We start from the raw sequence: 213812 nt of genomic DNA, 5'->3' as shown, positions 1-213812 counted from the left end.
CCCCCATTCCTGCGGGGGTCCTGTGTGGGTACCAGCACCCCACGCACCTCATCCATCCCAATTTTGGGCCCGAGAGGGGGTGTCCCCGCTGTCCCTCAAGCGGCACAACCGGGACACCCGCCCGGCCCCAAAAATGGGGGGAACAGGCAGAACCTGCCCACCACCCACCCCCAATCTGCACCCACATCCCACTCTGCCTCCATCACCTGACGCCGCACGCGTCCCTCCATCCCATTGGCAGAACCGGGAGGTTTTTCCTTCCTCCCCCTTCTCTCCCAGCTCCTTGGATATCTATTTTTCCCCCTTTTTTTTTTTTTTTTTTTTTTCTCCTCTCCCTCCTCTGGAGGGTGTTTGCTATTTCCGAGCTGGCTGGGAGGATCCCAGTCGCATCAGCCGCAGGCAGCGACGCGGCATCGCCGGGTACCACCGCGATCCCTCCGGCATCCTCCGTCCTTCCCGCTTGGCTCAGCCCCGCCGGGGCTCTCTGTCCTGCCCTCCCTTCCCTCCTCCTGCCCTGCCGCTCCACCGGCATCCCCGCGCCTCCCGGCAGCCCTCCGGCACGGCCAGGTAAGGGCCTCACCGGCACCGTGACACCGGAGAAGCCACCAGATCCCGGTGGCATTGGGGCGACACGCCGGCGGCACCGCTGAGGGATGCTCGGGGAGCGGGGGGACGCGGGGGGCACGGCTCAGGGCTCTTAGGGGACGTGAGGTGCTGGGGACACGGGGACACGGTGACACGATCCAGCTGGAACAATCCCGGTGCAGAATTCCTGCGCCACCGCCGGGCACGGGAATGGGGCAGCGAGGTGGCACCTTGTCCCCAGCGCCGTGACCTTCTGCCGTGCCCGAGGGCTTTGGCGGCGGGGACGCGCGGGGTGACAGCGGCTTTGGGGTGCCTGGGGGTGCAGGGAAGGGGGGCTGGGGGTCTGCGCAGATGGGGGGGACACGTGGCCGTGGGTGGCCGTGGGTGCCGAGTGACAGGGACACTGAGCCCGGCGTGGGTGGCCGTGGGCACGCGGTGGGGGGCGGCACGTTGGCAGCCCCGCGGTGCCACGGCTGCCCCCGCACAAACCCGGGGTGAAGGGTGGGGGGCACCGTCGCCTCCAGCCCCCCTCGGAGCACACCCCCATTCCCGTGCCGTGGATATGACACCGTGTCCCCCTTCCGCGGGCATCGCCCACCCCCAGAGCGCCTTCCTGGGGCGCAGGGAAACTGAGGCACGGGCCGGGGCAAAGGCGGATCCAGCTTTTCCAGTGCCCGCGTCCAACCCTCCCCTCTCCCAGCAACTCCCTCGGCTCTCCCCTTGTTTTTCTTTCCCCACCCGGTGTTGAGCAAACCCCGAAACGCCCGCTGGCGTCGCGCCGGGGCCCCGCGGCACCCGGGGGAGCGGCCGGGGCCCCCGCACCCGACCGGGCTTGTTCCCGGCGTCCCGCTGCCTGCTCCTGCCTGCGCTGCCTATTCCTGGCTCCCGGCCGCTTTTCCACCCCGGTGCCATCTGCTCCGCCGCGGGCGGCCTTGGCAGCTGCCGACGTGGGCAGCGAGAGGGGGCTCGGCACCCCCAAACCCCGCGCTGTGCCCGCAGGAGCTCAGCCCCTCCGGCCATGGAGCTGCTCTCCACCCCCAAAAACATCGAGATCAACAACATCACCTGCGATTCCTTCCGCATCTCCTGGGCTATGGAGAAGGGGGACTTGGAGAGGGTCACCCACTACTTCATCGACCTCAACAAGAAGGAGAACAAGAATTCCAACAAGTTCAAGCACCGGGTGAGCCGGGGGAGGACGCGGGACCCCCTGCCCGGGGAGAGGAGACGCGGCTGGGAGGGAGGACCTGGCTCTTAGCCCTCTCTCGTGCTGAATTTGGATCATTCCCCTCACGGGACACGCTGGCGGAGGGGACTGGGATGGGAATCGGGGGGTGGCGGACCCCGCTGAGCCCCCGCGGGGGAGCTGAGCTGCTCCTGCTCCCCCTCCCCGTGCTGCGAGTCACTAATTCGGGCCGTTTTTAGCAGCGCCGTTGCCACGGTGATGCTATTTAATGTTTAACATTATTTTTTTTCTCTCCTCCCCAATAATAAGGGGTGGGGGGGTGGGGGGTGGGATATTTTTTTCCCCTCTATCTCCCGACTTCAGCATCCGCCGTTGCCACAGAAACGGCTCTGCACTGCGGAGCTGCTCCGTGGCCTATTGACACCGCGAGATGCCACCGGGAGCGGGGGGTCCCCGAGACCACCCCAACCTTGGGGACCCTGTGCCCCCATCGCAGCAGGGACAGGGGGACAGGGACAGGGGAGCACTGCAAGGGGCGGGGGGGGCAGCCTGAGACGTGTCAGCGCGGTGTTTTGGGGGGTCTCGGTGGATATTTTGGGGCGTGTGGTACCGGCAGCATCCCCGCGGCGCGGGGCAGGGCGGGGGGATGGGATGCTGTCCCTCCTGACCCTCAGCACTCGGCGCAGGATGTCCCCACCAAGCTGGTGGCCAAGGCGGTGCCGCTGCCCATGACGGTGCGGGGCCACTGGTTCCTGAGCCCCCGCACCGAGTACAGCGTGGCCGTGCAGACGGCGGTCAAACAGAGCGACGGCGAGTACCTGGTGTCCGGCTGGAGCGAGACCGTGGAATTCTGCACCGGGGGTGAGCGGGACCGGGGCGGCCCGGAGCCGGGAGGGACGATGGGGGCGTTCCCGGGAGCCCGGAGGGAGGATGGGGGCGATCCCAGGAGCTGGGAGGAGGACGGGGGCGATGCTGGGAGCCGGGAGGGAGGACAAGATTTGATGCCTGGAGTCAGGAGCTGGGACGGGGGATGGGGACGATCCCAGGAGCCGGGAGGAGGATGGAGGCGATCCTGGGAGCCGGGAGGATGAGGAGGACAGGGGCAATGCCCAGAAGCTGGGAGCCAGCAGGGAGGATGGGGTTGATGCCTGGAGCTGGGAGGTGGAAGGGGGACGAGAACGATGCCTGGAGCTGAGAGGGAGGACGCGGGGGATGCCTGGAGTTGGGAGCAGGGAGGGAGAACAGAGGCGACTTCAGGAGCTGGGAGCAAGTGGGGGTCAGTGCTGGGAGCCACGAGGGAGCTCGGGGGTGATGCCGGGAGCCACGAGCCGGGAGAGAGGATGGGGCTAGTTCCGGGAAGATGGGGGAAATGCTGGGAGCTGGGAGCCCGGAGGAGGACGGGGGCGATGCCGGGAGCTGGCACAAGCCGGGCCGGTTGGAGCGGCAGCTGATGAGTGGGAGGCAGAAGGTGCGGGGAGCTGCGGGCAGGGATGGGCTGCTGGAGGGGGATGGAGACGCCCTGATGTCCCCGTGCCTGTCCCCAGACTACGCCAAGGAGCACCTGGCCCAGCTGCAGGAGAAAGCGGAGCTGATCGCCGGCCGCATGCTGCGCTTCTCCGTCTTCTACCGCAACCAGCACAAGGAGTATTTCCAGCACGTCAGGTACCCCCAGCCCCATTCCCCACGCTCCCCGCTCCCAGAGCGCATTCCCTGACCCTGCCTGTGCCTGTCTGTGTGTCCCTCCTCCTCCTCCTCGTGGCAGGATGCACTGCGGGAACGTGATGAAGCCGTCGCTGAAGGACAACAGCGGCAGCCACGGCTCGCCCACCAGCGGGATGCTGCACGGCATCTTCTTCAGCTGCAACACCGAGTTCAACACCGGGCAGCCCCCGCAGGACTCGCCCTACGGCCGGTACCGCTTCCAAATCCCGGCCCAGCGCCTCTTCAACCCCAACACCAACCTCTACTTCGCGGACTTCTACTGCATGTACACCGCCTACCACTACGTCGTGCTGGTCCTGGCGCCCAAGGGATCCTCCGGGGATCTCTTCTGCCGGGAGCGCCTTCCCCAGCTGGACATTTCCTCCAACAAGTTCCTGACGTGCTGCGTGGAGGAGGGCGAGCTGGTGTACCGCCACGCCCAGGACAGCATCCTGGAGGTCATTTACACGGAGCCGGTGGACCTGAGCCTCGGCGTGCTGGGGGAGATCAGCGGCCACCAGCTCATGAGCCTCTCCACCGCCAACGCCAAAAAGGACCCCAGCTGCAAGACGTGCAACATCAGCGTGGGGCGTTAAGGGGAGAAGGCGGGCAGGGCCGGGCAGGGGGACGGGCGCTCGCCGCGGGGGCTTCTCCCACGGACGCTGGTGGGTGGAGGGCACCGGTGGGCCCGGGGGATCCGGGCGGTGCCCCGAGGAAGGAGCTGGCGGAACGCTGGCCCATCAAGGAGGCAGAGCCCGCGCCGCTGTGCGCCCCGAGGGAGGAAGCCTTCATCTCCTGGACTGGCCGACCAGCAGCATCCTCGCTGGCGTGAGCCCCGCGCTCTGCCCCGCTCCGCGCAGCCGCTGCGGGACCCCCTTCCCCTCCGGTGTTCCCCTCATCCCCCCGCCCCAGGTTCGCGCAGCTCCCAGGGAGCCCCGGCCCTGCCAGCCGGGACTGGGGCTCCCCGGCCACTCCAGGGGGTTCAGGGAGATGTTGGAAGCACCCCCCGGTTTTGAACTGCTCCCGGGGACGGGGGGTGCTCAGACAGGGACCCCCGCTCCCGCCGGCGCGGGGCTGCAGCGGTGTGGGGGACCCTGGGCGTGCCCCCGTGTCCTGTCCCGCTCTGCTCGAATGCGCGGCCCCGGAGGCAGCCGGAGGAGCCGGGGAAGGGGAGAACGGATCTGAACCCCCCGTCCCCGTGTCCCCCAACCCGCCGCCCCCCGCATGAGCCGTCGGCAGCATGGCGCTTGCGTGCGGCCCCCCCGGGGTGCCCGCCCCCCGTCTCTGTGTCCCCCCTGCACGCTGTACAACAACCGGCTCCCCGTCCCTGAGCATCCCTGTGCTGTGCTGGAGGTGTTTCAATAAACTCTGTGCGGTCGCCACCGGCCGTGTCACCGCGCCTCTGTCCCCCACGGGACCCCAAGAAGTGGCTCAGAATCCCCCCACCCCACCCCCGATCCAGCTCATGGGAAGGGGAATGGGACTGGGAGGAGACAGGGTGGCTCTCGCCAGCTCTCAGAAAAGTTCAGGTTGGAAGGTCCCTCCTGGAGATCGCCAGGTCCATCCCACCTGCCCAGGCAGGGTCACCTGGATCAGGTGACATAGGAGCACATCCAAGTGGGTTTGGAATGTCGCCAGAGAGGGAGACTCCACCCTTCTCTGGGGCTGTCCCAGTGCTCTGCCACCCTTCATGGAAAGAATTTCCTCCTCATGTTGAGGTGGAACTCATGTTTTCGTTTGCGGCCATTGCTCCTCGTCCTGTCACTGAAAAGTTCCCTGAACCCCGCACCTCCTTTTCACCATGGAGACTGAAAACCCTTCTGGACAAAAACCCCCGGTGCCCATCCCGGTTCTGTCCAGGCACAGCCCCTGTGGAGCATCCCAGGCCTGGCACAAACAGGGAAGAGGAGCCTCCCGACGGCATCAGCAGCGAGCACGGGATGCAGGAGGGGTCGAGGCACGCGGGAGCACGCGGTGGGCGCGGGGGCCGTGTCACAGCCCACCCGCCATCTGCCACCGCTGGCGCGGGGACGCGCTGGAGCACACGGTGGGCGCAGCACGTGGCACCCACCCACCCCACAGCGGGTGCTCTTCTGGCTCAGACACCTCAAAATAAAGGTGTGGGGAGAGAACCCACCTGCAGAGTCCTGGGGGGGCAGAGGGCTCTGAGGCCACCACCCACTGTCCCCGGGAGATGGAATGGCTGCTCCTTCGTTGGAGTTCCTGGCTCTGCTCCGTCAGAACCCCAAGGATGGGGGTCTTCCCTTAGGATTGGGGTCCGTGCAAGGTCCTGGGTGCTTTTCCCCCCAGTCCAGCCCCATTTCGGAAGCTGTTTTGCTGGGCTGGAAGCAAAGAGGCCGGGGCTGCCCCTGCTCCAAGTACAAGGGTATTTATTTCATGGGTACAAGAGAGAGACAGCACCTTGTGTGTGTTGGGCTCTTCCCGGTTACTGGTTTGTACATTCAGAGCTTTGGGGCAGGGGAGGGCAGCGGGTCCTGCTCGGCCCCCCCAGCACCAGGGTGGGCTGCTGCCAGCGGGGACCCCTCCCCTGTGCCCCCGTGCCGTGGGCGCCCGAGCCCCGGGGCCCCGTGCGAGCGTGTCTTGAGTGCTGAGGTTGGCTGTGTGCTCCTCCTCCGTGCAGTCTGTGCGGGGCAGCCCTCCCCGCCGTCCTCCCTGCCCTCCTCCTCCTCTTTCTGCTCCTCCTCCTCCCCTGCCCGCGGCGGGGCCGGGACCCCCGGCTCTCATTTCCTCGTGTGCAGCGTGTCCTGGAACTTGGTGCTGGTGTAGCGAAGGTGGAAACCCTTCTTGTTGATGGTGTCGTCCGAGTGGAAGCGGATCATCACCGAGTCTCCAGCCGAGTAGACCTCCTCAGGGGGCTGTGGGGGTGAGGCAGGGGGTGCTCAGATCCACGAGCATCCCCAGGGTGAGTCCGCATTGCAGCTGGGAATATTTGCAGCGTGGAGGGTGGGAATCATCGCACCCGACCAAATTCTCGTGGGGATTTCTCTGTGCTGCTCTGGCCTCATCCATCACCCTGCACCCTCGCTCCTCACCCACCACCCCAACCCACCCCACGTCCCCCTGCGCCCCAAGCTCACCCCGGAGCCGCAGAAGCGGCCGAGGCGCGGGGCCGTCCCGTCGTAGCCGTCGAAGAGCTCCATGTAGTCGTATCCGCAGTCGGCCTCCTCCTCGATCTCAAAGGTCTGGAAGATGAGCTCCACACCAAAGCCCTCCTCAGCCATGATCACCCACTCGCAGTCCGAGCCCCCCGGGTAGTTGTTGTCCCCAAATTGTGCATGGGAATACAAGTCCTTGGTCTTCACCTCAGCACGCACCTGGCCACCACACACTGCAAGAGAAGCTGGGGTTTAGGGGCACCCACGCTGTCCCCCCACCCCATAACCCGGGTATAGGGACACCCACATTGTTCCCCCACCCCATAACCCGGGTATAGGGACACCCACATTGTTCCCCCACCCCATAACCCGGGTATAGGGGCACCCACATTGTTCCCCCACCCCATAACCCGGGTATAGGGACACCCACATTGTTCCCCCACCCCATAAACCGGGTATAGGGGCACCCACATTGTTCCCCCACCCCATAACCCGGGTTTAGGGGCACCCACATTGTCCCTCCACCCCATGATGCGGGTTTAGGGGCACCCACGCTGTCCCCCCACCCCATAACCCGGGTTTAGGGGCACCCACGCTGTCCCCCCACCCCATAACCCGGGTTTAGGGGCACCCACGCTGTCCCCCCACCCCATAACCCCATTTCCCAGCCTCACAGAGGTACCTGTGCTGTGGGTGGCCTCAAATCCCTTCTTCTGGATGGAGTTATCAGACACAAACTTGAGGAACATCTTGTTGCCTGAGGAGATGATGGGCTCGGGCTCCTTGGCCCCACAGAAGCGGCCGAGTGCCGGGGCCTTGGCGTCCTTCCCATCAAAGATCTCCAGGTGATCGTAGGTACATTCCTGCTGTGCCTCCACATCCAGCTCTGAGAAGGTCTGTGGAGGTCCTGGGTGAGGTGGAGGCTCGGCAGAGGGGTTGACACCCCAGTGCCACCCTCCCCCAAACCCCTACCAGCTTGATGCGGTGTCCTGGTGTGGTGCTGATGGCCCAGGTGCACTCCTTCTTACTGGGGTATTTATCAGGCCAGTTGGGGCTGGTGATGGTCCCCGAGACCGATGTCACCTTGTGGTCACAGCCAGCTGCCAGGACAGTGAGGAGGGTCAGGGCAGCATGGATGGGGGGCTCCCATGGGAAAGGGGGGCCGGATGGACCCACCTTCCTTGCAGTCGTGTTTGTTGTCGTGCAGCACGAAGCCGCTGCGGCACTGGCACTCGTAGCTGCCGAAGGAGTTGAGGCACTCGTGCTGGCAGCCCCCGTTGTTCTTGGAGCACTCATCCTTGTCTGGGAGAGAGCAGAGGGATGGCTGAGTGGGCTGAAAAAGCCTGGAATGGTGCATTTCCATCCCAACGCAGCCCCTGGCCCCCAGCCCCGCTGCCCTCCAGCCAAGCAAGCGCCCCCGGCCAGCAGCAAGCAGCTCCAGCATCCCGCTTCCAGCTCCAGCCCCCGCGGGGGGACGGGGCGGCTCCTCCTCTCCCGTGGGCTCACCCATGGGTGCCACCATTACCTGCTGCCGGGACGGACGGGGGAGGCAGAAAAACACACAGTGACAACCAAGGATGCACAAGAAAGACCAGGACGCGGGAGTCCCTCTTTACTCATCGATAGGAAATGTCACAGACACGGTAAAAATTGAGGGGGAAGGAAAAAAAACAAAAACAAACCCCACAAGGTCAGCTGGTCAAGGACAAAACCAAGGGGGTGGGGTGCTTAGAACCAAAAAGGAAAAAAAAAAAAAAAAAAAAAGTTAAAAAAAAATAATAAAAGTTTTAAAAAAAAAATAAAATAAGGTCAACAACCAGTTCTGTCAAGCAAAAGGCTGCCGGGGCCGGCAGCACGGCTCGGCTCGGTCCCACCGTGCTCCCGCACGGCTCCGGGGCCGCGGCGTTCCTGAGAAAGACGGAGAGGATGGAGAGGCTCAGGAGGGGCCCCGCGGCCGCTTCTGCATGCGGAACTTCAGGCCGGGCGGGCGAGATTTCGGGGGCTGCAGCTGCTGCTTCTTCTCTGCAAAGAGAGAGGGAGAGAAGGGGGGGAGCGATGGGGGGGCGGGGGGCGGCGGGGGCAGCGGGGGCATGCGGAGCGGCAGCCGGGGAAGCAGCAGCGAAGGGACCCCCGGGAGCCCCTCTGCGGCTGGGGCGAGCGCTTCTGCGGGGAAGAAGAGGAGGAGGAGGAGGAGGAGGAGGAGGAGGAGGAGGAGGAGGAGGAGGAGGAGGAGGGGGCACCGGGCTGGGTCCGGAAGGATGAGGATGTGCTTTGGGTGGGTTCCTAGGGATGTCCAGCCTAAGAATGGCAGTGGCGGGGTTTGGGATCACCCCGAGCTGGCCGGACTTACATCCCACCACCTGCCCGAGCTCCCTACCGCCGGTGTCGGGGCTCGCCAGCCGCTCCCCGAGCCCCCCCCCCCCACCAAAGACCCCTCCACGTCCCATCGCTCCCCCTGCCCACGGGGCGGTGTTTTGGGGGGTGGGCCGCGGCGGGGGGAAGCCAGGAGCAAGCGGGCACCAGTCCCCCCAGCGTCCCGCTCCGAGCTCACAGCGATGCCGGAGAGGAGCCGGGATCCCTCCAGGAAGCAGCGGCGAGGGGGGTCCTGCCCCGGCCCCCCGGCCCCGCGGCCGCCTCTCAAGCGGAGGCTGTAACCTGACGTCTCCTCGGTGTGAGGGAGGAGGAAGCGAGGCGGAAAGGCCCGTTTGGGGATGGGAAGGGGCTTCTGTGCTCAGAGCAGCTCCAGCACCGCGGGGGGAGCTGGCGGGACGGAGGGAGCCTGGGCGGGCGAGACAAGAGCAGGAAAGAGTTGGCAGCGGAAAGAAGCCCACCGGGTCGGTGTCTTTAGCAATCCTTTATTCCAACCAGCTTGCTCGCCGCCACCCGGCATCGCCGTGCGCTCACCGTTCTCCCCCGCGGGCATCCGACGGCTCCGGGCTGCTCATCGCCCCGCAGCCCCCGGCAGAGCCTCTCCCCCCGCTGCGGACCCCCCAGCGCCGGGCGGGGCTCGGCGGAGAGCCGGGGGGACCTACCTGCATGCCGAAACGGGGGCGGATTCCCGGGAGGAAGGCACATCCTTACGCGCGAGCCGACGGAGCCCCGGCCCGCGAGGAGGAGGAGGAGGAGGAGAAGGAGGAGGAGGAGGAGGAGGAAGGGGTCACGTCTTCACCGGGAATAAACGGGCGCCCAGACTTGCAGGCTGCCCGAGGCACCGAGGGACGGGGACCCTCCGCGGCCAAAAAGGGGCCGCACGGGAGAGGTTTTTGCCCAGGGAGCAACCCCGGGGGCACCAGAGGAGGGACCCCGCTGTGGCCAAGTCCTCCAGGGTGGTCCTGCTGCCGGGAAAGCCCGAGACCTGAGCAGGGAAACGTGGAGGAGAGCGTTCGGTGGTCTACGGTCACCGCACATCCCAGTAGGATGAGGGAAAAGAGGGAAAAAGGGAGAGGGAAGGAGCCCGAAGCACTTTGGGGGGAGACTCACCCGGCTGCCCCGTGGTCCCGCTCGGCCGCCGGGCTTCCCCGAGGAATCACTTTGTGGAGGGTGCCGGCTCACGATGGCTGGGCCCCCTGGGCCGCCCTACTCGCCTTGGTTTTAATTAAACAAATAAAGCAAAGACACTCGAACCTCGGCCCCGCGGGGCTCTGCCGCTCCGGGAAATCCCGGGGGGCTCCTGGGGACGCCGGTCCCGCTGCTCCTGCAGCCTCGCTGCCCCTCAAAAATGTCCTCGACGGAGCCAAAACGCAGCGGGAGGCTCACGGTGGGGTCCGGGAGGCACTGCGAGTCTCTCACAGCCGGGATGGTGTCCGGGGCACTGTGCCACAGCGAGGGTCCCGTGGCAGCCCCCAGCCCAGGGTCCAGCCCCGGCTGCCTCCAGCATTTCGCTCCGTGTCCCCATCCCTACCCACGAGACCCGTCCGAAGGTGACACCGTGTCCTGGTGTGGCCCGGGAGAGGAGAGCGGACCGTGGGGCAGACAGGGAGGGGCGGGTGATGGTTTTTTGGGAGGAGGGGTAGCTCCGAGGAGCTCAGGCGTGGCCGGATGCTGACGCCGGGATGCGGAGCGCCCTGCCCGGGAAGCGGAGGGAGCCGGTGCCGTGCAGCAGAGCGGGAAGCAGCAGCAGCAGAGCGGGGTGTCACCGTCCTCCCACCCTGGGAATGCCACCCGAGGGGTGCAGCAGCCGCGCCCGAGCACATCCCTGTGCCCAGCTGGATCCCCTGGTCATTTGAGGACCCCCTGAGAGCAACCCTACCTCTGAAGTAGGAGCAAATTGTCCCCCAAAAGAGGAGAAAACCTCCCAAAATGTGCTGCCAGCTGGGCTGCCTGTGGCTGCAGGGTTTTGGGACCGGGGGCTGCACCCCCGGTGCGGGCAAGGGGAGCGTTAGCAGCGGTTTGGGGGCGCGGGGGGCTGGGCTGGGTGAGGGAGGGCAGGGGACGCCCATTCTGGGGGCGGGCAGCTCTACCTGAGAAGAAATGGGCTTTGAAGCCCTTTTTGGAGACGGTGTTGTCGGACTTGAACTCGATCCTCATGTTGTTGTACTGGGAGGTGATGACGTCGGGCTTCTCGGCTCCGCAGAACTTCCCGTGCAGCTTGGAGTCGGCTGTGAGCCCGCTGCGCACCTCCACAAAGTCGTATTTGCACACCTGGGGGGGTGACACGGGGCTGGGCATGCGGCGGTGCCACCCCGGGGGCCACCAGCGGCAGAGAGGGGCTGCTCCCCGCGACTCACATCGTTGCCCTCGGTCTCAAAAAAGTCGAACTGGAGGGAGATGCGGTACTGGGTGGGGGCCACCAGCTGCCAGATGCAGTTCTTGTTCGGGGGGTACTCCTTGGGCCAGCCCGGGCTGGTGATGGAGCCGTTGAGCTTGGTGAGGAAACCTCCGCAGGCGGCTGCAGGGCGGGACCACCCAGTCACCTCCACAGGGCTGGGGACACCGCAAGGGCCGCTGGGGGGTGGTTTGGGAGGTCTCAGGGGACACTCACCCTCGCAGCGGCGCTTGTCGGACGCCAGCTCGTAGCCAGGGTCGCAGGCACACTTGTAGCTGCCCAGGGTGTTGACGCAGCGCTGCTCGCAGCCGCCGTTGTTGGGCCGGGAGCACTCGTCCATCTCTGGGCAGGGCACGGGGGGTGAGCGGCCAGGGGGCTGCGACCACCCCCAGCACCCCCCGGAGCAGCCCCCAAACCTTTGAAGAAGTTGACGGCGAAGCCGGCCTTGTTGATGGAGCCGTCGGAGACAAATTTCATCCAGAGCTTGTTGGAGGTGCTCTTGATGTCGTCGGGTTTGTCGTAGCCGCAGTAGCGGCCGATGAGGCTGCTCGAGTCGCTGCTCCCATCCCGGATCTCCAGGTAGTCGTAGGCGCAGCTGTCGTGACGCTCGATCTGGTGGGGGGTGGTAGAACAGGGGCAGCTTTGTCCTGGCACCCCCAAACCCTTCCTGCCCCTGTGTGTGGGGAAACTGAGGCACGGAGGCGGTGTGGAGGGATGCAGCAGCCCCAAGCCCATCTTGGGGGAACCCTGGGATAAGGAGACGACCCCTCCCCATCCTCGGGGGGACACGGACCCACCTCGAAGGACTGGAAGGTCAATCCCACGTGGTAGCCCTCGGACACGGTGATTTTCCAGACGCACACCTTGCTGGGCCGATAATCATCGGGGTAATTTGGGGACTGGATGTGGCCGTTGTCCTTCTTCACGTCCCCCCCGCAGATGGCTGGAAGGGAGGAGCAGCAGCCTGAGCCCCCCCAGGCCCCCCGCCGACCCCTGGGCCCCACTGCTCCCCCCTACCTTCGTAGACGGCGAAGAAACCTTTGCCCACCCAGTTGCTGCTGCTCCGAAACTCCACCCAGAGGCGGCTGTCGGTGGAGATGATGGGCTCGGGCAGCTTGTTCCCACAGAACCTGCCTGGGGAGGAAGGCGTGCTGGGCTGCCGTGCTGGAACCCTCCTCTTCCTCACCGCCATCTCTTCTTCCTCACCACCCCCTCCTCTTCCTCACCACCCCCTCCTCTTCCTCATCATCACCTCTTCCTCCTTACCACCACCTCCTCTTCCTCACCACCACCTCCTCTTCCTCACTGTCACCTCCTCTTCCTCACCAACCCTACCCCTTCCTCCTCACCACCCCCTCCTCTTCCTCACCACCCCCTCCTCTTCCTCATCGCCACCTCTTCCTCCTTACCACCACCTCCTCTTCCTCACTGCCACCTCCTCTTCCTCACCAACCCCTCCTCTCCCTGCTCACCACCTTCTCTTCTTCCTCACCACCCCCTCTTCCTCCTCACCATCACCTCTTCTTCCTCACTGACACCTCCTCTTCCTCACCATCACCACCTCTCCATCACTGCCACCTCATCTTCCTCCTCACCACCTCTTCCTCCTCACCACCGCATCCTCTTCTTCCTCACCACCTCTTCTTCCTCACGGCCACCTCCTCTCCCTGCTGCTCACCACCTTCTCTTCTTCCTCACTGCCATCTCCTCTTTCTCACACCGCCTCCTCTTCCTCCTCACCACCTCCTCTTCCTCACAGCCACCTCCTCCTGGTGCCCCCCGATGCCCCTTTCCAGCCTAGAGCCAAAGGCCGCTTCTCCCTGATTGTCCCCCCCATCTCCTCCGGCTTTTCTGGCTGATTCACTTAAACTGCTGATTCCAGGCCCAGCTGGGATTTGGGGAACATCCAGTTCATGGGGATGGGCCTGGGATCCTGGAATCTCCCTGGGGAACATCCAGCTCCTCGGGGTGGGACCAGGACACTGGAATCTCTTGGGGAACATCACAGGGATGGGATGAGGACGCTGGAATCTCCCTGGGGAACATCCAGCTCCTCGGGGGGGAGCGGGACCCTGGCACTCCCTGGGGAGAGACGTGCCAGCCAGCTGGATCATCCAGACTGGTTTCACTGGTGTGGGCCAAACTGGGAGCTCCATTCACCCCAATAACCCCTCTGGGGTGTATTTCCCCCCTCCCCAGGACTTTGGAATATCAGGCAGGAAGGGAGAGAGGCAGAGGGAATCCCCCGGCCCCGCTGCCGGCCCCGGTGGGCAGGAGGAGCGGGCAGGAGGCCCCGGGTTGTTACCTCGCAGCGTGGCCTTTCTCCAGAACCCGTCTCTCACCTCCACGTAGTCGTACCAGCACAGCCGGCTTCGGTACAGGTCCAGAGTGGTGAAATTCAGGATGATCTAAGGTTGGGAAGGAGCAGGAAGAGCGTGGGGTGAGCTCTCCCCACACCACATCTGCCGGGAGCCGGGGGAAGCTGGTGGAACCCAGACCCGTTCTGCCCGGAGGATCCCACCCCGTAACGGGATGCTGGGATTCGGGACACCCCAAAACAAGGCTGGGAGGAGGGAGAGGAGGGCTGGGAGGGGGCGGGAACCTTTGGCCCAGCAGTCAGTACCTTCTCTCCGGGAGTGACGGAGATCCTCCAGACGCAGTGCATGTGGGCAGAGTATCCATTGGGGAATTCCGGGGAGGAGAAGTTGCCCTGGCTGTCCTGGAGCGTCTCCCCACAGGCTACGAAGGAAGAAAAGCGGGGTTCAGACCCCTCAGGGAAACCCCAAGCAGCGGGAATGGCATCGCTGCCTTCACCCCGCCAAGCCTTGATTCCTTTTGCCCATCCAAATTCCCAGCCCTGAGGACCAAAAAAAACCGCATCACCGCTATTCCCAATCCTCCCTGGAGCGGCTCCCGGCTCCGTGGAACCCCTCCAACACCGTGGCCGGGGGGCAGGAGCGCTGCCGGCCCCCCCGTGCCGTGCCACGCCGCGGGGCCCGGCTCGCCGCCCGCGCTCCGGGCAGGTTTCGGCAGCCTCGGCTGGAGCTGGCCCAGCGCTGCCATCTGGAAGCCACATGACGCCGTGGCCGCGGCACACGGAGCTCCGCTGCCGCTGTCGGGGGGCCAAGGCGGCCGCCCCGCTCCCCAGCCTCCCGCTCGGAGCAGGGGGGCACGAGATGAAAGGTGAAACGGTGCAAAAAAGGCCGTTTGAAACCTGGGCTCGCTGCCTTTTTTCCCCTCCTTGCTTTAGAGTGGAAACAAAAAAGGGAAAGTTGTGATCCAGAGAGGCTTTTTTGGGGTGGTGTGGGGGCTTCTCCTTTCTTTCTTTTATTTTTTTTGTTTTTCCTTGCTCCAAACTAATCACTTTTCCTGCTCCCCGAAGGCGGCACTGCCGTGGGGCCCCTCACAAAGGCGTCCCTCTTCCAGGCTGCTAATTAGTTTCTGGAATTAAGCAGGAGCGTGCGGGAGCCAAACTCCTTGCAGATGTTGCCAGCGCAGCCCTGGAGCACGTGCCCGCTGTCGGGGGACTCGTGCCAGCCACCCCGGGCCTGGGACAATGCCACCACCACCGTCCCAGAGCCCTTCCAGGTGACAACATCTGCTCACGATCCGCTCCAGCCCCAGCGGGATCTGGTGGAATGTCCCGTCCCACCTCATCCAAACCCCTGCGAGCGCACAGGAAGCTCTTGGAGGATGCTCCGAGGAGGCTTCGCTCTCCAAGGATGTTTTGGGGTCAGGGGATGCTCTCGGGGGATGCTCTGCTCTCGGAGGGTGCTCCTGGGGAATGGTCTTTGGAGGATTTATCAGGGGGATGCTCTTGGAAGATCCTCTGGGGGATGCTCTTCTCATGAAGGATTCTTTTGTAGGAATCCTCTGGGGACACGCTCTTTGAAGAATTTTTTTTGGGGAGATGTTTTTTGGGAGATGCTGTTTAGAGGATGCTCTTTGGAGGATATTTTTGGGGGAATGTTCTTGGATGATGCTCTGTGGGGGATTTTTGGGGGGGATGCTCTTTGGGGGATTTCTTTGGGGGATGATTTTTGGGGAATGTTTTTGGAGGATGCCCTTTGGGAATTTCTTTGGGGGTTATTTTTGGGAATGCTTCTGGTGAATGCTCTTTTGAGGGCTGCTCCTAGAAGATGCTCCAGAGAGGATTTTTTGGGATAACACCCTGGGGGGGGGATGCTCTTTTCTTGGAGGAGTGGGAAGAGAGGACAGCCGAGGACACCCTCACACAGATTCTTCTCACGACTCCCAAAATTCCATGGATGGAGGAAGGCACCCTGAGTGCTCTTTAGTGAATCCCACAGCACGGAGGACCCCAAATCCCCTGGAAACAGGGAATTCACCTAGGATGACGCCGCTTTTGCCAAGATTTGGGGCAAAACCGAGTGTTTCCTGGGAAATACAGCCCCGGGGGTGCTCGGGGCAGCGACACTACCTGGGCAGCGGTAGAGCTTGCGGGCCTGGGCGATGTCCCCTTTGCTGAGCCGTGTCCTCTGGCCGATGGCGGGACGGACGCCGTTCACGTCGTATTTGGGCAGGATGGTGTCCAGGAAGATGCCCCTGGGGCAGGAAAGGGATGAGCCGGGTGGGAATCACCGGCCTTGCGGTGCCGCTGCCACCGGGGGAAGGATGCTAAAAACAGCCTGGCTAATTAAAAGCAGCCCGGCTAATTAAAGCCTGCAGGCCGGTGAGTCAGCGGGGACGTGTCCCCAGTGGAGGTGACCACGGGGACAGCAATTCCCTGCTCTGGGAAGGGATGCTGAGGGGTTTCATCCCGCCCTACAAACCCAGGGGAGCCCTTTCCGAGGGAATTTATCCTGTGCACAGCTGGAAATCGTCCCCGGGGTTGGGGACACTGCACCGCTGTCCCCAGGGTGTGAGGGGACACAAGGGGACACCCCGGGCTGTACCTGGAGAAGGTGTTCCTGGCGTAGTGCATGATGCTGTCAAAGTCATAGGTCTCCCCCAGCGACTCCACCTCCTCTGGCTCCATCTTCAGGAAGTTGTATTCCTGCCCTGTGGAGGACAGGATGGGGACACTGCCAGGGAAAGCTCAACTTCAGCAGCACCCCACCGCGGGGATGAAGAGGAGGAGGAAGAGGAGGAGGAAGAGGAGGGAAGCTCATCCCCACCTGGCTGGATGTTCTCCCGGATGATGGAGACATGGTCATCCCGGTCGGGGCGCGTGTGCTCGTGCCAGAAGCCGATGACGTGGCCCAGCTCGTGCACCACGATGCCGAATTTATCACAGTTTTTGCCGATGGAGATGGCCTGGGGTCCCCCTCCTCGGCGCCCCACATAGGAACAGCACCTGGAGGGGAGGGACCAGGTGATTCCCGGCTCTCTGGGGGGTGCTGTGGACATCCTGGTGTTCCCCAGCCAGGAGAATCAGGGCGGGGGTCCCACAAAGCACGCGGGAATCATCCCCGATGCAGGAACTTCAGGCATCCTGCCCAGGTGAGGAACTTGAGCCTCAGCTCTGCCTGGAAACTGGGAGAGCTCAGCTGCTGGCATGGGATGGCACAGCACGGCGTGGCACTGCTGCACCGGCCCCAGATCCCGCAGTCTTGCTCCCGTGGGTGCCCATCCCGCTCCCAGGAGCCATCCTTGCCCCTGCCCTGCAGCTGAGCCGCTCCAGCCGCGTGCTCTGGACCCGGCCTCGGGGTTTGCGCCCACGCAGGGGCTCCCATTCCAGGGGAAATCCTTCTCCTAACCACCGTGTACTTGGCCAGGGCCGTGCCCTGACGCGTGAAGACGCTGAGCTCGTCCAAACCCCTGTTTCCCTTGGCGTCAGCCCCGCTGCAAGCCCGGGCCGATGCCGCGCCACCGACCTCATCCCCCGGCGGCGAGAGCCGAGCTCCGGCACCTCCTGGACCCCAAACGGACACGTCCCCCCACAAAACCGAGCCCCAAACGCCCGGGACAGGCGGTGGAGCAGCCCTGCACGTACCCGCAGGGGCGGTAGGTGAACACGATGTAGCTGTCCTCGTCATTGCGCTCCAGGAAGGTGACACAAGTGTGCTTCTCCCAGTGCCGCATCGCCTGCCGGAAGATGGCTCGCTGGCTGCCTGCGGAGGGGCGGCGGTGGGGGGGTCAGCCCGGCGGGGAAACTGAGGCACGGCGGGGCCGGACACCCCTCGGCTGGCTGTCACTCACCGCTGAAGTTGCCGCTGATGACGTAGGGGATGACCCCGTCCGGCCACACTCGCTCCGGCCGGGACGTGGCTGCGCGGCGGCTCCGGGCCCGCTGCCGGCCCCGGCTGCGCCGAGCGTGGCCCGGCCGGGGGCTGCTGGTGGCGTTGCTGCCTGTGGGGACGGGGGGTCAGCAGGGGCGGCCCCCGGGGATGCAGGCGGGCAGGGGCAGAGGGGGCACAGCGGTACCTGAGGAGTTGGAGGGCAGGCGGGTGATGGTGTGACGTGCCAGGTCCACCACCCGGTCCACCTGGAACAGCTGCAGGTCCTCCTCGTCCAGGGCTATGTCACCCAGGAAGGCGGCTGGGAGGGGAAGAGGAGGTGTGAACCCTCCTTTGTGGATCCCAAACCCCGTGGGGTGACTCTCCCCAGCCCCTCCACACCTGGCAAGCACGGAAAATGAAGGACAACCCTTCCTCCATCCTCCTCCTCCTCCTCTCTCTCTCCTTCAACTGAACGTGGTGCTGGCCGGGTTCCCCCCACTCCCCAGCAGCTGGAGCCAGCCCTGCTCTCACATCTGGATCGCATAAAACCCATCCATCACTTTTTAAGCTTTCTATTATTATTTGTGTTGCAAAACTGCCTTTTTTACCCCCCCAATTTTTATTTTTTTTTTTAGGACCCCCTTCCTGCCCGGCTCCTGCCCCCCAGCCCGGAGCGAGCTCCGACAGCCCCAGGATGCTCCAAGCCGCGACCTCTGAGTCATCTCCCAGCGCGGAGCGGAGCCATATGGGCCGGGAAGCTCCCGCTGCGCCCAGCGCCCGCAGGAACGGAGCCGGCCGTCTGCCGGGGCCGGGACCCCCCTCCAGCACCGGGGACATAACCCCGCACAGAGCCCTTCCTCCTCCTCTCTGTCCTCCGTTCCACGGCCCCTCCGTGACTCAGGGCCGCGGGACGCGCGCGGCTTGGCCGGCCCCGAGCCCGGGGACGCGGCTGCTCCCGGGGAAACGCCGGGGCCGGCCGAGGTCAGGCTGCGGCTCCGGAGGTGGCCGCAGTGGGGTGGAGTGGGAGCGGGGTTCCTCGTCGGTTTTGGGGGGAGCTGGGGAGAGCAGAGGGTGCCTGAAACCCCCTGGACTCGCCGTCCCTTGGGAAGGGCAGTGGTCGGGAGCGGGGTGGCCGGAGCAGCTCAGGGGATGAGGGCGAGCGGAGCCAAGGTCGCGCTCCAAGCATTTAGCGAATGGATCCCAAAGGAGCCACTAATTATGAAGGCGAGGCGGGACAATTAGGATAACCCTGAGAGGTCCAGAAAGCCGGCACGGGGTGGGAGGAACAGCCATGGGATCAGAGGAGCAGACTGGATCCCATCCCTTTCCATGGCGCCTAGCCCAAACCTCGCTCCAGCGGTGGTGTGGAGCGCTTTGGGGTGAAAGAGCCACGTTTTGGGGCTGTCCCCAGCATTGACCGGTGGGTGAATCCCATCGGGGGAAGCTCCGGGGTGGAGAGCAGACCTATGGCAGCGCCGAGGGAAGAGCAAACAAGCCGGGGCCGGCACCTCCCCTGGCAGCGACCCGCGGCTGGCACGGCCAGGCTGCAATTTGAGGGCAGAGCAGAGGCAGGAACGGCCCCGGCCTCCCCACACCCTCCCCGGGACCGGGAGAGACGTGTCCGAACGGGCAGCGCGGGGGAGGACCAGGGCAGGGGAGAAGGACCAGCATCCCGTGCCAAGAGCTGCATGGAAAGACAAGGGAAAGTAAGCTCGCTTACAGCCGAGCAAGAGCCGGCGGAGCCAAGTGATATAGAAACCATATGTGAGGGATTTGGGAGACGTGAGAGAGCCGGGCAGGCCAGCCCGGGGATGGGGGGCTGCTTTTCCTGGAGGTTTCAGTCAGCTGGGCTCCCTCAGAAGCCCGCAGCCCACGGGGGGCGGTGGGTGGGGGCTCCCGGAGGGGTCGGCGGGGCCATGGGGGGCCCCGGCAGCGATCCCTGCACGGACACGTCAGGGCCAAGCCCAGAGTGTCGGATTGAGAAACTTCCAGGTTGGTTCGGGCTCCGGTCACGTCCTCCTCCCAGTCACTCGCTGTGCAGCAGAGGTGACATGTGGGGTAGTTTGTGGGGGCGGGGGGGGGGGGTCTCTGCTCACCAGAAGCCCCCAAACACTGTTAAACTCCCCCAGGGGCTTCACTGGGGACACTGCCACGCTGCTGCCACCTGTCCCTTCCCTGTTCATGTGAGAGAGGTGGAGGGGACACCCTGCAAGTGAGGGGACACCCTGCAAGTGAGGGGCACCTCCTGCAAGTGAGGGGCACCTCCTGCAAGTGAGGGGCACCCCCTGAAAGTGAGGGGGACCCTCTGCAAACTTTGGGGTCTCTTGTCAGGAAAGGTCCCAGTCCCAGCGCAGCTTGGAGCAGGGGGACACAACCCCCGAGGGGTCACACCCGCAGCACCTGCAGCACATCCCCTCACCCCGCCAGGGTGCGGTGCCCAAGAGACCCCAAAGCACGGGACACAGGTCCCCAGACACCCCCGGAGGTGTCCTGGTGTCCCTGAGCCCGGGACACCGCGGGCTGTGCCTCAGGGGCTGCTCCCTGCTCCGCCACAGAGGCTCTGGGGGCAAGGTCCGAGCCGTGCTGGTGCCAGAGGGGGGGGATGCGGTGCCAGAGGGGGAGGATGCGGTGCCAGAGGGGGGGATGCGGTGCCAGAGGGGGGGGATGCGGTGCCAGAGGGGAGGATGCGGTGCCAGAGGGGGGGATGCGGTGCCAGAGGGGGGGGATGCGGTGCCAGAGGGGGGGATGCGGTGCCAGAGGGGGGGGATGCGGTGCCAGAGGGGGGGATGCGGTGCCAGAGGGGGGGATGCTGTGCCAGAGGGGGGGATGCGGTGCCAGAGGGGGGGGATGCGGTGCCAGAGGGGGGGATGCGGTGCCAGAGGGGGGGGATGCGGTGCCAGAGGGGGGGGATGCGGTGCCAGAGGGGAGGATGCGGTGCCAGAGGGGAGGATGCGGTGCCAGAGGAGGGGGATGCGGTGCCAGAGGAGGGGGATGCGGTGCCAGAGGGGAGGATGCGGTGCCAGAGGGGAGGATGCGGTGCCAGAGGGGGGGGATGCGGTGCCAGAGGGGGGGATGCGGTGCCAGAGGGGGGGATGCGGTGCCAGAGGGGGGGATGCGGTGCCAGAGGGGGGGATGCGGTGCCAGAGGGACGCCAGCTCCAAGGCCAGGCGTGGGGCACGGAGCAGTCGGGAGTGAAGAAGGGGAGAGGGGAATCATCTCAGTTCCATCCCTGCACATCCCTCCCACCCCCCAGAACACAACCAGCCCTTTGGGAGCTGCTCCCACGGAGCTCTTCCCTCCCCCCCCGCAGCCGGGAGATAGCTCAGCCCTCCTCTGTTGTTTGACTTTTTGTGCAGTGTTTTCTTTCGGCTTCTTGGAACGGTGACGTAACGCCGGGGCTGAAGCTTTAGACAAACAAGGTTTTTCATTCGGACCCGGGCCAAACCCCTCAGCACCCCCATCCCGATCCTACAGGCGCCTCCTGGCCGCTGATGGCTCTGTGGGTCCCCTGTAGGGTCCCTGTCCCCCCTGCCCGGGATGCAGGAGCTCAGCATCCCTCACCCCCCGGGTAAGGTGAGCAGGGGGCAGCCACGGCCTGAGCTCTCCGGCGTCGCTGGGATTTTGGGATGAGCCTGACCTCGGGCCCCACCAAGGTTGGGAACGGTGTTGCAGGGAAAGCTCAACAAAACGAGCGGTGGGAAGGGGCGTGAACGCGATGTTCTGGTGAGCCGGGAAAAGCAAACAGAGCCGTGGGGAAGCCTTGGCAGAGCGGGCTGCAGATAAACAGGACGGGATCAGATTCCAGGTCAGTCTGGGGCAGAGGAGGCTCCGTGCATGGTGCAGGGCTGGAGGGACCCTCAGCTGGGAAGGATCCTCATCCTCCTGTGGGTCTCAGCAGCCCTTGAAGGACACTGGGCAGGGAGGACCCTTAGCCCTGTGAAGATCCCACCAAAGGGAGAGACCCTCACCCTTTTGAGGTCCCACGAGTGCTGGAAATGCCCTGAGCAGGAGGGATTTTAATCCCTGCGGGGGTCCCAGGAGCCCTCAAGGGGCACCGCGCAGGATGGGAAGCACCCGCCCAGCCCCGCATTCCCTCAGCGACTCAGCAGCTCCGTCCCCTCATTCCAAGTCCTCTTAGGAGTCCCGAGCATCACTCCCGGTGCAGGCAGGGTTTGGGATGTGCAAGGAAGCAAGGATTGAACTGCTCCTAGTCGGGTGCGGGATGAAAGCGAGATTTTAAATAGGTGTACCCGGGCCTCAGCCGGGCTGTGGAGCCGCGGAGCCACCGGAGCAGCATCCCACTGGCTCTCAGAGCCCTTAAATATGTGAGGAATGCTCCTCGCACCGCCCCTCGCCCCCGCACGCCGGCCCAGCTGCGCTGCAAAACACGCCGGGGCCGCGGCCCGACCAGAGGGGACCCCTCTGCACTGGGGGGTCCCTCCGGCCCCGGGGGTCTGCCCTGCCCACAGAGCTCGGCGTGGGGCAGGTGGAAGGATGCGGAGCATCCCGGGATTTTAGGGGTGGGGGGGAGCAGCCGGGTCCCCGCAGTGGCCCTGGGAGACCCCCAGAGCCCCTCTCCTGTCCCCTGGTACCGGCGCTGCCCCTCTCCTGGTGCCCCTCGCCGGCGGCAGGAGAGAGGGAGCAGCCAGCCTGTAAAGACCGGGGCGAGGAATATTTGCTTTCCCAGAGCACCTTCCGAGCAGCACAGCGGGCACAAAGCTGGAATTCAAACCTCGGAGGCCAGGCTGGGAGCCAGGCCAGATCACGGCCCCCATGCAGCCAGTGGGGAAACTGAGGCACGGGGGGATAGAGCCAGCCAGCAGCACGGGGTTCCCCCCCAAGAGCCAGTGCTGTGATCTCTGTCACTGCCATCCCCCACCTTCTGCTTCCCTGCTGGAGCATCCTTATCCCAGCTGGTGTTTTTGGGAGGCCCAGGGCTGCTCCAGCACCTGGCACTGGGCAGCTGGGGAAGACAGAGAGGCTCAAGCACAGCATCCAAGGTGGAGGGATGATCCCAATCCCGAACTCCCGCTGGTGCAAGGCACATCCTCTCCACCAACGCTTCCCTGAGCACCCAGAGCCGAATTCCCTCCCCAGCCCTGGGCACTGGCATTCAGGCTCCGAGCCCTTTCCTGCTCCAGACCATGAAATAAGCACCTTGGAGCCTCTAATAAACATCCCGGACAGCGAACAAATTCCAGGGGCAGGCAGCGTCCATCCGGGGGCAGGTTGGGAGTAGGAGGGATGCTTGGATCACTCCAGGGGAGAGTTTTCCTTCTGCTCCTCTTCCGTGACAGCAAAAGGAGGAAAAGCCTCCTCCAGGGCTCTGTGTGGAGGATGCCAAAGCTGAGGCGTGCCAGAGCCCCGCAATGGAAGAAGCTGTGTGCAGGGAGTGAGGTCTCCCCGCATCCCCTCTCCAAAGCCAGGTCACCGAGGAAAACACATCCCGGGCCAACAGCACCCGTCCCTGTGAAAGGGAGAGCTGCTGGAAAGGAAAATATTTGGGAACTGCACTGCCAAGGAGATGTCGGGGGGGTTGTTGTCACTTTGGAGAGGAGCCTGGAAGCAGCGGGAACAGGGAATGGAGATGAGGACGGGCCCTGACACCCAATTCCACACTCGTGGGGCATCCCAGGCTCTCCTGTCCCTGTCTCCGGCTCTGCCAAAGGACACCGGCTCCCAAGGGCTCCCCGAGCTCTGGGGGTCCTCCCCAGGGCTCTGGCTGCAAACGTCCCCCCTCTCGGCACACCTTATCCCCTTCCCAGCTCCCTGATGAACCCTCCCGCGGCTCGGGATGCTCCCACTGCCTTCCCCCCTGTGTGGAGCGCGGTTTGCCACTCAAATTCCGCCCTCAGTGACCTCCTGCAGCCCTGGGCCAGGTGACAAGCTGGACCTCGGCTTCCCAGGGCTCTGCGGGATGCAGCGTTTTCTCTCCAGAGACCTCCAAGAATCCTCAGCAAAGCCACGGGCAAGCAGGAGGACGCGTTGTTGCCCGGAAAATATCCTTCCCCGGGAAAAAAAAATTCTGGGGAAACCCCACGGCGAGCCATTCTCCGTCCTCTCCCCGCATCCCCTCCCGGCCGCTTTGTTCTCCCCGGGTCTCCCCGGGGCCGCCCCGTCCCTCCCGGCCATGTGTTTCCCAGCCCCGGCTCGGCGGTGGATAAAGCCTCAGGAAGAGCCGTCTCCCCCCTGGGCACGACGTGAATCAGCAGCCGAGGCTTTTCCCAGGAGCCAGGAAAGGGAGGGCAGCGAGGAATGAGCCCCCCCGGCCTCGCCGTGGCACCCCGGGCCCCGCCGGAGGATGCCGCCGCTCCGAACGGGTGATTACACAAAGATAAAGCAGATCCCGGGATCGGCCTGAGATTTCCAAGGTTTGCCGAGCCCTGAACCGCAGGCCTCCCGCCGGCCCCGGCTCCGCGGGTGGATTTTTTACCCTGCATGAATAAGTGACATATAACGGCTGGAAAATATTTTTGGGCAGCTTGACAAGTGTGACTGCAACCAGTAGCCTGGGCTGGCTACGCCTGGAAAGTGTAATCTAGGTGAAATCCCGGCGGCTGGAGAAGTCCAGGCACTGCTGGGAAGCTCCTACGCCCCGGAAAGGGGGCTCAGACCCCCAGCCCCATCCATGTGTCCCGTGGTTCTGCTGTGCAGGTGATGCTGAGCTCCCCAGGGGAGTTTGGGAGAGAAGATCCCCCCCAAACACCCGCTTAGGGGGGGCTGTGTGAACCCTCAGGGGCTCTGCACCCCCGTGTGCCTCTCCCCATGGAGTGGGGGGATGGAATGGGGGGTTTCAGCCCCCCAGTTTAGCCAAGCACCCCAAAATGTGGATGTGGAGTTGACCCGGGGTGCAAGATGGGTTCCACCCCACTGCTCCGGGTGCTAGGGGAACCCAAGGGGTCCCGGCCCCCATCGCAGTGGGTGATTTGCTCAGCGAACCCCCTGGCTCGGCCGGGATGAGGCAGAGCGAGCCCTGGGGCCGCTGTCCCAGCACAGCTGGGGGTGCTGGGAGCGATTCCAGCCGCCTTTCCCAACCGGAGATCCGACCCGGATCTGACCCGGCGGCTGCTCCGGCCACCGAGACCTGGCTGTGTGAAGGGTGAAGGGAAACCGGGGCCGATTCTTTCCTCCCCGGGGGCTGCTCCAAGGGCTGGATTCTCCCAGCGCTCTCCCGTTTTGGCATCCTTGGAAGCGACGCGGCTGCACGGGAGGCTCTTCCCCTTCCGCTGGCACCGGGTGGCATCACCGGGGTGGCCGGCGAGCCGCGGGCAGCCGATGGCCTCAGGATACCTCTGGCATGAGGAGCACAAATCCCTCTCCCGGTGCTTTCCCTTCCCGGAGCCACGGCGGTGGCAAAATTTCGGTGCTTGGCTGTTTCTGGCACTGCCCAGAGCTCGAGAGGGGGGGTTCAACACCCCAAAACTGAACCAAACCCTCGCATGGGGTGCCGGGGGGAAAGCGGGGGGGCAGGGGGAAGCCACGGGGAAGGTCAGGAGGATTCCAGAGGGTTCCGGCTTCCCAGAAAACTGAATTTCATCATCTCGGTCCTGTGGAGCCAAAGGAGGGTGAATCCCCGGCGTGGCACGGCCTGATCCCCCCACCACCACCCCCACCCCGGCTCCACAGGAAGAGCTCCCGTCATTAAATCCCATCAGGATCCCATAAAGGCAGGACGGGAATGGGAAAGGGGGCAACAGCCGGCCCCGGGAGGTGAGGGGGGGTCTTGGGGTGCGGGGCGAGGAGAGGACAGCGCTCATTAATGCGGGTGAAGCCTCGTCTCCGCCGCTCAGGATGAGGAAGCGGGAGAGGAGGGAAGGCTCCAGCCGGCTCTGCCCGGACGGTTTTGCAAGCCTTGCTGTTTCAGCCCGGGAGGGCAGGAAGGGAAGGATTTTTGGCCAGAAAAAAGCCCTCGTGTAGACTGAGTTATATCAACAGCCGCCTCTCAGCGCAGACAATGCCAGTATAGAGAAACGTGATCCCCCGCCAGACCCCGGCCCTCGCGCCGGGCTCAGCCCTGCACGGCCCTCCCGTGCCTCAGTTTCCCCCCTCCCCAAATCCTTCCATCCGCTTTAGCTCGCGCTGGGAGACAGGGATTTCCCCCCGCAGCGCCCAGTTTGTTCCCAGCCCTTCCAAAACTGGGGAGCAGCTCCGGACCCGCTGTCCCGGCGCAGAGAGACCCCAAGCCCGGCGCGGGTGTCCCGGCTTTGGGACGAGCTTTGGCCGCGGGCTGCGGGAGAGGGAGAAAGCCCCGGGGTGCAGAGTGCGGGTTCGGGGATGGGGGGTGGGATGGGGGTGCAGGATGGGTCCGGCTCTGTGGTGGGATGGAATGGAGGGGGAGGTCTGGGATGGGGGGCTGGGGGCTCCCCGCCGCCTTTGACAGCTGCCGGTGCACCCGGAGCGGGAACAGAAAGCGGGGGCGCCGGGCCAGCCCCCCCTGCTCCTCACCCTAAGTACAACCAGATGCATCCCGGAGCGGGACCGGCCTCTGCTCCTCCCGTCCCCCATCCCGGGCGGCCAGGTCTCCCCGTCCCCGGGCGGCGGAGCCGAGTTCGGCCGTGCAGAGCCCCGAAGTGTGTGCGGGGGGCTCAGCCACGCTCGTTCCCGCACCCGCGGCCCCCCCGCGCTCCCCTTTGTCCGCCGCGCATCCCCCCAGAGCTCCTACCGGCTTTGCAGGGGTCCTTGTAGTCCAGGGGCTCCTCGTCCTCCTCCTCTTCCTCCAGCACGTAGGAATAGTCCGGGAAGCGCAGGGCCCGGGCCAGGAGCAGGCACAGGAGCAGCCCGAAGCTCCGCAGCCCGGCCATGGCTTCGGCCGGGGTTTCTTTTCCCTCTCTTCCCTCTTTCCTTCCCTTCTTCGCTTTTTTTTTTTTTTTTTTCCCTCTCGCTCTCTCTCCCTCTCTTTTTTTTTTTTTTTTTCCTCTCTCTCCTTTTTTTTTTTTTTTTTTTTTTTTTTTTTTTTAGGGAAATGAGATCTGGCGGGGGCGGGTTCAAGCGCGGAGCTCGGCCCCTGCAGCCCCGGGCGCAGGGCTGGGAGCGGGGCCAGCGCCGGGGGGGTGGCGGGGACGGGCTCTTGCGGGGACCTGGCCCGCAGCCCCCGTTCCTGCCCCTCCGCCGCCCCCGGGGCCGCTCCTGCACCCCCCGGGCCGGGGCTGTCCCGTCCCGTCCCGTCCTGCACACCCCGGGTCCCGTCTCGTGTTTCCCGGTACCGATCGTGCTCTCTTCGGTACCGTCCCACATCCCCCGGTACCGATCCTGCCCTCTCCAGTACTGCCCGACATCCCCCGGTACCGATCCTGCCCTCTCTGGTACCGCCCCACATCCCCCGGTACCGATCCTGCCCTCTCTGGTACCGTCCCACATCCCCGAATACCGATCCTGCCCTCTCCGGTGCCGCCCCACATCCCCCGGTACCGATCCTGCCCTTTCTGGTACCGTCCCACATCCCCCGGTACCGATCCTGCCCTTTCTGGTACCGTCCCACATCCCCCGGTACCGATCCTGCCCTCTCTGGTACCGTCCCACATCCCCCGGTACCGATCCTGCGCTCTCCGGTACCGATCCTGCCCTCTCCGGTACCGCCCCACATCCCCCGGTACCGATCCTGCTCTCCCCGGTACCGATCCTGCTCTCCCCGGTACCGCCCCACATCCCCCGGTACCGATCCTGCCCTCTGCCAGTCCCGTTCCGTTCTCCGCAGTCCAAATCCCACCCCCGCCCCCCAGAACCGATCCCACTCCCTGATATTTCTCCTGCCCCATCCGGTCCCTCTCGGTATTCCCAGGCCGATCCTCGTTCCCCACCCGCTCCCCTCCGGTGCCCCCGGCCGGTTCCTGCCACCCCTCGGTCCCTTCTGGTATTCCCCGGTACCAATCCCGGCCCCCCGATACTCCCAGGACACAAAATTCCACATCCTCCAGCACCGATCCGTCCCTTCGGTGCCATCCCGTGTCCCCAGCACCAACCCCACACCCCCACATTACCCCGGGTCCCGCTCCCCAAATTCCCACCCCACATCCCAGCTCCTGCAGTCCCCGCATTTCCCAGCCCCAAATCCCCTGGTCCGGGACTCCCGATCCTGCATCCCTGGTTCTTTACCCCTTATCCTGCACCCCAGGGACTGAACGAGCACCCCAGGAACTGGAAAAACACCCTGGGAATGGCAGGCAAGGGGCTCAGGAGCGGGATGAGCACCCCAAAAGTGGGTGGGCACCCCAAAAGTGGGATGGGCACCTCGGGGAGGGTGGGTGAGCACCTTGGGATCAGGATAAGCACCCCAAAAGTGGGACGAGCACCCCAGGAGCAGGATGAGGACCCCAAAAGTGGGACGAGCACCCCAGGAGCAGGATGAGGACCCCAAAAGTGGGACGAGCACCCCAGGAGCAGGATGTGCACCCCAAAAGCTGAGAAAGCACCCCAGGAGCAGGATGAGGACCCCAAAAGTGGGACGAGCACCCCAGGAGCAGGATGAGCACCTTGGGGAGGGTGGGTGAGCAGCCCGGGATGGGGATGAGCTGGGTCAGCCCCCCAGTGGGGAGCAGGGTGAGCCCCCCAGGGCGATCCGAGGGTGTCCGAGGATGCCGAGGCGCAGACGCAGCCCCGTCCCCTCGCAGTGTCCCTGCCTGGGACATTCCAGCCTGGGAATGCTGCAGTGGGAATGGGGCTGAGAGGATCTGGCTCATCCCATGCCGCTCCTACAAACTCATCCCCATCCTCTCACAGCGCTCCCAGAGCTTGTGGTAACTTCATTTTTTAACATTTTAAGTGTTTTAAGTGTTCCCTGTGTCCGATGAGCTGCACAGGGACACACTAGGTGACACCGGCATCCAGGCTCTGCTCCCTCCCCCAAATCCTCTTTCCCTTCACTTTTGGGGATCCCCTGCATCCAGGGCCTGGCTCGTTCCCACCAGGAGTGACGGAGTCTCCTTCACCCGTTATCTCTGCCGTTGTTTTCCTCCCCCATCAGAATCATCCCAGGATGTTTTCCTCCTTCTCCCTTATTGCAAAACCCACATCCAGTAAAACTTTCCTCCTCAAAGCAGATAAATAAACCCCGGAAAACGGGGCTGACTCTGCATCCCCGCTCTGCCCCCGGCCCTCACGTCACATCCCAGGGATGGGAATTTGGGGAGCAACCTCTGGAATCAACTCCAGCCCCGAGCCAGTCTCCCAAGAAAACAAACAAGCCAGGCTCTGGAATACTTTTTGTTTTCATCCTGGGAGGATGTTTGCGGGCTGAGTCCCTGGATGATGTAAATCCATGATCTCAGGATCCAGCCGTTGGTTTCCACCCTGAGATCGCCCCTTTCTCACGGAGCGCTCCGGGGAGCCGAGGCTCTCCGAGGAGGCTTTTCCCAGCCTGGCTTTCCCACGCCGGGCTCGGCTCCCGGGATCCAGCTCCCTCTCAGCCGTGCTGGTGGCCCTGGAGGTCACCGGCCACCAGCATTGCAACCTGGAAGAGGAGCTGAGCATCCCACCCAGCCTGAACATCAGTTTGGGAATGTCCTTATCCCAGGAGCCCTGGGTGGATGCCACCCACACGGATTCCAGTGCTCCCACCTTGGCCTGCCCGCCCTGCAGGGCTTCCTTGGCATCCTGGAGCAGCAGGTGGGCAATGCTGAGGCCTGGCACCGGCACAGCCGTGAGGCTGGGGGACACTGGGAGCTGCCAGGAGCGTTCCTGGATCCCATCCTCAGCTCTCCATGGTTTCCATCCCCAAAACCTCCACAGCAAAGAGCAGCCCAGGGTGTTCCCAAGATCTTTTCCCCCATGGAACCGGGACCAGTGGCCCCTTGGAGACCCCTGTGCAGTGAGTGACTGGCACTGGATTGTCCCCTGTGGCCACAGTGGCACCAGCCAGGGTGGCTGGAGGGTGGCACCTCCCCTTCCCAGGGGTGGGATCCCCCAACTCCAGCACCTCCCCTTCCCGGGGATGGGATCCCCCACTCCCAGCACCTTCCCAGGGATGGGATCCCCCACTCCCAGCACCTTCCCAGGGATGGGATCCCCCAATCGCAGCACCTTCCCAGGGATGGGATCCCCCAATCCCAGCACCTTCCTGGGGATGGGATCCCCCAATCCCAGCACTAACTGGGGGGTTTTACTCTGATTTCCCCTGCCAGGACCCCCGAGGTCCCCACTGTGCCGCAAACCTCTGGAAATCGGGATACTGGAATTGTTGCACAAGGACCTGGGGGTTCTGCCAACTTTCTGTCGCCTCCCCCATCTGCTCTGGCCTTCAGGAGGAGGCTGAGGGGGTCTGGGGGTCAGGGAGGGTTTGGGAGTGGACACCCCAGAGCTGCAGGAAGTCTTGGATGGATGTCCCACATCCCGGCCAGCTGCAGCTGCGATCTCCCGGCAGGAGCAGCTTCCCTGGTGCCAGGAGTGGGGAAAGGGGCTGGATCCAGGTGTAGGGGCTGGTGGTCCCCATTTTGGGGCTGGCATGATGCTGCTGTGGTGCTGGTGGGCTCCCATTCCTGGGGGATTGGATGGGCTGCTCCATGTTCCTCCTGTCAGCTCCAGGCCAATGTCCTGGTCCTGATAACTCCTGGTCCTAATAATGCCAGAATCCCATCCTAATAAAGCCTGATCCTACTAAAATCCTGCTCCTTGTAACACCTGATCCATATAGTGCCAGCATCTCAGGCCTAATAAAGTCTGATCCCAGTAACACCAGTATCCCAGTCCTAACACCCCCTGACCCTAATAACACCAACATCCTGATCCTAGTAATTCCTGATCCTAATACTACCAGCATTCCTCTCCTAATAACACCTGAGCTTAATAAAGCCCGAACCCAGCTGCAGCTCCTTCATCCCAAAAATCCTAATAACTCCCAGTTCTTGCAATGCCCGATCCTGATAACTCCTGATCCCAGCAGCATCCCTGTCCTAAATCATCCCAGTGCTAACGATCCCTGTCCTCGGGCAGCGGCTGGTGGCCGTGGCTGCTTTCGGCACAGCCCGGCTCCAGGAATAGCTCCCAGACCTGATTCCTGCCCTTCTCCTTTATTCCAGCCTGGCAGAGGACAGACCCATTTTTCAGGCCAGCCTGGCTCTGGCAGCAGGACGGGGCAGCTCAGGTCAGGCAGCCACGCTCGGGGGAGGCTCTCCCGTGAGCCCCCAGGCTGTGGCTGCAACAGAAATTCCCCCAAAATTCAAGCTCGGAGCCCTTCAAGGCATTTTTTAGGCAGGGGGAAGGCGGGAGCTGGCGGGAGCGAGGAACTGGAACGGAGAATTGTGTTTTCTTTAAATGTCATGTTTTTTTAAGCTCATTTTTGCACTTGGGTTTTGGCGAAGCTGAGAAGACTTAAGTGACAAACCAGCTGTCCCCCGGCGCAGCGCAGACACCCCCGCCCCGCCCCCGGCCCCGCGCCTGCGGCCCCTCCAGCGCCGTCCCCCTGACCCCTCCGAGCCCCCCGCACCCCAAAATCGGGGTGGGCGGCGCGGGGGCGGCCGCGGAGAAGTCGCCGACGCTCCCAGCGGGGCTGTTGGGGATGCTGCAAGGCAAAGCTGGTGCTGTGAGGGTGCTGCCGGGTGGGCGGGGGTCCCGCAGCCCCCCTGCCCACCCCGCGGGCTCTAAGCCCAGTAAACAGGGAGGAGGCTGCAGAGGATGCTCGCTGTGGTGCCCAGGAGGGAGCGGTCAGCCAGGGGCATGGAGATCTTGTCCTCAGCCTGGACAGGGACATTCTTCATCATTATCATCATCATCGCTCATCGCGGGGGACTCTGAGCCCCCCACGTGCCCCCTGCCCCAGCCGGGTCCTCACCTGCCGGCGCTGGAAGGTCTCGACCACGGTGTCCAGCCCCGGGATGTTGTCCTTGTCCACGCGGGTCACAAAGCAGGCGTGCTGCAGCCGGGGTCTGTAGCTCACCAGCAGCTGTCGGAAGCCAAACCCGGGTCAGCTCCATCCCATCTCCCCCTCCCCGTGTTCCCCAGAGACCCCCACTCACATTCCTGTAATCATAGATGACAGTGGCCGCCTTCCCGTCCCCGCTGTCCAGGTAGAAAGTGGCCGCGTCCTCTTCCCAGGCTGGCCCAGTCCACACCCCGCTCCGCAGGACCTGGGGGAGGACGAGGGGGGATCTCAGAGGCTCCGACAGCCCCTTCCCCCGGGCATCGGGGGGTCCCTTCTGCCGGCACCGGGGGTCCCCACTCACGGTGTCGGCGTGGCGCTGGTCAATGCTCAGCCGCATCAGCAGGGCGCCGGCGATGATGAGCACCAGCAGGACCACCACGACCACCGCGATGAGCAGGCAGCGCAGGCGGCCGCAGCCGCAGCTCAGGAGCTTGCGGGGCAGGGAACAGAGCAGCCGAGGGACGAAGCACAGGGACTTCTTGAGGCAGCCGGAGCAGCTGGCGCAGCTGGCGCAGCCGGCACAGCCGGGACACTTGGGACACTTGGGACACTGGCAGCACTTGGGCAGGCAGCAGCATTTGGCGCAGCACCAGCTGCATTTGGTGCAGCATTTGGCGCAGCACGTGGCGCAGGGCAAGCAGCAGCCTGGGCAGCAGCAGCCATTCCCCGAGTCCTGGGGGTGCGGGAAAGCGGGGGGAGATGTGGTCAGAGGGGTGGAGGTGGGAGCTGCGGGATGCAGGAGGGGTTGGGGGTGTCATCCTGCCACCCCCCGGCATCCCTCTTCCCCCAGGCACTGGGAATGCAGCATCCCATGGCCCAAACCCCCATCCCGGGAGCTGGTGCCTCGCTGGAGTAAACTGGGCAAAGCCCTGTGCTGAGCTGGCCGCAGGGACACCCCGGTGTGACAGAGACTCACCTCCTCTTCAAGCATCACCTGCTTCATGCTGCTCTCCATGGCTGCTGCTGCTGCCTCCTCCTCCTCCTCCTCCCATTCCCAGCCCAGCCTGGCCACCGGGACTGGGAGTTTTATACTGGGGCACTGGGGTGGGGACAGGAGCGGCCCCTGTGAAGGTTTGGTGGCCCCAGGGTGCAGTCGGGCTCTGGCATGTGACCCACTCCACCCGTGTTTGCTGAGCGCCCACTCCCAGCTGGATCCCCCTGGGAACCTGCTGCTCGAGGAGCTCCGAGGGCACTGGGTCAAGGACCCTTGTCCCCAGGCTTGGGGACTTCTCTGCTGCCCAGGAGCGAGGTGGCAGGGCCAAAGCAAACCCTCCAGGGTGGAGCATCCGGCCGTGGTGAGACCTGGCCCATGTCCCTTCGCCAGCTCGGGCACCTGGAGCTGCTTGATGTGGCAAGGAACAAACAGGACATTCAAGATTTCCTGTAATCTGCAGGGATGGGGTGGGAACGGGGTGAGGAAATGTCCCTGACCCTCATTCTGGGTCCCGAGGCCGCTCGGACACCACTGCTGGTGGCTTTTGGGGCTGGCAGAGGTGTCCACAGTGTGGATTTTTTTGGGGTGAGGGGGTCCCAGCTCTGACCTGTCCCCCTCAGGTGACAGGGGCACACTGCTGGACCTTGTTTTTGCCCATCCACAAGCCCCTTCTGCAACTGGGACCCCCTGGGCATACCTGAGGCCCCCAAAACCCACAGGCAGGTGTTGGGGAGTTGAATGCCGCCTGTTTTCCCAGGGTGTCAAGGGCCACAAGAGTCCCTCGAGTGGCTCCTGACTGTTCCCAGTCACTGTGGGAGCCCTTAGCACCTTTCCTGGCCCATGGCACCTTCTTGACCCAGCTCCTTATCACGGTCGAGGGTTTTTTGGGAAGCAGAGCCACTGGCTCCAAGTTGGCACATGGGAACGTGCCATGTCCCTCCTATTCCCAGAAAAGTGTCACCCCTTGGAGCTGTGACCCCCCCTTCCCTCCCACCCACGACAGTGATTTTGGGGACAGCATGGAGTTTGTAGCTCTGGAAAGATCAAATCAACTTCCAGGAGTCTCTTTTTCTCCTCCCAGGCACGCTGCTTCCCTGATTTTCGGTGCAGCACTTGGAAGTGGACCCAGAGCTGATGTGGGGCAAGAGAAGCTGGAATGGATGGGAAAAGGGAGAGGATGGGGATGGGGGGAGCTGGAGCAAGGGGATTGTGGTGTCCGTGGATAACCCAGGGCTTGGTTCCCACTGGGGACGTCACAGTCCCTCTGTCCCCATCTGCCCGGGAACTCTCCTGAAGGTCTGGAAGTGCAGAGGTTGCTCCTCACCCTCCATCCTCCAAACTGGGGGGGCACAGATGGGGACAATGGGGGTCACAGGTGGGGATAGTGGGAGGGCACAGATGGGGACAATGGAGGGCACAGATGGGGACAATGGGGGTCACAGGTGGGGACAATGGGAGCATGGTGTGCAATTGTGCTGCTGCGCCCCGTCTTTGATCCCTCCTGAACTCCTCTCACCCCAACATGAGGGATTCCTCTCCCCACCCTGCACCCCACAAAGGGACACCCCTGGGACACCGTGTCCCTGTCCCCAGCACCCAGGAAAGGCAAGAACACCACTTGGAGCCGGGGGCACAGGCTTTACTTTGTAGATAGAAGCAAATCCCAGAGCAAATCCCACTTTGTTTTTTATGGCGAGAGCAGTGGGAAAGCCGCGGTGCCAAGCGACAGTGGACGGAGCACCCTGTGGCGGGGTGACTGCCCCCGGGATGGGGACGAGGTGGAGGAGAGAGATTCCCGGGCATCCCGCCTGGAAGGCAGCGTGGGGGACAGTGACACCCCCATGTCCCATCCCACTGGGAGGCTCCTACAGCCAGAACACGGGGACGGTGCTGCAGAGGATGTTGATGGTGGTGCCCAGGATGGAGCGGTCAGCCAGGGGCGCGGCCTTGTCCCCAACGCCCTCATCCTGCGGGACAGAGAACGGAGCAGGGGCCGCCACCCTCGGCAGCCGCAGCGTCCCCTCCACAGGGGACCACCCCCCGCCCCACATTTCCCAGGATGCAGGGCTTGGGCTGCGCTGAGCCCGGAGCGGCTGCACCCCCGTCCCAGCGGGGTGGTCGCCACTCACCTGCCGGCGCTGGAAGCTCTCGGTGACCGCGTCCAGCCCCGGGAAGTTGTCCTTGTCCACGCGGGTGATGTAGCAGGCGCGGTGACGCCAGGACCTGTAGCCGACCAGCAGCTGTTTGCAGACAGAGCCGGCTCAGCTCAGCACCGTCCTGTCCCCATCGCGCCCGTCCCCAGGTCCCCTCGCACCTTGCTGTACTCGAACACCACCGTGGCCGAGGCGTTGAGCCCGTCCCGCACGGCGAACGTCCCGGTCCTTTCCTTCTTGCTCATGGCGAGCTGCTGGGGGGTCCCCTCGCCATCCAGCCCGTGGATGGTCATTCTCAACACCTGCCATGGGGGAGAAGGCTCAGGGAGCTCCGCGGGAGCCGAGCTCCGTCCCTACAGAGCTGCCGTGCTCCCGGAGCCGCTGGCACCGCGGTCCCCTCCTGCCCTCACCGTCTCGGCGTGTGACTCGCTGAGGTGCAGCCCCAGCAGGAGGAAGGTGATGTTGACCACCACGAGGGCCACCACCACGAGGGCCACCACCAGCAGGAGGCTCCTGAGCTCGTGGGGGATGCAGGGCAGGCGCGGGGACTCCGTGTACCTCTGTTGGGGACACAGGGGGACACCCGGCTGAGCCGCCGGGGGTGGCAGCGGGGCTCAGCCCCACGCCCAGGATGGGTGGTGGGTGCTCCTTACCGGAGGTGCCTCCTCCATCAGCGCCTCTTTGGAGCTGTCGTCCATCTCTCCGTGTGCTCCCGTCCCTTTGCCAGCCCGCAGCCGGGGGCATTTATAGGATCGCGGGTGGCCGGGGAAGGCTGGGCCCACTCCAGCTGCCGAAGTGCCACTTGTGCTGTTTGCTGAGCCCCGAGAAGAGCCAGGGAGGGGACACAAAACCTCCTAGGGCCCTTCCCTGGCATTTGTCCGGCAGCGGTGGGGGTGCCAAGGCAAACAGTGGGCAGTGCCCGCCCTCCACACCCAGCCCCGGGCTGTGGCAGGAGGGGCCCCAGCACCCCCAGCACGTTCCCGGGGCGGGGGGGCTGCACCCCTGGTTCTGCACGGGCAGCTGTGCGTGCCCCCCCCGGGGCGAGGAAGGAGCTGGCTGCACTCATTGTTCCCGGGGGCTCCGTGCCAGGGACGGCGCAGATGGCATGGGAGAGATGGGTGCCTGGGACGGACGGGTGCCCGGGGTGGCGTGGATGGGTGCCCAGGGTGGCGTGGATGGGTGCCCGGAGTGCTGCAGCCACGGCGGGCGCGGGCAGCGCTGCAGCGCCGAGGCGGGGGAGGCACTGCGGGGGTGTCACCCCTGCCCTGTACCCCCAGTTCTGCGCACCCCGAGAGCCGCCGGTGGAAGCGGAGTGGAAGCCCGGGTGTGCTCGCTGCCGGGGACACGCGCGCACGGACACGCGTGCACGGGGATGCTGGCGCTGTCACTCAGCCGCATCCCTCCTTCCCTCCCTCCCTCCCTCCCTCCGTCCCTCCCTCCCGCAGCACCGGGCATGCTGTGCTGCAGAGCCGCGGGTCAGGCGCCCGCAGCCTCCGCCGCTTCTCCTCCACACTGAGATCCCCAGGGAGAAAGAAATTTAAAAAAGGCTTTTCCACAGCTCCCGGGCACAGCGGCGCTGGGAGCAGCTCCCGGGATCAAACGGGGATAAGGCCAGGGCGCGATGGAGCTGCGGCGAGGGAGGAGGATGCTGAGGGACCAGCTCCCTGCTCGCCTCCTCCTCCTCCTCTTCGCCGTGGCCTGGCTCTGGCTGCCGGCGGAGGGGCGGCGGCCCCCCCGGCCTCCCCCTTGCCCCCCGACCTGCTCCTGCACCCGGGACACGGCTTTTTGCGTGGACTCCAAGGCTGTGCCCAAGAACCTTCCCCCGGAGGTCATCTCGCTGTGAGTACCGGGGGTGGGGACAGGGATGGGGACAGCGTCACATCCCAGGAGTGCGGGGCTGGCAGGGGCTGCTGGCTGTCCTGGAGGGGCAGGGACACCCCGGCTGTGCTGCACAGGGGGACAAACACGTGGCAGGGCGGGGTTCGGTCAGTGTGGGGGGCTCTGGGGCGAGGAGGAGGCTGCAGACAGCCCAGGACCTGTGTGTGTGTGTTCTGCGGCGCTGGCACACGCAGCCATCCATCAGTGCCAGGCAGAGCAGGGCTGCAGCCTGTCCCCGCTGCGACCTTGGGGACCAGAACCCCCAGGGGACACGGCTGTGACCTTGGGGACCAGAACCCCCAGGGGACACGGCTGTGACCTTGGGGATCACAGCCCCAGGGGGACACAACTTGGAGGGGTGGCCCTGATGGAGGGTCCCTGGGGACACAGCTGCTCCCCGGAGCCTGGCACAGGGGCGTGTGGCAGATGTGGGTGTTTACACCTGTTTGTATGTGCTTACACACCCGTTCTGTGTGTGTTACACCTGTGTGTATGTGCTTACACACCCGTTCTGTGTGTGTTACACCTGTGTGTATGTGCTTACACACCCGTTCTGTGTGTGTTACACCTGTTTGTATGTGCTTACACAACTCTTCTGTGTGTTACACCTGTTTGTATGTGCTTACACAACTGTTCTGTGTGTGTTACACCTGTGTATGTGCTTACACACCCGTTCTGTGTGTGTTACACCTGTTTGTATGTGCTTACACACCCGTTCTGTGTGTGTTACACCTGTTTGTATATGCTTACACAACTGTTCTGTGTGTGTTACACCTGTTTGTATGTGCTTACACAACTGTTCTGTTACACCTGTGTGTGTGTGCTTACACAACTCTTCTGTGTGTTACACCTGTATGTGTTACACCTGTTAGTATGTGCTTACACAACCGTTAGTGTGTGTTTACACCCGTGTGTAAGTTACACCTGTGTCTATGTGCTTACACACCCGTTCTGCGTGTGTTACACCCGTAAGTTACACCCATGTGTATGTGCTTACACACCTGTTAGTGTGTGGTTACACCTGTGTGTATGTGTTTACACACATTAGTGTGTGTTTACACCTGTGTGTAAGTTACACCCGTGTGTATGTGCACATGGCCCAGGGCCAGGGGCTGCAGCAGGCCGTGGGCAGCCTGCGGTGGGTGCCAGCCCCCTGCACCTCGTCCCCTCCGTGTCCCCACATGGGGCAGGGGCTGCCAGGGTCCCTGTGGACCCCTCGTGGGTTCCCCCGGCAGAGGACAGACCCCAGCCGGTGACCCAGAGCCGGTGCTGGGGGACACGGGGGTGGCAGTGGCAGAGGACAGACCCCAGCCGGTGACCCAGAGCCGGTGCTGGGGGACACGGGGGTGGCAGTGGCAGAGGACAGACCCCAGCCGGTGACCCAGAGCCGGTGCTGGGGGACACGGGGGTGGCAGTGGCAGAGGACAGACCCCAGCCGGTGACCCAGAGCCGGTGCTGGGGGACACGGGGGTGGCAGTGCTGCCATCCCCTCAGCTGAAGCTCCGTCTCTCCCGCAGGACGATGGTGAACGCGGCCTTCACGGAGATCCGCGAGGCAGCTTTCGCTCACATCCCGTCCCTGCAGTTCCTGTAGGTGTCCCATGCCCCCGGAGCTCCCCTCGTTGCCCCCAGCCCAGCTCTGACGCCTCCCCCCTCTCTCTCTGCAGCCTCCTCAACTCCAACAAGTTCACGCTGATCGGGGACAACGCCTTTGCCGGGCTCTCTCACCTGCAGTACCTGTGAGTGACACGGGGACACGGGAACAGGGAGGGCAGGGGGATCCTTGGGGTGGCCCTGTCACCATCTGCTCCCATTCCAGGTTCATTGAGAACAACGACATCCAGGCGCTTTCAAAGGCCACTTTCCGCGGCCTCAAGTCCCTGACGCACCTGTGAGCACCTGGGGGACACTGCGGGGGTGGCCCTGTCCCTTTGTCACCATCAGGGACATGTCACCTCCACAACCCTTCTTGTCCCCCAGGTCCTTGGCCAACAACAACCTGCAGACGCTGCCACGGGACCTCTTCAAGCCGCTGGACATCCTGAGTGACCTGTGAGACTGCCACAGCATCGGGGACTCCCGGGGACACCGGGCTGGGGACAGGGTGACATCCCAGGGGCTGGGGCAGCGTGCTGTGTGCTGGGGGTGACCCGGTGCTGGCAGGGGCCCCCAGGACACTGAGCTGGGGACAGGGTGACATCCCAGTGGGTGCTGGGGGTGACCCGGTGCCATCCCTGGCAGGGACCTCCGTGGCAACACGCTGGCCTGTGACTGCAAGATCAAGTGGCTGGTGGAGTGGCTGGAGAACACCAACACCACGGTCCCCGCCGTGTTCTGCAGCAGCCCCGGGCAGTTCGAGGGACAGCGGATCCGGGACCTGGCGCTCGGTGACTTCCAGTGCATCACCACGGGTAAGGCGCCACAGTCACCTGTCACACATCACCTCCCTCCTGGGTGTTCACACCCTCACTGCCGCCGCTCCCTGCTCCAGATTTCGTGATGCACCAGGTCCTGCCCTTCCAGGCGGTGTCGGCCGAGCCCTTCACCTACGCCAGTGACCTGTACGTGGCCCTGGCACAGCCAAGCGCCAGCAGCTGCTCCATCCTCAAGTGGGACTACGTGGAGCGCAAACTCCGTGACTTCGACCGCATCCCTGGTGAGGAATTGGGTTTGGAGTCCCCTCCTGGGCGGGCAGCCCGTTTGGGGTGACCCGGGGCAGGCACAGCCCCGGCGTGACGCGGTTTTGTCGCCAGCTCACTCGGCGGTGCACTGCAAGCCCATCGTGGCGCAGGAGCAGCTCTACGTGGTGGTGGCGCAGCTCTTCGGTGGCTCCTACATCTACCGCTGGGACACGGCCGTGGACAAGTTCATCAAGATCCAGGACATCGACAGCCAGAAGATCCGCAAGCCCAACGACATCGAGGCCTTCCAGATCGAGGGCGACTGGTACTTCGTCATCGCCGACAGCTCCAAGGCGGGCTCCACCAGCCTCTACCGCCTCAACCAGAACGGCTTTTACTCCCACCAAGCCCTCCACGCCTGGCACCGTGACACCGACGTGGAATACGTGGAGAACGACGGGAAACCCCGGCTGATCATCTCCAGCAGCTCCCAGGCCCCCGTCATCTACCAGTGGAGCCGGGCGCAGAAGCAGTTCGTGCCTCAGGGTGAGGTGGGCGAGATGCTGGACGTGCAGATGGTCAAGCACTTCAGGGCCAAACGGGACCAGTTCCTCTGCCTCAGCCGCTACATCGGCGACTCCAAGGTGGTGCGCTGGGAAGGGCAGCGCTTTGTGGAGGTGCAGACGCTGCCGTCCCGCGGCTCCATGGTGATGCAGCCCTTCGCCGTGGGGCAGCGGCAGTACCTGGCGCTGGGCAGCGACTTCTCCTTCACCCACGTGTACCTGTGGGAAGAAGAGAAGCAGAAGTTCGCCAAGTTCCAGGAGCTGTCGGTGCAGGCGCCGCGGGCGTTCCGGGCGGTGCCGGCGGCTGACGTGCAGCTGCTGCTGGCGCCCAGCTTCAAGGCCAACACGCTGGTGTACCGGCACGTGGTGGTGGACCTCAGCCTGTAGCCGGAGAGCCGCCGGACATGCATGTGCCCACCACCCCTTGCTTCCTCCCTGGGCACTCCCTGTCCCAGCCCTCCACCTTTACCCAGCCTCACGGTGCCTCAGTTTCCCCATGGTGCTCCTGGTTTCACCCTGTGGCACGCAGGGAGGGGGGGTGGGGATGGGTGGGGGGGGGGTCTTTGTCTGCTCAAGCCATGGGCTGGGAGCTGGTGGCAGGAAAGGAGGGGGGACGGCAGGCAGGGATGTGGCAGGAGGGATGGGGGGTTCCCAGGACCCTGAGGGACTTTGGGATGCTCCAAAGTGGATGGGATGGCCAAGGTGGGTGGGGTGGGATGCCCCAAGGATGATGGGATGCTCCAGGATGCTCTGAGGTGGATGCAGATGGGATGCTGAGGATGATGATGGATGCCCCAAGGATGATGGGATGCTCCAGGATGCTCCAGGATGCTCCGAGGCGGATGCAGATGGGATGCTGAGGATGATGATGATGGATGCTCCGAGGACGATGGGATGCTCCAGGATGCCCCGAGGAGGATGCAGATGGGATGCTGAGGATGATGATGGATGTCCCAAGGATGATGGGATGCTCCAGGATGCTCTGAGGTGGATGCAGATGGGATGCTGAGGATGATGATGAATGCCCCAAGGATGATGGGATGCTCCAGGATGCTCCAGGATGCTCTGAGGTGGATGCAGATGGGATGCTGAGGATGATGATGGAAGCTCCGAGGACAATGGATGCTCCGAGGTGGATGCTGATGTGATGCCCCGAGGACAGCACAATGCTCCAGGCCAGAAGCTCCTGCCCCTCTCCGTGCATGTCCAGCAGCTCCCCGTGCCCACGGCCCCGCTGCCAGGCAGGACCCAGCGTGCCCGGAGCGTCCGTGCCCACCAAACACCCCCCAATAAACACACTGTGACCCCCAGCCCTGCCCGTGTGTCCTTCCAGTCATGGCGTGCCCACCCTATCCTGCATTCTGCGGCACCAGCGAGCGGGAATTCCTCATTTCAGGATGCTCCAGGCCCCACACACTGGGTTTTTTCCAGCAGAAACCTCGGTCCACGGTGCGGGTGGGAAGCAGGAGGTGTTTCCTCAGGGAGGGGAGTCCCCGCTGGACTGGTTTTCCAAGGGGAGCTCTTCCCTGGCTCCCAGGTGTATAAATATGCATGTGAAAAACCACCAATTAAATATCAAATAAAGATCCTCTCGCAGGTAACAGGCACCTCCGGGGCACGGATGGGTTTGGGGAGCAGGATGGCTTCTCCCAGGGCATTGCCACGTGTCCCTGCCTCAGTTTCTCTGGCAGAAAAAAGCAGATTTGAAAGGACAGGGAAGGTTCTGGTGCTTCCATGGAGGCCATGACGGGGATGGGAAATTTGGGAAAGCCTGGATCAGTCTTTGGGCTACAGTGCCAAGGGGGAGGTGGCCCAGAGAGGCAATTCAAGCAGCTTTTGTTTTCCTCAGGACCATCTTTAAGGGCTCCACTGCGGTGGAGTGTTCTGCATCATCCATCAGAGCACCAAAAAAAATCGCGTCCCCTTCCAGACCAAAAAAATTATTCTTTAACATCAGTCAAAGAAGCTCTCCCATCCCTTCCCTACCTGTTAACTGCTTTTAAAATTGTATGTTTAAATATAGAAATATATATATATGAGAAATAACTTTTATGTCTTAGGGAATATTTAATATTTGTTTTATATCCATATACATGGTATTAACATATTAACATTCGATATATTAATATAGTACTATTCAATACATTAGGAGCATTTTAACCACTACATTTTTAGGTATGTTTAGGAAAGGCCATATTTATATTCAATATATTTAGGGAATTTTTAAAATGTTTTTATTTTATAAACATTTTATTTTATTTTTGTTGCGCGCCACATGCGGGTCACACTTTTAAGGGGCTCTGTTGCCCTTTTAAGGGCATTGCCCTTTTAAGCGGCTCTGTTGCCCTTTTAAGGGCATTGCCCCTTTAAGAGGCTGTGTTGCCCTTTTAAGCGCATTGCCCTTTTAAGAGCGGTTGGTGGGGCCCGTGCCGCGCCTGCGCGTTTCGGTTGCTGCAAGTTTCAAGTTTTCGGATTCCCTCCCTCGGGGTTCGGGGGAAATTTGGGGGGGGTTTGGAAGCTCCAGGGGGGCACAGCACCCACCCTCCCGCCCGGCACTGCCGGGGCCTTCAGCCCCGGCCGCACCATGGTGTCCTGGATCCTCAGCCGGGTGATTGAGTGAGTGGGGTCCGGGCGGTAACGGGGGAGGGGCTGCAGGGCCGGGGGGGGTGGGGGGGTGGGGCACAGGGACCCCCGATCCCCTGTCTCCCCTCCTGGGGTCCCGTTAATGGGGGTCCCCGTGCTGGGCCCGCAGCGGGGGCTCCTCGGAAAGGCCCCGGGCGGGGTTTGGGGGGTCGATCTCAGGTTTCTTGTATGGGGGTGACCAGCACCCCCTCCCCCCCAAACATGCTACCCCCCCGAAAATGGATCCGTGAGCAGCTGCTGGGGGGGTGAGCACGGCCTGGGGTCCCCCTGCATCCCCCATGGCCCTGGAGGAGCCCCTGTACCATCCCAGGGGGTCGCTGCTCAGAGGGTCCCCACATTGCCTGGGCTCGCAGGAGGTCACGGCGACACAAGGTTTGGGGCTGGTGGCACCTCACTCGGTGCCCGGGGACCGGACGGAGCCCACGGGGACCGGACCGAACCCACGGGGACCGGACCGAGCCCGCAGGGACCGAGCCCGTGCCCTGCCACCGCCCCCTGCCCTGCCCCGACAGGTCGGGCCGGTCCCGTGGACGTGGGAGTGACACTGTGCTCATGGCTGAGCCTCCCCGGAGAATCCCGGAGCCTTTTCCCGGCCTCTCCGGGCTCGGGATGGTGCTGGAGGGGGTCAAGGCCAGGGTCCGGCGCTGGGGCCGGCAGCTGTGCTGGTCCCTGTTCCTGCTGCTGTACGCGGGGTGGCCGCGCTGCCTCACCCCCCCTCTGCCTTACAGGCTGCTCTTCGGGATGCTCTACCCGGCCTACGCCTCCTACAAGGCTGTGAAGACAAAAAACATCCGGGAATACGTGAGTCAAGTGCCTGGGGAGCCCTTCCCCGGGGCCCCAATCCCCTCCTTCCCCAGGGCCCCAATCCCCTCCTTCCCCAGGGCCCCAATCCCCTCCTCCCCCAGGGTCCTGTCCCCTCCTTCCCCAGGGTCCTGTCCCCTCCTTCCCCAGGGTCCCGTCCCCTCCTTCCCCAGGGTGCTGTCCCCACCTTCCCCAGGGCCCTGTCCCCTCCTTCCCCAGGTCCCCAATCCCCTCCTTCCCCAGGGTCCCGTCCCCCCCTTCCCCAGGGCCCCAATCCCCTCCTTCCCCAGGGTGCTGTCCCCTCCTTCCCCAGGGTCCTGTCCCCTCCTTTCCCAGTCCTGTCCTTTCCCAGTCTCCAGTCCCTTTTTCTGGGGTTCAGGCACCCTTTTCCCAGTCTCCAGTCCGCTCTGATGGCCCCCCATGGCTCCCCAGGTCCGATGGATGATGTACTGGATCGTCTTCGCTCTCTTCATGACCACAGAGACCTTCACTGACCTCCTCATTTCCTGGTGAGGCTGGCGTGGGACTCTGGGTGTCCCCATGTCCCCAGAGTTGATGGGGGGGGGGAACAGGAGGTGCCTTTGGACTCCCCCCCATCTCCTGCCCCTCTTGGCCAGGTTCCCCTTCTACTACGAGGTGAAGATGGCCTTTGTCATCTGGCTGCTGTCCCCGTACACGCGGGGGGCCAGCCTGCTCTACCGCCGCTTCGTGCACCCCACGCTGGCCCGCAGGGAGAAGGTACAAAATTCCCGGGATTTGGGGGGTCCTCCCTGCCCAGCCTGGGGGGTTCAGCCCTCCGAGTTGGGATGGTGATGCCTCAGGGAGGTGACAGTGCACTGGGAGGTGACAACACCCAGGGATATGGTGATGTCCTGGGGGGTGACACTGTCCTGTGCCTTGGTGATGTCCTTGGGGGTGACAGTGCCTGGGGATGTGGTGATGTCCTGGGGGGTGACAGTGTCCTGTGCCGTGGTGATGTCCTGGGGGTGACAGTCCCCAGGGATGTGGTGATGTCCTGGGGGGTGACAGTGTCCTGTGCCGTGGTGATGTCCTGGGGGGTGACAGTGCCCAGGGATGTGGTGATGTCCTGGGGGGTGACAGTGCCCGGGGATGTGGTGATGTCCTGGGAGGTGACAGTGCCTGGGGATGTGGTGATGTCCTGGGAGGTGACACTGTCCTGTGCCTTGGTGATGTCCTGGGGGGTGACAGTGTCCAGGGATGTGGTGATGTCCTGGGGGGTGACAGTGTCCTGTGCTGTGGTGATGTCCTGGGGGGTGACAGTGCCTGGGGATGTGGTGATGTTCTGGGGGGTGACAGTGCCTGGGGATGTGGTGATGTCCTGGGAGGTGACAGTGCCCAGGGATGTGGTGATGTTCTGGGGGGTGACAGTGCCTGGGGATGTGGTGATGTCCTGGGGGGTGACAGTGCCCAGGGATGTGGTGATGTTCTGGGGGGTGACAGTGCCCGGGGATGTGGTGATGTCCTGGGGGGTGACAGTGCCCAGGGACGTTGCAGTGCCCTGGAGGTGACAGTGCCCTGTAACATGGTGATGCATTGTGAAGGTGACAGTGCCCAGGGATGTGGTGATGTCCTGGGGAGTGACAGTGCCCAGGGATGTGGTGATGTCCTGGGGAGTGACAGTGTCCTGTGCTGTGGTGATGTCCTGGGGAGTGACAGTGTCCAGGGATGTGGTGATGTCCTGGGGGGTGACAGTGCCCAGGGACATTGCAGTGCCCCAGGATGGTGATGATGCCCAGGCTTGTTGTGATGTCCCTGGGGGTGACAATGCCCAGGGACTTGGTGATGCCTCAGGATCACTAAGTGATTAGTGATTTCCTGGGGAGGTGACAATGCCCTGGGAAATGACCATGCCCAGGGACACTGGGGGAGGTGACAGTGCTCCAGGCCAGCACACTGCACTCCCAGCACCACCCCCTTGTCTCTCTCTCAGGACATCGATGCGTTCCTGGTCCAGGCGCGTGAGCGTGGCTACGAGACCATGGTGCGCTTTGGCAAGAGGGGCCTCAACCTGGCGGCCACCGCCGCTGTCCAGGCGGCCACCAAGGTACCCGGGGAGGAAACCCCACCCGAGCAGGGTGACAGGAGAGGGAGATGTCCCCTGGATTGGGGTCTGACCATCCTGTCCGCTCTGTGTCCCCCACTGCAGAGCCAGGGCGCGCTGGCCGGGCGGCTCCGCAGCTTCAGCATGCAGGACCTGCACTCGCTGCCCGAGCAGGTCCCCGTGCACTTCCAGGACCCGCTGTACCTGGAGGAGCAGGAGAGCCTCCAGCAGCCCCGGGGTGAGGAGCTGGGGGTCACAGCGAGGGGGGCCTGCAGCAAAGCCCACGGTGGCCATGCTGGAGCTGGCTTGTCCCCCCTGTCCCCAGCCTACGGCACCGGCCGCCGCTATGAGAGCGACACGGACGATGAGGAAATGTGGTCGGACTCACAGTTGTCCCCCCCAGCACCGCCACGCCGGGATCCCAAACCCCTGTCCCGCAGCCAGAGCCTGCGATCCCTGAGGAAGAACCCTGGAAAGGAGGTGCCGTGGGAGGGGGACACGAGGTGGGCGTGTGGGGCTGCGTGAGGGGGTCCTGACCTGTCCCTGTCCCTGTCCCTGCCCAGGGCTCCTCCCGGCTCCTGCGCAGCCGAGCCAAGAGAAAAGCGGCCCCGTCGGAGCAGGACAGCTAAAATCCCGGGAAACCTCTGCCAGGAGGCTGGAGAGGAATTTGCTGCTGCATCAGGAGGGAGCTGTGGCTCCTGTGTCCCTGGGGATCCTCACTCTGTAAATCCCTTCTGTGACCTCTGTGGTGCCTCGAGGAGGGGGGAGCAGCTCATCCCCCCTCCCCAGACCCCCCAGCTCGGCGCCGGCGCCTCTCAGGTGGGGTCTGGCCCCTCCTTTTCCCTCATCCTGTGAACACTACACGCTCCCCCCTTCTCCTGCTGCCATGGTGCCTTATTCCCAACATTCCCGTTGCCCTGGGAGCCAGGAGTGGATGTGCTTTGTCCCTCTGAAGCCAAAGGCATGACTCAGACACAGACTGACACCCGGAGCGCCGGGCAGCACACGGCTTTTAACATTCCCCTCTCCCAAAAAGGGGGTTTTGTACATGGAGAAATAAAGGTTGTTTCAGACTTTGGTGCTGTCCCCTTCCACAGGAAGCTTCCTGAGATGGTTTTTTTCTCTTGGAGGAAGATCTGGAATCCATCTGAGACTCCTCCAGGGCCTCTCCCGGAGTCTTTTCACCCCTGTTCCAGGATCCCAGGCAGCAGCCCCAGACTCCTCCAGGAAAGCTTCCTGAGCCTTTTTCCTTTGGAGGAAGCTGAACCCTCAGGGATCCATCCAAGGCTCCCTCCAGGCCTTTCCCCCATATTTGAGGTTCCAGAATCCGGATAACATCCCCAAACTCCTTCGGGGAAGCTTCCTGAAACGATTTCCTCATTTGGAAGGAACTCCATCCTTGGGAATCCACGCCGTGCTCCACACGGGCATCTCCCAGGGTCTTTTGCCACCCGTTTTATGTTCCCTGAGGCCGCCGGTGGCATTCCCAAACTTCCCGGGAGCCCTGCAGTAGCCACATCCCCCACGGCGTGGCAGCAGCAGCCTCGGCCCCTCCGGGACACCCGGGATGCAGCCGGACATCCCTGGCTCGTCCCCTCTCCCACCGGGAATCCCGATTCCTTCCCGGGGGGGCTCATCCCCCACCCGGCCGGGCGGCAGGGGGTGGCACAAGGCGACTGTCGCCTCCTCCTGCCGCCCGCGTGTCCCGCGGTGCCCCTGGCATCAATCCCCTCGCTCCCAATCCTCCCTGCCCTCGCCCCTGGGGCCAGCTGTATTTTTAGCCCTTGGCTGCCGCCCGATTTCGGGGGTCTTCCCAGGGCAGCAGCCCCGGCCCCTGGGCAGGCCGGGCTCGGCGGGGCGGCCCGGGGCAGGCAGGGGTGTTGGAGCAGATTAGGTGGAGGTGGCTGGATTAGCCCCGTAAAACTGCCTGCGAGACGATTACTTAAAGCAGCGGAGAAGGAAGGGCTGGGTGGGGACAGCGAGGGCCAGGGGGCTGCCTGTAATCCCCCTAAAGCCGCTTAGGCAGCGCGGTTCCTCCAAGGATACGGCCCAGGGAGGCTGCTGAGGCGAGCTGGGGGTCAAAGCGGGGGTTCTTCCGTCTTGGGGTGCTCCCAAGTGTGCTGAAAGAGGGGGGCAGCAGCGCTGGAGCCTCGGTGTTGTGTCCCCAGGGTGCGGGGTCAGGGATTCCCAGTTTGGGGAAACTGAGGCACGACCCCAGTACCTTCCAAAGGGGGAAAAGTGGGGTTCTGGGAAGGAACAATGAGTTTTGGTGTCCTGCTTTGGTAAATCCGTGCGTCCCTCAGGGGCTGAAACCCAAGGAGGGGGCAGGAGCCTGGCGGGGTGGCACAGCCCGTCCCCCCGGGGCCGAGGCAGCTCCGGCGGTGCCAGCGCTGATCCCAGCTGTGTCAGCGCACGGGCCAGTGCCAGGCTGCATCAGCAAAGCCCTAATCCCCCCCGGCTCGCCTGGCACCGCCCCAGCACCGCACTTTAAGCGCCTGACCTGAGCTCGCCCGCTGCCACGGTCCCCGCCGGGGAGGGGGTGCCAGGCTGAGCCGGGGCTGGCACCGCTGTGGGGACCCCCTGTGCCCCCCCGGGCAGGGGCTGGATCAGTGGGGTGGGGGGACGGTGGGGCTGGGGGGCTGTAGGAGGTGACAGAATGGACTCAGGCTCAGGGGCTGCATCCCCAGCGGGTTCAGGGAGGGGATTCTCCCTCTCTGCTCTGCTCAGGTCAGACCCCACCTGCAGCTCGGGGGTCCCCAGTATCAGAGGGAGCTGCTGGAGCAAGTCCAGAGGAGCCACGGGGATGCTCCGAGGCTGGAGCCCCTCTGGAGCCGGGCTGGGAGAGCTGGGAATGTTCACCTGGAGAGGAGAAGGATCCAGGGAGAGCTCAGAGCCCCTTGCAGGGCCTGAAGGGGCTCCAGGAGAGCTGGAGAGGGGCTGGGGACAAGGGATGGAGGGACAGGACACAGGGAATGGCTCCTTGCCTGCATCCTTGGGAGCTGGCAGGGGAGCTGGTGACACAGAGCTGCTCCCTCTGCCAGCGGACAGGGACGCGGCTGATGCTGCGATGCCAGCCCCGGGCCGTGGTGCCCCCGGGCCGGGCACTGCCCGTTCCTGGAGGGCAGCAGGAGCAGGAGCCGGTGCCCGGGGGTGCCAGGGCCGCCCCTGGGTCTCCCCCGGGCAGTGCGGGCTCAGGGAAGTTGGGGTCACTACTCCCGAATGGGATTTACCTTCTCCGGGGAGCTGCTGGGTGCTTGGGGTGCCACTCCTGCACCCCCAGCATCACCCCAACCCCCCCCCCCCCCCCCGTGCTGCTGTCGGGGCTGGGAGCAGACTGAGACCCCCCAAACCCATCCTGGTGACACCGAGTGACATCCACGCTCCTGCACCCCCCTTCCTTCCCTGCCCCACTCCCGGCTCATTTCACCCCTCTGCACCAACCCGCTGCGACCCTCCTGCCACGCCTGGGCTGCCCTCAGCAGCCTCAAAGCGGCTGTTTGGGGGTCCCAGGTGAGGCTGTGACCCCCCTGATCCCCACGGGGCTCCCCCCACGGCTGTCCGCTGCCTGAGTCAGCTGCTCGGGGCGGGAGCCATGTGAGGCCGCGCACACATGGCTCCCCGCGCGGCACCGCGCTGTATTTTTAGCAGACGGTATCAAAAGCATAATTATGTCTGTTGTTTAAACGCAGCCTCTTTTCTGGCAGCCCCGGGAGCTCTCAGCTGCCTCCCGCCGCAGAGGGCAGGGAGGGCGGCATGAGGAACCGCGGGCGGGGGGATGAGACTCTCCCCCCCCTCCCTCCCCAGCGCTGCCGTGCAGGTAAAACCTCCCCTCCTCCATCTGGGGGGGCTCCTGCTGCGCCCCCACACCGCGCCCTCAAGCGCGCACATGCCCCCGGGCTGCCGGTGAGCCGCTGGTGAGGATGAGGAGGAGGAGGAGGAGGAGGATGGCGAGGAAGAGGATGACGGGTGGGAAGCGTGGCGGTGGCGGGAGGGGTCGGGAAAAGGGCGTTCGAGGTGACGGGAGTGTGGGAGGACACGGCTGAAGGAACGCTGCTGCATCCCCCCGCTCCTCCCCGCAGCCGCCTGTCCCCCCGGGGACCCGTCTGTCCCCAGCCAGCCCGCGCTGGCACAGAGGAAGGCTCCGGCTCCGCGTCCCTGCTGTGACACCACGGGCGTCGGGCTTGAGGATTTTGAGGAGCGCAACCCCCAGGCTCGCGGGGAGCCGGGCATCACCTTCAGGGCGTGCTGGGGACCCCGCTCTGGGAACCGCGCAGCATCTCCGGCCACCGCGGGAAACTGAGGCAGAACATTTCCAGCCGCCAAGGGAAACTGAGGCAGCGAGCAGGGGCTGCCCATCTCTCCTGCCCCGAGTCCCTGCGCCGGGATCCGTGTCACCGCATCAGCCGCCCGTCACCACGCTCTCCGCCGGCGGGGCACCCCGGGAGGGACCCGGGCTGAGGACAGGAGCCCCCGGGCGCTGCCAGGTGGGTGCTGCCAGGAGCGCGGACGCTGCCAGCCCAGCCTGTGCCGCACGCAGGTGGCAGCGGGCTGCCCGTGTCCCTGGCTGCCGTCCTAAGCCCTTGGCCCCGGGGGCGAGCTTTTAATTACATCAAGGTATTTGATGCCGGTTCCTGGCGCTGGGTAAACAGGAGTCCCGGGCACGTGGAGGGGGGGCCGGGGGGTGGCACAGGACGGGCACCGTGCCCCGGCACCGGGGCTTGCCGGGACGGCTCGTCCTCCCCCGGGGCGGGAAGGAGAGATGCGGGGACGGCGGCATCCGGCAGCATCCATCACCTCCGGGTCGTCCCGCGGCCCCCCCGGCATTCCCCGGCCGCGCTCGGGGCTGGCACAGCGACATGGGGGACACCGGCAAAGGTGGGACACGGCTGCGACATCCCGCGGGGACCAGCCGCTCCTTCTGCTCGCTCCGTCCGTCCCAAGCTTCACCGTGAGGCACCGGGGAAGGGACGGCCCGGGCCGGGCAGGGCGCGCTGGAGATGCCGGGGGGCAGCCCCAGCCCCGGGAGGAGCGGTTCGTGTGCCCCCGGCAGCCAAGCGAGCGGGATTAGCGATGCTTACTCACCTCCCTGGGGAAAAGCGGGAGATTAGGGTCGGGAGAAGTGTCCGACCCTGCGGTGGCGGGGCCGGACGGGGCCGGTGAGGCTGTCCGGGATCGGCACCGGGACCGGGGAGGTTGCCCAGGCCCCGCCGCACCGGCAGCCAGGGCTGGAGGGGAGCGCAGGCTGCCAGAGCAGTTGGGCTGTGGCCCTAATTCCCAGAAAGCTGCTCGTGTGGGAGTGAGTGTCCTCCCGTGCCCTCCGCTCCGCCGCAGCCTCCAGACTCCTGAAGGTTTGACGTGGGGTTTTTTCCTTTTTTTTTTTTCTTCCTTTTTTTTTTTTTTTTTTTTTAAATATATATTTAAGCGCCGGGTGCAGATTAACAAAAGCTCTCGCGGCCATCGCGCCCGGTGCTGGGCACGGGGAGGGGGGGGAGGTTCGAGGCTGCTTCCTCTGCCTCAGCTTCCTCAGCTTCCTCAGCTTCCTCAGCTTCCTCAGCTTCCTCACCTGCGCCGCGGTGGAGGCAGGTAGGTGCGTGCCGGGCTCTGTGCCGGGGCTGGGAGGAGGAGGAAGGAGGAGGAGGAAGAGGAAGGGCTGAGGTTCGTGTCTGCGCTCCGGGCAAGCTGGAGCGGGGATCCATTTTGCATGAGGAAAAAGCTGGATTTTGGGTTTTTCCCCAGGCAGAGGCGGTTTGTGGGTCTGGAGGGGCTGGAGGTGCCCTGATCCAGGCAGGTGCTGTGGGACAGGGCTGGCAGGATCTTGCCAGGACATCAGCTGGGAGCTTCTGGAATACCCGGACCCTCATCCGCCCCCTCCCCCAGTGCTGGATCATCCTGGGAATCCCGTCCCGCGCGTGCCCCATGATCCCAGGGGACACGCTGGGGACACAGCCCCTCGGCCCCATGTTCCCACAGCGTCCCCCCCTGCCCTGGCGTGCAGCGGGCCAGGGGTGCCAGAGGTTCCAATTCGGCTGTTTCCGGGCTCCTGCAGCGGCGTTCTGGCCAGCGCTCGGTTCCTGGGTGTTGCCTCTGCTCGCCCTCTGATTTCAGGGAAAAACAAGGATTTCGGAACTCTGTGCCAAGCCAGCGAGGCAGAACACCCCCGGGAATTATCTCCCAGCTGGTGGAACGCAAACCCAGCCTGGACTCCCCCGGTTCACCCCTGGGAACCCTCTGTGGGTTGTGCTGGGACAGGCAGCGAGTGGAGGGACCCCAGGCAGGGGTCGGGGCTGTAGGAGCAGGCACGGATCCTGGCACGGGAGGGCAGCGGCTGAGCCCCACCAGAGGGTCCCACAGCTCCGCGGGGACAGCCCTGGCCCTGGGAAGGCTTCAGCAGGGCCTCAGGCTCTGAGGGCAGCGTGGCATGGGGAGGGGACAGCGGCCAAGGATGCTGCCCCAGTGCATGGTGGGAAATTCCCTGTTGTCCCTCCATCATCCCCCTGCTCCTTACCCCAGCGACGGCTGCCACGGACCCTCCTTGGGGCTTTCAGCGTGGTGATTCCATCCCTCTTCCCACCTGTCCCTTCCCTCGCGACATCCCCGGGCATCCCCAGAACCGCCAGGACACCGCAGACCCTTCCCTGGGGTCCCTGCCTGCTGCCAGCTCCGTCCCAGCCCTTCCGGATCCATCATTCCTGAGGAACAGAGGGAGGGAACGGGAAGAGTTCGTCTTTCAGCACCTTCTCATCGCAGGCAGGCGCGGGCTCTCCCTCGCCCCGAGCCCTGTCTGGGTCCCCTCCCTGTTCCCTGGCACCCACTGGGTGCAGCGAGCAGCGCCCGGGCGCCGCGGCCCCCCGAACCCCCCAAACTTTCCAAACCTTCCCCTCGTGGGCGAGCAGGGCTCCAGGGGGGTCCCGCTGTGGCTCGACCCTCGCTGGCCGCTGTCACCCCCTGGCACGGCCAAGTGATGCCGGTGACACGCGGTGCCCCGAGCCGTGGCCAGCAAGGGTTAACCCTCACTGCCAGCTCCCAGGGGGACCGGAGCGCAAGGAAGCCGCTGAGCCGGAGGCAGCCGGTGCTCGGCTCTTCGCTCCCGCGGGCCCTGGGCTGCCCTCAGCCCTCCTCCCGTGCCCCCAGCCCCGCTGCCGAGCCGTGCCGGGGGACGGGGTTTATGTAAGGCGGGCACGTCCCGGGGACACACGCGGGTTACATAAACTCGCACGGCGCTGCTGGCATCGGCAGCACCTCCCCAGGAGCCCAGCAATGGGGGGCCCACCTGGGAGACCCCCCTGGATCTGCTCCCTGCTCCCCAGGGCTTGTCTGCAGGAGCGGGCGGTGGGTGGCGGTGGGTTTGGGGTCGGGGTGTCCTTGGTGCTGGGGGTCCTGAGGCTTGGCGACAGTGAGGGGGCACCCACAAGGTCCCAGATCTTGCCTGGTGGGCTGGAGGGCACGGCTGGGATCTCTGATCCTGGTGGGAGCAGTTGGGATCTGTGTGATCCTGGTGGGTACAGCTGGGATCTGTGTGATCCTGGTGGGCACAGCTGGGATCTGTGTGATCCTGGTGGGCACAGCTGGGATCTGTGTGATCCTGGTGTTCACAGCTGGGATCTGTGTGATCTTGGTGGGCACAGCTGGGATCTGTGTGATCCTGGTGGGCACAGCTGGGATCTGTGTGATCTTGGTGGGCACAGCTGGGATCTCTGATCCTGGTGGGCACAGGTGGGATCTCTGATCCTGGTGGGCACAGCTGGGATCTGTGTGATCCTGGTGTTCACAGCTGGGATCTCTGATCCTGGTGGGCACAGCTGGGATCTGTGTGATCCTGGTGGGCACAGTGGTTATCTTTCTGTTCTATATCTGATCCTGGTGAGCTTCAGGGCAGGGATGAGTGGCCCCAGGCACTCTCTCCTCACCCCTGGCCAGGGTGGCACCATCACGATGCTGTCACAGCATCCCCGCGCTCCACAAGGCCCCTCTGCACCCCTTGGAGCACATCCTGCTCATGCCACCTGCCTGCTGTGGGGTCTGCAGGGAGGTAGAGGAGCTCTGCCTTCATCCCAGGCAGCTGGAGGAGGGATGGACTCGGCTCTGGACCGTGACTAGAGGCCAGATCCTCAACCTTTGGCCACAGCTGAAAGGCTTTGGGGTCCTGGGGACTCCCATGCCTTAGGATGGCCACACGCTCCATGCTGGACCTGCCCCCACCAGCTCCCCAGCACCAGGACAGGGACTTCTGGCCCATCCCAATGTTTCTCCCATTCCAGTTTCGCCCGGAGCGGGCGGCTGGAGCCTTTCATTGGTGACGGGGCAGCCTTGGCGAACAAAGGGCGCTTTCTTCACCCGCACGGGGCAGAGCACACCTGCCCGCCTTGGCACCGCCGCCGGTGCCCCCGGGGCTGGGCGGCACCTCCGGCACCGCGCCGATTCCCGGTTCCCGGGCGTCAGCAGCTCCAGCATCCCTCCCGTCCGCCCAGTCGCTGCCGGAGCCGGCGGAGGCTGCACGCTCGTGGGGAGCAGAGCCACTGCCACTGCCTCGTCCCGCCGGCAGCGCCCCAGGATGCTCAAGGCTGCCTAGAGCCGGGGGAAGGTCCCGCTCGTGCTGCCGCTGCTCCCCGGGTGTCCCTGTCCCCAAATCCCAGCCCGCCGGGACCCCCAGCTCGTGGGACGATAGGCAGGAGGAGCACGGAGCTTCCCAAGCCAATGGATCAAAAACTGCAGCTCCAGCACGAGGAGAAGAACATCCCCAGGGCCGCTCGGGCGGCTTTCTGCCTCCTCCAGATCCCGGAGCCGGACCCCTTCAGCCTGTGGGTTTAGGAGCTCCCGCCCGCCCGGCTCTGCCTCTCCGGGACCCGGTGTCACCGGCGGAGACCCCCGCTCGTCCTCGGCACCGGGGTCCCTGATGGACCCTTCAGGTAGCTGTGGGGCCGTGGGGATGCTCGCCGAGCAGCGGGACCAGCTTCGTGCGCTCCGGATGGGATGAAGGAGGGGGACAATGTCACCCTGGGGCGGCTGGGGGGCAAGGCGGGGATGGCAGGCGGCGGGGCAGCCTCGGGGCACCGGGGAGCTGTGCTGGAAGAACTTCTTGAAATGAGGCTGGATGGGAGAGCCTGGCTGGGTCCTGAGCTCTGGGTGGGTGTCCCCAGGGTGTCCCTGTGCCCCAGGGTGGCCCGCGATGCTTCCCCAGCAGCGTGGGAACGGCGGCTTTGCCCTCTCTGTGGATGTGATGGGAACAGGCGGCTCTGGGCACACACGCTCCTGTCGTCACCCTCCTCCTGTCCCCATCCCGGCCCTCGGGGCGGTTCTGTCCCACCCCGCAGCAGGGCCGGGAGCTGGGTGACCTCGGGTCTGTCCCCCTCGGCTGCTCCAGCCGCCGGACAGGGAGGGTTGGGGGACTCGGGGAAGGGATGAGACCGCCGGCGCTGCAAGGTCTGGCTCCGCACCCCGCGTCTGCGTGTGGCCCGGGTCCCGGAGGAGGGTTAATCCTGCAAATCCCCCCAGGCATTTCTCCCAGGAGGGGCCCCTGCGAGAGGGAAGCTCCCCCCTCGCTGGAAGCCCTCCCGAGAAGCGCAGCCCAGCCCTGGCCGGAGGCAAATACCTGCGCGGGGCACGGCCTCCCCACGCTGGGTGCCAGCGGCCGGGCGCGGGGCCAGGCTGGGTGCGGAGGGAATGGTGGGCGCGAGGTGCGTCCCGGCCGCCAGCCCCGCCGGGATGGGCGCACGAGGGACGGGGACACACGGCCCGGACACGTGTCCGCCCGGATCGCGCGTCCCCACGGATGCCGGGGGGCAGGAGAGCCGTGGATCCCCTCGCCGTGCCGGGGAACCTCCCCAAAAACACGGCAGGATGGAGCTGGGGGGTTGAAGGCAGCCCCCCCAGCAATACCCCCGAGCATCGCCGTGCCTCAGTTTCCCCGCAGCGCTGCCCGAGCAGGGGTGGCTGCGGTTCCTCACTGATGTCCCTGTCCCTGCCCGCAGGATCCGGCCTGCCCGGGACGGCGCTGAGCACCACATGAGCGTCGGAGCAGCATGGCCAGCGACGCGAGGATGGGGGAGACCCCGGCGCGGTGGAGAAGAGCCCCGGAGGCAGCGCAGGACTCCCGGGGGATGGAGAGCACCGGGATGCTTTTATCCCGAAGCGCCGCTGCCGAGCTGGGACTCCCGGGCTACCCGGAGCCCGGCAAGCTGAGCTACGGCATGGAGAAAGGATGTCCCTGGAGGGGCCCCGAGGGATGTTTGGGACCCGTCCGGGGCTGCCCCTACCCACCGGCCCCGCCGTGCCTGCGCGACGCCCTGTGCCGCCCCAAGGACGGAGCTGAGCTCCCCCCGCTGCTGCCCCCCCGGAACGGGCAGCCCAAGGCGGGCTGGGGGGAGCCCTGCAAGGAGCGCCCGGGGCCGCGCTGGGCCGAGGCCGTGCTGGCCCCGCTGGCCCTTTACAGCCACGCGTACCACCGCTACCCCCTGTCCGTGCCGGGGCTGGACACTCCGCGCCCCGGCACCGCCGGCAAGGCCCGCACCGCGGCGGGGGACACGGCCGGAGACCCCCCGGCTTTCCGCCACTGCCCCTTCCTCGTGGAGGCCAAGCACAGCCCCTTCCTGCTGTCCTCGCTGCTGCCCACCGGACCCCCGGCTGAGCCCCCGTTCGGCGGCGCGGGGACCGAGGGGCCGGGGCCGATGGGGGACGGGCGGTTCCCCGGCCCGGACTGGCGTTTGGGCTCCTACGCGCCCGCCTGGGGACAGCCCCTCTACCTGGGGGTCCCGCCGAGGTGCAAGGCGGCTCTGACCCCCTTCGACGACTATTCCAGCTCAGGGAACAAGGTAGGAAACCTCGGAAAGGCTGCGGAGAGAGGATGCTCGGGGGTCCCGGTGCACCCCGGACAGCGGGGTGACACCCCGGTGACAGCGGCTCCAGCCTTACCCGAACCCGGCTGGGAGCAGCGAAAGGCGATGCACCCGCAGCCGAGGCAGGGCCTGGCAGCACCCCCGAGGGGGCACAGACCCTCTGCTCCCCCCCACAGCTCGGCACGGGGGTTCCAGCCCCCCGAGCGCTGGGACAATGCTCCGCAGGGGTGATGCTGCGCTCCGCGGTGTCCCTGCGGGTGATGCCACCCCCGGGGCTGAGTCACGGCGAAGAGAGCCTCGGACGGGGGCGGCGGGAGGCAGCGCTCCAGCCCTGGGCGCGCCCGTCGCACCCCGTGCCGCTGAGGCTCCCCATTCCTTTCCCACGCTGGCAGCGGGGGGACACGGGCACCCCAAAACCCAGCACCGGGAAGCACCGGGGGGCTGCCCAGCCTGGCACGGGGGTGGAAACTGAGGCAGGGGGACGGAATGCTCCCCATCACCCCCTGGCAGGGATGTGGGTGACAGAAGAGGGACAGGGACCGACACTTGGGGTGACACCGGCCCCTCTGCTCCTTTCCAGGAGTTTTACGGCAAGAAAGAGCCCGGGTTCCACTCCTCGACCAAGAACCACGCGGCGTCGCAGCTGCTGGGCAAGAGCCAAGCAGGGCAGGACAGAGACGGGGAGGGGGAGCCGGCGCTGCCGGAGCTGCCGGGAGCCCCGTGGAGGGATGGCCGGGCGGGGGGCAGCTCGGCGGTGCCCGCTCCCCATCCCCGCACGCCTCCCCCCAGCGCCAGCCACCCCGTCCTCCTGCAGCGCGGCTCGGGGGGCTGCGGAGGGCCCTGGGTGGGCGCACGGCCCCACGGCGCCGATTTTTCCATGGACGCGGCGCCGGGCCGGCCCTCGGAGCCCAAAGATGAGCGCCTGGGCTACCAAAGCGCCCAGCCCGGCTCGCCCCCGGCATGCGGGGAGCCCAACCCCTCGCCTCTGCTGGCGGACGGGCACTACCCAGCGGCTCTGGCCAAGCCGGAGCCTCCCCCGGGCTGTCTGTGCCCCACCCCGGGCTGCGATGGGTGTCCGGGGGTGGGCTGCGGGGTGCCCAACCCCTTCGAGCCCACCCTGGGCATGGCCGGGGGGCGTTTTCCGTGCCCCCCCAGCAACCACACCAAGCTGAAGAAGACGTGGCTGACGCGGCACTCGGAGCAGTCTCTGCCTCGCTCCAAAGCTTCCCGGCGGGATGGGGGTCCCGAGCCCCCCGGGGAGGGCAAGCGCTCGGCCAAGCGCCCCCACGGCACCGCCGATGGTCCCTGCGAGGGCGCCGGGGCAGCCAAGAGGGGCATCAAGGCCACCGCGGGCCCGGGTGATGGCACGGAGAGCGCGGGGCACACCGAGGAGAGGAGGATGGAGCTGGGAGACGGAGGTGAGGATGCACAGGATGCGCAGCGGGACCGGGGAGAGGGCGGGGGCAGCACCCGATCCCCAGGGAATTTTGCATCCCGGTTCCCGGCGCCCACAACACGAGCCGGGAACACGTGTGGGCTGCGGAACCTGCTGTGCTGGGGTTTTTTCCTGGCTTGACGGGGTCTGGCAGCGATTGCCAGGGTGGGCAAGGATCGAAATGTCCTTTTGGGGCAGCCACGGGTGGGATTCCTGGGGGTTGGAAGCGCTGTGGCTGGGTCAGTGACTCCTCGGGGAGGTGCTGGCATCCCAGCCCTGACCTCTGCCGAGCTCCAGCCCTACTTTCCAGCCCTACTTTCTGGCCCAGTTTCCAGCCCCCGCCACAGCGTGCCAGTCACAGGATCCCAGAAATCCCTGGAATGGTTTGGGTTGGAAGGGACCTTAAAAAAACCCATCCGGTCCCACGGTTGCCATGGACAGGGACACCTTCCACCATCCCAGATTGCTCTGAGCCCCGTCCAACCTGGCCTTGGACACTTCCAGTCCCTCCCAGCTGGCGTGGATGGGGCTCCACAGTGTCCCCAAGCAGCTCCCGTGTCCCCAGAGCCGCCGAGGCACGCGGGAGAGCCGTGGTGCCTGCAGGGCCTGCCCTGCACCGCGCTGCCCCCGAGCATCCCCCGCTGCTGTGCCTGTGCCCTCCGCGCCGGGGGGGACCCCGAGGGCGAGGAGGATGAGGAGGAGCCCCCCGAGAACACCTGCAGGCTGATGCACTTCCGCAGGTGAGCCCAGGGTGAGCTCCAGGGTGGGGGAGTCCAGCAGGACATGTCAGGGGGCAATGGAGCATCCCCTTTGGAATATCCCTTTGGAACGTCCCCTTCTGTCACCCCATTTCAGAGGATTTCCTTCCTGTCGCTCCTCCCTTCACCCCACTTTGGAGCATCCCTTCCTGTCACCCCTCTTTGGGACATCCAGTCTCTGTCCCCCCACTTCAGAACACCCTCTCTTGTCACCCCGCTTCAGAGAATCCCCTCCCCTCACCCCACATTTTAGCATCCTTTCCTTGTCCTGCCGCTTTCCAGCGTCCTCTCCCACCACCCCAATTTTTTCACCCCATTTGGAGCACCCTCCCACGCCCCCAACTCTGTCCCCTCTCCCCGCAGGTTCGCCCTGGGTGACAACGGGGAGCTGAGCGTCGATGGCATCTGCACCCTGGGGGAGGCCGAGGGGGAGCTGGAGCTGGGGGGCAGGAACATGGGGAGCAGGAACATGGGGAGCAGGAACGTGGGGAGCAGGAACGTGGGGAGCAGGAACGTGGGGAGCAGCCTCTGCCTGGCCAAGTACCTGCTGCAGGTCCTGGGGGACCCTTTCTGCCACGCCGTGCGCAGGGACAGGGACACGTGGCCGGGAGCCCCCAGCGGGCCCGAGGGTAAGCAGGGACCAGGCTGGGGGTGACACTGGGGACACCGGGGACACGCGGAGGCTGAGGCTGTGTTTCCCGCAGGGGTGACGGGCTGGAGGCGGGGGGAAGGAGCCCCCCGGCTCTGTGACGCCTGCCAGCGTGGCTTCTTCAACTCCCACTGGAGCTGCGCCAGATGTGGCTTCCAGCTGTGCCCCGACTGCCACCGCAGCAGGAGGGAGGACGGTGGCCCTGGTACGGGGACAGGGAGGGGTGGAAAAGGGGGTGTCAGCCATGGGGCCTCAGAGGGGACAAACGCAGCCTCTCTCTGACACAGGGGGTCCGGTGATGCCACCCGAGTGCACCCCCGGGCGGGACCACCACGCGTCTTCCCTGGTCCCCACGCAGTTTGTCCCCACCTGTGGTGAGTGTGTCCCCCAGCCCCAGAACCCCCCTTTGGGCACTGCTGGAGGGTTGACAGCCCTGTCCCCATCTGTCCCCAGTCCTGACGCGCCTCTGGAAGCTCCTGCACGAGGTCAGGGTCAAGTTTGGCATCGAGTCCCACTGTCCCTGCAGGGAGGGGAGCCTGGCAGAGCCCCCGGGCAGGCAGGTAGGGAGGGGCTGTGGATGCTGGCGAAAATGGGGTGCAGATGCACCCCGAGTCCTGCACAGGGCACGTCTGGGGCGTGGGATGTGGCTCCCACCTGGATCTCCACCTGACCCGGGCTGTTTCAGGAGCCGCCGGGGGCCGCGGTGCCCACCCTGCCACCCCGCAGCCACGGCCCAGCCGACCCCGCCCGGCCCATCAAGGAAGGTAGGGCCGGCTGCGACCCCCTCGCCGCGGGCACGGCCCCGCTCCGGGGGGGTCAGGGATGCTGCACCCCCTCCCCTTTTGGGGTGCCGGGTATTAGGGGTGAGACGCAGAGGACGGCGTGGGCAACCCTGACCGAGTTCTCCCCCGAGCAGAGACCCCTGAGGGGGGGCCGCCGTCCCCGGGGCAGCCCCCGGCGCGGGGGGGGGCCGTGCAGACCACCACCCTCTGCGACCTCCTGGCCTCCACCGCCGTGAAGCTGTGCCTGGGGCAGGACGGGGTGCGCATGGCCTTCGCCCCCGTGGCACCTGCCCTGCCCAGCGTGAGTCCCGCGGCCACCGGGCCACCCCGGCCCCTGCTGCCCACCCCGCTCTGCTGAGGCCGGGGGTGGGGGGGTCAGCGTGGGCTGAGGGGCTCCCCAATTGCGTCCCCCCTCCCCCAGGATAATCGCCTGACCAGCATCCTGGACAGCATCATCGCCCGAGTGGTGGAGAAGAAGATCCAGGAGAGGCAGGCGGGGGCCGAGCTGAGCCCCCCCAGCTCCCCGGACCCCCCCGCGTCCCACTGCGTCCTGGCCCCCAGCGGGCTGCTCTGGCTGCACGACCCCGGCCACGCCAGCAGCTACAAAGTGTTCCAGGAGCACTGGCGGCAGGGCCAGGTGAGCCCCCCATCCCTGGGAGCCCCCCCAGCTTCCCCGACCCCGCTGAGCCCCGGCTGCCCCGGCAGCCTGTCCTGGTTTCAGGGCTGCAGAAGAGGCTGGAGGGGCGGCTCTGGGCGCCCGAATCCTTCCAGCCCTCGGGGGAGGAGGAGGAGGAGGTGGAGGCGGTGAACCTGCGGGCACCGCGGAGCCGAGTCCGCATGAGCAGCCGGCAGTTTTGGGATGGCTTTGCCGCCAGCACAGGTGAGGGGACGGGGAGTCTGCGGGTCCCCAGTGTGATTTAGGGGTGAAGGAGCCAGGCTGTGCACCCCGGCTCCATCCCTGGTGGGACATTGGGATCCCTCCCACAGCGTCCCCGGAGCAGGAGCAGAGCAGCGGGGACCTGCTGAAGCTGGAGAGCGGCTTTGGGGACACGGAGCTGAACCGGTAGGTGACAGCACAAGGTGGCATCACCCTGATGTCCCCTCCTCACGCCAGCTGGGCCAGCGGGGCTCAGTGGGGTTGAGGGGGCGTCCTGAGTGTCACCGCACCCCTCTGTGCCACAGGGCCACCAACCTGCGGGCCAGCCTGCCCCTGCCCGAGTACTGCGGGGCCAGCGGCCGCCTCAACCTGGCCACCTACCTGCGGGGCCAGCGGGGCCAGCGCTGGCTGCGCCCGCGACTCCGCATGGCCTACGGTGAGTGCGGTACCGGAGCTTTGGGGGGCACCCGGGCTCTCCCTGCCCACGCTGAGGCCCGACGCTCACCCCCCGCCGCAATTTCAGGAGTGCGTCCGCAGGAGCGGAACATCGGGACCAAAAACCTGACGGTGGAAGCGGCCGATTCCATCAGCGTCCTGGCCCACGCAGCGCCGGCAGCGCGGGGTACGGGGGGCAGAGCGGGGGTCCCCCCATCCCGACCCCCTGCCCAGGCCCCCCCTGACCCCTCTGTGCCCGCAGAGGTGCTCCTGCCAGGGGACACGGATGAGCTGGACGCGGCGCTGCGGGAGCGGCTGAGGGACAGCGGCCGGCCCGGGGCCCTGTGGCACATCTTCCGTGCCGAGGATGCCGGGCGGATCCGGGATTTCCTGCGGAAGGTGGGTGCCACCACCCCCGGCCCCGCTCCGGGCCCGGCTCCGCTCACCCCTGGCACCCCACAGGCATCCGAGGAGCCGGGCCAGGACGGCGAGGCCGCGGCGGAGCCCCCCGGCCGCTACCTGGACCCCGGCCTGCGGCGGCGGCTGCGGGACGAGTGCGGGGTGAACGGCTGGAGCCTCCTCCAGTTCCCGGGGGACGCCGTGCTGGTCCCTGCCGGGGCTCCCCACCAGGTAGGTGGCCCTGAACCCCTCCCCGAGAGGCTGTGCCAAGCCCCTCGGGGAAACTGAGGCACGCCGATGTGCGCGGGCAGGTGCAGAGCCTCAGCGGCACCATCAGCGTGGAGCAGCAATTCCTGTCCCCGGAGAGCGCCGTCCGCCTCCGCCACCTCGGCCCCGAGCCCGCGGGGACCCCGCCCCAGCTCCGCGCCCAGGTGCGTGTTCTGGGGGAAATTTGGGGAGTGCCAGGGTGGGGTGAGCGGTGCTGAGCCCCCTCTTTGCGCCTTGGCAGCTGGACGGGATGATCTTCGCCGCCGTGCGGGAGGCCCTGGGGGTCCTGCGGGGCTGCAATTGAGGCCACGGAGCGACGGGAGGACACCGGGAGCCTCGGTCACGGTCACGGCCACGGCCGGGACACCGCGGGGAGCCGGGACAGGGCGCCCTTGGCTCGGGCCTTTGCTCTGAGAGCTCCCGGGAGTGCTCGGGGCAGGAGGAATAAAGTGTCCAGAGCGTGGCGGGGCCGCTGGCACCACCAGCACCCACCTCGGCGTCTCACTTCATCACAGACCCAGGGTGGTCTCCCTTCATCCCCCTCTTCATCCCATCGGGGTCAGGGGTGGGCTCCCTTCATTCCCTCCATCCCATCATAGTCGGGGCTGGTTTCTCTTTATCCATCTCCATCCCATTGGGGTCAGGGATGCTCCAATGGCACCACCAGCGTCTGGCACAGGGTCTCCTTTCATCCCCCTCCATCCCATCGGGGTCAGGGGTGCTTTCCCTTCATCCCCTCCATCCCATCGGGGTCAGGGGTGCTTTTCCCTTCATCCCCTCCATCCCATCGGGGCCAGGGGTGCTTTCCCTTCATCCCCTCCATCCCATCGGACCGAGGCTGCTCCAGTGTCACCACCCCCATCCCCCACGCCATCCCACGGGGGTGAGGGGTGCTGCGGTGTCCCGGGGTGGGGTGAGGGGCAGAGCCGAGGGCTGGCAGCGTGGCACGGTCCCGTCCAGCGCTCGGCAGCTGGCGGAGGGCACCGGGGCTGTGAGTTTTATCCGGGCTCACGCACAGCTGGAACAGCTGGATGGCGCTGCCCAGAGGCTGGGGGGGGATCCAGGGTGCTGCTCCGTCCTGTCCGATGTAGGAAAACGACTGAACACCACCGGGGCAATTAGCACGGGGCAATTAATTAACACCGGGCAATGGGCATAGGGTAATTAATTAACACCGGGTAATGGGCACTGGGCAAAAGGCGCTGTGCAGTGGGCACCGTGCCATGAACAAGAGGCGCTGGGCACCACGCGACGACCCCCGTGGAATCAGCACCGCCTAATTTACCCCGCATAATTAACGCTGCGCCACACACTCTGCGCCACTCTCCCGCGCGGCCCCTTTAAGGCCAAGTCCCGCCCGACATGAGTGGCAGCAGGAGGAACCAATGAGCAGGGAGCTGCGCCGGCGGGACGGCCAATAGGCAGCGAGCAAGGGGGCGGGGCCGGCGCGGCGGAGCCCCGGCGCGGTGAGTGCGCGGCGCATGCGCGGGGCGGGGTGGGGGGGGGAGCGGGGGGGTGGTCCCGGAGCCCGCCCGGCGACCCCCGAGAGCCGCCCCGCTCCTGCCGCACCCCCCGAGCTTTACTGCGTCACCCCGAGGCTTCCTGCAGCCCCCCGACTCTTACTGCATCCTCCTGACGCTTCTTGCAGCCCCCTCATCCTTCCTGCATCCTCCCGATGCTTCTTGCAGCCCCTCACCCCTTCCTGCAGCCCCCCGACTCTTTCTGCATCCCACCCATCCTTAGTGCAGCCCCCCGACCCTTATTGCGCCCTCCGAGCCTTGCTGCAGACCCCCCAAAACCGTGCCCCCATTGCAGACCCCAAATCTTTACTGCAGCCTCCCTAGAGCACCCTGTGCCCCCCCAACCTTTCTTGCAGCCCCCCAACCCATTTTCTTCCTGCACCCTGTAGCCCCCCAAACCCTCCCCCTAAAGCCCCCCAAGCTCACCCTTACTTGCACCCTGTAATCCCCCCAAGCCCTCCCCTTACCGCAGCCCCCCAACCCTCATTGCAGCCCCCCAAACCCTCCCTTAATTGCTCCCAACAGCCCCCCCAGACCCATCCTGTAGCCCCCCAAGTCCCCCAGGCGCACCCCCAGCCCCCCCAGTGCACCCTGCAGCCCAGCTCGCCCCCGCTGCCCCCCGCCCCGTGCCCCCCGTGCCCCTCAGGCTGGGAGCAGCCCTGGGACCCCCAATCCCCCCCCAGCTCCAGCCCCCCCGGCACCCCCCAGCCCAGCGAGCTCTTCTACCCCAGCCCGGGCATCCCCCAGTCCAGCCGGCCCTATCCTCCCAGTGCCCCCCAGTCCAGCCAGCCCTTCCCCACCAGTATCTTCCAGTCCAGCCGGCCCATTCCTCCCAGTGCCCCCCAGTCTGGCCAGCCCTTTTCCCGCTATCTCTTCCAGTCCAGCCAGCCTTTTCCCCCCAGTATCTTCCAGTCCGGCCAGCCTTTTCCCCCCAGTAACCACCAGTCCAGCTACCCCTTTCCCCCCAGTAACCACCAGTCCAGCTACCCCTTTCCCCCCAGTATCCTCCAGTCCAGCCAGCCCTTCATGTCCTTCAGCTTCCCGTGCATCCTGCAGTCCAGCCAGCCCTTCTCGTACCGCAGCCCCCCGCGGCTCCCCAAATCCTGCCAGCTCTTCCCAGCCAGCCCCCTGTGCCCCCCTCAGTCCAGCCAGCCCTTCCCGTGCTGTGCCCCCCCATGTCTGCCCCAGTCCAGCCAGCCCCTGTCCTACCGCAGCGCCCCCCGGCTGCCCAGGCCTAGCGACCCCTTCCCCTTCCCCGCCTATTCCCCCCTGGGGGTCCCCCAGTCCAGCCGCCCCTTCCCCTTCTGCACCCCCCCCTGCATCGCCAAGGCCACCGAGCTCTTCCCCTGCTACGTCCCCCCCCAGCCCAGCAGACCCCTCCCCATTTACACCCCCCTGCACATTCCCCAGTCCAGCAGACCCTTCCCCTCCTCCAGCACCCCTCAGCCCCCCTCCCCGTGCACCCCACAATCCCTGGATCCCTTCCCTCACCACCCCCTGCAGCCCCCCCGGCGCCGCGGCTCTTTGTCCCCTCGCCTGCACGTCTGGGGGGTCCCCCCGCCGCCCCAAAACCCCGCCACGCCCTGAGCTGGCCCCGCTGCCGTCCCCAGCTGCCGCGGGACCCCCGCCCCCATGGGGGACGCGCCGGTGCCGGAGCTGGAGGCGGTGCTGGATGGAGGCGCTTGGGATGTGGGGACGACTTTCGAGGGGTCTCCTGCGCCCCCCGGGCCCGTCCGCCTGGGCAGGAACGTTTGCTACGTCGTGCTGGCCGTGCTCTTCAACCAGGAGGTGAGACAGCCCCCAGCCCCAGTGCCCCCCAGTCCAGGCAGGCCATTCCCCCAGCGCCCCCCAGTCCAGGCAGGCCATTCCCCCAGTGCCCCCCAGTCCAGGCAGGCCATTCCCCCAGCGCCCCCCAGTCCAGCCAGGTCATTCCCCCAGTGCCCCCCAGTCCAGCCAGGTCATTCCCCCAGTGCCCCCCAGTCCAGGCAGGCCATTCCCCCAGTGCCCCCCAGTCCAGCCAGGTCATTCCCCCAGTGCCCCCCAGTCCAGGCAGGCCATTCCCCCAGTGCCCCCCAGTCCAGCCACACTTTCCCCTCAAAACCCCCAGTCCAGCAACTCCAGTATCCCCCAGAACCTCCCAGTCCATCCATCCTTTTATTCCCAGTATATTCCAGTCCAATGATCCTTTTCTTCCTAGTACCCCCCAGTCCATCCATCTCTTTCCCCCCAGTACCCCCCAGTCCATCCATACCCTTACCCCCAGTACCCCCCAGTCCATCCATCCCTTTCCCCCCAGTACCCCCCAGTCCAGCCACCCTTTACCCCCAGTACCCCCCAGTCCATCCATCCCCTTACCCCCAGTACCCCCCAGTCCATCCATCTCTTTCCCCCCAGTACCCCCCAGTCCATCCATACCCTTACCCCCAGTACCCCCCAGTCCATCCATCCCTTTCCCCCCAGTACCCCCCAGTCCAGCCGCCCTTTGCCCCCAGTACCCCCCAGTTCCCCGCAGGACTCGCTGCTGCTGGTGCAGGAGGCCAAGCCCGAGTGCCGTGGCCGCTGGTACCTGCCTGCGGGCCGGATGGAGCCCGGCGAGGGCATCGTGGCTGCTCTGCAGAGGGAGGTGAAGGAGGAGTCGGGGCTGGAGTGCGAGCCCCTCACGCTGCTGGCGCTGGAGGAGAGGGGCCCGGCCTGGATCCGCTTCTCCTTCCTGGCACGGGCCACAGGTTTGTGTTCTTTGGTGCTCTGAGGGGCGCGGGGGCTTGGTGGGACCATCCCCATCTGGCCCCGTGATGGGAAGTGGCATCCCCGTGATGGGTTATCCCTGTGATGGGTTATCCCTGTGATGGGTTATCCCTGTGATGGGTTATCCCCGTGATGGGTTATCCCTGTGCCTGTGATGGGTTATCCCTGTCCCCGTGATGGGTTATCCCTGTGATGGGTTATCCCTGTGATGGGTTATCCCTGTGATGGGTTATCCCTGTCCCCGTGATGGGTTATCCCTGTGATGGGTTATCCCTGTGATGGGTTATCCCTGTCCCTGTGATGGGTTATCCCTGTGATGGGTTATCCCTGTGCCTGGGATGGGTTATCCCTGTCCCTGTGATGGGTTATCCCTGTGCCTGGGATGGGTTATCCCTGTGATGGGTTATCCCTGTGCCCATGATGGGTTATCCCTGGGATGGGTTATCCCTGTCCCCATGATGTGTTGTCCCTGTCCCTGTGATGGGTTATCCCTGTGCCCATGATTGGTTATCCCTGTGCCCATGATGGGTTATCCCTGTGCCTGGGATGGGTTATCCCTGTGATGGGTTATCCCTGTGCCCATGATGTGTTGTCCCTGTGCCCATGATGTGTTGTCCCTGTGCCCGTGATGGGTTATCCCTGTCCCTGTGATGGGTTATCCCTGTGCCTGTGATGGGTTATCCCTGTGCCCATGATGGGTTATCCCTGTCCCCATGATGTGTTATCCCTGTGCCTGTGATGGGTTATCCCTGTGCCCATGATGTGTTGTCCCTGTGCCCATGATGTGTTGTCCCTGTCCCCTGGCAGTTCCATGAAGTTTATCCCTGTCCCCTGCCAGTGCCGTGGTGGCTGTCCCTGTCCCCACCCCTGTGCCCACCCCTCAGTGTCCCCTGCCACCTTTGTGCCAGCTCACCTGTGCCCCCTGCAATCCCCGTGCTGGATTTTAGCATCTTTGTGCTGGGACATCGCTGTCCCCCACCGCCACCCCCCAAACCCCATCAGCGTCCCCTCAGTCGCACCTCGGGGGTCTCCACTCCCCACCAGCCCCTTCCCGCTGTCCCCCCATTCCGGGCCATCCCCTTGGGCGCAGGTGGGACCCTGAAGACCCTGCAGGAGGCCGATGCCGAGTCTCTCCAAGCCACGTGGTGGCCCGGGGACCCCCGTTCGCTGCCGCTGCGCTCTCTGGACATCCTGCCCGTGCTGGACCTGGCCGCCCGCTACCGCCGGAGCCCCGCGCACCCCGCTACGCTGCCGCGGGAGCTGCCCTGCTCCCCGCTCTGCCTCAGGCTCCTGCTGCCCTTCTCCAACGCCGCCGGCGACCTGTGGCTGCTGCTGGCCACCTCCGGCACCCCGCACCTGCCCGTGGTGGCCTGCGGCACTTCCCCCTCCGAGCTGCGAGCGGGGCTGCGCCCGCCGCTGCTGCGGCTGCTGCGGGACTGCCTGGCCTGGGAGCCCGAGCCCGCGGCTCTGGGGCTGCTGGGGCTGCAGCACCGGCCGGCCGGCTCTGGGGACACTGACGGCATCTGTTTTAACGTGGTGCTGAGCGTCCCCCCGGGGAGGCAGCGGGATGAGCCCCCCGAGCCCCGCGGGGCCGCGCTGCGCTGGTGGCCGGTGCGGGAGGAGCGGCTGCGGGGCCGCATCCTGCAGAGGATCCGGGCCACGGTGCCCGTCAGGAGTTAGGGCACAAAAAAGCTGGGTTTGGGAATAGGGTGGGGCTGAGAGGGACACGAGGGGTTGGGTGGTGGTCGCGGGGTGCTGAGAGCAGAAATAAAATAAACCTGGCTGCTGCTGCTGCTTCTTCCACGTCCCTGGCTGTGGTTAGAAGTGGGATATGGGGGGGAAATGGGGTTTTGGGGTGTCTGGAGAAAAATGGGGAGCGGGGTTTTGGGGTGCTTGGGGGAAATGGGGAACGGGGTTTTGGGGGAAATGGGGGAAATGGGGAGCGGGGTTTTGGGGGAAATGGGGAGCAGGGTTTTGGGGGAAATGGGGAGCGGGGTTTTGGGGTGCTTGGGGGAAATGGGGAGCGGGGTTTTGGGGTGCTTGAGGGAAATGGGGAGCGGGGTTTTGGGGTGCTTGGGGGAAATGGGGAGCGGGGTTTTGGGGGAAATGGGGGAAATGGGGAGAGAGGTTTGGGGGAAATGGGGAGAGAGGTTTGGGGGAAATGGGGAGCAGGGTTTTGGGGGAAATGGGGAGCAGGGTTTGGGGGAAATGGGGAGCGGGGTTTTGGGGGAAATGGGGGAAATGGGGAGCAGGGTTTTGGGGTGCTTGGGGGAAATGGGGAGCGGGGTTTTGGGGTGCTTGGGAAGAGGCACAGGAGGTGGTGCTGAGTCACAGCTTTATTGGAGCAGAGTCCCATCACCCTGGGGAGGGGCTAGGCAGGGTCTGGGGGGCACAGACCCCCACCAGACCACACACACATCACACACACGTCACACGTGTCACACTCCCCCTGCCACAACGCCAGGGCAGGGGACAATCGAGTCCTTGCAGCTGAGGGAGGGGCGCTGCCCCACACATCCCCCATTATTGCCTAAAAATTCCCTGCTGGAGCCTTGAGGGGCTCGGGGCAGCTCTGACAGCGCAGGGACGGAGCAGGAACCACCACCCAGGAGGAGCCACAGCAGCCACGGCTCCGTGCCCAGCACGGGCACCCGGCGTCACCTCGGGGCTGGCCAAGGCCACAACGAAGGACTCGGCTCCTCCTCGTCCTCCTGCGAGGTCCTTCCTGCAGTGCCACGGCCGCTCCTGGCTGTTGCAGGGCTACCAGAACGCGCGCTGGGCCATCCCCAGTGGCCACCACAGCCCGGCCGAACAGGGGGGGCTCAGGGTGGCCCCTCGGGTGGTCCCTTGACCAGGGCGATGGCAGCCAGCTCCTTGCAGAACTCCTCCAGCACCACCACCCCCTTGAACAGCACCGTGTGATCCATCCTGTGGAGACACGAGCCATGGCAGGGGCTCTGTGGGGTCCGGCCCCTCCCCAAAAGGGCATTTTGTCCCCTCCCCTCAGAACTCACTGCTCTCCCGGCACCAGCCCCAGGAGCTGCTGGCGCACCAGGAGCAGCTTGGCCCTGGAGTGGGGCACGCGCTGGAGCCGCTGCATCAGGTCCCCGATCACCTGGGGAGGGAGGAAAGAGTCACCCCCTGCCCAGGGGGTGTCCCCATGTCCCCACATCCCAACAGGTGACATCATTACCCTGACGAGGACAGAGAAGAGCGAGCGGCAGCCGGGGGCCAGGTTGAGGTAGGGGTCCAGCAGGTACTCATGGAGGTGGGGGTGGGGGAAGGCGGCCAGGTGAGACAGCACCGAGGTCACCTGCAGGTTCAGGCTGTAGGGCTGGGATGGGAACGGGGGGGGACGCTCAGGACCCGGTGTGGGGGTGACCCCCCAACATCCCCTCGTTCTGAGCCCATCCCCACCGAGCGCTGCCGATGCCTTTGGCCACTTTGTCCCCATCATGGGGGTCCTGGGGCTGGCACAGGGCAGAGCCCGCTGGGCACCCAGGTGTGTCCCTGGTACCTGATCCAGGATCCGGCTCAAACGGTCAAACAGCACCTTGAGGAAGTGTCCCTCGTAAAAAGCCACTGCAGGCTGACAGGAGTCCAGGGGCCGGGGGGACGAGGGCCACCCCCACGGGGCCGCGCTGGCACGGCACGCCTGGACCTGGCCGGGGGGGTGACAGCGGCTGAGAGCCAGAGCGGGGACAGCCCCCGGCCGGCTGGGGACCCCCCCAGGCACCCACCATTGCCAGGGCATCGTGCACGTAGGTGTCGTATCCGCCCTCCTCCATGCACGAGGAGGTCTTGGCCTCCTCGGGGACCAGGCAGAGGAAGCTGGAAGAGAGGGAGGAGAGGATGGGGAAGGGGATGCAGCCCCTCCATTCCAGCCCAGTCCTTCCGAACCCCTACCTGCTCACCACCTCGCTCGCTTGCCCCTTCCCCGATGGGGTCGATGCCGGGGAAGGAGTTTTTGTGGCCCCGAAGCCGTCTGGGAATCCGTCGGTGAAATAGGGATCCTCCTCCAGGTCCCTGAGCGGGGTCAGCGTTAGCGGGGTGGGCAGAGAGGGGCCGCCCCCCTCGCCCTGCCCCAGCCCCCCTCGCTCACAGCCCGTCCTCCTCGGGCTCCGTCTCGGGGGCCCCGCGCTCCTCGGGCCCGTGGGGGCCGCGCTGCAGGTAAGCCCTGGCCTCCAGGTTCCGCAGCACCAGGTTGTGAGCCACGTGCTCGTGAGGCTTCCGCAGGAGCTCCTCGAAGAGCCGCAGGCTGGCCAGGCTGATCTGGGCACGGCCGGCAGGGTGAGATCCCTGGCACGGCCAACACCTGGGGGTGCCACCCTCTGGCACTGCCACCCCCGGCACTGCTACCCCCGGCACTGCCATCCCCCAGCACTGCCACCCCCTGGTGGTGCCACCCCTTGTCACTGCCATCCCCCAGCACTGCCACCCCTGGCATTGCCACCCCCGGCACCGTCACCTCCTGGCACTGCCACCCCCCGGAACTGTCACCCCCTGGTGGTGCCACTCCCTGGTGGTGCCACCCCTTGTCACTGCCACACCTTGTCACTGCCACACCCTGGCACTGCCACCCCCTGGTGATGCCACCCCTTGTCACTGCCACCCCTTGTCACTGCCACACCCTGGCACTGCCACCCCTTGTCACTGCCACCCCCATCACTGCCACCCCCCAGCACTGCCACCCCTGGCACTGCCACCCCCTGGTGGTGCCACCCCTTGTCACTGCCATCCCCCAGCACTGCCACCCCTTGTCACTGCCACCCCCCAGCACTGCCACCCCTTGTCACTGCCACCCCCCAGCACTGCCATCCCCGGCACTGCCACCCCTGGCACTGCCACCCCCAGCACTGCCACCCCCAGCACTGCCACCCACGGCACTGCCATCCCCCAGCACTGCCACCCCTTGTCACTGCCATCCCCCAGCACTGCCATCCCCCAGCACTGCCACCCTTGGCACTGCCACCCCCAGCACTGCCACCCCCAGCACTGCCACCCCTTGTCACTGCCACCCCCAGCACTGCCACCCCCGGCACTGCCACCCCCATCACTGCCATCCCCCAGCACTGCCACCCCTGGCACTGCCACCCCTTGTCACTGCCACCCCCGGCACTGCCACCCGCGATGTCCCGGCCGGCCCAGCTGAGCTCACCTCATCGCACAGGTGGTCGCAGCGGTCGATGAGCTGGGCCCGCAGGGGGTGGGGGGTGTCCCCGGGGGTCTCGGGGTGCCGCTGGGGCCCCAGCAGGAAGAGGACGAGGCGGTGGAGCAGGGCAGGGGAGCGGAGCTGCCGCACCGTGCCCGTCAGCACGGCCGTGGTGCCCAGCACGGCCAGCTCTGACCTGCCGGGGGGACAGGGGGTGGGAATCCATGGAAAAAAGGGAACCCCCTGCTCCCGGCTCCCCGGAGGCTCCTGAGGAGCGGAACAGCCCGGCCAGACTCACTCACATCTGCAGGAGCTGCGGCTGCAGGATTCCCTGGAAAAACTTCTCCTCCACGGCCTCGGTGATGGCATCGGCCACGAGCTGCGGGGGAGGGAGGGGCTGAGAGTGGGGACCCCCCAGGACAAGAGGGCCCCGTCTTCAGGGAAGCTGAGGTTGGATTAGGTAGAATTTCTTCACGGAAACGGTGACTGGATGTTGGAATGGGGCTGCCCAGGGGAGCGGTGGATTCCCATCCCTGGAGGTGACGCGGCACTCAGCGCTCTGGGCTGCTGACAAGGGGGGGGATCGGGCACAAATTAATCCCAGGATTAATTAACCCCGCCATTCTCACCGGGTGGGCGCCCATCACCAGCTCATCCACGAAGTCCAGCCAGCTCAGGAACTCAGACAGGCTCTCCTTCCCGGGAAAAGCCCCGTCCCCGGCACCATCCCCCTGCGCCCTGCTCGGGACGGAGAACGCGGGGCTGTGACACGGCCTGGGGGGCACCCGGGACCCCCAGCCCGGCGCCCCCTCACCTCCAGCTGCCCCTGTCCATGGCGAGGACATCGGCGGGGTCGGTGCCAGCGGGCACGGCGCTGTAGAGGTCACAGAGGTGTCCCGCGAGCAGCTGGCACAGGGCACTGCCCCTCACCAGGCAGCTGGCAGCCGCCTCCTGCCGCAGCCCCGCCAGCAGCAGCAGGTTCTCCCGCGCCTTCAGCGCCAGCCGGCTCTTCTGCGAGGAACAGGACGGGGACACAGGGGTCATCACACGGCTGGCAGTGCCCGCTGGCCCTGAGGTGCCGCCCCTGCGGCCGCACCTTGCTCTGGCACAGCCCCAGCAGGCAGGTGACGAGGCTCCTGTCCCTGCGGGCCGGGGAGGGCTGCGCTGGAGGGGAGCTGGCAGCGGTGCCCGGGGGATGCTCCAAATCCTCCTCCCTGGGGCTGTCCGGAGGCTCCGGGGCTCTGCTCCCACCCAGGATGCTCTTTACCTGGAGAGGAATATGTTTTAATATATTATGTGTTATATATAAATTAATAAAGTATGTAAATTTAAACGTAAGTGTAGTAAAAATAGATGTTACATTTATTTTTTTTAATGTTATATTAATTTTTTTTAATGATTCCGGTTTTTTGAGTTTTGGTTTGGTTTTTTTTTACATTTTTTCTTGGAGGCACTCCTCCTGTGACAGCTGCTTACAGCACTGAAAACCTGTGTGGTTTATGGTGTGTATTGTAGGCAGCACCTTCCTCCTCCTCCTCATCCTCCTCCTCTTCTTCCTCCTCTCCCCTTCTCCTCCTCCTTCTCCTCATCCTCATCTTCCTCCTCCTCCTTCTCATCTTCCTCCTCCTGCTCTTCTTCCTTCTCCTTCTCCTTCTCCTTCTCCTTCTCCTTCTCCTTCTCCTTCTCCTTCTCCTTCTCCTTCTCCTTCTCCTTCTCCTTCTCCTTCTCCTTCTCCTTCTCCTTCTCCTTCTCCTTCTCCTCCTCCTCCTCCTCCTCCTCCTCCCCCCGCCCCCGAGGACCTTTCTGTCAGGGAAGAGGTTTCAAAACCCCAAACCCCCGGATCCCAACCCCCCGGGGGTCCCCCCACATTCCCACCTCCAGGATGTTGTGCAGCAGCCCGGGGTCCTGCTGGATTTTGGAGCAGAGCACGGCTGCGAGCTGCAGCTCCTCCTTGTCGGTGCCGGAGCCCAGGCGGTCCCCGCTGAGCTGGAGCAGTTTCTGGGGGGACAGGGCTGGGGATGTGGGGGGCTCGGGGGGTTCTGGAGCTGGAGCAGTTTCTGGGGGGACAGGGCTGGGGATGTGGGGGGCTCGGGGGGCTCTGGAGCAGTTTCTGGGGAGGCAGGGCTGGGGATGTGGGGGGCTCGGGGGGTTCTGGAGCAGTTTCTGGGGGGGCAGGGCTGGGGATGTGGGGGGCTCCGGGGGTTCTGGAGCAGTTTCTGGGGAGGCAGGGCTGGGGATGTGGGGGGCTCGGGGGGTTCTGGAGCTGGAGCAGTTTCTGGGGGGGCAGGGCTGGGGATGTGGGGGGCTCGGGGGGTTCTGCAGCTGGAGCAGTTTCTGGGGAGGCAGGGTTGGGGATGTGGGGGGCTCTGGGGGGTTCTGGAGCAGTTTCTGGGGAGGCAGGGCTGGGGATGTGGGGGGCTCGGGGGGTTCTGGAGCAGTTTCTGGGGGGGCAGGGCTGGGGATGTGGGGGGCTCCTGAGGGTTCTGGAGCAGTTTCTGGGGAGGCAGGGCTGGGGATGTGGGGGCTCGGGGGGTTCTGGAGCTGGAGCAGTTTCTGGGGGGGCAGGGCTGGGGATGTGGGGGGCTCGGGGGGTTCTGCAGCCCGTTGCCCACAGCTGGACACAGCTGGCAGCTCACCTGCACGGCCCGGTGCACGCTCAGGTAGTGCAGGAGCGGCTGCTGCAGCTGCCCCAGGACGCGGCTGAAGAAGAGCAGGACCTGCTGCCTCATCCCGGGGGGGTACTGGGACACGGGGACATCGATCACAGCCAGTCCCCAATTCCCAAATCCCACCCCAAACATCCCAAACCTTTCACCGGGATTGGCTCCATAAAAAAAAACCCAAAAAAAACCCCCAAAAAACCCCAAAAAACCTCAACAATTAATAATAAATAATTAATAAGATACATAAGAATAATAAATAAATAACAAATATTTCATAAATAAGAAATAAGAAATAAGAAATAATAATAAATAATATATAATATATAATAGATTATAGATGATATATAATTTAAAATTATATATAATAATTAATAATTTATAATTGATAAATAATAACTAATAACTAGTATAATAAATAACTAATAGCTTATCATCATCATAATCGTCATCATCATCATAGTCATAATCATCATCATAAAAATCATCACAATCATCATCATAATAATTAATTATTAATTTTAAATTAAATGGAATTCGTATTAAATAATTAAAAATTTAAATAATTAAAATTCAATTTTAATTTTTTTTAAATTTTAGAATGAATTAAAATTGAATTCTTATTAGAATAATTAAAATAAATCGAATTCTTATTAAAATAATTAAAATTAAATTGAATTCTTATTAAAATGATTCAAATTATTTTCCATTTTCCAGCATCACGGAGTTAAATTGATATAAATAATTAAATGATCAAATTTGAATTAAAATCGAATTCTTATTAAAATAATTAAAATTAATTGAACCCTTATTGAAATAACTAAAATGATTTCCCATTTCCCAGCATCACGCAGTTAATTATATTGATATAAATAATTAAATTTGAATTAAAATCGAATTCTTATTAAAATAACTAAAATGAAATTGAATTCTTATTAAAATAATTCAAATTATTTCCCATTTCCCAGCATCAGGGAGTTAAACCCCAGCACCCAAAAACCCCCAAATCCTCATGGGTGTGAAAAGAGCTGTGAGGTTCCACTTCTATTTCAATAAAAATCTATTTCTAGAGGCCTTGTTGCTATTTTTAGCAGCAAAAGGACGGCAGAATTGTTATATTTGTTATATATTTGGGCAATATTTACTTTTTTCTGTACCTGGCGCCTCATCCTGCAAAGCCAAGTGCCAAATTTTTAACCAAAAAAAGGAGTGTGTCAGATATTTTTAATAAAAACCCTTTTTTTGTAAGCAGGGATGTGCTGGGGTGCAAGATCCCAGAAAAGATCCCGGTGGGGAACTTGAGTGATCCAAGACATTCCCAAAAAATCCAAGTTTTCCCACACAAAAAGTCGATTTTCCCTAAAAAAAGCCAATTTTCCCCAAGAAAGTTAATTACCCTCCAAAAAAACCAATTTTTCCTCCAAAAAAGCCAATTTTCCCCCCAAAAAAGCCAATTTTCCCCCCAAAAAGTGAATTACCCTCCAAAAACCAATTTTCCCTCCTAGAAAAGCCCATTTTCCCCAAAAAAAAGCCAATTCCACCCCCCAAAAAAGTCAGTTTTCCCTAAAAAAAGACAATTGCCCCAAAAAAAGCCAATTTTCCCCCCAAAAAAGCCAATTACCATCAAAAAAAAGTCAATTTCCCCCCCAAAAAAGCCAATTTTCCCCCCCAAAAAGCCAATTTTCCCTGCAAAAAAGCCAATTACCATCAAAAAAAAGTGAATTCCCCCCAAAAAAGCCAATTTCCCACCAAAAAGCCAATTTTCCCCCCCCAAAAAAAGCCAATTACCATCCAAAAAAAGTCAATTTCCCCCAAAAAAGACAATTTCCCACCAAAAAGCCAATTTTCCCCCCCAAAAAAAAGCCAATTACCATCCAAAAAAAGTCAATTTCCCCCAAAAAAGACAATTTCCCACCAAAAAGCCAATTTTCCCCCCCAAAAAAGCCAATTCCTCCCCCAAAAAAAGCCGATTTTCCTCCAAAAAAGCCAATTTTCTGCAATAAAAGCCAATTTCCACCCCAATAAAAGCCCCAAGCCCCGTGAGCATCTCACGCTTCACCAACTCCCGTTCCCAATAAAAATGCTCCAAAATTCAGATTATTGGGGGGATCCACATAAAGCGGCTGGGAAAGGCCGTGGGTTCGGCCTTTCCCGAGGGATTTTCCCGGTTCCCCGCTCCCCTCGGCCTTTCCCGAGGGATTTTCCCGGTTCCCCGCTCACCTCGGCCTTTCCCAAGGTCGCCAGGGTTTCCAGCAGTTTGTGCTGGAGCAGGAATTCCAGGCACGGTCCCGGTTCTCCCGCCGGCCGCTGCCGCTCCTCGTACACCAGGATGTCCAAGAGCTGCCGGAGCCGCCACGGAATGTCCGTGCGGAGAGCTGGGGTGCTCTCATCTGCGGGGAGCAGCGGGATCCGGGGATTGGGGAAACTGGGATCTGGGGGTTCGGGATACTGGGGATCCAGGGATTTGGGGATCCGGGGATTCGGGATACTGGGATCTGGGGATCCAGGGATTCAGGATACTGGGATCTGGGGGTCCAGGGATATGGGGATCCAGGGATTCGGGATACTGGGATCTGGGGGTTCAGGGATTCGGGAAACTGGGATCTGGGGGTTCAGGGATCTGGGGGTTCAGGGATCTGGGGATCCAGGGATCTGGGGATCCAGGGATTCGGGATACTGGGATCTGGGGATACTGGGATCTGGGGATCCGGGGATTCGGGATCCAGGGATCTGGGGGTCCAGGGATCTGGGGATCCGGGGATTCGGGATACTGGGATCCGGGGGTTCAGGGATCTGGGGATCCGGGGATCTGGGGATCCAGGGATTCGAGATACTGGGATCTGGGGGTCCAGGGATCTGGGGATCCAGGGATCTGGGGATCCAGGGATTCGAGATACTGGGATCTGGGGGTTCAGGGATCTGGGGATACTGGGATCTGGGGGTCCAGGGATCTGGGGATCCAGGGATTCGGGAAACTGGGAATTGGGGGTTCAGGGATCTGGGGATCCAGGGATTCGGGATACTGGGATCTGGGGGTTCAGGGATCTGGGGATCCAGGGATACTGGGATCCGGGAATTTGGGGATTCAGGGATTCAGGGATATGGGAATTTGGGGATATGGGCATATGAGGATTCGGGATCCGGGAATTCGGGATCTGGGAATTTGGGGATCCAGGGATATGGGGATTCTGGGATTCAGGGATTCTGGGATTCAGGGATCCAAGGATTTGGGATCCAGGGATTCAGGGATATGGGGATTCTGGGATTTGGGGATCCAGGGATTCAGGGATAAGGGGTTTGGGGATTCTGGGATAGTGGGATTTGGGAACTCAGGGATACAGGGGTTCAGGGATACTGAATTTTGGGATTTGGGGATTCGAAGATCCTAGAATCTGAGAATTCAGGGATCCAGGGATTTGGGGATTCAGGGATCCCAGGACCCGTAGATTCATGGATTCAGGGATTCGGGGATTCAGGGATCCATGGACGGGGAGCTGCCGCAGGGATGCCCCGGTGCGGTGCCGGCCGTGCCGCTGAGGTTCTGCCGGGGCTTTTCCCTGCTCCGTCCCCAGATCCTGCTGCTCCTCCTCCGGAGCGGGAATGTCGCTAGATGGCAATGTGAGGATGGAGCAGCCGCTTCCGCTCCGGCCTAGGGCGCTGCCGGACATCCCGCTCCTCCCCCGGTGGGCACCGGAGACCCCCCGGCACGGCCCGGACCGAGGTCCCGCCGGGAATTGGGGCGGGGGGCTCTCCCAAGGCTGGTGTGGCAGCCTGTGGGGCGCTGCCGGCAGATCCCACCGCGGTGCCGGGGGGTCGGGGCTGGGCAGGGCACAGAGCTCCGCGTGGGGAAATGCTGCCAGCCTTTGGGAAGGGGCTGTGCCCGGTGCCAGGGCAGCCCTGGGCTCCTGTCCCAGGGCCCGGGGTCCCAACCCGGGCTGCAGGGGTTTGTCCCGGGACATGGGGTCCTGTCCTAGAACAAGGGGTCCTGTCCCGGGACAAGGGGTTCTGTCCCGGGACAAGAAAGAGATCCTGTCCCAGGACATGTCCCCTGAGCCTGCCCCTGGGTACAGGGATCTCATTCCCAGGCCGGGGACCCCGTTTTAGGACCCGGGACCCTCTCCCAGGACACGCGGTCCCCTCCCAGGATTATGGGATGGTGTCCCAGGGAATGGGGTCCCCTCCTAGAGCCCTGCACCCCCTTTCCTTGGGCACAGGGGCCCTATTCCCATTTGTAGGACACCCCGTTTTAGGGTACAAGGAGCTCTCCTAGGACAGGACAGCTCTGTCCCCACACTTTATTCCCACATGGCAGAGACCCCATTCCGGGAAACCGGGAAAAGTACCCCAAGGGACACGGAGACCCCACTCGCCTGTGGCCTCCAGGTAATAGCCGGTGATGCCCCTCCAGTGCTCGGTGAAGGCTTCCAGCAGGTCCACGCTGGGCTCCCGCTGCTCACACCGGGATCGGGGTCAGAGGGGCACGGAACCCCCCGCTCCCGCTCCCGGTCCCGGTCCCGGTCCCGCTCCCGGTCCTGTTCCTCCCTCGCCCCCTCCCGGCCCCGCTCACCGTCTCCACCGCCTGCTGCAGCAGCGCTCCCAGACGGCTCAGCATGGCTGGGACCCCCGGACCGGCACCGGCCCCGAGCCCGCAGCAGCTCCCGCTACCGGCCCCGAGCCCGCAGCAGCTCCCGGGACTGGCACCGGTACCGGCCCCGAGCCCGCAGCAGCTCCCGGTACCGGCACGGAGCCCGCAGCAGCTCCCGGTACCGGCACGGAGCCCGCAGCAGCTCCCGGTACCGGCCCCGAGCCCGCAGCAGCTCCCGGTGCCGCCCCCGCCGCTGGCACCGCCCCCGCCCGTCCCTCCCCCGGCGGCTCCGGGCGGCTCCGGGCGGCTCCGGGCGGCTCCGGGCGGGACGGGAGGGACGGGAGGGAGCGGAGGGAGCGGAGGGGAGGGCGGAGCGGCTGGGGAGGTGCCTTAGCCCTAAAAGTGCCCCGGGGAGGGGAGGGAGGGCAGTTCTGAATGGGGATGGACCCCGGGCACCTGGAGGGGAACAAACCCCCCGAGCACCAGGGTGGGGCAGCAACCCAGCCCGGATGGACCCCACGAATTCACACGGGTGAACTGACCCCACAAAGCCCATCCTGGGATTGAGATTGACCCCACAAAACCCATCCTGGGATTGAGATTGACCCCACAAAGCCCATCCTGGGATTGAGATTGACCCCACAAAACCCATCCTGGGATTGAGATTGACCCCACAAAGCCATTCCTGGGATTGAGATTGACCCCACAAAACCCATCCTGGGATTGAGATTGACCCCACAAAGCCATTCCTGGGATTGAGATTGACCCCACAAAACCCATCCTGGGATTGAGATTGACCCCACAAAGCCCATCCTGGGATTGAGATTGACCCCACAAACTCCTTCATGGGGATGGGCATTGACCCCACAAACTCCTTCATGGGATTGACCCCACAAACCCCTTCACTGGGATGCAGCCCACACTCACCAGGACCAGGACAAGGGCATCCCCCTTTCCCTTTCCCACAGCACAACCCAAGTTTTATGACAATTTTTTTTTTAATCCTTAAAAAAAATAACATTTCTCCAATTCAAACCAAGCCCTGCCAAGCTCAGCTGCTGGAAAAGCCCAGGGCCCAGCCCGGGTCCCGCTGACTCCAGGGAATGGACAATCGGATGCCTCCCAAATCTCTGCCCCCCACTCCTGCTGGATCCGGGGTTTATCCACACCCATCCCTGCAAATTTGGGGTACTGGGAGGGGGATTGGGGAACTGCTGATGGATTTGGGACAGAGCCAGCAGTTCCTGAATTACCCGGGAATTCTGTACCCCAAAAACGAGCTGCTGGGATGGGTGGGGATGCAGTGGGGACAGCCCACGGCTGCAGAGCTGATATGTGTGTATCGATATATCTGGATATAAAAATAGATGTGCGTAGTTGTAGCGTTGATAGTGATGGATAAAAGTCAAATTCCAGGCTGATTCCAGGCTGGTCCTGCACGATCCACGTGCGGCCCGATGTTCTCTGGGAGACTCTCGCTCCGTGCTCACATCGCGGATTTCATCTCCCACTCCTGGATGAATTTGGGGGGGTCAATCCCTCATTTCCCTGCACTCTGGGATGCCCTAAAGCCCTTCCCATTCCCCCGGATCCTAGAGTTACCTTTGTCTTCCTCATCACATTTCCCTTCCCCGCCATGAGCGGGGACGGGGGCGGCCTCAGGGCGCTCCTCGCTGATGTGCTGCGCTTCAGCAGCGGCCTGAGGAACGATCCCTGCGGGAAAAGCAGCGGGGAAAGGCTGGGGGGTGCCCTCCAAACCTCGCTCTCCCTGCATTTCAGCCCTTCTCCGGGCTCGCCCACCTCGGAGCCGGCCGAGCTGGCGGTGATGTGGCCCTTGAGTGACCTCCCGAGGGCCAGCAGGTTCATCTCGGAGCCGGCTTTCATCCTGCCCTTCCCAGGGCATCCCTTCTCCAGCTGTCCCACCTTCTCCTCCAGCTTGGGAAAAGCTCTTTTCCCTGCAAGGACAGCGGGAGCGCTGCCAAAGCCGAGCACCCCCCGGCTCTCCGGGCAGGACCCGGCCCCTCCGCGCTCCTACCGAGCCCATCCCACGGCCCCTTCCTCCCGGGCAGTGTCAGGGTGTGCTGGGACACGGAGCAATCCTCGCTCGGGAGCTTGGTGCTGTCCTTTGGCAGCTGGGCGCTGGCAGGCCGGGCCCGGAGAGCAGCCGGTGGCCCTGGGGACACAGGGGACAGCAGGGGACCGTCAGGAGGAAGGGCAGGGGAAGGGAGTTCAGGGAAAAGATGGTCAGGAGGAAGAGCAGAGAAAGGGTGATCAGGAGGAAGGGAAGAGGAGGAAGGGTCAGGAGGAAGAGGAGGAAGGGTCAGGGGGAAGAGGAGGAAGAGGAGGAAGGGTCAGGGGGAAGAGGAGGAAGGGTCAGGAGGAAGGGAAGAGGAGGAAGGATGATCAGGAGGAAGATGAGGAACGCTGGGGAGGAAGGGCAGGGGAAGGACACAGAAATCCCAGCTCTCGTGCACACCGCGGCCTCTATCGCAGCACCCGGAGCTGGGGAATGTGGGGAGACCCCGCTGGAGCCCCGGGGCGCTCAGCCCCTCTCACCTGGCTGCGGGGGCCGGGCAGGGCCCGGGGCGTGGCCGCAGGAGGGCAGGGCTGACACCGGCCTCCGGCGCTGCCCTTGCGCTGCCCGGTCCAGGCTCTGCTGCTGCGGAGGAAGGCCGGGAGAAGCCCGTGGGCAAGCGGGTGGTGAGGCCCGAGGGCGAGGGGACAGTGCGAGTGGATCCCCCCACGCTGAGGGTTGCGAGTGGGGGGCACAGAGCAGCAGCAGAGGTTACCAGCTGCTGCAGCCGCTCGGCGTTGGAGTAGAGCTGTCTGGGGGTCTCAGCTGGCGGGGGCTGCCCGAAGGGATCGTCCATGTAGGTGTTGGGGGTCGGGACACGGCGCAGCAGCAGCCCCCTGCCAGCACGAGGGGATCCCGTTATTTCCCACACCCCACAGCACAGCGGGAGGGCTGGGGGGGGCAGAGGCCTTACCCGGCAGCAGGGCGGCTGCTCGGCCTCGGGGGTCTCGGGGGGGGGCCGTCACCCTTCTTTGGCTCCAATCCTCCTCCCCTGGCCTGCAGGGTCTTCAGCCAGGCTTCTCTCTCCTCATCCGAACGGGCCTGGTGTGGGGCAGGGTCTGGGCTCAGGGGGGGCTCCCAAGGCAGGGTCTGGGCTCAGGGGGGGCTCCCAGGGCAGGGTCTGGGCTCAGGGGGGGCTCCCAGGGCAGGGTCTGGGCTCAGGGGGGGCTCCCAGGGCAGGGTCTGGGCTCAGGGGGGGCTCCCAGGGCAGGGTCTGGGCTCAGGGGGGGCTCCCAGGGCAGGGTCTGGGCTCAGGGGGGGCTCCCAGGGCAGGGTCTGGGCTCAGGGGGGGCTCCCTGGGCAGGGTCTGGGCTCAGGGGGGGCTCCCAGGGCAGGGTCTGGGCTCAGGGGGGGCTCCCAGGGCAGGGTCTGGGCTCAGGGGGGGCTCCCAGGGCAGGGTCTGGGCTCAGGGGGGGCTCCCAGGGCAGGGTCTGGGCTCAGGGGGGGCTCCCTGGGCAGGGTCAGAGGGTGACCCCAGGACAGGGCTCAGGGCCCAGGGGGTGACCCCAGGACAGGGCTCAGGGGATGACCCCAGGACAGGCTCCAGGCCCAGGGGGTGCCCCGGGAAGGACACGAGGGTACCCCAGCAGTCACTCACCTGCAGCAGGGCGAGCTCCCGGCCGCGCTGGGCGATGCGGATCCGGAGGTTTTGGGGGGAGCCGGCGGCTGCCCCCGGGGACACCTCGCAGCCATCCAGGCGCAGGGCACAGACGGGGCGCTGGGCAGTGCCGGGCTCCGGGAACATGCGCAGGGCTCCGTGCCGGACCGCGCACCACAGGCGCTGCCAGCGCCCGCGGAGCCTCACAGCCAGGAACCCTGCGGGCAGCCCCGTCAGCGGGCACGGGGGGCAGCACCCCCTGAACCCGCCCTTCAAACCCCCTGAGCCCGGCCCTTCAAACACCCTGAGCCCGGGGACACCTCACACCCCCTGAGCCCGGCCCTTCAAACCCCCTGAGCCTGGGGACACCTCACACCCCCTGAACCCACCCTTCAAACCCCCTGAACCCCGCCCTTCAAACCCCCTGAACCCGCCCTTCAAACCCCCTGAGCCTGGGGACACCTCACACCCCCTGAACCCGCCCTTCAAACACCCTGAGCCCGGGGACATCTCACACCCCCTGAACCCACCCTTCAAACCCCCTGAACCCCGCCCTTCAAACCCCCTGAACCCGCCCTTCAAACCCCCTGAGCCTGGGGACACCTCACACCCCCTGAACCCGCCCTTCAAACACCCTGAGCCTGGGGACACCTCACACCCCCTGAACCCACCCTTCAAACACCCTGAGCCCGGGGACATCTCACACCCCCTGAACCCACCCTTCAAACCCCCTGAACCCCGCCCTTCAAACCCCCTGAACCCGCCCTTCAAACCCCCTGAGCCTGGGGACACCTCACACCCCCTGAACCCACCCTTCAAAACCCCCTGAACCCCGCCCTTCAAACACCCAGAACCCCGCCCGTCAAACCCCCTGAGCCCGGGGACATCTCACACCCCCTGAACCCGCCCTTCAAACACCCTGAGCCTGGGGACATCTCACACCCCCTGAACCCACCCTTCAAACCCCCTGAGCCCGGCCCTTCAAACCCCCTGAGCCCGGGGACATCTCACACCCCCTGAGCCCGGCCCTTCAAACCCCCTGAGCCCGGCCCTTCAAACCCCCTGAGCCCGGGGACACCTCACACCCCCTGAACCCGCCCTTCAAACCCCCTGAACCCGGCCCTTCAAACACCCAGAACCCGCCCTTCAAAACCCCTGAGCCCGGGGACATCTCACACCCCCTGAACCCGCCCTTCAAACACCCTGAGCCTGGGGACCTCTCACACCCCCTGAACCCACCCTTCAAACCCCCTGAACCCCGCCCTTCAAACCCCCTGAGCCTGGGGACATCTCACACCCCCTGAACCCGGCCTTTCAAACCCCCTGAGCCTGGCCCCTCTCCCCGCCTGCCCCCGGCCCCTCTCACCCCCTGACCCCTCTCACCCCCTGACTCTGACCCCTCTCACCCCCTGACCCTGACCCTTCTCACCCCCTGACCCTGACCCCTCTCACCCCCTGACCCTGACCCCTCTCACCCCCTGACCCCCTCACCCCCTGACCCTGACCCTGACCCCTCTCACCCCCTCATCCCGGCCCCTCTCCCCCCCACCTCCTCTGGAATCCTCCCCGGGCCGCGGGCTGCGTGCAGGGCTCTGCCGGGAGCGATCCTCCTCCTCCTCCTCCTCTTCCTCCTTGCCGAGCTGGGATGCGGCAGGCGGAGGGTGGGGATGGGGAGAGACCCAGGGGGTTTTCAGCCCCAGCACCCTGAACCCTCCCCAAGGCGACAGGAGGACTCCGGGATATGGGACAGGGGCTATTCCTGACCCCTTTCTGGCTTTCCCGAGGGACAAACTCACCCCGCTGAGCCTCGAGGAAGGTGACGCTGGGACACCGAGGGCTGCCAGCCCGCTCGGGCCATCGCTGCTGACCTCCTCGATCACCTGCCGAGGGAAACGGGCAGCGCTGCGCCCCGGGCTCCAGCTGCCCGTCTAAAACAGCTCCACACGACCCCGAGAAGGGAACTGGGGACAGACAGGATCATCCGCAGCCCCCTCCCGGCTGTGCCCCCATTTCCCCCTGCCCACCCTGCTCCTGCCCGGCTGCAACACCTCCAAACCTTCCTCCAGTCCTCAGCCTGCTGCCGGCTCTGGAAGCCGATGACCAGCGCCTCTCCGGCCGTCCCTGTCACCTTCAGGGCGTGCGGCATCTTCTTGCCTCTCTTGTCCTTGTAGGTGACACGGCAGCCTCGCAGGTCCAGCTCCAGCACCGGCTGCAGGTCAGCGGCACACCTGAAACACTGGGGGGGCACGGGGGGGTCAGGGGGGCACCTGAAACACTGGGGGGGCACGGGGGGGTCAGGGGGGCACCTGAAACACTGGGGGGGCACAGGGGGGTCAGGGGGGCACCTGAAACACTGGGGGGGCACAGGGGGGTCGGGGGGCACAGGGGGTCAGGGGGGCACCTGAAACACTGGGGGGGCACAGGGGGCTTCAGGGGGGCACCTGAAACACTGGGGGGGCACAGGGGGTCAGGGGGGCACGGGGGGCTTCAGGGGGACACCTGAAACACTGGGGGGGCACAGGGGGTCAGGGGGGCACGGGGGGGTCAGGGGGGCACCTGAAACACTGGGGGGGCACAGGGGGTCAGGGGGGCACAGGGGGGTCAGGAGGGGCACGGGGGGATCAGGGGGGCACCTGAAACACTGGGGGGGCACGGGGGGGTCAGGGGGGCACCTGAAACACTGGGGGGGCACGGGGGGGTCAGGGGAGCACAGAGGGGTCAGAGGCGGCACAGAGGGGTCAGGGGAAGCTCGGAGCCTCTCTCCCACCCCCCATCCCTTTATCCATGCTCTTTCCAGCCCCTCACCAGCAGCGCGTGCTCCCGGACGATGAAGAGCTGCTTCGCCCACTGCCCGAGCCAGCGCTTCCTCCAGAGGAAGCCGCAGAGCTGAGCCTCGGGGCGCCCGGGGGGCTCGGCCTCGGCGCTGGTGGCCGATGGCCAGCGCAGGTAATGGGCTCGGTCCGTCACCCCCTCTTCCTCCTCCTCCTCCTCTCCGTACGACTCGTAGTGGCTGCTGTCGCTGTCGCCACCGCCTGGGAGCCGGGATGGGGTCAGGGAGGTTGGCCGGGGGAGCTCGGGGGAGCTGGGGAGGGGGCGCGGGGAGACCTCACCGGTTCTGCCCTGCCCGGGCGGATCGGCGTCTTCGTAGGAGTCGTCGGCTGGGGGAGACGGGGGGACAGCCGGCGCCTTGTTCTGGGGGTGCAAAGGGTGTTCCAAACCTCGCGGGGTCCCCAGGTCACTGCCGGGGGGCTGTGCCAGGAGCGGGTGGGCACCAAAAAAACTCCCTTGGACACCCCCCCGCCCCCCCCCGAGAGCAAGACTAGCCACCGGTGCCATCCCTGGCATGTCCGGGCCCCTCTCCCACCCCCTGAGCCGCTGTGTGAGCCCCCTGAGCCCCCCGGGCCCCGCCGCCCCCTCTCACCGCTCGGGGCGGGCTCGGGGCGCTGCCCGGGCGGCGCTCGCAGCCTCCCCCCGCATCCACCGTCCGGGATCCTGCGGGGAAAAGCAGGTCCGGCAGCGCCGGGGTGCTGAGGGCTCGGGGACCCCCCAAACCAGGCGTGGAGAAGGAGATGGGGGGTGGGTGGGAGCGTGGGACTCACCCGGGCTGGTCCGGCCCTGCGGGGTCCCCGGGGAGGGCGAGAGGCAGCGCATGATCATGTACTCTGCATCCTCTGCTGCGGGGGCAGCGCGGGGTCACGGCCCCGCTCCCCGAGCCTCCCCCGCCGCCCACCGGGCACCGGCCGGGGATCTCCCCCCGCCCCCAGACCCGCACTCACACGCCGGGCTCTGCAGCCGGGACAGGAGGTCGGACACGGATTTTTTCTTGGCCCGAGCTGCGGCGCTGAGGCTTTCGCGGTCCAGGATGAGCAGGAAGGAGCGCAGGTCCGACAGCAGCTTGTCCAGGTCTGCGGGGACAGCCACGTGCCAGCGCAGCCTCCAGAGCACGGGGTGCCAGGGGTCCCCATCCCTGACCCCGAACTGGGCAGGGCTGGGTGGGCCCCGCTGCCATGGGGGTGTCCCTGATCCCATGGGGGTGTCCCCGGTGCCATAGGAGTGTCCCCGCTGCCATGGGGTGTCCCCGCTGCCATGAGGGTGTCTCCAGTACCATGGGGTGTCCCCAGTGTCATGGGGGTGTCCCCGCTGCCATGGGGGTGTCCCCGATCCCATGGGGTGTCCCCAGTCCCATGGGGGTGTCCCCGCTGCCATGGGGGTGTCCCCAGTACCATGGGGGTGTCCTCAGTGCCATAGGGGTGTCCCCGCTGCCATGGGGTGTCCCCGATCCCATGGGGTTGTCCCCAGTGCCGTGCGGGGTGTCCCCGCTGCCATGGGGGTGTCCCCGATCCCATGGGGGTGTCCCTGATCCCATGGGGGTGTCCCCGATCCCTTGGGCGTGTCCCCAGTGCCATAGGGGTGTCCCTGATCCCATGGGGTGTCCCTGATCCCATGGGGTGTCCCCAGTACAATTGGGGTGTCCCCAGTTTCATGGCGGGTACGTGCCCGGTCCCACCGGCCCTGCCCTGCTCCAGCACCTGCCCCGGCTGGGCACAATCCGGCCATTGACGGGCTCGGGGGACCGGGGGAGGATGAGGAGGGGGGTCTGGGGGGATGAAGGCCCCTCTGTGCGCGCTCACAGAGCCGGTTTGTTCGCGGCTGCGCTGGTGCTGCTCCTCCACGTGCGGAGGAGGAGAAGGAGATTGAGGAGGAGGAAGAGGAGCCCTGGCAGCCTGGAGCAGCTGATGAAGGCTGAAACGCCGGGTGATCACCCACCGCCCCCTCGAGGGCAGGGACAGGAGTCGGGAAGGACAGGGAGGGACAAGGAGCCTCTCTGAGCTCAGCGGGGACAACAGGAGAGCCGGGACAGCACCGCCGCCACCCCCGAGAGACCCCGGGCACGGGGAGAGGCTCCCCCTGTCCCCTGTGGGGGCGGTTTGGGGTCCACGCGGGTGCTGCAGAGCAGGGCCAGGAACAGCCTCAGTGTCCCTGTCCCCTGTCCTCGCCCTGGGCACCTCCAGCTGCCACCGCAGGAGCGGGCGGATGTCCCCCAGAGCCCCGGGGTCCCTGCCCGGCTCCCCCCGGGCTCCTTCCTGCCGCACATCTGGAATTGCTTTGCCAGGCCCCGCTCCCGGCTCTGCTCGCTGCTCCCAGCTGGGATCGAACATTCCAGACCCGCTGAGGGGACCCAGCACCTCCTGGCCCGGGTCTGGCTGTGCCAGCTGTCTCCAGCTCGTCCTGAGTGTCCCTCGAGTGTCCCCCTGCCATTTCCCGGCTGGGGGGGACAGTCCCGGTGAAGCCGCCGCCAGCCGGGCCGCTCCTCCTGCAATGGCCCAGGTGACCGCGACCCTCCTCATCCTCCTCATCCTCCTCATCCTCCTCATCCCCGAATCCCGCATTTCTCTGGCTTAGCGGGGATGTGGCGCACCCCAAAAAGGAGGTGGCACCCCCTGGGCGAGGCGAGGGCAGGCGGGGGAAGGAGCCCCCGCCGCCAGGGGTTGGGGGTGAAGCCCCCCTCCCCCGGAGGTGCTGGCACGGGGGGGACCCCCGTCCCCTCCGCGGTGTCCCCGGCCGGGGAGCACACACCCTGCCCGGGGGAGAGGAAACATCTGGCAGCGCGGTCCGGCTGAGCAACGCCGGAGCTGGGCCCAAACATCTGGATTTCCCTGGAAACCGGGGAAGGGAAGGGGGGGAACATCTCCCTGCGGGAAAAGCGGGGTGGGGCTGGGGCAGGGGCTGGCTGAAGGGACCTGCGGGCGGTGTGGGGCACACGGGGACTGTCCCCCGCTGGCCAGCGGGGCCTGGCTCTTCCCCTCCCTCCCTTTCTCCTCTCCTCCGCCCAGGCCGAATTCCTCGGCAATGACATCTCCGTCCAGTCACCCTTTTGCCCTCTCCGCAGCCCCCCCGTGCTCCCCCCGGCCGCGGTGCCCCCTCTGGGGCAGCGAGCCGTGCCCAGCCGTGCCCAGCCGTGCCCAGCCGTGCCCGCAGCCGGTGCGGGGCGGGCAGGGGCTGCCCTCAGCCCTGGCGCGGTGCCCGCTGCCCTCTGCAGTGCCAAGGGAGAGCGGCCCCGATGGAAAACATCTGCCTCGGTCTCCAGGAAAACGCCCCCCAAACACACACAGAGCGTCTCCTAGCTCAGCTCCCCCCGCTCCCGAGGGACGTGTCCCGGCACGGCGGCATCCTCATCCTCGTGCCATCCTCGGGGGAGGAGGAGGAGGAGGAGGAAGGACGCTTCCCCGGAGATGCCATGGGAACGCGCAATGCCCGGGTGATGCCAGCGCGGGCCGCGATTCGGGCTCCACGCCGGGTTTTCCCCGTGCCGTGAGGTGTCCGAGGGCTGCGGGGGTGTGGAGGTGACCCGGGGGACCCCGGGGGTGGCTCTGGCCCAGCGCGGGATGACTCAGAGGAGGCTGCGGGGAGCTGCCCGCGGCCACAGCGTGACTCGTCATGTGCGGAGGCTCCAGGCCACGGCTGCAGGGTGGGGACGCTCCCCCCACGGCTGCTGCACCCCCAAACTGCCGCTGGGAGGGCGCTGTGTCCCCACCCCCCCCATGGCACCCCAATATCGGGGAGGGGGAACACCGCGTCCCTCCTTGTCCTCTCACCTTCATCCCTTCCCCTGCAGCCCCCCGCTCCTCCCAGCACCCCTTTTCCACCCTCTCCTCTTTTCCCGAACCCCCTTTTCCCTTCCACGCCCCCACGGGCACCCCAAACCCAGCCGCACCCGCGTGGGCACCCCCGCGCAGCCTCCCCCGCCCCCGGAACCCTCTTTTCCCCCTTTTCTGTAAAGTTTGTCCCCCCGAGCCTCGCATCCCTTCGGAGCCGCCGTACCTCGCTGCCGGGACATGGTGCGGGAGCGCTCACATCGCGCCGGGATCGGGATCGGGACCGGGATCGGGATCGGGATCGGGATCGGGATCGGGTCCGGGATCGGGTCCGGGATCGGGATCGGGTCCGGGATCGGGTCCGGGATCGGGATCGGGATCGGGATCGGGATCGGGTCCGGGATCGGGATCGGGATCGGGATCGGGTCCGGGATCGGGATGAGGATGGGGATCGGAATCGGGATCGGGATCGGGATCGGGATCGGGTCCGGGATCGGGATCGGGATCGGGATCGGGTCCGGGATCGGGACCGGGATCGGGATCGGGATCGGGATCGGGATCGGGATCGGGGTCGGGATCGGGATCGGGGTCGGGGTCGGGATCGGGATCGGGATCGGGTCCGGGATCGGGATGAGGATGGGGATCGGAATCGGGTCCGGGATCAGGGCAGCGCTGTCCCGGCCCGGCTCGGCTCGCACACGCCCTGCGGGCCCCCAGCACAGCCCGACCGGGGCGGGAGGAAGGCGGGGAAGGGCTCCGCATCCTCCTCGGAGCAGCACCGCCATCTGCAGGGACCGGGCTCGAGGACAAGCCCGGGGGCCGGAGGGAGTTTCTGGAGGAGGGGGAGGAAGCAAAGCTGCGGAGCCGGGCTGGATAAAGCCATTTCACCTTTAATTGTAAGCAAAAGTCACTCTCACGCGGGTTCTCCGACACCAGCAAATAAAATAAACTCTAACAAAAACAGAGAAAGTGAATCACTGTAGTCCAGTCCGAAAACAACCCATATTTATAGATATATTTATAGATATGTCGTTTGTAGCAGTGAAAGGCAAGTATGGGCCAGTGAATTCCCGATAAATTACATTCTTTACATCCCAACAAGGTCTAGCGGCTGGAAAGTGGCTGGAAACAAAACCCGGGGAGCGTGGAGGGGCCGGGGGGTGCGGGGAGAGAGGAGGGGTCCTGCCCAAATCGTGTGCCCGGAGAGGGGAGAGGAGGAGAAGGGAAAGTGCGGCCCGGGGCTGAGCCCTGTCGGGGAGGGGACAGGGACAGTGCCCAGCCCCTGGAGGGGACAGGGACAGTGCCCAGCCCCGGGACAGGGACAATGCCCAGACCCGGGAGGGGACAGGGACAGTGCCCAGCCCCGGGACAGGGACAGTGCCCAGCCCCGGGAGGGGACAGGGACAGTGCCCAGCCCCGGGACAGGGACAGTGCCCAGCCCCGGGAGGGGACAGGGACAGTGCCCAGCCCCGGGAGGGGACAGGGACAGTGCCCAGCCCCGGGACAGGGACAGTGCCCAGCCCTTGGAGGGGACAGGGACAGTGCCCAGCCCCGGGAGGGGACAGGGACAGTGCCCAGCCCCGGGAAGGGACAATGACCAGCCCCGGGACAGGGACAGTGCTCAGCCCCGGGAGGGGACAGGGACAATGCCCAGCCCCGGGACAGGGACAGTGCCCAGCCCCGGGACAGGGACAGTACCCAGCCCCGGGAGGGGACAGTGCTCAGCCCCGGGAGGGGACAGGGACAGTGCCCCGGCCCCAGTGAGTGGCCGCGGTGCCCACAGAGCCGTGCCCTGTTCCAAATCCATCGCCCCAGTTCATCATCCCAGTTCAACATCTCAGTTCAGTGCCCTCCTGTACCCCCAAATCATCGCCCCAGCGCCCCCCTGCACCCCCCAGCGCATTCCCCCGCATCCACAGCTGGAAATGCACCAGGAGCTGCTCCAGGGACCCCTCACCCCAAACCCCGCCACCCCCTGCCCAGCCCCAGGTGCTCCCCCTGCCCCTCTGCCCAGCCCGGGGCCGGGGGGGTTGGCAGTGTCCTTGGGCTCCTCGCTGCAGCACCTGGCACCGGAGGCAGCGGGGCTGAGGGTGGGGACAAACCTGGGGGGCTGCAGGGGGGTAGGGTGGGATTTGGCTCTGGCAGTGTTGGCCCCCAGGCTCTTCCCAAGCCTCAGGGTGGGGGACAGGGGCAGCTTGGGGGGCACAGGAGCGCCCCGGGGTGAGGGGCTGGGGGCAGCGGACCCCCAGGGAGGAGGGAACCCCCCCCCGGTGCCCCCCCAGTGGAGCCAGGCACATTCCAGGGGGGAAAGGGGGGGGCACAAAGCCCAGAGACCCCCCCAGACCTCTCCGTCCTGGCTGAACCGTGCCTGCTGCGGGCCAGGGGCTGCCCCAGCCCCGTCACCCCGCGGCCAGGCGGGCTCGAGCCCCCCAGCCCCGCTCCCTGCAGCAGGAACGAGCCGGGGGGCAGACCTGGGGGGCAGATCTGGGGGGCTGGGGGCGCAGGGAAAGGGGGGGAGACCCCAATAAAAACCGGCTGAGAGCCCTAAAGCGGTTACACGGCGCGACACGGACTGAGCTGGGGCCGAGGAGGGCTCAGAAGAGGAAGGCTTTCTTCTTCAGCTCGTTGCGCTTCCACAGGGCCAGCTTGCTGAACTCCTCCGGAGACATCTCGAACACCTTCAGGAAGTCCTCGGGGGACAGGTGTCGCTGCAGGGAGGGGACAGAGGGCGGTGACAGAGTGCACGGAGCCTCCCCGGAGCCCCCCGAGCCTCACGCAGCCCCCACCTCCAGCCTGGTCCTGTCCACGCCGGGCGGGAGCTTCACTCGGCCTCGGTTCGTCACCATCAGCATCTCATAGGGGTAGATCTGGGAAAGGGGAGGGGGCACGGGGCTGTGAGATCCCCCCCAGACCCCATCAAAGCCCCCTCGACCCCTCGCGAGCCTCAGCAAGGCCGCGCGAGCCCCCCAGCCCCGCTCACCTTCTGCTCCAACATGCTGGGCAGGGAGTTCCCTCTGTCCATGCGCCCGCGCTGGCCGTTCTGCGGGGACAAAGCCTGGGCTCAGCCCGGCCCCCACAAAAGGAGGGTTCCCCCCTTGGTGAGGGGCTCCAGACCCCCCCTCCCAGCCCCAGGGACGGTGCCAGGGCTGGCCCCGGTGCCCGTGTCCCCTCCCCCGTACATCACCCTCTCGCTGGGTCGCGGCGTCCGCAGCCAGGTGAGCTCTTACCTGCAGGGCTGGGTAAGGAGAGGAGCGAGGCTCAGTCTGGGGACCCCTCCCCAAATTTCTGCCAGGCCTGGGCTCGTCCCACCCCTCCCAGTCCCAGGAAACTCCCAGGACACCCCCACATCTTCCAGAACACCCTCAAATTCCTGGGGACATCCCCTGGGACACCTCCACTTCTCCAGGGTATCCCCACATCCTTCCAGGACACCCCCACACTCCCAGGGACACCCCCACATTCCCGGCATCACCCCCACATTCCCGGCGACACCCCGACATTCCCAGGAAACACCTCCACATCCCTCAAAACACTCCCAGATCCCTGCAGGACATTCCAGAATCCCCAGGACCCCCCCACCTCCCCCGGGACACCCCCACATTCCTGGGATCCCCCCATTCCATGCCCTGAGCCGCACCAGGACTGCCCTTCTCGCTCCCCGCTGAGCCAAACTCCGCCGACTGCAGCTGTGGGGGGACAGGACAGGGTCACAGGGGTGACCCCAAACCCCGGGCCGGGATCACAGGGGTGACCCCGGCAGGGTGAGGGGACAGGACAGGGTCACAGGGGTGACCCCAAACCCCGGGCCGGGATCACAGGGGTGACCCCGGCAGGGTGAGGGGACAGGACAGGGTCACAGGGGTGACCCCGGCAGGGTGGGGGACAGCTGGCACCCACTTACCCGGGTGAGGGTGCTCCGGCCAGAGGCTGGGAGGGAGGAGCTCTTGGAGCTCGTGTGCAGGGCTGGGGGAGAGGCAGAGACCGTCAGGGACATTTGGGGTCCTTTCAGGACCTTTGGGGTCTTTTAGGGACCTTTGGGGACCTTTGGGGACCTTTAGGGACCTTTGGGGACCTTTAGGGACCTCTGGAGATGGGTAGGGATGGGCAGGGATGGACTCGGATGAACTGGGACCATCAGGGATGGACTCGGACCTTTAGACAGGGGTGCAGGCAGGATTTAGGAGGTGCAGGTGGGATTTGGGATGTACAGGGGGGATTTGGGATGTACAGATGGGATTTGGGAGGTTCAGGCAGGATTTGGGATGTACAGGCGGGATTTGGGAGGCACAGATGGGATTTGGGATGTACAGGTGGGATTTGGGAGGCACAGATGGGATTTGGGATGTACAGGTGGGATTTGGGAGGTGCAGGTGGGATTTGGGAGGTGCAGGTGGGATTTGGGAGGTTCAGGCGGGATTTGGGAGGTGCAGGTGGGATTTGGGATGTACAGATAGGATTTGGGATGTACAGGTGGGATTTGGGAGGCACAGGTGGGATTTGGGATGTACAGATGGGATTTGGGATGTACAGATGGGATTTGGGAGGCACAGATGGGATTTGGGAGGTTCAGGCAGGATTTGGGAGGTGCAGGTGGGATTTGGGAGGTTCAGGCAGGATTTGGGAGGTGCAGGTGGGATTTGGGATGTACAGGCGGGATTTGGGAGGCACAGATGGGATTTGGGATGTACAGGTGGGATTTGGGATGTACAGGTGGGATTTGGGAGGTGCAGGTGGGATTTGGGAGGCACAGATGGGATTTGGGAGGCACAGGCAGGATTTGGGAGGCACAGGTGGGATTTGGGAGGTTCAGGTGGGATTTGGGATGTACAGGTGGGATTTGGGAGGCACAGATGGGATTTGGGAGGCACAGGTGGGATTTGGGAGGTTCAGGCAGGATTTGGGAGGCACAGGCGGGATTTGGGATGCACAGGCAGGATTTGGGGGACAGAGGGGGGTACAGACAGCCAGAGGTGAGGAAGGACAGGGCCGGCATTCCGGGAGAACCGTCCCACTCACACGTGTGAAAAGGCGTCCGGTCTGGCAGCGAGCGAGTTTTCCTGCGGATCGGGAGAGACTTCTCCATCTCCTCCTTCAGGATCAGCTTCCCGAGGTTGGAGGTGACCTTGGGGACGAGGGGACACAGGTTGGGATCGGTGCCAGCGCCTCCCCAGCCCTTCCCGAGCTGCGGCCCTGCCCCAACCTTGCTCAGCTCCTGCCGCTGGAGCTCCCGCAGGTTCTTCATCTCCTCCGTCAGATCCTCATCCTCCTCCTCGCCTCTCTTGGACGCCATCCGCCTCCTCCACTCCGTCTCTGCAGGAGAAATGGGAACGTTCCCGCCATTGCCAGCCTTTCCTGGGGTGCCCAGGAGGGAAAAGCCGCAGTTCCCACCTACCCACGACGGCCAGCGAGGGCGGGCAGGGCCAGTAGTCGGTCTCGATCTTGGCGGGCTGGTTGGGATCCGGAGGCTGCGCCGCCGGGAATTTGGAGGATTCGATGATCAAATCCTCTATGAGGTGCTTGCCGTGGTGGGCACTGGAATGGTGGTCTGGGGGGCACGGGGGGGTGAGACAGAATCCCGGGATAACCCATCCCAAGGGATTGACCCCCCCTTCAGACTCACCTTTCTGCCGGTAGATCGGGGGCTTCTTGTAAATGTTGAGCTCTGTCGTGTCGGTCTCTGGAGATAAAAATGGGTTTGGGGTTGGGAATCGGAATTTGTGGGATTGGGAGTTTGTGGGGTTGGGATTGGGAGTTTGTGGGGTTGGGAATGGGAGTTTGTGGGGTTGGGAATGGGAGTTTGTGGGGTTGGGAATGGGAGCTCAGGGGGTTGGGAATGGGAGTTTGTGGGGTTGGGAATGGGAGCTCATGGGGTTGGGAATGGGAGCTCATGAGGTTGGGAATGGGAGTTTGTGGGGTTGGGAATGGGAGTTTGTGGGGTTGGGAATGGGAGCTCAGGGGGTTGGGAATGGGAGTTTGTGGGGTTGGGAATGGGAGCTCATGGGGTTGGGAATGGGAGTTTGTGGGGTTGGGAATGGGAGCTCAGGGGGTTGGGAATGGGAGTTTGTGGGGTTGGGAATGGGAGTTTGTGGGGTTGGAATGGGAGCTCGTGGGGTTGGGAATGGGAGCTCATGGGGTTGGGAATGGGAGCTCATGGGGTTGGGAATGGGAGTTTGTGGGGTTGGGAACAGGAGCTCAGGGGGTTGGGAATGGGAGCTCATGGGGTTGGGAAGAGGCTCCAGGACACTCTGGGGGGCTCGGGCGGCTCTGGGGGTCCCGCTTTGGGGCCGGGGGGACGTTACCGGGTCGGTGGAAGTGCTGGACGCTGCTGCGGGTCGGGGCGGTGCCCTGGCGCGAGGGGGGCAGCGGGGTGCTGCTGGGGGGGCGGCTCTCCAGCCACTCCCGGATAACCTGCGGGAAAACGGGATCAGGGATCAGCCAGACCCCTCCCCAATTCAGCATCGCCCCCTCCTCCCCCAGCCCGGTACTCACCTCCGGAGACGGAGGAGGAGACATGGATTTGGGAGACAGGGAGCGCTGCAGAAGGCAAGGATTTAATTAATGTTAACGTTTTCAAAACGCATTTTAACCATTTTAATAACCTTCATGAGCTGTGCTATAAATTAGCACGAATTTTAATGAATTTTAAGTATTTTTATGATGGGATTTTTTTTTCCAGCAGCCCCAGCTCTGTGATCCTTCTATCCAGGTGGGATTCTCCCCCAAAATAAAGAGGGAATGTCCCTTCACCTCCCGGCTCCGGGGCAGCTCCACGTGCTCCATGAGCGAGTAGGTGAAATGAGGTTCGTAGATCATCAGGTCGGGGCGTTCGATGTCCAGGATCGCTTTGTCCTTGGGGATGGCAGCCAGGTCCTTGTAGCCCAGGACCTCGTTGTCCATTTTGGCCTGGGAGGAAGGGAAAACGCCCTCAGCTGGGGCCAGAAGGGGATTTTTGGGAATGGGGAGTGCCAGAGGGGTGGAGAGGGGCACGTCCCGACCCCGGGGATTGAGGGATGCGGTGGGAAGGTGGGAATGGATTGTTACCACGATGCTGGAGGGAGATCCGGGAACGCTGGATCCGCGAGAAGAACAGACGCTCCCAGGGGAGGTCAGTGGCTGCTGGACGGAAAAAGGGAGATTTTAGCCCAGGAAGAGACTCAGGGCATGGCAGGGGGGGCAGGGGACACCCCAATGGATCCCGGGCTCCCCGGGCGGGCGGGGCACAGCCGGGAGGTGACAGCGGCTTGGCCAGGACACGCTGCCACTAGATGGTGCTGCCAGGCCGGGCTGGAGGAGGAGGAAGAGGAAGGCAGGGTCCTGCTGACAGCAGCCCATGCCTGCCCCAGCCCTTGGCCACCAGCTCTGTGTGCCCTCCCTGCAGGGCTCCCCATCGTCCCGCACCCTGCCTGGACCCCAACACCTCCAGCGCTTTCCCTGGACCCCCAACAATCCTCCCCGGACCCCAAACACCCTCCCGGACCCCCAACACCCTCTCTGGACCCCAAACACCCTCTCTGGACCCCAAACACCCTCCCGGACCCCCAGCACCCTGTTCTGTACTCCCAGAACTTTTCCCGGACCACCAGCACCCTTCCCTGGAGCTCCAGACCCTTCTCTGGACCCCCAGCACCCTGTTCTGTATCCCATCACCCATCCCATCCCATCCTGGACCCCCACAAACTTGGTCGGTACCCCAACACCTTTCCCGAACCCCCAACATCTTTCCCGAACCCCCAACACCCTCCCTGCACCCCCAGCACCCTCCTCGGACCCCAAACACCCTCCCTGCACCCTCAGCACCCTCCTCGGACCCCAAACACCCTCCCTGCACCCTCAGCACCCTCCTCGGACCCCAAACACCCTCCCTGCACCCCCAGCACCCTCCTCGGACCCCAAAAACCCTCCCTGGACCCCCAACGCCTTTTCGGGACCCCCAGCACCGTCTCCAGACCCTCAGCACCCTCCCGGACCCCAAATACCCTCCCCGGACCCCCCAACACCTTTTCGGGACCCCCAGCCCCCCTTTACCTTTTGCAGTCTTTCCATTCAGCTGTGCCTGGCGGGGCTGTGTCAGTCACAGGGTCCTGCGGGCACAGCGGGCTTTGGGCACCGCCAGGGTGGGCACAGAGCCCCCCGGGCTGGGGGTCCCCTCTCCCACCGCCCTCCCGGCACGGAGCCCCGAACCCCCCCCACTCCGGGCACCGAGGTGGCGCGAGGCTCGCACGTCCCCGCTGCCCCGTATCGAGGTGCCACTGTCCCCCCGCCCCGGGCAGGGCACGGCCGGGGGACCCCCGCTCACCTCTGTGCCTCCACATCCCCCTGGGCTCCGCCACCGCGCTGGGGCTCCGATCTTCCCTCTGCAAGGACAGCACAGAGGGAACTGGTGAAGCCACCGCTTGTCCCCACGCTGTCCCCGCGGTCCCCCGTGCCCGCTGCCGCTGCCCGGGGGCTGCTGACGGTGCTGGCGAGCGGAGCGGCGGCGCTGACGCCCTTTTGTCCCGCGGCCTCGAGAAGGCTCCAGCGGCAGCGGGACGGGCTCGGCCCCCCACAGCCCCCGGGCCTGGCTGCGCTCTCAACCCACAAAGCCGCACACAAAGGGGAAAATTCCCCATTCTCCTCCAAACTTCTCCTTTCAGGAGGGAAAAGCTCGTGGCGGTGCCGGCGCCGGGAGCCCCGAGCCCGCGGGGGATGAGGGGGTGCCAGCGCCTCTGGGGACACCGACCCCGCTGTCCCCCAGCCCCGCGGCTCCCAAGAGCACAGAACTCGCTCCCGTGGGACGCAGAGATGGAGCAGGAGCGGATCGGAGAAATCCGGGAGCATCCTGGAGCAGAGAGCTCCGTGTCCCCTCCCTTCAGCCCCCCCGGCCACAAAGGACCCCCGGATTTGTCACCGGGACGGGGCTTAACGCTCTGAGCGCCACCGCCAGCACCTCCCCGCCCTCCCGGGGGGCGCACGGCTGGGACGGGCTCGGCACAAGGGTGACATTGTCCGGGAGGGCACAGCCCTGAGCTCACACTTTCCAGGGCCGGAGCCAGCCTTGCCCCGCGCCTCGGGACCCCGGTGGCAGCGAGCAGATGGATGCGGTGGCGGAGAACGGCAGCGGCGGGAGGGTGGGTGCGGGGTCGGCCGGGAAGGAAAACAAACCCGAGCCGGGGGTGCGGAGAGACGCCACAAAACCGGCGAGGGCTGCACAAGCAGCTCGGTCACGGTCCCCCCCCCGCCCCTCCCCGAGCTCTGGGGACGCGGGGACAGCTTATCAGGCTCAGGCAGGGAGCCACCGCCCCGATGGCAGCCGCGTTCCCCATGGCAACCTCCAATCTCCCCGCGGCTCCGCGGCCAGGACCCCGCGTGGGCCCAGATAAGGGCGGCTCGGCGTGTTTGGGATTTTCCTGGCCGGGAGGGCGAGGGGGAGCGGGGACAGGAGCGGGGAAAGCAGCGGGTCCCACTCTCGGGGCGATGCTGAGGGCGACCCACGGCGCGGGGAAGGAAAAGAGCCGGGCAGGAAGCGTGGGGAGAGGGAGAGGGAGGATGGATGGATGGATGGATGGATGGATGGATGGATGGATGGATGGATGGACGGATGGACACGACACGTGCGGGGCTCACCGGGATTCAGGGGTGCCGGTGCCCCCCCGTGCCGGTGGGGCCAGGAAGAGGCCGGTTCCCTCCTCCCCACCCCGAGGAAATCCGGATTTGACTTTTCGCAGCCGCCAAAGCCATCAGTGCCCGGCCCCGGGCCAGGGGCCAGGCCGTGAGAACCCCCCCGGCACCGCCCGGGGGGGAGCGGAAGGGGACCCCCAGCCTTCCTCCCATCGCTCTCCTCCTCAGCCTCCCTTCCCTGCCCGAACTGTGGCGCGGCTGGCGCGGCTCGCAGCCAGCAGTGAAAGGCGGGGGAACACCCGGGGTCACAAGTTCCCCGAACAGAAGGTTCCCGCCAGCCCTGGGAACGGTGTCCGGTGTTCCCAGCCCAGCCCAGCCCAGCCCCGGCCTCCTCCTCCTCCTGCTCCTCCTCCTCCCACCACAAGCTCCAAACAAACAGCGCAGGCCAGGGCCGGAGCATCCTCCCCGCTCACCGGGGAAACCGAGGCACCGCCACACGCGGGGCCCCACCGGCAACTTGATCGCGACAGCGACAGCCCCGGGGAGCACGCGGGTCCCCGAGCCGCGGCTCGCCGGTGTCCGGTTCCTCCTTTGTCCTGTTTGTTCCGCTCCCCGGGGCTATTGACAGCCCATCGCTTCCGAGCCGCCGCGTCCTGCCCGGGAACCTCGGTGGCCTCAAAAGCCACCAGCTGCCAGCCCCGGGCGTTTTTCCACGGCTGCGGTGGACGGTGCATCCTGCCGAGGGCGCAGGGATGCTCCGTGCCTCAGTTTCCCGGGATGGGAGGTGGATGGGGAGTGGGGGGAGTAGGAACAATCCGCCCACCGCATCCCGGAGCGGATGGAGGTGAAGGAGGCATTTCCACCTCCCCGGTTCCTCCCATCCGTGGAATCTGGGCCAACGCAGCTGCCCCCAGCCCTGCCAGGAGGCTCCGAGCCCCTCAGGTTTACAGGAGGGAGACGTGGCCTGAACCCCAAAACTCGGGGGGGGTTGTGGGGGATCTTTTCCCGGCCCCCCTGCCCCGATGGCCACCCCGCAGCCCGCTCTGGGCCGCGCCTCACGTGGCTCCTAATCTGGGATTAAAGCGGGATTAGCCTGCTCATCCCGCACGCGGAGGGACCCGCTGGGGATGTGTGAGGAGGCCGCGCCCCCCGGGGCTCCTGCTGGGGGTTTGGGGGTGTCCCCGCGCCCCCCAGATCCCCCCGGTTCTGCCATCCCTGGGATCAGCCCCCACGGCGTTGGGTACCCCGGGGTGGGGGGGCCCGGGCACCACAATTCCGCTCATGGGGCCAGCGCAGCGAGGCTCGCACCCCACAGGACACGCGGGACTGGCCGGGGATCCCGAGGGGGCGGGGGCTGGCCCAGGTTTCCTGGGAGAGGCTGGAATTGGCCCAGCCTGGCCACCCACCCTGCACGAGCACAGCCGGGAGCTGAACCCCCCCGGAGACGGCTCCATCCACGGCCATGAGATGGGGGGGGCGCGCTTTGCGCCCCAAATTCTCCCTCTAAATCAGTCCCCGATGCTCCATGGCGGTGGGGGAACGGGAATTTGGCCCCCCAGGGCTTTGCCAGGGGGGTTGGGGTGCTCCAAAATTCCGTGTCCGCGGCAAAACCGCGACCGCCACAGCCAGGGAGCATCAAACTCTTCACGGAGGGGGAGGATTGGGGGACGCCCCCCCAGCACCAGCGCTGAGACCCCACAAATTCACTCCGCAGGTGCAGCTGGGAAGGGCTGGGCCGTCCCAGCCTCCTCCCTTGGGATCCGCGAATCCAAATCCAAATCCAGCGTCCCCAGGGAAGGGGGACAGGGGTGTCCCGGGCTGGGGGGCGCTGGGAGCGCTGCGGTGCCGCGGTGGGGGCTCGGGGAGGGCTCAGCGCTGGAGACGCTGTCCCCGCGTCCCCCTCCTCGGGTCCCCGCCCTTCCCATCCCCGCGGCCCCCCAACAACGGCAGCAGCGCCGGACAAGGTGGGGGACAAAATGTGGGGCACCCCCGAGCCCCCTCCCCGCTCCCCCCGCCAGCGGCGGCACCAAAAAGCCACGGGAAAAGGAAAAGCGGCCGCCGCGAGCCGGCCCTCCCGCTCCTCCCCGGCGGCCTGTGCCCCCCAGCCGTGTCCTGTCCCCAGCCGTGTCCCCGGCCGTGTCCCCAGCCGTGTCCCCAGCCGTGTCCCCAGCCGAGCCCCGCGGCCGCGCACTCACCTAAGGCCGGGGGCAGCGCATCCCTGCGGCCGCGGGGGGCTGCGGGGGGCTGCCCTGCGCTTGCTCCGCTCGCCCGGCCACCGACTCGCGCCTGGGCTCCCGGGGCTGCGGCGGCTGCGGCGCATCCGAGAGCGTGACAGGGGGGCGCGGGCGGGCGAGCGGGCGGGCGAGAGGGCGAGCGAGCCTCTATCTGCCCCCGCCAGCCCCGATAACCGCGGCTGGGCGGGCGGGCGTGCGGGGGAGGCTGCGTGGAGCGCTGGGTGGGAGGGTGGAGGAGTGCGTGGCTGCCCGGGGGGGGGTGGTGGCAGCGTGGGTGCCTCTCCCCAGCTCGCTGCTGCCTCGGTCCCTTTCCCAACAAGAGGAGAATTAGCCGGCATCATGACGAAGCAGTATTGGCTGCCGCTCCTCTCGCTTCCCCGGCACAAAGAGGGAGGAAAACGGGAATAACCCGGCCTGAGCAGCTGCCAGGGACAACCCGGACCCTCAACACACCCCCAGCCCCCTCCGGGCATCGGGCGCGGCAGCCCCCGCTCCCCCCTGCAGCTCCTCGGGGGGGTTTTGGCAGCTCCCAGCCCCTCTCGGGGTGGGGGCTGAGCACCTCAGGGGGCTGCGGCAGAGAGCGGGGGGCACCTCCCGCCCAACCCGACCCCCAGGCTGGGTCTGGGGGCACCGCACCCACCCCTCCCTGCCCTGGGAGGGGAAATCCAGCGGGAATTTCCATCCGCGGGACCAGCGCAGCCCAGGGAAGGCTGGGAGGGGTTGGGAATCTGTCAAAATGGAGCGCTGGGCTCTGGCGGGGAGAGCTGATTCCCCCCGCACCCCAAGCCCCCCACGCCCTGGGGGTCGCGGTCCAGCCCCGGGCCGAGGGAAGGGCTGGGCAGAGCAGGGGGGCTGCGGCACCTCCATCCCTCCGGAGCCGCTCGGAACGGGATCCCGCATCCCGGCACGGCAGCGGAGCCGCGGCCGGACCCCGCCGGGGGCGGCGGGGCTGCGTTGGTGCCGCAGCGCCGGGATCCGGAGTCTATTCCCGGCTCTGTGTGGGAGCGCTGCCTGGTGACAGCAGCTCCCTTCCCGGGGCTCCTCCTCGCTGCTCCTGCTCCTTGCTGCCTCTGTTTCCCCGCACCCGGCTCGGGAAAGGGCTGCTGGACCCCTCTGGGTGCACATCTGGGGCGGGTGCGCACTCAGGGGCGCACATCTGGAGGGGCACGGACACGCGAGGGGAGGCAGCGTCCAGGGATGGGCAGGCGGGCCGCACATCTGGGCAGGAACACACCCAGGGCCGCACATCTGGGCAGGAGCACACCCAGGGCCGCACATCTGGGGGGCTACAGGCCCAGAGGTGAGCACCTGGAGGAGATCCACCCCCAGGGGATTCACACTCGTGTTCCTTGACGCCAGGGCCAGCCCGGCTCGCTGGAGCATCCCGGCCTGGGCTCCGCCGCGCCGAGGGGGCTCCGCCGGCCTCAGCCGCCCCCCGGGGCCGTGCCCGTGAATAATCGAGGCTGCGGCCGCCTCCCCCCCGCCTCTAACCCAGTTTCTCAAGCATGAAGACGATCGCAGCGGCTGCTCGGCGGCTGCCACCTGCGCCCGGGGCCGCTCGGGTGCCTGACCCGGCCGTGGCACCCGCCGAGGCTCGGCCTCCCGGCCCAGCGCGCCGCGGTGCCCGCGGGGACGGCGGGAGGAGTTTGGGGACGCCCCGATCCGGCTCCAACCCGCTCATGCACGCACTCAAAGCCAAGCCCGGCCACGCTCGCCAGAGCCCCGGGCCCGCTCGGTCACCCCTTGTCAAAGCCGGAGCTCCGAGGGGGTGCTGGGGGGCGCGGGGCGCGGGGCAGGGGGATCGGGCCCTACCTTCAGGGGAGCCCATGGCCCGCCGCGGGCAGCGCTGCGTGTCCGCCGGGAGCCATCCCCGAGCCCAGCATCCCCTCCCCTGCGCCGCACGCACGTTGCCACAGCGACCGCCTCCCGCCGCAGGCGCCCGGGATGGAGCGCGGAGGGTGGGCAGGAGCAGCCCCCGGGACCGGAGAGGGATGGAGGGAGGGCAGGAGCAGCCCCCGGGACCGGAGAGGGATGGAGGGAGGGCAGGAGCAGCCCCCGGGACCGGAGAGGGATGGAGGGAGGGCAGGAGCAGCCCCCGGGATCGGAGGGGGATGGAGGGAGGGCAGGAGAATCGGGGTTTGGGGAAGGATGGAGAATGTGCATGAGAATCGGGATTTGGGGAGTGATGGAGGGGGGCAGGAGCATCCTCTGGATTCACTGAGGGATGGAGGAAGAGCAGGAGCACCCCTCGCTCTCCCCACCCTGCGGGATGGGTCCAAGGAGCATTCCCGCAGTCCCAGGGGACACAACCCCTGCGCCCCCTCTGTGCAGCACCTGCCTGACCCCAAAATGCCCCCAAGGGCCTCGCTGCAGGGCCCGGGGGTGACACCCAGGGGATCCCGGTGTCCTCCACGCTGCGAGGGCACCCGGACACCCCCAGGGGACACCAGTCCTGTCACCCCCGGGCCAGCTCATCCCCCTCCCAGGGGACCCCTCTGTCGCGTGCCGAGGGCAAGGAGCGGGGGGTTTGGAGTGGCCGCGATGGTTTGGGGTACCCAGCGTCTCTGAGGCCGGGGGGGCTCTGGGGAGGCGCCCCCGGTGCCCGCACGGCCCCCTCGGACCCCCCAGGGCATCCCCAGCCCCTGGGAAAGGCTGGGAGCAGACACCCTCCAGTGCACTTTCTGCACAGAGGACATTCCTGTCCCCACCTCCGCCCCCCGCCCCAGGTCTCACCTCAAAAAACAAGAAAGAAACAGCGCGAGGGTTTTTTTTCTCTCTCCTTCTCCAGCCATAATTAAAAAGGACTCACCCTTCCGAGCCCTTTCTATCCAGGGAGGTCGAGAAGAAAGAGAGGGGAGGAAGGGGAAAAACCCTGAAAGAAAAGAGAGGAAGGGCTTGGGAAGGAGAAGAGAGAAGAAAAAAAAAAAAAAAAAGAAAAAGGGACAGGGGAAAAATTAAAGCGGAGATCACACAAAGGGAACTCCTCTACCTTTGAAGCTTTGGCTAAATTGAGGAGGGGGCGGCGGGGGCAGGGAGGGTCCGGACCCAGTCGGCTCCTTTCTCAAAGCCTTCTCCTTTCAAGAATGTCTCGAATTCCTGCAGGAACAAGGAGCCGAGGCTGTGGGGCCGAAGGAAACGGGAGGGGAAGAGAATCAAATCACCGTGGTTAATTCCGGCCGCCACACCTGGGCAGCGGCGCTTTGTTCGGCCCTAATTGCGGGCTGTTGCATTTCCCCGATCCTTTAAAGCCTCACTGAACTCAAACTGTTATCATTTTGTCCCCACTGCTCCCCCCAGCCCGGCCCGGCTTTGTAGGGGCTGGGGGAGCCCCGGTTCGGGGATTAGGTCCCCCCCAGGGTCCGGTGCCACCTCCCAGGGCATTGTCACAGGTGATTATGGGGAGGGGGACAGCGGTGAGGTGGGGAGGGGGCGGCCGGGGTGGTGGGTCCGGCAGGGAGGAGAGGGGGGATCGCGATGGTGACAGCGTGAGGGGGGTGGGATTTGGGGGAGATGGAATGAGGGGATGGGATTTGGGGGTCTCAGGCTGAGTGGGATGGGATTTGGGGGAGATAGAATGAGGGGATGGGATTTGGGGAACAGGGTGAGGGGGTGGGATTGGGGGGAGAGGGAATGAGGAGATGGGATTTGGGGGTCTCAGGCTGAGTGGGATGGGATTTGGGGAAGATGGAATAAGGAGATGGGATTTGGGGGTGTCAAGACCGAGGAGGATGAGATTTGGGGGAATGGGGGGGGAACAGGGTAAGGGAGGTGGGATTTGGGGGACCAGGGTAAGGTAGGTGGGATTTGGGGGACCAGGGTAAGGGGAATGGGATTTGGGGGGGAACAGGATGAGTGGGATGGGATTTGGGGGTGAATGTGCTGAGGCGATGAGATTTGGGGGGTCGAGGGGAATTGGATTTGGGGGGGAATGAGCTGATGGGAAAGGGACTTGGGGGAATAGGGTGAGTGGGATGGGATTTGGGGGAACAGAATTAGGGGGGTGGCCTGGGTGGGGATCAGGGGGTACCAGAGTGATGCCCTGGGTGTGGAGAACAGGGGGTGCCACCCCGAGGGTGAGGCCAGGTGAAGGGGGCAGCAGGGCCCAGGGAGATGCTCTGGGGGAGCTTTGGGTACCACAGCAGGTACCAGGTGATGCCCTGGGTGGGGACAACAGGGACACCATGGTGGCACCACTGTGAGGGTGAAACCCTGGGGGATGTGATGGCACTGGCCCTGGATGGGGACAATGGGGACACCACTGCGAGGGTGACACCCTGGGGGCTGTGACACCGGCTCAGGGTGGGGACAACACCGGGCACCCCCCGCTGGCACATCAGGGGTGATGTTCTGTGGGGTAAAACAGGGTGCAGCAGTGGGTGCCACCCTGGGCGTGGTGTCCTTGTCCCCAGGGTGCTGCAGCCACCTTCAGGATCCCAAATCCTGGGGAGTCCCCGTCAGCTGCCACCTTCACCCTCCTGCATCTGTCCCCAAGCCCGGGGTGGTGGCACAGGGGGAACTCCCCCGTCCCGACAGGCATAGGAAGGAAAAGTCTGGAAAAGGCCCCAAAGTCTGGACACTCACTTTTATTTCCTCGGGGTTTCCTCCTTTACACCAAGAAACTCTCAAGTCTAAAGGTTTAGGCCTAAAACCGACTCATAAACAACAGAATTGGTCAAAACACACAAAATACGATCGGCAGCAAAATAAAAATCAGCGAAAGGCGGCTTCTCTCTGTCCTGGTGGCACCCACAGCACCCCCGGCCCGGGCAGTGCCACCAGGAGGGGACACGGACCCTTCCCCTCAATAAATAACGTGGGGACCCCTCGGGGGGGACACAAGTGCTGGCCCAGGGGGCTGTGGGCACGGAATCCCAGCCTGGAGGGGACACCCCAGGCCGGAGGGGACATCCTGCTCCAGAGGGGACACCCCATGGGCTCACGGCTGGCCCTGACCATCCCCAGAACCCATCCCTGGGCCCGGGGGGAGCGGGGACGTGTCTGGGGGTGGTGGCACAGGGACACCAGGGGGCTGACAAGGGGACAAAGGCACTGGGGGAGGAACGTGCATTCCACAGGCTGCTCCGGGGATTTGGGACCCCCGTGGACATCTCCAAAGGGTCTGGGTACCACGGGATGCTCCGGGGATTTGGGACCCCTCTGACCACCCCTGAGGGCATTGGACACTCCAGGATACTCCAGGATTCAGGACTCGCTGAGCACCCCTGAGCGAGTCACAAATTCCCTGGATACCCCAGGACTCCCCAGGATTCAGGACCCCCATCACATCCCACCCCCAAACCGTGCCCTCCCCACCCTGGGGGCGCTTCCAACCCAAACCATTTTTAATAAAACGAGGAAAATCCCAGCTCTGGGAACCAGGAGAGCTCCGGCTGGGCCGGGGGGAACCGAACGGGCTCCAGCTGGGCCAGGGGGGAACCAAACAGCTCTGGCCAGGCCAAGGGGACCCGAATGGGCTGTGGGGGGAACCGAACAGCTCTGGAGAGAACCGAACGGCTCCAGGGGAACTGGACAAGCTCCAGGGGAACCGAACGGCTCTGGAGAGAACCGAACGGGCTCCAGGGGAACTGGACGGGCTCCAGGGGAACCAAACGGCTCCAGGGGAACCAAACGGGCTCCAGGGGAACTGAACAGGTGCCAGGGGAACCAAATGGCTCTGGAGGAACCAAACGGGCTCCAGGGGAACTGGACGGGCTCCAGGGGAACCAAACGGGCACCGGGGGAACCTGAATGGGTGCCGGGGGAACCGAACGGCTCCAGCCAGGCCGGGGGTTACGTGCGGGGGCCGCGGGTGCGGCGGGAGCGGCGAGTGGGGGACGAGGAGCCCACGAACTCGAACTGCTTCTGCCGCTCGGCGTTGGGGAAGGGCAGCTGGCCCCGGTAGAGGCGCTTGATGAAATGGGCCTCGCGCTGGTTCTGGCGGCTGCGGGAGGCGCGGCGGGGCCGGCCCCGGCGGGTGAAGGCCATGTACCAGCCCTCGTAGCGCGCGTTCTGGAAGGCCGTGTAGTTGTTCTCCAGCACGATCTCGGTGAAGATGCAGTCCTTGCTCTTCCCGTTGGGCTGCGGGAGGAGGAGAGAGGGGGTTGGGGTAGGACTTGAGAAGGGTTGGAATGAGCCAGCCCATCTCTGGCGGCCTCCAGCCCATCTCTGGCGGCCTCCAGCCCATCTCTGGCGGCCTCCAGCCCATCTCTGGCGGCCTCCAGCCCATCTCTGGCGGCCTCCAAGAGCATCTTAGCCAGCCCCAGCTGACCCCTGGCACCCCACAGACCATCTTTGTCACCACCCCGACGCTCCTCAGCTCATCCCTGTCCCCCCCAGCCCACCCCTGCCACCCCCCAATCCCACCTTTATCACCCCAAGCCCATCTCTGCCATCCCTAGCCTGGTTCTGTCACTATCCCTGATGTCCCCAGTTCATCTCTGTCACCCCCAGCCCACCCCTGACACCCCCCAGGCCCATTTTGTCACCTCTAAAACCCATTTGTGTCACCCCAGCCCCTGTCTTGTGTCACCTCCATCCCGTTCCTGCCACTCCCTGGGTCACCTTTGTCACCATCTCTGGAACAGCCCAGCCTGCCCCTGCCACCTCCCAAAACCACCCTGATCACCCCAAAACCCGCCTTGATCACCCCCAAAACCTGCCCTGATCACCCCAAAACCCAACCTGATCACCCCAAAACCCCACCTTGATCACCCCAAAAACCAACTTGATCACCCCAAATCCATCCTCACCCCATTCCCTATGGATTCAAGCCCCGGACACCGGGAGCAGCTCCCCAGATCCTCCCCAGCAGCCTCCAGGGAGGACGAGGGAGCCCCCAGAGCCCCCGAGGGTGGGGGGATCAGCCCAGCCGGGACCCCCCAGCCGCTCCCCGGGGATTTGGGGTGTCCAGGACTCACCTTCCCGATGAGTTTCCCCCTCTTGCTCATGCAGATGTACTTCTCGCTCTCGGCGCCCTTGATGCGCACGCGGCTCCCGAAGGTGTCTGTCTCCACGATCAGCTTGGCTGCGGGGAGGGGACGTGTCCCGGGGGGCTGTGACACCCCCAGACCCAAAATCCCCCTGTTCCCATCCCCATCCCTGCTGCTTCCCTCTCCCCCCCCCCAAAAAAAGAGGGGGAAAATAAATGTGATTTCTTTGGGAAAAGCAGGAGTCGCTCCTTCCCGCGGCTCGGGGCAGCCTCAGGTTCCTTCCAAGGAAGTTTTTCCCGGGATTATTTTTGTCTCTTGGAGGAATCTGGATCCTTCTGAGACTCCTCAGGGGAAGGAAAAATTTCATTTTCCAGGGAATTTCCCTATCCGTGATGCCAAAGAGACTCAAACTGGGCGGGTGATGAAGGCACAGCCCCGGGAATTCTGCAGATTTGCCAGGAATTCAGTGGATTTGCCAGGAATTCAGTGGATTTGCCAGGAATTCAGTGGATTTGCCAGGAATTCCGTAGATTTGCCAGGAATTCCGTAGATTTGCCAGGAATTCCGTAGATTTGCCAGGAATTCCGTAGATTCGCCAGGAATTCCGTAGATTCGCCAGGAATTCCGTGGATTCGCCAGGACCAGACCAAACCCAGCACCCACCAGGCTCCTTTTCCCCATTATTCCTCCACAGCATTCCCGGCTCCAGAGCCACATGGAAATCCGGGAGCGCGGGCGGGAGAATACAGGGAAAACAATAAATTAAAATAAATAAATAATAATAAAATTAAAAATAAATATAAATAAAAAATAAAAATAAATAAAACACAAAAATAAAAATTAAAAAAAAAAATAAAAATGGGGAAAATAAAAATAAAACCGGGGGGAAAGTAAAAATAAATGGGGGGGGGGGTAAAAATAAAAATAAAAGAGGAGGGGAAAACAAAAATAAAAATAAATGCAGGGGAGAAAAATAAAAAAAACGAGGGAAAAATAAAAAACAAAAGCTGGGATCTGCCCACCAGTGATGGATATTTAGGAGGAGGATGTCGGGATCAGAGGATTTTTCTCCGGGAAAAGCTGTTTTGTCTGCAGGAAGGGATTACAAAGCACCAACCCCTAAATCTGGGAATTATAAACACCGCACAAAACCGGAGAAATCCACGATTTTGGAACTTTTGAGGTCAGAGCTGACTTTTCCCAGAGAAACAAATTTTTTTTTTATAATTTTTTTTTTTGTGTTGTTTTTCACGCGGATTTTTTAGGCGGAGCCGGAATTCCCGCATCCCTCCTAAAGAACAATTTGGGAAGAGGCGCTTCCCGGGCGATTCCCTGAGCTCCGGCCGGGGTCGGGACAGCTCCTCACCGAATTTGTTGCCGTCCTCGGCGGTGGCCGTGATCCTTTTTCCGCGGACCTGGACGTGCTTGCCGCTGGTCCGGCTGTAGAGTTGGTACTCGCGGATCTGGCGGCGGCTCAGCTGGTCCGTCATGGCCCCCTGGTCCCTCACGTACTGGTTAAAATTAGGAGACGGTTGGTTCTCCCCCTTCGTTTTCCAAGGGAAAAAATGGGATCAATTCGTTTTTTGGGATGGCGAAGAGAAGGAGAGGGTGGGAGCGGGGTGGCGGGAGGCTGCTGGAGCCTTTTTGGGAGTTTGGGGTGGGAAAAGCGAAGTTTTCCCCGGTTTCCAAGCAAAGCAGGAGTGAGGGGAAGGATTTGAGCCTCGCGCGCCCCGGGGGTGGCTCAGCGGGAATTTGGGACGCGCTGGGAAGCGGGAGCTGAGCTGGGGAAACACTCGGTGGGTCCCACACGGGGGGCGTGGAGCCCTAAATCACCCCCAAAATCCCGGGAGCTGATACCCGAAATTCCAGTAGCGGGTGCCCCAAAACCTGGGCGTCCCAAATCCGGGAGCGGGTCCCCAAAATCCGCCGGGAACGGGTGCCTGAAATCCCCCAGGAGCAGGATACCCCAAATCCCCGGAGCTGATATCCGAAATGCCGGGAGAGGATGCCCCAAATCCCCCGGGAGCTGGATACCCCAAATCCCGGGTCCCCCAAATCCCGGGAGCGATGCTCCGAATCCGGGGAGCTGATACCCGAAATTCCAGGAGCGGGTGCCCCAAATCCCCCGGAGCTGGATACCCCAAATTCCCCCGGGAGCTGGATACCCCAAATCCCGGGTCCCCCAAATCCCGGGAGCGGAGCCACCCGCTCCCAACCCACCCTGGGAATGGGATAAACGCTCCTGGGATCCCGGAACGGCTCCGTGGCTTTTCCTAAATGCGGGATATTTGGGGGGGAAAGCGGAGCTTCTTTAGGGCGGGTGAGGAGGGGGATGTGGGGTCCCCGCTCCCAGCTCCAACCAGAACATCCCAGGGGAAAACTCGGCTCAATCCCGGTGCAAGGGGCGTTTGTGGCAGCACCTGCGGGACCCCAAAAGCAGCCCTGAAGGAGCTGAGACCCAGGGGTGCCATCTCCTGCTGGGAGAGGGGCACATTCGGGGTCCCCACTGCCGCTTTGGGGTGCGCGGTGTCACCTCGGGGGGGTCAGGACCTGCCTCCCGCATTCCCAGGATGCGGAATCTGGGAATTCCCAGAGGTTCTCCAGCCCTGGGAGGGTGGGGGGCAGTGCCCGACCCCCCAAATCCTTCCCCAGCACCTTCGTGCGCTGCCGGGATCTGCTGTAAAGCCTTTGGAGTCGGTGAGATGGGATTGGGGGGGCCCCTCTCCATCAAAGGCGCTTCCCTTCCCTTCCTGTCTCATTTTCAAAGAAATAAAAGCGTTTACCTTGGGAAGGAGGAAAAACAAAAAAAGAGAGGAGGAAAAAGGAGAAGAAAGGTCCCGAGGATGTTTTAATGGCGCGGGGGCCGCAGCCCCGGGGGTTTTGTTCGGGCGCTGGAGCAGAGGGTGCTGATATGGAACAGTGGATTTTAAAAGCTGCCGCTTTTCTAAAGCTCACCAAAAAAAAAAAAAAAGGGTGTGAGCAGCCCCCAGAGGGTGTGGGGGAGAGGGGAGGGGGTGTCGAACCTCGCACCCCCCCGCCAGGAGCGGCCGGACCCCGTTAACCCCCTCGGGGCGAGCCCAGGGGCTCCGGGAATTCCTCCCTGGCCGGGCCGGGCTCCGTGCCAGCCTCACCCGCACCCTCCGGAGGGGCCGGGGGGCGGCCAGCACTGACCCCCCCTCCGGACGGGACACGGCCCCCCTGGCACCATCCCTGCCCGGAGCCACTCGGGATGGGACCCCCGGGTACCCCCCCAACTCCCGGGGTACCCCCCAAAGCCAAGGGGCGGCTCTGGGGTCACCACGGCCGCCTTCGCCCACCCCGGGGTCAGCAGAGCCCCTGCACCTACCTGGGTCTGACAGGAGAACATGAGCAGCTGGAAACATCTGCGGGAAAAAGGGAAAAACCGGGAAGTTTCGGTGGGAGCCGGGCGGTTCCTGCTCCCCCCCAACCCCGGGAGAAAACCGGGAATAACCCGGGGAGAGCCCCGGGAACGGCAGCGGGAGCTCGGGGCTTACATGGAGAGGTTCTGCAGGGTGAGGGGCTGCATGGCGCTGCCCGAAGCCCCCCGGGCAGCGCTGGGAACTCTCCCGTCGCCTCCTTCCCGGGACGAGCGGGTGAATCCCGGGGTGCTCCGAGCCCACGTGCGATGCCCAAAGCTCCGCAGCAGCGACGGCTCATGGGGGAGGCAGCGGAGCCGGGGGGCTTCTCCTCCTCCTCTTCTTCGTCCTGCGGCCCTGGGGGCTGCGTGTTCTACACCCGGGGGACATCCAGCGCCGTCCTGTCCCCTGCGCCCCCTCCCCATCAGCCCCCCGTGCTGGGCCCGGTGCCCCCGGGCAGGGCGGTGCCCGCAGCCCCCCGCCCCACGGAGCCCCGGCCGTGCCCGGAGGGGGACCCGGGATGCGGGGGCGGCTCTTAAAGGTGGGAGAGCCCCGCAGGGAGGGGCCGGGCCGGGCCGGGCGGAGATGGGGCAGGAGGAGGGGACGGGGGAGGTGGGCTCGGCTTTGGGTGTTCCCCCCCCAGCCCGCCCCAACCCTCGGGCACGCGGTGAGGGTGCCAGGCCTGGGGACAGAGGGGTTTTTGTCACCTGCCCGTCACCAGGTGCCAGCACAGCCCTGGGCTGAGACAGGAGGGGCTCGGCCGCTGCTGCAGCGCTGGGGGGGCTCCGGGGACCCCCTCCCCTGGCAGGGCCGCGGGGGGAGGCCGGGGATCCCCCCCAGGAACCGTTTGCTGCTCCAGAGAGGTGCGAAATGCCTGATAAAGCCCCCGGCAGGGAGCGGGGGGACCCCCGCGGGGGGCAAACACCCCTGGGGGGGTCCCCGCGGGACAGAGAGGGGGGTCCGTTCACAGCTCACCTGCCCCTGCGCTCGTGCCTCAGTTTCCCTCTCGGTGCAAGGTGGGGGAGGTCAGGCAGGAGGGGGAGCAGCAGGGAGCCCACCCCCCATCCGCAGGAGGGTGAGGGGTCCGATTCCATAAAAACAACCCAAATTATCCCCCCCCTCTCCGCCCAACCTCACTTTGCTGCCCCCCAAAACCACAAAATGGGGCCGCGCCCGTTCTGGGAGCCCCTCTCGGCCCGGACCCCCAGACCCCGGGGGATGATGGATGGACCCCCCCAGCACCCCCGGGCCGCGCCCCCGCCTCGGGGCCGGGAGCTGCGGGCACATCCCGGGGGGCACGGGCAGCCCCTGGGGGTGGGCACGGGCTGGAGCGGCAGCGCTGCCGTGGGGCAGGAACGGCCCCGGGGCCCCCGGACCCACCGGGGCGGCTCCCAGCCCCAGCCCGGGGTGCGGAGGGGGTTAATCCCCCCAAAATACCCCAGCCCGGGGTGCGGAGGGGGTTAATCCCCCCCCCCAAATACCCCAGCCCGGGGTGCGGAGGGGGTTAACCCCCCCAAATACCCCAGCCCGGGGTGCGGAGGGGGTTAACCCCCCCAAATACCCCAGCCCGGGGTGCGGAGGGGGTTAACCCCCCCAAATACCCCAGCCCGGGGCGGGAACGGGATTAACTCCCCCACCGCCCCATGGCTGCCCCACAGCCGGGACAGCCCTGGAGAGGGGTTCGGGTCCTCTCTGTGACACTCGGGGGGCTCCGGGGCCCCCCCACATCCCGGTGCCGGGTCAGCGGGATTCGATCCTGTCCCTGCTGCTCCCCCGATCCCCCCCCTCCGTGCCCTTCTCACGCACCCCACGGCCGGGGGGCAGCGCTGGCCCCCCCAAATCCAGGGCAGCAGCTCCAGCCGGGGTGGGGGGTGCCCCCAAATCCCCCCCGGCAGCAGCGCGGGGAGCCAGGAGTGCAAAATGTGCTTTATTTGGGAACCACACCACCACCACCACCGGCTGCTGCTGCTGCTCCAGCCTCGGCCGCACCTGGAAGGGAAGGAGGGAAAAATGGGATTTACCCGCAGGGAAGGCCTGGAGAACCCGCGGTGGGGACGGAGCCGCCCCCCAGGGCTCTCCGAGCTCCGGGATTGCTCATGCCAATGCTCACCTGGCCCGGTTCCGATGGAATTCCCATTATTTCTTCGGTGCTGCTTTCCTTCCCCGGCCGGCCCCGCGCCCCTGCGAGAAAGGGGAGGCTGAAGGTGGGGAGGGGGCCCCAAAACCGCGCTTCTCCCCCATTTTTGGGTCCTTGTCCCCGGCCAGGAGCTCCCTGGGATAATCCCAGGGGATAACGGGGGGCAGCTCCTACCTTGGGGGGAAGGGGATCCTCACGGGCCAGGCTGTTCCTGCTGGGGGGAGAAGGGGAGCGTTGGGATTGGGGTCCCGGCCCTGGGGGATCCCCCCGCTCCAGGATTTCCATACTCACAGCTCATCCTCCTTTTCCAGCTTCCTTTTCTACGGGAGAGAGACGGAGATGGAGGATGAGGACTCTTCCTCCCCGAGGGATGAAGGCCATGGCTCATCCCCTTGGAGAGGAATTTGGGGTGCCTGCCCCCCTTCCCCGTGCCACAGGGACCCCAAAACCCCTCCGGTGCTGACCTTGGCAGCGCCGCCTTTCCGGGCACTCGAGGCCTTGGGGGGCTTCTCGGGGGTCTCCTCTACTATTTCCTCTTCCTCATCCTCCGAGCTGAAGTTTGTCACTGCGGGAGAGCCCGGCTGAGCCCCCGGACCTCGGGGACACCCGAGGGGGAACGGGGAGACTCACAGGACACTCGGGGGAGGGTTGGGGACACTCGGGGGACACTCGAAGAGGGACAGGGGACACTCAGGGGAGACTCACAGGACACTCGGGGGAGGGTTGGGGACACTCGGGGGACACTCAGGGGACACCCGAGGAGGGACAGGGACACTCGGGGGAGACTCACAGGACACTCGGGGGAGGGTTGGGGACACTCGGGGGACACTCAGGGGACACCCGAGGAGGGACAGGGACACTCGGGGGAGACTCACAGGACACTCGGGGGGGGTTGGGGACACTCAGGGGACACCCGAGGGGAGTTGGGGACACCCGATGAGGGACAGGGACCCTCAGGGGACACCCAAGGAAGGACAGGGACACTCAGGGGACACCCGAGGGGAGTTGGGGACACGCAGGGGACACCCGAGGGGAGTTGGGGACACCCGATGAGGGACAATGACCCTCAGGGGACACCCAAGGAAGGACAGGGACACTCAGGGGACGCTCACGGGACACCCGAGGGGAGTTGGGGACACTCAGGGGACACTCACGGGACACGTGCTGGCCGCTGACATAGACGGGACCGGAGCCGCTTCGCAGCCGGAAAGTCACGGGTGGGGTCAGTTCCACTCCCGCCAGCGTGGCCTGGAAAACGGGAATGGAAACAATTCCCGACCGTTCCCGGAGCGGGAGCAGCCCCCGGGCCGAGCACCGGGCACTCACCGGGCACTCACCGCGGGCAGCACCGGGCACCCACCGGGCACTCACCGCGGGCAGCGCCGGGCACTCACCGGGCACTCACTGCGGGCACTCACCGGGCACCCACCGCGGGCACTCACCGCGGGCACTCACCGCGGGCACCGGGCACTCACCGCGGGCAGCACCGGGCACTCACCGTGGGCAGCACCGGGCACCCACCGCGGGCACTCACCGCGGGCACCGGGCACTCACCGTGGGCAGCACCGGGCACTCACCGCGGGCACTCACCGCGGGCACCGGGCACTCACCGTGGGCAGCACCGGGCACTCACCGCAGGCACCGGGCACTCACCGTGGGCAGCACCGGGCACTCACCGCGGGCAGCACCGGGCACCGGGCACTCACCGTGGGCAGCACCGGGCACTCACCGTGGGCAGCACCGGGCACCGGGCACTCACCGTGGGCAGCACCGGGCACCGGGCACTCACCGTGGGCACTCACCGGGCACCGGGCACTCACCGCGGGCACCGGGCACTCACCGCGGGCACCGGGCACTCACCGCGGGCACCGGGCACTCACCGCGGGCAGCGCCGGGCACCCACCGCGGGCAGCGCCGGGCACCGGGCACTCACCGTGGGCAGCGCCGGGCACCGGGCACTCACCGCGGGCAGCGCCGGGCACCGGGCACTCACCGCGGGCAGCGCCGGGCACTCACCGTGGGTAGCGCCGGGCACCGGGCACTCACCGCGGGCAGCACCGGGCACTCACCGTGGGCAGCACCGACGGCTTCAGCGTGGCCAGGGGCACCGGGGTGCGGCCGCCGCCGTCCTCGGTCAGCACCTCCACCACATGGAACTCATCCCGCGCCGTCTCCCCCAGGCAGATCTGGGCGCGGGGGAAAGGCAGGAAATCCTCTCAGGAGCCGCACAAAATCCAGCTGCTCCTCCAGCACCCCCCGCTTTTGGGGATTTATTAGGGGGGGACTTTTTGGGGGTTTATTTTTGGGTTTTTTTGCAATTTTTTTTTTATTTTTGGGGGTTATTTTTTTATTTTTCGGAGATTTTTTTTTGTTTCTTTGTTTTGTTTTTAGTTGGGGGGATCTTTTTGGGGCTGAGGGCATCGCCCTGAGCATCCAGCACAGGGAATGCACAGGAATTCATCCCGGGGATGGAGATAGGTTTGGATTTTTGGGAGGAATTTTGGGATTTTTTTGGGGTTTTTTTGGGGGGTCTTTTGGGATTTTTTTGGGGAGGGTTTTTGGGGTTTTTTTGGGGGGTCTTTTGGGATTTTTTGGGGAGGGTTTTTTTGGGGGGTCTTTTGGGATTTTTTGGGGAGGGTTTTTGGGGTTTTTTTGGGGGGTCTTTTGGGATTTTTTGGGGAGGGTTTTTGGGGTGACGCACCGTGCGCAGCACCAGCTGCTGCTCGCAGCGCCAGTCCTCGGGCACCTGGAAGGTGAAGGAGCTCCGGCCGCTGCTCAGCTCGCACCCTGCGGGGACAGGAGGGGACAGGAGGGGACACAGCGGTGCCGGGGGGTCCCGGGGGGCACCCCCAGGCTTTGGGGAGGGGGTTTGGGGCCGGGGGCACTCACCCCAAAGGATGGACACGGCTCTCTCGCAGCTGCTGTCGGTGCTGTCCGTCAGGGACATGGCTGGGGGTGGCACTGCCTGGGGGGGACACCAACAACTGTGGGACCCCCCCCTTAACCCACAGCACCCCCAAAGCTCCCCCGGCCCCAAAACACTCACACAGAGCAAAGCCTCAAATCTCAGCCCGAGGGGACCCCGCAGACAGCGGGGCCGCCCCACAGCGGGCGCTTATAGGGCACAGCGGCCCCGCCCTCCCCATTGCCAATTAACGGCAGCCGCGCTGTTAATTAGCTAATTACCCGCTCAGGTGGGGGTGCTAACGAGGGCGGGAGTCCCTGTCACCCCCCCCCCCCCCCCCCGACGTGTCACAGGTGCGGTGACATCCCTGGGGACCGCACCCCGCGCCGTGGGTGTCCCCCCCCCGTGTCCCCTGACATCGCCCGTGTCCCCCCGTGTCACCCCCGTGTCCCTCCGTGTCACCCCCGTGTCCCCTGACATCACCCGTGTCCCCTCAGATCGCCCGTGTCCCCCCGTGTCACCCCCGTGTCCCTCCGTGTCACCCCCGTGTCCCCTGACATCACCCGTGTCCCTGTGCCTCGCGTGTCCCCCCGTGTCCCCTCACATCGCCCGTGTCCCCCCGGGTTGTCCCGTGTCCCTCCATGTCCCCCCGTGTCCCCTGACATCGCCCGTGTCCCCGTGCCTCGCGTGTCCCCCCGGGTTGTCCCTCCGTGTTCCCCCGTGTCACCCCTGTGTCCCTCCGTGTCCCCGGGTCCTGCATGTCCCCTCGTGTCCCCGCGATCCCCGTGACCCCCTCGTGTCCCCCCGCCCCACATATCCGCTCTGTCCCCATGTCCCACCCGTGTCCCCCTTGATCTCAACGTGTCCCTGCCATGTCCCCACTCTGTCCCCTGTGTCCCCCCTGTGTCCCCCCAATCCCCCCCAATCCCCCCTGTGCCCCCCAATCCCCCCCAATCCCCCCCGTGCCCCCCCAATCCCCCCTGTGCCCCCCCAATCCCCCCCAATCCCCCCTGTGCCCCCCCAATCCCCCCTGTGCCCCCCCTGTGCCCCCCAATCCCCCCTGTGCCCCCCAATCCCCCCTGTGCCCCCCAATCCCCCCTGTGCCCCCCCTGTGCCCCCCAATCCCCCCCAATCCCCCCTGTGCCCCCCCAATCCCCCCTGTGCCCCCCCTGTGCCCCCCCAATCCCCCCCAATCCCCCCTGTGCCCCCCCAATCCCCCCTGTGCCCCCCCTGTGCCCCCCAATCCCCCCCGTGCCCCCCCAATCCCCCCCAATCCCTCCTGTGCCCCCCCAATCCCCCCCAATCCCCCCTGTGCCCCCCCTGTGCCCCCCCAATCCCCCCCAATCCCCCCTGTGCCCCCCCAATCCCCCCTGTGCCCCCCCTGTGCCCCCCAATCCCCCCCGTGCCCCCCTGTGCCCCCCCAATCCCCCCTGTGCCCCCCCAATCCCCCCTGTGCCCCCCCTGTGCCCCCCAATCCCCCCCGTGCCCCCCCTGTGCCCCCCAATCCCCCCCGTGCCCCCCCAATCCCCCCCAATCCCCCCTGTGTCCCCCCCGTGCCCCCCCCGTCCCCCCCCGTTCCCGTGGGCGGAGCCTCCGCTCCTCTTCCGGCAGCGATGGCGGCGGCGGGGCTGGCGGGGCTGGTGAGCCGGGGGGCTCTGGGGGGCTCTGGGGAGCTCTGGGGGGTCATGGGGGGCTTTGGGGGGCTCTGGGGGACCCTGGGGGTCTCTGTGGGACCCTGGGCCCGTGTCCCCCGCTGTCACAGCCCCGTGTCCCCCGCAGGGCCCCGGTGAGGCCGCGGCGGCCGCTCAGGCGCTGGCGCTGCCCGCGGAGGCGTTCGGCAACGACGTGAGGGGAACTGAGGGGATTGGGGGGGATTGGGTGGGACTGGGGGGGACTGGGGAGAACTGGGGGGATTGGGGGGGATTGGGGGAACTGGGGGACTGGGGGGGACTGGGGGGGATTGGGGGGGACTGGGGGACTGGGGAACGGGGGGGATTGGGGGGACTGGGGGGACTGGGGGGGATTGGGGGGGACTGGGGGGGACTGGGGGGGATTGGGGGAACTGGGGGGATTGGGGGAACTGGGGAACTGGGGGGGACTGGGGGGGATTGGGGGGGACTGGGGGACTGGGGGGGATTGGGGGAACTGGGGGGGACTGGGGAAACTGGGGGGGATTGGGGGAACTGGGGGGGACTGGGGAGGAACTGGGGGGGACTGGGGAACTGGGGGGGATTGGGGAATTGGGGAGGATTGGGGGGGGAGACTGGGGGAACTTGGGGGGGATTGGAAGATTTGGGAGCCTTACTGGGAGGGGGTCCCAGATTTTGGGGTTCCTGCCCTGGGGGTCCCTGTCCTCACGAGGGGTGGTCCCAAATTTGAGGGGTTTCAGTTTTTGGGGTCCCTGCCCTGGGAAGGGGTCCCAGTTTTGGGGGTCCCTGTCCATAGAGGAGGTTCCCTGTCCTGGGGGGGGGGGGTCCCAGCTTTGGGGGTCCCTGTCCTGGGGGGGTCCCAGCTTTGGGGGTCCCATTTTGGAGTTCACAGAGCTGAGGGGTCCCAGCTTTGGGGGATCCCCGTCCTCAGGGGGGACATCCCAGTCCTGGGAGGGGTTTTTGGGGGGTTCCCCCAATCCAGGATGATCCCAATCATTGGCGGGGGTCCCGGTTTTGGGGGGGTCTCAGTCCCAGTTTTGGGGGGGTCTCAGTCCCAGTTTTAGGGGGTCTCAGTCCCGGTTTTAGGGGGGGTCTCAGTCCCGGTTTTAGGGGGTCTCAGTCCTGGTTTTGGGGGGTCTGAGAGGAGGAGAAGAACCCCAAAAGGAAGAAAATCCCCCAGAATGAGAAGAGAGGAACCCCAAGGGGAAGGAAAACCCCATGAAAGTGGGGAGAAAACCCCCAAAAAGGGGGAGAGGGTCCCCACAACGGGAAGAGGGACCCCCGGAGGGGACGTTTGTCCCCAGGGGTGTCACAGCTGTCCCCGCTCCGTGTCCAGCCCCGCCTGGAGCTGGCCTGGGCCATCAAGGCTCACCAGCACGCCCAGGTCTACTTCAACGTGAGTCTGGGGTATCCTGGGGGGTTTTGGGGGGTTTTTGGGGGGGTCCCAGCTCATCCTTGGCCTCCCCGTGCAGCTCATCTCCTCCGTGGACCCCAAATTCCTCAACCTGACCAAGGTGGACGACCGGATTTACGAGGAATTCCGCCGGAGCTTCCGGGACCTGCGCGTCGACCTGCTGGACCCCGAGGAGCTCAAGTCAGAGCCGGCCAAGGCGGTGGGTGGGAGTCTGGGGGGAGTTTGGGGGGTCCCCCCATTTTCCTGGGGGTTTTTTGGGGTGTCCTGGGGTTTTTTGGGGCACTGAGGGTGGTTTTAACCCCTTCATTCCCTCCCCTGCCCAGAAGTGGCGCCCGTTCTGTCTCCGCTTCGAGGGGGTGGTGGAGGATTTCAACTACGGAACGCTGCTGCGCCTGGATTCCCGCCGGGAATACACCGAGGAAAACACCATTTTCGGTGGGAAAAACACCGGTTTTGGTGGGAAAAACACCATTTTCAGTGGGAAAAACACCATTTTCGATGGGAAAAACACTGTTTTTGGTGGGAAAAACACCAGTTTCGATGGGAAAACACCATTTTCGGTGGGAAAAACACCATTTTCGGTGGGAAAAACACCATTTTCGGTGGGAAAAACACCGGTTTTGGTGGGAAAAACACCATTTTCAGTGGGAAAAACACCATTTTCAGTGGGAAAAACACCATTTTCGGTGGGAAAAACACCATTTTTGGTGGGAAAAACACTGTTTTTGGTGGGAAAAACACCATTTTTGGTGGGAAAAACACCATTTTCGGTGGGAAAAACACCATTTTCGGTGGGAAAAACTGTTTTTGGTGGGAAAAACACCATTTTTGGTGGGAAAAACACCAGTTTCGATGGGAAAAACACTGTTTTTGGTGGGAAAAACACTGGTTTCGGTGGGAAAACACCATTTTTGGTGGGAAAAACCAGCATTTTCAGTGGGAAAAACACAGTTTTTGGTGGGAAAACAGCATTTTCAGTGGGAAAAGCACCATTTTTGGTGGAAAACCACTTTTTATTGGGAAAAACCCACGATTTTTCTTGGGAAAACATCATTTTTGGTGGGAAAAACACTGTTTTCAATGGGGAAACACTATTTTTGGTGGGAAAAAACACTGTCTTGGTGGGAAAAATCAGCATTTTTGGTGGGAAAACACAATTTTTGTTGGGAAACGCCATTTTCAGTAGGAAAACACCGTGTTTGGTGGGAAAAACACCATTTTTGGTGGAAAAACTTTATTGTGAAAACAATAATTTTTTTTTATTGGGAAAACATCATTTTTGGTGGGAGAAAACACTGTTTTGGTGGGAAAACACTATTTTTGGTGAGAAAAACACCATTTTCAGTGGGAAAACACCATGTTTGGTGGGGAAAACCACCATTTTCAGTGGGAAAAGCCAGCATTTTTGTTGGGAAATCATCATTTTCGCTGGGAAAAATACTGTTTTTGGTGAGAAAAAGCACCATTTTTGGTGGGAAAACCCCATTTTTGGTGGGAAAAGCCAGCATTTTCAGTGGGAAAACACCATTTTTGTTGGGGAAAAAGCACAATTTTTGTTGGGAAAACATCATTTTTGGTGGGAAAACCCCATTTTTGGTGGGAAAACCCCATTTTCAGCGGGAAAACACTGTTTTTGGTGGGAAAAGTCTGGTTTTGGTGGGGAAAAAAACCCCATTTTTTGTGGGAAAACCCCATTTTCAGTGGGAAATGGGGTGCAGGGAGCTGGGGGGGACCCCAGTCCCACAGATCCGCCCTGGAGCTGATCCCTCTCCCCCTTTTTTCAGCCACCAGGATCCAATTCTTCGCCATCGAGATCGCCCGGAACAGGGAAGGCTGCAACGACGCCGTTTTCCGCAGGGAAAACCGGGATAAAGATCAGGAATTTGGGACAGGATGAGGGGGGCAGGAACCCCCAGCCTGGATTTTTGGGGGGCAGGAGCCCCCAGCCCCGCTCCAGGATCATTCCCAGGGTTTGGGAAAGCTCTGGAAGTTCGGAGGGGCTGCGGCTCCTCCTGCTGTAAATAAATATTTTAAAATAATCCCAGTGCTGGTGTTGGGATCCCCCTTGGAAAATCCCAAATCCCTGTTTGGGGGTCCCTTCCCTGGCAGGTGTTGGGGGGGTCCTTCCCTAAAATGGGGGAGGAATTTTGGGAATTTGGGCCAAATCCAGGTGGGTTTGGGTCGGGGCTCGAGGGTCCCCCCGAATGAAACTTTGGGATTTTGGGGATTTTTGGGATTTTCCCTGTGGGAAAGGGCTGGGGGTGCTGGGGTGAGGAGGGAGAGCTCACGGGGGTTTTGGGGTGCCGGGGGAAATGTTGGGAATTCTGGGCAAGAGCTCAGGGGGAGATCTTGGAATTGGGAGAGAAATCCAAATTCTTGGGGAGAACTTGGTTTAGGGGGAGATCCTGGGGTGCTGGGGGAGATCTTGGGGTGCTGAGGGAGATCTTGGGGTGCTGGGGGAGATCTTGGGGTGCTGGGGGGAAGATTTGGGGTGCTGAGGGAGATCTTGGGGTGCTGAGGGAAGATTTGGGGTGCTGGGGGAGATCTTGGGGTGCTGGGGGAGATCTTGGGGTGCTGGGGGAAGATTTGGGGTGCTGAGGGAAGATTTGGGGTGCTGGGGGAACTCTCAGGGTTCTGGGGGGACTCTCGGGGTCCTGGGATGAAGCTCAGGGTGCAGGGGTGATGCTGGGGGCTCTGGGGACACTCTTGGGGTGCAGAGGTGGCTCTGGGGTGACTCTGGGGACACTCTTGGGGTGCAGAGGTGGCTCTGGGGTGACTCTCAGGGCTCTGGGGTGTCTCAGGACTGGGGGCACTCCCGGGTGAGTCTGGGGGCTCTTGGGGCTCTGGGGTGACTGTTGGGGTACAGGGGGGCTCGGGGGAGCTCAGGTGAATTTTGGGGCTCCAGGTGACTCTCAGGTGAATTTTGGGGCTCTGGGATGAATTTCAGGGCTCTCAGGTGACTCCAGGATTAATTTTGGGGCTCTGTGGTCCGTTTTGGGGCTCCAGGATGAATTCTGGGGATGCAGGGTGACTCTGGTGTGAATTCTGGGGCTCCAGGATGAATTTTGGGGCTCTCAGGTGCATTTTGGACTTCCAGGATGAATTTTGGGGCTCCAGGATGGATTTTGGGGCTCTCAGGATGGATTTTGGGGGGAATTTGGGGGCTCTCAGGTGATTCCAGGATGGATTCTGGGGCTCCAGGATGGATTTTGGGGTGAATTTTGGGGCTCTCAGATGACTCCAGGATGAATTTTGGGATGAATTTCAGGGCTCCAAGATGAATTTTGGGGCTCCAGGATGGATTTTGGGCTCCAGGATGGATTTTGGGGTGAATTTGGGGGCTCTCAGGTGACTCCAGGATGGATTTTGGGGTGAATTTTGGGGCTCTCAGATGACTCCAGGATGGATTTTGGGGCTCCAGGATGAATTTTGGGGCTCTAGGATGGATTTTGGGGTGAATTTGGGGGCTCTCAGATGACTCCAGGATGAATTTTGGGGCTCCAGGATGAATTTTGGGGCTCTAGGATGGATTCTGGGCTCCAGGATGTATTTTGGGATGAATTTCAGGGCTCCAGGATGGATTTTGGGGCTCCAGGATGGATTTTGGGGTGAATTTCAGGGCTCCAGGATGGATTTTGGGCAACAGGATGGATTTTGGGGTGAATTTTGGGGCTCTCAGGTGACTCCAGGATGGATTTTGGGGCTCCAGGATGAATTTTGGGCTCCAGGATGGATTTTGGGGTGAATTTTGGGGCTCTCAGGTGACTCCAGGATGGATTTTGGGGTGAATTTGGGGGCTCTCAGGTGACTCCAGGATGGATTTTGGGATGAATTTCAGGGCTCCAGGATGGATTTTGGGCTCCAGGATGGATTTTGGGGTGAATTTGGGGGCTCTCAGGTGACTCCAGGATGGATTTTGGGGTGAATTTGGTGGCTCTGGGGTGACTCCAGGATGGATTCTGGGGCTCCAGGATGAATTTTGGGGCTCCAGGATGGATTTTGGGGCTCCAGGATGGATTTTGGGGTGAATTTGGGGGCTCTCAGGTGACTCCAGGATGGATTTTGGGGCTCCAGGATGGGTTTTGGGCTCCAGGATGGATTTTGGGGTGAATTTTGGGGCTCTCAGGTGACTCCAGGATGGATTTTGGGCTCCAGGATGAATTTTGGGGCTCCAGGATGAATTTTGGGGCTCCAGGATGTATTTTGGGCTCCAGGATGGATTTAGGGGTGAATTTTGGTGCTCTCAGGTGAATTTTGGGGCTCTCAGGGAACTCCAGGATGTATTTTGGGATGAATTTCAGGGCTCCAGGATGGATTTTGGGGTGAATTTTGGGGCTCCAGGATGGATTTTGGGGTGAATTTGGGGGCTCTCAGGTGACTCCAGGATGGATTTTGGGCTCCAGGATGAATTTTGGGGCCCCAGGATGAATTCTGGGGCTCCAGGATGAATTTTGGGCTCCAGGATGGATTTTGGGGTGAATTTGGGGGCTCTCAGGTGACTCCAGGATGGATTTTGGGGTGAATTTTGGGGCTCTCAGGTGACTCCAGGATGGATTTTGGGGTGAATTTTGGGGCTCTCAGGTGACTCCAGGATGAATTTTGGGGCTCGAGGATGGATTTTGGGGTGAATTTCAGAGCTCCAGGATGGATTTTGGGGCCCCAGGATGGATTTTGGGGCTCTAGGATGGATTCTGGGCTCCAGGATGGATTTTGGGATGAATTTCAGGGCTCCAGGATGGATTTTGGGGTGAATTTTGGGGCTCTCAGGTGACTCCAGGATGGATTTTGGGCTCCAGGATGGATTTTGGGGTGAATTTTGGGGCTCTCAGGTGACTCCAGGATGGATTTTGGGGTGAATTTTGGGGCTCTCAGGTGACTCCAGGATGAATTTTGGGGCTCGAGGATGGATTTTGGGGTGAATTTCAGAGCTCCAGGATGGATTTTGGGGCCCCAGGATGGATTTTGGGGCTCTAGGATGGATTCTGGGCTCCAGGATGGATTTTGGGATGAATTTCAGGGCTCCAGGATGGATTTTGGGGTGAATTTTGGGGCTCTCAGGTGACTCCAGGATGGATTTTGGGCTCCAGGATGGATTTTGGGGTGAATTTTGGGGCTCTCAGGTGACTCCAGGATGAATTTTGGGGCTCGAGGATGGATTTTGGGGTGAATTTCAGAGCTCCAGGATGGATTTTGGGCTCCAGGATGGATTTTGGGGTGAATTTCAGGGCTCCAGGATGGATTTTGGGCTCCAGGATGAATTTTGGGGCTGCAGGATGGATTTTGGGGTGAATTTGGGGGCTCTCAGGTGACTCCAGGATGGATTTTGGGGTGAATTTGGGGGCTCTCAGATGACTCCAGGATGGATTTTGGGGTGAATTTTGGGGCTCTCAGGTGACTCCAGGATGAATTTTGGGGCTCGAGGATGGATTTTGGGGTGAATTTCAGAGCTCCAGGATGGATTTTGGGCTCCAGGATGGATTTTGGGGTGAATTTGGGGGCTCTCAGGTGACTCCAGGATGGATTTTGGGGCCCCAGGATGAATTCTGGGGCTCCAGGATGGATTTTGGGCTGCAGGATGGATTTTGGGGTGAATTTGGGGGCTCTCAGGTGACTCCAGGATGGATTTTGGGGTGAATTTTGGGGCTCTCAGGTGACTCCAGGATGGATTTTGGGCTCCAGGATGGATTTTGGGGTGAATTTCAGGGCTCCAGGATGGATTTTGGGCTCCAGGATGGATTTTTGGGTGAATTTGGGGGCTCTCAGGTGACTCCAGGATGGATTTTGGGGGCTCTCAGGTGACTCCAGGATGGATTTTGGGGCCCCAGGATGAATTCTGGGGCTCTAGGATGGATTTTGGGCTCCAGGATGGATTTTGGGGTGAATTTGGGGGCTCTCAGATGACTCCAGGATGAATTTTGGGGCTCCAGGATGAATTTTGGGCTCCAGGATGGATTTTGGGGTGAATTTGGGGGCTCTCAGATGACTCCAGGATGGATTTTGGGGTGAATTTGGGGGCTCTCAGGTGACTCCAGGATGGATTTTGTGGCTCCAGGATGGATTTTGGGGCTCCAGGATGAATTTTGGGGCTCCAGGATGGATTTTGGGGTGAATTTTGGGGCTCTCAGATGACTCCAGGATGGATTTTGGGGTGAATTTTGGGGCTCTTAGGTGAATTTTGGGGCTCTCAGGGAACTCCAGGATGGATTTTGGGATGAATTTCAGGGCTCCAGGATGGATTTTGGGCTCCAGGATGGATTTTGGGGTGAATTTGGGGGCTCTGGGGTGACTCCAGGATGGATTTTGGGGTGAATTTGGGGGCTCTCGGGCGCAGCAGAGCCGGCGGAGTAGAAACCACGGAGTTTTATTTGCAGTCACGATGCTTTTACACGGATTGCAGCAAACACCCGACACCAACCAGCGCCTGCCGACGGGAAAGGAGCCCACACACACCAGCAGGGAGAGAAAAACCCAAACCCAGCACGGGAACCTCCGGAACAGCGCCGGAACCGGCACGGAAAAACGGGAAACGGGGAAAAATGGGGGGAAAAAAAGGGGGAAAAAGGGGAAAAATGTGGGGGAAAATGTGGGGAAAAGGGAAGAAAATAAAGGGAGAAAAGGAAAAAAAATAAGAGGGAAAAAAGTTGAAGGAAAAGGGGGAAAAAGATAAAAAGGGGGGGAAATGAAAAAAAAATAAGGGGGGAAAAAAAGGAAAATATAAGGGGGAAAAAAAGAAAAAAAGGGAAAAAGGAAAAAATGGGGAAAGAAAAGGGGAAAAAGGGAAAAGAAGGAAAAAAAAGAAGAAAAAAGGGGAAAAAGGAAAAAAGAAAAAGGGAAAAGAAGAAAAAAAAGGGAGAAAAAAGGGGGAAAAAAAGGAAAAATAAAAAGGGAAAAAAGAAAAGAAAAAAGGGAAAAGAAGGAAAAAAAAGGGAGAAAAAAGGGGGAAAAGAAGGAAAAATAAAAGGGGAAAAAAGAAAAGAAAAAAGGGAAAGAAAGGAAAAAAAAGGAGATAAATGCAAAAAAAAGGGAGATAAAGGAAAAAAATGGGGTAAAGAAAAAAAAAGGGGAAAAGAAAAAAGGGAAAAAAGAGAAAAAGGAAAAAAAAAGAACAAAATAAGGGGGAAAAATAAGGGGAAAAAAGGAAAATAAAGGGGAAAAATAAAAAAAGGGAAGAATAAAGAAAAGGGAAAAAAAGAAAATAAAAAGGAAAAAAAAGGGAAAAAAGGAAAATAAAGGAAGACAAGGAAATTAGAAATAAAAACGAGGAAAGGAAAAAAAAATGGAGAAAAAAAGGAAAATAAAAAAAAGGAAAATAACGGAAAAAATTTTTTAAAAAAAGGAAAAATGTAGAATTCCAAAAGTCAAATTCCAAAAGCAAATCCCAAGAGAGTGGGGGAAGAGAAGGAAGGGCTGAGAGGTTTTGGGGAGAGCTGAGCAGGAGGATGCACACGAGTAGCAGCAACGAGAGTGGGGAAATCCAAGAGTTTCCCTCGGATCCATCCGTATCCCAAAAAAAAAACCGGGAATAAAAAGGAGGGGAAGGAGGGGATGGGAGCCACGAGCAAAGCACGAAAGGAGGGGATCACGTCATGGCTTTGAGTTCCCGACAACCAGGGCTGGGAAATGATCATTTCTCAGAGGGGCTTAATAAGAAAAAATATACATTTGGAATTTTACAACGCTTTTTTTTTTTTTTTTTTTGGGGTTTTTGTGTTTTTTTGCTGTGTTTTTTTTTTTAAATTTTTTTTAATTATTATTTATTATTATTATTATTATTAATTTTTTTTTTTTTTTTGTGGTTTTTATTTTTTTTTAAGCGTTTGTTTGAGTTTTCGCTTCTCTCTCTCTCTCTCTCTCTCTTTAATAATCTCTGCACTTTCACACCCCCTCGCCCAGTAAAGCTTCAGGCCACGCTTTCCTCACTCACATTCATCATCCTCACACCAGGACTCTGTAAAAATTTCAATCACACTTTGTATTTTTTTTTTTTTTTGTATTTTTATCCTTTTGTCTTTTTTTTTTATCTTCATTTTTCGTGGGTTTTTTTATGATTTTTTTTGTAATTTTTTTGTGATTTTTTTTTTTCCCCCACCTTTTATTTTTTTTGTCTTTTTTTAAAATTTTTTTTGTCTTTTTTTTGTCTGTTTTTTAATCTATTTTTTTTGTCTATTTTTTCTTTTTTTTTTGTTTTTTACCCTTTTTATCTTTTTTTTTATCTTTTCCCATCTTTTTTCATCTTTTTTTTTTATCCTTTTTTTTAAAATATTTTTATTTTTTTTTTTTGATAATTTTTTTTTAACCTCATTTTTCTGAAACTCAATATAAACCTCGCTCCAAAACGTTATGAAAAAATGTACATGTTATTTTTTTTCCATTTTTTTTTTTCTTCTGCTTTTGTTTTTTTTTTTTGTTTTTTGTTTTTTTTTTTCCATATTTTTATACAAGGCAGGCTTTTCCCGACGCGGCGCCACCAAAAAAAAAAAAATAAAACAAAACAAAACAAAACAACAAAAAAAAACCCCAAAAAAACCCCCCAAAAATAAAAATAAAAATAATAAAACCTCGGAATTCCTGCACCTGGATCGTGCCATTCCCGTGGGAAAACGCCTGCCCAGGTGAGCCCGGCCTGGCTGAGGAGGAGGAGGAGGAAGAGGAGGAGGAGGAAGGCTCGGAGCTGTCAGCTCATCATGTCGTTGCTGTTGACGCCGTAGCTCGAGTTCTTCATGGAGTCATTGACTTCCCGCCGGAACGCCGAGAGGTTCTGCGTGAACCTGGGGGAGAGAGAGAGGTTCCGGAATGTTCTGAGGGGTTCTGGGAGATTCCATGGGATTCTGGGGGGTTCCAGGGAGATTCCATGGGATTCTGGGGGGTTCCAGGGAGTTCTGGAGGGTTCTGAGGAGGTTCTAGGCAGGGTTCAGGAGGTTCTGGAGGGTCCTGAGGAGGTTCCATGGGATTCCAAGGGGTTCTGGAGGATTCAGGGGGTTCTGAGGAGGTTCTAGGGGGGGTTCAGGAGGTTCTGGAGGGTTCTGAGGAGGTTCCATGGGATTCCAAGGGGTTCTGGGAGGATTCTGAAGGGTTCCTGGGAGATTCCATGGGATTCAAGGGGATTCTGGAGGGTTCTGAGGAGGTTCTAGGGGGGGTTCAGGGGGGTTCTAGGGGAGCTCGAGTTCTTCATGGAGTCATTGACTTCCTGCCAGAACGCCGAGAGGTTCTGCGTGAACCTGGGGGAGAGAGGTTCCGGAACGTTCTGAGGGGTTCTGGGAGATTCCATGGGATTCTGGGGGGATTCCTGGGAGATTCCATGGGATTCTGGGGGGGTTCCAGGGAGATTCCATGGGATTCTGGGGGGTTCCAGGGAGATTCCATGGGATTCTGGGGGGGTTCCAAGGAGTTCTGGAGGGTTCTGAGGAGGTTCTAGGGGGGGTTCAGGAGGTTCTGGAGGGTTCTGAGGAGGTTCCATGGGATTCCAAGGGGTTCTGGAGGATTCAGGGGGTTCTGAGGAGGTTCTAGGGGGGGTTCAGGGGGGTTCTAGGGGAGCTCGAGTTCTTCATGGAGTCATTGACTTCCTGCCAGAACGCCGAGAGGTTCTGCGTGAACCTGGGGGAGAGAGGTTCCAGAACGTTCTGAGGGGTTCTGGGAGATTCCATGGGATTCTGGGGGGATTCCTGGGAGATTCCATGGGATTCTGGGGGGGTTCCAGGGAGATTCCATGGGATTCTGGGGGGGTTCCTGGGAGATTCCATGGGATTCTGGGGGGGTTCCAGGGAGTTCTGGAGGGTTCTGAGGAGGTTCTAGGGGGGGTTCTGGGGGGTTCTGGAGGGTTCTGAGGAGGTTCCATGGGATTATGGGGGGTTCCAGGGAGTTCTGGAGGGTTCTGAGGAGGTTCCATGGGATTCTGGGGGGGTTCCAGGGAGTTCTGGAGGGTTCTGAGGAGGTTCTAGGCAGGGTTCAGGAGGTTCTGGAGGGTTCTGAGGAGGTTCCATGGGATTCCAAGGGGTTCTGGGAGGATTCTGAAGGGTTCCTGGGAGATTCCATGGGATTCAAGGGGGTTCTGGAGGGTTCTGAGGAGGTTCTAGGGGGGGTTCAGGGGGGTTCTAGGGGAGCTCGAGTTCTTCATGGAGTCATTGACTTCCCGCCGGAACGCCGAGAGGTTCTGCGTGAACCTGGGGGAGAGAGAGAGGTTCCGGAACGTTCTGAGGGATTCTGGGAGATTCCATGGGATTCTGGGGGGGTTCTGGGAGATTCCATGGGATTCTAGGGGGTTCTGGGAGATTCCATGGGATTCTGGGGGGGTTCCAGGGAGATTCCATGGGATTCTGGGGGGGTTCCAGGGAGTTCTGGAGGGTTCTGAGGAGGTTCTAGGGGGGGTTCAGGGGGGTTCTAGGGGAGCTCGAGTTCTTCATGGAGTCGTTGACTTCCCGCCGGAATGCCGAGAGGTTCTGCGTGAACCTGGGCGGGGAGAGAGGTTCCGGAGGGTTCTGAGGGATTCTGGGGGGGTTCCAAGTGGGTTCTGAGGAGGTTCTGTGGGGGTTCTGAAGGATTCCATGGGATTCCAGGGGGTTCTGGGGAGTTCTGAAGGGTTCCATGAAATTCTGGGAGGTTCTGGGAGATTCTGGGGGAGTTCTAGGGGGTATTCCAGGGGGTTCTGAAGGGTTCTGGAGGATTCCATGGGATTCCAAGGGGTTCTGGGGGTTTCTGGGGGGATTCTGGAGGGTTCTGAGGAGGTTCTGGGGGCGTTCTGGGGGAGCTCGAGTTCTTCACGGAGTCATGGACTTCCCACCAGAACACTGAGAGGTTCTGCGTGAACCTGGGCGGGGAGAGAGGTTCCAGAGGGTTCTGAACGGTTCTGGGGGGTTCCACGGGATTCCAGGGAGATTCCATGGGATTCCAAGGGGTTCTGGGGGTGTTCCAGGGGGTATTCCAGGGGTTTCTGGAGGGTTCTGAGGAGGTTCCGGGTGGTTCCAGGGGATTCCACCCGAAGCTCGGCGCTGGCGCCGCAGCGAGGCCGGGGATCCGGCGCCTCCGTGAAGGGCTTGGATCCCACCGGAATGGGGAGAGCCAGGGTTTATCCAGGGTTTATCCATGAATGAATTTAGGATTTTTCCAGGATTTATCCAGGATGAATCCAGGAATTCCCACCTGGGTGGGTGGGGAAGGGCTGGGACGGAATTCCCAGAGGAAAATCCCTGGTTTGTCCATGGCTGCTTCCATGGAAGGGCCCCACAGCTCTGGGTGGGAATTCCAGTCCCTCCTCACCCAAACCCTTCCGTGAGCCCATCTTTGAATCCGTGAAGGAATCCCGTGGGAATTCTCAGACTGAAATGGGGATTTTGGGAAGGAATTCCAGGCTGGGAGGGGCTGGGAAGGAATTCCCAGAGGAAAATCTGCGGCTGGAAGTGGGGCAGGCCAGGCTGGATCCCCGGCACGGCAGGAATGCTTCACCTCCCTCCCCACCCAAATCATCCCTGGGCTGATCCCATTCCTGAATTCCCGAATTCCCAAATTCCTGTCCATGTTCCCAAATTCCTGCCTGAGTTCCCAAATTCCTGCCCATGTTCCCAAATTCCTGCCCATGTTCCCAAATTCCCGCCCACGTTCCCAAATTCCTGTCTGAGTTCCCAAATTCCTGCCCATGTTCCCAAATTCCCGCCCACGTTCCCAAATTCCTGTCTGAGTTCCCAAATTCCTGCCCATGTTCCCAAATTCCTGCGCGTGTTCCCAAATTCCTGCGCGTGTTCCCAAATTCCTGCCCACGTTCCCAAATTCCCGTGAGCGTTCCTGAATTCCCGAATTCCCAAATTCCTGTGAGCATTCCTGAGTTCCTGCACGTGTTCCCAAATTCCCGCCCGAGTTCCCAAATTCCTGAGCACATTCCTGCGTTCCTGAGTTCCTGCCTGCATTCCCAAATTCCCGCGTGCAGTTCCAAGTTCCTGCATTCCCAAACTCCTGCATTCCCAAATTCCCGCGTGCAGTCCCAAGTTCCTGCATTCCCAAACTCCTGCATTCCCAAATTCCCACGTGCAGTTCCAAGTTCCTGCATTCCCAAACTCCTGCATTCCCGAATTCCTGAGTTTCCAAATTCCCCGAGTTTCCACGTTCCCACATTCCCACATTCCTGAATTCGTATTTCCGAATTCCCTCATTCCCACATTCCCGAATTCCCATGTTCCCGCATTCCCAATGCATTCCCACATTCCCTCATTCCCACATTCCTATTGCATTCCTGCTGCATTCCCACTGCGTTCATTCCTGCTGCATTCCCACATTCCCACATTCCTATTGCATTCCTGCTGCATTCCCACTGCGTTCATTCCTGCTGCATTCCCACATTCCCGCTGTGTTCGTTCCCACTGCATTCCCACATTCCCTCATTCCTTCGTTCCCTCATTCCCACTGCATTCCCAATGCATTCCAGCTGTGTTCATTCCTACATTCCTGCTGTGTTCCCTCATTCCCGCTGCATTCCCACATTCCCCCTGTGTTCATTCCCACGTTCCCTCCTTCCTGCTGCATTCCCACATTCCCACTGCATTCCCACATTCCCCGTGTTCATTCCCACTGCATTCCCACTGCATTCCCACTGCATTCCCACATTCCCTGTGTTCATTCCCACTGCATTCCCACTGCATTCCCACATTCCCACTGTGTTCATTCCCACGTTCCCAATGCATTCCCACTGCATTCCCACATTCCCCGTGTTCATTCCCATGTTCCCACTGCATTCCCACTGCATTCCCACTGCATTCCCACTGCATTCCCGCATTCCTGCTGTGTTTATTCGCTCATTCCCGCTGTGTTCATTCCTACATTCCTGCTGTGTTCATTCCCTCATTCCCTCATTCCCGCTGCGATCCCTCATTCCCACATTCCCGCTGTGTTCATTCCCACATTCCCGCTGTGTTCATTCCCTCATTCCCACTGCATTCCCACATTCCCGCTGTGTTCATTCCCACATTCCCGCTGTGTTCATTCCCTCATTCCCACTGCATTCCCACATTCCCGCTGTGTTCATTCCCACATTCCCGCTGTGTTCATTCCCACATTCCCGCTGTGTTCATTCCCTCATTCCCTCATTCCCGCTGCGTTCCCTCCTTCCCTCACTCCCCGTTTCCCGGCTGACCTGTCGCGGTTCTTGGTGAGCAGGTTGCGCTCGATGCCCTCCATGAGGTTCTCGAAGCAGAGGTGCATGGCCTGCTGCTTCTCCGGGGGCTGGCTGTTCACGATGCTGTTCCGCAGGTCCGAGAAGTACTGCCAACACACGGAGCCGTTCCGGAGCCGCTCCCGCGGGATTCGGGATTGGGCACGGAGCAATCCCAACCCCCACCCCCACCCCGCGGGGGATGAGGAGGGAACATCCCGGGCTTTGGGTTTTGGGTGATGGAGCTGGGATTGAGCAGCTCCGAGGGGCTTTCCTGGCTCAGGGATCATCCTGGAATCATTCCAGAGATCATCCTGGGATCATCCTGGGATCATTGTAGGGATCATCCAGGGATCATCCTGGGATCATCCAGGGATCATCCTGGAATCATTCCAGGGATCATCCTGGGATCATCCTGGGATCATTGTAGGGATCATCCCGGGATCATTCTGGAATCATTCCTGGGATCATTGTAGGGATCATCCCGGGATCATCCTGGAATCATTCCTGGGATCATTCCAGGGATCATCCCGGGATCATCCTGGAATCATTCCAGAGATCATCCTGGGATCATCCTGGGATCATTGTAGGGATCATCCCGGGATCATTCTGGAATCATTCCTGGGATCATTGTAGGGATCATCCTGGGATCATCCTGGGAACATTCCAGGGACCAGCCTAGCCATGGGATCATCCCAGGATCATCCCGGCTGAGGGATCATTCCAAGGATCATTCTGGCCATGGGATCACCCCAAGGATCATCCTGGCCGTGGATTCACTCCAAGAAGTTTTCTTGGCCATGGGACCATTCCAAGGATCATCCTGCACATGGGATCATCCCAGGATCATCTTGGCCATGTGACTGCTCCAAGGAGTTTTCCTGGCCATGGGATCACCCCAAGGAGTTTTCCTCGCCATGGGATCACCCCAAGGAGTTTTCCTGGCCATGGGATCACCCCAAGGAGTTTTCCTCGCCATGGGATCACCCCAAGGAGTTTTCCTGGCCATGGGATCACCCCAAGGAGTTTTCCTCGCCATGGGATCACCCCAAGGAGTTTTCCTGGCCATGGGATCACCCCAAGGATCATCCTGGCCATGGGATCACCCCAAGGCTTTTTGGGATCGCTCTCCAGCCTGCCCCAGGCGGATCTCCGGGATGGATCCGTCCGTACCTTCTCGTTGAGGAGGATGAGGCCGAGCAGGGGCCGGGACATGGACCACTGGTTCCTGCAGTCCTCGAAGATGATGATGTTCAGCACCGTGGAGAGCATCTGCACGGGCAGCCAGGGGTTAATGCAGCGCCTCGATCTCATGGATCCCAGCCCACAGATCCCCTCCTGATCCTATGGATCCCACAGATCCCTGCCCATGGATCCCAGCCCATGGATCCCAGCCCATGGATCCCCTCCTGATCCTATGGATCCCACAGATCCCTGCCCATGGATCCCCTCCTGATCCTATGGATCCCACAGATCCCTGCCCATGGATCCCTGCCCATGGATCCCATCCCATGGATCCCATGGATCCCAGCCCATGGATCCCATCCCGATCCCATGGATCCCATCCCATGGATCCCATGGATCCCATCCCACAGATCCCTGCCTGATTCCATGGATCCCAGCCCATGGATCCCATCCTGATCCCATGGATCCCAGCCCATGGATCCCATCCTGATTCCATGGATCCCAGCCCGTGGATCCCATCCTGATCCCATGGATCCCAGCCCAGCCCGTGGATCCCAGCCCAAATCCCAAATCCCAATTACCATCCCGATCCCATAAATCCCATCCCATAAACCCCAATCCCACCCCTGGGAGCTGGGAATCTCCTGGAGGCTCCGAGCGCTGGCAAGGAGGGAATTCCGGGCCTTTGGGTGCCCAGGGGCCTTTTGGGGCTCCCCTGGGGAATTTTGGGGCTCCCCTGGGGAATTTTGGTGCCCCTGAGGTCCTTCTGGAGCCCCTCAGGAGTTTTTTGGGCCCCTCAGGTGAATTCTGGAGCCCCTGAGGAGTTTTTGGAGTCTTGAGGAATTTTGGGCCCCAAAGAAGGATTTTGGGGTCCCAAATGAGGATTTTGGGCCCCCCAGGAGTTTTTTGGGGCACACCTGCTGGATCATCTTGAGGTGCTGCTGCATGATGTGCAGGGACCTGAGGAGTTTTTGGGGCCCCTGAGGACTTTTTGGGGCCCCTGAGGAGTTTTTGGGGCCCCTGAGGAGTTTCTGGACACCCCAGAAGTTTTTGGAGGTCCTCAGGTGAATTCTGGACTCCCCTGATGAGTTTTTTGGTGACCTGAGGAGTTTTGGGGCTCCAGAGGAGAATTTTGGGCCCCAGAGGAGGATTTTTGGAGCCCCTGAGTTTTTGGGCCCCAAAGGAGGATTTTGGTCCCCCCTGAGAAGGATTTTTGGAGCCCCTGAGGAGTTTTTGGGGCCCCTGAGGTGTTTTTGGAGCCCCTGAGGAGTTTTTGGGGCCCCTGAGGTGTTTTTGGAGCCCCTGAGGAGTTTTTGGAGCCCCTGAGGTGTTTTTGGAGCCCCTGAGGAGTTTTTGGGCCCCAAAGGAGGATTTTCGGGGCTCCCAGGAGTTTTTTGGGGTGCACCTGCTGGATCATCTTGGGGTGCCGCTGCATGATGTGCAAGGACCCCTGAGAAGTTTTTGGGGCCCCTGAAGTGATTCTGGAGCCCCTGAGGAGTTTTTTGGAGTCCTGAGGAGTTTCTGGGCACCAAAGGAGGAGTTTTGGAGTCCCTGAGGAGTTTTTTGGGCCCCAAAGGAGGATTTTTAGGCCCCAAATGAGGATTTTGTGCCCCAAAGGAGGATTTTGGGCCCCCCAGGAGTATTTTGGGCCCCAAAGGAGGATTTTTGCAGCCCCTGAGGAGTTTTTGGGCCCCAAAGGAGGATTTTCGGGGCTCCCAGGAGTTTTTTGGGGTGCACCTGCTGGATCATCTTGGGGTGCTGCTGCATGATGTGCAAGGACCCTTGAGAAGTTTTTGGGGCCCCTGAAGTGATTCTGGAGCCTCTGAGGAGTTTTTTGGAGTCCTGAGGAGTTTCTGGGCACCAAAGGAGGATTTTGGGCCCCCCAGGAGTATTTTGGGCCCCAAAGGAGGATTTTGGGCCCCAAAGGAGGATTTTTGCAGCCCCTGAGGAGTTTTTTGGGCCCCAAAGGAGGATTCTGGGCTCCCCTGAGGAGTTTTTGGGCCCCTGAGGAGTTTTTTGGGCCCCAAAGGAGGATTTTTGCAGCCCCTGAGGAGTTTTTGGGCCCCTGAGGAGTTTTTTGGGCCCCAAAGGAGGATTTTTAGGCCCCAAATGAGGATTTTGGGCCCCCCAGGAGTTTTTTGGGCCCCAAAGGAGGACTTTGTGCCCCAAAGGAGGATTTTTGCAGCCCCTGAGGAGTTTTTTGGGCCCCAAAGGAGGATTCTGGGCTCCCCTGAGGAGTTTTTGGGCCCCAGAGGAGTTTTTTGGGCCCAAAGGAAGATTTTTAGGCCCCAAATGAGGATTTTGTGCCCCCCAGGAGTTTTTTGGGCCCCAAAGGAGGACTTTGTGCCCCAAAGGAGGATTTTTGCAGCCCCTGAGGAGTTTTTTGGGCCCCAAAGGAGGATTCTGGGCTCCCCTGAGGAGTTTTTGGGCCCCTAAGGAGTTTTTTGGGCCCCAAAGGAGGATTTTTAGGCCCCAAATGAGGATTTTGGGCCCCCCAGGAGTTTTTTGGGCCCCAAAGGAGGACTTTGTGCCCCAAAGGAGGATTTTTGCAGCCCCTGAGGAGTTTTTTGGGCCCCAAAGGAGGATTCTGGGCTCCCCTGAGGAGTTTTTGGGCCCCTGAGTTTTTTGGGCCCCAAAGGAGGATTTTTAGGCCCCAAATGAGGATTTTGTGCCCCCCAGGAGTTTTTTGGGCCCCAAAGAAGGACTTTGTGCCCCAAAGGAGGATTTTTGCAGCCCCTGAGGAGTTTTTTGAGCCCCAAAGGAGGATTCTGGGCTCCCCTGAGGAGTTCTTGCAGCCCCTGAGGAGTTTTTGGGCCCCTGAGGAGTTTTTTGGGCCCCAAAGGAGGATTCTGGACTCCCCTGAGGAGTTTTTGGGCCCCTGAGGAGTTTTTTGGGCCCCAAAGGAGGATTTTTAGGCCCCAAATGGGGATTTTGTGCCCCAAAGGAGGATTTTGGGCCCCCCAGGAGTATTTTGGGCCCCAAAGGAGTATTTTGGGCCCCAAAGGAGGACTTTGTGCCCCAAAGGAGGATTTTTGCAGCCCCTGAGGAGTTTTTTGGGCCCCAAAGGAGGATTCTGGGCTCCCCTGAGGAGTTTTTGGGCCCCTGAGGAGTTTTTTGGGCCCCAAAGGAGGATTTTTAGGCCCCAAATGAGGATTTTGGGCCCCCCAGGAGTTTTTTGGGCCCCAAAGGAGGATTCTGGGCTCCCCTGAGGAGTTTTTGGGCCCCTGAGGAGTTTTTTGGGCCCCAAAGGAGGATTCTGGGCTCCCCTGAGGAGTTTTTTGGGCCCCTGAGGAGTTTTTTGGGCCCCCCAGGAGTGTTTTGGGGCGCACCTGCTGGATCATCTCGGGGTGCTGCTGCATGATGTGCAGGAAGCGGTCGCTCTCCTGGGCCAGCGGTGTCGATCTCTTCTTGGTGCTGCGCGAGAGCTGCTTGAACAGGTAGGTGACGATGTGGTCCAGGCAGGAGCAGCAGCCCGTGCACACCATGGTGTCTGCGGGCACGGACACGCGTCGGGAGCGGGAATGGGGAAACGGGGGAAAACGGGGGGAAAACGGGGGTTTGGGGAAAAATAAATGGGAAAAATGGGGGTTTGGGGGGAAAAAATGGGAAAAAATGGGAAAAAATGGGGGTTTCGGGGAAAAAAATGGGGGTTTGGGGAAAAAAAATGGGAAAAAATGGGGGTTTGGGGGGAAAAAATGGGGGTTTGGGGAAAAAAAATGGGAAAAAATGGGGGAAAATTGGGGGTTTGGGGGAAAAAAATGGGGGTTTGGGGAAAAAAAATGGGAAAAAATGGGGGTTTGGGGGGAAAAAAATGGGGGTTTGGGGAAAAAAAATGGGGGTTTGGGAGAAAAAAACGGGGGTTTGGGGAAAAAAAATGGGAAAAAATGGGGGTTTGGGGGAAAAAGTGGGGGTTTGGGGGAAAAAAATGGGGGTTTGGGGAAAAAAAATGGGAAAAAATGGGAAAAAATGGGGGTTTGGGAGAAAAAAACGGGGGTTTGGGGAAAAAAAATGGGAATAAATGGGGGTTTGGGGAAAAAAATGGGGGTTTGGGGAAAAAAATGGGAAAAAATGGGGGTTTGTGGGGAAAAAATGGGGGTTTGGGGAAAAAAAATGGGAAAAAATGGGAAAAAATGGGGGTTTGGGAGAAAAAAAATGGGAAAAAATGGGGGTTTGGGGAAAAAAATGGGGGTTTGGGGAAAAAAAATGGGAAAAAATGGGGGTTTGGGGAAAAAAAAAGGGAAAAAATGGGGGTTTGTGGGGAAAAAATGGGGGTTTGGGGAAAAAAATGGGAAAAAATGGGGGTTTGGGGAAAAAAATGGGGGTTTGGGGAAAAAAAATGGGAAAAAATGGGAAAAAATGGGGGTTTGTGGGGAAAAAATGGGGGTTTAGGAAAAAAATGGGAAAAAATGAGGATTTGGGGAAAAAATGGGGGTTTGGGGAAAAAAATGGGAAAAAATGGGGGTTTGGGGGAAAAAACGGGGGTTTGGGGAAAAAAAATGGGAAAAAATGGGGGTTTGGGAAAAAAATGGGGGTTTGGGGAAAAAAATGGGAAAAATGGGGGTTTGTGGGGAAAAAATGGGGGTTTGGGGAAAAAAAATCGGGGTTTGGGGAAAAAAAATGGGAAAAAATGGGAAAAAATGGGGGTTTGGGGAAAAAAATGGGGGTTTGGGGAAAAAAATGGGGGTTTGGGAGAAAAAAACGGGGGTTTGGGGAAAAAAAATGGGAAAAAATGGGAAAAAATGAGGATTTGGGGAAAAAATGGGGGTTTGGGGAAAAAAAATGGGAAAAAATGGGAAAAAATGGGGGTTTGGGGAAAAAAATGGGGGTTTGGGGAAAAAAATGGGAAAAAATGGGCGTTTGTGGGGAAAAAATGGGGGTTTAGGGAAAAAAATGGGAAAAAATGAGGATTTGGGGAAAAAATGGGGGTTTGGGGAAAAAAAATGGGAAAAAATGGGGGTTTGGGGAAAAAAAAAGGGAAAAAATGGAAAAAATGGGTGTTTGTGGGGAAAAAATGGGGGTTTGGGAGAAAAAAACGGGGGTTTGGGGAAAAAATGGGAAAAAATGGGGGTTTGGGGGAAAAAGTGGGTGTTTGGGAGGGAAAACGGGGGTTTAAGAGGGAAAATGGGGAAAAAAATGAGGATTTGGGGAAAAAAATGGGGAAAAAATGGGGGTTTGGGAGAAAAAAATGTGAGTTTGGGAGGGAAAATGGGGAAAAGTGGGTTTGGGAGGGAAAATGGGAAAAAATGGGGATTTGGGGAAATAAATCAGGAAAAAATGGGGGTTTGGGAGGGAAAATGGGGAAAAAAAAGGGGAAAAAGTGGGGGAAAATTGGGGTTTCAGAGGGAAAATGGGGAAAAATGGGGATTTGGGAAAAAAAATTGGGAAAAAATGGGGGTTTGGGAGAAAAAAAATGGGGGTTTGGGAGGAAAATGAGAAAAAAGGGGAAAAATGGGGATTTGGGGAAAAAAATTAAGAAAAAATGGGGGTTTGGGAGAGAAAATGGGGGAAAAAGGGGAAAAAATGGGGAAAAAAATGGGGGTTTCAGAGGGAAAATGTGGGTTTGGAAGGGAAAATGGGAAAAAATGGGGATTTGGGGAAAAAATGGGGAAAAATGGGGGTTTGAGAGAAAAAAATGTGGGTTTGGGAGAGAAAATGGGGAAAAAATGGGGATTTGGGGAAAAAATTGGGAAAAATGGGGGTTTGGGAGAAAAAAATCGGGGTTTGGGAGGGAAAATAGGGAAGTAAGGGGAAAATAGGATTTTGGGGAGGGAAAATGGGGAAAAAAGGGGGGAATATGGGGGTTTGGGAGGGAAAATGGGGAAAAAAATGGGATAAAAATATGGGTTTGGAGAGGAAGTGGGGAAAAATGGAGAAAAATGAGAGTTTAGGAGGGAAAATGGGAAAAACGGAGTTTGGGAGGAAAAAAGTGGAAGTGTCCAAGGCCAGGTTGGGATCAGCTTGGGACTCCCCGGGACTGGGATTGGAGCTGGATGGGATTTCATTCCCCTCCTACCCAAACCATTCCGAAATTCCACCATCCCAGAAATCCCCGGTTCGGTGAATTCCGGGAGGGATCAGCGCTCCGACCTCTCCCTCCCTCCGAAATCCCGCCTGGCGCCGCGGGACCAACGCCGGAGTGAAAACGGGATTTGAGGCTCCGAGCCCGATCTCTTCCCATCCCGACTCCCAGAGATCCTCGGGAATTACCCAGGGCGGTGAGGCCCTCGGAGATGGAGGACAGGATGTACATGATGACGTGAGGCTCCAGGCTGGCGATGAAGTTCATGTGGTCCTGGGTCAGAACTTCCAGCAGGGAATAATAGGATTGGCTGAGCTTGGGATAATCCTGCGGGAAAAGCCGGAAAAAGCCGCTGGTGAGGCTCGGTGGTTTTCCTGGAAAGCGGTGAATTCCTAAATCCAACCTTTTGTCAATATCCTGGAATGTGCTGATGGATCTCCCAGGAGGAACCAACCAGGAATTCCCTATCCCAGAAAATTGATATTCCTACAGAGTTCCCATTTTCCTCCTCTCCCATTCCCACACATTTCCCATTCCCTCATTCCAACATTCCAACCCAAACTGTTCCATGATCCCATGAATTCCAAACTGGATGGGATTTCAAATCCATTCCCACCCCAAATCTGGGAATTGGGATGGGATTTCAAGTCCATTCCCACCCCAAATCTGGGAATTGGGATGGGATTTCAAATCCATTCCCACCCCAAATCTGGGAATTGGGATGGGATTTCAAATCCATTCCCACCCCAAATCTGGGAATTGGGATGGGATTTCAAGTCCATTCCCACCCCAAATCTGGGAATTGGGATGGGATTTCAAGTCCATTCCCACCCCAAATCTGGGAATTGGGATGGGATTTCAAATCCATTCCAACCCCAAATCTGGGAATTCTCCCCGTGCTCCCTTCTCTCCGCCCTGGCTGTGCCACCTGTTCCTGTCCCTGCCTGAATTCCCAAATCCCTCCCAGCTCTGCTCTCCTCCCTGTGCTCCGGCTGTTCCTGGAGTCTCCGGGAGAATCCGGGATTTCCTGGGAAGCTCTGTCCGTTCCCAGGAAGCTCTGTCCATTCCCAGGAAGCTCTGTCCGTTCCCAGGAAGCTCTGGCCGTTCCCAGGAAGCTCTGGCCGTTCCCAGGAAGCTCTGGCCGTTCCCAGGAAGCTCTGGCCGTTCCCAGGAGGCTCTGGCCATTCCTGGAAGGCTCCGGCCATTCCCGGGAGTATCCGGCTTTTCCCAGGAGGCTCCGTTTTGTCCCGGGAGGCTCCGGCCATTCCGGGGAGCCTCCACCTTTTGGAGACTCCAGCTCTTCCCGGGACTCTCGGCATTCCCAGACACCCCATTGCCCCGGGACTCTCTGTATTCCTGATCCCCATTTCCCCTGGACCTCCCGGTATTCCCGATCCCTGTCCCCCTGGACTCTCCATATTCCCAGATCCCCGTTTCCTCGGGACACTCGGTATTCCCAATCCCGTTCCCCCGTGACTCTCGTTATTCCTGATCCCCGTTTCCCCATGACTCTCCGTATCCCAGATCCCGTTCCCCCTGTGACTCTCGGTATTCCCAGATCCCCATTCCCCTGGGACTCTCCGTATTCCCGGGTTCCCCATTTTCCCCAGGCCTCTCAGTATTCCCGATCCCGTTCCCCCTGTGACTCGCTGTATTCCCGGACACCTCATTTTCCCTGTGACACTCAGCATTCCCAGACACCCCGTTACTCCTGTTTTTCCATTATTCCTGGCTCACCAGGAGGTCGCTGTGTGGGATGGAGAGCAGGTCTCTGTATTCCCAAACACCCTGTTTTTCCCCGTGACTCCTGGCATTCCCATTCCCCCATATTCCCGTTTTCCCCATTATTCCCGTTATTCCTGCTGTTCCCAGCTCACCAGGAGGTCGCTGTACGGGATGGAGAGCAGGTCTCTATTCCCAAACACCCTGTTTTCCCCGTGACTCCCGGCATTCCCATTCCCCTGTTATTCCTGTTATTCCCGTTATTCCCGTTATCCCCATTATTCCCGTTTCCCCCATTATTCCTGTTTTCCCTGTTACTCCCTGTTATTCCCGTTATTCCGTTGTTCCCATTGGTGTTCCCGCTGGCTCACCAGGAGGTCGCTGTGCGGGATGGAGAGCAGGTCTCTCCAAACACCCCAAACACCCAAACACCCCATATTCCCCGTGACTCCCAGCATTCCCATTCCCCCATTATTCCTGTTAACCCCATTATTCCTGTTTTCCCTGTTATTCTCTGTTATTCCTGTTGTTCCCATTGCTCCTGTTGGTGTTCCCGCTGGCTCACCAGGAGGTCGCTGTGTGGGATGGAGAGCAGGTCTCTGTATTCCCAGACATCCCATTCCCCTGTGACTCCCAGCATTCCCATTCCCCCATTATTCCCGTTATTCCTGTTGTTCCCATCTCACCAGGAGGTCGCTGTGCGGGATGGAGAGCAGGTCTCTGTATTCCCAAACACCCCGTTTTTCCCTGTGACTCTCGGTATCCCAGATCCCCATTCCCCTTTGACTCCCAGCATTCCCATTCCCCCATTATTCCCATTTTCCCCATTATTCCCTGTTATTCCCATTTTTCCTGCTGGCTCACCAGGAGGTCGCTGTGCGGGATGGAGAGCAGGTCTCTATTCCCAGACATCCCATTCCCCTGTGACTCTTGGTATCCCAGATCCCCATTCCCCCGTGACTCCTGGCATTCCCATTCCCCGTTATTCCCGTTGGTGTTCCCAGCTCACCAGGAGGTCGCTGTGTGGGATGGAGAGCAGGTCTCTGTATTCCCAAACACCTTGTTTTCCCCGTGACTCCCAGCATTCCCATTCCCCCATTATTCCTGTTATTCCCGTTATCCCCATTATTCCCGTTTCCCCCATTATTCCTGTTTTCCCTGTTAATCTCTGTTATTCCTGTTGTTCCCGTTGCTCCTGTTGGTGTTCCCAGCCCACCAGGAGGTCGCTGTGCGGGATGGAGAGCAGGTCTCTGTATTCCCAAACACCCTGTTTTCCCCGTGACTCCCAGCATTCCCATTTTCCCCAGTTTTCCCGTTATTCCTGCTGTTCCCAGCTCACCAGGAGGTCGCTGTGCGGGATGGAGAGCAGGTCTCTATTCCCAAACACCCCGTTTTTCCCTGTGACTCCCAGCATTCCCATTCCCCCATTATTCCCGTTTTCCCCATTATTCCCCGTTATTCCCGTTATTCCCGTTGTTCCCGTTGGTGTTCCCAGCTCACCAGGAGGTCGCTGTGCGGGATGGAGAGCAGCAGTTTGATGAAGGTCTGCAGGGCGTTGTCCAGCGCGTCGTCCCCGTAGAGCCGGAAGACGCCGAAGTTGACGTAGCTGCCGCTGAGCGCCGCCTTCAGCATGGAGAAGCAGACGGAGATTCCCTTCAGCTTCAGCGCGTACACCTGCTCCTTCGGCACCTCGCCCAGCGTCAGGATGCGGTTCCCTGCCGGAATTCCGCCTTGGAATCATCCCAGCCCAGAGTTCCCACCCCAAATCTGGGATTGCAAATCCATCCCCACCCCACATCTGGGATTGCAAATCCATTCCCACCCCAAATCTGGGATTGCAAATCCATCCCCACCCCACATCTGGGATTGCAAATCCATTCCCACCCCAAATCAAGATTGGAATGGGATTTCAAACCCATTCCCAACTCAAAATCCCGGAATCGGGATGGGATTTCAAGTCCATCCCCACCCCAAATCTGGGATTGCAAATCCATTCCCACCCCCAACCATTCTGTGATCCCGTGAGTTCCAAACAGGATGGGATTTCAAATCCATTCCCACCAAAAGCTGGGATTTCAAATCCATTCCAACCCCAAATCAAGATTGGAATGGGATTTCAAACCCATTCCCAACTCAAAATCCCGGAATCGGGATGGGATTTCAAGTCCATTCCCACCCCAAATCTGGGATTTGAAATCCATTCCCACCCCAAATCTGGGATTTCAAATCCATTCCCACCCCAAATCTGGGATTGCAAATCCATTCCCACCCCAAATCTGGGATTTCAAACCCACTCCAACCCCAAATCTGGGATTGCAAATCCATCCCAACCCAAACCCTTCCATGATCCCATCAATTCCAAACTGGATGGTTTCAAAGCCATTCCCACCCAAAATCCGGGAATTGGGATGGGAATTCAAAGCCATTCCAATCCCAAATCTGGGATTTTGAAGCCATTCCCACCCCAAATCTGGGATTGCAAATCCACTCCCACCCCCAACCATTCTGTGATCCCATGAGTTCCAAACAGGATGGGATTTCGAATCCATTCCCACCAAAAGATGGGATTTCAAATCCATTCCAACCCCAAATCAAGATCGGGATGGGATTTCAAACCCATTCCCAACTCAAAATCCCGGAATCGGGATGGGATTTCAAGTCCATTCCCACCCCAAATCTGGGATTTGAAATCCATTCCCACCCCAAATCTGGGATTTGAAATCCACTCCCACCCCAAAGCTGGGATTGCAAATCCATCCCAACCCAAACCCTTCCATGATCCCATGAATTCCAAACGGGATGGGATTTCAAGCCCATTCCAACCATAAATCTTGGATTTCAAATCCATTCCAACCCCAAATCAAGATTGGAATGGGATTTCAAAGCCATTCCCAACCCAAAATCTGGGAATTGGGATGGGATTTCAAAGCCATTCCCAACCCCCAGTCTGGGATTTCGAAGCCATTCCCACCCAAAGCATTCCATGATTTTCCTGGGAATACAGGAGGGCACTGATCCACGTGGGAACAGCGATCCCGAGGTTGGGAATGTTCTCCCTGCCCCTGGGGCTGCCGATTCCGCCTTTCCCTGGTTTTCCTGGTTTTTCCCTGTGCTCCGAGATTCCAGCAGCTCAACCCAGGGAATGCAGGATTTATCCCGGATGATCCAGGAGTTATCCAGGAATGAATCCAGGATTTTTCCAGGATGAATCCAGGAATTATCCATGAACAAATCCAGGAATTTTCCAGGAGAAATTCTGGATTTTTCCAGGATTTTTCCAGGATTCTTCCAAGGTGAATCCAGGATGAATCCAGGATGAATCCACAAATGAATCCAGGATTTTTCCAGGATGATTCCAGGATTTTTCCCGGATGATTCCAGGATTTTTCCATGGATCTCTCTGCCCTGCCGGGCGGCTCCGGGATCCTCACCGTAGGTCGTGATCATCTTGCTGGTCTCACGGAAAAGCAGGATCCCGTTGGGAGAGGAGACATCGAACTGCAGCCGCTGGGATCTGCGGGAAAACGGGAATGAGCCTGGGAATGAGCCTGGGAATGAGCCTGGGAATGAACCCTGGGAATGAACCCTGGGAATGAACCCTGGGAATGAACCCTGGGAATGAACCCTGGGAATGAACCCTGGGAATGAGCCTGGGAATGAGCCTGGGAATGAACTCTGGGAATGAACCCTGGGAATGAACCCTGGGAATGAACCCTGGGAATGAACCCTGGGAATGAGCCTGGGAATGAGCCCGGGAATGAGCCCTGGGAATGAGCCCTGGGAATGAGCCTGGGAATGAGCCTGGGAATGAACCCTGGGAATGAACCCTGGGAATGAACCCTGGGAATGAGCCTGGGAATGAACCCTGGGAATGAGCCTGGGAATGAGCCTGGGAATGAGCCTGGGAATGAGCCTGGGAATGAACCCTGGGAATGAGCCTGGGAATGAGCCTGGGAATGAACCCTGGGAATGAGCCTGGGAATGAGCCTGGGAATGAGCCTGGGAATGAGCCTGGGAATGAACCCTGGGAATGAACCCTGGGAATGAGCCTGGGAATGAGCCTGGGAATGAGCCTGGGAATGAACCCTGGGAATGAACCCTGGGAATGAACCCTGGGAATGAACCCTGGGAATGAGCCTGGGAATGAGCCTGGGAATGAGCCTGGGAATGAACCTGGGAATGAGCCTGGGAATGAACCTGGGAATGAGCCTGGGAATGAGCCTGGGAATGAGCCTGGGAATGAACCTGGGAATGAGCCTGGGAATGAGCCTGGGAATGAGCCTGGGAATGAACCCTGGGAATGAGCCTGGGAATGAGCCTGGGAATGAACCCTGGGAATGAACCCTGGGAATGAGCCCTGGGAATGAGCCTGGGAATGAGCCCTGGGAATGAACCCTGGGAATGAGCCTGGGAATGAGCCTGGGAATGAGCCTGGGAATGAGCCTGGGAATGAGCCTGGGAATGAGCCCCGGGAGAGGGGAAACTCCAGGGAGAGCTTCCAGAACATTCCAGGTCTCCAGGAGAGCTGGAGAGGCCGAGGGATGGAGGGAAAGGAGCCAGGGAATGGCTTCAGCTCGGAAAACGGGGATGGGATGGGATTTTGGGAAGGAATTCCTGGCTGGGAGGGGGGGATGGAATTCCCAAGGAATTGCAGGGATCCCTGGGAGTGCCCCCGGATCAGGAGAACCTTTCCCTCCCCTGGGATACTGAGCTGGATTCAAACCCCTCCCAAGCAGAATTCCACAGAATCCCGGATTTTAAGGATATTCCTGCCTGCTCTAAATGGGATTTAGGAAGGGAAAATGGGGATTTGGGGGGAATTGGGAGGAAAAGTGGGAAAAAAGTTAGGAAAATATGAGGGAAAAATGAGGGAAAAATGAGGAAAAATGAGGGAAAAATGAGGAAAAATGAGGGAAAAATGAGGATTTGGGAGGAAAAGTGTGAAAAAAATGAAAAAAATGAGGATTTAGGATGAAAAAATGAGGATTTGGGACTAAGAATGAGGAAAAATTAAGAAAAAATGAGGATTAGGGAGGAAAAAATTGGAGTATTGGGAGAAAAATTGAGGAAAAATGAAAAAATTATGAAGAAAAAATGAGGGGAAAATGAGGAAAAAATGAGGAAAAATGAGGCAAAAAATGAAGCAAAAATTGGGGATTTCGGAGAAAAAAATGAGGAAAAATGAGGATTTTGGAGGAAAAGTGCGAAAAAAATGAGGAAAAAAATGAGGATGTAGGAGAAAAAATCGGAGTTTGGGAGGAAAAAATGAGGAAAAATGAAAGAATTATGAAGAAAAAATGAGGAAAAATGAGGCAAAATGAGGGAAAATTGGGGATTTGGGAGGAAAAAATGAGGAAAAATGAGTCAAAAATGAGGAAAAATTGAGAAAAATGATGATTTGGGAGTAGAGGAAAAAATGAGGATTTGGGAGGAAAAAATTGGAGTTTGGGAGGAAAAAATGAGGAAAAATGAAAAAATGATGAGGAAAAATGAGGGAAAGTTGGGGATTTCGGAGGAAAAAATGAGGAAAAATGAGGAAAAAATGAGGAAAAAATTAGGGGAAAATGAGGAAAAAACAAGGATTTTGGACTGAAAACGAGAAAAAAATGAGGAAAAAATGAGGATTTGGGAGGAAAATGAGGAAAAAACGAGGATTTTGGACTAAAAATGAGAAAAAAATGAGGGAACAATGAGGATTTGGAAGGAAAATGAGGAAAAAACGAGGATTTTGGACTAAAAATGAGAAAAAAATGAGGGAACAATGAGGATTTGGGAGGAAAATGAGGAAAAAATGAGGATTTTGGACTAAAAATGAGGAAAAAATGAGGGAACAATGAGGATTTGGGAGGAAAATGAGGAAAAAGTGAGGATTTTGGACTAAAAATGAGAAAAAAATGAGGGAACAATGAGGATTTGGGAGGAAAATGAGGAAAAAACGAGGATTTTGGACTAAAAATGAGGAAAAAATGAGGGAACAATCAGGATTTGGGAGGAAAATGAGGAAAAAATGAGGATTTTGGACTAAAAATGAGGAAAAAATGAGGGAACAATGAGGATTTGGGAGGAAAATGAGGAAAAAGTGAGGATTTTGGACTAAAAATGAGAAAAAAATGAGGGAACAATGAGGATTTGGGAGGAAAATGAGGAAAAAACGAGGATTTTGGACTAAAAATGAGGAAAAAATGAGGGAACAATGAGGATTTGGGAGGAAAATGAGGAAAAAACGAGGATTTTGGACTAAAAATGGGAAAAAAATGAGGGAACAATGAGGATTTGGGAGGAAAATGAGGAAAAAACGAGGATTTTGGACTAAAAATGAGGAAAAAATGAGGGAACAATGAGGATTTGGAAGGAAAATGAGGAAAAAACGAGGATTTTGGACTAAAAATGAGGAAAAAATGAGGGAACAATGAGGATTTGGGAGGAAAATGAGGAAAAAACGAGGATTTTGGACTAAAAATGAGGAAAAAATGAGGGAACAATGAAGATTTGGGAGGAAAATGAGGAAAAAATGAGGGAAACCTGAGGATTTGGGAGAAAAAATGAAGATTTGGGACTAAAGACGAGACAAAAATGAAAATTGGGGAGGAAAAAATGAGGAAAAACTGAGGAAAACCGAGGATTTTTTAGGGCAACGACCGCACCCCGAGGGCCGAAATCTCCCGTTGGCTGACGGAATTCCAGTTTTTTTTGGGAATTGCAGGGATTTTTGGGAATTCCTACCTGTTGTGGACCAGCTCTGCCATGAGTTTGAGCACGGGCGTGGTGCAGGCGGGGTCGTGGTACCAGAGCTCGATGGCGCGCTGCAGGATGGGCATGTACGAGGGATAACTGCCGATGGAATTAAGGAATTCCCAATTTTCCAGAGCCAAAATCCCACGGGAATATCGTGGAATACATCCCAAATATATAAATGGGAATATATCCCGAAGAGGGACCGTGTCACGCCGCCGGAGGATGGAATTTGGGGTTGTTTTTAAATTAATTTTTTTAAAATTTTGACTTAATTTTCTCGGAATAAATCAAAGGTGTGGGGAAATCCAAAGGAAAAATCCTGGATTTTTTTATAGGAAAGCAGAAATCAAAAAAGGTTTTTTTTTTTTTTTTTGGGAGGATGCCAAAGAAAAAAATTCAATTTTTTAAGGTAAAATCGGGAGCACAAAAGGGATTTTTTGGGAGAAAGTCCTGGTTTTGTTTTCCTTTTTTTATTTTTTGAGGGAAAAGGAAGAGAAAAATCCCAATTTTTAAAAAAAAAATCCCGATTTTTTTAAGGGAATCCCAGTTTTTTTAAGGAAATCCCAATTTTTTTAAGGAAATCCCAATTTTTTTAAGGAAATCCAAATTTTTTTTAAGGGAATCCCCGTTTTTTTTAAGGAAATCTCAATTTTTTTAAGGAAATCACAATTTTTTAAAGAAAATCCCAATTTTTTTAAAGGAAATCTCAATTTTTAAAAGGAAATCTCAATTTTTCATAAGGAAATCCCAGTTTTTTTTAAGGAAATCCAAATTTCTTATAAGAAAATCCCAATTGTTTTGAGAAAATACCAATTTTTAAAAGGAAATCCAATTTTTTATAGGAAATCCCGTTTTTTTTTAAGAAAATCACATTTTTTTAAAGGAAATCACAATTTTTTCAAGGGAATCACAATTTTTTTTTAAAGAAATCAAATTTTTTTTTAAAGAAAATCCCAATTTCTTTAAGGAATTCCCAATTTTTAAAAAGAAATCCCCATTTTTTTTAAGGAAATTTCAATTTTTTTAAGGAAATCCCAATTTTTAAAAGGAAATCCCAATTTTTAAAAGGAAATCCCATTTTTTTTAAGAAAATCACATTTTTTAAAAGGAAATCACAATTTTTTCAAGGAAATCCCAATTTTTTTTTAAAGAAATCAGATTTTTTTTTAAGGAAATCCCAATTTCTTTAAGGAATTCCCAAGTTTTAAAAGGAAATCCCCATTTTTTTTTAAGGAATTCCCAATTTTTAAAAGGAAATCCCCATTTTTTTTTTAAGGAAATCCCAATTTTTTTAAGGAAATCTTGATTTTTAAAAGGAAATCTCAATTTTTTAAAGGAAATCCCGATTTTTAAGAGAAACCAGAAGCCAAAAAGATTTTTTAGGAAAGGGAAGAGGAAAATCCCAATTTTTTGAGGCAAAGTGGATTTTTGGGAATGAGGGATGCTAAATCCCATAAATCCAAGGGAATTCCCAGGGAAATTCAGGGCATTCCTGGGAATTGGGATTTTTGGGAATGAAGGAGACAAAATCCTGTGGATCCAAGGGAAATTCCCAGGAAAATTCTGGGAATTTCCAGGCAGGCGGAATGGCTGGGGGTGTTCCCATGGAGGGACCGATGGGAGTTCGGGATTGTGGGAATTGGGATTGTGGGAATGCTGGGAATTCTGGGATTGTGGGAATTCTGGGATTGTGGGAATGCTGGGAATTCTGGGACGCTGGGAATTCTGGGATCAGGGAGTTGGGAATTCTGGGAATGCTGGGAATTCTGGGATTGTGGGAATTCTGGGAATTCTGGGATTGTGGGAATTCTGGGAATTCTGGGACTGTGGGAATTCTGGGATCAGGGAGTTGGGATTGTGGGAATGCTGGGAATTCTGGGACTGTGGGAATTCTGGGATCAGGGAGTTGGGAATTCTGGGAATGCTGGGAATTCCGGGATTGTGGGAATTCTGGGAATTCTGGGATTGTGGGAATTCTGGGACTGTGGGAATTGTGGGATCAGGGAGTTGGGAATTCTGGGAATGCTGGGAATTCTGGGACTGTGGGAATTCTGGGATCAGGGAGTTGGGATTGTGGGAATGCTGGGAATTCGGGGATTGTGGGAATTCTGGGATTGTGGGAATTCTGGGACTGTGGGAATTGTGGGATCAGGGAGTTGGGATTGCGGGAATGCCGGGATCTGGGAGGATTTGGGAGTTGGCATTGTGGGAGCGCCAGGAGTTGGGATTGGGCATTCTGGGCTGGGGAATTGTGGGAATTGCGGGATAAATTCCAGAGCAGGACGGGAATTGCGGGGCAGGAATTGTGGGATAAATTGTGGGATAAATTCCAGAGCAGGACGGGAATTGTGGGACAAGAATTTCGGGATAAACCCTGGAGCAGGATGGGAATTGCGGGAATTTTGGGATAAATTCCGGAGCAGGACGGGAATTGCAGGAATTTCGGGATAAGTCCCAGAGCAGGATGGGAATTGTGGGAATTTTGGGATAAGTCCCGGAGCAGGACGGGAATTTCGGGATAAATCCCTGAGCAGGACGGGAATTGCAGGAATTTCGGGATAAGTCCCGGAGCAGGACGGGAATTGCGGGATAAATCCCTGAGCAGGACGGGAATTGCAGGAATTTTGGATAAGGATACATCCACTCGAAGAGCATCATGAAGCTGCTCTTGGCGTTGAAGGCGAAGGCGATGCCGCGAAGATCCCGCACCAGCCCCACCAGAGTGCGCTGGGAACCGGGAACCGGGAACGGAACCGGGAACGGAACCAGGAACGGAACCGGGAATGGAACCGGGAATGGAACCGGGAATGGAACAGGGAACGGAATCGGGAACGGAACCGGGAACAGAATCGGGAATGGAACCAGGAATGGAATAGGGAACGGAACCGGGAACGGAACCGGGAACGGAACCGGGAACGGAACCGGGAACAGAATCGGAAACGGAACAGGGAACGGAACCAGGAACGGAACCGGGAATGGAACCGGGAATGGAACAGGGAACGGAATCGGGAACGGAACCGGGAACAGAATCGGGAATGGAACCAGGAATGGAATAGGGAACGGAACCGGGAACGGAACCGGGAACGGAACCGGGAACGGAACCGGGAACAGAATCGGAAACGGAACAGGGAACGGAACCAGGAACGGAACCGGGAATGGAACCGGGAATGGAACCGGGAATGGAACCGGGAATGGAATCGGGAACGGAACCGGGAATGGAATTGGGAATGGAACCGGGAATGGAATCGGGAACGGAACGGACACATAGAACAACGGACATGGAACAACGGACACACGGAACAAAGAACACATGGACACACGGAGACACGGAACAACGGAGACACGGAACAACAGACACACGGACACATGGAACACACGGACACATGGAACACACGGAACAACGGAACAACGGACGCATGGACACACGGAACAACGGACACATGGAACAACGGACACACGGACACAGGGACACACAGACGGACACACGGACAGACGGACACAGGAAATGCAATCAGTGAAATGCAGCACGTGGAATAAAGAACAGACTCGAGCACAACAATTCAATCCAGCCCAACCCCGGCACCCCCGGCTCCCTCCGGATTGATCCAAGGGATTCAGGGATCCCAAATCCCCCTGCACTGATCCCAAATCCCTCTGGATTGATCCCAAATCCCCCTGGATTGATCCCAAATCCCCCTGGATTGATCCCAATGGATTCAAGAACCCCCAATTTCCCCTGGAATGATCCCAAAGATTCAGGGATCCCCAATCTCCTCTGGATTGATCCCAGTTCCCCCGGATTGATCCCAAAGATTCAGGAACCCCCAATTCCCTTTGGATTAATCCCAAAGATTTGGGCACCCCCAATTCCCACCAAACTGATTCCGAGGGATTCAGGAATCCCCAAATTCCCTCTGGATTGATCCAAGGTATTCAGGGATCCCCAATTCCCACCGATCTGATCCCGAGGGATTCAGGCACCCCCAGCCCCCTTGGGAAGCTCCCACCATTCCCATTTCTCTCCTGGAGCTCAGCACAGCTCCCTTCTCCCTAAAACCCCCAAATCCCACGGGAAAAATCCCGGAAAAGCGGGAAAAGTTGGGAATTTTCTCCCAGCTGACCTTGGCCTCCTGCTCGTTGAAGGAGTTGGTGCTGAACATCTGAGCCACGGCCTCGAAGGCAGCGGTGAGCGGCAGCATGAACTGCTCGTACTGATCCTCGTCTTCTCCTGGAAAAACACGGAAAAAGTCATGGAAAACCCATGGAAAACCCCCCAGGAACTGCTCGTACTGATCCTCATCTTCTCCTGGAAAAACACCATGGAAAACCCATGGAAAACCCCCCATGAACTGCTCAGACTGATCCTCATCCTCCCCTGGAAAAACAGGAAAATGCACGGAAAACCCATGGAAAATCCACAGAAAATCCATGGAAAACCCCCCAGGAACTGCTTGGACTCATCCTCATCCTCCCCTGGAAAATCATGGAAAACCCATGGAAAATCCATGGAAATTCCATGGGAAACCCCCTGGAAACTGCTCAGACTGATCCTCATCCTCCCCTTGGAATGGGAAAAAATCACAGAATCCCTGGAAAATCCCTGGGAATCCCTGGAAAATCCCTGGGAATCCCTGGGAATCCCTGGGAATCCCTGGAAAATCCCTGGGAATCCCTGGAAAATCCCTGGGAATCCCTGGGAATCCCTGGGAATCCCTGGGAAATCCCTGGGAATCCCTGGGAATCCCTGGAAAATCCCTGGGAATCCCTGGGAAGCCCTGGGAATCCCTGGAAAATCCCTGGGAATCCCTGGGAATCCCTGGAAAATCCCTGGGAATCCCTGGGAATCCCTGGGAATCCCTGGAAAATCCCTGGGAATCCCTGGAAAATCCCTGGGAATCCCTGGGAATCCCTGGAAAATCCCTGGGAATCCCTGGGAATCCCTGGAAAATCCCTGGGAATCCCTGGGAATCCCGGTTCTCCCGGGCCAGGCGGCCCCACGGAGCCGGAGGGATCCAGGTGGAGCCGGGTCCTTCCCAAACGGAACTTCCAGAGGGTTGGGAATGACCCCGGATCCAGGAGGAAAAATTTGGGATGTGGGGATGGGAAAATTGATCCCAAATCTTGGTGGGCTGAAAAAACTGATCCCAAATTTTGGGATGGGAAAATATATTCCCAGTTTTGGTGGGATGGGAAAATTGATCCCAAATCTTGGGATTGAATTCCAAATTTTGGTGGGATGGAAAAATCAATCCCAAATTTTGAGATTAAAAAAATGATCCCAAATCTTGTTGGGCTTGAAAAATCGATCCCAAATTTTTGGGATTGGGAAAATTGATCCCAAATCTTGGGTGTGATAGAAAACTGATCCCAAATTTTGGGATTGAAAAATTGAATCCCAGTTTTTAGTGGGATGGGAAACTGATCCTAAATTTTAGGATGGGAAAATTGATCCCAGAATCTTGGTGCTATGGAAAACTGATCCCAAATTTTGGTGGGATGGAAGAATTGAATCCCAAATTTTGGTGGGCTGGAAAACTCATCCTAGATTTTGGGATTGAATCCCAAATTTTGGTGGGATGGGAAACTGATCCCAAATTTTGGGACTGGGAAAGTTGATCCCAAAATCTTGGTGTGATGGAAAAATTGATCCCAACTTTTGGGACTGAATCCCAAATTTTGGGACTGAAAAATCGAATCCCAATTCTTGGTGGGCTGGGAAACCGATCCCAAATTTTAGGATGGGAAACTTGATCCCAAATCTCAGGATGGGAAAATTGATCCCAAATTTTAGGATCGAATCCCAAATTTTGGTGGGCTGGGAAACCGATCCTAAATTTTAAAGATGGAAAAGTTGATCCCAAATCTCAGCGGGACGGAAAAAACCCATCCCAAATTTCGAGCTGTTAAAATCCCTCCCCATTTTCCCTCCTCAATTCCCGAATCCCCATCGTTTTCCCGTCGGGCTTTTCCCGGCCCTGACATTCCCAAAATGCCCAAATCCGGCTCCTGGGATGTTCAGGATTTGCCGGAATTGCCGGAATTGCCGGGAATTACCCAGATCCACCATGAGCAGGCGGCCGAGCGCGGTGTAGAAGGTGGTGCGGCAGCGCATGTCCGACAGGCTCGACTGGTTGTTGATTCCCAGGAAGGAAAAGTGCTCGCTCTGCCAAAGGAAAAAACGGGATGGGAAAAGCGGGAAGAGCCTCCCCGGGAAAAAATTCCCACCTGGAAAAGCTGCCCTGAGCGATGGGGGGGGTTTATTTCCATGGGGAATTCTGGGAAGCAGCGAATGGAGTTGGAGCCACAATTCCTGACATATCCCAAAATCCGTTGGGTTTTAAGGAATGATGGAATCTGCTGGAATTCCCATTGGATCCTTGGGATCCACAATTCCCGGCTGATCCCAAAATCCGTTGGGTTTTAAGGAATGATGGAATCTGCTGGAATTCCCATTGGATCCTTGGGATCCACAATTCCCGGCTGATCCCAAAATCCGTTGGGTTTTAAGGAATGATGGAATCTGCTGGAATTCCCATTGGATCCTTGGGATCCACAATTCCCAGCTGATCCCAAAATCCGTTGGGTTTTAAGGAATGATGGAATCTGCTGGAATTCCCATTGGATCCTTGGGATCCACAATTCCTGACATATCCCAAAATCCGTTGGGTTTTAAGGAATGATGGAATCTGCTGGAATTCCCATTGGATCCTTGGGATCCACAATTCCCGGCTGATCCCAAAATCCGCTGGGTTTTAAGGAATGATGGAATCTGCTGGAATTCCCATTGGATCCTCGGGATCCACAATTCCCGGCTGATCCCAAAATCCGTTGGGTTTTAAGGAATGATGGAATCTGCTGGAATTCCCATTGGATCCTTGGGATCCACAATTCCTGACATATCCCAAAATCCGTTGGGTTTTAAGGAATGATGGAATCTGCTGGAATTCCCATTGGATCCTTGGGATCCACAATTCCCGGCTGATCCCAAAATCCGCTGGGTTTTAAGGAATGATGGAATCTGCTGGAATTCCCATTGGATCCTTGGGATCCACAATTCCCGGCTGATCCCAAAATCCGTTGGGTTTTAAGGAATGATGGAATCTGCTGGAATTCCCATTGGATCCTTGGGATCCACAATTCCCGGCTGATCCCAAAATCCGTTGGGTTTTAAGGAATGATGGAATCTGCTGGAATTCCCATTGGATCCTTGGGATCCACAATTCCCGGCTGATCCCAAAATCCGTTGGGTTTTAAGGAATGATGGAATCTGCTGGAATTCCTGGAGCTGGTAAATCCCGCTCTTCTCCCTCCCCCTGGAATTCCTGGGGGAATTCTGGGAATTCTGGTGCTGCCTCTGGGAGGGAAATCCCTTCAGGCTGATTCCCATGGAAAAATGCAATTCCAGGATGGGAATTGGGGCTGGAGGTCCTGGGAATGCCAGGGAAACATCCCTGAACTCCAGGAATTCCAGGAAAACACCCTGGGAGTGCCCGGAAAACCACGTGGAGATGCAGGAATTCCAGGAAAAAATCCTGGGAATGCCTGAAAAACATCCTGGGAACTCCAGGAACTCCTGGAAATCATCTCTGAACTCCAGGAATTCCAGGAAAACACCCTGGGAATGCCTGGAAAACCTGCAGGAATTCCCCTCATTCCTGAGGGAATCCCAGCTCCATGGGAACATCACAGAATCTGGGAATGCTGGAAATGATGAGAATGTTGGGAATACCGGGAATGTTGGGAATGCTGGGAATGCCCCTCACTCCCCTCCTCCCCTGGGAATTTCCTGGGAACGAGGCCGGATTCCCCAGAGAGCAGAAACCCTTGGGAACGATTCCCAAATCCCAACCTCTCCCACCCCAAGAATTCCAACCAAACCCCCCCCAAACCCCGGAATTCCCGAGCTTTCCGGAGGGGATTTCCCGGGAAAAGGGAGCGCTCACCGTGTGGTTGTTGAGCATGAACTGCACGGCGCTGAGCTTCACCAGCTTCCGCACGCTGCTGTACGTGCCGGCCGTCAAGGAATTCCCGCAATTCCCAGAATTCCCAGAAAAAAACCACTCCCAGGGACGGCCTGGGAAAACGGGATGGGGCCCCGGGGCTTCAAAGTTGGGAATTGTGGGGTTTTGTTTTCCAAGGAAAACTCGGATTGTGAAAATCTCAGCTCGGGGAGACCCCACCCCTCCCCCACCCAGGGGCTGGAATTTGTGGGAATTCCGGAGTTTCTGGAATTCTGGAAAATCACATCCAGAGCCAGGCTGGAAAAATGGGATTGAGCCTGCATTATTCAATAAATTGGGAATTGTGGTTTTTTCCAAGGAAAACCTGAATTGTGAAAAATCTCAGCTTGGGGAGATCCCCCCCAGGGTCTGGAATTTGTGGAATTTCTGGAATTCCTGGGAAAATCCCTGTCAGGGACATCCTGGGAAAACGAGATCACGCCTGGATTATTCAATAAATTTGGAATTCTGGTTTTTCCAAGGAAACCCCAAATTTCTGGGGGAAAAACTCAGGTCTGGAATGTGTGGAATTTCTGGAATTCTGAAAAATCTCATCCAAACCCAGGCTGGAAAAATGGGATCGTGCCCAGAAGATTCAGAAAGTTGGGAATTCTGGGGTTTTTTTTCCCAAGGAAAACACAAACCGTGCAAATCTCAGCTTGGGGTAACTCAGGGGCTGGAATTTCTGGAAGTTCCGGAATTCCCAGAAAACCACTCCCAGGGACATCCTGGGAAAATGGGATTGTGCCTGGATTATTCAATAAATTGGGAATTCTGGTTTTTCCATGGAAAATCTGAATTGTGGAAATCTCGGGTTGGGGAAAAACTCAGGATCCGGAACTCCTGGAATTCCAGGAATTCCTGGAAAATCACACCCAGGGCCAGGCTGGGAGAAGGGGATTGTGCCTGGAATTTTCAGGAAGTTGGGAATTCTGTTTGGTTCTCAATAAATTGGGAATTCTGGTTTTTCAAGGATGACCCAAGCGCAAATCTCGGGGAAAAATTCAGGATCTGGAAATCCAGGAACTCCTGGAACTTCTGGAAATCCTGGAATTCCATGAACTCCTGGAAATCCAGGAACTCCTGAAACTCCAGGAATTCTTGCAATTCCATGAACTCCTGGAAATCCAGGAACTTCTGGACGTCCTGAAATTCCATGAACTCCTGGAATTCCATGAACTCCTGGAACTCCTGGAAATCCAGGAACTCCAGGAATGTCAGGAACTCCTGGAAATCCAGGAGACCCAGAAACTCCTGGAATTCCTGGGGTTCCAAGAACTTCTGGAACTCCTGAAATTCCATGAACTCCTGGAATTCCATGAACTCCTGAAATTCCATGAACTCCAGGAAATCCAGGAACTCCTGAAATTCCATGAACTCCTGGAATTCCATGGGCTTCTGGAACTCCTGGAAATCCAGGAGACCCAGAAACTCCTGGAATTCCTGGAAATCCATGAACTCCTGGAATTCTGTAAAGTCCTGAAATTCCGTGAACTCCTGGAATTCCATGGGCTTCTGGAACTCCTGGAAATCCAGGAAACCCAGAAACTCCTGGAATTCCTGGAACTCCATGAACTCCTGGAAATCCAGGAACTCCTGAAATTCCATGAACTCCTGAAATTCCATGGGCTTCTGGAACTCCTGGAATTCCTGGAGTTCCAGGAACTTGTGGAGGTCCTGAAATTCCATGAACTCCTGGAATTCCATGAACTCCTGAAATTCCCAGAAACTCCTGGAATTCCATGAACTCCTGGAATTCCATGAACTCCTGAAAATCCCAGAAACTCCTGGAACTCCATGAACTCCTGGAAATCCAGGACCTCCTGAAATTCCATGAACTCCTGGAATTCCATGGGCTCCTGGAACTCCTGGAATTCTTGGAGTTCCAGGAACTTGTGGAGGTCCTGAAATTCCATGAACTCCTGGAATTCCATGAACTCCTGAAATTCTATGAACTCCTGGAAATCCAGGAACTTCTGGACGTCCTGAAATTCCATGAACTCCTGGAATTCCATGGGCTCATGGAACTCCTGGAAATCCAGGAAACCCAGAAACTCCTGGAATTCCTGGAAATCCATGAACTCCTGGAAATCCAGGAACTCCTGAAATTCCATGGGCTTCTGGAATTCCATGAACTCCTGGAAATCCAGGAACTTCTGGAATTCCATGAACTCCAGGAATGTCAGGAACTCCTGGAATTCCATGAACTCCAGGAAATCCATGAACTCCCGGAATTCCATGAACTCCTGGAATTCCATGAACTCCTGAAATTCCATGAACTCCTGGAATTCCATAAACTCCTGAAATTCCATGAACTCCTGAAATTCCATGAACTCCAGGAAATCCAAGAACTCCAGGAATGTCAGGAACTCCTGGAATTCCATGAACTCCTGAAATTCCATGAACTCCTGGAATTCCATGAACTCCTGGAAATCCAGGAACTCCTGAAATTCCATGAACTCCTGGAATTCCATGAACTCTAGGAAATCCATAAACTCCTGAAATTCCACAAACTCCTGAAATTCCACAAACTCCTGGAATTCCACGAACTCCAGGAACATCAGGAACTCCCGGAATTCCCAGAAAAGCAGCGCACACAGCCCACCCTCCCCGGGGGACGCCGAGCCCTGGCGGGAATTCCCATCTTCCCGAAGGATATCCGATGGAGAGGTCGTTGAGCAGCTGCAGAGTCTTGGAGGTGATGGGTTCACAGCGGCCCCAGTACTTCAGGTTGGTGATGCTGCCAAGGGAAAACACGGATCACGCGCCTTTTCCCGCCCCTTTTCCCGCTTTTCCCAACATTTCCCCGGGAATTCCGGCGGATTTTACGCCCAGGAGCACGCGGAAGAAAATCGGGAATGGAATTTTTGGGTTTTTTTTTTTTTTTTGGATTTTTGGGAAGGGAAATTCTGGTTTGGGAATTCCCGGTGAGGAATCGGCTGCTCCGGGAATTCTGTGGGATTTGCAGCTCTTTGGAATTCTCAAATTCGCACTGGATTGGATGGGAAAGAGGCAGAGGTTGATGGGAAAGGGATGAAATGGATAAAAATGGGTTAAAAAATGGGGAAAAACGGGGAAAATGGATTAAATAATGGAAAAATGGATAAAATTGATAAAAATGGGATAAAATAAGGGACAAAAAGGATAACAACTGGGAAAAATGGATAAAAAATGGGATAAAATGGATAAAAAATGGGATAAAATGGATTAAATAATGGAAAAATGGATAAAATTGATAAAAATGGGATAAAATAAGAGACAAAAAGGATAAAAACTGGGAAAAATTGATAAAAAATGGGAAAAAATGGATAAAACAAGAGAAAAATGGATAAAACTGATAAAAATGGGATAAAATAAGGGACAAAAAGGATAAAAACTGGGAAAAAATGGATAAAAAATGGGGAAAAATGGGGAAAAATGGATTAAATAAGAGAAAAATGGATAAATTTGATAAAAATGGGATAAAATGGATAAAAAATGGGATAAAAATGGGGAAAATGGATTAAATTGATAAAAATGGGATAAAATAAGGGATAAAATGGATAAAAACTGGGAAAAATGGATTAAATAATGGAAAAATGGATAAAATTGATAAAAATGGGATAAAATAAGGGACAAAATGGATAAAAACTGGGAAAAATTGATAAAAAATGGATTAAATAAGAGAAAAATGGATAAAATTGATAAAAATGGGATAAAATGGATAAAAAATGGGACAAAATGAATGAAATAATGGAAAAATGGATAAAATTGATAAAAATGGGATAAAATAAGGGACAAAAAGGATAAAAACTGGGAAAAAATGGATAAAAAATGGGATAAAACCAGGGAAAAATGGTTTAAATAAGGAAAAAATGGATAAAATTGATAAAAATGGGATAAAATAAGGGATAAAATGGATAAAAACTGGGAAAAATGGATAAAAAAATGGGATAAAATGGATAAAAAATGGGATAAAATGGATTAAATAATGGAAAAATGGATAAAATTGATACAAATGGGATAAAATAAGGAACAAATGGATAAAAACTGGGAAAAAATGGATAAAAAATGGGATTAGTGGATAAAAAATGGGATAAAAACAGGGAAAAATGGTTAAAATAAGGGAAAAATGGATAAAATTTATAAAAATGGGATAAAATGGATAAAAAATGGGATAAAAACGGGGAAAATGGATAAAATTGATACAAATGGGATAAAATAAGGGATAAAATGGATAAAAACTGGGGAAAATGGATAAAAAATGGGATAAAACCAGGGAAAAATGGTTTATATAAGTGAAAAATGGATAAAATTGATAAAAATGGGATAAAATGGATAAAAAATGGGATAAAAACGCAGAAAAATGGATTAAATTGATAAAAATGGGATAAAATAAGGGACAAAATGGATAAAAACTGGGAAAAATGGATAAAAAAATGGGATAAAATGGATAAAAAATGGGATAAAATGGATTAAATAATGGAAAAATGGATAAAATTGATAAAAATGGGATAAAATGGATAAAAAATGGGATAAAAATGGGGGGAAATTGATTAAATTGATAAAAATGGGATAAAATAAGGGATAAAATGGATAAAAACTGGGAAAAATGGATTAAAAATGGGATAAAATGGATAAAAAATGGGATAAAATGGATTAAATAATGGAAAAATGGATAAAATTGATACAAATGGGATAAAATAAGAGATAAAATGGATAAAAACTGGGAAAAATTGATAAAAAATGGGAAAAAATGGATTAAATAAGAGAAAAATGGATAAAATTGATAAAAATGGGATAAAATAAGGGACAAAAAGGATAAAAAATGGGGAAAAATGGGGAAAAATGGATTAAATAAGAGAAAAATGGATAAATTTGATAAAAATGGGATAAAACGGATAAAAAATGGGATAAAAACGGGGAAAAATGGATAAAATTGATAAAAATGGGATAAAATAAGGGATAATATGGATAAAAACTGGGAAAAATTGATAAAAAAATGGGATAAAATGGATAAAAAATGGGATAAAATGGATTAAATAATGAAAAAATGGATAAAATTGATACAAATGGGATAAAATAAGGGACAAAAAGGATAAAAACTGCAAAAAAATGGATAAAAATCGATAAAAACTGGATAAAATTGATTACAAACTGGATAAAATTGATAAAATGGATAAAATATTAATAAAAAACTTGATTGAATGGATAAAATAATGGACGAGATGGATTAAAAACGTATAAAATGGATTAAAAAATGGATAAAATGGATTAAAAAATGGATAAAATGGATTAAAAAATGGATAAAAACTGGCTAAAATGGATAAATGGCCAAAAGATGGGATAAAATTCCAGGCTGGATCCTGAGAAGAGGCAAATTTGCAACATTCCAAGGAAAATTCCAAGGGAATGGATGGATCTCCGAGGATGGAATTCCAAGGAAAAGCTCTGAGCCCCTTCCCAGCCGGAATGTGTCCGGGAATGGCCCCTCCCCCACTCTGGAATTTCGGGAAGAAATTCCATCCCGGGAAAAGGACGGAATTGTGGAATTTGGGAAATTCCAGCCAGAACTCTCTGAGCTCCCCGAATCCCAAAGGATCCAAATTCCGGCTTTTCCTCTTGAGCCCGATCCCTGGGATCCCTGGGATCCCTGGGATCTGTGGGATCTGTGGGATCTCTGGGATCTCTGGGATCCCTGGGGTCTCTGGGATCTCTGGGATCTCTGGGATCCCTGGGATCTCTGGGGTCCCTGGGATCTCTGGGGTCTCTGGGATCTCTGGGATCCCTGGAATCTCTGGGATCCCCGGGTTCTCTGGGATCCCTGGGATCTCTGGAATCTCTGGGATCTCTGGGATGGCTGGGATCCCTGGGATCTCTGGGATCCCTGGGATCTCTGGGATCTCTGGAATCTCTGGGATCCCTGGAATCTCTGGGATCTCTGGGATCCTTGGGATCTCTGGGATCCCTGGGATCTCTGGGATCTCTGGGGTCCCTGGGATCTCTGGGGTCCCTGGGATCTCTGGGGTCCCTGGGATCTCTGGGATCTCTGGAATCTCTGGGATCCCTGGGATCCCTGGGATCTCTGGGATCCCTGGGATCTCTGGGATCTCTGGGATCCCGCTTTTCCCGGCGGGAATTCCGGGAAATCCCTGGAATTCTTCCGCAGCACTCACATTTTGCCGATGAAGACGCTCAGCACCATGGTCTCGTCGTTGAGCCCCAGCACCTCGGAGAGCCTCCGGTACAGCTGCCAAAAAAACCATGGAAAAAAGGATTCCAAACCGCCAGGAAAAGCGGGAATGATCCCGAGAAATCCGCTTCGCCCTTGCTGGGAGGAGAGGTTTTCCCAGGGATTCTTCCTAATCCGGAGTTTTTCCTGATTTTTCCTGGTTTTATTTTGTTCCAGCAGGGTCACTCTAAGCTAAAGGAGGAGGATTTGGGTTTTTCCCAGCAAAATTCCCGGGAAAATTCCCAAAAAAACCGGGATTTAACCGCGCTCCTCCTCCAAACACAGCCAGGGTCGGAGGGGATTTCTCTGGAATTCTCAGCAGTTCCCAAATCCCTGGGAAGGGATTTGATCCCAATCCAATTTTTCCTCCAGGAAGGAACAGAACTCAATCCCGGAGCAACATTCCCAGTTTTTTTTTTCATTGGAAAAAGGGATTTTTACCTCCTGAGCCACGGTTCCAAATCCCTTGGGATGAAGGAAATTGGGATTTATTCCCTTTTTAAAGCCAGGGAAGATCAGGGGGGTGTTTGGGATGATCCCAACAATAAAAAAAACCTGGGAAAATCCAAATCCAGGCCTCAATTCCCAACATTCCCAACTCAGCTCAACGCTGGCAAAGCCAAAACTTGGGAATAAAGAGTGAAATCCTGGAAAACGGGATTGATTTCCAGCTGAAAGGAGGAGAAACGAAGGGATGAAGGGATTTGGGCAGGTTTTCCATGGAAAAGGGCGGAATTCCCGGGATTTGCGTTACCTTGGAGGATTTCTGCACCTGATCCCCGATGTAAATCTTGCGGAATTGCTCGAAGAAGCTGAGCATGGCCAATTCCAGCTTCTCATTCCCGGCCTGAGCCAGCCGGGAATCCGTCAGGTTCATCAGCTGCAGCACCCTGGGAAACGGGAACACGGGAAAAGAAATGGGAAATTTGGGAAAGAAATGGGAAATTTGGGAAAAGAAATGGGAAATTTGGGAAAGAAATGGGAAATTTGGGAAAAGAAATGGGAAATTTGGGAAAGAAATGGGAAATTTGGGAAAAGAAATGGGAAATTTGGGAAAGAAATGGGAAAAGGGGGAAAAGAAATGGGAAATTTGGGAAAGAAATGGGAAATTTGGGAAAGAAATGGGAAATTTGGGAAAGAAATGGGAAATTTGGGAAAAGAAATGGGAAATTTGGGAAAGAAATGGGAAATTTGGGAAAAGAAATGGGAAAAGGGAGAAAAGAAATGGGAAAAATGATAAAAAAATGGGAAATTTGGGAAAGAAATGGGAAATTTTGGAAATGGAAACATTCCCATCTCTACCATTCCCATGACTCCCAGAGTTCCCAACCCCCAGAATTCCCAATAACTCTGAGCATTCCCATAACTCCCAACATTCCCAATAACTCCCAGCATTCCCGTAACTCCCAGCATTCCCAATAACTCCTAACATTCCCATAACTCTGAGCATTCCCATAACTTCCAACATTCCCATAACTCCCAGCATTCCCAATAACTCCCAGCATTCCCAATAACTCCCAGCATTCCCATCTCCACCATTCCCAACCCAATCCCAGAGGAACATTTCCCTCTCCCCTCTCCCAGATCCCCAATTCCTGCCTTTCCCGGCTCTCCGGGCGTGGTTTTCCCGGGATTCCCGGTGGGATTTTTGGGAATGTGGCTGACCTGCAGACCAGCTCCCCGTCCATGGCGTCCTGCTCGTCCGTGCTGGCGAAGGAGACGCGGCCGCCGATGACGGCGCCGATGATGTACACGAGCCACGTCAGGCGCCCTGCGAGCAACGGCGTGTGCCAGGGAAATCCGGCATTCCCGGGGAAATCCGGCATTCCCGGGGAAATCCGGCATTCCCAGGGAAATCTGGCATTCCCGGGGAAATCCGGCATTCCCAGGGAAATCCGGCATTCCCGGGGAAATCCAGCATTCCCAGGGAAATCCAGCATTCCCAGGGAAATCTGGCATTCCCAGGGAAATCCGGCATTCCCGGGGAAATCCAGCATTCCCGGGGGAATCCGGCATTCCCAGGGAAATCCGGGATTCCAGGGGAGATACGGGATTCCCGGGGAAATCCGGCATTCCCGGGGAAATCCAGGATTCCCAGAGAGACACAGGATTCCCAGGGAAATCCAGGATTCCCAGAGAGATGGAATTCCCAGGGAAATCCGTGATTCCCAGAGAGACACGGGATTGCCAGGGAAATCCAGGGTTCCCAAAATGATCCGGGTTTCCCCAAAATGATCCATTTCTCTCCCAAAGAAATCCATTTTTCCCCAAAATAATGTGGCAAATTTACAGCCACAGCCCGGAGCAGGGAAAAGGGGGAAGGGATGGGATTTGGGATAGGATGGGATGGATGGGATGGGATCCATGGGATGGGATGGGATCCATGGGATGGGATCCATGGGATCCATGGGATGGGATCCATGGGATGGGATGGGATGGGATGGGATGGGATGGGATGGGATGGGATGGGATGGGATGGGATGGATGGGATGGGATGGATGGGATGGGATGGGATGGGATTGATGGGATGGGATTGATGGGATTGATGGGATGGGATGGGATGGGATCCATGGGATGGGATAGGATGGGAATTCCCGGGAAAGCTGACCTTCCTGCACGGCCAGGTCCATGGGGCTGGCACTGGTGCTCCGATGGGATGGGATGGATGGGATTTGGGATGGGATTTGGGATGGGATTTGGGATGGGATTTGGGATGGGATTTGGGATGGGATGGGAATTCCCGGGAAAGCTGACCTTCCTACACGGCCAGGTCCATGGGGCTGGCGCTGGCACTTGGGATGGATGGGATGAGATGAGATGAGATGAGATGGCATGGGATGGGATGGGATCCATGGGATTTGGGGTGGGATGGGATCCATGGGATCCATGGGATGGGATAGGATGGGAATTCCCGGGAAAACTGACCTTCCTGCATGGCCAGGTCCATGGGGCTGGCACTGGCACTTGGGATGGATGGGATTTGGGATGAGATTTGGAATGGGATGGGAATTCCCGGGAAAACTGACCTTCCTGCACGGCCAGGTCCATGGGGCTGGCACTGGCACTTGGAATGGGATGGGATGAGATGGGATGGATGGGATGGGATCCATGGGATTTGGGGTGGGATGGGATGGGATCCATGGGATGGGATAGGATGGGAATTCCCAGGAAAGCTGACCTTCCTGCACGGCCAGGTCCATGGGGCTGGCGCTGGCGCTCTGCAGCAGCTCCTGGTAGGACTGGGCGGCCTGGTCGAAGAGCTGCACCAGCAGCGCGCACGTCTTCTCGTACTCGCAGCGCCCGATGGTGGACAGCTGATCCAGCTGCTGCTGCACCAGCCCCGTGTCCTCCAGAGGGTCCTCCAGCCCATCCCTGCAAAAAACACACGGAAAAATGGATCCGGGGAGTCCCGGGAGCGCCGGAACTGTCGCTGCTGTTTGGATGCTCCAGGGGTGTTGGAGATGTTTGGAATTGGCAGGGTCATGGAATGGTTTGGGTTGGAAAGGGTTACAATCCCACCCAGTTTGGATTTCATGGGATTGTGGAAAAATCTGGGTTGGAAAGAGCTTAAATCCCATCCAGTTTGGAATTTACAGGATTATGGAATGGTTTGGGCTGGAAAGAGTTTAAATCCCATCCCATTCCACCCCTGCCATAGGCAGGGACACCTCCCACAATTCCAGGTTGATCCTTGGACACTTCCCGGGATCCAGGGGCAGCCCCAGCTCCTCCGGGAATTCCATCCCAGCCCCTCCCCACCCTCCCATTCCTTCCCAAAATCCCATCCAATCCCTTTTCCAAGCTGAAGCCGTTCCCTGGCTCCTTACCCTCCATCCCTTGTCCCAAACCCCTCTCCAGCTCTCCTGGAGCCCCTTTCGGCCCTGGAATGTTCTGGAAGCTCTCCCTGGAATTTCCCCTCTCTGGCTGCACATTCCCAGCTCTCCCAGGGGGGCTCATTCCCATTTTTCCCTCAGATCCCAGTGGCTCCACTCCGATGTCTTCTCTCCCAAGGGGATCGCAACCTCCGCTGAGCAATCCCGGAGCCACCAGCCCTCAGCCACCGTTCCGGGGGGAACGATCCCGCTTTTCCCAGCTTTCCCAGGGGTAACGATCCCGCTTTTCCCAGCTTTCCCAGGGGGAACGATCCCGCTTTTCCCAGCTTTCCCAGGGGTAACGATCCCGCTTTTCCCGGCTTTTCCAGGGGTAACGATCCCGCTTTTCCCAGCTTTCCCAGGGGGAACGATCCCGCTTTTCCCGGCTTTTCCAGGGGTAACGATCCCGCTTTTCCCGGCTTTTCCAGGGGTAACGATCCCGCTTTTCCCAGCTTTCCCAGGGGTAACGATCCCGCTTTTCCTGGCTTTTCCAGGGGTAACGATCCCGCTTTTCCCGGCTTTTCCAGGGGTAACGATCCCGCTTTTCCCGGCTTTCCCAGGGGTAACGATCCCGCTTTTCCCGGCTTTCCCAGGCGCAGGGTGAGCGGGAGGAGCCTGACCTGAGGATGATGTGCACGGATTCCAGGCGGGAGGTGATGTAGGCTTTGGTCACCTCGGGCGTGTACGTCTCCAGCATGTGCGGCTCCGTGGCCTTGACGTAGGGCACCGAGGCGGCCAGGCGCTGCCACAGGCTCAGCAGGTAGTGCACGCTGTTGGGAGCGAATTCCCAGTGCTTCCCGAGGGAAAACATGGAAAACAAGGCAGAGAGTTAGGATTTGTGTGCTTTGGCTCAAGGTTTTCCCACAGAATTTGGCCTGGAAGTGGTTTGAACATCGTTGAATGTTCAACCTTGCACCGGCCCGGCTGCCAAATTAAACAGGAGTTTTCAGAAAACATAGTTAGGAGCAAATTCCCAGTGCTTCCAGAGGGAAAAAACATGGAAAACAAAGCAGGGAATTAGGATCTGTGTGCTTTGGCTCAAGGTTTTCCCACAGAATTTGGCCTGGAAGGAGTTTCAAACTCAGCTCATTCCACCTTGCACTGGGGCCTGGCTGCCAAATTAACCGGGAATTGCAAGGAACATTGTCAGGAGCAAATTCCCAGCACTTCCAGAGGAAAAAACATGGAAAACAAAGCAAGGAATTAGGATTTGTGTGCTTTGATTCCAGTTTTTTCTACAGAATTTGGCCGGGAAGGAAGGGGTTTCAAGCTCAGCTCATTCCACCTTGTACTGCCCTGGCCAGTTAACCGGGAAGTTCAGGGCACATTGTAAGGAGCGAATTCCCAACGCTTCCAGAGGGAAAAAACATGGAAATCAAGGCAGGGAATTGGGATTTGTGTGCTTTGGCTCAAGGTTTTCCCACAAAATTTGCCCTGGGAGGGGTTTCAAGCTCAGCTCCTTCACTGACCAGGCCTTGCACTGGCCTGGCTGCCAAATTAACCAGGAATTTCAAGGAACGTTGTTAGGATCAAGTTCCCAGTGCTTCCAGAGGGAAAAACATGGAAAACCAAGCAGGAAGGTAGGGTTTGTGTGCTTTGACTCAAGGTTTTCCCACAGAACATGGCCTGGGAGAGGTTTCAAACACAGCTCACTCCACCTTACACTGCCCTGGCTGCCAAATTAACCGGGAATTTCAGGGTACATTGTTGGGAAGAAATTCCCAGCGCTTCCCAAGGGAGAAAACATGGAAAACAAAGCCAGGGAATTATGATTTGTGTGCTTTGATTTGAGCTTTTCCCACAGAATTTGGCCGGGAAGGGGTTTCAAGACTGTTGAATGTTCCACCTTACAACAGCCTAGACACCAAATTAACTGGGAATTTCAAGGAACATTGTGAGGAGCAAATTCCCAGTGTTTCCCAAGGGAAAAAACATGGAAAACAAGGCAAGGAATTAGGATCTATGTGCTTTGATTCCAGTTTTTCCCACAGAATTTGGCCCGGAAAGGGTTTCAAGCTCAGCTCATTCCACCTTCTGCTGCAGGCCTGGCTGCCAAATTAACCAGGAATTTCAAGGAACGTTGTTAGGAGCAAATTCCCAGTGCTTCCAGAGGAAAAAACAATGGAAAACCAAGCAGGGGAATTAGGATTTGTGCTGTTTAATTCAAATTTTTCCCACAGAATTTGGGCTGGAAGGGTTTTAAGCACCATCCAACATCTTTAATGGCCCGGCTGCCGAATGACCCAGGAATTTCATGGACCAGAGCCATTCCCAGTATTCAGGAAACACCGGGAGATTATCCCAAATTCCCGGGATACGGAGCTGAATCCCAGCCCTCACCCAGCTCCACACACAGCTCTCAGCTGCTTCCCAGGAATTCCAGTTCCACAAAGGAATTTGTTTTTTAAAGCCTCTCCTTGGCAGGGCTCTGAGCTGGAAAACCCAGTGGGAACATCCACAATATTCCCATTACTCCCAATCCCTGGGAGTGTGTTGGATATCCTAAAAAGAAAACCTGATTTAATCCTAAAAATAATCCTATTAATCCTAATAAATAATAAAATATAATAAAAATAAAATAAATAAAATATGAAACAAAGTATATTAAATGAATAAAATAATAAATAAAATTAAAATAAATTAAATAAATAAATGAGTATTTATTATAAAAATATCCATATATTATAACTTATAATAAATTATAACATAATATACATGTATAATATATACAATAGATACTATACATAAAAATATAATTCAAAATAATGAATTAATTAAATAAATAAATAAACTAAAACCAGTCATGATAGTACAAAATTAAATAAATAAAAGAGTAAATAAAATAATGGAATAAAACAAAAAATGAATCAACGAATAACATAGTGCTAAGAATCCTAAAAATAATCCTAACAATGCTAATAATAAAAATAAAATAAATAATAAATAAAATAACAGAATAAAAATAAAAATAAATCAATAACATAACCCTAATAATCCTAAAACTAATCCTAATAATGTTAATGATAAAAATAAATAAAATACATAAAGTAATAAAATAATAGAATAAAAATAAAAATAAATCAATAAATAATGTAATTCTAATAAACCTAAAAATAACCCTAGAAGTGCTAATAATAAAAATAAATAAATAAAATAATTTAAAAATATAAAAAAATAAATAAACAATTCTAATAATACTAAAAATAAATTAAAAAAATAAATAAAATAATAGATAAAATATTAAAAAACAACAACCCCCCCCAATAAATAAATAAATAAATAAATAATCAAAATAACTCTAAAACCAGTCCTAATAAACCCCCATCAAATCCTAAAAATAAACCTCATTTAATACAACTATTTTTTCTTTTCCAACCCCCCGTTAGGATACGGAAAATCCAACAACTCCTGCATCCCACGGGGATTCCACTGAGGATGTGGGATTTGGGAATGGCTGGGTGGTACCTGCAGGCTGGTGATGCTGAACAATCCTAACCAAATCCTACAAACAGGATATGGAAAATCCCCCAACCATGGGGATTCCATTCAGGATGTGGGATTTGGGAATGACTGGGCACTACCTGCAGGCTGGTGATGCTGAACAATCCTAACAAATCCTAAAAACAGGATATGGAAAATCCCCCAACCATGGGGATTCCGTTCAGGATGTGGGATTTGGGCATGGCTGGGTGGTACCTGCAGGCTGGTGATGCTGAACAATCCTAACAAATCCTACAAACAGGATATGGAAAATCCTCCAAGCAGGGGTGTTCCGTTCAGGATGTGGGATTTGGGAATGGCTGGGCAGTACCTGCAGGCTGCTGACACTGAACAATCCTAACAAATCCTAAAAACAGGATATGGAAAATCCCCCAACCATGGGGATTCTGTTCAGGATGTGGGATTTGGGGATGGCTGGGTGGTACCTGCAGGCTGCTGATATTGAACAATCCTAACCAAATCCTAAAAACAGGATATGGAAAATCCACCAACCACTGGGATTCCGTTCAGGATGTGGGATTTGGGAATGACTGGGCAGTACCTGCAGGCTGGTGATGCTGAACAATCCTAACAAATCCTAAAAACAGGATATGGAAAATCCTCCAAGCACTGGGACTCTGTTCAGGATGTGGGATTTGGGGATGGCTGGGTGGTACCTGCAGGCTGGTGATGCTGAACAATCCTAACAAATCCTACAAACAGGATATGGAAAATCCCCCAACCATGGGGATTCTGTTCAGGATGTGGGATTTGGGGATGGCTGGGCGGTACCTGCAGGCTGGTGACGGTGAAGTTGGCGATGAGGCGAATCACCTCGGGGTAGTTCTCCACCTTGACCAGCTCCCCCAGCTGGTAATTGCTCTTGAGGCGCGCCAGCAGCCGGCAGAACTCGTGGTAATTGTTGGGGTCTGACAGACTCTGAGGGGATAAAAACGGGAGAGGGGTCAGGAACGGCTCCTGCCACGGGATCAGATCATGGAATGGGAGAGAGCGCCAGGAACCAGTCCAAGATCCCACCAAATCCCACCAAACCAGGGCAGCAATTGCCAAATTTCCTGGTTTGGGCATCTCCTGGTTTGGGCATTCCCGGGAATGATTCCAGTCCTTAAATCCTCTTCCAATGGAGGAATTGTTCCTGCAGGAACGGCTCCTGCCACAAGCCTGGATCATGGAATGGGAGAGAGCGCCAGGAACCAGTCCAAGATCCCACCAAATTCCACCAAACCAGGGCTGGAATTGCCTCATCTCCCGGTTTGGGCATTCCCAGGAATCATTCCAGTCCTTAAATCCTCTTCCAATGGAGGAATTGCTCCTGCAGGAACAGCTCCTGCCATGGGCTGGGATCATCATGGAATTGGCGAGCTCCAGGAAGGAGTCCAAGCTCCCATTAAACCAGGGCTGGAATTGCCACATCTCCCGGTTCGGGCACTGCCAGGGATGCTTCCAGTCCTTAAATCCTTTTCCAATGGAAAATGTCCTACAGGAACAGCTCTTCCCATGGGATCAGATCATGGAATGGGAGAGAGCGCTGGGAACGAGTCCAAGCTCTCAACAAATCCCATTAAACCAGGGCAGGAATTGCCTCATCTCCTGGTTTGGGCACTCCCGGGAATGATTCCAGTCCTTAAATCCTCTTCCAATGGAGGAATTGCTCCTGCAGGAACAGCTCCTGCCATGGGCTGGGATCATCATGGAATTGGAACCAGTCCAAGATCCCACCAAATCCCATTAGACCAGGGCTGGAATTGCCACATCTCCTGGTTTGGGCATTCCCAGGGATGGTTCCAGACCTGAAATCCTCTTCCAATGGAAAACTTCCTGCTACAGGAACAGCTCCTCCCATGGGATCAGATCATGGAATTGGAGGCAGCTCCAGGACAAAATCCAAGCTCCCACCAAATCAAACCAGGGCAGGAACAGCCACATTTCCCATTTTTTGGGCATTCCCAGGGACGCTTCCAATCCTTAAATCCTCTTCCAACGGAGGAATCCTTCCCAATCTCCACCAGGAGCCTCCCTCGGGCGGGAAAAGCGAAGATCCGGCCAAGGCTGCTCCATCCTCCCCTTTCCCAAGGGGACACCAGCGGGAATTTTTTGGGATGAAACACGATGGAGAGGACACGGAGCCTCCATTCCCAGCTGGAATACTCACCTGGGGGTTCTCCAGTATCCGCTTGACTCCGTCCACCAGGTGGGACAGGAACTTTGCCCGCTCGGCGTTGTTGAACAGGGAGCGGCGCACGGAGGCGATCTGCACCAAGCAGGATAAAACCTGGCCACGGAAAAACGGGAATCGCCCCAAAAAACCGGGATGAGAACGAGGAAGTGAAGGAATTTTCCCCTCACGGCACCAGCGGCCGTTGAAGTTTGCTGCTCCCAAACAGAGAATGAAATCCCAGCGCCCCAAACTCCAGCCCAAAACTCCCAGGATTATGGAAATTCCTGGGATTATGGAAATTCCTGGGATTATGGAAATTCCCAAGATTATGGAAATTCCCAAGATTATGGAAATTCCCAGGATTATGGAAATTCCCGGGATTATGGAAATTCCCAGGATTATGGAAATTCCCAAGATTATGGAAATTCCCAGGATTATGGAAATTCCCAGAATTACGGAAATTCCCTAAATTATGGAAATTCCCAGAATTATGGAAATTCCCAGAATTATGGAAATTCCCAAGATTATGGAAATTCCCAGGATTATGGAAATTCCCAGAATTACGGAAATTCCCTAAATTATGGAAATTCCCAGGATTATGGAAATTCCCAGGATTATGGAAATTCCCTAAATAATGGAAATTCCCAGGATTATGGAAATTCCCAGGATTATGGAAATTCCCGGGATTATGGAAATTCCCACAATTATGGAAATTCCCTAAATAATGGAAATTCCCGGGATTATGGAAATTCCCAGGATTATGGAAATTCCCAGAATTATGGAAATTCCCAGGATTATGGAAATTCCCAGGATTATGGAAATTCCCTAAATTATGGAAATTCCCAGGATTATGGAAATTCCCAAGATTATGGAAATTCCCAAGATTATGGAAATTCCCTAAATAATGGAAATTCCCAAGATTATGGAAATTCCCGGGATTATGGAAATTCCCAGGATTATGGAAATTCCCAGAATTATGGAAATTCCTGGGATTATGGAAATTCCTGGGATTATGGAAATTCCCAGGATTATGGAAATTCCCAAGATTATGGAAATTCCCAGGATTATGGAAATTCCCTAAATTATGGAAATTCCCAGGATTATGGAAATTCCCAGGATTATGGAAATTCCCAGGATTATGGAAATTCCCGGGATTATGGAAATTCCCAGGATTATGGAATTCCAGAGGTTGGAAAAGCCCTCCAAGGTCCAACCTTTAACCCCCACCCTGGCGCAAAGCTCCGAGTGCCACATCCAGACTTTTCCTGGGATTGGGATTCCAATCGTGGATCCCGAGGGAAGAATTTCACATTTCCATCAAAAAAATAAAGGGATTTTCACCCCTCAAAACTCTCCTGAATATTTAAGGCTGGAAATTCAGGATTAGGAATTAACTCTCCACCAGAATAAATGGAATCTCCATGGAAAAATTCCTTCTGAAGGCTCTTCCTGCTCAAACTTATTTTCACTGAGCTTTAATTCAGGGATAAATACCTGAAAGGCCTCTTTAAAATTATTTTTCCAGAAGAAATTATCCAATTTTTGATTTTTTTCCCATAAGAAATAATCCCATTTTTGATTTTTCCAGATAAAATAATCCAATATTTTATTTTTCCAGAAGAAATAATCTAATTTGTGTTTTTTCCAGATGAAATTATCCAATTTTTGATTTTTCCAGATTAAATAATCCAATTTTTAATTTTTCCAGAAGAAATAATCCAACTTTTTATTTTTCCAGAATGAATAATCCAATTTTTGATTTTCCCCATAATAATTGAATTTTTTTTATTTTTTAAAAAAAATCCAACTTTTATTTTTTTTCAGATAAAATAATCCAATTTTTGATTTTTCCAGGTGAAATAATCCAATTTTTTTTATTTTTTTCAGAAAAATCCAGTTTTTGATTTTTTCCAGAAGAAATAATCCGTTTTTTGATTTTTCCAGAATAATCCAAATTTGGATTTTTCCAGAATAAATAATCCAATTTTTGATTTTTCCAGATTAAATAATCAAATTTTTGATTTTTCCAAAATAATCCAACTCTTGATTTTTTTTCCAGAAGAAATTACACAATTTTTTATTTTTCCAGAACAAATAATCCAACTTTTGATTTTTCCAGAATAAATAATCCAATTTTTGATTTTTTTCCAAAATAATCCAGTTTGTGATTTTTCCAGAATAATCCAACTTTTTATTTTTCCAGATAAAATAATCCAACTTTGGATTTTTTCCAGAATAATCCAATTTTGGATTTTTCCAGAAGAAATAATTCCCATTTTAGCTGTGTTATGCTCTCTCATCCCAAGGGGTTTGGAAATGATGGAAGGAGAAATCCCAATCCTTGGGGTGTTCCCAGCTTTGCTCCCTATTCCCACTGCGCTTTTTTAGGGAATTTTTTGGGAATATTGGGAATTATTCCCTCCGGGGAATGAACAAACAGGAGATTCCTGGGAGGTCGGAATTCCAGCCAAAAAAAATCCAACCTTGGAGGTGCCTCAAAACCCTCGGCAGCACCCGGATACTCCACATTCCCAGGGAATCTCCAAGAAAATTCCCAAAAAACCAAAGGAAAAAAAATCCTGGGACTCACCAGAGGAGAGAACGAAGGAGGGATGGAATGATAAAGGTCAAAAAACAACTGAAGGGTCGAAGAATCCAAGAAAGCTGCAAGAGAAAACAGGATTGGATCCCCATTCCCAGATTGCCACGGCTTTATCCCGCTTTTATCCGCCTGGATTTGTCCCACGGAAGAGCCGCGATCCCGGAAAATCTCTGCTGGGATTTGGCATTCCCTGGATTCGGAGTTGGGAGGAAAAGGCAGGGATGGGATTTAGGGAATTGGAGACCTGGGAAAGGCAGAAAATCTGGGATGTGGGAAAAGGGCTGAGGTATTCCCGAAATTCCTTCAATCCCTTTTTTCCTGCTGGGTGGAACCAGGGGTGAAACACTGGAAGGGAAAAGGGATTTTAAACGATAAAATCTCCTAAAAATTAATTAGAACCGAGTTTAATCTCAGGTTTATTTATAAAATTTCCAAGGATTTCAGCATTTTCCAAGTGAGAAAATTATTCCTGAATTTTTTTTAAATCCGTTTCTCCTGCTGGGTGGAACCAGGGGTGAAACACTGGAAGGGAAAAGGGATTTGAAAAGATAAAATCTCCCCAAATTAATTAGGGCTGACTTTAACCTTGGGGTTTTTAAGTGAAAATTCCAAGGATTTGAGGCTTTTCCAGGTGGAAGTTATTCCCTAATTTCTATTTAAAATCCATTTCTCCTGCTTGGTTGAACCAGAGTTGAAAGAGTGGAAGGGAAAAGGGATTTTAAATGATAAAATCTCCTAAAAATTAATTAGGACCGAGTTCAATCTCAGGTTTATTTATAAAATTTCCAAGGATTTCAGCATTTCCCAAGTGAGAAAATTATTCCTGAAATTTTTTTAAATTTGTTTCTCCTGCTTGGTGGAACCAGGGGTGAAACACTGGAAGGGAAAAGGGATTTGAAAAAGATAAAATCTCCCCAAATTAATTAGGGCTGACTTTAACCTTGGGGTTTTTAAATGAAAATTCCAAGGATTTGAGGCTTTTCCAGGTGGAAGTTATTCCCTAATTTCTATTTAAAATCCATTTCTCCTGCTTGGTTGAACCAGAGTTGAAAGAGTGGAAGGGAAAAGGGATTTTAAATGATAAAATCTCCTAAAAATTAATTAGGACCGAGTTTAATCTCAGGTTTATTTATAAAATTTCCAAGGATTTCAGCATTTTCCAAGTGAGAAAATTATTCCTGAAATTTTTTTAAATTCGTTTCTCCTGCTTGGTGGAACCAGAGGTGAAACACTGGAAGGGAAAAGGGATTTTAAAGATAAAATCTCCTAAAAATTAATTAGGACCGAGTTTAATCTCAGGTTTATTTATAAAATTTCCAAGGATTTCACCATTTTCCATGTGGAAGTTATTCCCTATTTTTTCTTATTAATCCATTTTTCCTGATTGTGAAAGAATGGAAAAGGGATTTGAAAAGATAAAATCCCCCCAAACTGAATTAGAGCCGAGTTTAAATTCAGGTTTATTTATGAAATTTCCCAGGATTTGGTGTTTCTTGGGAATTTTCCCCAGGAATCCCATCTCACCTGATCTCCAGCAGGTTGGGATCTGCACTCCCAGGATTTGGATATTCCCAGGATTTGGATATTCCCAGGATTTGGATTTTCCCAGGATTTCACATTCCCAAGATCTGGATTTCCCAGGATTTGGATTTTCCCAGGATTTGGATTTTCCCAGGATTTGGATGTCTCACCTGATCTCCAGCTGGTTGGGACCTGCCCGGTGCACAGGATTTGGATTTTCCCAGGATTTGGATTTTCCCAGGATTTGGATTTCCCAGGATTTGGATTTCCCAGGATTTCCCAGGAAGTCTCACCTGATCTCCAGCTGGTTGGGATCTGCACTCCCAGGATTTGGATATTCCCAGGATTTGGATATTCCCAGGATTTGGATTTCCCAGGATTTCACATTCCCAGGATTTGGATTTTCCCCTCCCCTGATCTCCAGCTGGTTGGGATCTGCACTCCCAGGATTTGGATTTTCCCAGGATTTCACATTCCCAGGATTTGGATTTTCCCAGGATTTCACATTCCCAGGATTTCACATTCCCAGGATTTGGATTTTCCCAGGATTTCACATTCCCAGGATTTGGATTTTCCCAGGATTTCACATTCCCAGGATTTCACATTCCCAGGATTTGGATTTTCCCAGGATTTCCCCTCACCTGATCTCCAGCTGGTGGGGATCTGCACTCCCAGGATTTGGATTTTCCCAGGATTTCCCATTCCCAGGATTTGGATTTCCCAGGATTTCCCAGGAAGTCTCACCTGATCTCCAGCTGGTTGGGATCTGCACTCCCAGGATTTGGATTTTCCCAGGATTTCCCAGGATTTCCCCTCACCTGATCTCCAGCTGGTTGGGATCTGCACTCCCAGGATTTGGATTTTCCCAGGATTTGGATTTTCCCAGGATTTGGATTTCCCGGGATGTCTCACCTGATCTCCAGCTGGCTGGGACCTGCCCGGTGCACAGGATTTGGATTTTCCCAGGATTTCCCATTCCCAGGATTTCCCATTCCCAGGATTTCCCATTCCCAGGATTTGGATTTCCCAGGAAGTCTCACCTGATCTCCAGCTGGTTGGGATCTGCACTCCCAGGATTTGGATTTTCCCAGGATTTCCCAGGATTTCCCCTCACCTGATCTCCAGCTGGTTGGGATCTGCACGGTGCACAGGATTTCCCATTCCCAGGATTTGGATTTCCCAGGATTTCCCATTCCCAGGATTTGGATTTCCCAGGATTTCCCATTCCCAGGATTTGGATTTCCCAGGATTTCCCATTCCCAGGATTTGGATTTCCCAGGATTTCCCAGGATGTCTCACCTGATCTCCAGCTGGTTGGGATCTGCACTCCCAGGATTTGGATTTTCCCAGGATTTCCCAGGATGTCTCACCTGATCTCCAGCTGGTTGGGATCTGCACTCCCAGGATTTGGATTTTCCCAGGATTTCCTATTCCCAGGATTTGGATTTCCCAGGATTTCCCAGGATGTCTCACCTGATCTCCAGCTGGTTGGGATCTGCACGGTGCACAGGATTTGGATTTTCCCAGGATTTCCCAGGATTTCCCAGGATTTGGATGTCTCACCTGATCTCCAGCTGGTTGGGATCTGCACGGTGCACAGGTCGTCCGAGGACTCGTCGGTGGAGGTGCCGATGAAGTCGAAGTTGAGGCAGTTGTGGGTGAGTTTCAGCAGCTGCATCAGCAGCCCGTGCTGGCTCTCGTCGTGCAGGTTCAGAGCCTTCCCCGACGCCTGCAATCAATTAGCGCTAATTAGCACTGCTGCAATCCTCATTGCAATTATTACTATTATTATTATTATTATTATTATTATTATTATTATTATCATTATTTTGTTACTAATATTGGTATTATTATCATTATTGTTACAATTTTATTATTATCTTAGTTATTGTTTCTATTATTATTATGTTACTTTTATTATTATTTTTATTGTCATTATTACTGTTAGTATTGTTATTATTGCTAATATTACTATTGTTATCATCATTATTTCTATTATCATTATTATTGTTTTTATTATTATTGTGTTACTTTTATTACTGTTATTATTATTATCGTTAATATCATATTGTTGTTGCTATTGTTACTATTATTATTGTTATCACTATTATTGTTATTGCTTCTATTGTTACTACTATCATGTTATTTTCATTACTGTAATTACTGTTATTGTTATTATTTTGTTGCTTTGCTATTACTATTATTATTGCTGTTACCATTATTATTATTATTAGTACTATTACTACCATGGTTACCATTATTATTTACTATTACCTGCTTCTATAATTATTATTGTTATTATTATTGTTTTATAATTGTTACTATTTTACAGTTATTATTACTGTTACTACTATCGCCACTATTATTATCACTGTTGCCATTAATATTATTATTATATTTTGTAAATATTATTATTATTCTGTTATTGTTACGATTATTTTGCAATTATTGTTACTATTATTGTTACTATTGCTATTGATATTACATATTACTATTTATTACTATTATTATTATTATTATCATCATCATCATCATCATCATCATCATCGTTATTACTACTACTACTACTACTACTATTGACGAATCCTAGAATTCCAGGCAGGAATTCCCTCCCAAGCCACCAACCGCCATTCCCAATTCCCAGAGGAGATTCCCGCGGATATTCCCGAGGACATTCCCGAGGATATTCCCAGAGGACATTCCCATGGATATTCCCAAGGACATTCCGGAGCAGATTCCCAAGGAAGATTTCCAGGATTCCGAGGAAGATTCCCAGGGAGATTCGCAGGATTATTCCCAGGAGAGATTCCCAGGATTATTCCCAGGATTATTCCCACCCTTTCCCCGGTGTCTGAGGTGGCTGCAGCACAGCGCAAAGACGCGGAACAGGGAAGAATCCCGGAATTCCAGGTGGGAATTCACTCCTGAGCCACCGGCCACCATTCCCAATTCCCAGAGGAGATTCCCGCAGACATTCCCACGGATATTCCCATGGATATTCCTGAGGCCATTCCCGTGGACATTCCCAAGGCCATTCCCATGGACATTCCCAAGGCCATTCCCACAGATATTCCCGAGGCCATTCCTACGGATATTCCCACAGATATTCCCAAGGCCATTCCCACAGATATTCCCGAGGCCATTCCCACGGATATTCCCATGGATGTTCCCAGAGGATATTCCCATGGATATTCCCGCAGATATTCCCGAGGCCATTCCCATGGATATTCCCGTGGCCATTCCCGAGGCCATTCCTGTGGCCATTCCCGAGGCCATTCCCACAGATATTCCCGTGGCCATTCCCGTGGACATTCCCATGGATATTCCCAAGGCCATTCCCACAGATATTCCCGCAGCCATTCCCGCGGCCATTCCCATGGATATTCCCGCAGATATTCCCGTGGCCATTCCTGCGGATATTCCCGCGGCCATTCCCGAGGCCATTCCCGCGGCCATTCCCGCGGCCATTCCTGAGGCCATTCCCGCGGCCATTCCCGCAGATATTCCCATGGATATTCCCAAGGCCATTCCCGCGGATATTCCCACGGCCATTCCCGCGGCCATTCCCGCGGATATTCCCGCGGCCATTCCCGCGGATATTCCCAAGGCCATTCCCGCAGCCATTCCCAAGGCCATTCCCGAGGCCATTCCTACAGCCATTCCCGCGGCCATTCCCGCGGATATTCCCAAGGCCATTCCCATGGATATTCCCGCGGCCATTCCTGCGGCCATTCCCGCGGCCATTCCCGCAGCCATTCCCGTGGCCATTCCCGCAGCCATTCCCGCGGATATTCCCGCGGATATTCCCGCGGATATTCCCATGGATATTCCCGCGGCCATTCCCGCGGCCATTCCCGCGGCCATTCCTGCGGCCATTCCCGCGGCCATTCCCGCGGCCATTCCCGCGGCAGTTCCCACCGTCCCCACCTGTTTGAGGAGGCTGCAGGACAGGGTGAAGATGTCGAACAGGGAGGAGTCGCGGAAGGAGGAGGCGATTTTCCGGTGCTTGGTCAGCGGGTGCGAGGTGTCGGCCTGCGGAACAGCGCGCTCGGAAATCCGGGAAAAGCTCGGGAATCCCGGGAATCGCGGCCCGCCCGCCTTCCCCATGGAGAAATCCGCGCTCCTGGAGCTCCAATACCGGAGTTTTATTGGCTTTATTCCAAATTTATTCCAAGTTTTGATTCGATTCTGATTCGAATTTTGGGAATGGGAATTCCTGGCTCCAAAGGGTTCTGAACCCTCAGAACCAGCGGGAAGCAATTCCAGAGCTTTTCCATGGAGAAATCCGTGCTCCTGGCATTTCAATCCCAGATTTTTATTGGCTTTATTCCCAATTTCTGACCCGTTTTGATTAAATTTTGATTCAAATTTTGGGATTTTGGGAATGGGAATTTCCGGCTCCAAAGGGTTCCGAACCCCCAGAACCAGCAGGAAGCAATTCCAGATCTTTTCCATTGGGAAATCCACATTCCTGGAATTTTATTCCCAGAGTTTTATTGACTTTATTGCCATTTTATTCCAAGTTTCCTTTCGATTTTTGCCAAAACTGGGGAATTTTGGGATTTTGGGAATGGGAATTTCCGGCTCCAAAGGGTTCTGAACCCCCAGAACCAGCAGGAAGCAATTCCAGAGCTTTTCCATTGGGAAATCCACATTCCTGGAATTTTATTCCCAGAGTTTTATTGACTTTATTGCCAATTTATTCCAAGTTTCCCTTCGATTTTTACCCAAAATTTGCCAAAAATGGGGAATTTGGGGATTTTGGGAATGGGAATTTCCAGCTTCAAAGGGTTCTGAACGCTCAGACTCAGTGGGAAGCAATTCCAGAGCTTTTCCATGGAGAAATCCACATTCCTGGTGTTTCTTTCCCAATTTATTCCAAGTTTCCCTTCAATTTTTGCCAAAAATGGGGAAATTTTTGTCAAAAATGGGGAATTTTGGGATTTTGGGAATTTCCAGCTCCAAAGGGCTCAATCCCCCTGGAGCTGCTGGGCAGACAGGGATAAACCCCAGGAATTGAAATTCCAGCCGAAGGGAACTTCAGGAGTTTTCCGGGATTTTGCTGTTTTTTGGGATAAATCCCAATCCCGGATCTGCCACTGGATCCCAGAGCTGGGAAACAGCAAAATTCCTTTTTTATTCCCCAGAAAAAGGGGAAAACGAGGAAAAATTCCCGTTTTTACCACGGATCCCAGGGAAATTCCGCCTGTCTGGGATATCCGGGACGCAGAATTCCAGCGGAATATCCGTTGGGAAAAATTCCCGCTTTTCTGTTCCTCACTCCAATTCCCAGCTCCAAACCTTTCCTCTGGGAGTGGAATTGGAATCCAAGGTTGGATTTTTCCCAATGATTCCATGGAGGATCCCAAAATTCCCGTTCTTTCCATGGAAGGAGAGAAGGAAAAGCCCCAACGGATCCCGGAATTTTCAGGAATTTTAACGGCTCCGAGCGCCAGGAGCTCCGAGAATGGGGATAAAATTCCTGTTCCAAGGCCTTGGGGGAATGGAAAATTCCCCAGGGAATTGGGATTGAATCCAGGAATTTGAATTAAATCAGGGAATTTGGATTAAATCTGGGAATTTGAATTAAATCCAAGAATTTGGATTAAATCCTGGAATTGGGATTAAATTCAGGAATTTTCATTAAATCTGTGAATTTGGATTAAATCCAAGAATTTGGATTAAATCCTGGAATTGGGATTAAATTCAGGAATTTTCATTAAATCTGTGAATTTGGATTAAATCCTGGAATTTGGATTAAATCAATGAATTGGGATTGAATCTGGGAATTTTAATTAAATCCAGGAATTTTAATAAAATCCATGAATTTGGATTATATCTGGGAATTGGGATTAAATATGGGAATTTGGATTAAATCCATGAATTTGGATTAACTCCTGGAATTTTAATTAAATCTAGGAATTTTAATAAAATCCACAAATTTTGAATAAATATGGGAATTTGGATTAAATCTGGGAATTTGGATTAAATCAATAATTTGGATTAAATCTGGGAATTGGGATTAAATCCATGAATTTGGATTAACTCCTGGAATTTTAATAAAATCCATGAATTTTAATTACATCTGGGAATTTTAATTAAATCTGGGAATTTTAATTAAATCTGGGAATTGGGATTAAATCTGGGAATTAGGATTGAATCCATAAATTTGGATTAAATCCTGGAATTTGGATTAAATCCAGGAATTTGGCTCCTCCCTTTCCAGGTCTGGCACAGCCGGATCCCGCCAGGATTTCTCTGGATTCCGGAACATCCCGGGAAAAGCCGGAGCTGCTTCCCAGGAAAACCAAAGCCAAACCCAAAGGGATTTTCCAGCTGCGTTTTTTAAGGAAAATCAGAGACTTTTCCAAACACTGCAGGAGGGGAAAGCATGGAAAAAACATGGAAAACCATGGGAAAAACAAGGAAAATCATGGAAAATTATGGAAAAACCATGGGAAAACCATGGAAAACCATGGGAGAACCAAGGAAAACCATGGGAAAACTTTGAAAAAAACATGGGAAAACATGGAAAACCATGGAAAAAGATGGAAAATTATGGAAAAACCATGGGAAAACCATGGAATACCATGGGAAAACATGGAAAAACCATGGAAAACCAAGGAAAACTATGGAGAAACCAAAGGAAAACCACAGGAAAACGTGGAAAAACCATAGAGAAACCATGGGAAAACTATGGAAAAACATGGAAAAACCATGGGAAACAGGAAAAACGGAGAAAAACTGAGGAAATCTGAGGAAAACTATGGAAAAACCATGGGAAAATCATGGAAAAAACATGGAAAAAGATGGAAAACCATGGAAAACCAGGGAAGACCATGGAAAAACGGAGAAAAACTGAGGAAATCTGAGGAAAACTATGGAAAAACCGTGGGAAAATCATGGAAAAAACATGGAAAAAGATGGAAAACCATGGAAAAACAGGGAAGACCATGGAAAAACCAAGGAAAACCATGGAATAACCATGGAAAACTGGGAAAAACTGAGGAAAACCACAGAAAACCATGGAGAAAACTTGGAAAATCATGGAAAAAACATGGAAAATCATGGAAAAACTACGGGACGCGGGATACAGGAGGTGAAGGTGTCGATCCCAGCTTCCAGGAGCAATTCCAGAGGGAATTCCAGAGGGAATTCCAGAGCCTGGCCCTGCAGGGATCCTAAACCCTGTGGAAAAGCTGGGCCAGGACTCGGGGAGAATCCAGCAGCATTCCTGGGAATTTTATCCCAGAAATCCCCTCGGAATTCCATCCGGGATGAAAGGAACGGTTCAATGACGACGGGAAATTCGGGATTTTCCCACCAGAAAATTCCCACATTAAACAATTCCTTATCCCAGTTTTTCTTATCCCGTTCTCATCCCATGAAAAACCGAAGGAACAAAGAGAAAACCAAACCCAAAATCCCAAAAAATCCCTGCCAGAGAGCGAAATTCCCAAAAAAAACCCCGGGAAAAGGCGGGAGAGGGAAGCACCGACCTGGTTGATCTCATTGGTGAGCTGGGACAGGATGGTGACGCCGATGATGCAGTGCTCCACGCTGTCCTGCGGACACAAACACACGGCTTTTCCCGGGAATTCATCCCTTGGGAATTCCCCCCTTTTCTGGGAAAAATCCCTCTTTTTTTTTTTTTTGGGAAAAAATCGTGCCTAGAAAAACTTTAAATCCTTCTTAAAAATTCAAATTAAAACAGAAAAATGAGGAATTTATGAGAGGTTTGAAAAAATCAAGGTGGGAAAGTGAAAGAAATCCTGGGAATATCCAAAGCTTTGGAAAAGATGAAGGAGAAAGTTGGGATTGGAAAGGAATTCCCTGCTGGCTGAAGATTTTAAGGAGCCGAATACGGAGTGGGATCATTGGGGATGGGAAAAAGGGAACAAAAAATTCCGGAATTTTCCATCTGTCCGCGGGCTGGATTTGAGTTTGGATCCCAAAGATGGGAATATCCAGGGAAAATTCCCCACTCCGGGATTTGGAAGGAGCTGTTTGCCCTCCCCTGCTGAAAATCACCAACAGGGAAATCCCAAACTCCTTCACATCCCGTGATTCCCGGATTTTGGGGAATCCAAGGAATTCTGGAGAAGGAAAAGATGGATCCCACCACTGATTCCTAAAGCTGGGAACGTCCAGGAACAATTCCCAGCTCCTTGAACTTTTAAAGATCTTTTCACCCCCAGAACCCCCCCCACTGAAAATCACCACCAGGGAAATCCCAAACCCCTCCCATCCCCCAATTCCTGGATTTTGGCAAATCCTGGGAATTCTGGAGAAGGAAAAGATGGATCCCAGCACTGATTCCTAAAGCTGGCAATGTCCAGGAACAATTCCTGGCTCCCTGAGACAATTCCCTGAATTTTTAAGGAGATTTTCACCCTCAGAACCCCCACTGCAAAGCACCAAAATCCTGAACTCCTTCATGAATTCCTTTGTTTTCCTCCTGAGAATTCCAGGATTCTGTGGAATCCTGGGAATTCTGGGCAAGGAAAAGATGGATCCGACCATTGGTTCCTAAAGCTGGGAGCACCCAGGAACAATTCCTGGCTCCCTAAAACAATTCCCTAAATTTTTAAGGAGCTCCTCACCCTCAGAACCCCCCACTGCAAATCACCAACAGGGAAATCCCAAACTCCCTCACAACCCCAGAAAATTCCAGGATTTTTGCAGAATTCCTGGAATTCTGAGGAAGGAAATACGGATCCCAGCACTGATTCCTAAAGCTGGGAACGTCCAGGAACAATTCCCTGCTCCTGAAAACAATTCCCTGAATTTTTAAGGAGATTTTCACCCTCAGAAGCCCCAAACCCCTTCAGGGCTCCTGAAAACTCCGGGATTTTGGTCAATCCCAGGAATTCTGGGCAAGGAAAAGACAGATCCCACCACTGATTCCTTAATGTTGGAACACCCAGGAACAATTCCCAGCTCCCTGAATTTTTAAGGAGCTCCTCAACCCCAGAACCCCCCCCACTGAAAATCACCACCAGGGAAATCCCAAACCCCTCCCACCCCCCAATTCCTGGATTTTGGCAAATCCTGGGAATTCTGGAGAAGGAAAAGATGGATCTGACCATTGATTCCTTAATGTTGGAACACCCAGGAACAATTCCCAGCTCCCTGAATTTTTAAGGAGCTCCTCAACCCCAGAACCCCCCCCACTGAAAATCACCACCAGGGAAATCCCAAACCCCTCCCACCCCCCAATTCCTGGATTTTGGCAAATCCTGGGAATTCTGGAGAAGGAAAAGATGGATCTGACCACTGATTCCTAAAGCTGGGAACGTCCAGGAACAATTCCTGGCTCCCTGAGACAATTCCCTGAATTTTTAAGGAGCTCCTCACCCCCAGAACCCCCCACTGAAAATCACCACCAGGGAAATCCCAAACCCCTCCCACCCCGCCATTCCCAGATTTGGAGGAATTCCGGGAATGTGATCCCTGGACCTGCAGGAAGCGCGTGACGTCGTTGATGACGTTCCTGAAGACGAACTCGTCCTTCTGGCAGTCGAACCAGCCCAGTTTGGTGATGCGGGCGTAGAGCTGGATCAGCGCCTGCGTCACGAACGTCGCCAGCTTGGGCCGCGTGGCCAGGTAGTTCAGCACGTAATTCCCTGGAAAAGATGGAAAAGCTGGAGCCACGGGAAAAATCCGACCCCCAGGGGGGAAAGGGAGGAAGGGAAAGGGAGTTTGGGGAGGGGTGGGTGGAGGGAGGGAGGGGAAAGGAATGAGGGGTGATGGGGGAATTGGAGGTGCTGGGGAAGGGTGGATTCAGCTCTGGAATAGACTTGGAAAAGGGCTGGATTTAGACCTGGAAAAGGGCTGGATTTAGACCTGGAATACACCTGGAAAAGGGCTGGATTTAGACCTGGAAAAGGGATGGGTTTACACCTGGAAAAGGGATGGGTTTAGACATGGAAAAGGGATGGATTTGCCCTGGAATACACCTGGAAAAGGGCTGGATTTAGACCTGGAATACACCTGGGAAAGGGATGGATTTAGACATGGAAAAGGGATGGGTTTAGACCTGGAAAAGAGCTGGATTTAGACCTGGAAAAGGGATGGGTTTAGACCTGGAATACACCTGGAAAAGGGATGGATTTAGACCTGGAAAAGGGATGGGTTTAAACCTGGAAAAGGGATGGATTTAGACCTGGAAAAGGGATGAATTTAGATGTAGAAAAGGGATGGGCTTAGACCTGGAAAAGAGCTGGATTTGCCCTGGAATACACCTGGGAAAGGCATGGATTTAGACCCGGAAAAGGGAGGGGTTTAAACCTGGAAAAGGGATGGATTTAGAGCTGGAAAAGGGATGGATTTGCCCTGGAATACACCTGGGAAAGGGCTGAATTTCGACCTGGAAAAGGGTTGAATTTAGCTCTGGAACACCCATGGGAAAGAGCTGGATTTGGCCAGGAAAAGAACTGGATTTAAGCCTGGAAAAGGGCTGGATTTAGTCCTGGAACATCCCTGAAAAGGGCTGGATTTGCCCTGGAATATCCCTGGAAAAGGGCTGGATTTTCCCAGGAAAAGGGATGGATTTAGACCTGGAATAGGGCTGGATTTGCCCTGAAACACCCTGGGAAAGGGCTGGATTTACCCTGGAATATCCCTGGAAAAAAGCTGGATTTAGACCCAGGGAAGAACTGGATTTGCCCTGGAATAGTCCTGGAATAACCCTGGAAAAGGGTTGGATTTGTCCTGGATTTTCCCCGGGAAAGGGTCGCATTCCCACCCTCAAACCTTGCTCCATCAGCTGCAAAAATCCGGGAATTCTGGAGGTTGGAAAAGCCCCCCAAGGCCCAGGGGCCTCCTGCACTTCCCGGGATGGGAATTCCACCTGATCCAAGGCTGGGAAAACCTTTGGAACCCAAACATTCCCAACTTTTCCTTGGGAAAATCATTGGGGAAAAGGAGAGTGGGACTGATTGAATCCCAAAATCCCAAATCCCAGAGATATTCCAGACACCCAAAATCCCAAATCCCAGAGATATTCCAGACACCCAAAATCCCAAATCCCAGAGATATTCCAGACACCCAAAATCCCAAAATCCCAAATCCCAGTGATATTCCAGACACCCAAAATCCCAAATCCCAGAGATATTCCAGACACCCAAAATCCCAAAATCCCAAATCCCAGAGATATTCCAGACACCCAAAATCCCAAATCCCAGAGATATTCCAGACACCCAAAATCCCAAATCCCAGATATTCCTGCCACTTTCAGTCTCAACCACATCCTGGGAAAAGCCAATTTTATATTCCAAGGAAAAATGATCAAATCCAAGTGGTTCACTCCCAAATCCATGGATCCCATTCCCTGTTATCCCAAAAATCCAGGCCTGAACTCCACTGGAAACTCCGCACAGAGAGCCTGGAATGGGCAGGGATCCTGCGGGAATGGCGGGAATTCTGGGAATGCTGGGAATGGCAGGAATGCTGGGAATGCCTTGGGAATTCTGGGAATGCTGGGAATGCTGGGAATGCCTTGGGAATTCTGGGAATGCTGGGAATGCTGGGAATGCCTTGGGAATGCTGGGAATGCCTTGGGAATACTGGGAATGCTGGGAATGCCTTGGGAATAACAGGAATGCTGGGAATGCTGGGAATGCCTTGGGAATACTGGGAATGCTGGGAATGGCAGGAATGCTGGGAATGCCTCGGGAATACTGGGAATGCCTTGGGAATAGCAGGAATGGCGGGAATTCCTCAGGAATGACGGGAATGCCTTGGGAATGCTGGGAATGGCAGGAATTCCTCAGGAATGCTGGGAATGCCTCAGGAATGCCTTGGGAACTGTGGGAATGGCGGGAATGCTGGGAATGGTGGGAATGCCTCAGGAATGGTGGGAATTCCTTGGGAACACCAGGAATGGCGGGAAGCTGGGAATGGTGGGAATGCCTCAGGAACGCCAGGAACAGCGGGAATGATGGGAAGCTGGGAATGGCTCGGGAATGGTGGGAATTCCTTGGGAACACCGGGAATGACAGGAACACCGGGAATGGCGGGAAGCTGGGAATGGCGGGAATGCCTCAGGAACGCCAGGAACACCGGGAATGGCGGGAATGGCTCCGGAACAGCGGGAATTGCGGGAAGCTGGGAATGGCGGGAATGCCTCGGGAACGCCAGGAACAGTGGGAATTGCGGGAATGGCTCGGGAACGGCGGGAACAGTGGGAATTGCGGGAATCCCTTGGGAATGGCGGGAACAGCGGGAATTGCGGGAAGGTGGGAATGGCAGGAATGCCTTGGGAACGCCGGGAACAGCGGGAATTGCGGGAATCCCTTGGGAATGGCGGGAATGGCTCCGGAACACCGGGAACAGCGGGAATTGCGGGAAGCTGGGAATGGTGGGAATGCCTCGGGAATGGTGGGAATTCCTTGGGAACACCGGGAATGGCAGGAACACCGGGAATGGCGGGAAGCTGGGAATGGCGGGAATGCCTCAGGAACGCTGGGAACAGCGGGAATTGCGGGAAGCTGGGAATGGCGGGAATGCCTCGGGAATGCCGCGAACAGCGGGAATCCCTTGGGAATGGCGGGAATGGCTCGGGAACACCAGGAACAGCGGGAATTGCGAGAATCCCTTGGGAATGGCGGGAATGGCTCGGGAACGCCAGGAACAGCGGGAATTGCGGGAATCCCTTGGGAACGGTGGGAATGCCTTGGGAACACCAGGAACAGCGGGAATTGCGGGATACTCACGGATGTCGACGCGCTGCTCCAGGGGCAGGGGGTTGCTGCTGCGCGACACCAGCTTGCTCAGGCACGTGGCCGCCAGCAGCTGCGAGTACGAGGACTGGAAAAGAGGGAAAAACGGGAAAAAATCCATTAAAAAACCGGGATTGGGAAAAATCCCGACCCGGGACAGGGAAAGGATCCCCTGGGAATTGGAGCTGGAGCAGGAAAACGCCTTGGGAGGGGGAACAGCTCAAAATTCCAGCGGCTCCGGGATAAATCCCGGGAATTTACAGGGATTTTGAAAGCATTTACAGGAATTTTTAAGGAATTTTGCAAGAATTTATAGGAATTTTTAAAATTTTTTAGGATTTCTTAAGAATTTTCAGGAATTTGGCAGGAATTTATGGGAATTCACAAGAATTTACAGGAATTTTACAAGAATTCATGAGAATTTAGCAGGAATTCCCAGGATTTCTGCAGGAATTCACAGGAATTTTGTGGGAATTTATCAAGAATTTTGCAGGACTTTTTCATGAATTTACAGGAATAGTGCAGGAACTTTGCAGGAATTTTTTAGGAATTTTAAGGAATTTTGCAAGAATTTCCAGGAATACTTGGAATCATTGGAATTCCTTTCTCCAAGCCTGGAATTCCAGGATTTTCAGGATGAACTCACTCTGCCCCTCTCCAGCAGTAGCTGGCACTGGCTGTCCATGGATCCATGGAAGGGAATTCCCTGGATTTGGGGAGTTTGGAATCTGGAATTCCCTGGATTTGGGAATGGTTGGGATTTGGAATTCCCTGGATTTGGGGAGTTTGGGATTGGGAATTCCCTGGATTTGGGGAATTTTTAGGAATTCCAGGCTGGATCACTCACGCTGGAGCACTGGCTATCCATGGGAGGGAATTCCCTGGACTGGGGGATGTTCAGGATTGGGAATTCCCTGGATTTGGGGATATCTGGGATCAGGAATTCTGGGAATTTTGGGAATCGTGACTCACGCTGCCCCTCTCGAGCAGCAGCTGGCACTGGCTATCCATGGGAGGGAATTCCCTGGATTGGGGGATGTTGGGATCGGGAATTCTGGGGATTTTGGGGATTGTGACTCACGCTGCCCCTCTCGAGCAGCAGCTGGCACTGGCTATCCATGGATCCATGGATAAGCGATGCCGTGGATGGGATTGGGGATGTTCAGGATTGGGAATTCCCTGGATTGGGGGATGTTGGGATCGGGAATTCACTGGATCGGGGGATCTCTGGGATCAGGAATTCCGGGAATTCCGGGGATTTTGGGGATTGTGACTCACGCTGCCCCTCTCGAGCAGCAGCTGGCACTGGCTATCCATGGGAGGGAATTCCCTGGTTTTGGGGATGTGTGGGATCGGGAATTCCGGGAATTCTGGGGATTTTGGGGATTGTGACTCACGCTGCCCCTCTCGAGCAGCAGCTGGCACTTGCTCAGGCACTCGGGGCTGTTGGTGAACTCCACCAGCGCTTTCTCGGCCTGCAGGCGCGTGCCCGTGTCCGTGGTCTCGTAGAGCTGCTTGCACAGGTTCTCCAGCTGGGCCAGGCTCTGCGGGGAACAACCGGGAACAACGGATGGGAAACAGGGAATGGGAACACCGGGAACACAGCCGGGAACACCACCGGGAACACCACCGGGAACACCACCGGGAACACAGGCGGGAACACAGGCGGGAACACAGCCGGGAACACAGCCGGGAACACAACCGGGAACACAACCGGGAACACAGCCGGGAACACAGCCGGGAACACAACCGGGAACACAACCGGGAACACCGAGAACACAACCGGGAACACAACCGGGAACACCGAGAACACAACCGGGAACACAACCGGGAACACCGAGAACACAACCGGGAACAGAACCGGGAACACAGCCGGGAACACAGCCGGGAACACAGCCGGGAACACAGCCGGGAACACAACCGGGAACACAACCGGGAACACCGGGAACACCGGGAACACAACCGGGAACACAACCGGGAACACCACCGGGAACACCGAGAACACAACCGGGAACACAGCCGGGAACACAGCCGGGAACACAACCGGGAACACCGGAAACACCGGGAACACAACCGGGAACACAACCGGGAACACAACCGGGAACACAGGCGGGAACACCACCGGGAACACAACCGGGAACACAACCGGGAACACAGCTGGGAACACAGCCGGGAACACAACCGGGAACACAGCCGGGAAAACAGGGATGGGAATGAATGGGAAAACAGGGAATGAGAACAGCGGGAACACCACCGGGAACACAACCAGGAACACAACCGGGAACACAACCGGGAACACCGGGAACACCACCGGGAAAACAGGGAATGGTGGGAAAACAGGGAATGGGAACACCGGGAACACAACCGGAAACACAACAGGGAAAACGGGGAATGGGAATGGTGGGAAAACAGGAATGGGAACACAGCAGAGAATGGTGGGAAAACAAGGAACACAACCAGGAACACAACCGGGAACACAGGGAATGGGAATGAACAGCAACACCAGGAACACCGAGAATGGGAATGGTGGGAAAATGGGAATGGGAACCCCGGGAACACAAACAGGAATGGATGGGAAATCATGGGAAACAGGGAATGGGGAAACAGGGAAATCATGGGAAAACAGGGAATGGGGAACAGGGAATGAGAAACAGGGAACATGTGGGGAAACAGGGAACACAGAAAATGTGGGAAAAACGGGATTGGGGGACAGCGGGGGCTGTGTTTGTGTGCACAGGGAGGGGAACTGCCGAGACCTCACCTCAGTTTCCCTTCCCTTCCCTTCCCTTCCCTTCCCTTCCCTTCCCTTCCCTTCCCTTCCCTTCCCTTCCCTTCCCTTCCCTTCCCTTCCCTCCCCTCCCCTCCCCTCCCCTCCCCAGCCATTCCCAAATCCCATCCCATTCCCATTTCTCTGGCCACAGACACCTCCCTCCATCCCAGAGAATTCCGTCCCAAGATCCCAAATTCCCGGGCTGGAAACTCCTCCCAGGCCCAGCTCCCGTTCCCTGGGCTGGGATTCCTGGAATCCGGGAGCGGTTTGGGATGGGAAGCGCCAAAGTGGGGATTTCCCAAGGATTTCCCCTTTTCAAATGGATTCCCCTTCTCCAAGGAATTCCCCTTTTAAAAAGATTCCCCCTTTTCAGTGGATTCTCCCTTTTCCAGGGATTCCCTTTTGGGATCGGATTCCTTCAGGATGAGCCAGTGGATCCCAATACCTGGGACATTCCCTGCACAGCAATTTCAGCCCCAAAGCACTGGGAATTCGGGAATTTGGGAATTCAACATTCCCTCTGGAACCTCCCTCTCCTCCAGATCCTGTTCCAGAGCCACAATTCCCTGGAATTTCCATTTCTCTGGGAATAAACTCCTGGAAAACGCTGCCCTGTGTCACTTCATTCCCTTCCCAAATCCTTTCCTTCCCAGGCCAGGGAGGGGACACAGCCCAAAATTCCCAAAATTCTGGCTCTGGGATAAACCCCAGGCTTTTACAGGAATTTCCAGGGATTTTTTAAGAATTTCCAGGAATTTCCAGAGATTTCCCAGGAATTTGCAGAAATTTCCAGGGATTTTGCAAGAATTTTAAAGGAATTTTATAAGAATTTTCCAGGGATATTCCAATATTTACAGGAATTCAGCAAGAATTTCCAGGAACTTGCAGGAATTTCCAGGAATCTTGCAGGAATTCTTGAGAATTTAGCAGGAATTTTCAGGAATTTCGGAAGAATTTACTGGAATTTAGCAGGAATTTCCAGGAATTCTGCAGGAATTCCAGGATAAACCGGGATTGAGGTTCTCCCAGGAATTCTCCTAAGGAAGAGCCGCCTTTTCCTGGATCTGGGATCAATTCCCAAAATCCCAACAGGAACGCGGGAATTCAAACCCAGAATTCCCATGGGGGGAAAAAATCCCAGGGAAAAGCTGAAATCCCTCAAAATTTTGGGAATTTCCCCCCATCATTTCCAGCAAATTTCCATAATTTGGGAATTTTTATCCATAATTTCCAGCAAATTTCCATAATTTTGGGAATTTTCATCCATCTTTTCTATAATTTCAGTTTTCAGTCCAAAAATCCAAGGAAAAATCTGCTTCTAAAGGGAAAAAAAATGGGATATTCCCAGGAAAACCCAAAGGGATCGCTCACAATTCCCAGAATTTTTGATTTTTCGGGATGAAAACCAGGTAGAATCCATAAAAAAAGCATTTGGGCTTCACCATTCCGGCTCCAAATCCATAAAAAAAAGGTTTGGGAATTCTTCACACCAGGAAAAATCTATGAAAAGTTAATTTGGGTTTCATCAATCCGGATAAAATCCATGGAAAAATGGGTTTGGGCTTCTTCATTCCAGGAAAAATTCATTTTGGCTTTGTCATTCCAGGAAATATCCAGGAAAAATGCATTTGGGCTTTGTCATTCCAAGAAAAATCCATAAAACGTTTTGGAAGTTTCTTCAGGTAAAATCCATCAAAGAATCTTCTCTGGCTTCACCAAACCCAGAAAAATTCCCAAAAAAACGGATTTGGGCTTCGTCATTCCAGGAAAAATCCATAAAAAATCTTTTGGGCCTTCAGCACATCGGGAAAAATCCATAAAAAACCAATTCAGGCTCCATCACATCCAATAAAATCCATGGAAAATCCGTTTGGGCTCCGCTGCAATTCCTGAAATTCCTCTGGGAATTTTTTCCCACCCAAACCAAAGTTCTTGGGAAGTTCCAGAGGGATTTTCCCGATTTCCCAAGCCCTGCTGCCAGTTGGGATTTATTCCCAAATTCCCAAAGCAAGCATTCCCGGAGAATATTCCCTAAAAACGCCTCTGGAGCCAGGCTGGGATTGCTGGGAATGTTCTCCTGGAAAAGGGAAATTCCAAGGAAAACGTGGAGCTGCTTCCAGGCGAGCTGGGCTGGCCACAGGGAACGGATTCCCATTGGAAAAGGGGAGATTTAAATGGAATTTTGGGAAGGAATTCCTGCCTGGGATGGAATTCCTGGTAGTTTTCAAGAGCAGGTTGGGATAACCTGGAATAACAGGAGGATTTCATCCCAAAATCCCATCCAAACCTCTCCCACTTCCAACCCCTTTTCCCATGGCTCCAAACCTTCCCAATCCTCACCGGAATTCCTGCGAGTTCCCAAATCCCTTTTCCAGCCGTGGAAAAATTCCCGAAGTTCTGAGTTAAACTTTAACCCCGCCGAGCTCAGCATTCCCAACCCCTCCAGCTCCGGCTTTCCCGACTCCCACCTCGCTCAATCCCGGATTTCACACGGAAATCCCGGATTTGGAGCTGAATTCCGAGGAAAATGAGGATTTTTTTTTTTCCCATGGAAATCCCCGTTCCTAATCCAGCGATCCCCGTTTTCTGCAACTCCCAGCGGAATTCCCGAGCTCTCCTCTCGCCCTCGCAGTTCCCGGGAATTGATTCGATCCCGAAGTTCCAGGGATAATAAATAATTCCCGGGAATTCCGCTTTATCCCAGGTTTTGGGCTCTGTGCAAATCCAAATCCACCAAAATCTGATGGAAAATGTCACCAGCCGCGCCTAGGGGGCTTTGGAGACAATTCCAGAGGGTTTGGGGACAATTCCAGAGGGTTTGGGGACAATTCCAGAGGGTTTGGGGACAATTCCAGGGGTTTGGGGACAATTCCAGAGGGTTTGGGGACAATTCCAGAGGGTTTGGGGACAATTCCAGAGGGTTTGGGGACAATTCCAGAGGGTTTGGGGACAATTCCAGAGGGTTTGGGGTCAATTCCAGAGGGTTTGGGGTCAATTCCAGAGGGTTTGGGGTCAATTCCAGGGGGTTTGGGGTCAATTCCAGGGGGTTTGGGGACAATTCCAGGGCTTTGGGGACAATTCCAGGGCTTTGGGGACAATTCCAGGGGGTTTGGGGTCAATTCCAGGGGCTTTGGAGACAATTCCAGAGGGTTTGGGGACAATTCCAGAGGGTTTGGGGTCAATTCCAGGGGGTTTGGGGCCAATTCCAGGGGATTTGGGGTCAATTCCAGGGATTTGGGGTCAATTCCAGGGGGTTTGGGGTCAATTCCAGGGGGTTTGGGGACAATTCCAGGGGGTTTGAGGTCAATTCCAGAGGGTTTGGGGACAATTCCAGGGATTTGGGGTCAATTCCAGGGGGTTTGGGGTCAATTCCAGGGGTTTGGGGTCAATTCCAGGGGTTTGGGGTCAATTCCAGAGAGTTTGGGGACAATTCCAGGGATTTGGGGACAATTCCAGGGGGTTTGGGGTCAATTCCAGGGGGTTTGGGGTCAATTCCAGAGGGTTTAGATGTCAGGAGCTCTCCCAAAGAGGTCTGGGTTCCTTCAGAGGGCTCTGAGCCCACTCTGAGCCTTTGCTTCCCTTCCTCAGGGGTTTCTGGTCCTTTCCAGAGGGTTTCAGGCTCTTTCCCAGGGGTTTTGTCCCCTCCACGCCAGCCTGGAACTTTTCCATCCCTGATTTCCCTGCTGGCTCCTACCCCATGAACTTCTCCACTCTGGGATTCCCTCGGAACACCCGTGAAAAGCTTTCCCCAACTCGGAGAGCTCCCATGGCTGGGAAAGCATCCCAAACCCTGCTGGAAAAGGATCCCAAACCCGGCTGGAAAAGGATCCCAGATCCGGCTGGAGAATGAGCCCAAACCCGGCTGGAGAATGAGCCCAAACCCGGCTGGAGAATGAGCCCAAACCCGGCTGGAGAATGAGCCCAAACCCGGCTGGAGAAGGATCCCAGACCCGGCTGGGAAAGGATCCCAAACCCGGCTGGAGAAGGATCCCAAACCCGGCTGGAAAAGGATCCCAAACCCAGCTGGAGAAGGATCCCAAACCCGGCTGGAGAAGGATCCCAAACCCGGCTGGAGAATGAGCCCCAAACCCTGCTGGAAAAGGATCCCAAACCCGGCTGGAGAAGGATCCCAGACTCGGCTGGAGAAGGATCCCAGACTCGGCTGGAGAAGGATCCCAGACCCGGCTGGAGAAGGATCCCAGACCCGGCTGGAGAAGGATCCCAGACCCTGCTGGGAAAGGATCCCAGACCCGGCTGGAGAAGGATCCCAGACCCGGCTGGAGAAGGATCCCAGACCCGGCTGGAGAAGGATCCCAGACCCTGCTGGGAAAGGATCCCAAACCCAGCTGGAGAAGGATCCCAGACCCTGCTGGAGAAGGATCCCAGACCCGGCTGGAGAATGAGCCCAAACCCGGCTGGGAAAGGATCCCAGACCCGGCTGGAGAAGGATCCCAGACTCGGCTGGAGAAGGAGCCGACCCCGGGCCGGAATCCCCCGGCTGCCCAGCCCGTGGCTCCCCGGGCCGGGGCCGGGAGCGGCTCCGCCGGGCCCCGCTGTCAGGAGCCCGCGGGTACCGGGGGTGCCCCGGCCGCTGCTTCCAAGTGGAAAACGGGACCGGAGCGAGTTTTGCCGCCCTTCCCGCGGTAGCGGGGACAGAGCCCCGAGGGGACCCGGCAGGGCCGCGGGCAGACCCCGGGAGGAGCGCCCGGGACACACGGAACCACACCGGGAACACACGGAACCACACCGGGAACACACGGGGACACACCGGGAACACACGGAACCACACCGGGAACACTCGGAGCCACACCGGGGACACACGGAGCCACACCGGGGACACTCGGAGCCACACCGGGAACACACGGAGCCACACCGGGAACACACGGAGCCACACGGGGACACACCGGGAACACACGGGGACACACCGGGGACACACGGAGCCACACCGGGAACACACGGAACCACACCGGGAACACTCGGAGCCACACCGGGAACACACGGAGCCACACGGGGACACACCGGGAACACACGGGGACACACCGGAGACACACGGAGCCACACCGGGAACACTCGGAGCCACAACGGGAACACACGGGGACACACCGGGAACACACGGAGCCACACCGGGAACACACGGGGACACACCGGGAACACACGGAGCCACACCGGGAACACACGGAGCCACACCGGGAACACACGGGGACACAACGGGAGACACACGGAGCCACACCGGGAACACACGGAGCCACACCGGGAACACACGGAGCCACACCGGGAACACACGGAGCCACACCGGGAACACACGGAGCCACACCGGGAACACACGGAGCCACACCGGGAACACTCAGAGCCACACCGGGGACACACGGGGACACACCGGGAACACACGGGGACACACCGGGAACACACGGAGCCACACCGGGGACACACGGGGACACACCGGGAGACACACGGAGCCACACCGAGAGCACATAGAGCGACACCGGGGGACACATAGAACCACACCGGGAACACACGGAACCACACCGGGAGACACACGGAGCCACACCGAGAGCACACAGAGCGACACCGGAGGACACTCGGAGCCACGCCGGGGACCCTCGGAGCCACACGGGGAGAGCGCAGCGGTAGCGCCGCCTCCCCGGCGAGCGCGGCCTGCGCGCCTGGGCCTCGCCGGGCCTGGCCGGGCCTGGCCGTGCGGGGCTCGGCCGCGCGGGCCGGGGGGGCGGCGCAGGGGTGCCGGGAGGGCGGCGAGCGGGCCCGGGCGAGCCCTGCGCTGCGGCCGGAGCTCACCTGCACATGATCCGCCATCTTGCCCCATTCATGCTCCGCTCGCGCCTCCGCCCCCGCCTGCGCCGGGCCCGGCGCCACCGCGTCCCCCCGCGCCGCCGGCCGCACCGCGCATGCGCCGCACCGCGACCCCGCCCCTCCCGCGCCTGCGCGCGCGCGCGGGACACGCCCCCTCCGCGCCCGCCCCGCCTATCCGGCGCCTGCGCGCGCGCAGAGGACACGCCCCCCCGCAGGGTGGGCCACGCCCACGTGGCGTAAACCGCGCCCCTTCCTCCGAGAGCCCTGGTTTAGGCCACGCCCATCCAGCTCAGGCCACGCCCACGTGTCTGTCTAGGGCCTGCGCGCGGCGGAGAAACACGCCCACGGCGGTCTGGCCACGCCCCTGTGCGCCCGCGGCGCGCTGCGTCTGACGTCACGGCGTCGGCGCGGCGCGGGGGGAGGAGGGAGGGGCGCGAGCGCGGTTTGTTGACACCGCCTTAAAGGGGCCGCGCACCCCGGGGACAGCGGGGACAGCGCTGAGAGCAATGACACCTGCACGGGCAATGCCACCACTGCCACCAGTGCTACCAGTGCCACCAGTGCTCCCAGTGCCACCAGGGCTACCAATGCTACTTGTGCCACCTGTGTCACTTTTGCCACCAGTGCTATCTGTGCCACCAGTGCCACCAGTGCTACCAGTGCCACCGGTGCTACCAGTGCCGGCAGTGCCAGCAGTGTCACCTGTGCCACCGGCGCCACCGGTGTCCTGGTGCTACCTGCGCCACCAGAGCCCTCAGTGCCGCCGGTGCCACCAGCATCAGCAGTGCCAGCAGTGCCGGCAGTGTCACCGCTGTCCCCGGTGTCCCCAGTGCCCTGTGCAGTGCTCAGTGTCCTGCGCGAGGGTCCGGCCGTGCTGCCCAGTGCCCTCCAGTGTGCCCAGTGCCCAACAGCACCACAGGGTGACACACGGGTGTGTGCGGCAGTGCCACACCCACTGTGCCACACCCACCTCTCTGCAGTGCCACACCCACAGTGCCATGCCCACTATGTCACACCCACTGTGCCACACCCACCTATCCACAGTGCCACGCCCTCTTGCCCACGTTACCACACCTGCAGTGTCACACCCAGTGCCACACCCAGTGCCACAGCCAGTGCCACACCTTCAGTGCCACGCCCTCCTGCACTAAATGCCACACCCAGTGCCACACCCGCAGTGCTACGCCCTCCTGCCCTCAGTGCCACACCCACAGTGCCACACCCACAGTGCCACACCCATAGTATCACACCCTCCTGCCCACAGTGTCACACCCAGTGCCATACCCACAGTGCCACACCCAGTGCCACACCCACAGCGCCACACCCAGTGCCACACCCACAGCGCCACACCCAGTGCCATACCCACAGTGCCACACCCAGTGCCACACCCACAGTGCCACACCCAGTGCCACGCCCTCTTGCCCACAGTGCCACACCCACTGGCACACTCAGTGCCACACCTGCAGTGCCACGCCCTCCCGCCCACAGTGCGACACGCAGTGCCACACCCACAGTGCCACACCCGGTGCCACACCCACAGTGCCACACCCGGTGCCACACCCACAGTGCCACCCACAGTGCCACACCGGGTGCCACGCCCTCCGTGCAGCAGTGCCGCTGTCCCCGCGGCGCTCACAGGAAGCCACAGCCAGCAGAGGAAGCAGCAGAGCCCGGGCTGGGAGTAGCACAGGCCGAGCCGGCCCCGCTGCCACCGCAGGGGGCACACGGCCCTGCCGGACCCCCGGGGGCACCCCAGACACTGCGGACACTGCGGACACTCTGGACACTCTGGACACTCCGGACACGCCGGGATGGAGGAGGCGGTGGTGAAGCAGGGCTGGATTTACCTGCAGCTCCAGCAGCCATTCGGGAAGGTCAGGGGGCTTGGGGGTCCGGGACGGGAGTGGATACCATGGGAATGGGGTGAAACCCATGGGAATGGAGTGGATCCCACGGGAATGGGGTGGATCCTGTGGGAATGGTGTGAATCCTGTGGGAATGGGGTGAATCCCACGGGAATGGGGTAGATCCCACGGGAATGGGATAGATCCCACGGGAATGGGGTGGATCCCTTGGGAACGGGGTGATCCCAGCCATTGGATGCTCCACTGTCCCTCATCCATGGCCGGGGGACAGGAGCTGCTGGGGACACTCTGTAGAGACGCCCCAAGAGAGACCCTGCAGAGTTGGGGGGTGACAGAAGTGACCTGGGACTGACAGATGTGACCCCAAAGCCCCATTTGGGGACAGCTCCAGCTGGGGGTGACAGAAATGACCCCAAAGCCCCATTTGGGGACAGCTCCAGCTGGGGGGTGACAGAAATGACCCCAAAGCCCCATTTGGGGACAGCTCCAGCTGGGGGTGACAGAAATGACCTCAAAGCCCCATTTAGGTTCAGCTCCAGCTGGGGGAGGTGGCTGAGGCCCCAAAGCTGCGCGGTTCCGGCTCTGATAACGGCTGGGGTTGGGCGATGGCTGCCCACGGGAAGGAGCTGAGGGGCCTCTCCTGCTCCTCTCCCTTCTCTTCCTCCCCACAGACCCCATTCCCGGGAACCCACCCCACGGGAAGGGCAGCGATCCCAAAACCCCATCCCAGGAAAAGGGAGCCCCGGGCCAGTTTTGGGGTGACTTCCCTGCCCCCACTTCCCCTCCGCCGTGGGGCCTCCCTCGCACCCCGAGCCCGGAACTGCTGCGGCTTCTGCTGAGCTGAAAAGTTGGGGGATTTTAGGGAAAATGGGAGCTGGAAGTCGTTGGCAGCTTGTGGGGGAATGGGGTTGGGTGAGGCCGGGGCTGGGAAGGCCTCGCTGCAGGGTGGGAATGTTTATCCAGGGATTTTGAAATCCCAATTTCTGTCACCCGTGGGTGTGGTGAGGGTCTTCGTTCTGCCTTGGGTTCCTGCATGATCCCTAGGGGGCAAAAACTCCTGGAGGTAAAAATTCCTGGAGGTAAAAATTCCTGGGAAGGTAAAAACTCCAGGAAAAGTCAAACTGTCAGGAAAGGTAAAAAATCCTGGGCAGATAAAAACACCCAAAGAAAGGTAAAATCTCCTGGAAAAATAAAAACTCCTGGGAAGGTAAAAACTCCTGGGAAAATAAAGGCACCACCTGGGAAGGTAAAGGCACCTGGGAAGGCAAAAATTCCTGGGAAGGTAAAAACACCTTGCAAAGTTCAAACTCCTGTAATGGTACAAATTCCTGGGAAGGTAAAATTCCCAGGAAGGTAAAATTCCTGGGAAGACACAAATTACCAGGAAGGTAAAATTCCTGAAAAGACAAATCCCCGGGAAGGCACAAATTCCTGGGAAGGCACAGATTCCCAGGAAGGCACAATTCCCGGGAAGGTCAAGCCCCCGGGCAGGCCAGGCCGTGCCGGGAATGCCGACGCGGTGCTCTCCCTGGGGCAGAGGTGGAAGAAGCTCTGGGCCGTGCTGTACCGGGACAGCTGCGGGTCCCCGGCGCGCCTGGAGCTGCGGGACGGCCCCGAGCGGCCGCGCAAGGCCGAGCTCGCCCGGCGCCCGCTGCGGCTCCGCGACTGCGTCCGCGTGGTCCCGGCGGGGACGGAGACCTCCTGTCCCGGGGACACCGTCCCCATCCTGCTGGACACAGCCGAGCGCCGCGTGCTGATGGCTGCTCCCACGGCCGAGGCGGACGAGTGGATCCGGTGGCTATGCGAGCTGGCATTCCCAGTATGAAATGGGAGCTGCTGGGATGGGTGGGATCCCCTGGGATGGATGGGATGGATGGGATCCGCTAGGAACTGTTGGGGTGGATGGGATCCATTGGGATGGATGGGATAGATGGGATCTGTTGGGATGGATGGGATCTGCTGGCATCCGTTGGAATGGATGGGATCCATTGGGATGGATAGGATCTGTTGGGATTGATAGGATCCATTGGGATGGATGGGATCTGCTGGGATCCATTGGGATGGATGGGATCTGTTGGGATGGATGGGATCTGCTGGGATCCATTGGGATGGATGGGATCTGTTGGGATGGATGGGATCCATTGGGATGGATGGGATCTGTTGGGATGGATAGGATCCATTGGGATGGATGGGATCCCTGGGATGGATGGGATCCATTGGGATGGATGGGATCCCTGGGATGGATGGGATCTGCTGGGATCCATTGGGATGGATGGGATCCGTTGGGATGGATGGGATCTACTGGGATCCATTTGGATGGATGGGATCCGTTGGGATGGATGGGATCTGTTGGGATGGATGGGATCCGTTGGGATGGATGGGATCCCTGGGATGGATGGGATCCCTGGGATGGATGGGATCCATTGGGATGGATGGGATCTGTTGGGGTGGATGGGATCCCTGGGATGGATGGGATCCATTGGGATGGATGGGATCCATTGGGATGGATGGGATCCCTGGGATGGATGGGATCCATTGGGATGGATGGGATCTGTTGGGGTGGATGGGATCCCTGGGATGGATGGGATCCATTGGGATGGATGGGATCCATTGGGATGGATGGGATCCCTGGGATGGATGGGATCCATTGGGATGGATGGGATCCCTGGGATGGATGGGATCCACTGGGATGGATGGGATCCGTTGGGAGGGATGGGATCCCTGGGATGGATGGGATCCGTTGGGATGGATGGAACCCTCACCTCCCACTCTTCCCCTGGGCAGAGGAGCCAGGAGGAGCCGGGAGTGGCCAAGGAGGGATTGCTGAGCTCGCGGGGCACGGAGGGAGAGTTTTCCATGGAGGAAAATTCCCTGTACAGCTCACGGGACAAAGGTGGGAGCAGGGCTGGGGCTGCTGTGGGGTGGGGAAATCTCCCCCCAAAAGCCTCTTCCTGCTCTTCCTGCTCCTCCTCCTTCTCTTCCTGCTGTGGTTTGTGGAGCTGCCTTGGCTGCGCTATCAGCAGTGGCCGGAGCTGTCTGGTCACTGCTGGCCTGGATGGAGGGGTCATCCACAGCCCCTCTGTGGGGTGGCACCCGTGTTCACTGCCGTGTCCATCCCCAGCCAGCCTCGAGCAGACTGGTCTGGCCTGGGGGTCACTCCCAGCCTTTGTGTGCCATGGCACCGTGTCCAATGCCGTGTCCACCCCAGCCCCTGTGTGCCGTGGCACCGTGTCCAATGCCGTGTCCCTCCCCAGCCGGCCTGGAGCAGGAGTTTGAGGTGACAGTGAGGCCGACGCCGTCGTCGCAGCGCTGCCAGCTCCGGGGCCGCTGCATCCTGCGGGCTGCTGAGGAGTCCCTGGAGCTGCGGCATCCGCAGAGCCGGGAGCCGCTGTTCCGCTGGCCCTACCGCTTCCTGCGCCGCTTCGGCCGCGACAAGGTCAGCAGCGCTCGGGGAGCCCGGCCCAGGCTGGCCTGGGCACCGCAGGGACCGAGCCCTGTCCTCCCTCCACAGGTGACCTTCTCCTTCGAGGCCGGCCGGCGCTGTGAGTCCGGAGAGGGCAACTTCGAGTTCGACACCAGGCAAGGCAATGAGATCTTCGCGGCCATCGAGGCAGCCATCGAGCTCCAGCGGGGCCGTGGTGCAGAGGAGCCGCGCCAGGGAGGCCCCACAGATGAGGGCCTTGACCGGGCCGCTCCGGCCGGGCGGCAACAGGGCCGCGAGGAGCACGAGGGCCCCTCTGGGGAGGCCAAAGGGCTCAAGGCCAAGGTGGCGATGCCCCCCGGGGCAGGGGAGCGCTCGGGGCCGCTCCAGCCTTCTCGGGGTGCAGATTTTCCCCACGCCGAGCCCCGCCATTCCCCACGGCTGAGGCCGGATGGCGCCGAGGTGGAGCCCGAGTACGCCGTCCCCTTCGACGCCGTGGCCAAGGCCTTCCTGGTGCGGCGGTTCGGCGGCCTGGGCCGGCCCCAGGAGGAGGTCCCCGAGCTCCCGAGGGTCCCCAGGGATGCAGGAGGGGGTGGGCAGCCCCCCGGCCGCCCCCCGGCCCCCAAAGCCGAGCACATCTACGATGAGCCCGAGGGGCTCGCGGCGCTCGCGCTCTATGACGAGCCCAAGGAGGTGAAGGGGGAGGCCTGGAGGCTGCAGGCGGCCCCCGAGGAGCCCCCCGGGCTGGGGTGTCCCTACAACGCCCAGAGCGACGACTACGCCGTCCCCAAAAGATCCTTCCTGCTCCCCGGCTTGGAGCGGCTCGGCCACTGTGACTACGACAACGTGGCCCTTAGGGGGGCCAAGAGGAGGAACCTGCAGTGACGAGCAGCGGGGACAGAGGAGGGGGAGACACCACAAATGCCCCGGTCTGACTCTGGGCCATGGGGACACATCTGGGCAGCGGGGTGGCACAGCTGGGGATGGCAGGGGACAGCTGGGGGTGACGGGGACAGCCGGGGATGGCAGGGGACAGCTGGGGGTGGCAGGGGACAGCCGGGGGTGGCAGGGGACAGCCTGGGATGGCAGGGGATGTCAGGGGACAGCCGGGAGTGGCAGGAGGCAGCCGGGGGGTGGCGAGGGACAGCCTGGGATGGCAGGGGATGTCAGGGGACAGCCGGGAGTGGCAGGAGGCAGCCGGGGGTGGCAGTGCTAGCTGGCAGCCCAGGAGCGAGCCGTGCCGCTGGAGGGCAGTGCGAACCCGCTCAGCGACCGTGCCCGGGAGCCCCGGCCCCGCTCAGACCCTGCTCCGACCCCGGGAGCCCCGGCCCCGCTCAGACCCTGCTCCGACCCCGGGAGCCCCGGCTCTGCCCCGGCCATCCCCCCGGGAAGCGCTTCCAGAGGCGGCTGGAGCAGGAATGGGCCTGGGCGGCTCAGCTGGATGCGCTTCCCCAGGGATGGACATCCCGAATCCCACAGGGATGCAGATCCCACCCCATGGGATGGACGCTGCTCATTCCAGGGATTCGGATCCCTCCCGTGCCCACACACAGCCCCCAGTGCTCCCAGTATGTTCCAGTGCCCCGGCACAGCCGCTCCTTCCCTGCCCAAAGCTCCCTCCCGCTCCTTGCTCAGCAATCCCAGATTCTGGCTGCTCCAGTTGCTTGGAATTCCCCTTAGAACGCCCCTTTCCTGCCCCTCGGAATTCCAGATGGAAAACTGGGCTTTATTTCCATGGAGATGTTCACCGCTGGCTCCAGTCTTCCCAGTACAACCCAGTACAAACCAGTACACGGCCCCTGGGCCATCCTCCTTCTCCTCCTCCTTCTCCTCCTCCTTTTTCTCCTCCTTTTTCTCCTCCTTTTTCTCCTCCTTTTTCTCCTCCTTTTTCTCCTCCTTTTTCTCCTCCTTCCCCTTCCCCTTCCCCTTCCCCTTCCCCTTCCCCTTCCCCTTCCCCTTCCCCTTCCCCTTCCACTTCCCCTTCCCCTTCCCCTTCCTCCTCCCCTTCCCCTTCCCCTTCCCCTTCCCCTTCCCCTTCCCCTTCCCCTTCCCCTTCCCCTTCCCCTTCCCCTTCCCCTTCCCCTTCCCCTTCCCTTTCCTTCTCATCTTCCTCCCCCTCCTCTTCCCATCCACCTCCAGCCTTTCTTTTCCTCGGGAACATCCGGCCCCTCAGCCAGACCCATCCCAATTCCCCATGGAATTTCCCGGGATCCGTCGGTGGCCAGGGCCCAGCTCGGACCCCCCCAGCCCCATCCGCAGCCCGGGATCGCAGCTCCTCCCGTCCGGTTTTCCATGGAAAGGGCAGACATTCCATGAACTATTTATAACCTCTCCCAATCAGAGGCGACGCTCAGGAGCTCCCGTTCATTTCCTGGATCCTGGGAATCTGGCAGCTTTTAATGAGACAAATTAAGTGGTTTTGATAAGAGACGCTGATTAAAGCTCCGGATCCATGGCTGCATCCCGGGTGGGATTGAAGGGAATGGGATGCACAGGTAGGATCCTGCTCCAATGGGATCCTGCTCCAAAGGGATCCTGCTCCAATGGGATCCTGCTCCAATGGGATCCTGCTCCAGGGATCCTGCTCCAATGGGATCCTGCTCCAATGGGATCCTGCTCCAGGGATCCTGCTCCAATGGGATCCTGCTCCAGGGATCCTGCTCCAATGGGATCCTGCTCCAATGGGATCCTGTTCTGATGGGATCCTGCTCCAATGGGATCCTGCTCCAGGGATCCTGCTCCTGTGGGATCTTGCTCCAGAGGGGTCCTACTCCAACCGGATCCTGATCCAGTGGGATCCTGCTCCTGGGATCCTGCTCCTGTGGGATCCTGCTTCAGGGATCCTGCTCCTGTGGGATCCTGCTCCAATGGGATCCTGCTCCTGGGATCCTGCTCCAATTGGATCCTGCTCCAATGGGATCCTGCTCCAGGGATCCTGCTCCAATGGGATCCTGTTCCGATGGGATCCTGCTCCAGGGATCCTGCTCCTGTGGGATCCTGCTCCAATGGGATCCTGCTCCAGGGATCCTGCTCCTGTGGGATCCTGCTCCAGTGGGATCCTGCTCCTGGGATCCTGCTCCAATGGGATCCTGTTCCGATGGGATCCTGCTCCAGGGATCCTGCTCTAATGGGATCCTGTTCCGATGGGATCCTGCTCCAGGGATCCTGCTCCAATTGGATCCTGCTCCAATGGGATCCTGCTCCAATGGGATCCTGCTCCAATGGGATCCTGCTCCATGGATCCTGCTCTAATGGGATCCTGCTCTAATGGGATCCTGCTCCAATGGGATCCTGCTCCAGGGATCCTGCTCTAATGGGATCCTGCTCCAATGGGATCCTGCTCCAATGGGATCCTGCTCTAATGGGATCCTGCTCCAATTGGATCCTGCTCCAGGGATCCTGCTCCAGCTGGATCCTGCTCCAGCGGGATCCTACTCCAGGTGGGATCACACAGGGTGAAACACCTAAAGGTGGTCGGTCCAGAATGGAAAGCTTCCAGCAGGATTTTCCACGTGGGACTAAGGAAAATCACGGAGCAGGGCGGAGGTGGACGGGGTTTAGGATGCACTGAGGGGCGGGAGATGCTTCCCAACCTTTCCCATCCTTTCCCTTTTCCCATTCCTATGGAAAAACGGGATGGTCCCGTCCATGGCTGGGCCGGTTCCCATCCCCAGAGCTGGGGAAATCCAGGAGAATTCCCGAGCTGAGGACTCCTGGCAGCGCGGGGCTGTTCATCGGGAATCGATAGCTTGAGCACATGTTATTATTAATTAATTAATGCTCATTAGGGGCTTATTCATTATTAATTGGTGTTAACACAACCCTCCCTTCTCCAGCCCAGCTTCCCGCTGCATCCCTGTTCCTCCCGGCTTTCCTGCCTTAACCCAAGGAATGGGAATGCTTCCCAGATTTCCCAGTTCCATGGGAGGCCAGGGAATGATGGATCACCGGGAATGATGCTGAAAAACATGGAAATGTTTCCCAGATTTCCCAGTTCCATGGGAGGCCAGGGAATGAGGGATCACTGGGAATGATGCTGTAAAAACATGGAAACACTTCCCAAAAATTCCCGGTCCTGTGGGATTTGCAGTGGCGGGCAGGGATCATTGGGAATGGAACCAATCAAGTTTTAGAGGCAGCAGCAGGGGTTGGGTGAAATCCCAGGAATTTTGGTTCTGGAATTGCATCCCCTGCGTGCCCCACCCCCACAGATGGGGTTTAGAGTGGAAAAGAGCCTGGAGAATTCCAAGCTGGAAAAACCCTTGGAAAAGCTCAGTGAAGGGCTGGGCTGGGCAAAAATCAATGGAAAAGAGGGAAGGAAGAGCTGGAAGCCCAAAGCTCCAGAAGAACGGAGAGGTTTAATCTGATTTGGGAATTTCTGTCCTGATGGAATTCTGCTGGTTATGAATCATCCAGGAGCAGGGATAATGGGAGCACGGATTTGTTCCGAGCTCCGAGGGGCTCCCGAGTGGAGGAGAAGCAGAGCAGCATCCCAAAGGAAAACTGGGAACTCTCGGAGGGGGCAGAGTGAGGAAAAATGGGATCTGGGATGGGAAAATTGGGCCTGGGAGCAGAGCAGGGATGCAGCCCTGGGGCAGAAAACCGGGATGATCCCAAGGGAAAGCTGGGCTGCTTGGAGCAGAGCAAGGAAAGTGGGATCAGGAGATCTCCGGGGTGGAGAGGATGGGGAATGGACCAGGAATGCAGCTCTGGGGCAGAAAACTGGGAGAATCCCAAGGGAAAGCTGGGCTGGGAGAGCTTGGAGAGGCGGAGAGAGGAATGAGGGTGTGGGAATCTCCGGGGTGGGGAGGAAGGGGAAATAAGGATTGGGAACAGATCAGGGATGCAGTCCTGTGGAAAAAACTGGGATAATCCCAAGGAAAAGATGGGCTGGAGGGGCAAAATGAGGAATGAGGGGTGTGGAAATCTCCAGGATGGAGAGGAACGGGAATTAAGGATGGGGAAGTTGGCACAGACCAGGGGTGCAGCCCTGTGGAAAAAAATGGGATAATCCCAAGGGAAAGCTGGGCCATCTTGGATTAGGCACGGGAAGAGGGGTGTGGGAATGGAGAGGATGGGGAATTTGGATTGGGAACAGACCAGGAACACAGCCCTGTGGAAAAATCTGGGATAATCCCAAGGGAAAGCTGGGCTGGCAAGGCCTGGATTGCTCAGGGCATGGAAAGATCCAGGGATCTCCAGGACAGCTGAAACAAGGAACAAACCCTCTGAAAAACGGGATGGGGGCGCTTCCCATGGCCCGGAGACGCCGCTCCCGTTTTTCCCGCGGCCCAGCTCATTTTCCCATTACTGTCTGCTCGGATTAGGGATGCGCTCGCTCTCCCGCTCCGGCCGAATCCCAGGCGCCAGCAGGAGCTGGAAACCGCATTAGGGCCGTGCCGAGAGCCCCTAACGGAATTAGGGAGCCTCATTAGAGGTGCTGAGTGACGAGGAGCTCGTCAGGCCGGGATTGATGGAAATCCCATTCCCGGAGCCAGCAGGAGCAGGGCTCTTCATTCAGGAAAAAATTGCTTAATTGGGAAGGTCTGGATTGTCTCTGCCTGTCTCGTTCCCGGAGCTTCTTGGGATGTGGGATGGGCGGGAGTGAGGAGAAGGTAGAGGTGGCAGAGGGGAATTCTGAAATCATCCATCCTGCTTTTCCTCATCCTTTCGGCAGCTCAAGGATTCCCAGAGTGGTTATTCCTGGGAATTCCAGCATTCCAGACCCGGGAAAAAATGGGTCCATGGCTGTCCTGCAGGAGCTGGGCTGGTCCTGCCCCAGCTGAATTCCTTGGCAGTGATGGGAGTCCCTAAAGGTGGACTTTGGTGGGAAGGAAGCCATAAAAGTTCCAGAGCCGTAATTCCTTCATCCCACATCGATCCCGCGGCCTCTGCTGCCCACGGAGCGGCCGGGGGCACCGGCTGGGCATCGATCCCGGCACCTGGGCAGGGCCAGAGCATCCCTGAGCCCTGCTGGGACTGAATTCCCTCTCTGATCCCAGCCTGGAGCATCCCTGAGCCCTGCTGGGACTGAATTCCCACTCTGATCCCAGCCTGGAGCATCCCTGATCCCTGCTGGGAGTGAATTCCCTCTCTGATCCCAGCCCGGAGCATCACTGAGCCCTGAGCCCTGCTGGGACCAAATTCCCAGATTCCTCTGTCTTCCCTTTCCTTCCTGTCCATATAAATACCTGGGAAAAATTATATTTATATTTATATATTTTATATATTTATATTTTATATATTTATATTTTTATATATTTATATTTTATACATTTATACATTTATATATTTATATTTTATATTTCTATTTCTATTTCTATTTCTATTTCTATTTCTATTTCTATTTATATTTATATTTATATTTATATCTATATCTATATCTATATTTATATTTATATTTCCCATGGCTATTTTTTTGGGAAAAAGAACACCAAACACTCCCAGCTGCTGCTGCAAGGGGCACATCCCAAATCCCACAGCACCAAATTCCCTGCTGAGGGATGCAGGGATGCAGGGAAAGTTTGGGGAGAATCCATGAGACTGAGGGATGGGGATGAGATCCCGATGTGAGATCCCAGGGGATGGGAGAGTGGAAAAAGGAAAACCTGGATCAAAGGAGCAGCCGGATTTCCTGCTGGGAACAGGAGGAGACGAGGAGGGCTCATTCCAAGGTGTGGAGAAGCTTCTGGAAAGGCAATTCCCGGCCGGTTCTGGTTCAGGGAATCGCTCTTTTTATGGGATTTTGCTGCCAGATCTAGGTTTTGGGGGGATCCCCTCGCTGGGCTGGGGTTCATGGGAGCAGGGGAAGGGTCCCCACCCCAAATCCCTCCATGTGGAATTCCAGCAGGAAATGTTTGGTGGAGGCTCCAGCTGTGTGAGGACAGCCCTGTCCAGAGCCTGGGAAAACTCTGGAGCTCTTTGGATAGTGCATCCAACTCTCCGTTAATGAATTAATTATGGGAACCTCATTAACAGCACCATCCAGACCCTAAAGGCAGGATGTGTCCAAATCCCGAATTCCAGAGCCTGCCCCTCCCTCCCTGCTCCCCCATCTCGGGGTTTAAAGCCTGGCTTGAATCCCGGGATTTTTCCAAGCCTTCAGCTCTCCCAAGTCTCCATGGAAGTGGAGGTTTCCTGTGCTCCTTTGCCTTAATCCGCATTGTTTGGACCAAAATCCTGCTCTGTGCGCTTCCCAGAGCTGCTCTGCAGGCGGATTTTGTCAGGAAACAGAAATGTAAAATATAAATATCCACAACACCCACCTGCCCGGGCTGAGGCTGCAGCCGGAGGATTCACAGTTCCACCCTCGGCACTGCTGGGAATGCCGGGAATTCTACAGCATGGAGAGGCCCAGAATTCCCAGAGAAGCTGTTCCTGGATCCCTGGAAGCGTCCAGGGCCAGGCTGGAGCACCCTGGGGTGGGGGAGGTGTCGTGGCTGGAACTGGATGGGATTTTAGGTCCTTCCAACCCAAACCATTCCAGGGTTTTGTTTTCCCATCCATCAGTGGGTGCTGCAGGAGCAGCCCTGGACACCGGGAATCTGCTGGGAAGGAGGGCCTGGAGTGCCAGGACACAGGGAATGGCTTCCCACTGCCGGGAATGGGGTGAGATGGGATGTTGGGAAGGAATTCCTGGCTGGGAGGGAGGGGAGGGGCTGGGATGGAATTCCCAGAGAAGCTGTGGCTGCCCCTGGATCCCTGGAAGTGCCTATGGCCGGGTTGGGATAATCTGGGATAGCGGGAGGTGTCGGAGATGGGACTGGCAGATCCCTAAATTCCCTCCCAACCCAAACCATTCCAAGGTTTTGTTTTTCCATCGCTCTGGGGGTGCTGCAGGAGGAGGAGGAGGAAGAACCATGGATACTGGGATTTCCTGGAATTCCAGGACACAGGGAATGGCTCCCACTGACAGAGGGCAGGGATGTGGATGGGATTTGGGGAAGGAATTCCTGGCTGGGAGGGTGGGGAGGGGTTGGGATGGAATTCCCAGAGAAGCTGCGTCTGCTCCTGGATCCCTGGAAGTGCCCAAGGCCGGGTTTGGATAATCTGGGATCATGGAATGTGTCCCTCCTACAGCAGGGGCTGGAACCAGATGGGATTTCAGTCTCTTCCCACCTAAACCATTCCAGGCACTTCCCATCCCGGTGTGCTCCGGGCTGGATCCGCTCCCTGCCCGGCATTCCCGAGGGGATCCCATCCCGCTGGCACCGGGCACACGGATCCAGCCTCACCTTTCCTGGGATCCATCCGGGAAGGGCGGAATTTCCCGGCTCTCTCCTCTGAGCGGGAGCCAATTCCCAGCAGCTGGCAAGAGCTGGGAATGATCGGGAATTTCCGAGCCAGCATATGCTGAGCCCCGGCCCATCCAGATGGCTCAGCCTGCCTCGGGAATGATTCGTGCCGGGAAAGATTCCTGCCGGGAATGATCTCTGCTGGCAGGGATGAGGGAAGGGAACGTTCCCCACAGGAACCCGGCCCAGGGTTTTGGTGAGAATGAACATCCCGGTGTCCCCAAAGGCGGGAATGGGAATGTGGAGGCTCCGGAAAGCGGGAAAATCCTTAGGGATGATAAGGAATGTTCTGGAAGGATAAATGTGCTGATAAAAGTTAATTAGGGAAGGTTTTGTCCCAGCAGATCCCACCAGCATCCCATGGGATGTGAAACTCTCCCTGCCCCGCTCCCTGATGAGATTCCCTGGATTTACTTTCCCATAAAAGCTGGATTGTTTTCCTTTCTGCCCTGCCCAGAGAGGCATTTCCCAACGGGAATCTTGGATTCCAAACCTGTGTGAGGCATTTCCCATTGGGAATCTTGGATTCCAGACCTGTGTGGGGCATTTCCCAGATGGAATCTTGGATTCCCAAAGCTTTTCCCACTGGGAATCTTGGATTCCAAAGCCATGTGAGGCATTTCCTGACTGGAATTTTGGATTCCCAAAGCCTTTCCCATTAGGAATCTTGGATTCCCAGAGCCCTGTGGGAGCCCTTTGGCACCCAGGCTGTGGAACACGGGAATTCTGCTGTGCTTCTCAAACCATGGGAATCCACAGGAATCCACGGGAGAGGCATTAACGCGAATCCAGCTTTTCCTCCTGGATCGCAGCAGCCACATCCCAAGGAGCTGGAGTGGAAGTGAGGGATGGGTTCTGGTTTTCCTGGGAATCGGGAGCCAGTGCCTCAGGATCCCTTGGCACCCATTCCGTGTCCTGACCCTGGGCAGGAGCAGAAATCCAGGGAAAAAAGGGATTCACAGCATCAGGGACTCGTTTGGACACAGATTCTCCCCAGAAGGGATTTTCCTTTGGGCATCCCCATCCTCAACTTCCGTCCCTTTTCCTTGGGAATTTTGCATTGATTTCCCTGAATTCCCACTTTTCCCCGTCTCTGGGAGGCAGCGATGGATGGAATTCCTCGAGGGGCTCCAGAGATCCTGCAGGATCAGGGCGGGATCGATCCGGGATGTCTGGATTACCGATCCCACATCATCCCACACCCAGAGCAGCTCCTGAATTTCCTGGAATCACGGAGCCCTTCCCTCTCATCCCCCCGGAATTCCTGGAAGGGGGTGCAGGGATTGTCAGCGGCCCTTTAAATCCCAGGGATTCGCTGGAATCGGGAGCAAAACCTCTCCAGGGAAGAGGGGTAAAAATAACTCCGTGTCAGCGGCCTCGGGAGCAGCCGGGCTCTGTCAAGGGCAGGGCCCAGCGCTCGTTATAAATAGGAATAATTAATTATTCCAGCGCTTAATGAGGGCTTGGGCTGACACCGGCAGGAAGATTCCCAGTGTGGAGCGACGGGATCCGGGGCCCTGGGAAGGAAAATCCAGAGGGGATGGGAGCGCTGGATGTCCCTGAGGGCACCGGGGTGATGGGAGGGGAGGAGGAGGAGGAGGAGGAGGAGGAGGAGGAGAAGGAGAAGGAGAAGGAGAAGGAGAAGGAGAAGGAGAAGGAGAAGGAGAAGGAGAAGGAGAAGGAGAAGGAGAAGGAGAAGGAGAAGGAGAAGGAGAAGGAGAAGGAGAAGGAGAAGGAGAAGGAGGAAGAAGAGCAGGAGGAGGAGGAGGAAGGAGCTGCTCCGTGCCAGGGAAAGAACAGCATCAACATCTGAATTCCAGCCCTGCCAGCCGAGCTGACACCAGGGGACGGAGCCGTTGTTTTCATTTCCATTTGTAATGAAAACCCCGAAATTAATGAAGACCCCAAATTTAATGAAGACCCCAAATTTAATGAAGACCCCAGCGCCCTGGGCTGCCCTGGCACCCCCTGCCCTCCATCCCGGGATGGATCCCGCCCGCTCCGGGGGTCTGGAATGCCAGGCCCCGCTTCCCACCCGGGACCGCTCCAGTTGAAAGCGAGGAAGAGCAGGAGGAAGAAGAGGGTTTGGGAGGAGCAGAACGGGGCTGTGGGGGACAGATCCATGGCGGGGGGATGGGCACGGCTCCCTCCTGCTCCTGATCCCGGGAAAACCTCGGGACTGCGGTCCCGTCAGGGTGGGACAGTGGGGAGAGGAGCGGCTGAGAGCGGCCCCGGAGAAATATCGGGGCGTGAAAGGAGCAGAATCTGAGGCAGCTTCCAGATGGATCTGCCTTTTCCCTGCTTTTCCCTGGATCTGCCCGGCTCCCAACCCTTCCCGGGGGATCCCGGCGGGCTCCGAGCCTGAAGGATCCGATGCTTCGCCCCAGCGCTGAGCACGGGGGGAACTCATCGCACCAAATCCCCGAGGCGGGAGGCTCCAAAATCTCCGATCCCAGATTTCCTGAGCCCCGGGAGGGAAGGGAGGGCTCGGCGATCCATGGAGCAGCTCCCGATCCTGCTGAGCCAGCCCGGGGATGATTCACGGCCCCGGCGCTGCCGCGCGTTTATGCAGAAGGAAGCAATAATGGAGATGGAGCAAATCCATCGTCTCCTCGGGATTTATGGAGTGCGGCCTCAGCTCCCGACCTTCCCGGCTCTGCCCCACATCCCTCAGGGCTCAGCACCGCCTTCCCTCCCGCTCCCGCTTTTCCTGGGAAAACGGGAACTGGGATTCTGAGCGCCCTTGGTTTTGGGATGAGGAGCGCCCGGGGAAGGGAGCGGGCCATGGAATGCTGATCCCGCTGGATCCAGGGCGGGATGGAGGAGCGGGAGGGGCAGCACCGCGTTCATCCCGGCGGAGCTGCTCGGGAGGGAGCCGGGAGGGCCGGGATGAGCCACCAGCACCCGCAGTAATCGAGTTAAAAACTCCATCAGCGGCTCCCAGATGCGCTTTTCCATCATTCCCGGCTCACGGACACCCCAGACTCCGCCTGTTTCCAATTAGCCCGGCTCTCCTGGCCCCGTGCCGAGGTGATTTGTGTTCTCATCATCCTCACCCCGTGCCCAGCTCCGAGGGAAAGCGGGGAGCGGAATCACGGAATCACAGCACGGAGCCCCAATCCCACGGGCAGGGACCCCTCCCGGGCAGGGACCCGTCCCTCCACCCCAGGCCCTGCCCGAGGTTCGATGGAGCCCCCCGCGCTCCGTGGGGATGAGGAGAGCCTGGAAAGGGAATCCCGCTCCTGCAGGAAACAGCCGAGCTGCTCCCGCTGCCCGACATTCCCATCCCCAGCCTGCCCCGCCCGGCTTTACCCCTTCCAGGCCCAGGAGCTGAATCCCACTTTCCCCAGAGAGTGCAGTGCTCCGTCATGGCACTTTATCCCATACCTTTATCCCATACCCCATATCCTATATCCCATATCCCATACCCCATATCCCATATCCCATATCCCATATCCCATACCCCATATCCCATATCCCATACCCCATATCCCATACCCCATACCCCATATCCCATACCCCATATCCCACATCCCATATCCCATATCCCATATCCCATACCCCATAGCCCATACCCCATACCCCATACCCCATACCCCATATCCCATACCCCATACCCCATACC

The 213812-nt window shown here is 58.5% G+C and overlaps 16 protein-coding genes across 36 annotated transcripts; 7 read left to right on the top strand and 9 right to left on the bottom strand.

The window, feature by feature from the left end:
- Window positions 1-321: 321 nt before the first annotated feature.
- PHYHIP (phytanoyl-CoA 2-hydroxylase interacting protein) lies at window positions 322-4145 on the top strand. The gene is made up of 5 exons (XM_086865611.1): window positions 322-567; window positions 1585-1768; window positions 2458-2632; window positions 3316-3433; window positions 3534-4145. The coding sequence occupies exons 2-5, from the start codon at window positions 1604-1606 to the stop codon at window positions 4066-4068; spliced, it is 993 nt and encodes a 330-aa protein (XP_086721737.1). The 5' UTR covers window positions 322-567; window positions 1585-1603; the 3' UTR covers window positions 4069-4145.
- A 1700-nt stretch (window positions 4146-5845) lies between these two features.
- BMP1 (bone morphogenetic protein 1) lies at window positions 5846-26393 on the bottom strand. The gene is made up of 20 exons (XM_086865175.1): window positions 26198-26393; window positions 17741-17854; window positions 17516-17665; window positions 17310-17427; window positions 16492-16670; window positions 16270-16375; window positions 15795-15919; window positions 13977-14092; window positions 13659-13761; window positions 12371-12487; window positions 12151-12296; window positions 11770-11965; window positions 11570-11695; window positions 11316-11476; window positions 11049-11229; window positions 7765-7890; window positions 7561-7688; window positions 7271-7484; window positions 6571-6821; window positions 5846-6348 (listed from the first exon to the last, which is right to left on the bottom strand). The coding sequence occupies exons 1-20, from the start codon at window positions 26334-26336 to the stop codon at window positions 6214-6216; spliced, it is 2931 nt and encodes a 976-aa protein (XP_086721301.1). The 5' UTR covers window positions 26337-26393; the 3' UTR covers window positions 5846-6213.
- A 4377-nt stretch (window positions 26394-30770) lies between these two features.
- Window positions 30771-32407, bottom strand: LOC111938826 (surfactant protein C). Its single transcript, XM_023940745.2, has 5 exons — window positions 32304-32407; window positions 31689-32060; window positions 31482-31592; window positions 31298-31408; window positions 30771-31202 (listed from the first exon to the last, which is right to left on the bottom strand). The coding sequence occupies exons 1-5, from the start codon at window positions 32340-32342 to the stop codon at window positions 31107-31109; spliced, it is 729 nt and encodes a 242-aa protein (XP_023796513.2). The 5' UTR covers window positions 32343-32407; the 3' UTR covers window positions 30771-31106.
- Window positions 32408-33944: 1537 nt separating this feature from the next.
- SFTPC (surfactant protein C) lies at window positions 33945-35344 on the bottom strand. The gene is made up of 5 exons (XM_086865174.1): window positions 35128-35344; window positions 34885-35034; window positions 34636-34776; window positions 34451-34561; window positions 33945-34288 (listed from the first exon to the last, which is right to left on the bottom strand). Exons 1-5 carry the CDS (start codon window positions 35170-35172, stop codon window positions 34187-34189), a joined length of 549 nt encoding a protein of 182 aa, XP_086721300.1. The 5' UTR covers window positions 35173-35344; the 3' UTR covers window positions 33945-34186.
- Window positions 35345-35893: 549 nt separating this feature from the next.
- LGI3 (leucine rich repeat LGI family member 3) lies at window positions 35894-41581 on the top strand. 2 transcript variants are annotated; one of them, XR_015279710.1, is made up of 9 exons: window positions 35894-36313; window positions 37870-37941; window positions 38019-38090; window positions 38171-38242; window positions 38332-38403; window positions 38593-38762; window positions 38843-39007; window positions 39105-40522; window positions 40595-41581. XR_015279710.1 is itself a non-coding variant. In XM_086865172.1 (8 exons), exons 1-8 carry the CDS (start codon window positions 36096-36098, stop codon window positions 39920-39922), a joined length of 1659 nt encoding a protein of 552 aa, XP_086721298.1. In that variant the 5' UTR covers window positions 35894-36095; the 3' UTR covers window positions 39923-41581. The 2 variants fall into 2 exon arrangements, 1 of the variants encoding a protein (XP_086721298.1); XM_086865172.1 differs by having other exon boundaries at window positions 39105-41581.
- Window positions 41582-41969: 388 nt separating this feature from the next.
- On the top strand, window positions 41970-46135 carry REEP4 (receptor accessory protein 4). The gene is made up of 8 exons (XM_086865173.1): window positions 41970-42151; window positions 42907-42979; window positions 43412-43488; window positions 43597-43717; window positions 44931-45044; window positions 45147-45279; window positions 45367-45521; window positions 45605-46135. The coding sequence occupies exons 1-8, from the start codon at window positions 42120-42122 to the stop codon at window positions 45668-45670; spliced, it is 771 nt and encodes a 256-aa protein (XP_086721299.1). The 5' UTR covers window positions 41970-42119; the 3' UTR covers window positions 45671-46135.
- A 3265-nt stretch (window positions 46136-49400) lies between these two features.
- Window positions 49401-61966, top strand: HR (HR lysine demethylase and nuclear receptor corepressor). Of its 2 annotated transcripts, none has more exons than XM_086865171.1 (19): window positions 49401-49525; window positions 55010-55849; window positions 56454-57291; window positions 57874-58048; window positions 58430-58695; window positions 58771-58920; window positions 59003-59089; window positions 59169-59275; window positions 59401-59479; window positions 59632-59798; window positions 59919-60134; window positions 60203-60377; window positions 60485-60560; window positions 60680-60810; window positions 60898-60996; window positions 61072-61208; window positions 61272-61439; window positions 61520-61639; window positions 61717-61966. In XM_086865171.1, exons 2-19 carry the CDS (start codon window positions 55061-55063, stop codon window positions 61777-61779), a joined length of 3843 nt encoding a protein of 1280 aa, XP_086721297.1. In that variant the 5' UTR covers window positions 49401-49525; window positions 55010-55060; the 3' UTR covers window positions 61780-61966. The 2 variants fall into 2 exon arrangements, with proteins under 2 accessions (XP_086721297.1, XP_086721295.1); XM_086865169.1 differs by lacking the exon at window positions 49401-49525 and adding an exon at window positions 53527-53947.
- Window positions 61967-62922: 956 nt separating this feature from the next.
- Window positions 62923-67537, top strand: NUDT18 (nudix hydrolase 18). Of its 2 annotated transcripts, XM_086865604.1 has the most exons (4): window positions 62923-62941; window positions 64606-64783; window positions 65508-65721; window positions 66831-67537. In XM_086865604.1, exons 2-4 carry the CDS (start codon window positions 64628-64630, stop codon window positions 67418-67420), a joined length of 960 nt encoding a protein of 319 aa, XP_086721730.1. In that variant the 5' UTR covers window positions 62923-62941; window positions 64606-64627; the 3' UTR covers window positions 67421-67537. The 2 variants fall into 2 exon arrangements, with proteins under 2 accessions (XP_086721730.1, XP_086721731.1); XM_086865605.1 differs by lacking the exon at window positions 62923-62941 and having other exon boundaries at window positions 64625-64783; window positions 65529-65721.
- Window positions 67538-68058: 521 nt separating this feature from the next.
- On the bottom strand, window positions 68059-78412 carry FHIP2B (FHF complex subunit HOOK interacting protein 2B). Of its 2 annotated transcripts, none has more exons than XM_086865167.1 (18): window positions 78254-78412; window positions 78120-78213; window positions 77923-78001; window positions 75773-75942; window positions 73529-73633; window positions 72768-72890; window positions 71989-72159; window positions 71707-71903; window positions 71522-71630; window positions 71195-71271; window positions 70899-71088; window positions 69843-70012; window positions 69647-69766; window positions 69481-69571; window positions 69258-69401; window positions 68934-69074; window positions 68755-68855; window positions 68059-68668 (listed from the first exon to the last, which is right to left on the bottom strand). In XM_086865167.1, exons 2-18 carry the CDS (start codon window positions 78162-78164, stop codon window positions 68563-68565), a joined length of 2139 nt encoding a protein of 712 aa, XP_086721293.1. In that variant the 5' UTR covers window positions 78165-78213; window positions 78254-78412; the 3' UTR covers window positions 68059-68562. The 2 variants fall into 2 exon arrangements, with proteins under 2 accessions (XP_086721293.1, XP_086721294.1); XM_086865168.1 differs by having other exon boundaries at window positions 78296-78372.
- A 704-nt stretch (window positions 78413-79116) lies between these two features.
- Window positions 79117-89102, bottom strand: LOC147648908 (actin filament-associated protein 1-like 2). Its single transcript, XM_086865602.1, is given in 17 exon segments — window positions 79117-79650; window positions 79740-79850; window positions 79938-80155; window positions 80158-80310; window positions 80694-80796; window positions 80927-81047; window positions 81125-81252; window positions 81809-82026; window positions 83358-83448; window positions 83605-83688; window positions 83865-84044; window positions 84614-84840; window positions 84919-85000; window positions 85230-85300; window positions 85408-85482; window positions 85585-85713; window positions 88631-89102. Coding segments are annotated over 17 exon segments (2034 nt in total). The 5' UTR covers window positions 88647-89102; the 3' UTR covers window positions 79117-79623.
- A 172-nt stretch (window positions 89103-89274) lies between these two features.
- DMTN (dematin actin binding protein) lies at window positions 89275-102125 on the bottom strand. 8 transcript variants are annotated; one of them, XM_086865558.1, is made up of 17 exons: window positions 102048-102125; window positions 96701-96758; window positions 96430-96485; window positions 95446-95520; window positions 95152-95307; window positions 94894-94938; window positions 94704-94812; window positions 94025-94081; window positions 93797-93949; window positions 93605-93714; window positions 93421-93526; window positions 92306-92367; window positions 92042-92090; window positions 91584-91639; window positions 91385-91444; window positions 91191-91271; window positions 89275-91112 (listed from the first exon to the last, which is right to left on the bottom strand). In XM_086865558.1, exons 3-17 carry the CDS (start codon window positions 96445-96447, stop codon window positions 90999-91001), a joined length of 1251 nt encoding a protein of 416 aa, XP_086721684.1. In that variant the 5' UTR covers window positions 96448-96485; window positions 96701-96758; window positions 102048-102125; the 3' UTR covers window positions 89275-90998. The 8 variants fall into 8 exon arrangements, 6 of the variants coding, with proteins under 6 accessions (XP_086721684.1, XP_086721687.1, XP_086721685.1 ...); XM_086865561.1 differs by having other exon boundaries at window positions 95446-95517; XM_086865559.1 differs by lacking the exon at window positions 102048-102125 and adding an exon at window positions 100197-100392.
- Window positions 102126-105899: 3774 nt separating this feature from the next.
- Window positions 105900-110711, bottom strand: FGF17 (fibroblast growth factor 17). Its single transcript, XM_086865353.1, has 5 exons — window positions 110680-110711; window positions 110511-110547; window positions 108531-108723; window positions 107153-107259; window positions 105900-106313 (listed from the first exon to the last, which is right to left on the bottom strand). The coding sequence occupies exons 1-5, from the start codon at window positions 110709-110711 to the stop codon at window positions 106026-106028; spliced, it is 657 nt and encodes a 218-aa protein (XP_086721479.1). The 3' UTR covers window positions 105900-106025.
- Window positions 110712-112455: 1744 nt separating this feature from the next.
- On the bottom strand, window positions 112456-115852 carry NPM2 (nucleophosmin/nucleoplasmin 2). 3 transcript variants are annotated; one of them, XM_086865568.1, is made up of 10 exons: window positions 115725-115852; window positions 115568-115643; window positions 115380-115465; window positions 114748-114864; window positions 113833-113926; window positions 113143-113243; window positions 112970-112998; window positions 112853-112892; window positions 112652-112722; window positions 112456-112530 (listed from the first exon to the last, which is right to left on the bottom strand). In XM_086865568.1, exons 2-9 carry the CDS (start codon window positions 115623-115625, stop codon window positions 112678-112680), a joined length of 570 nt encoding a protein of 189 aa, XP_086721694.1. In that variant the 5' UTR covers window positions 115626-115643; window positions 115725-115852; the 3' UTR covers window positions 112456-112530; window positions 112652-112677. The 3 variants fall into 3 exon arrangements, with proteins under 3 accessions (XP_086721694.1, XP_086721695.1, XP_086721693.1); XM_086865569.1 differs by having other exon boundaries at window positions 112853-112889; XM_086865567.1 differs by lacking the exon at window positions 112853-112892.
- Window positions 115853-117156: 1304 nt separating this feature from the next.
- Window positions 117157-120685, top strand: PBDC1 (polysaccharide biosynthesis domain containing 1). The gene is made up of 6 exons (XM_086865566.1): window positions 117157-117223; window positions 117363-117428; window positions 118569-118628; window positions 118705-118845; window positions 118970-119081; window positions 120431-120685. The coding sequence occupies exons 1-6, from the start codon at window positions 117197-117199 to the stop codon at window positions 120541-120543; spliced, it is 519 nt and encodes a 172-aa protein (XP_086721692.1). The 5' UTR covers window positions 117157-117196; the 3' UTR covers window positions 120544-120685.
- A 5684-nt stretch (window positions 120686-126369) lies between these two features.
- On the bottom strand, window positions 126370-196716 carry XPO7 (exportin 7). 5 transcript variants are annotated; one of them, XM_086865718.1, is made up of 28 exons: window positions 196593-196716; window positions 189427-189573; window positions 188024-188117; window positions 184767-184933; window positions 182807-182872; window positions 179235-179339; window positions 176871-177036; window positions 173775-173848; window positions 171179-171298; window positions 169798-169944; window positions 166146-166318; window positions 164832-165025; window positions 163319-163424; window positions 162408-162543; window positions 161598-161671; window positions 158102-158182; window positions 155386-155449; window positions 153497-153605; window positions 151564-151670; window positions 150081-150169; window positions 147431-147538; window positions 144139-144221; window positions 142208-142422; window positions 139174-139312; window positions 136296-136456; window positions 132955-133053; window positions 131764-131891; window positions 126370-127414 (listed from the first exon to the last, which is right to left on the bottom strand). In XM_086865718.1, the coding sequence occupies exons 1-28, from the start codon at window positions 196608-196610 to the stop codon at window positions 127321-127323; spliced, it is 3264 nt and encodes a 1087-aa protein (XP_086721844.1). In that variant the 5' UTR covers window positions 196611-196716; the 3' UTR covers window positions 126370-127320. The 5 variants fall into 5 exon arrangements, with proteins under 5 accessions (XP_086721844.1, XP_086721847.1, XP_086721846.1 ...); XM_086865720.1 differs by lacking the exon at window positions 126370-127414 and adding an exon at window positions 128656-128806 and having other exon boundaries at window positions 196593-196698; XM_086865719.1 differs by lacking the exon at window positions 126370-127414 and adding an exon at window positions 128930-129092 and having other exon boundaries at window positions 196593-196698.
- A 1549-nt stretch (window positions 196717-198265) lies between these two features.
- DOK2 (docking protein 2) lies at window positions 198266-202875 on the top strand. Of its 4 annotated transcripts, XM_086865623.1 has the most exons (5): window positions 198266-198481; window positions 200010-200291; window positions 201257-201365; window positions 201727-201908; window positions 201984-202875. In XM_086865623.1, exons 1-5 carry the CDS (start codon window positions 198419-198421, stop codon window positions 202776-202778), a joined length of 1431 nt encoding a protein of 476 aa, XP_086721749.1. In that variant the 5' UTR covers window positions 198266-198418; the 3' UTR covers window positions 202779-202875. The 4 variants fall into 4 exon arrangements, with proteins under 4 accessions (XP_086721749.1, XP_086721748.1, XP_086721747.1 ...); XM_086865622.1 differs by having other exon boundaries at window positions 201727-202875; XM_086865621.1 differs by lacking the exons at window positions 198266-198481; window positions 200010-200291 and having other exon boundaries at window positions 200300-201365.
- Window positions 202876-213812: the final 10937 nt, after the last annotated feature.

This window comes from Cyanistes caeruleus, chromosome 29 (assembly GCF_971803275.1).
Source record: "Cyanistes caeruleus chromosome 29, bCyaCae1.hap1.1, whole genome shotgun sequence".
Classification (NCBI taxonomy): Eukaryota; Metazoa; Chordata; class Aves; order Passeriformes; family Paridae; genus Cyanistes; species Cyanistes caeruleus.
The sequence above is the reverse complement of the archived record's forward strand: the minus strand, read 5'-3'. Positions and strand labels throughout refer to the sequence as shown.

Excerpts from the sequence above, each read along its gene's own strand:
- PHYHIP (XM_086865611.1), top strand. The coding sequence starts at position 1,604 with ATGGAGCTGCTCTCCACCCCCAAAAACATCGAGATCAACAACATCACC. Across the intron at positions 1,769-2,457 it reads CCAACAAGTTCAAGCACCGG|GATGTCCCCACCAAGCTGGT; the intron begins GTGAGCCGGGGG and ends CACTCGGCGCAG. Across the intron at positions 3,434-3,533 it reads GAGTATTTCCAGCACGTCAG|GATGCACTGCGGGAACGTGA; the intron begins GTACCCCCAGCC and ends TCCTCGTGGCAG.
- LOC111938826 (XM_023940745.2), bottom strand. The coding sequence starts at position 32,342 with ATGGAGAGCAGCATGAAGCAGGTGATGCTTGAAGAGGAG. Across the intron at positions 31,593-31,688 it reads ACCAGCGCCACGCCGACACC|GTCCTGCGGAGCGGGGTGTG; the intron begins GTGAGTGGGGAC and ends GTCCTCCCCCAG. Across the intron at positions 31,409-31,481 it reads TCATCTATGATTACAGGAAT|CTGCTGGTGAGCTACAGACC; the intron begins GTGAGTGGGGGT and ends GGCTTCCGACAG.
- FGF17 (XM_086865353.1), bottom strand. The coding sequence starts at position 110,711 with ATGCAGCCCCTCACCCTGCAGAACCTCTCCAT. Across the intron at positions 110,548-110,679 it reads ACCCTGCAGAACCTCTCCAT|ATGTTTCCAGCTGCTCATGT; the intron begins GTAAGCCCCGAG and ends TTTTTCCCGCAG. Across the intron at positions 107,260-108,530 it reads CGAGGACGGCAACAAATTCG|CCAAGCTGATCGTGGAGACA; the intron begins GTGAGGAGCTGT and ends CCCTCCCCGCAG.
- NUDT18 (XM_086865604.1), top strand. The coding sequence starts at position 64,628 with ATGGGGGACGCGCCGGTGCCGGAGCTGGAGGCGGTGCTGGATGGAGGC. Across the intron at positions 64,784-65,507 it reads CCGTGCTCTTCAACCAGGAG|GACTCGCTGCTGCTGGTGCA; the intron begins GTGAGACAGCCC and ends AGTTCCCCGCAG. Across the intron at positions 65,722-66,830 it reads CTTCCTGGCACGGGCCACAG|GTGGGACCCTGAAGACCCTG; the intron begins GTTTGTGTTCTT and ends CCTTGGGCGCAG.
- BMP1 (XM_086865175.1), bottom strand. The coding sequence starts at position 26,336 with ATGGCCGGGCTGCGGAGCTTCGGGCTGCTCCTGTGCCTGCTCCTGGCC. Across the intron at positions 16,376-16,491 it reads CCGGGAGAACATCCAGCCAG|GGCAGGAATACAACTTCCTG; the intron begins GTGGGGATGAGC and ends TGTCCTCCACAG. Across the intron at positions 13,762-13,976 it reads CCGTCACTCCCGGAGAGAAG|ATCATCCTGAATTTCACCAC; the intron begins GTACTGACTGCT and ends TCCCAACCTTAG.
- DOK2 (XM_086865620.1), top strand. The coding sequence starts at position 200,504 with ATGGATGGGATCTGCTGGGATCCATTGGGATGGATGGGATCTGTTGGG. Across the intron at positions 201,366-201,726 it reads GTACAGCTCACGGGACAAAG|CCGGCCTGGAGCAGGAGTTT; the intron begins GTGGGAGCAGGG and ends GTCCCTCCCCAG.
- PBDC1 (XM_086865566.1), top strand. The coding sequence starts at position 117,197 with ATGGCGGCGGCGGGGCTGGCGGGGCTG. Across the intron at positions 117,224-117,362 it reads CGGCGGGGCTGGCGGGGCTG|GGCCCCGGTGAGGCCGCGGC; the intron begins GTGAGCCGGGGG and ends TGTCCCCCGCAG. Across the intron at positions 118,629-118,704 it reads ACGCCCAGGTCTACTTCAAC|CTCATCTCCTCCGTGGACCC; the intron begins GTGAGTCTGGGG and ends CTCCCCGTGCAG.
- XPO7 (XM_086865717.1), bottom strand. Across the intron at positions 165,026-166,145 it reads TCCGTGCACATCATCCTCAG|GGATGGGCTGGAGGACCCTC; the intron begins GTCAGGCTCCTC and ends TGTTTTTTGCAG. Across the intron at positions 155,450-158,101 it reads CTCAACGACCTCTCCATCGG|GTACAGCAGCGTGCGGAAGC; the intron begins ATATCCTTCGGG and ends GACGGCCGGCAC.
- REEP4 (XM_086865173.1), top strand. The coding sequence starts at position 42,120 with ATGGTGTCCTGGATCCTCAGCCGGGTGATTGA. Across the intron at positions 43,489-43,596 it reads ACTGACCTCCTCATTTCCTG|GTTCCCCTTCTACTACGAGG; the intron begins GTGAGGCTGGCG and ends CCTCTTGGCCAG. Across the intron at positions 45,522-45,604 it reads GGAAGAACCCTGGAAAGGAG|GGCTCCTCCCGGCTCCTGCG; the intron begins GTGCCGTGGGAG and ends GTCCCTGCCCAG.
- FHIP2B (XM_086865167.1), bottom strand. The coding sequence starts at position 78,164 with ATGCTGAGCCGTCTGGGAGCGCTGCTGCAGCAGGCGGTGGAGACG. Across the intron at positions 70,013-70,898 it reads GCGACCACCTGTGCGATGAG|ATCAGCCTGGCCAGCCTGCG; the intron begins GTGAGCTCAGCT and ends GGCCGTGCCCAG. Across the intron at positions 69,767-69,842 it reads GAGCCCGAGGAGGACGGGCT|GGACCTGGAGGAGGATCCCT; the intron begins GTGAGCGAGGGG and ends GACCCCGCTCAG.
- NPM2 (XM_086865567.1), bottom strand. The coding sequence starts at position 115,625 with ATGTCCCTGACGGACAGCACCGACAGCAGCTGCGAGAGAGCCGTGTCC. Across the intron at positions 113,927-114,747 it reads AGCCGTCGGTGCTGCCCACG|GCCACGCTGGCGGGAGTGGA; the intron begins GTGAGTGCCCGG and ends CCCGTTTTCCAG. Across the intron at positions 112,999-113,142 it reads GGAAAGGCGGCGCTGCCAAG|AAAAGGAAGCTGGAAAAGGA; the intron begins GTCAGCACCGGA and ends TCTCTCCCGTAG.
- LGI3 (XM_086865172.1), top strand. The coding sequence starts at position 36,096 with ATGGAGCTGCGGCGAGGGAGGAGGATGCTGAGGGACCAGCTCCCTGCT. Across the intron at positions 38,404-38,592 it reads CTGGACATCCTGAGTGACCT|GGACCTCCGTGGCAACACGC; the intron begins GTGAGACTGCCA and ends CATCCCTGGCAG. Across the intron at positions 39,008-39,104 it reads TGACTTCGACCGCATCCCTG|CTCACTCGGCGGTGCACTGC; the intron begins GTGAGGAATTGG and ends TTTTGTCGCCAG.
- HR (XM_086865171.1), top strand. The coding sequence starts at position 55,061 with ATGGCCAGCGACGCGAGGATGGGGGAGACCCCGGCGCGGTGGAGAAGA. Across the intron at positions 60,811-60,897 it reads GCGACTCCGCATGGCCTACG|GAGTGCGTCCGCAGGAGCGG; the intron begins GTGAGTGCGGTA and ends CCGCAATTTCAG. Across the intron at positions 61,440-61,519 it reads CTGCCGGGGCTCCCCACCAG|GTGCAGAGCCTCAGCGGCAC; the intron begins GTAGGTGGCCCT and ends GTGCGCGGGCAG.
- SFTPC (XM_086865174.1), bottom strand. The coding sequence starts at position 35,172 with ATGGACGACAGCTCCAAAGAGGCGCTGATGGAGGAGGCACCTCCG. Across the intron at positions 34,777-34,884 it reads GCGAGTCACACGCCGAGACG|GTGTTGAGAATGACCATCCA; the intron begins GTGAGGGCAGGA and ends CCCCCATGGCAG. Across the intron at positions 34,289-34,450 it reads AGAGCTTCCAGCGCCGGCAG|GATGAGGGCGTTGGGGACAA; the intron begins GTGAGTGGCGAC and ends TCTGTCCCGCAG.
- DMTN (XM_086865558.1), bottom strand. Across the intron at positions 94,082-94,703 it reads CCAGCACTTCCACCGACCCG|AGACCGACACGACAGAGCTC; the intron begins GTAACGTCCCCC and ends TTTTATCTCCAG. Across the intron at positions 91,272-91,384 it reads CCAGCATGTTGGAGCAGAAG|ATCTACCCCTATGAGATGCT; the intron begins GTGAGCGGGGCT and ends CCCCTTTCCCAG.